General features: G+C 39.3%; 1 protein-coding gene across 15 annotated transcripts; it reads left to right on the forward strand.

The window, feature by feature from the left end:
* The first annotated feature begins 2,722 nt into the window (after positions 1-2,722).
* On the forward strand, positions 2,723-238,686 carry LOC138743262 (rap guanine nucleotide exchange factor 6-like). 15 transcript variants are annotated; one of them, XM_069898257.1, is made up of 31 exons: positions 2,723-3,278; positions 51,197-51,267; positions 54,158-54,214; positions 55,996-56,079; positions 89,825-89,900; positions 96,158-96,328; positions 153,830-153,961; positions 166,930-167,110; positions 167,745-167,881; positions 170,000-170,158; positions 170,891-171,043; positions 173,921-174,085; positions 174,314-174,421; positions 175,325-175,528; positions 176,115-176,223; positions 176,820-177,066; positions 186,068-186,225; positions 187,495-187,509; positions 192,242-192,482; positions 192,819-193,202; positions 194,629-194,840; positions 196,820-196,943; positions 198,798-198,821; positions 208,897-209,120; positions 210,959-211,132; positions 213,345-213,497; positions 223,199-223,415; positions 225,267-225,823; positions 229,005-229,337; positions 232,774-232,847; positions 234,975-238,686. In XM_069898257.1, the coding sequence occupies exons 1-30, from the start codon at positions 3,210-3,212 to the stop codon at positions 232,797-232,799; spliced, it is 4,965 nt and encodes a 1,654-aa protein (XP_069754358.1). In that variant the 5' UTR covers positions 2,723-3,209; the 3' UTR covers positions 232,800-232,847; positions 234,975-238,686. The 15 variants fall into 15 exon arrangements, with proteins under 15 accessions (XP_069754358.1, XP_069754359.1, XP_069754357.1 ...); XM_069898258.1 differs by having other exon boundaries at positions 238,380-238,686; XM_069898256.1 differs by lacking the exon at positions 234,975-238,686 and having other exon boundaries at positions 232,774-234,934.
* The last annotated feature ends 49,672 nt before the right edge of the window (positions 238,687-288,358 follow it).

Below are 288,358 nucleotides of genomic sequence, written 5' to 3' on the forward strand. Positions count from 1 at the left end.
AATGGGTTTAATGTAGATGAGTAAAATGATCAACATAAATTTGGTGGACCAAAGGACCTGTTTCTGTTGTACAGTTTCTAGATTATCTGAATTTACCCTGCATCAATTACTTTATCACCAGTGACCAAGTTTTGTCACACTGGAATTCATAACAAACTTGTGTCTTGCTCCTGTTTGGTTTTATTTGGTTAAGTCATTAAGCTGTTTCTAACCATGGTTAGTTGCTAAATATCTTGCACCATCCCTGGGGCAACATGCATGTCAAAACAGGTCACGTCTTAAAATTCTACCAATCACTTTGAAAAACTAGTTTTTTTTTGCTGTCAACAATTCATGGGATTGCAGTTCTGACCTTATGGTAGACTAAGTTCTAACCCACATGTTAATGCTTTAACTTGCCGTGTAACCACACAGAATACTTGGTATAGATTAAAAATAATATGATAAAATTGGACCTAAATGTTAACATGTAAATGAAAGCATGTTTCTTAAGAGATTACAGTGTATAATGCAAAGTATCTTGGAAAAGTAAGGCTTGTTTGTTGTCTGTAGTCTCCAGATGTTGCATTTCAATGCTCAAGAGATATGTTTCTTTTGGTGCACCAAAGGGGATTGTATGGGGGTGAGGGGAGAAGGAAGATTATACAAGATCAGTGGATGGCAGGACAATTGAAGGACCTGAGTTTATTCAATGAATCAACAGCAAAAGCTGTTACAATTCACTTCATTCTGAAATCCTCCACCCACCAATATCCTCCACCCACCAATACTATCCCCCCACCCCTGCCCCTTTCTGTCTTTGGCCTGTTTCACTATTTCAACAAGATTCAACACAAATTTGAGGAACAGCATCTCATCTCTGACTCAGAGCAATTCAGACCTCATGACTCAACATTGATTTCAACAATTTCAGATTAACCCAATGTATCTGTGTTTATATTTCTCAGCCTTGTATTTTTTTCTCCTCTGTTCTCAATCACTTCGACTTTGCAGATAGCCTAGTCAAATCAAATGTAATTAACAAAATGACTTCATCCTCTTAATTTGCACCCCCCCCCCCCCACCCCCATTTATCCTTTCTTGGTCATGACTCATTGCAGATTTTGACAATTTCAGATCATCTTTCATTTCAGATTCCTGTAAGAGAAGTGGACTACTGGTCATTTCAGTTTCAGCTTTATTTATAAATATGATATATACACACACACACACTTGTTGACTTCTACAGGTGTATCATGGAGAGGATTCTGGCTGGTGGCATCACTGCCTGGTATGGAGGTGGCAACTTTCAGGACAGGAATAAACTCCAGAGAGAGGGTTGTTAACTCGACCTGCGACATCACAGGCACCCAGACTTCACTCCATCGAGGTCATCTATAGGCACTTTCAGGTGGCTAATTGACCCACTTGGAAAGCCGCATATTTTGGCAAAATGCGGCTGTGGGAAGGTGCAGGAGGCGCCTGCAAGGCGAGTTTAATAACCCTCCTCCCAGAGGGATAATCCCCGCAGCACAGTGGCCTCCCCAGCCATCTGAATGCAGCTGCCTAAAAGCGGCTGCATTCGGATGGCAGTCAGCTGGCCAGCGCCTGACAGCTCCTCTCCCAGTCCCCACATTGTCGGGCGGCCGGCGCGGGCTGTCGCCCCACTGTAAGGACTGATTTTGGGAGTGGGGAGAAGGGGGGTAGAGCGGCCGGTGAGGGAGAAGGGGGCTGGCCGGTACCCGACTCGAGCGTCTGGCCGCTCCAGCCCCCATACTCACCCGCCAGTGCTCCAACCTCCTCCTCCCCTGTCGGCCGCTCCAGCCTCCTCCTCCCCTGTCGGCCGCTCCAGCCTCCTCCTCCCCTGTCGGCCAGTCCAGCCTCCTCCTCCCGTCGGCCGCTCCAGCCTCGTGAGTGGGGAGATCAGTGTGGGGACTGAATTCGTGAGTGGGGCAGCGGGATCAGTATGGGGATGTCCCCGCGCTGACAGCCCAAGGGACAGGAGCCGGTGTGCGCTCAGATGCGCATCCCGGCGCAGCGGTGTCCTTTCAGGTGGCCAGCACTGCGCTTTCAACGCTGCCATTTAAAGGGCAGCTTCTGCTTCTTCAGGCGCATCCTTAGCGCAGAAGGCACCTGAAAAAGCCTGACATGAGGGGATGCCTTAAAACGCAGCCTGTGTTCTCAAAGACCCCCACCTCTCAGGCCATGCCCTCTTCACCCTGCTCCTATCAGGGGAAAGGTACAGGAGCCTTCAGACGAGCACTCAGTGGCATAAGGGCAGCTTCTTCCTGGCTGCCATCAAATTCCTGAATAATCAATGAACGAAAGCCTTACTTTATATTTGTTACATATCATGTTGAAAGCTGATTCTGATTCATCTGACCTGCTGAGTTTCTCCAGAATTGCGGTTGCATTGTTTTCTTCTTCTTCTTCTTCTGTGTTTAATCATTTCTTCCTACTGGACAAACACTGCAGCCAGAAGCCAGATCAGCTGTGATTAACAAAACCCATCCTCTCCGTGGGTTTCGAACCCACCGCAGGTTTCCTTCTCGTTCCCCCAACCCTGCAAATTAAAAATGTGGAGTCTTGTTAATTCCCCGAATTCTGCGGGCACGACCTCAACCTGAATTACTATTTACCCCACCTCTCTCTCCAGTTGCTTCCCGAACTTTGGAATACTTTCCAACCATTGCCCCGCCCCCCTCCCCATTGCCCCGCCCCGCCGACACGCAGCGGGGAGCGAGCCAGAGGGTGCACGGCCTGGGCAAGGCGGTGACCGCCCGCTTGATCGGCAGGCGGCGAGGTCCCGGAGCGCGCACGTGCGCGTGCTGGCGGCGCCTGAAGTTGTGGCCGAGCGGAGAGGGAGTTTGACAGGGGGAACGGACGGAAGGAGCGCGTGAAGCGGCGGCGGGCCTGGCCTGGCCTGGCACACAACCCTTCGGCAGGTCCCGCCGGCCGCAGCGAAAACGCCGGGCAGCGACTCCTCTCCCCACTCCCGGGGGGGGGGGCGGGGGGTCTCCTTTCTCGGCTCCCGAATGAGGGGGGTTGGCCCGAGAGAACTTGGGTTGCGAGTGGGTGGCCGTTAAAGATGTGTGGGAGCGGCGGCCGCCCTCTGTGAGGGAGAGGAGGAGGGGGTGGGGGGGCTTCCTCCGGCCCCTCTCTCACAGCTCCCGGAGACGCTGGCTTCATGTGGTGAGGGAGGCAGCCCGCAGCTCGCTCTTCAGGGCATCATGACTTCCTATGTGGACCAACTCTTCGAACAGGCTCTGATGAAGAAACCGTCCGAGAGAAGCCAACAGGTAGGCGAACAAAAACTTGGCTCTCTCTCTCTCTCTCCGGCAACACGCGCTGACTTGTTTAAAGGGAGTGTCCAGCTGCCTTTAATTGTTAAATGTGCCGACAAAAAATGAACTCACTGAGGATGACCTTGCGTCGGCAGTGTTTGCGAAGGAGGAGCTGCAAACCCTCGTTACTTAATCCAAAAGAATCAATCTTGCGCCGAGCTCCTTCAAATTCGGTCTTTTGCACACGGGTTGAAGGAGTTAAAAGCCAAGAAGTTGGGGAGCATTGATGAAGTCATTGCAAAGTGGGGTTTTTGATGGTTGCTCTGGACTTTAGCCAGAGAAGCAGTTCCTGTCCTTGTCTCTGACTCAGACGGGAGATGCTTCATCAACTTTTGGTCTCCAATATATTGAGGACTTCAGCAAAATTGGGGGAATTGCCTTCGTGCACAATTGCAGAACACACCACGGGTGCAGGCGAAGCAGAGTCATCAGGGACATTCGAATGGATGACGAACATGTCCCATTTGCTGGTTGTCATGAGATTTTCTTGGGAGTTACTTATTTGAATTGGGGCTTTAAATCTATTCATTCAGCCTCCCTAGGTATTCTGAGCAAATCAATGCTAATTGTCTCTGGTCAACTGATTATTTAAAAAAAAAATTAGGGTGTTCATTCTCCAACATTCAGGTAAATTCCCAATGGCAAATTAAAGGTGAAATTGTCGGTAGTTTCCAAGTTTCCCCTTGGCTTTGTTAGGCTGCTGACTGTTGGTAGTTTCCCACTCAGAGCCCACAATCTTGAGGCACTTATGGAAGATTTCAGTTGGGATTTTTGAAATGTTTGTGGCCACTTAAAACCCTGGAATTAAACCATCTGGTCCTGGAAATGTGTAATTCTTTAGATCTGTTTTTTTTTGTGTTGTTGTTTATGTTTATGTTTAATTTTGGTGACAAACAGTGGAGTGATTCCCATTCTGGATATATTTGGGGGGGGGGTGCTGCTCCTGTGCCTGCTGCCCTTAGTGACAGTGGCTACAGGTTTAGGAGATGGAGTAGATGCAGTTTAGTTTGTAGGTTGTTAATGCAGCAGTACGTGATGGTGGTGGTGAAGGGAAGGAATATTAAGGATAACAAATGGGGTACAGATCAAATGGGCTATTTTGACCTAGATTGCAGTGTCTGAGTGCTACAGCACAGAAACAACACCTTTGGCCCACCATGTTCAATTCTTTATTTGTTGAAGCTGTATTCAGCTAGGCAAGTAAGGAGTATATTATATGCCCCTGAGTTGTATGTTTTGGATGTTATGAGGCAGTTTTTTTGTTGCAAGATTCATGGCCTCTAATCTATGTTTGTAGCCATACATATTGCATTCCTGGTATCCATTGTGTGGCTGCGTAATTATATGTTCACTGATGTATCTCAATGGTTATAGTAGCAAATATCAAGAATTTTTCCTGTGGAAGACAGACATTGCTAGGCACTGTTGTAACACATATTTGACACATCAGCCTATGCCTGAATGTTGTCATTTTTGGAGGAATTGTGATTATTCTCACTTCTGACCTTGTGGAAGGAATATAATTGATGTAGTTATTTAGGCTTTGGCACTGTCAGGCTAAGACATTTACTTCTAACTCTTAAGAATATTATTTTATACACTAGAACATTTTTTAAGCATCTAATTTTCTGTTTCATTAAATTTGCCTGGTTTACTGGCAATCCATTGATCGAAGTCAGTTTTACTCTTTCCGAGTCTGCTGGTGTTTTGCATTTCACCCTTTCAAGTGCCATGATCAGTTTGTCACTTGATTAAAAATGGATATTTAGGATGGGGAGAGGTCTGGAGAAATTAAAATCCATCTCCACACCTCATTGCCTATCATAAAACCATTTTGGATGTGATAATGGCCAAACGCAATCTGATGGAAGAATCCAGTAGGCCGAGTGGCATACTGGGAGAAAAAGAATGGTCGACATCTCTAAGGTTTGATGACGAGGTTGGTGTTGGCACGAAGAGAGTGGAGTGTTCCACATTCAAAGGGGTTGCAGTTAGGCTAACGAGGGGAGTTGAGAAGTCAAGGCCATTGATGTCAAGTCTGCAATAAGAAAGGAAAGGGTTAAGAGAGGATAAAAGACCTGAAGGAGGTATCCAATAGAAAGTTTGGTCAAGGTTGGGGTTTACTTAATAAAGAACAGGGCGTAGTGGTGGCAGAAGAGGAGTAGTGTCTGATTGTTTTTGCATCCTGCCTACATACAGTAGGTATCAGATGATTTCAAATGATTTTTCTGCTTAACTTCAGCTATAATATCATTAAACTTCTGTTATACAGTCTCACTTTAATCCAAGATGAAATCATTTCAATGAAGCTATTCATCCTTCTTTCTTTGGCTTGGCTTCGCGGACGAAGATTTATGGAGGGGTAAATGTCCACGTCAGCTGCAGGCTCGTTTTTGGCTGACAAGTTCAATGCGGGACAGGCAGACACGGTTGCAGGGGAAAATTGGTTGGTTGGGGTTGGGTGTTGGGTTTTTCCTCCTTTGTCTTTTGTCAGTGAGGTGGGCTCTGCGGGCTTCTTCAAAGGAGGTTGCTGCCCGCCGAACTGTGAGGCGCCAAGATGCACGGTTTGAGGCGATATCAGCCCACTGGCAGTGGTCAATGTGGCAGGCACCAAGAGATTTCTTTAGGCAGTCCTTGTACATCTTCTTTGGTGCACCTCTGTCTCGGTGGCCAGTGGAGAGCTCGTCATATAACACGATCTTGGGAAAGCGATGGTCTTCCATTCTGGAGACGTGACCTACCCAGCACAGTTGGATCTTCAGCAGCGTGGATCCGATGCTGTCGGCCTCTGCCATCTCGAGTACTTCGATGTTAGGGATGAAGTCGCTCCAATTAATGTTGAGGATGGAGCGGAGACAATGCTGGTGGAAGCATTCTAGGAGCCGTAGGTGATGCTGGTAGAGGACCCATGATTCGGAGCCGAACAGGAGTGTGGGTATGACAACGTCTCTGTATACGCTGATCTTTGTGAGGTTTTTCAGTTGGTTGTTTTTCCAGACTCTTTTGTATAGTCTTCATTATCAAACCTATCCTAGAGGTTGTTCAGCCTCACATTTTTACTTCACTTTTTTGTTATCTTGCAGTGAAAAACTGTAATTGATTTGTATGATTATAATGCACTTTGTGCACACATTAGTTGGTATCTTTCCTATTTTGCCTCAGTAATTGTACTTCAAAAATGTAATTATCTGTAGAAAATACATTGGGAAGTTTGAAGATGATGAAAAGCACTGTTAAAGTCGTGCCTTGTGCATAAAGGAAGGCTGTGTTTGTAAGAAGGCAGTTAACCCAACCCTAGGGCATTGTTGCTCGACTTCCTCAGGACATTTTCCTGGGTTTAATCAGCTTCAACTGTTTCAATGCTCTTTCCTTCAAAAGGTCAGAAGAGAGGATTTTTGTTGTCTGTTCCAGTGCTCAATTCCCTTTTCCTTCTTTTAAGTTGTTTTGTTTAATTAAATCCAGCAGAATATTTGACTTTCAGTTTCATAATGGGAATTTGAGCCTAAGACTCAGGCATTCTGATTCAGTTAATTATAATATTGCACATATTGTGAGGCTTATCAGCATCACAAGGGTCAATACTTTAAGATAAGCTTTGGTATGAAAAACAACCCTAGAGTAACATTCTCCAAATTTCACTTGTTGCTTGGTGTCTGGGCAGATGTGTTTCAAGAAAAGTGCAGTTGCAAATCTGGCAGTCAATTTACTGATGCCATTGCCTATCTGTTTTAAAACCTTGTGATGTCATGAGGCATGTCCTTGCATTACAGAAGGATCTCCACGTACTGTACCAAAAGAAAGGTTGTCCTCAACTGGATGAAGAACTGTTCCCTGAACTGCAGTGTGAATTACATTCATGTAGAGCTTGACTTGGTAGCTATGCATGACCAGCTCTGCTGATACTTAAACTGTTGTGTGTCAGTTGGGCAGCCTACTGAAATTTGATGGTCTGCAGAAGTTTGTCAGCATTTTCTTCACATGAGCATGCAGACCATGATACAAATCAACAAGTCCACAGCAGATCTAATGTCAATGAGGACTAGGACAAACAAAGCTGTATCATTCCTCAACACTAGTTTGAGTGTATTGTTGCAATGCTGCATGTCATCCCTGACAAATTTTCTGCTGGAATGGAACTTGTCTGTATTTCTCATGAGAGATTGTCAACCTACATTGCCTCTTTTTCAGAATCAAGATCAATGCAACCTCTGGAGTTGAGCTATGGTATGCACACAGTATTGGCATCTATATGCATTCAAAACCCACATTTTCTACTGCTGATTTGTTTCATGACTCACATCAGGCATGCGATTTTTCACTTGGCATTCACTAAACAAATATGTTTTTACACTGAAATCCCACGATATTGCCGTGGCATGAAGATGCTTTGGCTGGTTACACTAAACAGAGTGTCTTTTTACACAGCAACCCAGCATTCTGGGATCAAAAGAGGTGGGATCTGTAACACAATGGCGTCTAGTGTCACAAATAACATACCATATTGGATAGTATGTTAGACCCACGTTTTTTCCCCAAAAATATTCTCCAGGTCTTGTATGCAAAATTGAAATTGGGGTGCTAATGGTGATCATTGTCACGGTGTGGCCTCACTAGCATCACTGCCATCTATTGTTGGGAGCTGGTGGCAGGCTGTCGGGAGACTCTCCTGATGGCCCACGGACGGGTCCCGCGCTGGTCATTGTTTTGAGAAAGTATCAGGTTCAAGAGAAATGAGATTGCAATCAAACATTTATAAACACACAATTCATCGAAGATTGTGGGAAAATGTGTAGTGAGAATAAAATGCGCACACTCACAATTTATAAAACAGTGTGGGAAAATATGCGCACAATTTATTTGGGAGGTTTCACAATGCATCCTCACCCTTTCAAAATATTTTTTGTGTGTGTGTATACTGTATATACCCCTGTCCTGCTGCTGTGTTTTTATATCATTACTTGTTTTCGATGCTGCATATTCTCGCAATCTATGACCTTGCATCATTACCATCTTCCAGGATTCCCTAAACGATGCCATCAAATGATATATTTAATCACATCATGAATGTTCATCAGGTTATCTTTGCTTCTTAGGGATCCAAGTTTAACTATCAGTAGTTACCTCAAAGTTGCTCAACTTCCTGGAGGAAGAAGAAAGTGAAAGGAAAACAGAGCTAATTGCTTCAATGCAGTGAAGAAAAGGAGGAAATGAATTGCCTGTACGTTAATATCCATGTGATTCAAAAATGAGTTGGGGCAAAATCTGGGACCAGTTGCCCTTCATCAATTAGTAAAAATTGAATGATATTTAACTGAAGTGGGATTGGAAGGAAAAATGACTTGCTTACTCATTTTGACTGCTTCCCCACCAAGCAATTTACCATTGCCAATAAAACAAGGTCGAGATGTATTGTGGTAATGTATTACACTGGTTCCTGAAGCTAAATGAAGTAACTGAACAAGAATATTTCAAATAGCTGTATCTCATTTCTCTATCTACTATATTTTAAAAAAAATGTTCTCCTTGTAATGTTTATAAAATTGTATCATGTGCTGCAGTTTAAAGTTCAGTTTGAAAGTTTAATGCAATCAATTAATGTCTAGTGAAGCTAAAAATTGTCCTGTGAGATGCCTTGGGTACAGAATAGACTCTGTTATATTATTTAATTTGTGATCTTTGTACAATGACCTCTCAGTTTTCAATATTGTAGGATTTTAAAAACCTAGCACAATTGATTTACTTTGAATTCCACACTGCAGCCTTTCAGGCTGATCTGAGCTTGTCCCCTCGCATCCTGGAACTTGTGTCATGCTGACGTACGTGTACTTATGGTCTGTGCCAGAAGAGACGGGCCAGCGGCGCCATCTTTGCTGCAGCTGCCCCGGTGACCATGCGTGACAAGCAGGGCCAGTTCACCACTGCAATTATGTGCACTGCCGCACAAACCCCCCCCCCCCCCCCCCCCCACCACCCACAGAACTGCCACTGGTGGTCTCATGGTTTGCCGTGGGTGAGATCTACTGCTTCGATGGCCGACCTCTACGTACTGGCAGCGGGACCTTTTACTGGCTCTGGCAAGTCCAAGTGGGGTGGTTTTAGGTGGCCCAGTGTGAAAAGTTCCTCTCTGCCCCTGATGTCAAGAGTGATGTCAAGATGTCAAATGATTAAATATATCATTTGATGGCATTTCTCTGGAGCACCTTGTAGATTCCCTCAAAGGGACGCTGGAGGGATGGCCTGTGTCCACCCCTGCGAACAAACACATAGTCAATGGAGTTTAAGTCTGTGGGGTTATTGGAGCGTAGGTGACAGTGTTGCAATAGTGGTGGTGGTGCGAGTGTTCCCAATTTGTCTCTGTCTTTCCAGTATGATGGCGGTGTCAAAGACTTGGCCTAGCGGTGAAGGGAGGAATTGGCCCAGGACAGCAAGGGGTTCTCTGTAGACTAGCTGCTGAGGAGGTTTTGAGGTCGTCCTTAGGTGGTGTGTGTATACCGAGGAGGACCTATGGCAGTTCATTCACCCAGTTTGGACTCTCAAGCCTTGCCATCAGTGCCGACTTAAGGTGGTGATGAAAAAGCTCAACTAGTTTGTTGGACTGGGGGTGGTAGGCAGTCATGCGGCATAGCTGGGTACTCAGCTGTTTGGAGGGTTTACTCCAAAGGTTGGAGGTGAATTTGGCCCTTGGTTGGTAGTTATTTGTGCTTGGGACTCCAAAATGGGAGACCCGGGCAGAGAGGAAGGCTCTGACACATGTGTTGGTGGTGGTGTCCAGGATGGGGATGGCCTCTGGCCGGCGGGTGAATCTGTCCACTATATGAGCTGGTAGCTTGACCCTCGGGAGACTGACATGGGGCCCACTCTATCGAGGTGGACATGCTGGAACCTGTGACTCGATGTGTCGAACTGTTGGAGGTGGGGTTTCGTGTGCCACTGAACCTTCGCCATTTGGCATTGCATGCAGGTTTTCGTCCGTTCGTTAATTTGCCGTGCCAGATGAAAAAGGAGGATGTCATCTGCACTGTTGTTCGAGTGGAGGGATGGGAAAGGCCAGGTATCGCCATTGGGCAGGGACAAGAGGTCGGGGTTGGCCACTGGAGACGTCGCAGAGTAAAGTAGTGCCATTGGTGTCCAGTGGGAGGTCTCAGAACTGCAGACTCACGATTGCCATCCTGAAACTGTGGGTCTTTGGATTGTCCTGATGGGCTCGAGCCAGGCCATGGTAGCTGATACCTTGTGCCAGGCCGTGAACAGCCAGCCTGGAGAGTGCGTCGGCTACATCATTCTTTTTGCCCGAAAGGTGGAGGATGGAGGTAGTGAATTCAGAGATACACAATAAGTGCCACTGCTGGCAGGCAGACCACTGGTCAGAAGTTTTGGAGAATGCAAATGTCAATGGCTTGTGGTCTGTTTAGACCATGAAAGGCTGCCCCTCCAAGAAATTGGCGAGTTAGAGGTCGAGCAGCTCTCTGTCAAACACACTGTACTTCAGATCAGATGCTCGTACGTGACGACTAGAAAAAGGCGAGGGGCCTTCAGGTTTTGTCTACGAACTGTTACAGGACACCACCCACTGCTGTGTTGGAAATGTCAACTGTGAGGGTTGTGGGCAGATCCATGTGTGGGTGGATAAGCATGGTTGTGGCAGCCAGTGCCTCCTTGGTCTTCTGGAAAACGGCCTGTGCCTTGTTGGTCCACTCAAGTTCTTTCATGGAGTTCGACATTAAAGCGAAGTGTGGGTGCACAATGCTAGCAGCTGCGGGGATGAACCTGTTGTAGAAATTCACCATACCCACAAATTCCTGTTATCTCTTCAGAGTCGTCAGTCTGGCAAACTGTCGTATAGCCTTCACCTTGTTGGGTAAAGGAGTGGCATGTCCTTGGTGATTCTGTGGCCCAAGAAGTCTATTTTCTTGACCGAACTGGCACTTTGCCGGGTTGTTAGTGTGGTTGAACTCAGCAAGTTGGTAAAAGTAGGTGAAGGTGTGAGATGTGCTCCTTGAGTCTTGCTCGCTATCAGGGTATTGTCCAGGTAGATGAAGAGGAAGGTCCAAATCATTGGTGCTGTGATAGCGATGCACTGACCATTATGATCGCCATGCTGCCCTGATGGATGCCATTCATTCATAACTTTGATTCAGGGGATTTTCCCATACAGAAAAATTTGATTCTCAACAGTCAATGCTGTAAAACAAAAAAAGTCTTCCGAGTAGCTATGTAATATTTATGAAAGATAAAATTCTTTCAGTGACTGACAGAAAGCAGCATTCATAACAATAATTAAACATTTGGGCCAAATTTTTTTTGTCAGAATATGTAATTGTAAACATTGTCAGCCAGTCTTGAGGCAAGCTTAGTGATTAATTTTTCAGGGATCTGTAAAGTAGAAATTATATTGAGTAGAAATGTTATAGTACAGACTTTTGAAATTTAAATGAGAATTTTAGGCATTAACATTTTTTCCTTAAACTAATAAATAGATTTCCAGTAGAATTAATGTACAAGTTGTTGTGTCTCCCTGCTACTAATGGACAGTACTCATTATGCTGTCTTGGAAGTGAAATTAAGGTTTAAGTCATGGTCCTATAATTATCTTGGCACTGTCATTGGAACTCATTGTTATAAGAGTTCCTTTTGCATGATATTATTTATAGATTAAAAAAAAAACTTGTAGAGAATCTCATCACTTATTTCTGGTTGTTTTTGTTTATTCTGGCTCTTTTTTTTCTCCTCTTATTTCCACTGCCTTCCTTTCTTGTGTTCTCTGTCTTCCATAATTGTACTTAATCTCATGTTGTGCAATATTGTTTCATGAATGGATACAGAAATTATTTATCATATACAAACACTCATCAATTTCTAAAATTTAAACTTTAAATCTGTTGGTGGTGCTAATTCAGCTCGCCACTCCTCAGGTCCTTTGAATAGTTTCCAAGGTTAATGAACTTGATTTGTATTTTGATGAAAGATGTATTAAATTTTTTTTTGTTTCATCTTTTGAACTGTAACTTGCCCTCCTAATTTCTCTTTTATACACTTAAAAATAACAGAACACCAATGAATCTTGCCTTTATGATGCAGCCATTATAAACTCTTTCAGTCAGCCATTAACAAATTTCCAAGTTTGTAACCAGTTACAATGTTGATTTTTTTTCCCCCAAAGGACTTAGATTCTGAAATGGTATCTAACATTTGCTGAAATGAGCCATCATTCAGATTGACCCTTGTTCCATTGTTGAAGGATGCAGTTTCATTACACAATAGATTAATGCTTCCATATTTGATGGCCTTTAAAATTGTCACCTGGAATTTGTAAAATCTTTTGGAACATTCAAAAGGGAGAAAATATACTTCCATTAATTTAATTGCAGATGATTTTTGGCATTTCGTAAATCCATAATATGAGTATCTCTGGAAAGTTATTTAATATAGATATAACCTGATGAATATGCATCCAAAAATAAATTTGTATTTTGCTGTTGGTGATCATTATTAGTAATTTGATATAACCTTGTAGTGATGGCTTCTATCTAGATTTCCATTTTGGGACTGTTGTTTTAGTAAATAATTATTAAATTATACTTCAATTGATTGGGCTCTGAATGTGCAAGTGGTATAAATGAATGGGAGATGATAATTTCATTTTGTTGTAAGACTCCAACATGAAAGTATATCTGCCTTGTTTACAAGTACTTGAAATAAAGTTCATGTTGCCACTTTTTTTATGGAATGTGCAGTAGACATCTTGAAAATACTTTTTAAATTGCTGAGTGAGGATTGAGATTGAACTGCATTGAATGTATTCCGAATTGAATAAGTTTTTGATAGCTTTCAGCTGTACTAAGACGTAAGATTGCACTGATTGATTATTTGTATTTTCAAGTAGTATTTTTTGAGTTTTTTTGAGGTGGGAGGTTGAAATGGCTTGATGGTATCAAAGAGGGCTGGAATGTTTTGCTAATATTTCCCATTGTTGCACCATGTTTGAAGCATTATTTGTGAGATGCACATTATTCTCAAGGTTTATTGTGAGTTTTGCAATATGTGTAGCTTGTGGTGGCCCGCGGCGATAGCTGCAACCAAAGCCTCACAGACCGCTCAGTGGCACTAGCCCCAACCATCGAACGAGTGGGTGAATGGCAAGGGCAGCTTAAAGGCCAGCGACTCCAAATGGTGCTGGCCTTGCTGCGCAGCCAACAGATAGGGACAGCATATGGGGAAGAAGGGCGTGGTTATGCAGGAAATTACCTATGTGCGGGAAACCTGCATGTTGTGATGTCAGCCGGGGAGGAGGTGGGGGGACGCGCCGCGGCGGGAACAATTTAAGTATAAAAGTCAGGCCTGAGCCCTAATAAAACTCAACCTGACTACACTACATGTGTGTGTCTTTTGAATAACATGTGGCTACAAGTTGTAATATTTGGAAATAATTTGCTCTTCCATATTTACTTTTGTGATTTTTTTTTTTTGCTCGTCTCTTGCCAAGCTGTGGTGCAATTTTTTCATGTATATTTGATTTAGCTGGTACATCTCCCCACAGAATTAAAAATGTAATTGACAGCTCACTGATTTTTTTTTGAGGTAACCTTCAAGGTGACCAAATTTCTGCTAAAGCATTCAGATTTCTAATGATGCTGCTCTTTATTTCATTCCATTATTATATCGCAAGAAGAATGCTAGTCACAGCTTGTTCAAGTTATAAACTTTACCTAACTGAATCCTATTCATTTCTGACGCCATCTGAAAAGGATAGGTTCAAAGAATGTGACAGTGTTTAAGATCTTTATTTGCAGTTTACTAAGATTGTGGAATTGGGTCCACTGCTTCATCTCATCAAATTTATTTCAAAGTATCTTTTTGATATTTTCTGATGGAAATAGGCTCCATAGGTAGGTGATGGGTGAAATATTTTTTACATTGATTATAAAGAATTGATGAAACAAACATTTGTGTAATAGCTGAAGTAATTTATGAAAAGTGCACTTGGAATGGGTGCACAATAGCTATTTTGGGGAGGGGGGGGGTGGTGAAATGTGTATGTAACCAGGGCATGCACTTAATTGATTATTGATAGAAATTTAAGCTACATGCAACCACACTTTCTTTGGCAAAGGAAAAATGCCTATCAGCGTGGATTGTATTTGATTCATCTGCTTCGTAACACAAACAATATAATGCCATCAGAACGCAAGATAAACATGTGGGTTAGTGATAATGACCCTTCCCTTCCTGACAGGCTGAAGACCACCTACAAGTGGTTGAATGCAGAAAACATGTCACCAAAGAAAACCCTGTCGCTTGCTGAGGAGCAGGTACCCTGTATAGCAACAGCTGAGGTGAGGAGGGTGAACCCGCACAAAGCAGCAGGACCGTTAAAATACCTGGTCAGGTGCTAAGGGACTGTGTGGACCAGCTGACTGAGGTCCTAATTAACATTTTCATTAACGCACTCCAGCAGACCATTGTTTCAAGGCAGCCACCATCATCTTGGTGCCCAAGAGACTGATGGTAGCTGGACTAGATGACTACTGTCCATTGCACTGACTGCCACGATCAAGAAGTGCTTTGATCAGCTTGTTATGGAGCACACCAAAGCACACTTACCAGCCACAATGAACCGTTCCATTTTGCATTTTGGCCAGACTGATCCACAGATGGTGCAACAGCCCTAATCATCCATTCTGACCTGACTCACCAAGAGAATGAAGCCTCGTACACTAAGCCGTTGAACCTTGACTTTAGCTTGGCATTCAATTGGTGAGATTGGTGGATAAACTGTCCTCACTGAGACTCTGTGCACCTCTCTGCAACCGAATCCTGCACTTCTTGATTGAAAGACCAGTCTATCTGGGTTAGCAGCAAAACCTCAAGCCCTATCACACTGAGCACTGGCGCACCTCAGGGCTGCATGCTCAGCCCACCACTGTTCATGCTACTAACTGATGACTGCACTGCCAGATTTCGCTCAAACAGAATCATCAACTTTGTGGAATTTCGCCTCATCGACAACAACAATGAGTTGACTTGCAGAGAGGAAATTGAAAGGCTTGTACAGTGGTACATGAGTAGCAACCTGAGTCTCAACATGATCAAAACAAAAGAGATGATTGTGAACTTCAGGAGCATGGAGAACCACTCCCCACCTCATTAATGGCTCCTTTGGAGAATGAGTAGGGAACACAAAGTTCCTTGCTGTCCATTTAAATGACCTATCCTGGAACAGTAACACCTCATTAGTCAACAGTGCCTTCATTTCCTAAGAAGGTTGAGGAGGCCAAGACTACCAGCCTTAATCCTAACAACATTCTACAGGAGTGAGGATAGCAGCAGATTTAATTTATAAATAGGATGCTAAATTAGTTTGGGGAATAAAAGAAGCCTTACTATGAAAATATATAATTAAAGTTTGGTATAAAATAAATCAGCAGATTGGAATTGAGGTGAAGTTATCACCAGAAACACCCCTGAATCAAAATAGATTGTATTTTAAAAAAATAAAGTTCTACAGGAGCACAAGGAATGTCCTGGCTGGATGTATCATAGTGTGGAATGGTAGCACCCTTCCCTTCTTTGACAACATCTACAGGGAGTGGTGCTTAAATGGGGTTTGGAGAATCATCAAGATCCCTTACCATCCAGGCTGCATTATCTTTGAGACTCTACCTTCCAGGAAGATATTTAGGAACATATAAACAAAACAAACCAGGACTGCCAGTATTGGAGAAGCAGCTAGGCAGTGAGACATTGAACAATTCTAGAAACCTATAAATTATCTTTATGCATATTTTTGGATTGCTATGTTTGTGTTAGGATGCACTATGTGGCTGGCTGTGTGCTCTGTGGTCTGGAGATGCACTGTTTTGTATATGTACAATTGCATGACAACAAACTTGATCTTTCCCTGGTCTATTTAAGACTCAGTCAGAATTTGTTGGTTGCTCAAGAAGTGGAGTCACTTGTATCGGTGCACAACCCCCATAAAGCAACTCGGATCAGAGGCCAATTGGCAGGCATTGATATTATTGATTTTAATTAGGAATTTTGCTAGATCGCCAAAAGAAATATTCATTTACGGGTGCCTCATTTGAAACTCCCTCCAAAGGTAATATGAAATAGATTCTAAATTAATTTTCCAATATTTGAGATGGCACTGATCAGTATAGCTATTATTTCACTTGGAAATAGAAAACAAAGGTTGCAAGTGTTCTTTGCATTGATCTGTACAACAAAGAAGGCTGTATATTGGGCTTAACCAAGAATAATATTAGGTAATATTAGATAGCAATCTGAAGCACTTAAGCTTTTGAAATTAAGATATTGAATTAAGACATTTATTGTAGTTGAATCACTAATTGTTTGTCAATCCTTTTGAAGTTAAAATTTCTTCACTTTTGGAAAGCACTCATTTTACTTTCAATTAATATTTTAATTGACATGCATACAATCACTTTTGATTGGAAGGTGCATGCATCAAACATTGGATGGTAGCTTGTTTCTGTTTCTAATTAAGTTTTGTGTGGATAAACTTTGTAGGAAATTCTATCCAGTTACTGTACTATTGCTGGTGTACTGTGGACTGATTTCATTAACAGGAAGGAAAAAAGGGAGACAAAAGAAAACCATTCACCTAATGATAAATAATGTAGTTTCTCTACTGTTCACAGTTGAGTTCTAATTATTGTAAATCTTACATTAAAATGCCTCACTTTTTCAGTTACTTGTTTCAAACTTGACAAATTTGGAAACTGCAGTCTATACTGCTATAACATTTGTGGTGTGGCAAGGACAAATGAAATGTTCCTTTTATTCTATCAGTTCCCTCCCCATCTTCTCTGCTACTGAAAATTAACTTGTTCTCTTGCAGATTTGAAAAAGGTCTTGGATCTGAAATATTAACAGTTTCTCTTTCCACAAGTGCTGCCTGTTTGCTGAGTGTTCCAGCAATTTCTGATTTTATTGTATGTTTGAATCATCCACATTTTTCAAGGATTCACTGTTGCAGGAAGTGAGAGCCTTGTCCTGTTAGCTTAAATAACAGATCACGTTTAGTCATGTTGCACAAATCCTATAAAATGGAGTAATGTAAGAAGCAATCTTTTTGTTATTTTTTGAAAGATTACAGCAATTTGTTTATAATTTAAACATGCTGCATTTGCTGAAGAAAATGAACAATGTAAGCATGAATTAAAGCTGCTCTACCTCTGAGAAAAGTTTTTGTATTAATTGAGCCAAACCAGATTCTGATTGTTTTAAATATCCAGGAGCCTGTCAGAATTATTTTTAAATGTTTTTATTGTACCCACTTCTTCTCTTTGCCCAGATTCTTCAAGTCCTTTCTTATCTATGTAGCTGTCCAAATGCTTTTTTAATGTGATTTGTTTCTGCCTGCACCACATTATCTGATGTTTGGTCCCTCAGATCTCTTTTTAAATTTATCTTCCTTACCTTTAAAACCTGTGTTTTCCAGTTCTAGGAAAAAGACTGCCTCTCTCTCTCTCTCTCTCTCTCTCTCTCTCTCTCTCTCGTTAATGTCTTTCATGATTTTTAAAATCTCCCTTAGCCTCCAGTGGGATCAAACCCAACCCATCCAATCTCGCCTTAAAACTTTATCTCTACATTTCAGACACCATCCCAGTGTATCTCTTTTGCAAAATCCCTATTGTTATCATGTACTTCCTGTTGTGTGGTAACCAGACAGTATACAATATTCTAAGTGAGGTCTAACTTTTGTACAGCTGCACATTGTTACAACTCTTGTATTCAATCCACCAGCTCGTTGTAGGTGGAGGAAATTGCAAGCAATAATGTGTTGGATATGGAGACTTGTGGGATTTTGGGTGAGTCCTTGTTGCATCTGGTGAGTGGAATGGTGGTGGTGGTGGGGGCAGGGGGGGAGGGGAAGGACAGGGCAGATGTGTATGGCATCGATGTGGGTGAGGTCTGAGTTAATGGAAGTAGAGGGGAAGCCATGTTTCCTGAAGGGTGACCCCTCTGATGTCCTGGATTAGAAAGCCTCATCCCGAGGAATTGATAGAATACTTGTTCAAGGCAGGGTGGGAAGAATAGGTCAAACAGTTTTTTTAATAGAGATAAATTATGGTAGCTGTTTGAGTCTGAGTCCTACAAATAGATCATGGGTAAATGATATAATAGGATAAAAGCTTTTGGGTGTGGGGTGGAGATGGGGGTCTGATGTTAAATCATCAACTTCTATTCCACTATTATGTTCAGATATGATAAGGAAAAGCATTTTAATTTTCCTTCTCTTTTCTGTATCTCTTTCTTGCACAAATGTTGCCTCTAAAAGTTGAGTTGTTTATAGTTTATTGGATGCTGAGAGATGCACAAGAAGGAACACTGATGACCTTTAATTGATCCATCTTGTCACCCTCTGCATACTATATGTAGGTATTGTTTTTAGTGCTATTGATTAGATTAATTTTTCTTACACAATTCACTTGGAGATTCTGAATGAGAGGTGAGCTGCATCACATGATCTTAAGATGATAGAAGAAAGGTTGAATTGGAATAATCTAGGAGAGCTACATTAACAAATTACATTGCCCTAGCTTGATTGAAACAAGGTTCACCTTGCCAGAGCTCAGCTGAAGCTAGTCCAGTCTTATGGATTTGTTTTTGAATGATAATATGCATGCTAGATTTTACTTGAAATCATCCTACAATTAACATCAATAGGACATTAACCATTTTATTTTTTTCAAAATTACAACTAGCTGAAAACTAAAATTTTCTGTTCAATTACTGTATATTTTAATTTGTCTTGTAAACTGATGGATGCATGGGTTTCAGCAATAGATCGACTGGAAGGATACTAGTAGCTGGTGATCTTTATTATAAATATGGTCTGACATATTTGTGGGCAAGTTGATAGCAGTTAAAACCAGAAAATCAGTCTAACACCAAAGAAATAATCATCAGAGATTGAGATTAATAATCCAACCAAGCATAGATGACTTTTGAATTGCGTCCCCATTAATCTATAGCACTTTGTTTCACGTTATCAGATGCATGAGTTATTTGTTTCTTGAAGTGATCCTGAGGAAAAAAAATGAGGATGTATGATTCTATTTCTCACATGATTTAGTTACTCTGAGTTGCAGGATTAAGAGGTTTAGCATATGTTTCTGATTTTTTTTGGCAATAACTACCCCAGTTTCACTCCAGTCAGCCTATTTTTAGCCTGAATAAAATAGTGCCAGGTCTGAAGTATGATATAACCACAGTTATGTTGAGTTGAATTTTATGGAGTATGAAGTTCATTTCTGGAGGCTGCATATTCAAGAATGGAATCCTAACCAAAGATGTCATAATTGCACCTCTTGGTAAGATTTTTGATTCACTAAAATTGAGATGTGTTGCACTTCAGTAGAATCACCCAAAATGAGAATCATTGAAAAATGGCAACAAAGCTGCCAAAACAAAGTTTGTAATTGTGCAACACTAATGGCTGACCAGATCAAAAATCAACATGACAATTTTCATTCATTTCACTTGCACAAGCACAGAATTTAGTGTAAAAATGAGAAACTATCTGAAAAAACTAATATTGGTCACAGTTCTCTTTTCATCTGTAATTGCTAGAAATAACATTTTAAAAAAACCAAATCTTTGCCTCCACTGTCCTATGCAACTACCTCATCTACAAACCATTATTTTCCATATTGATAATACCCAGCAATCCCTAACCATACCCTAACTTAGCCCATTCATTGTCTCTAAATTGTTAGTCTGTGTGCCCAACATCTAGTACAGTATGAACTAGATGTTTTAATTTGCTTGAATCTAAAAATCATATTAGGAATACTGATGCCATTTTTTTTTGTAGTTGCCACCAAGTGTGTTGTTTAGCCACTAAGTACTAATCCTGGTTTTTACAGCTTGTGCGCATATTTTAAATTTTTTAAAAAAAATTTCACACTATGAACCATACTGACCAAAATACACACAAACATTTCCCTCTTGAATATACACAGTGTCATTTTCTCCCCTTTTCCTCCTCCCTCCTACACCCCCCTCCCCACTCACTCACATTTGATCTCAAGATAAGAATTGGATTTTGTGTTACACCATCATGAACAGCTATTGCTGTTCTAAAATAACTTTCTTCTGCATGTGACTTGATTTATTTTCTTGTGAAACCTTTATTCATGCCTTTTTATAATAGTATCTTGAGTAGTCATTAGCTAATTTTAGACCAAAAACCCACATGAACCGTCTATGGAAGCCAGCTTGCAAGTGGGAATGTTAGGGTAGTTTTTCTCAGCCAGCTGCAGCTTTCTCCAATGGTAAGTGTAACATTCAGTCTTGAAGGAAAGATTGCTGCCTTCACTTTGTTAGGTGTAGAGTAGGATTCCTTTGTAGGGGATTTCCAGACCTTCACAACATCATCATAACATTGTGGGCCAAAGGTCCTGTACTGTGCTGTTATGGTCTATGCTTGTTCACACAGAACAGAAGGAATGCTGAGTCAGTGAGTCCTTTTACACAGCAATCCAGAGCAAAAGAGATGGGGTGTGTAGTGTGATGTAAAATGTGCACTGGGCAGTGACATTGCTCTGTACACAATAATGGTGGTTGAACAGCAGGTACTTATGCTAGTTTTCCCCTATCTTCAATTTTCATGTGTTAATAAACATCCAAAGAAACTTGCCTTTAAAACAAGTTCCAACTTTTCAACATTATATTTTAAGCGTTGCTCTACAACAAAACCATTATCCAAATAGCTTAGGACTAAACTAATGCACAACAAATATCAAGCAAATGTCCCCCATAGTTAATATATAAATGCAGTAAGTGATGATCAAATTACAAGCCTCACTTGTCTCCAAACCACAGGCACAATAAAATTATTTTGTTATAATTAGTTTCAATATTGTGTATTATTAAAATACAAATTCATCAAAACATCTGTTTTTGTTTAGAGTTGAAAGAAATACGACTCTAAAACCTTGAATTTTTGAAAACTATATATTTCTTTGAAACTGAAGTCTTGTGTCTTTAATGGTGAGAAATATTGAAATGTCTATTAACTAACTTAATGATAAATGGCCATTTTTTGAAAGATATTATGATAGCTGCATGCTCCCATTGCCATCTTTTAGTGGTATTTTTTCACTTTTCAGCATCATTACCGAATCCATAGTTTTTCAGAATTCATAAATTCCTGAAGTATAAACATTTTGAACATGACTCAATTTTAGATGCATCTTCAATTTGGTAATCTGGCTAATTCTAATTTCAATACAAGAAACATTTTCTATACCAATTTGGTAATCTGGCTAATTCTAATTTCAATACAAGAAACATTTTCTATATCAATTTGGTAATCTGGCTAATTCTAATTTCAATACAAGAAACATTTTCTATATCAATTTGGTAATCTGGCTAATTCTAATTTCAATACAAGAAACATTTTCTATATCAATTTGGTAATTTGGTAATCTGGCTGATTCTAATTTCAATACAAGAAATATTTTCTATATCAATTTGGTAATTTGGTAATCTGGCTGATTCTAATTTCAATACAGGAAATATTTTCTATATCAATACATCAACAATTATATTATTGTTACTGATAAAACCTAAAATGAACACTAATGAGTATCAAATTCAATTATGTTCATATCTTTGATAGTTTAGCCTAAATCATGAAAGGAAAAGAGTTGCAGTGCGAATGTTCTTAAATGGAGATTGCACATCACAATGTGAAACTCTTTTAAAAGCCATCTCCACGCCAGAAAGCAACTCCTTAAAACCTTTCTGTGAAAGTAGACTTACATCTGCATAATTTCAAAGCAAATGGACAATATCTGTTACTTTTAGCAAAAAATGTAGGACGCTTGGGTTGAACAACTAAGTCCCAGTTCTAATGTGTAGTTTTGGACCCTCACTTAACCAGGTATTTTTAAACTTGATTGAGGAAATCAAAAGAAATGATGAGGCCCTCTCAAAATCACAATCACCAAACATTCAGCCTTTCTAGTTTCTACCTCCTCATAGATGAACCCAGCACCCTGTGAAAATCATGATTGCATGGAGTAACAAGCTATTCTTGGTAACTTTTCAGTTTATGCTTTCAGTGAATTATTCAATCTTCATTGTTGTTGAATAAGTCTTGAACAAAGTTCTGTTCACCAATTACTATGTGTGGTGCACTGAGGTAGCAGCAAGCAAGCAAGCACAAAACTCTGAAGACTGTAGAACAGGCTTTATTCCAGTAAAAGTCTGAACACCAGTTCATGCTTTGGTGGCTCCCTGTGTGACTGGCTCAGGAGGGGCCAGCTCAGGTCTATATTCAGGTCAGCTGATTGACAGCTGGCCAGGTGGAGTCAGCCCCTTAAGTGGTCTTCCTGCAGGTACCGAGAATGCCCCATATTAGGTCATGGTTAATTATTACATTGATTTATTTAATTGTTTTTGGGTCCCTGTTTTGGTTTTCTCTTTCTAGCTGGACCAAGTATTTTCACTCCCTCAATTCTGAGCCCTTGTCGCATTCCAGAGTTTATTTGCAACATTCCTGGAATGTGTCTTCAGTGACAATTTCCTTTATCTCTATTGTTAACAATATTTTTTGAGAGCCAGCTTTTTAAGCAAGTTGTTGGCCCTCTTTAACATCCCCAAGGATTTTGTTGTCTGATTTCATTTGATTATGTTTCCATGAATCACCACCAAATATTAAAACACTCTACTTTTAAGTCTGAGTGTTGAAATTCACACATAGCTGAAAGGTACAATGCTTATTAAGAATGCAAGCTAAAGGCTTACTGCACCTTTATTAATGTTAAACATTCAGGTAAACAGATATTAAAAGTATTTTTCCTTTGTGTTTTTATATATATATATATATATATAAAAACTTGCTTTTCTATATGAGACCTGTATCTTCAATATGTAATTGCATGATTTGAGATGCATTAGTGGGATTAACCAAATATTGTACTTCTGGTACACTCTTGATCAACTGGCTCTGAGTGGTGAGATCTAGTGCCTGGTCTTTAAATCGTGTAATGTTTGGAAGCCATGGAAATATTATGGCATGAATAATATTTCTGGAATGTGGGAGTCTCCTTTATTTTTCTGAACCTATTACCTTCTGATTTGAGAAGCACAGTCATTTCAGTCAACTGTAGTGTTGGATCTGGAGTTTCTATTAATTTGCTCTTCATGATAGATTTTGATCCTTGAGCTTTGACTCAGCTTTGAAATGAGAACCGAAATTTGTATTAATATTTCCAACTTCTGTGAAAAGAGAAATGAAACTTTTTTTCTCAATTCAAAGAGAAACCATCCAAACAGGAAAATTGGAAATGTTTTTAATTTGCAGGGAAATGGGAAAGTGATAGCGAGAACATTAGAGAGAGAACTTGGATGGCAATGAGGAGAAACTAAATGTAAGGATTCACTGAATGCGATAAATTGGTCTCTATTAGCAGCTGACTGATCTACACTTGGTTTCTCTCTTTCAATGCATATCTCGCCAGTTTTACTAACTGATTCAACTGGATGAATGGCACGCAACAGAGCTCCCGACGCTGACTCCTAACCCTCCCTTTGGCTGTCAGCCTACAGATGTACACAAGACCTCCCAATTCTGGCTCTGACCCCTCCCCCCCCCCCTCCCCCCCTCAGGCTTCCTGAACTGTGGGACACAATTTTCTCTCTTCAACAGTGCTCCTCTGAGGTCTGGCCCTAATGGTAGCGCCAGCCCTGCCTGTGCAGGATTCACTGGATGTGAGTCCATGGATTTTTGATGGACACACGGAGTTGTGTGTTTCCGAGTTTGCTTCCATTTGCTCTCATTGCAAAGATTTCAACGGGTCAGTCCCTTCTCAGCTGCCTGCTTACTTTATTTTGACAAGTTTTGGACCATTGTTTACCAAGACTGAGTGTAAAGGTAACTTGTTTTTAAGACTTTGGCGATGGACTTGAAGCACTTCCTCTTTTTTAAAAAAAATGCTATGTATCCTCGTGTAATTGTCAATGTTTTGGGCCAAAAAAAGATTTTGGTGGGGGGGGGGGGCGACTTTACCATGGGTCAAATGTTTAGCCTTGGTAAGTACCTATGTCATTCAAGGTGTCAGGAACTTGGATGGCCGGGACCGGGTGCACGGGCGGCCGGGACCGGGTGCACGGGCGGCCGGGACCGGGTGCACGGGCGGCCGGGACCGGGTGCACGGGCGGCCGGGACCGGGTGCACGGGCGGCCGGGACCGGGTGCACGGGCGGCCGGGATGACGGCCTGTGCTCAGGAGTTCAGATAGGGGAGTGGCCAGGGAGACAAGTGAATGGTGTTGGGTGTGGAAAAGAGGGAGATGGTGATGTCCTGAGTATGATAGAGAAGCATCACTTTGAAGAGCTCAAGCCCGAACCGTCACTTATGTATCATTACCATTGCTATATAAAGGACACTGTTTGACCTGCTGAGCTTCTCTTGCATTTTGTGTGTTTTTATTGATGTTCCTTTCTGCTATCTTTTTCATCTAATAGTTTATAGATTTTTGATTTTCTGTCTCAATGAATGCAAGAAGGCTAAGAATATTTGAGGACGCTCCTTAAGTGGCACATTGCTCAGGAAGAGATTTTTGTTTGTATCCTGAACACCTTCCAGTCACTATTGTATTGGACGGGAGTGGTCGGATATCCTGTTAGTCCTTTTGCTTTTTAAAGGACCTTGCATTGAAAGAAGTCGAATGGAAATGTCACTCGGAAACTGATGAAATCCATTTGAAAGGCCTTTTGTTCTTTTCGGTTTAGACTCCAACGTTGCCATTCCTCCTTCTCTCAACTTGCCAAGAATATTGTTGTATCTCATGAAAGGTGTTACCTCTTGGTTGTGCAAATACACCATTCATGCTGGATGAGCTCTTTTGCCCAAGTTGCTTATTGACTTGAGTGAATGTTCAAAGTGAATTTTTGTGGACGTTGTGGGGATGGGGAAGAGGTTGTTCTTACCAGAACATTTTTTTTGCATTGCCTGTTCACTATCTTCAGTAATAGATGATTTGGGGTAAGGGGTGGGGGGGGGGGGGGGGGGGGGGAGAGAAACTCTCTTCTTCCCCACCCCTTCCAACCCTGCTCTCCTACCTTTCTATTCAAAATAAGTAGATTTAAGTGAAATTTGTTTCATTCATATGGATAAATTGTGGGCAAAGGTCCACAAACTCCAGCACCTTCCCCTGCCTCTTCCAATCTGTCTCCATTCCTCCAACTCTTCATCCCTTTCTCTAATTGTATCGGAGAGGTCTCTTGGCTATCTTCCCTCACCCACCATACTTCTCAGCTTATTTCTCCTTCCCCTTCCACCTGCACCCATCAATTACCTGCTAGCCTATGCTCCTCCCTTTATCCCTTCTTCTCCCATCTTTTTATTCAGGCATCTGCCTGATTTTTCAGCACTTCTAAAAAAGGACTCAGGCCCCAAATGTTGACTTCCTTGTGCTTTCTATGGATGTTGAGTGACTTGCTAAGCTTCTCCAGCACTTTGGTGGTGCACCGTGTATTTATTGTATATAATGCATATAATATATCCGAATGTCAGAGGAATTCAAGAATTTTGTTTGCAATATTTCTTATTGTAGCTGTACTATATATTTTCAGTGTTGTTTAAGTAAAATAAGAATTCATGATAATTCTGTGTTTGTTGCCGGTGTTACAAAAAGCACCTGGTGAAAGTGATTAGTTGCCTTTATTCTTCAGAGACCTGGGCTACCTACTGTAATTACCTCAAGACATTGGAAAACTGCATCCAAAAGTCTCAAAATCTTTTAAATTCACTGCAAACATAAATGACCAGCATTGGTGTCCTTTTCCAGGTCAACATTCCCAATATGATGGGTGGTGTATATTTCCCCTCTTTCCCCCCCCCCCCCCCCCCCCAAAGAGGGTTTAATGCTTCCTAATGCAGTATCTCAACCAGATACCCTTTCACATGTTGGTTGGTTGATTACCCAGTAATCACACTGTATGAAATGTCCCAACGTGGCAGGGTGTTCAATTCAATTGGGCTTTGATACTTGGTAGGGGCAAGTGTAAGAGAGCAGCTGAGTTAACCTCACTAAGCGCCTTCTAGAGGTGTGAAAGCCCACTCTGCACTTGCATTGTCACCTGCTGGAGGCGAGACCCCCCCCCCCCCTTAAAATGCCGGGTTGCCAATTAACCAGGTAAATTATGGTGCAGTAGGAATGACTCCTGAGTTTTCCTGCTTCCTAGGAGGGTTGACAGTAGGCCATTTCAGATAGCCAAAAAGCTGAGATGTAAAAGCGGATAAACTCCACCAAAACGCATAATCACCTACTTTTCTGAATGTGCGGAGGCGATCTCTGAGCCGCATATTCCAACTCCTCTCAGAGAGGGATAATCTCCACAGCGCAGCCCTCCGCTGATCAATCTGAATGTTCAGCTGCACTAAACGGCTGTTTAGGGACTGGCTGATGATGCTGTCAGCCTGCGACCCATCTCCCCTCCAAGTCAGGGTCGGCTGGGTGGCGGGGACCGTTGGGGCAGCGGGAGCTGTCAGCAGGGACCGGCTGGGCAGTCGGGGCAGTGGGAATCGGTGGGGCAGTGGGGGTAGTCAGAGGGCAATGGTGCAGGCTGGGTCAGCTACACAGGGCCGCTCTCTGCGGCTCAAAACACGGCAGAGCAATAGCCGTCTTCCCTATCCATAATCTCCCAAACAGCTGGAACTGTTCTAGGAACCACAGAGTGGTTTCAGCTGCATGGGGGATTATGGATAGGGAAGACGGCCATTGCTCTACCGCATTTTGATGCACTACGGCACCAGTCACCCCATCTCCGTCGGATCTGGAGAACGCTACAAGGCACCTCAGGATATGTAATGGGAATTGGAGCAGCCTTTTAGGGCTGCTTTCTGAAAGGTAAGTTCCTATTTTTCTATCTTCTCCAGAGCTGGTCTCAAGGCGGAGGCCCGATTATGAAATGACCTAGTGTGAAAGGGGAATGATTATTTCTTTGCTTCAGCTTTGAATAGACCCTTGCATTTATTCCTCTGTCCAATCAATAACCTCAACCAGTGAAAGGTCTGAAAAGACTATTTGTGTTGGGAGTCACAAAGGGTGGAAGCTGCACAATGTAACTAAATGAGTGTAATCAGACTTTCAATCATTTTTGCAATGTGCATAGATGACCCATGTCTCAAGTTAACACTTAGAATTTGATTAAGGATTACTTAAATTGGAGTCCAATGTTGGGTTGTGTGAAATGTGTTGCAAGAATGATGTTGGAGAGAAAATCATAGCAAAACATTGAAGCAAAACTCAACTAATATTGTTAGAATAAAAATTAAAAAGTGATCTATCACCTTTGCACATGATGGGCAGTTGAGCAATATATTCAACAGAGGGTGGGTGCTATATTTTTAACTGCTAATCTCAGAAGTTTTGATGTTTGTCTTCTTGAATGTGACTGAAATAATTTGCAACCTGGATTTAGTTATTACTGCAATTGAGAAACAAAGCAGGGGAACACAAAAGGTGCAGATGCTGGAATCTTGAGCAAACAAAAATTGTTGGAGGAACTCAGCAGGTCAGACAGCATCCATGGGTAGAAATGTCAATCAATGTTTTGGGTGTGAGCCCTTTATTAAGGCTAATATAGGATAGATGAAAATTGCATATAAATGGTGAAAGAAGTTAGGGGAGGGGCTAAGTAGAAAGTTGATGCAACAGGAGGTGGAGAGAGGTAGAGGGAGAAACTATTGGGACCAATCTATTAGAAATAACACTGTGCTGATTGCTAACTAGTAATTTTTTTTTGTGTGGCCAATTGATGGAAGCGAGATCTCACTTGACATTTCTTCCCTCTGAGGTTGATTGTGTTTACATCATTGGTCAAAGGCCTTTCAGGTTATTTGAAGTTTGAATTACCGTCATATTTGATTAAGAGCCATGCTGATTTATCTTTCTTTTTGAGTCTGGCTGTGCACAATTGTTGAATTGTTCCTTACAATATAGCTTAATTTCCTGTTAGTTGCATGATCAATTCTTGTTCTTCCCCTTTTGTAATATTGAACTCTTGCACTTGAGGTGTGTAGAATGAAACAGATTGTTATATTACATACAGATATGTTTTTGGAAGATAGATTGTGGATTTTTAGTTAGGTCACACACAGATACAAACACTTCAAAACAGATCTCATTTAAAATGCAAGAACTTGGCTCAAGCCAGACAGTCCAGGCTCCGAGTGCTTTTGCAAAAACTTTGAAGAATGCTTATAGAGACTTCACAAGTAGGTGTTAATTGGACATGCTATAATGGATTATTGTTTTGGAAAGCCACAGATGAACGGACTCAGAAGATTGGGTCCAGTGCTGCAGTCTGTCTGAATGCAGTTTGCTGTTCTAGGAAGGTCGTGTAGTTTTGCAAGCAGAGAGTGTCAAACAGATTTTTCTCTAAGTGTGACAGAGAGAGAGAAACTGCTGTTTTTCTGCAGTGGCTTTTGGAAGCTTGTTTGAAACCCCATTTTGAAGATGGGTTGTGAGTTTTGAGTTCAGCCTGTTCAAAACGTTTGTGGTCTTGTGTGGTGTTTCGTCTGAGATAAGAGAAACAGAAAATGAACTCTGTGATGACCAGAAAGAAAGAGGTTATCATCTGGAAAACCCTGACGGGTTATGTTTCTTCGGCAAGACTCTGAAGTGGCTGATTAAAAGGAATCAGTTGTGGGTGTCCAGCGAACAACGAACCTCTCTCTGAAAACTGACAAGAAACTTCCTGAGCGGTATCCATTTACCTTTCAACACCAAAGTCTGTGCACAGTATAAGAAATGCCTGCAGCCAGTGAACTTGGAGGAATGAGAAGTGAGATTGGACTGTGAATCAAATAACTTTTCTGAATTTGTACACACATTACATATACGTGTGCTTAGAATGAGAAGGGGGTTAAGTTAGGTTAAGTTGATAGTAATAAGGTAAAGTTTGATCCTGTTTTCATATTTAAAGAAAATTAAAAGTAACTTTGTTAAAGTAACTATTTGACTTGGTGAATTTCTATGCTGCTGGGGTTTGGGGTCCTCTGGGCCCGTCACAAGAGCATGACTAGTTGTACTGCTTCTGAAGTATTTCCTTGTGATATTTGAAGAAATTGTATGTCGTCAGGCCACCTTCAGTAAGTACAGGATTTGAGAAGTGGCTTTTTATGAAGATGAATGAAATAATACAAGCCTTGATGCATAGGCATTTCACTGATGAGTTAAAAAGGAATTATAAATTTGACTTCATTCAGTGCTCAATTAAAAAGTGAAGTTATTTTTGAGTTCTGGGCTTTTCTTTACATTGATCTTTCTGTGATGTGCATTCTCTAAGCAGTTTTAGTCTTTTGGCAGACTTGAAGTGCTGGCCTTGGAGCCAGAAACTAGAGCACCTTGAAGTGATTAACCTTCTGATCTTGTATCATCTTTCTGGATTTCCATGTTACCATTAGAGTGTTTGCAAAACTGTTTTGATGATGAAGGTATTAAATGCTCCAATTCTCATTTAAATTTGCATATACCGTATGTTTCCGATTATCCAAAGCTCTTGGGACCTGATCTATCTCAATTAGATGTTTTAAGTGGATTTTTTTTTTGATATTTGGGTATTTTCTCTCAGCAGACCAGTAACGTCAGGAGTGGTACCTCTCTAGACAAAACTCTCGGTACTCACCCAATTGCTGGTACAGTACCTGTGGTAAAGATTCCATTATTGCCATGTAATACATTTAGAATGTAACATAGATGAAATTCTTTAACTTTGTCTACCATAATGAGGCCCCAGCGAGGAATGAACTCTCATCCCCTGGTTTACAAGACCAGTGCTCTAGCCATTGAGCTATCGGAACCTCTAGTTGCTGAGAGGTTGAGATGGAATCCGTGACCTTGTATCTAATTTAAAGAAGTGAGGCTCGGGTTCATTGCAGCAGCCAAGGCAGGTGAAGGAGAGGATGTTGGCGGTGAGGGCGAATGAGGAGCTGGGGGTGAGCTGGAGCTGGAACCAAGCCATCCGACATGACCCTGAAGAGAACCATCATGCTGAGGAACGGGGTGGCTATCATTGTGGGTACCATTATTGGTTCGGGCATCTTCATCACCCCCATTGGTATGGTGCAGGAGGAGGGCTTCTCGCTCATCATCTGGACCACGCGTGGCATCTTTTCTGTTGGCATTCTGTGCTACACTGAGCTGGGCACCACCATCATGAAGTTCGCCGGGGACTACGCATACATCCTGAAGGTGTATGCTCTCTTGTGGCTTTCCTCAAACTCTGGATTGAGTTGATGATCATTCAGCCCAGCTCACAGTACATAGTGGCCCTGGTCTTTGCCATGCATATCATCAAACCCATCTTCCCCAACTGCGCCGCACCTGAAGATGGAGCCATATTAGTGGCTCTCCTCTGTATCTTTAAGTATAAATCAGCACCTCGACTATGGTTGTTGAGGTGGGAATGAGCCATTAGGTTTAAACCTTCACTGTCGTTTCTTATTGGTTATCATTTGGAAAATTTAGCATTCAGTATTTGAATACCCTTGCATGGTTTAACAAAGCAAATTGTTACTAATTTGTTTGGCAAATAATTGAGCTCCCTTAAAAAGTGTTGGTTTGGAACAGTACTTAAACATTTCTCTCTCTTAAGCTGAATCCATTTTGATTTTCTAGCCCGTTGAATCCCTTACTTGATCCATTGTTTTCACCAGGCCCACATGTGATGCAGTTATTTCCTGTTTAATACCATTTGCAACTGACTTCTCCACTTTCTTTATCAACTTTTTGAAAAATTGTGATGTCATGTCACACCTGTTTTTTTTTCCTTTGTCTCCCCCCCCACCCCAATTCTATTTATTTATTTATTTTAAAACTTTTAAATATTCAGAATTCTGGTTGTTTGGTTTTCGGTTAATTGGAAGTATACTGTATTTGTCCTGGGTTTTGTATGTTGTAGAAGATGAAGCAGCTACTTGGTGTGAAATGTTTAATTTTGTACATTCCTAGATGTTCATTAAATCTTCAGACTGTTGGTCACTTTTAAATGTGATAATTTAAATTGATTTTTAGAATTAACTTTGTATTCCATAGAATTTTTTTCATTTTGAAGTTTGAGAAAATAGACAAGGTGCAAAGATAGTCATTCTAGCAGACTATTTTAATATGAACATTGAGTCTACAGATGGAAAATTTACCAGTTTCATTTGGCTTGATGTTAGGTAGATTTATTTTAATTGAAGAATACTGGTTATGCTAGTAAGTAATACTAGTAAGTAATAGTGTTATTGGTGGGGGAGATGGGTGATTGTATGAATAATAATTGAAGTGGTTTATGAACTGCTGTACACATATATTTTGTTCAAGGGAATTAATCTGGCCAAGGGTATATACTTATATTGTTGTAAAGTTAAATGCTGCTTGATTTATCTTTTAAGTGAAGTGACTGATGATCTGATGATGTGCAAGATTTCCTTGGACAATTGTTGGCAGGTGGGGGGTGGGGGGGGGAAACTGGACTGAATAATTTGAAACACAAAATGGAGTAACTAAATGAGGAAAAGATGAGTCCACAAACAATCCTGAGTAGTAACGATCTTGATTGCATGTATTTAGACGACAAGCTGGTCATGTTTTTCAGCATTGACAGCGATGAAAGTCGAATGAAACTTGTTGAGTGGATTTTTGTAGAATCATTATGCAGAGGAAACCTTCAATATGTTTTCTTTTCTGGCAAAAAGCTAAACACGTTCGAAGATTTAAATTAAATGAGGTAATGCTTTTTGTGGCCATATGGAAATAATCAGCTTCATGGCTGAGGCATGCTATTTATTCTGCCTGGAGGCAGTGCAATGAGTGAATAGTATTCACTTTGCTTCACATCTGGAAGAAAGTTCGGACTGGAAATGGTATTCTTGACTTCCATATAAGCTGGAGTTTAGATTTAAAAAAAAGGGATATCAAAGCAGTTCTGCAAGCCACAATCACTCTCTGAACTTTATTCATCTATGTGGTAGTATTGAAAAGGATCTCATTAACATTAGCACAAAAAAGGCTTCGCAAAAGAAGGAGCTGCATTTCTAATTTTTTTTGAGAGGCATGGCAGGACTAGTCGGTGCCTTATGATGTATCACATGGTCCTGGGACAATCGTATGTGCAAGAAACATTGTTAATTAGAAGAGCAGGATGAATCTTGAGCAATATCTGATATCGTTATACTATATTTGTGGAAAGCACATTCTAGGAGCTAGCAATATCACAGATTAATTGTTAAATAGCACCAAACATTGAAAGAGCAATGGTTGATCGTACAGGAATTGTTTGAGTTCAGGTTTTCCTTTCAGGACAATGGAGAAAGATCTTCGAGCGGGATCAGCCAGAGTAAATGTCATGGCACTGTCTTTAATTCGTCTGTTTTGGATGGTGGTAAAAAGGCATGGTACAATGAGGGAACATTTGATAATTGAGGGTAAGATGGTTTTTTTGGATACAGGTGTGATATCGGGATAGTAAATACAACTTAACAATTACAGATGCTAGAATCTTTCCACATTCTGGTCCATGCTTCCCTTGTTAGTTGGCTTTCCGGAGCTGGGCGCAGCCATCTTGATTCCTGATGCAATGTGCAAACCTTCAGTGGGTTCATGTATTGGGAGTTCAGTTGGATGATATTGAAATCGCATGCATGCATGCATACATACGTTTGGTTATATGTGTGGATGGTTGTATGTGCATAGGTTATAAAGTCAGGAACTACCTGTACTTCAAGCATCTGATGATGGAATGCATCAAGATGCACCTCACAGATGCTGGACCCATTTCATTTTGCCTATCGAAATGAAATGGGTCCATCTATTACATCTATCGAAGAAACCATTGGAATGAATGCCAAAGCCTTGTCTCTTCACTTTGCCCTGACGTACCTTGGGAATGACATCTGCACGTTCATCAACTTTAGTCGGCATTTAATGTGATAATTCCCCAGAGGCTAGTGGAGAAGCTGTCCTCTTTGGGACTCAGCATCTCTCTTTATAACTGGATTCTGGACTTCCTAATGGAGAGACCACAGTCTGTCCGGGTCCATAGCAGAACGCCAAGCCCTCCTACACTGAGCACTGGCGTACCCCGGGGCTCTGTGCTCCGCCTGCTCCTGTTCATGCTGCTGACCCACGACTGACCAACATTCTCATCAAGTTTGCAGATTAACCGGGACGTTGGTCTCATCAGTAGCAACAACAATGAATCGCACGACAGAGAAGAGGTGGAAAAATCTCATGATAAGGTGCGAAAGTAACAACCAGAGTCACAACATGTTCAAGACAAAGGAGACGTTTGTGGACTTTAGGGGGACAAGGAAGGACCACTGTCTAAAAATATCGTTGCATCTGTAGTGGAGAGAGTAGAGAGTACCAAGTATGTTGGAGTTCCACCTTTAACTAAATCGTAAACACAAAACATCTCACTTGTTAGGAAAGCGCAACAGCCACTGCACTTTCTGAGAAGACTGAGATGGGTGAGGCTACCGGCCACCATTATGTCAACCTACTGAAGGAGCGCTGTCAAGACCATCCTGGACATGTGCATCAAGTGTGGTATAATTGCTGCAGAGAAATAGATCAGTCAATCCACTGGATCATCAGAGTGGTAGAGAGGATCGCGAGAGTCTCTCTCCACCTTCACCCCCATTCATGTGATCTTCTGGGATCATCGACTGAAAAGTGTGCAAAATCATCGATGGTCCCCACCACCCCACACATACAAGCCCCTTTCACACTTGCATCCCACTAAACTGACCATTCAGTGTCTTGGGATAGGAATGGGGGTAAGAGGGTGGGAACGTTGGTAGTGCTTTAGCACACAATTTATAGCGTGGGAAAGTTTGTAGTGCTATAACGCTCAATTTATGTAGCATGGGAAAGTTTGTGGTGCTATAGCGCACAATTTGTATAGCGTGGGAAAGTTCGTAACACTATCATGTACAATTTAAACAGTGTAGGAAAGTTGATAGCACTATCACGTCTAATTTATATCGTGGCGGAAAAAGCGACGGCAGACTTGTCCATGCAGCAGAGAAAGAACTGTATGCCTGGCTGCATGTATGGAGCATTCATAGAGGGGTTTCTATGCTGCACAGCATTCTAGGAAGTCTGGTCCGTCATTGTTTCCCCCCCCCCGTACAGTTTTTATAAATTGTGCGCTATAGCGCTACCAGTTTTCCCATGCTGTTTAAAAATTGTCCGCTTTTGTTATTTATTGCTGTTTATTGCTATTGGTCTTTATTTCCTCTCTCTCACTCTCTCCACTGTGACTTTCCCATGGGAAAGTTTATACCTTCACTTTAATCTTTTCTTCCGGCACTCATCCAAAAACTTGGGTCATTTCAATCCCACAGTGCAATTATCCATTTCACACTTGCCTGATTGCAATCCTGGCATCTGCAAATGCTGAGGATTGTACTAGGAGTCAAGGCCATCATTCCCCGGCAAGAGATGATGTCATCTGACACCGACTTTTTGCTTTCACACAAGGCACTTTAAAGGCCGATTGGTAGTTAATTCCTGGAATCACTTGCAAGTGTGAAAGGGGCTAGAATCTTTCAGCTACTACTTTTGGGAAAGAGATGTAAGAATATCAGTCAACATCACCAGGTTTTTTTTGTAATTCTTTATTTATTGCACTATGAACCATATCAACCAATATATTTACAGATGCATCTCTTTAAATATACACAGTGACATTTTCTCTTTTTTTCCCCATCCTTCCCTCCCCCCCCTTCAAAAACAGTAAATATTGAACATATAAAATACAATAAAACAATTACTTTATACAAAAGGAATACAAACAAAAAAGACATGTCATCTACTTATACACGTTAAATCTGATCGAGTTTATCTTCTTATCATTTTAGGTGGTGGTGGTCCGAGGCCTGCTCTTTCTGTTATGTTCCATATATGGTTTCCAGGTGTTTTCAAACATTGTAATTTTGTCTTTTAAATTATACGTGATTTTTTTTTCTCAATGGGATACACTTAAATTTGGTTATATATTCCATTAATGTTTATAGTCATATGTCCAACGTGGCCATCTTATATCTTTATTTTCACTTCTTTTCCTCCTCTTCACCACCTTCATCCCCTTTTTTTCCATTACTGTTTTTTAAGTTTTCCTTTTTAATCTCAATATATGGCAATGCACTTGAGACGAAATACCCCAACAATCCCCACAGGCAATAACCCTTTAGCCCCAGATGTACCCCCTCCTCCTTGGGTTGCCCCTTGTCCTTTGACGGCAACCACAACTTCCCTTTCCATTCGGTTTGCGAACTTGCTCGCAAGCGTCAACAGATTTCGCAGTGACCATTATTCTCCCCCCCCCAGGCCCCCCCAGAGAACACTATTCTCCTATATTTACTTTATATTTTTACACATTTTTTGTATATTTTCTTGCCGGTTTTCCTTCCTGTCACTCCTCCTCCTCTCTTCTCCTTTGCTGCAAATTATTGGGCTTTCTTTGGGTCCAAGAGCAGTCTATTCCGTTCCCCAGGAATAAATACTTTGAGTACTGCTGGATGTCTTCATATAAAGTTATATCCTTTCTTCCATAAGTTTGTTTTCGCTATGTTGAATTCGTTCCTCTTCTTTAAAAGTTCGAAGCTTACGTCCAGTTAAAAAAAATTTTTGTCCCTTATATTCCAATGGCTTATTGTCTTCTCTAACCTTGTCTGCTCTTTTGTCATATATCTTAGAAGTTTTAACAATATGGATCTCGGTTTTTGATGTGGTGGCAATTTCGGTACTAGTGCTCTATGTACCCTTTCTATTTCTTCATGTGAATCTGTCGTTCCCAACACCTTCAGGATCCATCCTTTGAAAAATTCCTTCATTTCTGACCCTTCCTTCAGGCTCACTATTTTTATGTTGTTTCGCCTACTGTAGTTTTCCAATACGTCAATTTTTTGTGACAATAAATCTTGTGTCTCTTTAATTTATTTTTTGCTCTCTTCCAATTTCCCTCTTAAATCATTTATCTCCATTTCTACAGCAGCTTCTCGTTCCTCCACATTTTCTACTCTTTTCCCTATTTCAGTCATGACCAACTCTAAGCTTTGCATTCTGTCTTCAGCTCTTTTCATTTATTGAACTAAATTCTAATGATAGCCATTCTTTTAATTACCTCATTTGTTCTTCAAAAAAGGCTTTATCTAAATTTTGTCCTTCCATTTTACCTTCTTTCTTTTGAAATTCTTGTTTGTCTTCCTCTTCTATGTCTGTATCTATGTCTGTGTCGTCTTCTTCTCTTTGTATCTGTGTATCTTCATCCTTCTCTGGTGAGCTGCTTCAGTATCCTTGCTGGACCTCCAGCTGCTGTGACTCCTGCTGTTGGGCCTCCTGCTGCAGGTTGACCTGTTGTTGGGCCTCAAGCTGCAGGTCGTCCCCCGCCAGCCTCCCCATTGCCACTCATCCTCTTACCGCCCTTCATTCTCTTTCTCACCACTCTTCTTTCTTGTTTGCTTCCCCCAGCCGAACGCCCCGATACTGGGCAACTCTCAGCTGGCTGCTCCACAGCTGGCCACTCCTCAGCTGACTCCTCCTCCCACTGGTGTTAACCTTTTTTACTTGTGCATGTGCAATTCCTCACGCTTGTGCAGTTGTGCATCTTTTTTTGGCTCTGAAAGCCATTTTTGAATCTGCCGGTCGGGAGGACACCGCTCCTCTGGGGACTCATCAACGTTGGAGATCGGCCGCTCCTCTCCACGGTGGCTCTCTTCTCCAGAGATTTTCCTTCTTCCCTTTCCTCTGTTATTCTTACTTTTTTCTCTTTTGGGTGCCATCTTCTGTCTCTTTATTTTTCTCTTCCTTTATTTTATGTTTATTGAGCTCTGTTTTTTTTCACTTTTTTTTTCTTTCCTCTGGAGAGGGCTGGCTCCACTCGACCAGCCACTACTCCATCACGTGACTCCCCACCATCACCAGGATGAGTAACAAATTCTTACCATAGGGAGTGAGAATGCTGAACGACTAAAGGAAATGCTCACACTAACCATCTGAGGCTCTATTATTCACTACACAATATTTATTTGCCTATGTATTGTTTTTCAGAATATACATAATGTATGGTTGTCTGTCTGCATGGTTTGCATTGAGGTCCAGAGAACACTGTTTGGTCGGGTGGTACTCGTGCAATCGGATGATGCTAAAGTTGACTTGGCCCTCTGCTGAACTTGCTTGACATCCATGACAACAGCACTGTTTATGAATTTACTATGATAGTGGACTGTATAAAAAGGGACGATGAGCCACCATACAGGAGGGAGATGGAAAAGTTGGCTGAATGGGTGTACTAACAACAACATTGTGCTCAATGTCATCAAAACCAAGTAGCTGATTATAGACTTTTAGGAAAGGAAAACCAGATGTATATGACCCAGTTGCCATTGGGGTATCAGAGGTGGACAGGGTGAGCAAATTTAAATTCCTAGGATTCACCATCTCGTAGGACCATTCCTGAGCATATCTTTTTTTTTTCTTTTCTTCTTTCTTTGGCTTGGCTTCGCTGACGAAGATTTATGGAGGGGGTAAAAGTCCACGTCAGCTGCAGGCTCGTTTGTGGCTGACAAGTCCGATGCGGGACAGGCAGTCACGGTTGCAGCGGTTGCAGGGGAAAATTGGTTGGTTGGGGTTGGGTGTTGGGTTTTTCCTCCTTTGTCTTTTGTCAGTGAGGTGGGCTCTGTGGTCTTCTTCAAAGGAGGTTGCTGCCCGCTGAACTGTAAGGCGCCAGGATGCACGGTTTGAGGCGATATCAGCCCACTGGCAGTGGTCAATGTGGCAGGCACCAAGAGATTTCTTTAGGCAGTCCTTGTACCTCTTCTTTGGTGCACCTTTGTCACGGTGGCCAGTGGAGAGCTCGCCATATAACACGATCTTGGGAAGGCGATGGTCCTCCATTCTGGAGACGTGACCTACCCAGCGCAGTTTGATCTTCAGCAGCGTGGATTCGATGCTGTCGGCCTCTGCTATCTCGAGTACTTCGATGTTAGGGATGAAGTCGCTCCAATGAATGTTGAGGATGGAGCGGAGACAACGCTGGTGGAAGCGTTCTAGGAGCCGTAGGTGATGCCGGTAGAGGACCCATGATTCGGAGCCAAACAGGAGTGTGGGTATGACAACGGCTCTGTATACGCTTATCTTTGTTTTTTTTTGAAATTTATTTATAGTATCTCCATACTTTCATTTCAAATTGACTTAGTATAATATTACATAAATACACTTATCTTTGTGAGGTTTTTCAGTTGGTTGTTTTTCCAGACTCTTTTGTGTAGTCTTCCAAAGGCGCTATTTGCCTTGGCGAGTCTGTTGTCCATCTCGTTGCCGATCCTTGCATCTGATGAAATGGTGCAGCCGAGATAGGTAAATTGGTTGACCGTTTTGAGTTTTGTGTGCCTGATGGAGATTTGGGGGGGCTGGTAGTCATGGTGGGGAACTGGCTGATGGAGGACCTCAGTTTTCTTCAGGCTGACTTCCAGGCCAAACATTTTGGCAGTTTCCGCAAAGCAGGACGTCAAGCGCTGAAGAGCTGGCTCTGAATGGGTAACCATCTCGGAGGACCATTCCTGAGCATATCATACAGCCTCTTATTGTACAAGAGAAAGAAGCAAAAGAGAGTTATTGAGTGTCAGTGAATTCCCCTCCAGCCCTTCTGCAGCTCCGCAGCCGCACAGACTCCTACTGAATCTATTGGGAACCTTAGTTCCAGATCCAAACCTCTGACACAATCAGGAAGCCTTCAGCGCCCGAGGCCCTTTTGAGGGCCATTTGGGAGCCCTTCTTGCCCTCAGCACCCTCTCGAATCCCGGTTCCAATACCTCGTTCCCATGACTGGTCTCTTGCAACCCATGCGGGCTCTTCCCAACTGTAAATTACCCGTAACCTATGTGGATCACTCTGCCGCTGAGCCTCTCAATGGTCTGTTTGCATTGTCATGCATTCCTTCTTGCTGCTTCGCTGCTCTGGTCATCGTTCTGTCGGGTTTTCTTCTCTGCTTCTCTTTCACGACGGGGTGGGGGGTATTCTCCCTATTTCAGGTGCTCTGCACTGGTCTGCTGTTCCTCTGAAGTCTGCAGCCTCTCGCGGCTGCTGCCATCACATTAAGCAAAGACCCCGCAGTTGCAACATTATAGAATGAAACACCATTGGCTCCTTTATCAGGCCTTTTAACACCTGTACGGACTGTTGACATTAGGATTGGGCAGTTGAACTCTTCAGAGCAGCACTGTGCCTTTTCCTCCTTGCTCTCCAGGGTCTGCAGCAGCAGCGTTGCTGTTACAGCTGCTCTGGCAGCACCACCAATTTTTTACTGAAGTAAAGAGGTAAAGGTTCCACAGGACTTGGACCACCAGGTTTTGGACCACCATGTTCAGGAACAGTTGCTACTCTGAAACAACAAACTCCGACTCCGGATTCTTACTTTGTACATTATTGGTGATTTTGCACAGTCAGTTTACATTTTTTCTATTTACATTTCTCTCTCGGTGTTCATATTTTCTTGAATACAGTTTACAGTTACTGATAAGTAGAAATTCTGCTTGGTCCTCTTGTGTCTGGTTTTAACTTCCATTTTTAGAAGTATTCAGCTTTGGCCATTAGGTCTGCCATTGGTGTATTGCTGATTTCAGCTTAAGTTAGCAAATTTTCTTTTTTGTGTCTGTCGTATTGGTAAATATTGATGTAGAAGATAATATGTATTGGAAAGGTTTAGAGGCACGCAGGGCAATGGGACTTGTAGTTGATAACTTGGATAACATACAGTCTATGATGCTACAGGGGAGGAAAAACCATTTTTTATTTTGGAGCTATTCACTGCCGTTAAATTAGAACTAGAAAGCAAATCTTACTTCTTTGGTTGTTTAAATATCCACAGTCTGCATCTTGGAGAAACTGATCTTCCAGACCACATCAATGACAGGTAGTAGAAATGTTGCATCTCCCCCCACCCAATATTGCCTGTCAATATGGCAACCTGGTTGAAATGGGTTTATTCAGGCAGACCATCTTCTTGCTCAGAGGTGGGAAGAATTAGCAATGGCACTGATTCTTCTGAGGATTGCTTAAGATCTCCAATCAAATCCAGTACTTTGCATAATTCCAAGTTCAGAATTGGCTTTCCAGAGTGGGCTTGATCACAAGTTGTTGTCTTTAGGAAAAAAAAGTTCCTTCTTGTACATTTCCTAATGGGAGGCAGTGTGTTGCCTTTTTTATTACAGAAATGGAACTTGTTCATAAACTCCCTTAAAGGTGAGAAAACATTTCATAGAACCATGATCAGACCTAAATGAATGAGATTCAAGGAGGATGAAATTGGGAGGGTGGCTGAATGATGAATGATGGTAGAGTTTAAAAGATGTTCCCAAAAAGGACATGTTGATAAGGCAAAGCTCTTGTAGAGTGGAATGTTGAGGTTTGAACCTGACATCATGGAAGGTGATGAGAAGTGGATAAAATCTGGACCAGAACAGATCAATGTCTGGTCAAATTGAGGCTGTTCAGGGATTTAAGTACAGGGATGAAAACTGTAATGTTGTGAGATTGTGAAACATACTACGTGTTGCAGGATACAATGAGGATATTAGAATCTGTGAAAAACTTGAGTTTAATGAGGATGGAGTATTTAAAAAAAATCCTGACTCAATGAGTAAATAGGATTTAAAGCAATGAAACTGCATTATGTTGAAAATGAGGATTTCAGCCTTTATGGTGTTTGTCTGATGTTGAAAATAAAAATGTTATAAGTGCAGTGAGGAAAATTTGGGTGAGATTGAAGGCATCGCTGAATACATGATGCACCAAAAACAGAAAGGACATACTCAATGGTCTTCAGCAAAAACCTGTGTCGACATTTTTATTTAACCCCACCAACCTTCTTCCCAGCAGGCTCTCACACCATACCCCTTGCCTTTTTGATTCACTCAGACCCACAGTGGCTGCGACACTCCTTTTTCGCCTCTGACACGGCGCATGTGCATTAACCGCTGCACTGTTCCTGCTCCCCATTCCAGCATGTACATGTGTATTACATTTACTGAGCGTCACCACTGATGTGTTACCAGTGACGATTGGCCCAACTCAAGGCCCGTGATTTTATGGAACAAGATCGAGATTTTATGGAATTATGCGGAGTAGAAATAAATGACCAATGGATATGTCTGACTTTGTGTTGGCAGTAGTTCACTATAATTCTGATGAAGGATCCCAGATCTAAAACTCGATTCCACAGATGCTGCCTGTCTTCCTTTAGCTTTTCTTGTTTTCACTTGACAGTTTTACTATGGTCAAGGGAAAGCAAACAGAAAATGCTGTCTGAATTAAGTTTTTACAGGGCTAAAAAAAAAAGAGACCTATTCATAACAGTATTGATTTATATTTGGAAATGCTTTTGAAATGCACTGACACCAGAAAAGCATGGTAGAATTTAGGAAGGGAAACTGTTGTGGGAGCAGAATTTTGGAAGGTTTGTGTATGTCTTGTGACAGTGTGATCAGCTGATGCTGTAATATTCATCTTCACTTCTGTATTTACATTACCAGATTTGCCAATTGCCAAAGTTCAGAGCAAAGGAGGTCTGATGTTATTAACTTTATTTAAATGCAAAGTGTCTAAGGCACATAAACGTGGCTCACAATTTGGTAAATGGGACTGGGTTATCATAACAAACATGAATGAGGGAGGGATAGGACTATCAGCTCAATGTTCTGGGCTACAGATACTGCAGGCTTGAAAACAATGGAAGGAAGAGAAGAGGGAGTATTGTTTTGATTAGGGAGAATATCCCTGCAGTAATTGGGATATTCTTAAGGGATGAGGCTACACTGATGGAACTGAGTGAGGAACCATAGCATGATCACTTTAGAATTGGATAGCAAAGAAAAATAGGGTGATAATATTTGGAAATGTCAACTTTCCTCATTGACTGGGTTGCCACAATGCAAAGGATTTGGATAGGCAGGAATTTATCAGGTGTATTTGTTAGTTTTCTCAAGCAATATGCACAGGGCTCCATAAGAGAAGAGGCAACACACTGCCTCCCATTAGGAAATGAGGCAGGGCAAGAGACTGAAGTGTCAGTGGGGGCTTTGGGGACCTATGATCAAAATTCTGAAATAATTATGGAAAAAAGATGGGTCTGATTTCAGATTGATCGTCACTGTACATACATGACACCCCTGAGATTCTTTTTCTTGTGGGTAAGGCAGAATTACTGCTTGTTGGCGGTGCAACAAAAAACAAATAAAGAAATATAAACAAGGTGCAATACAGAGATATATAATTAAGTCCCTGATTAAGTTTGTTATTGAGGAGACTGATGATAGAGGGGTAGCAGCTGTTCCTAAACCTGGTGGTGCTAGTCTTTTGGCACCTATACCTCTTGCCTGATGAACTGGTCTTCAAGTTGCAGTCATAAATTAGGGGAAGGCTAATTTCAATAGAATTAGGCTTGAAATTTTAAATGTCGTTTGAGAGATGCTGTTGCGGATAAAGGGATGTCTGGCAAGTGGGAAGTTTTTCAGTGAGCTGGGGTAATTTTAGGGACAGCATGTTCTTGTTTGGGTGAAGGGCAAATCTGGCAGGACTGGAGAGCACTTTTATGGTTTTTAGACTGCAATCTGAGGAAATTGCAGAAAAAAAATAACATAATTACTGCCCGTGTGGTCATTCACACTGGACATCTTTTTAAACTGCAAGTATCTAAGTGCAACAGTCGCAGTGGTTGTACATGTACTAGAGTGGATGACCATCAACAAATTTTTCCAGTACGATTTACATTGTAGGCTTCCTTCAAAAAGTTGTAGGGGTCCTGCAGGATAAATCATGGTGCAGAAATTGACTCAAAGTTCCTGCACATTCCTTTTTAGACTCCCGTGTAGTGGCAGAATTCCTTGATTGTGCCATTACATGCCTGCAGACTAAAAACCATAGTGATAAGGGATATTGAAGATTTAGTCAGAAAAAAAAGCTGGTTTTCAGTCTCCCAAATCAAGTGGGTTTTTTGTATTTGAGGAAACAAAGAATTGCTGGAGGAATACAGCATTCATGGGTAGAAATAGTTCATAAACACTTCAGAATTAGACCCTTTATCAAAACTCATTTTACACTATTTTCCAATTTATGTAATTTTTGTGACATAAAGGACACTGTTTGACCAGCTGAGTTTCTCAGACATTTTGTGTTTTTATTAGAATATTGGAACAGGATTAAGATGATAAATGGCCTGGTTTTTGTAAATGGATTGGACTTGATTGTCTCGGCCTCTCTGATCTCTGAATCAAAAGTCTCACTGAAATAGTACATGAAATACCCCTGATTGCCACTAGATCATGCAGTTTGCAGTAATTTTATTCCACTGATTATTGAAATATATTTCCAGATTTTTGAGATAAATATTGAATGTTTTTATAAATAAGTGTGTGGGGAATTAGAATAGGTCTTGTGTTCAAGCATGACAATGTCAGAAACAAGTGAAACACAGAAGTCTGTAGATGTGTGATAGTAGTCGACAAAGATGTATTGCCAAAGTTTTGGGTGTGAGCCATTCTTTAAGGAGTAAACAGAATAAGGCAGAAGAAGAAAATCTCCAAGTCTCTGAATTCAGACAATGCTGGCTGGGGAAGAATCCAGACCAACAAAAGGTGTTGATTGGATATGATAAGAGACTAGGTAAGAATTTATCATGTCTGTGTGAAAGGAGACAGAAGGGAGAGACAGAGCTAGGTGAAGCTGAGGGGTGGTTAACGAAAGCCAGAGAAGTCTACATTAATGCTATCTGGTTGGAGGGTGCTCAGTCGGAAGATGAGGCATTGTTCCTCCAATTTGTGGGTGGTCTCAGTCTGGCAGTGCATGAGATCATGGACAGATATGTCAGCAAGGGAATGGGATGGAGAATTGAAAAGGGTGGCCACTGGGAGATTTACACCATTGTGGCAGACAGAGCTGAGGCGCTCAACAGAGCCATCTCCTAGTCTGCATCTAGTCTCGCCAATGTAGATAAGACCACAATAAGAGCACCGGATGCAATAGATGACCCCTGCAGATTCCCAAGTGAATTTTGCTTCACTAAGAAGGTCTGTTTGAGGTCCTGAATGGTGGTGAGGGAGGAGATGTGTGCACATCTCCTGTGGTCACAAGGGTAGGTTCCAAGGGGACAATTGGTGGAGGGGGAGGAGTGGACAAGGGAGTTATGGAGGGAGCAGTCCCAGCAGAAGGGGAGGAGAGAGGATTATGTGTCTGTCCACATTCTCGTGCACTCCAGATTGAGACTACCATAAATTGAAGGAACAACACCTCATCTTCTGACATTAATACCGACTTCTCTAGCTTTTGTTAATCTCCCTCCCTCCCTGCTCTGTTGCCATCCCCTAGCTCTGTCTCTCTCTTCCATCTCCTTTTGCACAAACATGATAAATTCTTACCTCTGTCCTTATTGTATCCAATTAACACCTTTTGTTAGTCTGGATTCATTCCCACCCAGCATTCTCTGAATATTGTCTGAATTCTGAGACTTTGAGATTTCCTGGTTCAGGCATTCCTTGAAGAAGGGCTCAAGCCTGAAATGTTAGCAATATATCTTTGTCTCCTATAATCACTGAAAAGACTAGCTGAGTTCTTCCAACATTTTGGTGTGTTTTTACTACAGTCACAAGGCTCTGTCAGGTGACCAGAATACCCCAATGTAAAGCTGCATATTCTACCCCTATGCGGCTGTTGGGGTACCCACCTGAAAGAGCCTGAAGCGCCTCCAAGATGCACTCACCAACCCTTCTCCGGAAGGGATAATCTGTGGATTGGGGAAGTCCCCTGATGCACCTGGCGGGCTGATGACACTATCATCCAGCAACCCAACTCCCCACTGCCCGACAGCTCCCCGCCGGCTGCCCCTGTTCCGACTTACCACCAACCTCCCCTCCCTAGTAAGGCAGGGTCTGTCGGGGCGTGGGCAGCCGGCGGGGTACGTCGGGGCGGGGGCAGCCGGCGGGGGACGTCAGGGCGGGGGCAGCCGGCGGGGGACGTCGGGGCGGGGGCAGCCGGCGGGGGACGTCGGGGCGGGGGACGTCGGGGCGGGGGACGTCGGGGCGGGGGACGTCGGGGCGGGGGACGTCGGGGCGGGGGACGTCGGGGCGGGGGACGTCGGGGCGGGGGACGTCGGGGCGGGGGACGTCGGGGCGGGGGACGTCGGGGCGGGGGACGTCGGGGCGGGGGACGTCGGGGCGGGGGACGTCGGGGCGGGGGACGTCGGGGCGGGGGACGTCGGGGCGGGGGACGTCGGGGCGGGGGACGTCGGGGCGGGGGACGTCGGGGCGGGGGACGTCGGGGCGGGGGACGTCGGGGCGGGGGACGTCGGGGCGGGGGACGTCGGGGCGGGGGACGTCGGGGCGGGGGACGTCGGGGCGGGGGACGTCGGGGCGGGGGACGTCGGGGCGGGGGACGTCGGGGCGGGGGACGTCGGGGCGGGGGACGTCGGGGCGGGGGACGTCGGGGCGGGGGACGTCGGGGCGGGGGACGTCGGGGCGGGGGACGTCGGGGCGGGGGACGTCGGGGCGGGGGACGTCGGGGCGGGGGACGTCGGGGCGGGGGACGTCGGGGCGGGGGACGTCGGGGCGGGGGACGTCGGGGCGGGGGACGTCGGGGCGGGGGACGTCGGGGCGGGGGACGTCGGGGCGGGGGACGTCGGGGCGGGGGACGTCGGGGCGGGGGACGTCGGGGCGGGGGACGTCGGGGCGGGGGACGTCGGGGCGGGGGACGTCGGGGCGGGGGACGTCGGGGCGGGGGACGTCGGGGCGGGGGACGTCGGGGCGGGGGACGTCGGGGCGGGGGACGTCGGGGCGGGGGACGTCGGGGCGGGGGACGTCGGGGCGGGGGACGTCGGGGCGGGGGACGTCGGGGCGGGGGACGTCGGGGCGGGGGACGTCGGGGCGGGGGACGTCGGGGCGGGGGACGTCGGGGCGGGGGACGTCGGGGCGGGGGACGTCGGGGCGGGGGACGTCGGGGCGGGGGACGTCGGGGCGGGGGACGTCGGGGCGGGGGACGTCGGGGCGGGGGACGTCGGGGCGGGGGACGTCGGGGCGGGGGACGTCGGGGCGGGGGACGTCGGGGCGGGGGACGTCGGGGCGGGGGACGTCGGGGCGGGGGACGTCGGGGCGGGGGACGTCGGGGCGGGGGACGTCGGGGCGGGGGACGTCGGGGCGGGGGACGTCGGGGCGGGGGACGTCGGGGCGGGGGACGTCGGGGCGGGGGACGTCGGGGCGGGGGACGTCGGGGCGGGGGACGTCGGGGCGGGGGACGTCGGGGCGGGGGATGTAGGAGTCATCCAGTGCCGGCTGTCACAGGCCGGCTGTCACAGGCCGGCTGTCACAGGCCGGCTGTCACAGGCCGGCTGTCACAGGCCGGCTGCTCCTGCACTGAGCTGCTCTCCTGCTCAAAATGCGTCATGGTTATGACCTTCTTCCCTACCCATAATCCCCCACATAGCTGGAACTGTGTGGGAAACACAGAGCAGTTCCACCTGCGTGGGGGATTATGGGTAGGGAAGATGGCCATTGCTGTGCCACATATTTATGACATGTGGCACCAGTTGCCCCGCCTCCTTCAGATGTGGAGGCGCTACGAGACGCCTCTGTAAAAACAGGCCCTTTCAGGTTGGCTGTAGCAGCCTTTTAGGGCTGCCATCTGAAAGGTGCGTCTTCAGGCTGGGATCCGCTCCTGCAGCTGCCCTCAAGGCAGAGGATGCACTTAAAAGCGGCAACAGCGTCTGCAGACTTTCATGTTTCACGTGAGATTTACATTGACCACGTTGCCTTTGGAAACAGAATAAAGAATGAGCTTCTGACAAATATCCAGTGACTCATTCAAAAATAAATTGTAGACATGTCTAGGCACATGTTTGTATGGCCATGAAATACCAATAGTTTGGCAGTTTCAATTCCAATTCAGATTTTTGAATGGAAAGTTGTTTGGCTGTGTGATCTTGTGTTTTTAATTGCCTGTGAACACAGGGGATTGAAAGGCATGAACCTAAAAGCATGTAGGGAAATGTACTCCAGGTTGGTCAACACAGTTTAGAGAGGGAAAGTGAAAATCTGAGCTAGGAAAAGGATTTTAATGCTGTCATAACACATTTTGATTATAATAGTTAAACAGAGTAATGTTAAACCTCATTCTGTTTTGACTCTTATTGAAAGGTTTGTAGTTTCCTTCTGTTTGACAAACTGACATTTCCATGGAAATTGAAGTAAAATTTTGCTTCAGTTCATTTGTGATAAATCCTTCTCTTTTATTTCCTATCTCGCTGACCAAGCCTAACAAGTCAACATCATTGATTTCTATTTGAATATTTTATCAGCAATGGATTGTACCAGAACAGAAAAAGGAAATGAAGCTTCAGCAAATAATGTTGACTTCAGAAGTTTTCTCTTTCAAAATGAAACTTGGGTTTTAGTCAAGATTTGATTTTCGAGTGAATAGTTCCTAATTGTATGGAAAAGCTAGCACTCAAATGTGTGGACTTCTATGCCCTGCTGCTCCTCATACTGTAGATCCTCTCCTTGCATTAAATTCAATGTGGATTTTGCGTTTAAAGATGACATACATTTTATAACATTCTATTTTTGAAGCTAATTTCTTTCTTTCTTGTTTGTCTTCTCACCTATATCATTGTTGTGTCTGAGGGACCCATTAATGCATTTGTCATAGAGTATCTTGATGCATCTTATTTAATCAAGATATTTTAACATTTTGTTAAGACATTAAGAGAGACTGATCAGCTTGTTATGGTTGGGAAAAAAGAGCAATGTTATTCTGTGCAAGGTATAATCTTTTACTATGTTGAAATGAAATATAAATTGGCTCGTCATAATCATTATTGGTGCTTGAGGTTGTTGCATGCAAATTCTCTGACACCATTTCCACATGTAGCAGTGGTAAATCTCTAAAAACTATTTCATGGACTGTAAAATGATTTGGAATAATGTTATGAAATGAGCTACAGGAATGTATCTGCTTTTATTTAAAAAAAACATCTTTTTCAACTCTATCAAAAGCATTGGTTTTGACATGAGATTCCAGAAATATTTTATACAGTTGCATAATTATCACAAGAAATCAATGACATCAGGTATTGTCGCTCATAGTGTCATGGATGTCATACTACCTCAATGTATCTCCTATCCAAGCTGGACTGTCCTGTCAAGCACATTGTTTCTGTCTGCTCCTGTCTTGTCTCCTCACACTCTGTCTTCTTCCCCTCCAGCCCACCACCCGCCCACCACCCGCCCACCACCCGCCCACCACCCGCCCACCACCCGCCCACCACCCGCCCACCACCCGCCCACCACCCGCCCACCACCCGCCCACCACCCGCCCACCACCCGCCCACCACCCGCCCACCACCCGCCCACACATCCTGACTGATCCTTTTCCATCTACATGTGTGATACCTTACCTTACAAGCCTTCCACCATTTTAACAATTTTCACATTCTTGGAACCCACCAATTCAACTTTGCCAGGGATTTTGCAGTCCTTGTACATATCCTTTCCCCATCAGGAAGGACTCAAAGCTCTTTTAGAATATGCATTTTTGGAATGCATTTCTGATCAGTTCCCCTCTTCTAACATTCTCTTCTGTTTGGCAGACTTTATTCTCAGCCTTAATGACTTTTAATTCTATTTCTCCAAATTTAGATCGTAACCATGGGCCTATGCATATGGATATGATTTACTCTTTTTAATCCATTATGTGGTGTAGTCTCTGTTCAAAACCTATTCCAGGACGACTCTCCGAATTCTTCTCGACTGCATTAGTTGCCTCTTACATCTGTGCAGAACTCAATAATTTTATCAACTTTGCTCCCAATACCTACCATGGTCTCATTCATTTCAGCTATTTTGAATACCTCCTTTTCTGGACTTTGAAGTAACTTTCACTCAGGATACAAATTATTTACTGAGAATTCTTACAAATACATCAGCTTCCACAGTTACTTGGACTACATTTCTTCCCACTGTGCCTATTTGTATCCCTTTGTCCCGGTTTCTCTATCTTCACCACACCTGTTTTTGGGATGAGGCCTTCCACTCCAGGACATCTGAAATATCTTCCTTCAAATGGCATGGAGAGAGTAGATGTAAAAAGGTTGTTTCCCATGGTGGGAGAGTCTAGGACAAGAGGACACCATAATAGAAGGGCATCAACTTAGAACAGAGGGTGGTAAATCTCTGGAATTTGTTGTCACAGGCAATTGTGGATGCCAAGTCGTTGGGTGTATTTAAGGGAGAGAATGATAGGTTCTTGATTAACCAGGGCATCAAAGGTTATGGGAGAAGTTAAAGTTCAGATTTATTATCAGAGTACATCTAGGACATTTACATACAATTTTTGAGATTCTTTTTCATGCGTGAGGCAGAATTACAATTTATTGGTAGTACAAAAAACGACTCAAGAAGGTATGTATGCATGTAAACAAATGAAAAATGTAAACACTATGAGCTACAGAGAGAAAAAAATCAGTAAAGTGCAAAAGAGTCTTTTAAATGAGTCTCTGATTGTTGTTGAGGAGTCTGATGGTGAAAGGGTAGCAGCTATTCGTGAACCTGGTGGTGCGAGTTTTGTGCACCTATACCTCTTTCCTGATAATAGCAGAGAGAACAAAACGTATGCTGAGTGGTGTGGATGCTTGATTATTGTTGCTGCCCTTTGACGGCAGTGTTCGTTCCCTATAGGTGTTCTTGATGGTGGGGAAGGTTTTGCCCATAAAGTCCTGGGTTGTATCCTCTACCTTTTGCAGGGCCTTCTGCTCAGCAGTATTACTGTCCCCATACAAGACCAGGATATAGCCGGTCAGCACACTTTCCACCACACATCTGTAGAAATTTGCCAGGGTTCCCGATGTCACACTTTGAAAGCAGCTCTTGTGGTCAGTCATTCTGTGGAATTTGGAGCAAAGCATGCTCTGTGAATAACTGGGCCTTTTGGTGGATAGAACTGTGCCAGGAGGGTCTTTTTGGGAAGCAAAAGGCTTCACTTTGATTGTGACTAACAATGGAGGTCACTGGGAGAGACTACTTAATTTTAAGCGTGACTTGTTGTGAAGTTATTTGGAGAGACCGGTCCCAGGGTCTTGGAAGCTTCTGGAGGCTGCCCAGTTTGAGCCTTACCTACAAAAGGACCAGGAGTATTTTGACCACAACTTGTGTAGATGGGCATTTCTTCAAAGGCAAATGCAAGGAGAATTGGCGTGTCTGTAGTAGCCACAACTCCAGTCTTCCCATCAGTTCAACATTAATTCTGGGGTTAAATTTCAAAGGCCTACACTTCAACACTGAATTTGAAAGTCTGAACTTTGAAGTCACTTTCTGGATTTTGGCCTGGACTGTAATGGTTTGGATATCCCACACAGACACCTGCGCATAGCTGTGGATAGATTTAGTGTTAAGGATGGTTCAAAAGTTAAGACTAATTTAAGAGTTAGAAATAAAATTACAGTTTTAAAATTAAATACTGTCTGGTTCATTGCCTACTGCTTCTTGTTACATTCGGTTCGTAAAACTTGAAATTAAGACCTTGGCATCATTTCTATTCTTATTCCATGTGTAAATAGTGTCTGACCATTCTGTGGTTTCATGTTTTGATAGTCCACTGCAGGTGCAGAATGGCAGGCACTTTGCCTCGTCTAATAAATTTAATAAAAATGTGATCAGACATTCTAGTTACAAATGTATTATACAGTAGGATTTGTACTTGACCATGTCTAATGTTCTTCATTTTCTTGAAAGTGAATCTTTTGAAGGTTGTGGTGTAATTTGCACTTGAATTGAATCAGGTAACTTTGTTTTTTCAACAGGATTTAGAAATCATTTATTCACACCTCCATGGCATGGATGTACTTTCTAATTTGAGAGAACACCAACTCAGGTAAGCATTAACATTTTAATAAAAATTCTGGATTTAAATGTGTAGGCTGTTTGGCTTTTATTTTTCAAGTTTCAGTTCCAGCCATATTTCCTTAATATTATTTGACAAATTACAGAAGTGCATTGGATTGAATGCAGAGGAAGTGGAAGAAATTAGCGCTGATGGAGGTAGTGATAGGGCCATGATTTTCATGAAGTTCAGAGACCAAAAAAAATGCCATGAAATAGGACATTAGTAAACATTGGTTAAGTGTAGGAATAATAAGAGAGCAGATGAAGTATTTGAATATCTGTATATTTTTTAAAAAGCATCTTTTGGAGGTGAGTAGAATATTATCAGGGTTTGAATCCAGAGTGGATGAAGTATGAATGAAAGAAAGGATGAATCGTTGGGATTATTGATTGAGGAAATCTGTCCCTTTGAATAGGCCCAGGGCACAGCAGGTGAACAGATATTGTCCTTCATAGACTGAACAATGTTTGGGGCTGGGATTTGGACCCAACTAGTTTGCCTGTATTTCTAGGTTACTTGTGTAAAATCATATGTCGCCAAATATAGCAAATTTATTTTTGTGCCAAGTTTAGTCTAGATCAGGGGTGTCAAACTCAAATTCACAGAGGGCCAAAATTAAAAACTTGGACTAAGTCGAGGGCCGAACTAAATATTTATTGAAAATTTTCAACAACATCTGCATGTTTTCTCTTCTTTCAACATATGTAATGTTAAACTTTTTCTTATTAAAATAAATGTTTAATAATAGTTTTGGATAAACTCTTTCCAGAAGCATTAACAAATGAGAAATAAAATATTCAATAATAATATTTCTCTATAGAGGATTTGTCACATGTTGCTAGTGTGCTGTCGAATAGTAAAATCTGAGGGCTATTGAGAATGTGGGAGAATAACATGATTCCTGAAACAATCAAATGGGTGACTGATTGTGGGCATGAACTCTAACAGGGTTATTTGCCATGCCCTTTTTCCATTGGTACAGATATCCTTTGATTTACACACTTTTCAAGTTTTATGCCTAATGAGCTTGTATCCAGGTGCAGGACCATTTTTAACCAGGAATATATTTATCACTGTGACATGAAACTATTGGAAGATCGTTTTATCCTGAGATTAAAGTTCATGATCCTTACTCAGGCCTGTGTGCGGGAGGGCGGGGTTTGCGGGCGATCGGGTTGGACAACGGCAGTGCAGGGGCATCGGCTCTCGCTGCAGGGCGGCATCTCGGCGGATCAGCGGTCCCGTCACCGTGAGTCGCGGATCGGCCTGCGGCAGGGAGGGGGAGTGGGCAACGGTCCTGGCGAGGTCAGTCCCGAGGCCTCCGGTTCCGGGCGCTGGGAAGCGACCTTGGCTTCCCCTGACACCGGCCAGGCCCCAAAACCAGAGTCCACGGTGAGACCCTGCAACGTAAACAGAGGAGGTGGGGGCGATTAGCAGGCTGATGCCAATGCATTCTGGGATTTGTTGTATTACTGTGCATGCGCTATACTGGCGCGGCGGCCAGCGGGCCACCTCTAATACATCTTTGAAATGATCTTGCGGGCCAAATATAATTATATCCCGCGGGCCAGAGTTTGACATGTGTGGTCTAGATCATTAATGTGTTTGCTGATAACTTTAATAGACCTGTATCCTCTTTTGCTTTTCTGCATTCTCACTGACCACAGAGCAAATAGGAGACTTCACCAGAGGTTCACTCATAAGAATTCAGTGTAATAACCACTAAGAAGAGTCATTTAGCTTCTTTTAATAACTGCACTGCTCCCAGAGATCCACTGATATTACATGAATGCAATGGCTGCTCTTCTGTTAATCTCCCCAAAGTGCATTCATGATCAATTTGGATTCAATTGTGTTTTGCCCTTCGAGTTTCACAATTCTTTTAAAATGATTTTTATTGATTTTTATCGTACAGCCATACATTACAAGTCCATATAAATTAAATGTCATATACATTTGGATATGTATAATATAGAAATATAAAGTATCATGGACTCATATTCTAATCTAAACATTTAGTGAATAGTAAAAAAGGAAAGGAAAAGGGAACAAAAAGAGGAAGAAAAAGGTTGATTATAAAGATTTAACCCCATCCACCAACCAAGGTTGAAAATAATATTCAAGCAGACTTGAAATTGTAAGTTTCACTAGTCCAAAAAAATTTCTGAAGTGGTATTTATTTTGCAGAAATTGATGTTGAAGTTGATTTTCTACTTCTGTGATGCAATAGGTTTGCTGTGTGATTATTAAAAACTGAGAGGTTTACTTAATAAAATCCCATTCAGGGGATTTCATTGACCTTGGTTTTGACAAAGAAAAGGAGAAATTTGGTGTTTAGAGGTTGTTGAAAAATTATCAAATATGGAACAGGGAATTTATCTTGTTCTTTCTGAGGCAACAAAAGTAACATATTTGGATTTTTTAGTTAAAAAGTTTAATTTTTATGAGTCAACTGTTTTTTCTTGAAGACTGGACATTTCTCAGTCTTGGATATTCGTTTCAGTTTTGATATGTAGAAATTTCAGTCTGATACAAAAATTATATTTTATTCATCAATTGTTTTTGTTCAGTTTGACCTGGTTTAGTTTGACATCATCTACCAATTTAATTATGGCTTTTCAAAAATAGTTACATTAATTAAAATTGTTTTTTTTTAATTTTTATTTTTCACACCATAAATCACATTAACCATGGTACACACTTTTTCCTTTTCACACATATACAGTGCCATTTTCTCCCCCCCCTCCCTCCTCCCATCCCACCCTCCCTACCTCCATTAATTAAAATTGTTCATGTAACATTGAGATTTAAATATCAATTTGTTGGTTTCCATGAAAACAAGTTTTAAATGTTAGCTAAGTTGATACTTGTCTTTCAGGTTGATGTGTGCAACAGTTCGTTATGAAAAGCACAATGCCAATGAAGTCTTGTTCTCGTAAGTATTTGTTATGTCAGTTATTATATCAGTGTTTTAATGTCAGTTTTAACTCAAGATTTAATTCTGTTACGATGCTTCATGTCCCCATGAGACATCCATTAGTTGTTGGATTGTAAGTAATGCTGAATTATTCAATATTCACATAAAGATTAGTGCTTTCATTGTAAGGTGTTCCTCTCTATCTGATTTGTAAATGGTAGAGGGAAATCTTGAACTGTCAATGGTTGTAAAATAGACAGTTGGGATTACTTGGATGTTGCCTGGACTTCAGGAACTGAGTTACAGGGAAAGGTTAAAGAGGATTGGACTTTATTCCCGGGGTGTAGAAGAATGAGGGGAGATATTTAAAATTATGGGGAGAGACAGAGTAAATGTAGACAGACTTTTTCCACTGAGGGTAGGTGAGATACAAACCAGAGGATGTGGTTTAAGAGTGAAAGGGAAAAAGTTTAAAGGGAACTTCTTAACACAGTGAGTGGTGGGAGTGTGGAACGAGCTGCCAGCTGAGGTGCTGAATGCAGGCTTAATTTTAACATTTAAGAAGAATTTGGACAGGTACAAGGATGGGAGAGTTATGGAAGGCTATGGACTGGTTGGAGGTCAGTGGGACTAAGCAAAAAAAAACTGGTTTGGCACAGACTAGAGGGCCGAAGGGGCCTGTTTCTGTGCTCTAATGTTCTATGGTTCTATCTGTTAGCTTCCTTCATTGCATCACTCTGAAGCAGCTAAGTTCAGGTAAATCTTGGGCAGCATTTATTCAGTTTTTTTTACATTCTTGGGTCATCATTCAGGACTGATAGAATGAAGTTCTGTATTACTGCATTGAGGATTATGTTGACTTAGTTGATGTCCTACTGAATGTGCACTTTGAGGCTTTGAGATTTGATGAAAGGAAAAAAATATTAACAAATTTCAACAAGGGCGGAATGGTTAGCGTAGCAGTTAGCGCGATGGTATTACAGTGCGAATGAACTTGTTTCGAATCCAGCGCTGTCTGTAGGAAATTTGTACAATTGCATGGTTTCCTCCCATCCTCCAAAAACTGAGATTTTAGGTTAATTGGTATATTTTGGCATCACTAGCTTGTGGGCTAGAAGGGCCTGTTACTGTTCTAAATCTCTAAAAATTAAATATTTGGAGAAAGAAGGTTGGAAATGTTATGAGGACAGTTCTTTCCATTGGAAATATTTCTTCACAATATTTTAATGTAATCTTTTCAGTCTATTCTGGATAGTTAAATAATCATAGATTCTTAGAGAATTAAAATTTGAATGATATTATTAATGAAGACGACAACATTGTTTTTTAAAAAAACCCATCCTGTTTCTTAATGTTTCTTTAAAGGAAAACTTGCATCCTTTCCTGTCGGTCTCATATCTGAGTCAAACGCTCAATTTTTTTTAAAAAAGGGTTTACAATGCTGTGTGATGTCCACATATCATCAAGGATTAGAAAAAATTTGGAAAAGCACCACCCCCCCCTCGCCCCCCACAAAGCTGCAAGAGTTTTTTTAACAGGCATATGTGTTGGAGTGTAGTTGCAATTTTATTCCTGTAGAGAATAGTGCAGGACTGTTAGTGATCTCTTGGTATGCCAATGTAGAAATGAAAATGGCATAAGCTCTTTAATTCAATTTCATATCAAGAATTTGGTTTTCCTTGAAGTTATCCAGCATGATAATTCTATCCGATTGCAAACATTATTCATTCATTCCATAGATTTTTTGCTTTTTAATGCTTAGTATGTTTTACTTTAACCTCTTTCTCCCTTTTGTTTAGTCCTGATAGCATTGCAAACTGCTGGTATATCCTCCTTTCGGGATGTGTATTTATAAAAGAATCGATGTTTCTTCCACGTTGCAGGTAATTTATAGATTTTTGTTTTTGCAGATGACAACATCTGTTAAGATTTTTAGTCTCGTAATGAATTTATGGCCATACACACTGTATAATGTACATATGCAGCAAAATTATTAGTGCAGCCAATTTTTTAAGAAAAACAATTACAATAATGTATATTAAATTACCCCATTAATAAACATAAAATACAATATTCACAGTTACAGTTCATGCAAATGATAATGGAGAACAAGTGTATTCCCAGGATTTTGAAATGCCTACTATTTTCCTTTAGAAACATTTATGAAGGGCTGATTTTTGCATTGAAGTTGTAATTCTCCTTGTGCAGTTCTGTCCTGGCTCCTGTATTCTTTTTTAAAAATAATATTTTCAGATTGATTTTGTTTATTAAATCAATAAAGAGGATGATAACTGAATAAAAGTTACCGAGTTAGAAAAAATGCAGTACATTTCTAGCAGCTTGTCTGTTGCAGCATTCAATGACATAAATAACTGATTTACATTTCAATTGTAATTACCTGCTATTGATGCCAATCCCTTCTAGTAGGTGTCTTCAATATCTTGCTTTATGCCATAGCTAACATATTCAGGCACAATTTTTTTTAAAGCCGAAAGGGCATGATTACAATTCAGATGATGGCAATTGGTGCTATGTGGATTTTATTTTATAGAGATAAATGGATAGAGATTATAGAGAGATAAAGATATCTTTATATACAACATGATAACAGGCCATTTTGGCCTACGTGTCCATGCTGCCCAATTTACACCCATTTAACCTGCTCACCTGGTACATTGTGAATGGTGGGAGGAAACCAGAGTCCCTGGGGTAGTAGACATGGGGAGAACATACAAACTTCTTACAGAGAGCATGGGATTCGAACCCGGTCCCGATCACTGGCGCTATAAAAGCATTGTGCTAACCACTACACCAACCCTGCTGCCCTTATTTTCTTTTTGAACATGTTTAAGGATACTAGTGAACTAGTTCTCACTATTGTGCTTGCCATTTCTTGTCAGTCCACCGCCTGTCTCTATGGCAGTGCATTTACCATGTGTCTAGTGCCGCTTTAGTTGCCCATTCAGAGCCAGCTCTTCAGCACTTGACGTCCTATTTTGCGGAAACTGCCAAAATGTTTGGCCTGGAAGTCAGCCTGAAGAAAACTGAGGTCCTCCATCAGCCAGCTCCCCCAAATCTCCATCAGGCACACAAAACTCAAAATGGTCAACCAGTTTACCTATCTTGGCTGCACCATTTCATCGGATGCAAGGATCGACAACGAGATAGACAACAGACTCGCCAAGGCAAATAGTGCCTTTGGAAGACTACACAAAAGAGTCTGGAAAAACAACCAACTGAAAAACCTCACAAAGATTAGCGTATACAGAGCCATTGTCATACCCACACTCCTGTTCGGCTCCGAATCATGGGTCCTCTACCGGCATCACCTACGGCTCCTAGAACGCTTCCACCAGCGTTGTCTCCGCTCCATCCTCAACATTCATTGGAGCGACTTCATCCCTAACATCGAAGTACTCGAGATGGCAGAGGCCGACAGCATCGAATCCACGCTGCTGAAGATCCAACTGCGCTGGGTAGGTCACGTCTCCAGAATGGAGGACTGTCGCCTTCCCAAGATCGTGACAGAGGTGCACCAAAGAAGAGGTACAAGGACTGCTTAAAGAAATCTCTTGGTGTCTGCCCCATTGACCACTGCCAGTGGGCTGATATCGCCTCAAACCGGACATCTTGGCGCCTCACAGTTCGGCGGGCAGCAACCTCCTTTGAAGAAGACCGCAGAGCCCACCTCACTGACAAAAGACAAAGGAGGAAAAACCTAACACCCAACCCCAACCCACCAATTTTCCCCTGCATCCGCTGCAACCGTGTCTCCCTGTCCTGCATCGGACTTGTCAGCCACAAACGAGCCTGCAGGTGACGTGGACATTTACCACTCCATAAATCTTCGTCCGCCAAGCCAAGCCAAAGAAGAAGTGTTCCTAGTCACCTGACTCGCCATCTCTCTGAAGATAGATTGGGCAAATACTCAATTTGGGCAGCATCTGTGGAAAGAGAAATGGAGGAGCTGAACAGTTCATAAAATTAATTAGTGCATTGGATGTGAATGTTGCTACAAATGGCAGTTTTTATTACTTGCCCCTCAGGTCTCTTGATGATTTACTTTGTCAAATCAAATGGTACAGTCAGTTTTAAAGCTCGATGTGAATCAGGAGTTGTATTGAAACTGAACAAGATAAAGATGGCAGATTTCTTTCTCTAAAGGATAAAAGCAATTGGGTGTTATTTGAATTCAATTTTCTAGAAGTTTGTGATGGGATTAGAATTTTTGGCCCTTAATTCATAGTCACAAGCTTCTAGATACAGGTCTCCTAACCACCAGACAAGGTGAGGTGTTGCACTTTGGGATGTCAAATGTAAGGGGAGCATGTATAGCTCATGGCATGGCACTTACAAGGATTAATGTGCAAAAGGATCTGGGGGTTCAGGTCCTTAGCTCATTGAAAGTGCCCATGCAAGTTGATAGGCTAGTAAAGAAGGCATCCAGCATGCTTGCCTTTGTTGGGCAGGGCATTGAGTATTTTTTTATTGTGATTATAGCATGGTAACAGACCATATAACAATTACAGCACGGAAACAGGCCAATTTGGCCCTTCTAGTCCGCACTGATCCAAATACCCTCCTCTAATCCCACTTACCAGCACTCTGCCCATATCCCTCCATCCCCCTCCCATCCATATACTCATCCAACTCTTTCTTAAATGACAAAATTGACCCTTCCTCCATCACCTTTCCCGGAAGCCCATTCCACACAGTAACCACTCTCTGAGTAAAGAAGTTCCCCCTCATGTTACTCCTAAACCTTGAATGTAAGCAACTAGTGTTGCAGCTATATAAAACTTTAGTTAGGCCACATTTAGAATACTGTGTGCAATTTGGATCACCCAATTACAGAAAGGTTGTGGAGGCTTTGGAAAGGGTAATGAAGAGATTTACCAGGATGTTGCCTGGATTGCAGGGTATGAGCTACAAGGAAAGATTGTACAAACTTGGGTTGTTACTTATGGAACGTCAGAGGTTGAGGGGTGGCTTGATAGAATTGTATAAAATTATGAAACAGTTTGATCAGGTAGATAGAATCTTTAACTAGGATAAAAATGTTGCATACTAGAGGGTGTATGTTTAAGGTGAGGGGGAGGGAGGGTTTAAAGGTGCAGGGCATGCCCTTTTATACAGAGAGGGGGTGGGTGCTTGTAACAGGCTGCCAGGAGTCATGTTGGAAGCAGGTACAATATTGGAGTTTAAGATGTTTCCAATTAGACACATGAATATTTAAGAAATACAGGGATATGTAGCATGTGCAGGCAACAAACTTTCAGCATAAATAAGACTTATTTGGCATAGATATGTGGGCCTCAGCACCAGTTTATGTGCTCCATTGCCCATGCGCTATCAGACGCCAATATTGCCACTGATACCCTCTGATTCCTTATCTCCATACGAGAAATGATGTGTAAATGTCACCAGTCCAGTAGTACTGAAGTCTATTTATTCTGAAAGGCTTTTGTTTATCTTGAGCATCACTGCATTGCCATTTGGTATGAAAAGTGTGTTCCTCTATTGGATACTCTCAATGTAAATTTCTATTTTTAAGGAATACTGATTAAAATATTATGGGCTCAAAAAGAAAAACTGATTTTTCTATTCATTAATTTATTAAATAACAAAAATCTTGTGCCATGGTCCTGAGATTTCTTGTGCTGCACCCTTAAGACAGCCTACTTATACAATCAACCACTACATGGGGAAGATTAAACATGAAGAAGTGAACCATTAGAAAAAAAAGTACATTATTGGGTTAATGGAGTAAACAGTGGAAATTTTGCCTGTCCAGTGTTGCCAAAGTTTCAAGGGTACCTGATTTAAAAAAAAAACATTTGTACAGGCTGTATGTTGCTGTTTCCAGAAATGTGGCACAAAACCATGTCCTCCACTGATGCTCTCTGTAGAATGTTACAGCACAGAAAAGAGGCCATTCAGCCCTTCCAGTCTGTGCTGACCTAATGAAACTAGCTAGTCCCACTGACCTACTCTCATTCCATAACTCTCTGGACCACTCCTATCCAGTTATCCAATTTATTTTTAAAACTCAAGATTGAATCTGCATTCACACATCAGATGGCAGTTCATTCCACACTCCTACCACTCTGAGTGAAAAACTTCCCCTAATGTTCCCTTTATACCTCTTCAGCCTAAAGCTATGTCCTCTCATATTTATCTCCCCCAATCTAAGTGGAAACATCCTACTCACATCTACTCTGTCTATACCCCTCATAATCTTGTAAACCTCTATCAAGTCTCCCCTTCATTCCAAGGAGTATAGTCCTAACCTGTTTAACCTTTCCCAATAATAAATCTCCCACAGCCACGTGTGGTGTAGCTATCACTAAGGGGTGGTATTGGGTGTGTTAATATGGGTGCTCGAGCTACTCAGTGGTTAGGGGTGCCCTTATCCTGCCATGGATTGCAGGTCTCTACTGGAAACTAGCATCAATTTCTCCTGTTGACACACCATGTGTACCCAGTGGTTTCTCTCATTACCTTCTGTTTCATTTGATGGTAGCCACTGCCTCCTATCTCCTCGTTTGGCTAAAGAAGAGGCCTGTTACTACTTTTGAACTTGTTACTCGAGAAATCTCTGGGCTGTGAAGAGTTTTTCAACTAAATAAAGGAGAGCGACAGCAGCTTTCATTATATCGAATGAGAGATTCCCTGGGATCTGGTCAGTCTATCATTACTCAGCATTGGCTTATCTTAACTCTGAACAACCACAAAGCTCAACCTCAGGTTGCCCAACACCAGCCTTCACTGGCAGTCTCTCCACAATGTAATTCATTGCTGGATTTGCTTCAGGTTCTTGCGGCAGAATAAAGAGGATAGGATTCATGACAGCTCCCCAATATAGCAGTGTAATGACCCCTTTTAGCCCTATTGGATTAATGTTGTAATTCTTTGGGATGCATCCTGATCTTGCAGGTACCATTGTACCTTTTATTATTTGGTGACATAAAGGTTAGCATGTAGGGGGGGGTAGGCCATTAACAAAGAACCGACATTATTGTTGTAAAAATCCATCTACCATATATTTTGGCGTACAAGTCAAGTCGTGAAATCCATACTCTTGATGTTTAAACTTCCAGTCTGTATCTGATGAGCCAGTTTCAGCTTTATCGTCAAGTGTCCCACAATAAATCATCATCCTTGCTGTCAATTGCACAAGAGATATCACACTTTTTAAGCAATTTTATCACAGTCTCTACTTTAACTTTGTCGCATGTCTTGAGTACAAAGTCACACAACACATCAGGCATTGCAGCACGCATTGCCCTGCCTAACGACTTTTTTGCACTCGAGATCCATGTATTCCATTTCTTGCACACATGATCTGCTTGTTCAAGCAGACATCGAGAGTTTGGCTATAGATGCCAAACTACCCATGATATAACCACCATGTAAGTATTATGTAGTGCTAATCTACTGTTTGTATTCGAGTTAAGTGGCTACAAAATATATCCCAGACCAGCAAACTCAGTTTTTTGCCTGCCTGACTGCCTATTCCACACATTGCCTATCCATAGTTTTACACCATTTTTATCCATCCATCCTTTTTCATGAAAATGTACAAAAATACCTGCAGGGAATTTTATTTTTGGTTTACTTTTCCATTTGACGATTACCATGGGTCTTAACTTCATACTGTCGTCCATGCACAATAACACCATGGTACACTTGATCCTTTCATAGCCTGTACTTCTGGTTTGCACAGTTTTTAATTCCTTTTCACTGTTCTATTTCCCATCATGTCAAAATTCATGAGGGTTTTGTCCATGTTTCCAATATTTGCCAATGCAAACTGGTGTTTCTGTCGATTACATATAATAAACTGGTGAAAACTTACAACTTTATGATCAAGATCTTTTGGTAGTTTCTGTGCACATTTTGCTTTTTGTCGTATTACCATATTTTTCCTGTTCATAAAACAATTGCACCAGCCTACCGTAACCTCAAAATCTTACTGAGGTCTAGGTGCGACTTTGCCCACCTCAGTGCAAATGTTCTTATTTTATTTCAGATGACTATGTAGCAATCTTGTCTGTTCACGTACCCTTGCTGCAATGTGATTTTCCAACTCCGGCCAATGAGTGATTCATTTCCTAAATGAAAATGACATTTTTCTTAGTCTCTTATTTCTTCCTCAAATCTCTTACCAACTTCTCATGTACATCAAATTATTTTGTATCAGTAGTTGTTGGTTTCTTGCCATTTCTATCACTTTCAACTTAAAACTCGCTTCATATTTTTGTCATGTGTTGCGTTGTGTCGATGGACCTCCATGATAGCAATCATCCCCAGCCAATGCCCAGCAGATCAATCTGCATGATCTTTGAGGGTCGACGTGTACGCTGGTCAATGGCCCATTTCAGGTATCAGATCTTCGGGGGCTTAAAATGAGTCTGAAAAATGGGGGTTAACTTGTGTGCTGTAATATACGATAGTTTAGTGGCATTCTTCAGGTTACTTGTCTTCGCTGGTTTGACCTATATGAAACTCTTGACCTACTGATGTAAATTAAGAATACACTAATATTGGTGCTGCTGGTGTGGATCCGGGGAGTGGAGATGCAGCGCTAATCCTCAGGGCCTTACTGTCTGGTCCTGATAATGACAGTGCTGTCCAGGCCTATAGAAGCTCTGTGTAAGCTTTAAAATAGTGTGCTAAAGGAGCAGACGGTGTATTGTAAATTCTGTTATCATGGATGTGGTATTGTATGTGGATTGTGGAGGAACACATGGCCTCCCTGTCTGGAACATTGGATGACAGAGTGTCATGTGACCTCCCTGCCTGAAACTTATTCGGAGGTCGCATCATCTGCCAATCAAGCTTGGACACCGGCTGCCCATTAGTGCACACTTTACCATTGGTTCATTTAAATGACTCGGTGTCATCATTGGTCAGATGCCCAGTTCAGAACAGTATAAAACATCGATGCACGCCACATTGTTTCTTTCTGCTTCTTGGTTCAAGTCCCAGACATCACTCCAGGTCACTACTGTGGATATCGCTGGACAAGTCACTGGTAAGGTGTCTACTACACTGAGTTGAGTTGTAATTCTGCTACAGGTCAGTGTTTGCAGAGAGTCACACCCTCCTTGGGACAGGGAATTGGGAGTGTGCTTGAAAGTCCCTGTCTGTGAAGTGTGTACGTGTGCGGGAGAGTATGGTAGGATATCATTGTTCCCGATGTGACTGCTTGCACCATTATAGTGTTTGTCTTGTACTGTGTAGAAGATGGGCACCACTAGTATCAGAGTCCAACCTGGGCCTGATGTGAATGTCTATATACAAGTATTGTTTGACTTTTTCCCCTGTTTGTCTCCTTTGTGTTCAATAAAGTGACCTTTGATTGTAACACTTGTGTGTCCAGACTTGTCTCTCGATGAACCCACTGAAGCTGATATCTTTCCACACATAACAGATATGTGCCAAAGATAGTGATGCCTGTGCCGGACAGCATGCCACAAGGGGTTACAAATTTTGGGGAAGAACGGACTGGCACAGGGCACCAGAACTGGGGAGAACGCCCTCCAGTTGACAAATGTAGGCAATGATCCTACAAGACGATGACTACGGCAGCAGACCAGCGGTTGAATGACCCACATAGGCTGAAGTCTGTTGGCAGCTGGCTCGGGGGAATCAGGCCTTGGAACTAGGATTCGAGAGGGCAAGAAGGGCTCCCAAAGGACTTCGGGCACTGAGCACATCCTGATCGTATTGGAGATTTGGATCTGGAGCTCTGGTTGCCCATGGTTTGAACTGCAGTCTGTGCAGCTGCAGAGGCTGTGGGAGCACTCATTGTCTCTGAAAGGACTTCAGAGTCTTCTTTCTCCTATTGTCAGGGGTGCCAGGCCTTGCTCACAGTGGCTCTTTGCGTTAGGGTATACCAATGTTGAAATCTATCATGTAAAAAGTATTATAACATATAAAGGGAACCTTTTGAGCCCTTGAGTTTCACAGACTTTTTATGATGTCTTTATTTTCATGAAGTCTTTATTTTCATGAATGTATCATTTAAAAAATATAGCTTAAATTGAATTTTATTATAGTGTGTACTGAGATGCAGTGAAAATTTTGTGTTCTATCCAGGCATAGTAAAACAGGTGATCATGTTACAATAAAACGAATGAAGGATATAGTATCTGTTTATAGGGGAAAAAAAAGCAGCAGAGAATCGTCCTTTGGATGTAGAAAAGTGTGGATGACCTGGTTGGGATGCGTCCTTAAATATTTAGGTTGCTTTCCTAAGGGAGTGGGAGGTGAAGGCAGAATTGATAGATGGGGGACGTTGGTTTGCATGATGGGCTGTGCTGCTTTAACAGCTTCATTTAGTCTTGGGCACAGCAGTTCCCAGAACAAACTGTGATGTATCTGGACAGGATATTTTCTAAGGTGCATCGATGAAATTTGGCACAGGACACTTACAATTGCTCCATCATGCACAGTTAGGCTATGAATAGTTTTAATCAACTATGAAGCTTGTTCTGCTCGTACCTGCAAGATATCAGAATCAGAATTTATTGTCATGAACATGTCCCAAAATTAGTTTTCTGGGCAGCATCAGAGGGCAAATATTTATAGAAACCAACTTAAAAAATAAATAAAAATGGTACAAGAAAAAGTCAAATTAAGACAGTGTCATTGTTCGTTCAGGAATCTGATGGCAGACACTCAGCTGTCCATGTGCCACTAAGTGCTAGTCTTCAGACTTCTGTACATTTTTCCTGATGATAGTATAGTGAAGAGGGCATGGCCTGGGTGGTGGGGTCCTTGAGGATAGGAGTTGCATTCTTAAGTTTCCGCCTCCTGTCAATGTCCTTGATGGAATGAAAACTGGAGTCCGTGATGTCACAGGCTGAGTTAACAACCCTCTGGAGTTTTTTTCTTGTCGTGAGCATTGGGACCTCTGTATCAGACAGTGATGCGTCTGTAAAAGTTTTCAAGCATCTTCGGTGACATACCAAATCTGCTCAGAAACCTCACAAAGTATAGCCGCTGGCGAGCCTTCTTTGTGATTGGATCAACATGAAGGCTCCATTACAGATCCTCTAAGATGTTGACAATCAGGAAGTTGAAGTTCTTGACCATCTCCACTCGATGAGGATTAGTTCGTGTTCTCCTGATTTCTGCCTGAAATTCACAATCACCTTGGTTTTGCTAATGTTGAGTGCAAGGTTGTTGGTGCAATACCACTCAACTTGCTGATTTATCTCCCTTCTCATTGCCATTGGTGATTCTGTGACAACTGTAATGTCATTGGCAAATTTGTAGATAGCATTGGAATTGTGCCTGGCCACACAGTTACAGGGGTATAGTGAGTAGAGCAGTGGGCTAAGCATGCATCCTTGAGGTGCACCTGTGTCGATCATCAGTGAGGAGGAAACATCGTTTCCAATTTGTATTGACTGTGGTCTTTCAAAGAGGAAGTCAAGGATCCAGTTGCAGAGTGGGGTGCAGAGGCCCAGGGTTTGGAGCTTGTTGAGTGAGGAAATAATGGTGTTGCAGGCTGAACTGTCATCAACAAAGAGCAGCTCTATGTATGAGTTGCTGATTTTGAGGCGATCCAGAGCGGAGTGGAGTGCCAGTGATATTGCATCTGATGTGGATCGATAGGCAAATTGCAGTGGGTCCAGTTAGCTTGTCTGAATCTCCTCCAAGTCAGAAAAATCAATTTATAGCAATTTTGTTTTGTTCATAGGCATAAAGTCAATTTATACCTACAGATTTAACTTTTGCTACCTAATAGAGTATTTAATTGTGAGATACCTTATTCATTTTGCCAGTTGAGTAATCAGGATGCAGAATGGTGGATGAATTATTAAGGCCAGAGTATCCTACTTCGTTCAGAATAAGTGTAGTACAGTACCCCACAGCAAGTTCTCATCACTTTTGTGGGGAAAGTAGTTGTTCTGTGGAAACCTTGTAAAAGATTCTACTCACTTCTGTATTTTGAGGTAAGAGTGGGAAATTGAAATGTCATTGCAATTAGAATTTCTTTGTGAAACTGAATCTGAGACAAAATGGAGACACGATTATCATTCTGAAAATATTGGTATTTTTAAGGAATATTGTTCCTAAAATATATGTTGAGGACACAATCACACTGAATTTGTCTTCCTGGCTTTAAGTAAAGCAAGGGTAGGTGAATGGGAACTAGCCTTCTCCAAAAAGACTGACAATGCTTTGAAACCTAGGAAAGTGTTCTTGCATCTTGTTAATAAGCTGTAACTTTTGTATTTGGCGAAAGAAGGGGGGAGTTACTAGTTTGAAATTAGGAGAAGCAAAAAGGAGGAAGATGATTAGATCTAGGTATGGACTACTTCTGCAAAATAATTTTTCTTCAATGCAATCCTTGAGCTTGTACAAGTTGATGCAACCAAAATTTGTAAAACTGGAATATCATAATTTCCATAGATTTGGCTTTTGGGTAGTCTTCATTCTGATTTTAACCTAATAGAATCTTGTGATTTGATGTGATTCTATTTATTTTATGTGTTTAAGCACAAATCTGTCATGGAAGTACTGAAAACCATTTTCCGAAGTTCTAGTTGTGCAAATATCGATCAACCAGAGCAATACCCAACAACCTCTTTCAGTTATATTTTTGCCTGTTTTCTTCTGCTTCCATGAAGTGCTTGGGTTTCTTTTTGTCTACCAGAATTATTTTAAAGGCTAAAGATGGAGAGGAACTAGTTGAATAGACTGCTCTCGAAAAGTCGTTTATTGACATGTTGAAAGAAACTTGTGTCGCCGCTCCATACTTCGTCGGGAGCGGTACTGGTTCCCACTGATAACAAATGATGCAAATCGTAGGAGTAATAGCAGGCTTGCACAGGCGTGTTAAGCATCAGTGTGTGGGTGATGAATCTCAGATGCAGGAGGAGGAGAATGAGTGTATTCTTTATTTGTAAGCAGTGGTAAATCAGTGTTATTACTCTTAAAGTAAAAAAATTAATAGTATTTGTTACATACAAAATGGAAGCAATAGAAATGTGCCCAGATGGTGTTATATTTAAAATAATATTTTTAATTATCAATAAAAACAATAATATAACACTTTATCTAATTTAACTAACCTATCTACACTTATATAACTTAACCCCCAACTTTGTGTGAATATACTGGAATACCCAAGCCATGACAACTCGAGGCACTATTCTTGGAAGCCAGTTCAAAGTTCAGTTTCAGAAATTCAATGTTGACACGTCGGCTTGAAATTGATGCGGCACGCAGGCTTTAGATGAAATTAGCAGTTTATGAAGTGGGGGGAGAGAGACCGGGGGTGACAGAATGTTTATAACTCACAAAACCCTTGTTGAGGTGCTTCCAGCAAAATGTTCTTTTTAGATGAGTGCCAACCAAAGCTCCCCTCTTCTTTGGCGAAGGAGACACGAAGCAGGTAATGCTCACAAAGCTTCCAGAACCCTTTCTATGGGTCAACTGAACTAAGCTGGCTCTCACTCTGGTCACGATCCAAGCACAGTCTTTCTTCTGCCTTCAGAACCCTTTCTGTTGGTCAACCAAACAAAAGTGACCTTCACTCTTTTGGTCACAGAGTGGTATACTCATTCCTCTTTAATAGGCAGGAGGAAATCAGACAGATTGTCTGTAACCACACACGAGGCCACTCCAGCACAGTATTTCTTCCAAGAGCTGTTTGCTCCTGCGCTATCTCCTTAAAATGGCCCTTGAGCAAAACTGTGTCCTCAGTCTTAATCTGTTGGTCACATGCTCTCTGAACCTGGGTTTAGGGTCACGGCCTTGCTTTTCTTCAAATGTATCCAATTTTGGAACATGCTGTCTTCAGCCTGCAGTCAGTTTCACAGATACTCCAAAGCCTGCAGGGTTTGTTAAATCTGTTCTCTTAAAGTGACAGTCTCACACAAATGAAAATGGACTGAAAAATGGGAGCACATAATAGTCAATTTCAATGATCTCTGTTGAAATTTAAATATTTTCAATTAACAGATTCTAAGTTGGTAAAGGGATATTTGTGTAATAGTTAATGCATCATTGAAAATGTAACATTCATAAGTATTTGTACTTCAAGGTTGGGATAGAAAGCAGCAACTGGAGTACTCTTTACTATTGATTTTAAACAATCCCATGGGCTCAAATCTCCATTTATAATGTGGGATTCAATGGAGGTAAAAAGGTTTTGCATGATTGAAAAATCGTGATATGGTCAGTTTTCTTGGAGTGCAAGTCCTCCATGGTGTCGGGTTCTCCTTGAGTTAAACAAAAGTGTATGTGAAGCATTTTACAAATTAACACAACAGATTTAACATAAAAATTAACTTCAGATCACCAGCTTTTCTTGTGACTGAATCCAGTGTGTGAGAGGAGAGCCAAGCAGCTGCACTTGTTAATTCTGCAGGATCCCTGTAGTACTTCCTGAGGTTAATATCCTTTGTTTATTTTTTTTGACAGCATCCTCCTCATTTGTGACTCATTGAATTTTGGTTTTTATCATTTGTGTTTAATTACCATTTGTTGAAAATGCATTTTTTTTTAGAAGGCAAGGCAAAGCAGTGAATGCTGATTTAAGAATATAAACATTTTCTCAAGTTTAATATTTTGATTGGAAAAGGTATGTTAATCTCTTCATGTGATCCAGGCATAGATGGAAACGAGGTTGGGGGTGGAGTGAGGCAGAGTGGCAATCTGCTTTGGAAAATTTAAATCATGGTCACAGTGCATTTGCCTTCTATGTTGTATTGATGAGCTGCAGCTGCCAGATAGCAGTTGAAGGCTCAAAAGCTGGTATGCAGGAAAAATTGTCAACTTCAGAGCAATTTAACCATGTTGTTTTTAAACCAACCGAGTCTGTGAGATCATTTTCAGCGGGAAATGCACATGCCTTGCTCCTGGTGAGCAGACAGTCAATTTCAATGCTGCCTTTCATATTCTAAGAATGGAAGGGGAAAAGTTGTAAAAGAGGAAGCTCAGTCTGGAAAAGAAAGTGGCATACATGATCTGGCCAAAAGCAAGTTACTTAGTTTCAAAGCAACATCTCTGCAACAGTTTCAAAGTGGAATTTTATATTTTGTGAAGATATTTTTCTGAACTGTTTTTATTCAAATGCCTGGCAAAATTAAGAAGACAAAACTGAGTTGAAATATACCAGCAATATCTGTTACTCAAGACCTGTTAGTACAGCCTGGCCTTAGTGAATTAGCAGTATATTTCTGCATTACATAAACGGAAGTAATTTCTCATGAAACTACATGAAAAGTAATCCAATCAGTGGTACGTTTTAATTTATCCTTTTGAGTCCTGTGTGTTTGTTTGTGGTGGGAATTTTAATTGAGCAGCATCTTTCGGTAATTATCAATGTCGAATTTTCAAAAAAGTTCTGACTTTGCGAAATATACTTTAATGGATCCATCAGCCAGAACAAATTATTTTCACTATAGCAGTGGGGATGCTTACATTCATTAAGTAATTTATTTAACAATGTTAACTATTTATGGCTCGTTTTCCAACACTGACTTTTAGATATTTGTAGTGACTACTAACCATAAAAAAAGCCGTTTGGAGGCTAAGTGGGCTTTTTACTGTGGCATGTTTGAATTAATTCTTAACAAAGTCCAGATGTGTTTTAAATAGTTTATTATTAAACATGAAGGGACTCATAACGTGTTAATGATAATTGTAATGTGGTAACGATAACGTCCTTGCGTGATTAACAGTATCGACCAGTCTTTTCAATAATGTGTAACGGTCAACAGAAAATTTGGAGGTTCACTCACCCATCATCGATTTCGACATTACACTTAAAGTGGGCTAACTAACTGCTCCAATCACATGCAACTCCCTCGCATGTGCCAACCCTAGTCCAGAGCACATGTGCACTGGAAGATACCAAACGCGTGCAGCCTCCAGACCCTAGAATGCCGCCGATGCCCACAGCCAAACCGACAGCAGTAAACAATGAGCCTTTGGCTCTTACAATATTAAAGGAATCAAGACATTAGGGATTAATGCTGAGGTGAAAGATCAGCCACAAAATTTATTGACTCATTAAGTGTGCACAATGGGCTGAATCATCTCTACTCCTTGTTTTCTTGATTAGGATATATTTTTAAAGCCAATACTAAATTGTATGAAACTATAATCTGCTGCCTGAATGAAATTATTTGAAGTGGAACACTGCTTTTATTTGAAACTTGTTTAATGATTCAAATAAGGTTTAAATATTAGACAGTATTCAGTTCCGTTTCAACTTGGAGAATTTGGTGTTCTGTCCTAGCTACAGAATTCTGGACAAATATACAATAGTTAACTATTATATTGATTGAAATGGTTTCAGTCAATGTCTTTAACCTGTGTGCGTGAACTACCAGGAAATGTTAGTAAAGAAGTGATGAAGTTGCTGGAAATGTTGAAGGTGCCATTTGGTTATGAGACAGAATAGTAAAAATTTTAATCACAAAAATGTCATTAGCTGAATATTTTGCAAAGCAATTGAGGTGAAGAGGGTTCAGAAAAGATGTGTGTTGCTCAAAACAGGGAGCTTGAATTATAAGGGCAGATTGGATAGACAGAAACTTTTTTTCCTGGAGTGAGCAAGATGAGGTTTATAAAATTGAGGGATGTAGATAATCAGTCTTTCAGACTTCAAAACCAGAGGCCGTAGGTTTAAGGTAAGAAAGGAAAGATTGAAAGGGGACCTGAGGGTGTGGCTGTATGGAAGTGGTAGAGGTTTGTACAGGATGAGTACCTCTTATCAGAATACCCGAAATTTGAAGATCCAAATTTCGAAACTTTTTCATCTACAGTGCTCAAAGATAATACATTATAGAGTTATAATTCAGCATAGCATTGTTAAAACATTATTTCCATTTTGAATATCATGAAAAAGTTTGTAAGGGAAATACAGTGCTAAAGTAATGGGTGGGGGGGGGGGGGAAGAGAGAGAAAGGAAGTCAACATGTGAATTCCCTGGATTATACTATTGTGGATTATACTATTGAAGAAGACCGCAGAGCCCACCTCACTGACAAAAGGCAAAGGAGGAAAAATCCAACACCCAACCCCAACCAACCAATTTTCCCCTGCAACCGCTGCAACCGTGTCTGCCTGTCCCGCATCGGACTTGTCAGTCACAAACGAGCCTGCAGCTGACGTGGACTTTTTACCCCCTCCATAAATCTTCGTCCGCGAAGCCAAGCCAAAGAAGAAAGAAAGACTATTGTGATATACTATGTGCAACTCTTGAATTTAGAGTTGTAAACTTTGCATAATTTATTACTTACATGAACCAGGAAATGCAAAGCAAAGTGAAAATATTTTAATGAAATGGAGGCTACCTATTTTGAGATCAAGTCTGAGCAGTTTTTGTGGCCACATGCAGTAGAGCACCAACTAGTGGTTGATTTTTAACAGCACTGGTCGGCTTAGATTCTGATTTCAATGAGGATTCATCTGTTAACCATTCCAAGCCTTAAGGTTTTGCACAAGGTTTTGAATAGGAGAGTTTATTTCTCTATGTGTTCAGCTTCTACAGAAGTTACAAAATTATTATTGAAACAAATGACAATGAATGAGTTTTATTTAATGATTAAATATCATTAATTATTTAATTATATTGCTGCTACCATCAAGATAGAGGTATAGTTGCCACAAGTCATGCACTAGGTTCAGGAACAGCTGCTACCCTTCCAGACTAGTCAACAACAAACTCATTTAAGCACTCTTACTTTTGCACTTTTTCTTTTTCTCTCTTTACTGCACAGTCAGTTTGTTTTCATTTCTTTATTTATTAATATTTATACATTGAGTACAGTTTGTTTTGTATTACCAATAAGTTGTAATTCGGCCTTGCCCTCAAGAAAAAAAGCATCTCATTGTTGTTTGTGATGTCATGTATGTACTCTGACAATCTAAAATCTTGTTAATTGACGGTGAGAGACTTCATTTAAAGCTTTAAAAAAAAAATTCAGTACACTATACCACTGGAGTACGCCTCCAAAGAATTCCAGTAAATTAGTCTGATGTACTTTCATCAATTCATGCTGATTCTGTTCAGTTCAAATTTTTTTTAAAGTTGATTTGGCATTCTTGTAATTTTCCTGTGACACTTGTTATGTTAATAGTTTTTTTCCTCTCCCTCCTTTTGTTAAACAGTGGCACCACATTTACTTTCCTCCAATCCACAAGAACAATTTCACAACTTGTAGAATTGTGGAGGATGAAAATAAAAATATTCACCATATTTATAGTCCATATCTTACAAAACTCTAGGATGCAAATCATCATCTTTGAAATTCATCAGCTTTTTTTTGAAATTAGTACTTATTTCCTTCACTTCCTCATTCTCACATGACCCTTGATTTTCTGGTAGTTATGGCATATTTTGTCTTTTCTCTGATGTTGTTTAATTCCTCATGTTGGATGTGGCTAATTCAATTGTCAGGGTTGTATGTGATATCATGTATAGATTCTGAGATTCTTTTTTCCTGCAGGCAAGGCAGAATTACCATTTATTGGTAGTACAGAAAACTTTACTCAAGAAGATACATATGTAAATATGTAAACAAATAAATGTAAACAAACTGAAATACAGAGAGAAAAACAATAAAATGCAAAACTAAGAGTCTTTTAATGATCCCCAGATTGAGTTTGTCGTTGAGGATTCTGATAATGGAGGGGGAGCAGCTACTCCTGAACCTGGCCGTTCAAGTCTTGTGACACTCATGCCTTTTGCTTGATGGTGAGAACAGAGCATGTTCTGGGTGGTGTTCATCCTTGATGATTGCTGCTGCTCTCCAAAGGCAGCGTTCCTATAATCTCGCAGGGTTTTGCCTCTGATGTCCTGAGCTGTGTCCGCTACCTTTTGCAGGGCTTTCTGCTCAGAAGTATTGGTGCCCCCATTCTATTTCCACAACATTTGTTGAAATTTGCCAGGGTTTCTGATATCATACCAAACACCGGCAAACACCTGAGGAAGTCGAAGTGCTGACATGCTTTGAAGGATCGTCAACCTAAAATGTTGATTTTACAGGTACACAATCCTTTATCCGTTACCCTTGGGGGACAGTGTGTTCTGAATTTTGGATTTTTTCGGATTTCGGAAAGCTCATCTGAATTGTGCTGCCATATCCACCCCCACCCCCTTCCGGCCGCCTCCCCCAACCGCCAGACCCCACTTGCCAGATTTTGGAGCTTTCCGGATTTTAGATGTCCGGACAAAGGATCGTGTCCCTGAATTTTATTTCCCTCAACAAATGCTTCTGAGTATTTCCAACATTCTCTGTTTATAGTTCAGATTTTCAGTGTTGTCTTTCTCAGAGTTCCAGCACCTTTTTATTCTTTCTCCTTTTCTGCTGTTGTGCATCTCCCTCTACATTAAGGGCCTATCTCATTGGCCTGGAGACTAGATGGCGACTCGAGTCTCTGCTGGTTGCGGAGACGTCTCTGTGATGTCTCCATCAGTTGTAATGACATCGCAGAGACTAATTTTGTCTGCGACTGGAGAGACATCTCTGAGACCCGTTGGAGACTGAGGAGACGATGCGGTGACGTCTCCGCGACGTTGCTTGATTTAGAGACCACATGACTGAGCACGTGCTGGCATCGTCGAGGCACCTTCACTCCTGGTCCAAGTCACAGGTACATCCCGGTCAAGATCTTTATCATCTGGTACTTGTTCCTGCTGCTACTGCTGCTCCTTGTACTGCCTTGGAAGAGGCCCCACCATCTTGTCTTGCCAGAGCAGAGCTCCAACCCCAAAGTAAGTAGTACTGGGTCAGGTACACTCTCTGGTTCTTGGCAACAGACGGCATGTTACTTCCTCTTCTCTGCATCCCCTCCAACTGGTTGGTATGCTGTCTCCACTCTTCATGGGTGTGTGGGTCCTCTCTGTCAGCTGAGAGTCTGATGTCTGTCATCATGTTGTGGAGTGTACAGGCAGCAAGGACCACCTTTTCAACCGTCTGTGGGCGCTTCATCGTCATGGTGTGGAAGCATCTGAATCTGGAAAGAAAAAAATAGAAGTAAAATTAAAGTCATTGTATTTGCTGTGTTTACAATCTGGCACATATGACTGTATGGCAGGAAACAAAAAAGTGCTGCGCACCTGTTTGCCAAGATCCCAAAGCTGTTCTCCACAATAAGCCTGGACCTGGACAGCCTGTAGTTGAAGATTCTCTCTGCATGGAGTAGGGCTTCATCATCCATGTCCTCAGGGCGAATGCATCGTCACCAACCAAGAAGTAGGGGACATCTTGATCTCCACCAGGAAAGGGTTCAGGAGGTGGCAGGTTGGCTTGACCTTCATCCAGTGCCTTGAACAAATTGCAGTCCCTGAAGATGCCAGCATCTGAGTCAGCTCCAGGAGTCCTCACATTGAGGTACATGAACTTATAGTCAGCATCTACCAACGCCAGCATGATGATGGAAAAGTTGCTTTTGTAGTTGTGGTAGAAATTGCCTGACCCTGGAGGTTCAAGAATTCTGACATGCTTCCCATCCAGTGCACGACAGACGTGATTTAAGTTCCACTTCTCAGAAAAACCCTTAGCCACTTCCTTCCACTCCTCTGGTGTAGATGAATGCTTGATGGCCTCCTCATGATACTCATCATAGATGGCTTGGCACACCTCTGGGACAATACTGACAATGGTGTTTGGAGCCACACGGAAGCCATAGGACAGGGTCTTATAGGAGTTTCCTGTAGCAAGGAACCTCAGAGTGATGGCAACCATCAAACCAGGGGGCAGGGCCTTTCTGAAGTTTGAGGCCTAATTCTCTACTTCTTATGTTACTTAAAAGAAATCTCTGGTTTTTTTTTAGTATGTTATTTTTTGTAATTTTATTTAGATCTTATTTAATTCTTCCCAAAATGTATTTACATGCCCAAGTTGCATGTAATGTTGTTCCCTTTTCCTTAAAGCAAAAACATCTATCTGATAATGTTGAATCCCACTTTTTTAATTTTTGAGGAGTAATATATACCCTGTGTAACCAATTCTACTGTATCATGTGTAACCTTGTGTTTATTGTATTCTTCATAGTTCCAGAACATAACTTTTCCCATACTTCATTTTTTATCTTTATGTTTAGATCCTTTTCCCACTTCTGCTTAGGTTTATAGTTTATTTCATTTTCCTTATCTTGCAGCTTAATGTACATGTTCATTATAAATCTTCAAATATCATTGTGTCTGTAATCACGTATTCAAAGCTGCTTCCTTCAGGTAATTTCAAGCTGTTTCCCAATTTATCCTTTAAATAAGCTTTCAATTGATATGCAAATATTGTACCATGGGGTATTCTATATTTGTACCTCAACTGTTCAAATGGTAATAAATTATTTCCCAAAAAACAATTTTCTATTCTTTTGGTTCTTTTTCTCTCCCATTCTCTAAAAGAAAGGTTATTTTTATTGTAAAAGGGATTAGTGGGTTTTGTGTCAATAACAATTTTGGTATTTGGTAATTCATTTTTTTTCTCCCCCTTACTCCCTTCCTTCCCTTCTCTTTTCCCTCTTTAGTTCTTTACATATACATTGTTTTTACATCTTTATATATACTTTATCGGCATTCTTCATTCTTGTTACATCTCTTCTGTCCTGCAAATGTTCTGCGAATTCTTGCACTTTCTCTGGATCTGAGAACAGTCTGTTTTGCTCCCCAGGTATAAATATTTTAAGCACGGCTGGATGTCTTAATATGAATTTGTAACATTTTTTCCATAAAATCGATTTCACTGTATTAAACTCCTTCCTCCTTTTTAAGAGTTCAAAACTTGTGTCTGGGTAAAATAATATTTTTTGAACCTTGTGTTCCAATGGTTTATTATCTTCTCTAACTTTATTCCTTGTCCATTCCAGTATATTTTCTCTTGTCGTGTATCTCAAAAATTTTACTAAGATGGAGTTTTTGATATGCCTGTGCTTTCGGAGCTAATGCTCTGTATGCCCTTTCTATTTCCATTTCTTCCTGCATTTCTATAGTTCCCAGGACCTTCAGGATCCATCCTTTTATAAATTCCTTCATGACTGTGCCTTTTTCACCCTCCTTCAGGCCCACTATTTTTATGTTGTTTTGCCTAATTTTCCAACATATCAATTTTCTGAGATAACAACTCTTGTGTCTCTTTAATTTTTTTGTCACTTGCTTCCAAGTTTTCTCTTAAGTCATTTACTTCCATTTCTACAGACGTTTCCTGCTCTTCCACATTCTCTACTCTTTTCCCTATTTCTGTCATAACCAGTTCTAACCTTTGCATTTTATCTTCTATTCTTTTCATTTTCCTTTTAATTGCATTAAATTCTAATGATAACCATTCTTTTAATGATCTCATTTGTTCTCAAAAAAGACTTTATCTATATTCTGTTCATCAGTTTTACCTTTTATTTCTCTGTGAAGATCTTGGTCTTCTTCTTCCACTTCTGTGTCTGTATCTGTGTTTGTGTCTTCTCTTCTTTGTGTCTGTGTCTCTTCAGTTTTTCCTGATGAGCTGCTTGTATCTCTTTGTCGAGCCTCTTCTTGCTGATCCTCTTACCCCCCACCCCGGGCTGCTCGTCTGTTGTACTTTCTGACGTTGATCTTCTTGTTGGTCATCCCTCTGTCTATCTCCCTTGTCTGTTTCATCCCTCTTCTGCTGGCTTCCTCGTCCTCCAGGTGAGCGCCCTGGTGTCAGGTGTCCCTCAGCTGTTTGCTCTGTAGCTGCCCGCTCCTCTGCTGAGCCCCCCTCCCGCCGGTGTCCTCTTTTTCCTTTGATTGCGCAGTTGCACACTTTTGTTTGGCTCTGAGAGCCATTTTTGTAGTGCACCGGCTGGTGGGTCGCAACTCCGCAGGGCAGGCACTGACCTCGAGGGTCGGGCACTCCTCGCCACCACAGTGTCCTGTTCCTTCGTGCAGGTAAGGCCTTCTTCTATCTTCTTCGGCGACTTTACTTTTTTTCCAGTTGCTTTTACTTTCTCCTTCTTGGGAGCCATCTTCTTTCTCTTCTCTGTATCTTTATCTTCTATTTCTTATATTTTATTTTTGTTATGCTTTGCTTTTTCCTAACTTTTTTCCTATTTTCCTGGAGAGGGCTGTTTTTCCCAACCGGCAACTACTCCATCACGTGACTCCTAATATAAATAACATGTTAAAGAAACTATTTGAAGGCTCTTGCAAAAATCAGTAATGCCTTTTGTAATGATTTGTGGATTTTTTTGTCTCTTTGTGCATGCTTATGCACCTTGTAGCAAGATCACTTGAATGAAAACAGCCTGGTTTTTGACAGAAAGGTGACTGTTGAGTCTAAATGAATTTGATGTAAATCTAGAAATGGAGTTCAGGTATTCACTGTTTTAGAAAGTTTGCTTTATGCCACTTTGCTCCCCTTCCCCCTCCCTTGTTCCATTTGTCTGGGGGTGTTAACTGCGTCGAAACTGGTGGGGGGAGGGGATGCCGGCAACGTTGGAGTGAGCAGGTGTGGGGGGGACTGGGACATTTGAAGAAAAATAATTTAATTTGTACTCAACCACGGTCAAAATGGAAGTTGACTCCATTCTACTTCTGGTTGACTTGCCAGTTTGTAACTACAGGTTGTTTGTAAATTAGATGTCTTCAACCTGGGGACTGCCTGCAATAGATTCTCTAGGACCTTCAATTTATGTTCTTGGGTTGATATAACATAATGTGAAAAATATGGGTTAACTATTGTTGAATACAGTAATGTTTCATCCAACCAGCAGGTGGTGTGTAACCAAGGAAATAATTTTATAGCACAGCAAAAAAAATTTGGCTCAGTTTTGTAATTAAATATTTTACTTTGTTTGCATTTGTGATTATATTAGAGCAGTGATTTTCAAACTTTTCTTCCACTCATATGGCACTTTAAATAATCCCTATGCCATAGGTGTTCTGTGATTAGTAAGGATTTACTTAAGGTATTGTGTGGGTGGAAAGATAAAGTTTGAAAACCACTGTTTTAATTGCACCGACTTGACTGTTATGTGCACGGTTTCATAACTCCAGTTGAAATGGGCCAATGACAATTTTTTTCAAGCAAAATATTTCAGTAACAATTAGGTTGAGAGCAGAGATTCTCAACTTTCCCTTCCCACTCACATACCACCTTAAGCAATCCCTTACTAATCACAGAGCACCTATGGCAATGGCCTTATTATTAAGATGTAAAACTAAAATACTCAACAAACGTATGAGAATTAAAAAAATTATTTTTCCCAAATTTAAAAAAAATAGTGCAGAATATGTATGCAAGATTATAATTTAAAAAAATTTGGTTTGAACTATCAATACTTTTCAAGGAGCAGTGAGGAATTGCCCTTCATCAAGGTATGGAAAAAATGTAGACAGGCCCCTGTACAAAATGGTGGTGGGGGAGGGGTGTAGAGGTGCAGGGGAATGAACACAGTCCCAAAGGCAGGAGGTAATAGGTGAAAAAGGGTAGGAAGGCACACCAGCAAGCAGGGGGAGGAGGGATGGCTCTATGAATGGAGAGGGAAGGGGGTGGAGACCTGGAGGAAAGAAGTCAAAGGGAGGGTGAATGGAGAGTAGGCTAGCAGAAATCAATAACCAGAAACTATCCATTTGGAGAGTACTCAGATGGAAAATTGTGCTTCTCAAATTTACAGGTGGTCTTGGTGAGTCAGTACGTGAAGCCATGTCCAGACATGTCAGCATGGAGTGGGCGTGGAATTGGAATGGGTTGGCCATTGGGAGATCCCTGTCACTATTGCAGATAGAACAAAGGTGCTCAGTGAAGTGATCTCCCAGTCGGTGTCCAGTCTATTTGATACGGAGAAGGCCACAGCAGGAATACCAGGTGTAGTAGGTAACTCTGCGGATGCACAAGTGAAGTGTTGCTTCACTTGAAAGGACGGTTTTGGACACCGAAGTGTGGTGAGGGAAGAGCTGTGAGCGCAGGTGTGGCGTTTCCTGTGATGGGAGGGAAAGTGCCAAGGGGGCAATAGGTGGGAAGGGAAGAGTGGACAAGGGAGTCACGGAGGGAGCAGTCCCTACGGAAGGTGAAGAGGGGAATATGTATTTGTGTTGGGATCATGTGGTAGGTAGTGGAAATTATGGTCGGTAGCAGAAAGTATGGAGGATATGTGTTGAATACAAAGGTTAGTAGGATGGTAGGTGAGGATAAGGAGAATCCTGTGATAGTTACGTTTGAGGGCAGAGGGGGTTAGGGCAGATACCCAGGTTTGTTTTGAAATTAGTTGCTATATTTGTTTTCAACTAATTTAGTATGGCAGCTTTTAATGACTTTATCCCTGTTTATTAGTTTTGAACGTATATCATAATTTTTGAGTATTTCTAATATTCTTGCAAACAATTTTATATTTCATGCACTTGGGGAAGAGAATGGTTAAAATCTTTAAATATCTTGCAAGATAAAAAACTCCTGATTTAACATATAACTCTTTTGTATGATTTATTTTCAGAGATTACATAAGCAACTTGTATGTGTTGTAAATTGTGAATATTTTAACATGTTGTACACTGATGTACTTGATAATACAAGCACTATCCTGTTGCACTATAAGAGTTGCTTCTTTGCACTCGATAGCTACCATATATTTTTAATGTCATCTTGGTATATTCAAAAAATTTATGCCCCATGCTAAGGAAATAAATGTCTAGAAAGGGCACATAGCATGAGATTGCTTTTTTCTGTTATTATTTAATTGACTTTTGGTGTAGTGATAAGAGAAGCAGAGAGGTATTACTGTGTAATGAAAGGTGATATGAAGTACATTTAACAAAAATATAAAGACTTCCCAAGTTATTTAAGTTTGGAGCAAAATATAACTGCTGGAATTTGGCAGCACCCATGGATGGAAGTAATTGAGATTTCAAATCAAAATCTTGCTTCAGTACCATGATAGATTGGTAATATTTAAAAAGAAAGGGAGAGGTCTACAGTTAATAGGGGACCTAGATTATGGGCAGGTGGAATCGGGTGGGGGAGCAGGAGAGTTGGAATTGGGAGATAGACAGGAGAATAATAGGGAAGCAGAGTGAGCTAGAAGGAAAGTCGTTGAAGGAGGGAAGTGGATGAAACAATTCAAGGGAGGGATGATGGCTAGATGGCATCTATGACAGAGGGGATGAGTGTGGGTGGTTGTAAGTGAGAAAGGGAAAAGGAACTGGTAACAAGGGTCAGGTCATGGGATTGAAAAGAGGGGTGTGTGTGAGAGGACTTGAGTGAATGAGATTGAGAGAGAATGGGGTTGAGGAGTGGAAGTTTATTGAAATTAAAGATTTTAATATTCATGCTGCTGTGCTATAGACTACCCAAATGGAATAAGTGGTGCTACTCTTCAAATTTGTGTTTGCCCTCATCCTGGAGGTAGAACAGGTAGGTTGGTATAGGAATGGAAAGGGTGGGGGGGGGGGGGTTAAAATGTCTGCAGTTCTGTCCACCTGGTTCACCCCTCAGTTACCTATAACCTATTGACCCTTCCCTCTCTTCCTTAGTACTGAAGGAGGGTTTTGACTTGAAACACTGATTTTTCATTCCCTCCGTGCATTCTGTCTGACCTGAGTTTTCCAACAGTTTGTTTATTTTTCTCTAGATTCCACCATCTCTTGAAAATTTGAATCCTTGGAATTTGAACCTTGCTGAAGTAGTCTATTATAAGCCTTTTTCACACTGGCTAACCAGTAGATTGGCTGTTCAGTTAAGGAAGCCGTTTTTCCCTTTCACATTGGACTACTGTTAACCAGTTTTCTGTGTCCTTTCACACTCCTCACAAGGCATCCCCAGGGATAGGGGATTCTATCCTCCACCGGTGACATCTGAGTGATGCATTGAACGATGGTGGACCTGCTCTAAATCCTGATCAATGTATTATGATCTTGTATTTAAGCAAAATGAATCATGCCTCATTATAGCATAATTAAACATTATGTACAGCACAGTATGAGCCCATTATCCCTGTTGTTGTGCCGACCTATATAAACCTTTATTTTATAAAAGACTGTGGGAAAGTATAGCCGCACTATTTTAGACAAAGAGAAAGAGAAATAGCACACTGACCCTCCTAGAATTCCGAGCACTCTGCCGCACAAATTCTGGGATGGCAGATCCGCCACCTCTTTCCCGATGCGACTTTCCCATGGTCTTTTAGACATTTATAAAGGTTTATATAGGTCAGCACATTTTATATCTTTTTAATTCTTTTGTTTCTTTCACATTCCTGCACTCATGCAAAAATGTAATCAACGTGTCACTACTTTATCCCAGGATACCCTATGTCCCTTTCAGACTGGGCTAATGGGCACGCAGGTGTCATCATACACCGGGGATGATACTACCCACCTAGATAGTATCATTTCCGGCATCTGATGACACCTGCGTGCTTGCTTCCATGTTTCATGTCCAAGGATCCTCAAATCCGCTTGTGCTTTAGCTTTCTTTAGTCTTTCTCCATCTAAATAATAATTTATTTTACCTTTCTTCTCTCTGATGAAAGTCATTTCTCATCTGTAGACTTTAATATTTCACTCACTTCACATTTTTCCACATTCCATTCCATTTGCCAACATTTTACACTTTGAATTAACCCACCTCTCTGCAAACTATCCTCGTACAGCTTGCCTTTTGCCCATTTCAGTATCATCTGCAAATTTGGTATCCTTCCTTCAAATTATTAATATATATCATTAACAGCTCTATCTGCAGCTATACTATTTCTGGATTTTTTTTTCAATCCTCCAGTACTTCTGCCATCTCTTCAGCATTTGTTTCAGGATCTTGTTTGTGATCTAGGGGATTTATCAACCTTATTAATTTGCCAATTCTCACTCTGATGTGTTAACATTTCATTCCTCTCCTGTATTTTTTAAGTCATGGTTGAATTTTTGTGGTATTTTCCCCCCACTAATACTGTTGGGACATATTTGTAACTTCTGTCATTTTCTTGTTCCACACAACTATTTCCCCAGACTTGTTCACTTTGATCATATAACGTGAAGTATTATCATTGATGGATAAACCAAAAGGGAATTGTCTTTTTAAATAATAGTTTTCCTGTCTTGTATGTTTTTATTTAATCAATCTGATCTGCAGAAAGAGCTCCAACAGGAACTAAGATTGACTGACAATGAATCAACATGATCAAGGAAACATCTTGTGCCACTATTTATTTATCTCTCTCTTCTGGATCAGTAATTCCTTCTTGTTTCTTGTGGAAATCTCCATTTCCATTCTGTAGTTAATTTTTTTAGCTGTAAAACACAACAGTAAATAAGCTAACTATAAAATTAGATAATCTCTTGTAAAAGTAGCTCCTTTTATATTTGACTTTAAAACAGGGAAATTATAATATCCGTTAAACACAGGGCACTGTCTCAAGGAAGCAACAGCTTCATAAAGGATTCCCATCACCCAGGTCATGGTCTCTTTTGGCTGCTACCTTCAGTCCAGCATCTCTAGGTTCAAGAACAATTTTTTCCAACATTTTCAGGCTTTGAGCCTTCCCATGCTACCCTAACCAGAACACTACTAGGATCAAAATCTATCTGCATTATTGTAACTTTTTTTGCACTGAATACAACTGTGAATAACCTTTTTTTATCATTTTTCTCTTGTCTATTAATTTTATTTGCACTTATTATTAGGGACTTTACATGCTTGCGTAGCTGCAGTATGCAAGAATAACTGCGTGCCTTTGGACTTGTGCGCATGCCTTCAAACTCTCATCATCAAAAGATTTGCTGGTATTCATTTTAAGTACTTCATTGTGTTTTTGTAGTATTTGGACTCAAGTATGCTGTTTACCATAATGGATTGGAAGGGTTAAACAAAAAAGAAAGGTGTGTGGAACATAGTACCCTACTGACAAAATAAAACATGGATAATTGCAGAAAATCTATTGCATGGAATAAAAAATTATTCTCATGAACTGGTCAATCCATCTCAGATTTCAGATTTATTGTCAGAGTACCTGCATGACATCACATACAACTCTGAGATCCTTTTTCTGTAGGCGAGGCAGAATTACCACTTATTGGTTGTACAAAAAAAATGCTGTACGCATTATATATGTAAACAAATAAAGAACTGTAAACAGATAACGAATGTAAACAAACCGACTGCAATACCAAGAGAATAAAAAAAATCAACAGTGCACAAGTGCGAGTCTTTAAATGAGTCCCGAATTGAGCTTTGTGTTGAGGAATCTGATGGTGGAGGGGTAGCAGCGGTTCCTGAACCTGATGGTGCGAGTCTTGTGGCACCTATACCTCTTTCCTGGTGGCAGCAGCAAGAACAGAGTGTGTACTGGGTGGTGTGGATCCTTGATAATTGTTATTGTTCTCAGATGGCAGTGTTCCTTATGGATGTTCTCGATGGTGAGGACAGCCTGTGATGATGTCCTGGGCTGTATTCAATACCTTTTGCAGGGACATCGGTGTCAGCACACTTTCCACCACACATCTGAAGAAATTTGCCAGGGTTACTGGTGTCATACCAAACCTCTGCAAACTCCTGAAGAAGTAGAGGTGCTGACATGTTTTCTTCACATACTTTTCTCCTCTATTTCTGCCATCGGCAACATGATCCCACCACCAAATACATCTTCCCTTCTCCTCTCTTAGCTTCTGCAGGGTCTGCTACCTTCGTGACTCCCTTGTACATTCCTCCCTTCCCACCAACTGCCCCCTTGCCACCTACCCTGTGACCGCAGGAAGTACTGCACTTGCACCCACATCTCCCCTTTAGCACCATTAAAGTTATTCCAAGTGAAGCACTGCCAGACTGCGACCACCTGCAAATTGGAGGAGCAACACCTCCTATTCTGTCTAGGCACCTTTCAACTGGAAGGCATTAACATCTACTTTTCTGGTTTCTGTAGCACCTCCTCTCTCTGCCCCCACCACTGCAAATCTATCCCCCTGTCTCCTTTCCTCCAGCTCTCTCTTTTCTTTTCCCATTGTGTCCCCAGCTGTGCATCCCATGAGCCAGCCCCCCCCCTCCATTAATTCTCGCCTTTCCTCTCTCCTGTCCTATCTACATCCAATCCAATTAACACTTTTGTCTGTTGTTGTGCCTTCCAGTGCTTATTCTTCTCTTCAGCCTTTTAATTCCGGCACCTCTCTCCTTTTTAATCAGACATTGAAGAAGGGCTTAGGTCTGAAACATCAGCTACATATCTTAACCTCCTATGGACGCTGCAAGACCTACTGAGTTCCTCCAGCATTTCTGTGTGTACTACAATTACAGCATCTGCAGACTTTTGTGTTTGACTTAACCTTCATTTTTCCCCTCTTTATTTCTCATGTTTTCTTGGTTTCACTTTAAATGGCTTTGTGATAGCACACTTACATATTCATAATTTTCTGGGGGAAAAAAGCATTTCTCCTGCATTTCCATTTGTAGATTCGTGCGTGAATATCTTGTGCTTATATGGCCTCCAAATGTAGGCTTCCCAACATCTTCCCAAAGATGCAATTTAGAAACTTGATTAAATGATTATGGACAAATAGGGTTTGATTAGATTTGAAACTTGAGTGCGATGTTGTGAATATGGTCTGTATCAAATGTAGTTTTCTGACTTTTTAAAATAAAGACCACTTTAAACATTCATGAGTTGTTTCCACCCAAGGCCTTTATCCTATGCTAATTAAACTCATCACCTTCAGACAAAGCATCCTTTGAGATGCTCATTTTATATTCACTACTTGTATCTAAATGCTTGTCTACTTTTTGAGTGTCCTTTCCGTTATATTTTATCCCGCATGTCCATTTATTTAAATTATCTATGATGCATTGCATCTATTACATTTTCTTTATTTGTTCAACAGCTATTTTGTCAGTTTAAAAATGCTTAAGAGTTCAAAGACAGAGCAGGCTATTTGGTGAAGTCATTCCATGTTTGTGTTTCTGTTTTTACTCTGTTCATTTCATCTCACTGTCAAGGTTTTCTATAAGTTCTAGTTCAATATCTGAAATGGGCAGGCTGCACTGAGGAAAGATTGAAGGTTTGATTAGTATCTAGTGTCATTTAGAAGAGTGGAATAGGATGAAACATTCAAAGATCATAAGGTCTCTTGACAGGATGGAGATGCAGAGGATACTTCTTGTGGGAGCATCTCGAAATGAGGACCTATATAAAAATAGCAGGCTGCAAATTGAAATAGATTTTGTTTCAAATGAACTTCCTTCCTCAAACATTAGTGGAAGTGTTTAGATGTTTTAATTTCAGAAATAAATTCTTGATGAGGGATTATGAGATATCAACTCTTCATTTCACTCTATTCCTAGTTGTAAAAGAGAGTAAGCTATGATCTTATTGAATGACAGAACAAGCCGGAGGGGCAATGTGGCTTACCCCTGCCCCTAATTCATATATTCAGTCTTGCAAGATTATGTGGATTTCTATTCAATGCTATGATGGTTTAATTGTGCTATATCAACTCACTGGACTTGAACAGTACTTCATTATATGGGAATAGCTTTGGGGCCTCCGAATAATGTGTTGACAATCGCCAATGCTTTCAATAAAGAAAAAATATTGTAATATGTTTGAGAGTATGTCCAAATCTAACAAGTGCTTGTATGCATGCAAGTCTTTCTGTATTTTTGTTGCAGCCAATTTTGGGGTCATAAACATTTAAAAAAAAAAAAATAGCATTTCAGTTATAGTGCAATGTTAGTTTCTTTATTTCAGTTGCCAGGTTAACTGATTTACTATTGAAAGAGCAAAGTGACATTAGTTTTTACATCAAAAAATCAATTAATCTGTTTAATTACAGCATAAAAATCAGAAACTGGTATATTTATCACAAGTTGTCTGTATGTGTTGCATCATTTAAGTGAAAACAATGAAATGTTCAGTGCTTAATCAATGTTATATTAAGGAAATTATTGGAGACATTACGCTGCATCTTTTCTGTTTTCTTGTCTCAGACTATCCTTCTCCCTAATTTACAATCTCATTATAATTTAGACTTGCAGGCTAATGATGACATGAGCTAACAATAAATAAGAGGGAATCCATACTGACTACTGGATTTTGGAAAGGTATCGCAATTCTTGTCAGATGGTTTGAAGTATGCGTGCAATCAGCAAACCCTGCCACCTCTGTAATCACACAACTATGTTTACACGTGCAACTAATTAAAAATGAAATGCCTGGAAAAACAGGTGGTGCTTTTTTTTGGCAAGTACTAATGCTCTTTTTATTTTAACTGAAAGTTTTGCTATAAATGAGAACTGGAAAGGGGAGATGGTCATTCTTGCCTGCTCCACCATTTGACAAGGTGAAGGATAATTTTTCACCTCAGAATATTTTTCTGCACCAACAGGATATCCCTCAAGTCACTTAATATCTAAAAAAAGCTCTTCATCTTGAATATACTCAGTAACAGATGGCCACAGACCTCTTAAGAAACTAATTCCAAAGTATCATGATATTGGGAAAAATGATATGAGGAACATCTTTATTCACTGAGCGGTTAGAATCTAATGCAATGCGAGGGATTGTATTGGAGGTAGGTTCAATGATAATGATTTGAAATCCAGCTTGATTTGTATCTGAGGATAAAATATGTAAATATATGTGGTGATAGTAACTCGTTGACCCATGCATAAAATTGCAATATCTGGTGGGCCAACTGATCTCCTTGTACTGTAACCATTCTGTTATTCCAGGCTTGCTTAGTGAGAACAGGATTGGTAGTCAAAAGATTCCTTGATCCATGGAGTGAGCATTTGTGCTGTATTCAGCACTTACCACTGCTTTGCTAGCGAGATGCCACAGCAAAGAGCATCAGCCAATTCACATGATCCCAAGCCTTGTTGAGGCTACTGTTTTTATTTGCAACTAAAGGAAAATGCACTATAAACATTGAAATGCAACAGCATTCCCTAAGGAAACACTACTCCACATGAGTCATGAACCAATCCATCCAAACAGGTATCTTGACTTGCACTGCAAACCTTAAGTTGCCTTTGCTAAAACCTATAGTGTGTAACGTCCAAAATACATGTAGTGCGATTTCTTATGATATTGCCTTTCATGGTTTAATTAAATGCCCCTGCCACCCCTTTAGTTCTTGACTCCTCTGCCAATGGTGACAGTTTCTTTATATCACTCCCAGCCCAGGCAACTTTGTACAAATTACAGCTGGATCTCTCTTTATCCCTGCAAAATTAGACAAAAGTAAAGTTCCATTTGCACTGACTATCACACACTCCCTGGACACGGGTTAGACATAGAATAAGATGAATGATGAAGTCAATGCGGTTCATAGTCTCACATGGTTCAGCTTTAGCATCTCGCTCGTGCTCTTTCTCTCTCATATTCTTTCCTTGCCTCCCCTCCCACCCCCCCACCCTACTCCTATTTATCTTTCTTTGGCTTGGCTTCGCGGACGAAGATTTATGGAGGGGTAATGTCCACGTCAGCTGCAGGCTCGTTGGTGGCTGACAAGTCCGATGCGGGACAGGCAGACACGGTTGCAGCGGTTGCAGGGGAAAATTGGTGGGTTGGGGTTGGGTGTTGGGTTTTTCCTCCTTTGTCTTTTGTCAGTGAGGTGGGCTCTGCGGTCTTCTTCAAAGGAGGTGGCTGCCCGCCGAACTGTGAGGCGCCAAGATGCACGGTTGGAGGCGAGATCAGCCCACTGGCGGTGGTCAATGTGGCAGGCACTAAGAGATTTCTTCAGGCAGTCCTTGTACCTCTTCTTTGGTTCACCTCTGTCTCGGTGGCCAGTGGAGAGCTCGCCATATAACACGATCTTGGGAAGGCGATGGTCCTCCATTCTGGAGACGTGACCTACCCAGCGCAGTTTGATCTTCAGCAGCGTGGATTCGATGCTGTCGGCCTCTGCCATCTCGAGTACTTCGATGTTATGTTTCCAACATTTCCTATTGATTTCCTGCAGTACACATCCAGGGATTTACCATTTGTCATATTTTTTCTTAGTTTCTATCTTGTCACTATCAACCAATAATTGGGTTTCTCTTGCATTCCCAAAACAACTGCACATTAAAAAAAAGTTTTTATTTAACTTTGAGTGATTTGAAGTGGCCTGAGACCACCAAAGAAATAATTGCTTTCTTGCGAAATCAACACACATGCTTCAATCTCATTGTGGGTGGTGGTGGTGGTGGGGGGGAGGGTGGGGTTGGGGGTATTATGATTAGTTGTCAGTTGTGATTGTGATACATTACTTTCAGTGATCTGAAGACTATAGACCTTGCTGGCTATAAGTGCAGAGGAAAAACATAGACTTACCTTTCATGGAGCAGCCCTAAAAGACTGCTCCTGCATTGCATTCCTGTTGAGCGATGCCTCATAGCACCCTCCGGAGCCACTGGAGGCGGGGCAACTGGTGCTGTTGTGCCACCTGTCATAGATACGCAGCAGAGCAATGGCTGTCTTCCCTACCCATATTCCCTCATGCAGCTCTGTGTTTCCCAGAACAGTTCCAGCTGTGTGGGGGATTATGGATAGGGGAGACGGCCATTACTCTGGCATGTTTTGAGCCGGAGAGAGTGGTCCTAAAGGCCGAAGCGGCCCGGTGAGGTGCTGGAGCAGCCGGCAGGGCTATCACAGCCCGCACCATCACCTAGACAGCCCCTGCCCTGATGGCCCATGTCGACTGCCCCCGACCTGATGGCTTCCACCAGTCACCTCCGTCTTGAGGGGATCATGGAGGGAGAGAGGTGAGTAGGTGGGAGAGAGTGGGGAGGTGGGTCACAGGCTGAAGGCATCATCACGACGTTGTCAGCCCATCCCCTAGCCAGCCGCTTGCAGCGGCTGTACATTCACGTGAGGCGCACTCCGCCGATTATCCTTCCCCAAGAGGGATTGCAATTGGCGCCAAGAGACAGCCATGGTGCGTTCATAGAGCTAAGTCTCCCGGGCTTTTTTACTGCATGAAAGGGCCTTATGCCTGCCTGCGATCAGCCTTCAAGAGCAGGATCGCCAACAAAATCTAAAATTTGTGTAAAATAAAGCTGGTAATTCATTTGTTTTTTACTTTATAACACTGCAGACACTCAGAATTCTAGTGCAAGTGTAGAAGTCCTAAATTTCAGCAAGGCTCACTGTTGTCGATCTGAGTATGCTCCAATGTGGAAGTATTGTGCAAAGCTCCACCAGGAAATCTACTGGAAATTTACCCAAGGGATATGTAGGAGGTTCAATGGTTCCATTTATTTCCATGGAATAGAATTCCTGCAAGTTAAATGAATTTACATTTTAAAAAATTTAAATGTAAGTAATTCTGAGTTTTTAAATTGTTTCCTGATGTGCAAGTAATTTCATATTTTGAAAATTTCTAAAATCATTCCAAATTTTGATAGCCAGTTTAGGTTGGAATATTACTTAAATCTACTCTCGAAAGATTTCATTGGAATTGATGGCCATTTCAGTGGAATTGAATCACAGCTTGCAGTGTTTTTGATTAAGGTGAACCTGTATCATTGAATAGGTTCAGCTCACTGATAATTGTGAAAGGCAAGGAGCTTAGGGAAAATTTTAGGCAAATGCTGGAGATGAGAAATACCATCAAGTAATCATGCCTATACACAGTCAAGCACAGACCTTGCATGTTTTCTTCACAATGACCATGAATAATTTGTGTTACTAATTAATTTGACCTAAACATTTTCATTTTTTTTTTTAAATGTGTAGTTTTGGCAAGCAATCTACAGGAAGCCTGAGACGAGGATGTGAATGTATCGTTTTAGAATCTTCAGAAATGATTGTGGTAAGAACCATTTGAAATTTAGAATTTCATTTTCAGGAGTTCTAAGATTCTATTGCTTTTCTCTAGCATATGATATAGCTGTTCAATGTATTGGTAATGCAGACATAAATGGCATTCCCTTCCAAATATGAGGCCTTGCTGGGTTACGAATGACCTGACTTTATACAGGTTCTCTAGGTTTGAAGCATTTTTCAAGCTTTACATTTCATGGTATTCATTAGTGACTGGATTCAGTGTATATTCGGAGTTAAAATATGGAAATTATTCAGGAATTCTTCCATGAAATGAAAGAATTATAGCAGAATCAAAATTTATTGTCATGGACAAGTAATGAAATTTTGGGTTTTGAGGCAGCATCACAATGCAGACATTCATATTATGAACCATCTTGCAACACTAATATATAAAAACATAAAAATAGTCGTGGACAAAAAGTAAGACTGTGTCTTTGGTTGATTGATCATTCAGGAATCTGATGGCAGCGGGGAAGAAGCTGTCCCTGTGCTGCTGAGTGCTAGTCTTTTGGCTCCTGTATCTCCTTCCCAATGGTAGCAGAGTGAAGAGGGCATGGCCTGGGTGGTGGGGGTCTGAGGATAGAGGCTGCTCTTTTTTTAAAATGCCACCTCTTGCAGATGTCCTCAATGGAGCGAAGTCTGGTGCCCGTGACGTCGCAAGCCAAATCAACAACCATCTATTTTGTAATGAGATTTGGTGCCTCTATACTAGACAGTGATGCAACCAGATAGAAAGCTATCCACATACACCAATGGAAGTTTTTGAGTTTTCTGTCTGTAGAGTGATGTAATGTGGGTTACCTGGTTAACACCAGGACTGTCAGAAACTTCGTCCAAACAGCTGTGAACCAGTGTGTCCCCACCAGGGTTTTACCCAACCAAAAACCCTGGATGAACAATGAAATTCAGATCACAGGTATTTAAGTCTGGATATACAGATCACTACAGAAGAAGCAAGTATGACTATGGAAAGCCATCTCTCGGGCCAAGTGCAGTTTCTTGATGAAAATGGAAGCAACGATGGATAGCCTGTCCATCAGCTGTGGCAGGGCCTAAATGACATAATTTGCTACAAAACTAAATCTGGTGCAGTAGGAGACAGTAATTCTGAGATGAGCTCAATGCCTTTTCTGCCTGATTTGACCACAAGAACCACTGTGCACCCCCATGTCTCCTGTCCGTATCCGAGGATGATATGCGGGTTGCCTTCAGGAGACTGAACCTGAGGAAACCATTCGGTCTGAATGGAGGACCTGGCTAAGTATTAAAAACCTCAGCTAACCAATTTGCCAATGTATAGACAGATATCTTCAACATCTCACTCTGGCTGGGTGTTTCAAACAGGCATCAATCATACTGGTGCCCAAGAAGAGTGTGCTAACCTGCTTAAATGACTACCAACCAGAGGCACCAACATCCACAGTGATGAAGTATTTGGAGAGGCTTGTGTTGAAGCATATCAGCTTCTGTCTTTACAGCTACAGCTACATGGATCCTTTCCAATTCACCTTTTGTAGCAACTGGTCTATGGTAGATGCCATCTCACTGACTCTATAGGAAACCATGGAACAGCAAAGATGCATACATCAGGGTGCTCTTTATGGATGACAGCTCAGCATTTAACACCATCATTCCCTCACAATTGATCAGAAAACTCCAAGACCTGGGACTCAACACTCCACTGTTTAATTGGATCCTGGATTTCCTCACCTCTGGACCACAATCAGAGGTGATTGGTAAGTACATGTCCTCCACAATCTCCATCAGTACTGGAGCCCCACAGGGCTGCGATCTTAGCTCCCTGCTCTACTCGCCATACATCTATGACTGTGTGGCTTGGTATGACAACAACATCTCCAAATTCACTGATGGTTCCACAATAGTGGATTGTATAAAAAGGGGTGATTGAGTCAGCATACAGGAGAGAGATTGAAAATATGGCTGAATGGTACACCAACAACAACCTCACACTCAATGTTACCAAAACCAAGACTCCAACTTCAGGAAAGAAAAAAAGCAGTAGTGTACAACCAAGGATTGAAGGATCAGAGGTGGAGAGGTTGAGCAATTTTATGTTCTTAAGGGTCACTATGCTGGAGGATCTTTCCTGGACCTAACACACTCATGGCATTGTGAAGAAAGCATGTCAATGCCTCTACTTCCTCAGGAGTTTATGGAGGTTTGATATGACATTGGAAACCCTGGCAAATTTCAACAAATGTGTGGTGGAAATTGTGCTGATGGGTTGCATCATGGTCTGGTAAGGGGACACCAGTACCCCTGAGCATAAAGCCCTGCAAAAGATAGTGGACGCAGCCTAGGACATCACACGGAAAACCCTCCTGATCATTGAGAACCTACAGGGAATGCTGCAGTTGAAGAGCAGCAGCAATCAGCAAGGATCCACATCACCTAACATACGCTCTGTTCTCACTGCTACCATCAAGAGGTATGAATGCCACAAGACTTATACCACTAGTTTCAGAAACAGCTTCTACCCCTCCACCATCAAAATCCTCAATAACAAACACAATCAAGACTCTTTATCTTTTCACTTCATTGATTTTTTAAATCTCTGTACTGCAGTTTGTTTACAATTCTTTATTTGTTTCCATGTGTACATTGAGTACAGTTTCTTTTGCACTACCAATAAGTGGCAATTCTGTCTCACCCATAGGTAAAAGAACCTCAGGGTTGTATGTGATATCATGTGACCATAAATCTAAAATCTGAATCTAAAGAGAAAGATGATTTCGGACTTGTGAAAAAATCATCTAAAAAATTTCAAAAGTTGGACCTTTGCTTAACCCATGGATTGCCTGATTATGCCAAAAATTAATCAAATGTCTAATTACTTACTTAAAATTGATTTTTCTAATTCCAATTTTTATAATTTGCATTGTGAGCAAACTAGTTCTACCTTTCTCAGTAATAACTCATGAACATAGAAACGAGAACAGCCCTTTGGCCGATGATGACTGATGCTAATTTAATCTGCACATTACCGCTCACTGAGTGTCAAATGAAGATAGCAATTTCCCATTGTTTGAGTAGCAAATTTGGATAATAAGACATTTTCTGGTTGACAGCAAGTACTCTCAGTTATTGAACCTGCCCATGTTTTTTTTTAAATAGTTGACCTTGGGGGAAGTAGGAAGATTATAGTTATCACCATCAGCAGTTAACATACTGGGTTAATGATTAGTAATCTGGATAATATTAGTCAGCCTTCCTCTCTGGATCTTGTCTCAATTAAATACACATCCAAGTGGTCAAACAAGAGGAGGTTAGCCTATGTCTTTACGCTACCTTCATGAATGCATTGCACTCACACCTCCTTAATATGCTAAAGATCCAAAAAAAAAGAGAATGAAAATAAAAAATACAATCACTAGAAATCTAAAATGAAAAGAGACTTTTTGATCGACTTATTTCTTTATCCATGAAAGAAAACTCACTCTATCTAATTCAGTAAATTGCAGACTGTTCTGCTGAATAATAATTTTGACTGTCCAAAATAATTTCTTCTTTAAAGATTTTGTTTTTAATTTGAAGGCATTGATTGCATGTGAATAATAAGGAATAAATTACTTTCCTCAAATTTATCTTAATGGCAACATAGATATTTAAGGAATTATGAAAATCAAAGATAGAAATATTGAGAAAGTTATAAGCACCTGCTTTTGCAGTCCTATTTTTACACCTACATATAATTTGCCTGCATATCTCCTTTTCTATCTCCCCCTGACCGTTACAAGGCCTGTAGCATGTCCTGATCAAAGTGATCATCCCATTTTTATTTCCTAACTCTATCCATTTGCCTTTGCTTAGAACCTATTGGGATCACCTCTCTCATGTACATGCTCTATCCCCTGTCAAATTCTGTAACCAAGAATATTGCCCTAATCATCCTGCCCCCTTTTCCAACCGTTACTCTATGACTGCGACAAAATCATTTTCTCATATTCTAATCATTGATATTCCAGGACCATCTGCTCTACTAATCAGATTCCTTTGTGTGAAAATTGAATCAATTTAGTATTGATTTTCTCCCATAGGCCTTGACATGTTGGATTTATTCTGTTTTAGGTACAACCTTTCCAGTTTGCACAGAAATGATTGCAGTGATCCAGAAATATAATGTCCTCCCACCAACACCATCTCTTCAGCCAACCCTTGAAATTCCTTGACATCCAGTTTTCATTGAACTTGCTTCCCTTCATCTGACTCAAGGATGTGATAACAATAGAGAAGGTGCAAGATTCAGTATAATTTTGGACTTTTGTTTACAGTTGCAGATGCACCCATGTATTCCCCTCCATAAAGAGTCTACTAGCATACTTCGATGCTTTTCAGACTTTTGTTGCTTTCCCTTTCTAATCTCCCATCCTCCTGAGAATCATTGCAGAAGTAGAATAATGATATGACCTTGGCATTATGAAATGGCTCAGAATTTATGGTCAACAGGAAATTACTCTTGAGGTTCCTGTTGCCAACCATTTAAACTCTTCCAACTATTCCTGCAGTGACATGTCTGTCCTTCGCCTCATCCATGGTCAGGGCAAGGCCAAGGATCAACACTTGCAGAACAGCACATCTGATTCCACTGTTTCTATTCCTTTTTTTATTCCTGTCTTTCTGTGTGTGTCTCCTGTTTCTAATAGTTTCTGCACCTCCAACAACTTCTGTCACCTCGGGTCTCCTTCCAGCTTCTTTCCCCCTTTATGTATGTAATTTTGCTTATTTCTACACATGGATGCTGTCTGACCTGTTGAGTTCCTCCAGCAATTCTTTGCTCATGGTTTCAGCACCTGCAACTTTTGGGCTTCTCTCCTCTCCTGCTAAACTGCATCAAAGTTTGGACTTGCCTCATGAGATGGCCCAATGGTAACGTATGGATTGCAGCTACCTCCATATTTTGCCATAAAGTCCTGCATGTTGACAAGTCACCTAATGTGGGGGTGGAGGTGGGGAGATGCAGTTAGTGAAAGCGGTAACCCATGTCCAGTGTTAAATCTAATAACATTAATGTGATAACAAAATTTTAGAACTGCTCAAAAAAGACATTAAAATCTATTTAATCTAATGGCTAAAATATTTTAATTTTAAAAATCAAGAGAAAGAGAAATATAAGTATTTAAGGGCAGTGTCCTAATTATTTAACAAAATCTAAATGTATACTTTTGTGGATACTTATTTTCATTGAAGTCAATGAAGGAATATTTCCTTCATGTCCCAGCAGCTTTTCATAGTGAATATGCAATGTAAATAGTCGGAAAATTACCTGATTTGCTGGACTTGAAGAATTCGACATTAGTGTATAACTGATTCTAATCCAGCTCTGTCCATAAGGAGTTTCTGTTCTTCTCGTGTCTCCGTTGGTTTCCTCCAGATGCTCCGATTTCCTCCCACTCTTCAGAAATGGGAGTTAATTTGTAGTATTTGGGTGGTACAACCTCGTGGGCCAGAAGTGCCTGTTAGTATGTTGCATGTCTAAATTTAAATTTACAATAAAAAAATATAATTAAATGTCTTCAAACAGCTGACTGCAACTTCAGGACTTTCACTTATGTATGAAATTCCCAGACTGTTGATCGTTAAATGGGATGAGGCCAATAGTTTCCAGTAGAATGGATTACAATTTTTCCATACAATCAGGACCATTAACTCAATGAAATAAGTATGTGACACCTAGTGCAAAAGAAATTAAAGTATGGTTATATTTTAAACCTGTAATGTATTGTCCTTTTTTTCATATGGTCTTATAATTGTTTTGAAGCAATTTTGGATATAAAGAACTTCAGTGAGGTCAAATCACTCAATTAATGATATGAAGCAGTCTATGAAAGATGCAGATGATCAAATTTCAGATGAAGGAAAATAATTATAAAATTTATTGATAAATCGAAATTATTTTACAAGTAGACATGACATTAGGCAAAAAATTGGCTTATTAAAGAAAAAAAAATCAGCACTCACAAAACCAGCATGTGAATTTTGCATTGATAAACCGTTATTTACCGTTTCCTGAAAGGAAGGAAGTTGTGGCCTCCAGCTCATGAAACATAATTTTTCTCAGTTAGCGTGCTACTGTGCTAGTGTGGTTTCCATTCCAAGAGCCCCTCTCTTACATGCACAGTTTAATGTTTTTCCACACTTCTCATGAGTCTCTTAAGATTACACAGACTTTCTGTGATATGGAAGAACTGGATGTTCAATCAGGATCCTGAACATGTATTTCAGGTTGACAATGTGAGTGAGAATGAGGAGAAAAATCTACGACGAGAAGTTACAAACAGGCAATCCCGTAGGCGCTTCAGGAAGATTAACCTGAAAGGGGAGCGGCAAACGATCACAGACGATGTGGATTCCTACCATGTTGACCGGCCCCAGCAGACCAGCACTTATTGCATGGTAAATCCCTTTCTTTAAATGTTCAGAACATGTTTTTTCAATGAATCATTAGCAAAGTTTGAAATTAACATTTAAGGTACTGGTATCTGCACAACTTGGAATTTTTAAAAATAAATTAATAGTTATATTCTGCTTAAAGATGTTATATTTGAACTGAAAATGAAACTTCAAAGAATACATTTCCAAGCAGAGGGTGCAATGTGAATCTTTCAGAGTGCCATAAAGTCAAAAAGTTACTTCAGTGGCATGACTAATTTCACAGATCATTTGATCATTAAAGTGGGGTTTTCCCATTTTGAAACAACTTTTTGCATTTACAAATACCCTTTGGCTCTTGTTTTCAGTTAGAATGAATTCTTGTTTAAAAATCCATCTGACGATCATGAAAGAAAGAAGATAATCAGCTCGTGCAAACAGATGTGGTCTAGTATTTGCTATTGTGGCCATTGAAAAAGGTGCTGGCTGTCCACCCTATCTATGCCTCTTAATCTTATACACTTCTATTAAATCACCTCTCATCTTTTGTTGCTCCAAAGAGAAAAGCCCTGGCTCAGTCAGCCTTGCCTTATAAGATGTTCTCTAATCCAGGCAAAATCCTGGTAAATCTCTGCGCCATCTCTAAAGTTTCTACATTCCTGTCATGAGGTGACCAGAAGTGAATACAATACACCAAGTGTGGTCTAACCAGGGTTTTATGAGTTGCAATATTATCTTGTGGGCCTTGAATTCAATTCTCTGACTAATGAAGACCAGTCCATTATACTCCTTCTTAACCACCATATCAACTTTGAAGGATTTATGGACTTAGACCCCAAAGATCCCTTTGTTGCTCCACACAGTTAAGAATTCTGCCATTAACCACATAATCCATCATCAAACACGACCTTTCAAAATGCATCACTTAACACGCATCCAAATTGAGCTCCATATGCCACTTCTCCTCCTGACTATGTATCCTGTTTTAACCTATGACAATCTTCTGCACTATCCACAACATCTCCAACCTTCACGTCATCAGCTTTCTTACTGACCCAACCATCTACTTATTCATCCAATTCATTTATAAAAATCATGAAGAATGGGATTCCAGAACAAGTGCCTGCAGAGCACTACAAGTCAACGGCCACCAGGCAGAAAATGTTCCATCTACTCGCACCCTCTACCTCTGCAAGCAAGCTAATTCCGAATCCACATATCCAAAGTTCAATGGATCACATGCCTCATAACTTTCTGAATGAGCCTCTCATGGGGGACCTTGCTAAAATCCATGTACACTGCCCTACCTTCATCAATTTATTTTGTCACCTCCTTGAGAAACTCTAGGCTTAGGACGCATGTCTTTCCCCTCACAAACCCATGCTGATTATCCCTGAAAAGACTGCTTTTCTTAATGCTCATAAATCCTGTCTCTTAAGAATCATCTCCAAATAGTGTACAAACCACTCAAGTAAAATTCACTGGTCTACAATTCCCAGGATTCTCACTATTACTTTAAATAAAGGGACATTTGCCCTTCTCTAATCCTAGCTTGCCTTTTCTGTGGCCATGGAGGATGCAAAGAATCTGCTGACATCCCTATTAACATCTTTGGTTTTAGTGCTATAAAGCTACTATATAATCACTTGAATTGTTCAGCTAAGTTTTGCAGCTTTTACAACTCACTTCAGACATAAACAATGTTAAATTGGGCTTCATTGTTTTGAAAGTAGCTTGCCTTGCAAAAGTTTTATTTTCTTGTTGCCAATGACATTTGTTAAACATAAGGAAAAAAATTGTGAACAGTACAAATTGTTTTTTCCCCCTTGTATAACTACATTTCCAACAACATTTCTAGACCATTTTCATCTGTAATTTTTCCAGATATCTCTATTATCTTCCCATATGAAACAAAAGAGGGATATTCAATCTTGATAGTAATCCCACCTTTTAACTCTAAATCTACACAAATCATTGCAGTTGATGGTTTAATGCCAATTTGAATCATTTATCAAGTTTCAAGTTTATTTTCATTTTATTGCTGGTACAGTAGGAAAAAGGTCCAGCAAGTCAAATCTAATTTAAATATAGCAATACAAAGTGGAAGAGCAAGAGAACATTACAATGTACAGTGTTAAAGTGAAAAGATCAATTACTCCATTGTGAGGACATCATGGGAATACTATTGTGAGGTTCATTCAGAAGCCTGATGGCAGCGGGAACAAACTTTTTGAACATTTGGTTTCCTCCCTCAATGGGAGGAAAGAGAAGTGTTTGTTGCTGAGATGCAATGGGTCCTTCAATGCTCACACCACCTACCTTACCACACTTATTAATTTGCAGGGTCATCTCCTGCATCCATTGCTCCCATTGGCCTGGACACAGACTGGGAGAATGCTTTGTTGATCACCTTTGCTCTGTCTGCTGTAGTAACAGGGTCCTTCCAGTGGCCAATTGTTTTACTCTTGCACACCATTTCCACAACGGCATGTCAAACTAAGGGTACCAGCAAATTGGAGGAACAACACTTAATATTTTGTTTTGGCCCTCTCCAACTAAATGGCATTAATATTGACCAACAGTTTCTGTTAAACTTTCCCCCATCTCTCTCTCTCTCTCTCTCTCTCTGTCCCTCTCTCTCTGTCCCTCTCTCTCTCTTTCTCTCTGTCCCTCTGACTCCTTTCCTCCAGCTCCTTACCCTATCTCCATTAAAGAGCTACCCCCCTCTCCCAATCAGTTTTCAACTTTTTTCTCCTCTTCTACCCTCCCATCCAGATCTACCTCTGACCTTTTGCCTGTTAGCCCCTTCCTCCCTCCTCCCCTCACCTTTTCATTCAGGTGCTTGCCTATTTTTTATTAATACCTTGTTGAAAGGCTCAAGCCAGAAATGTTGGTAACCTTTGCTTCATATCGATGCTGTGTGACTTGCTGAGTTTCTCTAGCACTTGTGTGTTTTGCCCAACATTACTCCTTCAGTATATATGCGGCCTTCTGAAGGACCAAGAAGTCCATGGAGGGAAGGAATGTTTGCGTGTTATTTTCAGCTGTATTCAACACAGTCTGCAGCTGCTTATCTGGGGTTGAGCAGCTGCCATGCCATGTTATAGTGCATCCAGGTAGGATGCTTTCAATGGCATGCTGAACTTCCTTCATCTTCTGATGAATGTTGGTGGCATCATGATTGGTCACGTTCAGGTCATTGGAAATGTTTATTCCCCAGAATTTGAAGCTATCCACTGCCTCCACTTCAGAGCCATAAAACAAATTTCTGTGGTAGTGTTAGTCACATCCTTTAACCAGATGAGTATCAAAGCTATACGTTCTATAAAACCGTAAACCATCAAATTAAGTAAGATGTAATAATTTCTATGAATAAATTTGACTGTTTTATAGATTGGATTATCTCAATTTTTACTCACTGCTATTTTGTATTCTTCCAGTAAATCATGTAAGTAGGGCAATTGAGCAACAGGAAATAAGAAAGATCTGCATTTGTCTTATCTTTTCCAGACACGTCATTATTTAGAATGTTTGTATTTGCAACATTCTGCACCATAGCAAAGAGTGGCGATATGTCTGCGGTTTAAGGTTTCCTGTGCTGTCTGACGAGAACCATTTTTTTTCAAGAATTGTTGCAATATGAGCAAATTGAAAGCAATCTTTAAAAAAAAAACTAATGTCAACCTTACCTCTTGTGTTACTGAGAACCTTAGTGTATTTGTGCTTCTATGTAATGCCAAGGTTAAAATTATTTTGTTCCATCAATCAAGCCAGAGCAGTAAAATGAATGGTAATCCCAACTTCTCATGTTTCTTCTGTGAGTTGCTCTTCAACATTGCGTGGAAACAAAAGCATGAAAAGAAATTGTTGGAGGAACCTAGTGGGTCGAGCAGTATCTGTGGAGGGAAAAAGATGGTGAATGCCTCAGACTGAGGCCCTTTATCAGAACTGAGATGTAAAAAGTGGCTAGCTACACACTGTCTGATGTGGAAACAAATTTGGTTCCTTCATCATATCTAGGTGTAAATTCTAGAGCTATTATCAGGGTATCTTCAAGCATGAATGGCACTTGTCCAAGAAGATGGCAGAACACCATTTTTGAAAGGTAATAGGGATAGGTAATCTTTCCAGTGAATCTTCCAGTGAAGATGGTTTACCTGAAATAAATACATCCAACCAAATCTTTTGGTTAATGGATGACGGCTATACATAGTTTATTTTCATTTTAGGATTGATTGTTAAGAATCAACTAAGATCACTGTCCTAGGTTAATTGAAAGATGTGTATTGATAAGATGACTAATCAATCAGTCTTTGCAGAATCTGAGAAATGAAGCCAATACAGAAAATTATGGACATTATGATTTTTTTTGTTTTGCTTTGAAACTGAAAGATTTGGTCCTTAATTTTGCTGTCCCTACTCAGAGTTAAAATGAAATTGTGGACATTTTTGTTCATTATTTTGTTTTAATGTGATATGAGTTTCTGGATCAATTATTCTTTAAAAAAATATTTTTATTGATTTTCAGTAATAATAAATTTGTACAGTACAATTATGGAATATGGTACATATCCCCATTGGGGGATGAATTATGAAAAAGGATAAAAGCTCTACGAGAATAATTTTACATATGAATTACCAAAGCCTAGCCATAATAAACAATGGACATGATAAAAGTATATTTTTCAAAATCCTTAGCCCTAAACGAGGTTGAAAATTAATATTGATGAAACAAAGTACTGTAGCTTACTCTGAAGTGGGATTGCACAGTGCCAAAGTTCTATATAAACACTGAACCTAGAGATTATGGTAATAGTCCAAGAACAGGCCCCATAATATTTGTTAATTTAATCAATTATTAAATGTATCTTTTACAAAATATCCACACTATCTGAATCTTTGGATACATTCAGAACTTGAATTATTTTTGTGAAAGTTAGATGTTGATTGAGTTACTGGATCTTTGTCATATGTATTCCAGTGCCAGTGCATAGGGAAAAGAAAAGTTTTCCTTCTTGATTCCTTGCCTTTCCCAATCTTTAAATAGCCCTGGAGGCAACCCTTTCTCCAGCAAAATGTTAGATTCTTTTAGAATGCTAATTCCATAATTTGGTCAGGTTCTAAATTGGAGGCTTTTAACTGACAAAATACCACTGGAAACTGTCACGAATGATTCGCTAGGTTACAAAAACATTCCCTTAATAGAAACTGACTCTGTGAAGGAGATACTCATACCCTGCATGCTATGAACAAGAGATAATGATGGACATTAAGTAAGTCAAACAGTTGGAATAGGAAGGAATTCATGAAACGGTGTCCTAAATGACAAAAGGATTTAAAAAAAGTCTTGTGTTAGTGTTTTGAAATGCTTCAGGGGTATTAGCACCGCTGAAAGAGATTTGCAAGGAAAAGAGCAAGACACTGAAAACTGGCACGGGAATTCACAAGTGCATTGAATACATTTAGACAGGTATGTGGATAGGAAAAGTTTAAAGGCATCTCGGCCAAATGCTGGCAAATAAGTTTACCAAATGATTTGATTACATTGACAAGTTGGGCTGAAGGGCCTGTTTCTGTGATGTAAACTCTGTGAAAAGGTTTAATTGCATATTGGTTGGTCAGAATCCATTCATATTTTTGATTCTGCATGTTTCCTTGTCACATTTGATCATTTTGGGAGCAGACTGTACATTGTAATTAAATTGTACCTCAGTGGGGGAGGGGAATTGAACTTAAAATGAGCAAGGGCCCAGTGCATTGAGGTTAAGAACAGTCAAATTTAAACCTCATTAGAAGGGTGGAAATTATGGTGTGAAGGTGCCTCAGTTTGTGCAAGATTGGAGATGATGTCACAAACTGAAAGTGTGCTCCTTGCATTTATCTTGCCAATCCAAATTTCAATAAGTATAGAAGTTTCACCTTTAATTACAAATGGACAAATTATTTGCAAATGCAGCTGCAAATGTGGCTGTGATTTTATTTTTGGTTTTTCCTCTTCATTATTTTTATTCATGAGTTGCTGATTCTATTTAAAGAAATTACATCATCTTGGTTGCGATGACAACTGCTCCCTCTTCAGGGGCATATCATATTCTCATTTTATGCTGCACTACAAACCTTGCTGATGCTTATAATTGAACCTATTTACAATGTGTTAGTGAGCATCTGAAGAAGAACTTGGATCACGAGGCCTGAAGGCTAAATTGTATTTTACTGCTATGAGAGCAATGCAAAACTCTGGATTAAATCTGCCCAATCTTTGCTGAAAGGGAAAGGGGTTGGGTGGAGTGTACTTTAAAACAGGACTTCCTGAATTTAACAAATAATGAGAACTCAAAACAAGAACATTCTCCATAATAAAAAAAAATGATAACCAGGAATTTTTGGGTGTTGGTGATATGAATGTTTTCCAAAAAGATCTGCAATCATGATTTCAGAATCCCAGGGAAACAATTTAATAGTGGTTTTAGAAGGTTTGGTTTGCAATTACATCTGGTTTTCCAATGACCATTTCAGACATATTACTTTAGAGAACAATATTGATGTTTGAACAAAAACCTATTGCAAGACTAAATTATTTATGTGGTAGTTATTTTTGAATGCTTCTAAAGTAAAGTCAAAAATAGTACATTCTTTCCTAACTAATAGCAACATGGACTTCTTTTCTGCTTTGCATGAATTTGTTTGTATTAATTTATCTTGTATTGTGCAGACTTGTAAAACTTGTGTCAACAGAATGAATACTGGAAAATGCAAATTTATGTTTGTCTTCCGTATATTTTTTGATTTCATAAATGCATATCTTCAGTGAGAAATACTAACTAATATAATTGTTCTTCGTTTGCTATTATCTGAAACTGCTGGAACTCATGGTACTTCCCCAATATTAATGCACACATTTGCAAAATTAATTTAACTGAAAAACAGCTTCTGTATTTAGTTGTCCCTTTAAAGACCAAATTTTGATGATAATTAACAATAAATGTCAGTGGGGCAGCGCAGCTGATGTAGCAGTTAGCACAACTGTGTTTCAGCGCGAGCAACCCTAATTGGAATCCGGCGCTGTTTGTAAGGAATTTGTACATTCTCCCCATGTCTTCATGAGTTTCCTCTGGGTGCTTCTATTTCCTCCCACTATTCAAAAACTTACTGGGGGTTGTAGGTCATTTGGGTGGCCTTTACAGTGCAAAATCGTGTTATATGGCGAGCTCTCCACTGGCCACCGTGACAGAGGTGCACCAAAGAAAAGGTACAAGGACTGCCTAAAGAAATCTCTTGGTGCCTGCCACATTGACCACCGCCAGTGGGCTGAAAACGCCTCAAACCGTGCATCTTGGCGCCTCACAGTTTGGCGGGCAGCAACCTCCTTTGAAGAAGACCGCAGAGCCCACCTCACTGACAAAAGGCAAAGGAGGAAAAACCCAACACCCAACCCCAACCAACCAATTTTCCCCTGCAACCGCTGCAACCGTGTCTGCCTGTCCTGCATCGGACTTGTCAGCCACAAACGAGCCTGCAGCTGACGTGGACTTTTTACCCCCTCCATAAATCTTCGTCCGCAAAGCCAAGCCAAAGAAGAAGACAGTGCAAAATGTCTAAATTTATAGCGTTCTGCTGAATTTGATCAATTAAAAATTGAACAAGCTACTGGTGTAAATATTCTCATACTTTTTTGTAGGGTTGCCAGATATTAACAGTTTTAAAATGAAAATTGTATTGCATTGTAAAAACATTGGGAAGTCTTGATCCAGTTTCAAAGTGGGCGGAGAGTTCAGTTTTAATCTTATTTGCATTTCTATTGTTTCTTGTATTTGTTTTGCTTCCTTCGTTACCAGATCTCTGGTCATTTTCGTTGTAGGCAGACCCACGTAGTTCCTCATTTCCTCACCCCTCAATTCCCCTCAATTGGGTATTTTACACTTGTAAAGCCAGGTGTTGGACATGCCACACCTCAAGATTTTTGGCAGCTGACTTGCCTTGAAATCTTTTCAGCCACCAGACCAAGTTGCACATGGAGCCAAGGGTGCTTGGTTTTGCTGAGATCTGAGGCCTACTTTGTTTGCTGTTGGTCTGAGCATAAACTGAAGTGTGAATATTTATTTGACTGTTTTCAAGTTGAAATTCAAGTTTATTGCTACATTTATCACCACATGCTATATGGCAGACCATTTAGACGTACTTAGTGTAAGAATTAACTCGCAGTACAAAATGCAAGGCTACAGAGAGAGATCAGTAGGAATGGAGCAAAGGTAACATATTTTACTATTTTTGGGTTAATGCTGATAATGGTGGAAAAAGAAATCTGTCCTTTAATTTGATTGTACATTATCTGAATCATTATCCTAATGGGAGCAGGTGAAGAGAGTGTAACCAGTGTGGGATGAGTCTTTTAATGCTAGCTTCTTTTCCAAAGCAGCTGGAGTTGTATATCGGTGGAGTTAATGGAAGGGGGGAGGTTACAGGTGATGACCTGAGCCACGTTCACAGCACTCTGCTGTTTCTTGCAGACTTAAGCAGAACAATTTCCACACCATATAGTGATGTAACATGAAAGGATGCCTTAAAAGTTGGGGGGATGCAAATGACATGCCAAGCTTCCTCAGGCCTCCGAAGATGAGGCACTGATGTGCTCTCTTGGCTATTTCGTTGATGTGGGTCAACCAGAACGTGGCATTGGAGAATTCAGAATCAGAATTTTTTGTCACGAACAAGTCACAAAATTTGGTGTTTTACGGAAGCATCGCAGTGTAAATATTCATATTATGAACCATCTTACAACAATAATTAAAAAAAATACAAGTGCATGAAAAGTAAGGCAGTGTCTTTTGCTCCTTGATTATTCAGGAATCTGATGGCAGCGAGGAAGAAGATGTCCTTGTGCTGCTGAGTGCTCATCTTTAGGCTCCTGTACTTTTTTCCCCAATGGTAGAAGAGTGAAAAGGGCATGGCCTGGGTGATGGGGGTCTTTAAGGATAGAGGCTGCTTTTTTAAGGCACTGCCTCATGTAGTTGTTCTCGATGGAATGGAATCTGGTGCTGATGATGTCACAGACCAAGTTCACAACCCTCTGGAGTTGTTGTTCCTTGTCCTGAGATTTGGCACCTCCCTATCAGACAGTGATGCAACCAATATGCTCTCCATGGTACACCTGTAGCATTTTTTTGAGAGTCTTCAATGACATACCAAATCTCCTCAAGCACCTCATGAAGTATAGCCACTGGCAGGCCTTCTTCATGATTGTATCAACATGGAGGCTCCAGGACAGATCCTCGGAGATGTTGACACCCAGGAATTTGAAGTTCTTAACTCTCTCCACTACTTTGCCCTTGATGAGGACTGAGTTGTGTTCCCTTGACTCCCTCCTGAAGTCCACAATCATCTCCTTAGTTTTGCTACCAATGAGCACAAGGTTGTTGTTGTTGTAACACCACTCAAAGAGCTGCTCTCTCTCTCCTGTATGCTTCTACATTGCCGACAACTGGGTCATTGCAGACTTGTAGATAGCATTGAAATTGTGCCTGGCCACACAGTCATGGTGTATAATGAGTAGACCATTGGGCTAAGCATGCATCCTTGGGTGCGCTTGTGTTGATAATCATTGAGGATGAGATGTTGTTTCTAATTTCGTACTGACCGTGGTCTTCCAATGAGAAAGTCAAGGATCCAGTTGCAGAGTTCGGTACAGAGGCTCAGAGTTTGTAGCTTCTTGACCAGGATTGAAGGAATAATGGTATTGAAGTCTGATCTGTAGTCGATGAAGAGCAGCCGTAAATGTATGGGTTGTTGTTTTCGAGGTGTTCTAGAGCTGAATGAATTCATCTGAAGTTAAATCTGTCTATTATTTCCATCCCCACACTATTGATGTGGGCAAGGGAGTGATCTTCACCTATCTCTGAAGTCTAAAACCAGCTTTTGCTCTTGCTGACATTGTGGAAGAGCTGTTGTTCTGGCATCAAGCCATAAGCCTCCATCTCTCTCTTGTGGACTCTTTCCTCACCGTTGTTCGAGATCCTGTCTGCATTAGAGGTGTCCTCTGCAAAACTATTGATGGTTGGAGCTGTGTTTGACTCTGCAATCACAAGTGAACAAGGACTATATAAGGAAACTGAGTACACAGCACCATGGTGCTCCAGTGTTTAGGATGATTGTGGAGGAGGAGTTGTCACTCTTTGCTGCCAGCAGGATAGAACATCATGGATCCAAATGCAGAGAGTGTGCAGAGACCAAGGTCATGTAGCCAGAGGATTAGTTTGTTTGGTATTTTTGAGTTGAATGTGGAGCTATACGATAAATAGTAGTCTGACATTGGTACTCTTTTTGTCCAGGGCAGGGAGATGGCATCTTTGTAGACCTGTTTTGGTGGTATGTATATGAATTGGTCAAGATAGCTGGTAGGTTAAAGTTAATGTAAGCCATGAAGAACCTCTTGAAGCACATCATTATGGTGGATGTCATAGCGATGGAGCGATTAATCATTTAGGCCCTTCACTGCATTTGGGTCTCTTTGGAGCGGTAAATTCTTTGGTCATCTGCTTTCCCAATGTTAGTTGGCAATGGTAGGTAGAACATTCAATGATGAAAATGGTAAGTTTTAGAACTCTGTAATCTATTGGCTTAGTTCTGCTGGTTGCCTCTTGGCTGTCCTTACCAGTGATGGCAAAATCTGTGAGCCCATTGACTTGATGTGAGATTGTAACATTCATTGTCATTATCAATGTGTTTGTTATCTTACACATCAGTACAATGTTTAGATGCAGCAAAATTTTTGCCTTCTGCAGTCAAACCAGTTCATAAGATCTAGGAACCACAATAGTAAAAATTAAGATGCAGCACATGCCAAGACAGAAAAAGAGACACTAAATATCAAAGTGTAGGCAAATGACTATTTACATTTAGTGCAAGTACAGACAAATATTTTGTTAGTCCCGGATCAGTTTATGCCTTGGGTTAGAGTAGTATGGGGAGCTTCAAAAGTCTGATAGTTGTTGGATAAAAACTGTTCTTGAACTTGGATATGCAGACATCCAGTTTCAGTACCTCCATTTTCAATAGAGCAGCAAGAAGAGATTGTGACCAGGGTGATGGGAGTCCTTTATGACTTCAGCTGCTCTCATGAGGCAGCACCTCACTTAGATGTTTTCAATGGACAGTAGATTTGCTACTGTCCACATCCTTCTGTGTTCCTGGGCATTCAAGTTTCCAAACCAGATTGTGTTGCAACCAGTCAGTATATTTTTTCCACCTGCAGAAGTTCGATGTGTTCCAAGAAAGATCCTTCAATATGTGGTCTCTCAGGATTTTGAAGGTACTAACTCTGTTATCCCTTTTCTGCCAATGAAGACGTTTCCTCTTCCTCTCCTCCTAAAGTCCACAACAAGCTCTTTGCTCTTGCTGATATTGAGAGCAAGATTGTTTTCTAGTACTCGATCTCTATTCTAGATTTTGACTCATCATTTCCTGTTATCAGCCAACAATGGATGTCATTGGTGAATTTATAGATTGCATTGGTGCTGAACTTGGCGACCAATCATTAGCGTATTGCGAATAGAAAAGGGGATAAAGCACGTAGCCTTGTGAAGCCTCTGTGTTAATGGTCAGGAAGGAGGAGATGATGTGGCCAATCTGTACTGATTGGAGTTTGTGGATGAGAAAATTAAGGATCCATTTGCAGAAGGAAAAACCAGGTCACTAAGTTTAATTGTTAGCTTTGCTTACATGATGATATTAAACACCAGGCTGTTGTTAATAGACTTTGAGGTGAAGTAAATAGTTGATGGCAGGATTCTTAACAGTGAAGAGCAACAAAGTGTTCTTCGGGTCCATATCCATCGATTCCTCAAGGTAGCCACACAAGTTGATGGGGTTCTTAAGAAGACGTATGATATATACGAATTAGAAGGATAAGAGGTGACTGAATAGAGGCATAAGATTATGGGAGGCACAGATAGGATGGACAGCCAGATGTTTTCCTGAGGCAACAAGAAAAAATTCCAGAGGCCATCTGTTTAAAGTGAGTAGAGGAAAATTTATGGGAGATGTCAATTTTTGGGGGGGAAAGTGTAGTGGGGGCTGGAGTGCATTGCTGGGTGTGGTGGTGGAGGCTGGTAGAATAGGGACATTTAAAAGATTCTTAGGCACAAGGATGTAAGAAGAATAAAACGTTATGGGCATGAGGTAGGGTAGGATTAGATTGTTGTGGAGTAGGTTTATATAGATAGGCACAACATTGTGGGCTGAAGGGCCTATACTGTACTGTACTGTAATGTTCTCGATTCCAAAGGAGTAGATTTGTTCCATAACCAATCTCTCAAAACACTTGATCATGGTCAAAGCATGTCACAGGGTGATGGTGTTAAGACAGGTCACTTTGATCCTCTAGGGGATCAGTATGATCAGTGTTCTTTATAAGGAGTTGGGGATCTCAGACCACAGCACTGAGAGGTTGAAAATGTCTGCAAAATCTTCAGCCAGAGGGTCCATGCAGATCTTAAGAACATGGCTGGATACTTTACGAGGATTCATTCTTGTGAACATTCTTATCGTGTCTGCCTCAGGAACTATGAGTGCAGAGTCATCTAATATATCCAGATTCTATCACTCACCTACACACTAGGGACAATTTACAATGGCCAATTAACATGTCAACCATCTTTAAAATATGAGAGTAAACTAAGGCTTCTGGAAGAAAGAAGCACTTGCAATGGAAGGTAGCACATGCAAACTCCAAGCGCACACAACCCAAGGTCCCTAACTCTGTGAGGCAGAAGCTCCACTAGTTGCATCATTGTGTGCCACTAGTCTTTGACAATGAAGATTTGAGACATTCCCAGCCCACACTTTGTGTTAGGATTTCTCAAGTTGGGATAAATCTGCAATTCTTTCACTGAACCAGCAGTGACATCTGTTCTGTTGTACTACTATTGGCGTACTATTTGTAATTTAGTGACTTGCTCTTTGGCATATAGGATTGAAAACTTTAATAATTAAGAGCTGGCCAAAATCAATTATTTAAGCCAAACAGCTCAAAGATTAAAATCGCTGTTCTTAATATTTTTGATATTTTCTGAACTCTCCACTCTTCTGTTCCCTACCTTGGTGGAAAAATAACCAAAATCAATGCTTACAGAGGTGTCCTTTTACTTAAATATTCCAGTTTAATTGAAGGGTTAAAGTCAAGTGCTGAATCGATAAAGTAACAGGTGAAATAATTGCATCCAATGAATAAGGGCAGAGAATAGGATTAAAATTGCACATTTTTTCCTCAGTGAATAATACCTGTGCCTAAAATAAAGGTTTGAAAGGGGAAATTTTGATCAAAAAATTGCCTTTTACTATTACAGTACTTTAGTTTTGGACTGCAGTAAAACATCCCCAATCTCCTGGATAAATACTCCAGAGAATCACATTTGCTGATGCTTGATTGGTGCATTGAGGAAAGGGATGATGTCATCTCACTTGAGGGCAACTGACAGGAAATAAAATTTAGTGTCCATTATTGAGCTCCGAGTATGGCATATGAAATCAGATCAGAAAGAAATTCTTTAATGGATATTTGCATAATGCTATATCCATAACTTAGATGTAGATATATAACATGTACATTCCTGCTTAGATTAGCATGGCAGAATCTTGAGATTACACAATTTTGGACTAAATCCTTATAGATGGTTCCCCTAATAATATTAACTAATTGTGAAACTCAATCAAACCCTGCACAAATATTACATTGACAAATATTCAGAATATGTTTGTATATCATTATGAATAAACCCCGAAGGTAGGAAAAAATCGACTCAGCAAAATCCACGGCACAATGTGTGAAACATTCATGTTACATAGATGCTGGACTCTAAAGGATGCCATGCAACTGTACTGCTGTGTGAACTTGATTAGTGCATTGCAGAACCTGCTTTTGATGATCTGTTTGGACCACATTTTACTGTTAACTTTGAGTTTAATAGGATATATTTGTCTGCATAAAGATCTTTTTGCTTTGTGGAATTGAGATTATTGTGTTTTTAAAAAAAAAGCATTATGTTAAATGTTAACTGGCTTTTATAGAAGATAACAATGTGGAAATATAATTTTACATGACAGAATTTGATAACCACAGTAAATCATCCATTGTCTTGTATGCTGTTAGGCAGTATATTAAAACAAGTATTTTTAAATAGATTTCATTTGCTTGTTCTTTTTGTCCATCAATTAGCAAGGTCCCTAACCTGATATGAACAGTGATTCTTGTTTTATTTCCCCCCCCCACCCCCTCCAAGGCTAATACACTATATATTTCTGAAGCTTGTATTTACACTGATTCAGATAACCATTGTGTCTGCAGCTTCAGATAGCTGAGCTGATTGATCTGCTGCAGTTTCCAATGAGGCCTCTCAGAGATGATGTCATTGTTGTAGCTGTATTCTCCTCCCACCTTTTTCTTCCTCTTCGCTGGTATTAGAGATACTTCATCTTTCTGTGGAGCATCCAATCAATAACTACTTTTCCTGAGGGACCTGCTGAGGAAACAGGCGAAGATAGTCAGTAGGAAATGGTTCTCTGTCATGTGATTTTATTCTAGCCGAAGCTCCTTAGCATTTTATTTGCACTACGGAATGCAGAAGTTCTCGCTGGAAAACTGGGATTGGATTAATTGTGACATTTTGATGCTGCTCTAAAACACCAAGTAATATTATAATTGTTTGCACATCCTCCGGTGGTGTTCTGCAGTATCAGGTTATCAAGTCATCTTGGGATATTCGGCTACCTCAACTGCAATGGGCTTGCATTTCCAGAAGTGATTTCCACCTTGCCTTTTTCCAAAATCTCTACTTTACCTCCTTTCCCTCCTCTCTCTCATTTACAAAAGGAAACTTGCTTTAATAATCCAGGAAATGGCCTTCCTTGTACGTTGCTATGCCAACTGTTTGCAGCCTTGGTCCTCCAAAGTAAGCACAATTATTTGTTTACCAGTATGAATGTTATCTTTTGCAAAGAAGTTGATTTTGAATTCTGTTCTTGTGCATGCTCTGTCGGTGTTGCATCTGTTACATTTGAGATTTGTAATTGTTTACATGAGAAATCTAATTTAATTGCTGGAGCTTAATGTTGGATTAGTTATTAAAATTTTAGTTAGAAAAGCTGAAGGGAGGCCGGCAGTGGTGATCCTGCCAATTTGTCGGTTAGACATTTTTCCATTTCTATTTATTTTGTATTTGCATCCGTCTTGGTTTCTTATCATAGCATTCCACTAGTTGTAAGAAAAACCTAATCTGCAAGATGATATGATTGCTATAAACATTCTTATTTGAACAGAGGCTATGACTAGTTAGCTTGTTGCCATTCCAACTATATCAGCTGCTAAAGAAAATTACATTTTTAACTTTTTAAAAATTCTGCAGGTATATATAACACATTTAGACTTTAATGTCAGCTCTTGAACTTCACTTCTGCCTTGTTGTTTCTGAATCAAATTTTGTCATTAAATTCTTTCAAGCCATTTAAGTTTGCTACATGTATCTTTTGTTTTCCTCTTGCAATTCATGACAAGCTTAAATTTGCAACTTAAAAAGAGGCTGTCTGAGCTTAACAGCTATGATTGCTTTATTGTGGATTTGATTAGGATCTGTTACCCATCAAAATGTTATGATTAGTTAGTACCATGAAGCAAAACAAAAATTCTTTTCACTTCTGCAATTTTTTCCAATATTTTAACAAACCTAATGCTCTCTACACATTGTATTACAATTAGAGAAGTATAAACATATTTTAAAAAAATGTGGGGCTGCACCTTACTGGTATACTGTCTGTATCTCTCACCATCCACATTATTTTTAATTGCTGCTTGTATCTGTTACTGATTTGTCCTTCTGTTTATCTGTTCAACATGTTGGAAACCTGAATAAATTGAGTTTAAAATTTGGTACAGATAAAGCTGTTAGAATCTGGTGATGAGTGTAAGCTAAGCAGTTAATTTCAAGTAATAAAGAGCCATATAGCGTCTGAGATTTGCAGCTGACAAATTGAGGCTCTTCTGTTCACATTTGTACTTTGACATAATATACAGTAAGTGTGTTGTGATAAGAGTAAATTTGTAGTGTGCGTAGGTTTATAAATAGGGGATGGGTCCCAGAGTAGCTCCCCACACTTGTTTATACTTCCCTGTCTTGGTTGAGATCTGTGTTGCATTTGTGGGAAAAAGTCCTAAACAAGAATTCTATAGGACAAAATAAAATGCCAATTAATGTTTTAGAAAAACTTGGCAAAAACCAAAGGTAAAACACAGAAGCCATAAATAGGAAATTTTAAAAAATCTGGATATGCTCAATTGCCTGAATTCTGCTAAGTGGGGGGAAAAAAACTGGCAGTCTATAACTTTGCATCAGATTTGGAAATAAAATTGTTAGCAGGTTTTAAAAAAGCAAAGAAAAGAGAAGGGTCCCTGAATTAGTAAAATGCAGGAGTGTTTAAAACAAAAGGTTGACAGTGCAAGACAAAAGGAAGTAGTAATGAGGCATAAGGAATCAGAAAATGACCGTAGATATGTACATGGGAGATTGTATATTATCTGAAATGGTTGAAGTGGAACAGTACACAAACCTGAGCATGGAGTGACCAAGGTGGCAGTGGGACAATAGTTAAAATGGAAGAATCAAAAAGAGCCTTAAAAACAAATTAAAGGTGCAACTGGGTCGATGAAAAAAGCTTGAAGAACTTAGTGGATTGAACATCATCTGTAGATACTGACGTTTGGTGTATGACCCTCTATCAGGACTGAGAATGCACAGGACATATAACCAATATAAAGAGGTGAGAGTAATAAGTCAGGCAGAGGCTGGAAGGCTATGGATGAAACCAGAAGAGGAGAGAAATTATGGGCAGTGGAGCTTTGCTGTGGAAGGGAGGGGTTGTTAAGAGACAGTAGCTGATAGGTAGAAACAAATGAAGAAAGAGGAAAAAACTATTTTTCAAGTGGTTTAAAATTGAAAAACGAGCTATTGCAGCCTATAACTAATTGTTTTTGAAGAAATGTTAGTGAACTGTCATCGTGAAATCTGTGCAGAATCTGGCAAAGTACTCTCACAGCATTCTTGACCTGAAATTTGATCTGGTGGCAGTGATGGAACAGTTACATATTTTGAACAGAGGACAGTGTGTAACTTGGAAGCTGTGACATTCTCCTATGCCCTCTACTGTTGTCATTCGAGTCACTGGAAGAACTGTCCAACTGCTGTCGGTTTTGGAAAAGTGAATCACAGGATTCATGTGTTTTCCCACATTATTTACTCCTCCATATTTTACCAAACTCAATTTTGCATGCAATGATGTTCAGTTTCATCTGCCATTTCAACATCTAAAACTAAGAGGCATAATTTTAGAATAAACGGTTGAATGTTCAGGATTGAACATTCATTATAATTATGATGAATCCATGAAATTTTGTTCATCTGTAGATGTTAGGTGAACAAGTGTCCATAATGTTTGGGACAAAGATACTTTTTACATTTTTTGCCCTTTTGCTCCACAGTTTTAAATTTGTAATCAAACAATTCATGTGATTAAAGTGCCCATTCCAGATTTCATCCAAGGTGATTTGTACACATTTTAGTTTGACCATGTAGAAATTACAGCATGTTTTAGACATAGTTTGCCCATTTTGGCACCATAATGTTTGGGACATTGGCTTCACAGATGTTTGTGATTACTCAGGTATTTGATGCAGGTATGAGAGCTAGGCTTGCTTCTTAGCTTTGGAGTCTGTAGTTACTATTTTTCAATATGAGTACCAGAGTTGTGCCAATGAAAGTCAAAGAGGCTGAAATACAATAAGAGACATTGCTCAAACATTAAGATGACCAGAATCAACTGTTTGGAACATTGTAAAGAAGAAAGAATGTACTGGTAAACTCAGTAATCGCAAAGGGACTGGTAGGCCAAGGAAGTCCTCCACTGCTGATGGCAGAAGAATTCTTATCATAATGAATAATAAATCCCCAAACGCTTGTCCGACAGATCAGAAACACACTTTAGGAGGCAAGTGTGGTTGTGTCAATAGCTACTGTCCACAGAAAACTTTGTGAACGGCAATACACTGAAAGACACTAGTTAGCAACAAAACAGGGATGGCCAAATTACAGTTTGCTAAGAAGTATTTAAGAGCCTGGAGAATTCTGGATAAAGGTCTTGTGGACAGATTAGACCAAGATTAACTTGCATCAGAGTGATAGCAAGAGCTAAATATGGAGGCATTAAGGAATTGCCTAAGACCCAAAGTGGACCACCTTATGTACTGAAACGTTCGGGGGTGTTAAGGACTGAGCAAGCATGGTTGCCATAGGTACTGATGCCCTTCATTGATGGCAGTTCCAAACTGAATTCTGAGGATTTTAGAAACATTTGCTTAAGTTCGAGCAAATGCCTCCAAATTCATCCTACTGCAAGACAATGACTCGAAACTGCTGCTAAATTAACAAAGGAGCTTTTCAAAGCTAAAAACTGGAAAATTCTTGAATGGCCAAGTCAGTCACCCAAACTAAATCTAATTGAACATACCTTTCGTATGCTGATGGGAAAATTTGAGGGGCAAGCCCCCAAAACACACAGGAGCTAACCTGTGATTTTGGCTGCAGTAGAGGCCTGGCAGAGCATCACCAGAGAAGATATTCAGCATCTGATGATGTCTATGAATCATAAGCCCTTTTTACACTGGTACTTGAACCCAGTAATTAACTGCTAATGCCAGTGCGAACGCTCCGAAACCAATAAGGCGGGCCAAATCAACCTGTGAATTAACTGCCTAGGGAGATAGTATCATTGCTGATCTGTTTTGAATTGGCATACCGGGTCGCCCAATGTAAATGGGACATCTGGTATGCCGGATCTAATTAATGACGCATTGATGACATTCTTGCGTGCATGTGGGAATGTGAAAGAAATAAAAGATATTCTTCAAAATAACAAAACTATTCATGCATAATTAAAATATAATAAAGTGTTATGTACAGCACAGTATGAACCCTTCAGCCCATGTTGTGCCGACCTATATAAACCAACTCCAGTATCAAAAAATTGTAGCGGGAATAAAACACATGAATAAGAGTGTGGGGGAAATGCGCGCACAATTTAATTAAACAACTGAATTAAAGTATACTTCGAAAGTTCTGTTTTAGCTTGTGGCAAAAATGCACCCAACTAATTCTGTCTTCTTTATTGTTTGTTATTTTCTTCAATGATTTTATCTTCTCGATTATCCTCCTGCTGTTGGGGGAGGGGGAGGTGGGGGTGAATGAGTGTCTGTGTGTGGGGTGGGGGAGTTCCTGTTCATTTCTCAGTGGGATATCTAGAGAAAATAGCATCTATTGCAAGCACTGAAATTGCCCCCGCCCCCCCTTGTTAAAACTTATTTGTGGGTGTGGGAAAATTGTAAAGGGGTAACATGCACACAGTTTATAGCAAGCATAGGAAAGTGGGAGTGGCAATAAAACACATATGCACACAATTTATAACGAGCATGGAAAAGTTGCAGCAGGGTTGAAGCACACATGTACGTGCACACACACCCCAACCAAACAAAGTGATTACATACAATAATCAAGAGGCCTTTTCACACCGCATTGTAAAATGGATATTCCCCGGAAATTTTCCCGGGAACACTCCCGTAAACCTGTGGTATGAAAAGGTTGGCCTGGGAATTTTAAATGGAGCCGTGGCCCCAGGAAATTTTCCCAGACTGCCCTTTCCCTGCCATGTGAAGAGCCAAATGGCCAAGCAGGGATGCCTCGTGACATCAGTGCTTGCTTGCTGTGTCACGGAGGCGATTAAAATTGGAAGATATTTACTGCCAGAGAACAGTGGGCTGCTTCGGCACATTGTGATGGCAGCACAATGTGGGATGAATGGCTGCTTTAGTTAACCACAATCCTTTATACAGGTGTATTTCCCAGAGCGTGAGGGATTGTGGGAAACTAAGTTGGCCATTCATCTCGCATTTTGCCACCATCACAATGTGCCGAAAGAGCCCCAAAGCGTGTGGGGGTGGGTGGGTGAATGACAGACCTACTGACGGGAGGGTGTGGGCAAGTGACTGTCCTATGATGGCCTGGTGGGGGGGGGGGGGGGGGGGTAGGGAATGGGCAGGTGACCATTGGGAGGGAGCGGGCAGGCGAGAGACCGACAGGAGAGGGGAGGGAGCGGGTGGGCAATCAACAGACGCTGGGGGTGGGGAAGAGAACTTGTTCTTACTCCTGTGGGTGAGTAATGTGCCATCATTTGGGGGCGGGACTCCCTCTAAATTGCTGGGTTGGGAAAAATTCCCAGGAATTTGGACCACAGTGTGAAAGGCCTGGGAGATCCTGAATTCCTGGGAATTTCTCCGTGACAAAGTAGAGCCACTGTTTGCCTGTGGTGTGAAAACACCTAAGAATAGATAGATCGATATGTCTGTGAGAGACAAAAGAAAGGGGGGGGAAAGATGTGGAGAGAGACAGAGCAGGCAAGGATCTAGCCACCTTTTCCTTTAAAACCCTTGTGTCCCAGTGTGCTTTGGTATAATGAAAGGGATGTATGCATGGAGCACTCATGGAGGGGTTTCTCTGTTGCACAAAATTCTGGGAGGGAAGTCCGCCATCTCTCGATGCTTCACTCAGGATGTCACCACTGGAGGAGAGGTGCTCCCCCTTTGCTCTGCACCACCGGGTAGGTAATGTGAAAGAACTGGTTTTTCTTGGTCTAGTGTGAATGGTCCTACCGGTTTTTCAAAAAGGTTCGTTCACCCACCATTTTAGTGGTTTGCCAATGTGAAAGGACTATAGACTTCAATTAGTGATTGCATGTAAGGGATGTGTCACAAAGTATGAAATGTGACTACTTTAATATACATAGCATTGCTATATCTTAAATATCATGGTGCCCTGCAATGAAGGGCTATAATTTACAAATGAATAAAATCTGGAATGTGCACTTTAATCACTTAAATTTTTTGATTATAAATTTAAAACTGGAGCACGGGCAAATAAAGGAAAGTGTCTTTGTCCCAAAGATTATGGAGGGCATTGTATTTTTGGAATTCAGACAAATTGTTGATCAGCTACAATCATGCAAAATTGTCACTGCCAGCTCAGGGCATTATAACTCTTTCCAACATTCTTATTACAAGTTCTATTCAGATTTCTTTTGTCTCAAATCTTTTACTGCACCTTGTTTTCTAACCTCTTGCCTGCCTACCTTTTTATCTGGTCCCACTAAAGCAAGTGAAAATACTGGAAATTCTCAGCAGGTCAGACAGCATTTATGGAGAGAGCAATGGAGATGATGTTTCAGGGTGATGACCTTTTTATTGGAACTATCAATCCACATTAAATTGATGTTGTCATTGTGGTAAACCACTGTTATACCATGATTGACTCCTACTTACTGGGCATGCAATGCATTTCTTAGCCACAGCTAAAGCTATTTTAACAAATGAAATTTGGAATTTAAGTTAGTTTATTACTTATTTCTTACTACGTATTTCAATAAAGTTGCCCAAAAGATAAAGCTCCGGGTCATCCGTGAAGACCACTCGTGTAATCCTTATTAATATTTTAGTAATATCTTGCCAGAAAGGTCTCACCTCCATACACACCCACGTAGCGTTTCTATTCCACATCTAAAACACATCTCCATATTTTTGATTTTGATTTATGAGGTATAATTGGTGTAGAAAATTATATTGTACTAATTTGTATCTTGCAATTATCATTGATGTCATGCTATTCTCAACACCAATCAGACCAGCATCTTTCCATTGTTGCAACTCTAAATCTTGATTCCCATCTCTTGATCTCTGTAAACCAGGTTTTGCACTCTCATTTTGGAGATCAAAGTAAATCTTAGATATAAATTTAGGTGTGTTCCCCAACCAAATCATTTGTTGCATCTCACTAATTTCAGGTGGGGCCAAGTTTGGTCCTCAGCTTTCTCTTAAGAATTATCTTAACTGGAGAAAGCAAAATAATATCACATTAGGTACTCCATACTTATTTCTTAGTTGTTCAAAAGACATGTGATCCTTCCATATAACAATCATCAACATTATCATATTCCTCTTTCATATCATGAATTCAATATTTTGTTCCCCAGATTCATAGGCAGTAGTAATTTTTTATGTAATGATGTTCTTAGTTTGATATACTTGCTTTTTTCCCCAATAGATTAATTTATTTCTTGCCATATTCTAATAATGTGTATTAATATAGGATTATCTGATTTTTTTTGTTATTGACTTAACATTCCACTTATAAAGTCCAACTTTCTCCTCTTTTAATGAATTCACCCCCATTCGAATCCATGAGGGGGGATTGTTTTCTTCAAAGAAAGATGGTAGAAATCTTGCTTGTGCAGGTAGATAATACTTCTTAAAATCCAGAAGTCTAAGTCCTCCCAATTTATAGTCCCATGTTAACTTTTCCAGTGCAATTCTTGGTACTTTGTTATTCCATAGGAATTGTCTTTCACAATTATGTAATAATTTAAAGAATTTTTTAGTTCGTACAATAAGCAATGATTGAACGAGATGCTGGAGTCTTGGCATTACCTTCATTTTTATACAATTTATCCTTCTTATTAATGTAATCGACAGATCTTATCATTTCTGTAGATCTTTTTTTATTTTTTCTGTAAATTATAATCTGTCGTTATTCCTAAATATTTATTTCCATCTTCCATTTAAATCTACTCCCTTTTTGGTATCTTTCATAATCAAAGTTCTTCAATGGACTTCTCTCACTTTTATCCATATTTATTTTGCATCCTAATATTCTTCCATATTTTTCCAATATTGTTTGTAATCTTATCAGTGATTCAGCTGGGTCAGACATATATAATAGCACATCATCAGCAAATATACAAATTTTATCTTCTTCTCCAACTTTGAAGCCTTTAATATCCAGATCTCTTCTTGTAATCTCTGCCAGAGCTTCAATAGCTATGAAGAATAATGCTGGTGATAGGGAACACCCCTGTCTACTCAGTCTCCTCAAGGTAAAAATAGATGACATTTGATTATTAGTTATAATTTTAGCTTGTGACTTATGATAGTTTTTATCCAATTTATAAATTTTCTACCTACACCAAATTTTTCCAATCTTTTAAATTAGAAAAGCCATTCTAATTGATCGAAAGCTTTTTCTGCATCGTGAGAAATAGTTATGTTTGGATTCAACCTTGATTTTGCCATATATATTGAATAATGTTCAGAGGCTATTTGAAGAATGTCCTCCTTTAACAAATCCCACCTGGTCTGGATTATTAATTTTGGTGAATATTCACCCAGTCTGATTAGCTGGTGCCTTAGCTAGAATTTTATAGTCTGCTTTCAGATGTGGTATCGGTGTGTAAGATGAGGCTTTTTATGGATCTCAACCTTTCTTTGGTAGCACTGTAATTATAGCAGTTGGAAAAGTTTCTAGGAGAGTTTGGATCTCTACTGCTTCGTCTAACACATCCATTAAGAGGGACATCAACAAATCTTTAAATTGCCTATAGAACTCAGAAGGGAACCCATCTTCTCCCAGGGACTTATTAGTTTGCAAAGTACCCAGAGCTTTCTCTATTTCTTCCCTTGTAAAAGGAGCATCTAAATCATTTTTTCTCTCCCATCTAGTTTAGGAAGTTCAACCTTTGTTAAAATTCTTCCATCTCATTTGTATCTCCAACTAGTTCTGATTTATATAGTTTTGTATAGTATTGTCCAAACATATTATTTCTTTCTTTCTTTTTGATTATATTTTATAGTAACAGCTTCAGTTTCTATTGCATTTATCATTCTGGATAACTCCTATGCTTTACCCTGCCAAGATAACACTTTGTGTCTGTTCTCCTAGTTCATAATATTTTTGTTTAGTTTTTAACATCAATTTTTCATTCTATATGTTTGTAGTGTATTATATTGTAAGTTTTTGTTCTCTACTATTCTATATTTTTCTTGTATTCCTGATGTCTGATGTTCTTTTCCAATTTTGTTATGTCCTTCTCGAGACCTTCTAAGTCTCTCGTATATTCACTCTTAGATTTTTAGTGTAAGAAATAATTTGTCCCCTCAAATAAGCTTTAAGTATATCCCATATTAGAAAACTGTTATCAGTGGAAGGAAGATTGTCTTCACAAAATATTTCTATCTGTCGTTTAATAAATTCACAAAAATCCTTCCTTTTTAATCATGTAACATTAAGGCGTGATCTGTACATACTTTCTTGATTTAATGTTAATGGTGAGTAGTCTGATAAAAGTCTTGCCAAATACTCAATTTTTACCACTCTACTTTGTAACTGGACAGACATTAAAAATAAGTCAACCCTTATACATGAATCATGCATCCTTGAGTAGAATGGGACAGCACCTGACAGCCCCCTCCCCGCTGCCTGACAGCCCCCCTCCCCGCTGCCTGACAGCCCCCCTCCCCGCTGCCTGACAGCCCCCCTCCCCGCTGCCTGACAGCCCCCCTCCCCGCTGCCTGACAGCCCCCCTCCCCGCTGCCTGACAGCCCCCCTCCCCGCTGCCTGACAGCCCCCCTCCCCGCTGCCTGACAGCCCCCCTCCCCGCTGCCTGACAGCCCCCCTCCCCGCTGCCTGACAGCCCCCCTCCCCGCTGCCTGACAGCCCCCTCCCCGCTGCCTGACAGCCCCCTCCCCGCTGCCTGACAGCCCCCCTCCCCGCTGCCTGACAGCCCCCCTCCCCGCTGCCTGACAGCCCCCCTCCCCGCTGCCTGACAGCCCCCCTCCCCGCTGCCTGACAGCCCCCCTCCCCGCTGCCTGACAGCCCCCCTCCCCGCTGCCTGACAGCCCCCCTCCCCGCTGCCTGACAGCCCCCCTCCCCGCTGCCTGACAGCCCCCCTCCCCGCTGCCTGACAGCCCCCCTCCCCGCTGCCTGACAGCCCCCCTCCCCGCTGCCTGACAGCCCCCCTCCCCGCTGCCTGACAGCCCCCCTCCCCGCTGCCTGACAGCCCCCCTCCCCGCTGCCTGAAGTGAGGAGTACGGGGCTGGGGTGGCCAGGGTGGGCGGGAAGTACGGGGCTGGGGCGGCCGGCAGTGGAGGGAGAGTATGGGGCTGGGGCAGCTGGCAGCGGAGTACGTGGCTGGGGCGGCCGTCCCCGAGAATCCTGACTTATCAAAAGCTCTCACCTTTTAAATTTAGTGGGATTTTGTGTGTGTGCGTGCATAAACCCCGTAGTCCCATGCCAGGGAGCGGGGAAGGTAAGTGCCGGCAGCAGGGAGAGTGGCTGTCAGCAGTGGGGAGGGTGGCTGACAGTGGGTCGCCAGCTGACATTCAGCCTGCCCGCTGCTAGGCACCTGAAAGCTGCTAGCAGCTTTGCCAGATCTGCTTTCAGCTGCAATGGGGAATACTCCGAGCAGGATATTATACCTACTAGAGAAGGGTAGGGTGAGTAGACCTCCTGGCCGGCTTTTCCCGTTTCAGATGGCCACCCGACAGCCATACAGGAGTATAATGTGCGGCTTTACAGTCGGATATTGTGGCCATCTGAAAGCAGCTTAAGGGGTTGAGCCGCCTCCATATATCAATTAGATTTAAATCCTTCATAAATGGTGCTGTTGGTTTTGCAGCTTTCATCCTTGTTATTGTTCTCGCTGATTTGTCCAATATTGGATCAAAACAAAAATTAAATTCTCCTCCAATCAATATATTTTGCTTTCACCCCCCCCTGCATTTTTAAAATAAGATATCTTTCATAAAAACTTCATCCTGATAATTTGGAGGTGGTGGGGGGGGGGTAAATATTCACAAATGTCCATGATTCTGCATAAATTTTACAGTGTACCATTACAAATCTTCCAGCTTGATCAGTTAATTATTATTATTAGTTTACTTTTATTAATTAAAATCGCTGCACCTCGTGCTTTTGATCCAAATGAAGATGATATTACTTTCCCCACCCATCCTCCTTTTAATTTTGCATGTTCCAATTTGGTAAGTTGTGTTTCTTGTAAAAAGACAATATCTGTCTTTAATTTTTTTAGGTATGATAAGACCGGTTAATTCCATTAACATTAAAACTAATAAATTTTAATGTTCTATCCATATCATTTAAAACTAATTTTTTAACAGTAAAATCTGACTCTTTAAATAATAAAGTGATCCTTCCCCTTTAAGAAAAACACAAGGTCCCTGCCCCAATGGTGGTGTAAAGCCCCGAAAGCCTGTGAAAAAAGCCTGCAGGATCTCTTGAGGAAGAACCCCTCCCTTTAGCGTCTTTTTTTTTTAACCTCCTTTCCAGGTGCCATTCTCCCTCTTAGACTGGAGTCTCCACCTTGCTACTACACTTTGTAGATTTTTTTTTCTTCACTGAGCTCTCCATGAACATTTCTGTGCATTTTACTTTTAAACAATAAATACAAGGCAGTCTTAACAAAAATAAAAACAATCTAACTTTTACTACTCTTGCTTAGTCCCATTATAAATATTTTCACATTCTTCTCCCTCGACAACCTTAAACTTTGTTTTTGCAAACTTCGTAGAAAGTCTTCCACCTCATTCTTGGTCTTGAAAAATCATCGGTTCCCTCCTGCCACTTCGACCCTCAAAGTCGCAGGTTATATCATTGAGTATTTCAAGTTTTTAGCACGTAGTTGTCATTTCACATCTTCAAATTCTTTTCTTTGTTTAATCAAGGTCAGGCTAAAGTCTTGAAAAATATAATACCTTTTCATGATCAATCTCGGCAGGCCATTATTCTGCTTAGAGTAGTCATATGCTGCTCCCAGTATTCTCTCCTGTTCTTGGTACCTTAAAAGTCTCACCAGAACTGGCCTTGGAGCCTGATCACCAGCTTTTCTGGGTCTGAGTGTTCGATGAGTTCTCTCGATACGCAGTTTCTCTCCAAATTTGTCGTCTTCAAACACTTGTGGGATCCATTTTTGAAAAAAGTTCACTGGATCTCTTCTTGATTCCTTCCTTCAGTCCAATGATTTGGACATTATTCCATCGACTAAAGTTCTCCATGTGGTTAATTTTGTCCAGGAGTCCTTGTTCATTCGACTACCATTCTTTAGCTTTTTTTCCCCCAAAGCGTCAAGTTTTTTTATATGTTTTCATTAGTTCAATCTCTGCTTGACCATTCTCTCCATCAGGTCTTCAACAATTTCTTTTATTTCAATCATTTTTTCCTTCAATCTCTCATCACTGTCTCAACATGTATTAATCAGTTACTCATATTCTTCATTTTTTTTCCAGGATGATACTCAATTCTTGACCTGACTCCTCAGTTTTACCTGGTTTTGCCGATCCCATCGCCATTTTTCCACCACTCCCTTTTGAACTTTTGCCAGATGTTTCCGGTTAAATAGGAGCTTCTGTAGACTTTGTTCTCAGCTACTTTGGGTTCTTCTTACTAGTTTTATCTATTTTTGATGAAGAAAATCTTGATTTTCAAGTTTTGGCTGTCTATTTTGTACTCTTCACAGAACTCAACCAAAATGCATCTGTCTAAGTTGTTTGTGTGGCCACACCTCCTATTTTCAAGTTTTTTTTTAACCCTTTGCAGGCTCATTGGCCATTTTTCTCTCTTGGGATTTGGACATAGAAACCTTGCCAGAATTCTACTTTGGCCACTTTATTATCACCCCTCTCTATTTGCCTTCTGTTGCTTGTTCTTTATTCTGGCATTTACTTCCAATATCTGGAAAGCCCCTTGCTTCCTCTTCACAATGATCTTTTCCGAAAACATATTTTAAAAATTTGTTTCCACTGAAATCCTTTATAATTTTTCTGTTAAACCCATATAACTATACATATAACTCTGAATCTCTAAACATTTTTATGCTTCTTGTTTTTAAGAGATCTCCTGTCAGCTTATCAGAATTATTCTAAATGCACCCTGACCATAGATACTTTGCACATTTGATTTTGTGCAGTTCAATATAGTGGTTTTCACATTACCAGATTCTGCAATGAAACTGTAAAGAACATGAAGAAATGGCATCATTTTTTATCAGTGTATTTTCATCAATATATTCCCAAGGAAACTATTTTTCTATATCAATACAGTTGTTATATTTCAGGATTTCATATGTGTAAGATTTGTCTGTCTTTGAATGAAGATATTACATGAATTGTTAATGAAATTTTGTGAATTGATGCTTGCCTTATTGCCACTGGCATATTCTGCGACTTGGTCAATCAATTCATGTGTTTAGTGCTTGGTCAGACAAGCTTATTTGGTGATTTAAATGGGTGTTTTGTAATTTTAAAAAGTAATAAACCTACCAGCTAAATGGTGATGTTTTCTTTGTAAGTGTATTTTGTATAGTAGATAAATCATTGAACTGTTACCATCGACAAACATAAACCATTTGCATTGGTTTCTCCAATATGCAGAGCTTTGGTTCAAAGTGTCAACCTTTTTTCCCCACTGATGATCTCCAGCAGAGTGTGTTCCAGCATCTGCATTTTCTTGTGTGTCACTGATAAACCATTCAACCCCACTGTCTCTTTGGTGCTTGCTGTAATACTATTTTCCTGTTATTTTTTAAAATGCATATTCTGTTCCCCATTTGATTATATACTGTTGTATGTTAAATTTTATCTACCTTATCAATTGCTTAAAAAAACTTTCATTTTTATTGTCCTTCAAGTTTCTACCGTGGTACTGCATAAAAACTAGTTACAACTTTTTCATTTCTTCTCTATATTTGTCTTCATTCATACATTTGAATGAAATTCTAGCATAGTAACACTAAAGTTTAAATGGACCAGTGCAACTTGTAACATTTGCTTTTAGTAACTTTATTTTAAAAAGGTTTAGTCATGAATTATGAAGAATATGCAAAGGCAATATTATTGATCTCAGTATTGTATCTTCAACAGTTTCAATTTTTGATTAAAACATTTGTAGAATTATATACAGTATATGGTAATTTTCATTTTTTCTTTATCCAGTCAACTATTATTCTTTTTCATCAGTGATGTGATTCTTGATCCAAAAGTTGAATTGCATACCAGGTCCTTTTCATCTTCTACTCTGAATATAACAACCTGTTGCAAGAAACCTCTATTACAGGGAAGGTTGCAAATGATTTACTTTACCAGCCATTTTCTTCCCATTCAATATGCCAGATTTCATCACTGCAGGATGCTTGGCACTGAAATAGGTCTTTAGACCCAAATGATTCATGTCAATTTTAATGTTTCACATGTGGGACCTTGCATTTCTCTCCGTTGAGCCTGATCAGTGTTACTTTTTTTGCATTAAAAGAAGGCAACTTTGTTAAAAGCTTAATCTTTGAATATTTATGAGGTGGCTATAGTTCAATGAAAGACCAGCTGCTGACACTTGGATCTGGCCTTTGATTTACCATCTAAACTGGCTAGATTTTGTTTCTGTAATATGGGCTTTTAAAATAATTTTTGACAACTTTTGTCATAATTATCATTTCTGGTTAATTGGTGATAATAGTAAAGCAATTTTATGTTTTACGATGGGAATTTGAGCTTTTCAGTTAGTTTGATAAATGTTTACAAATCACACTCTAAAATTCTGGCTATTCGCATTACAAGAACCAACAAATTGACACATGGTGTTATATCCTCTCTTGTTTCTCAGTTTTGAAGGTGGAGATCATCCTAGTGAGAAAGAATGCTGGAGGAAAAGAGGAGAAAGTCCACATTTTACCTCTCCTCAGCTAATTGAGGCATCGGAGAGAGTTGAGCATGGAAAAGGCCCTGGTACCCTCCCTCTGGGTCCTCAACTGTTTACACTAATCCATTTTTAAATATTAAATTTATAGTGCACAAAGTAAATATTGAACCCAGGACACTTGAGCTAAGGTAGCAGCTCTACCAATTTTTGTAGACTTTCAGGAGAAAGTTGAAAGATTACACCCACAAGCTGCAATGCAGGATTATACAAGTACAGAGAAAGGATGATAGCAGTAGTCTTGATTAACTGTTTCCATAAAACATAGGAGCTCTGCTATTTTAATCATGGCTGATGTATTTTTCCCTTCAGCCCATTTCTTCTGCCTTCTCCCCATAACCTTTGACACCCTTACTAAAAAAAAAAGAACCTATCAACCTTAACTTTAAATATTCCCAATGACTTGAGACCTCCAACGGCCATCTGTGGCAACTAATTCCACAGAAGATTCACCACCTTCTGGGTGAAGAAATTTATCCTAATCTGTGTTCTAATCTACTTTGAGCCTGTGTCCTCTAATCCAAGACCCTCCAACCACTGAGAGCATCTTCTCATCTCCAATAATGAGAAAATAACCTGGAACAAGCAGCCACAATCAAGGGGAAATTTATAGGAAAATGTTCAAAATATTGTCCAACTTTTGTGATGTTGTTTGATTAATCATCAACATTAATGTCTTCATTCTTATTTCAGCTTTGAATATTCATATGCTTAGCAGCTTCCAGTTATTGGAATGAAGCCTAACTAAGCAATTATATGCTTTGCAGCAGTATGCAATCAACCAAGCTGTTACAACACATCCTTTCTGTACTCCACTGCTAACATTCTCATTATCCGTGTGCAGTATAGCCATTTCTATTTGGTTCCTCCTCCCAATCAACTACCCCCAAGTACTTCTCTCTTAGACTTGGGGCAGGGCTGCACTGTGTTACATTAAAACATGATAAATTGCAATTTGAGTTGGAATATCCATGGATTCTTGCACAATAATTCATGTCTCAAATCTTGCTGTTAAATTGTGTGAACTATGTAATTATTGCAATGGCACTGCACTGTGCCAATCCAAAATCTGGATAAATTTACAAGATGTGCTGGAATTATTTTTAAAAGCACATAATTCTGTCTGAGCAAAAATGTGGTTGTAGTTGATGGTCAAAGCAGGTGGTCATTACAGTAATGAGATTATCTGATGAGATATTGTGCTTTGGATGACTGCTGCCAGAAGAGCAATTAATCCCTTTTTGTTACTTTAATGATGCTTAATTATCCATCTATTTACTTATAATGAATAGAAATTAAAGAGAGAATTGTTTGTGGACAAATGAATTTTGCATTCTATTAGGCTTCTCTATTTAGGTCTTTATTTCCAAGTACATTTGTCAAACATTTTGTGGAAGCCTATCTGTTCTCACGATGTTTTATGATGCTTGTTTCTTTCAGGAGGTGAAGAATGACTTTAGATTGTTAATTTAATATAAAGCCATTGTATTAAATATTAGTAGTGAATAGTTAATCGACATGTTTGTCGATGCCCATTTGATTTCACGGCCTGCCATCAAGTCACTTTTTTCTCATTTTTATTCATTTCATGACATCATCTGTTAATTAATGCTTTTCAGAGTGCTCTTTTAAGTCTACTAATCATGAGTGCCTTATCTGCCAGTTGGATTTTAGATTTCGTTAATTGGGATAATTCTTAAGTAAACTTCGAACACCATACTTTTTGGTTTGAAAGGTATAACCCCACCAATCCCAAAGAATACTTCAAAATAACAGGGGAATCTTTGTTTGGTAGATAACTAAATTCATCTTAAAAATTCATTTAATAGTCAATGTTTCAAGTCAAAAACCCTTTTAAGAGCTGGTGAAAAAGATGAAACAAAATGGTTTAAATGTGCAGACAGTGGGGCAAGCGAAGGAAGGTTAAGATTTGAGATATTGTGGAGATGAGTTTTTGATGAAGTAAGTGGGTTTATGGATTTTTGAGGATGGTTAGAAATTATACAAAGGAACATAAATTCTGTCAAATTAGGGTAAGATGGATGAAATGAAAGCAAATGTAAGTGCTGTAAAATGGACAACTGTAAGAAATAAACAGATACCAAGGTACATGTTCCAAGCTCTTTCACTAATGATAACAAATTTGTTGTCATAGATGTTGTACAATGTACTTGTGCACTGAAATTCTTGCTGCAGTCAAATAGGTACTTGGTTTAAAAAAAAACTAATTATATACATAATTGATTTGGGGAAAAAAGGCAATAAGTACAAAAGATATCCAAAAAAGATATCCAAGAAAAAAGTGACTTTAAAACAGTGCAGACAGTCTTTTCGTGGTGATGTCTATAATAACAGTACAAGGGGAATTTCAAGAGCCTGATAGTTGTTGGAAAGAAATTGTTCTTCAACTAAAAGGAGCTGGTCTAAAGGCTTCTGTCTGAAGGTAGCAGTGAGAGGAGGTTGTGACCAAGATGAGTAGGGTCCCTTATGATTTCTTCCTTTTTGAGGCATCACCTCTCATAGATGTCATCAATAGATGGGAGGTCAGACCCTGTGATGGACCTAGCTATGTTGTTCACATCATGTAGATAAACTAATATAATCCTGTTGGAAATATTCCTATTGTCCTAACTATTCATCCTCAACCCTCTCAGCAACTTAATAACTTGTTTTCTTTTTTTCCTCAGTTATGACAGCACCTTTGACCTGAAATATAACTCTGTTTCTCTTTACACAGATGCTGCCAAATCCCCTGGGAATGTTCCAAGCATTTTTGTTGTTATTTTTCTCTAGATTCTGTCTAGTTATTTTAGGGAGTTCCAAATGATGCTAGCAGAGTTCTGTATAAATTAAAAAAAAAAAAATTTTCAGCTTTTCAAAGTTCCTTTTTTGTGGCAGAGAAGATGTAATGCTAACAGTACAGTGGATGCTTGAATTAGATTGAATAATATTACATGTAGCAGAGAAACTGCAAGTATAGAAAAATGATAGTGAGAACTTGTCATATGAATATGCTACCAAAAGTTTCTGTGAGTGGGCAAGAAAAACAATTAAACATTTAGAAAGCATAATGGCATGGCTAGTAAAGCTGCCCCCCTGTGTCAGAGACCTAGGTTCAACCCTAGTCTCTGTGATTTCTTCCCACATCCCAAAGTTTTGTGGGTTAGTCAGTTATTTGATCATGATAAATTGCCTCTGGTAAGTAGGTGATGGTAGAACAATGTACAAGGGGAGTTACTGAGAATGTGGGGTGATTAAAAAATTAATTTCATGCAGGATTAGTGTAAATGTGTGGTTAATTGTGGCAGTGCACTTGGGCTAAAGGGCTTGTTTCTGTGCTCTGGCTCTTAATTTGTGGTGGAACACTGGGACCCTGTAAACTGTGGTCAAAACAAGTGATAGATAAATCCAACTGAAGCTGAGATCTGGCTAAAAGATATTTGATGATTTTTAGATTTTGAGAAAAACATGTACAAGGGCAAATTCAGAGATGACAAAAGCTTGAATCTGGATTTCCATGAAGGATTATCCAAAATTGTGCTTGGGGGTAGTGGATGATTTAAAAAATCTTAATAGAGGTACAGATATGTTTAAAAATCATTTTAGGGCATTCTATGACCTCAAGGTTAACCAGAGGTTTTCAATGGCAAAACCAACTGTTTGGCATTTCTGTTTGGATCCAAGTCCCCTGTATTTCATGGTTTAGTGGTGAGACCTGCAAGTGTAGGATGTGTACGAGATGGGATTGGGGTGGGGAGAGGTTGAGAAAAGAAAATAGTTTAAGTGGATGCTGGTCATCAAAGGTAAAACTGAATTGTGCACTGCATTGCTAGGTGTAGAAATGTCCTGAGAAATGGGCACCAAATGCTGAACCTTTGATTTTTGAAAAGGTAAATTGGCAACTTTTTTTCATCAGGCATAGCAGTAAGTCTAGAAAATAGGTTGTGATAAAGGTGACTTTCTTTTTCTTTAAAGTGACACTTAATAAAAATACCAGATTTGTTTAATTGTAATGTTAAATTAAGACTGCATTAAATTTTAAAAGTCTGAATTTTGTTACATTCCATCTTGTCTCAGTGCCTCAAAGCAGTGATTCCACGTTTCCCTATCAAAATTCTTTTGAGTTGGATGATGTATTGTCCTTTACTCTATAATGTAAATAGGGTAATCATAATAAAGCTGTAATGGTTTTGTCAACTAGTATAATGATGGCATAATTCACCACACAAAATTGGCATGAATTAGCACCAGTGATTTTGAAATTGGTTTTCACAAATTATGGCTATCGGTTGATTTATGCTTGGCCTTACTGGTATCTGATATCACTTGCAGAATAATATTGCTAAAGCTTGCTAAATCCTTTGTGACTAAAATTATGAAGCATTCTTCTCATTTGAGAAAAGACAGCTGACAACATTAGCATATTGTGACTGATTTAACAACTTATAGTACTTGTTTGCCACCTGCCTGAGGGCTGCCCTCAGCTATAGCATGTGTGTGATGCTCTTAGGTTTTTGCTGTGTTATGATCCACTCCATGATCAAATAGTAATTTTAAAACAAATGCTCATTTAGTTCCAAAATAGGAGATACAATAAAGATCAAATGCCATAAATGGCTGTGGATAAAAATCAAAACATCTAAAGCAATATTTTTATTGATTTTTACAAGAATGCTGGGAACTTTAAAATGGTTATATTCTATAATTGAATAGGGGCTCAGGCAAAACCAGATATAATTAAAAGTGCTGCACCCAAAGATGTGATTACAGCCTCAAATTCATTGGTGTCCATTATCCTTGTGTAAAATCTATTTAATTCATTTCTTGTTCCTGAGCTTCAATGCAAGTGTTTCTAGTTGGTTTTTATTCTGATCTGAGGTTCTACTTTTGGCTAGCATGTCATTTCTAACTTGCTACTATCTATGCACACTTTCATTCCATGTTGAAAGCCATCTTTTCATACAAATTTGGCAATGTTTCCACAGAATCTGGCATAGTTGCTGCAACATTTAATTTTCCTGCTTCGTTTTATTATTTTACTCTACATCCTTGCATTTACACTCTTTTGCTTCTTATGTGTACACCTCAGCCCGGTGATCCATATGCTACTCACCTATTTACGACTCTGCTATTTCATTAAATGGACCAGGAACCATTAGATTAAGTATGTTAATTATGACCCATCAGTGATATCGCTATTTGAAATGCAAAAAGTTAAAGCTGATGGAAATATGAAGAGTTAGATCTCTAGATGATTTGCTGTAGTATATATTTGTGATATGAGAAACTTAAAACAAAAAATCTTTCTTGTGAATGTTAACATTTATATTTTCATATTTTCCATGTGTATGACAAACACATTGGCAAGCAGATATTCTAAATAAAAATTTAGATTGTAAGTTATTAACCTACTTGAATCAATGCCTTAATGTCTATTTATGCAGAAATTAGTAAGTCTAGCTGTTAAAGATTAGTAAGAGAAAACAAGTGAGCACTCAAGTCTGTGCATTAACTGATAACATTTAAAACTGTCATGTGTTGCTCTCAATTTGCCAAAATATGCATTGCCCAAATGTGCTTGCCAGAGTTTGGTGATTTGGCAGGTTGTATCTACTCTACAGTTATGGTATTTGTCATGTATATTCTATTTGGAATCTAAACTCTCAAGATGTGCATAGAAGATGCATAATAATGCCAGAATTCATCATTAAATAAGTGTGATTTACTATTACATAGAAATGATGGAATGATACACAATATATTCTTACAAGACCATAAGACATAGGAGTAGAAATAGGCTGTTCAGCCCATTGAGTCTGTCCCACCATTCAATCATGAGCTGATCTATTTTCTCACTCAGCCCAACTACCTGCCTTTTCTCCATAACCTTTTGTGCCCTGGCTGACTAAGAGCCTATCAATTGCTTCCTTAAAGGCACTCAACTACTTGGCCTCCACAACCGCCTGTGGCAATAAATTAATCACCCTCTGGCAAAAGAAAATCCTCCACATCTCTGTTCTCAATGGACATACTTCAATCCTGAAGTTGAGTGCTCTTGTCCTAGACACTCCCACCATGGGATACAGCTCTTCTACATCTACTCACTTAACTGTCAAAGAGAAAATGAAGCAGAAAAAAAAAATCACCGCACTGAAGGATTATAATACAGAAGCAAAATTAAAAATGCAGATGATGGGAGTGTAGAAAATTGAAGACTTTATGCTGGAAATGCTCAGTAGGTAGCAGTATAGAGATTTGCAAGAATTGTTAAAAAGGTCCAAGAACTACAAATACCAACTAGAAAACAAAAATGTTCACCATCACATTACAGCCAAATTAATATCATGTTGATGACCAAATGAGAATTATACTTTTGAAAATCAGTGCAACCTAAAGTGGAGTAACTTGCGTTTTTGTGCTTCCAAGGGTTTTAGAAATATATCATTTTTTTTTTGTTCTCTGCATTTTTTTTCCCCGGCATAAATTTCCTACACAAAAGATGTGGAGACATTGGAAAGGGTCAAGAAGAAATTTGCCAAGATGTTACCTGGATTAGAGGGTATGAGCAAAAAGGAGAGGTATTTTTTATATTCGCATATCAGAGGCTGAGGGGCTACTTGAAAGTAGTTTATAAAATTATGAGACATTGATGGGATAGACGGACAATTTCTCCCCTCCCCCCACAGGATAAAAATAATGCATTCCAAAGCAGCCATTCTTAGTGGGGTGCCATATGGCCCCCCTGGGGCTACAGCATATTTTAGGAAATCCTTAACGAATGCCCAAAGTGTATATGGGGGCATGGAAACTTGACAGATTGAAAACTTTCTGCGCTTAACATAAATTGGCTTTCAATTTGTATCTACTTTCATTTTTTGTGCAGGATTATGGTGATCCTTCTATAATAAAAATATTCACATAATAATGAAATCTCAACACCTGGGTGATTCAAAATAAACACATTTGCAGTTCCATTTACTTGACCAGTCTAGGAATAGTGAATTTGTTTTATGATTAAAAAAACAGAGACTGGGACTGTGTTCATTAATTTAGAAAAATGAAAGAACATCTCACAGAGACTATGTATCCTCACAGAGACTGTATATAAAATAATCAGCAAGACACATTGATGATATTTCCCCTGAGTCAAAGGTCATGGGGTCAGTTTGAGAATGTGTTGTGGGTCGACCTTTGCAGATTAAGATAAAGAGAAATTTCTTCAGAGTGGCAATTTCGCCCTGATGCACATTCATTAGATTTCTGGGCATTAAAGGAATTCGGAACACAGGGATAGCACTGGAAAATAGCTCTGCGGTAGCCATGATCTTGATTCATGGCAGAGACGGCTTGAAGGACTAATGTGACCTGCTCCTATTTCTTGCATTCTTAAATATTTGTAGTTTGAGGGCAATTGTTAAGCTGAAAGCAGAGCCATAAACTCTGCAAAACTGTCAAAGAACCAGTGAACTATACAAAAAGCAAAAAGGGCCTTTAGCTCAACTCATTCATGCCAATCATTGTCCCATTTGCCCACACGGACCATATCCGTCAAACCCTTTCCGATCCATGTACTTGTCAAAATATCTTTTTAAATGTTGTAATTTTATCACCCCTCGACTATTTGTGACAGCTTGTTCCATATACACACTGCCTTCTATTGGGGGAAAAAAAATTTGGCCTTCAAGTCCCTTGAAATTTTTTCCCCCTCACAGACCTCTGGTTTAGACTCTCCTACTCTGGGAACAAGACTCTGACTATACTTTATCCATCCTCCCCCCCCCCCCCACCCCGCATGATTTTGCAAACCTATATAAGGTTATCTCTCAACCTCCTGTATGCCAGTGAAAAAAAGTCCCACCCTTTTCAGCTTCTGACTCAAGTTCTCCGGTCCCAGCAACATCCTTGTGAATCTTACACCCTTTTCAGTTTTTCCAATAGCTTGCCAGCATATCGTAAGGAGATGGCAGGGGGAAGATTAACTTTGACCAAGAGGTGGTTGCACTCTACATGCAAGGGTCTTTTGATAAGGACAATGGTCAGGGACTGGGGAGTGTGCCTGGAAGCTAGAAGGTAGGAGAATCAGGGGGACAGAAATGCAAGGGCCCAGACTTTTACAATTGTCCAATGGGATAATAGCTTTTTGTTTTACTTGGATGGGAGTCTTCAGGGTGAATGAGCAAATCAACCATGACTCCAAGGTTCAGAAAGTCATTGAATTGGGGAGAGCAAATAAGAAAGGAGGAGGACATTATATTGTGAGGAATATTAATTCTGTTCTTTGCACCAAAAAAAAAACAAGCAGATGAGAAGGCCCTATGCTTGGTTTCAGGATATTTTATCTGGGCTCAAGAGTGAATTTCATTGGAAGATGGAGTATTCAATAAGCAAAGTTTATACCAGTGACAATAGCCAGTGTGGTGTATGGTTAGTATCACAGGAATTTGTGTTAGGGGTTAAACATTTTACAGTTTCAATAAATAACTTTTATTAAGGCACCAACGTTATGGTTGCAAAGAAATGCTGATTACATAAAGGATAAGATATAAAGAGGGGCAAGCATATTACAAACGGATTGCTAAAAGGGATAACTAGATTAAGTGAATGGGCAAAAATTTTTTTGATTAATGCAAGTGTTGCAACTGAATTAATTTATATTTTTAGGATCGGGGTGGGTGGGGGGGAAAGGCGATGGGAGAGTTCTCCAGTGATTTAGAAAACTGTTAAAACAGTCTGTTTCTACAAGGGGCCACAAAGATCTTTCAGGACTACAGTCAGGCACTGATGGATTGAGACAAGAGTGCAGTCTATGAATACTTGCACGAGGTAAGCAAGCAATGCAGTCAAATGTTTTTGCGTGCTCTACTGAGGGTGCTGAAGAAAAAAAAAATAGATACCTGCCCAGTGTTGAAGTGGGTAAAATAGTCAATCGAAAACAAGGTTATAATTGAAGGCTATCACAGACCTAAATGATGATAATGATTATCATGTAAATACTGACCTTTAATTAATAAAGGAAATAGGGTTGGCAACGTCCCGACAACAAGAACATGCTGGTTCTGACCACTGATTTTGGAAATCAGTGCAGAAAAGTTGTATTATAGTTGATATCTGAGATCAGCACAGAAATTGGCCATTTGGTCCACATATCTGCCCAAACATGATACCCAAGTTAAACTAAAACTTTACTGCTTGCATATCAAGCATATTCATTTGTCTATCCAGAAACCTCTTAAATGTTGCTATTGATTCAGCTTCCACGATTACTGGTTGCAGCCACTGAAATACTTGTCCTGCAGATCTCCTTTATACTTCCCCAAACTCCCACCTCCATCATAAGTGCATATTCTCTAGTACACCTTTACGTTTGGCTGTGGCCCCTTAGTTCTCTGCTCAAAGTTTATGGGCCCCCTTCCCTGTAAGCAGTCAAATTTAGTTGGTTTCTTCTATACATCTCTCCTTCTGATTCCAGAACAGACAAACATAGGAAATTATCCTTATTGAACATGTAAGTAAGTAGTAAACATGAACATGTATATCACAATTAAAAAAAAAAAGATTTGAGTTAATGGATTGTACACAGAATCATTAGGGAACCTTGAGCATAAACTTGAGGAAGTGAAAATTAAAAGGAATCTTAGTTTTGCACTTTACATGTGTACAATTTTCACCCCACTATCAATAGTTAGTAATTCTGCCTTGCCTGCAAGAAAAAGAATCTCAGAGTTGTATGTGATATGTATGTATTCTGACAATAAATCTGAAATCTGAATTCTTCTAGTGAGGTCCTTGAACTTAATGTTCTTGTGCAAATTTTTTGATGTCAGGCTCCAAATTGAATAGTGATAGTCGAAGGTCACTTCTTCTCAAGTCTATTCCTGGATTTTGTCAAGGAAACTACCTTGCTGAATCCACATATTATGGCCTTTTCCCATAGTTTTGGAAATCCATTCAGCAGATAACCCTTAAATTAATATTGATTGAACTTGCAGCATGCAATTAGATCACTCTGAAGATCATTCATCCTCTCTTGAATTTCTGCATCAACATTGGTGAGCTGTTCCTCAAATAGATCTAATGTCCAATAGGAGATATTGAGGCTTCGCAAGTCATTAAATCTTTCCCTCAGATCTGTGCGACTTTGTTTTGGGTGATTCCCATGAACAGTAATGTCATTGTCCATCAGTGCCTCTGTGTTTGTCTTCAGATTTGGAAATTGTAAAAATTCCCAATGTTTGTTATTGCTCAACTTTGAACATTTTTCAGGAAAAAATTCAAATGGCTTCCTTACTGTCAGTGAAGTTATTGTTTACCCTGAAAGGTGTCTTGTTCAATAAATAGTTTGTCAAAGATATCTGCAAGGTAAGATATGTCACTTTTGCATCAATGAGTTTTTCTCCATGCTCCTCATGAGGAAAAAAAGGAAACAATCATATCCCAGAGTGCAACAAAACAAAGCAATTTCCTTTGGACAGCCACCTCACTTCTCATGCAGTAGCTGTGTTTGGAAATGTTCGTCGTTTTCTTCACACAGCTGCTGGAACAGACGGTCTTCAAGGGGATGCGATTTTATTAAATTTACTGCCTTTGTGACAATTGAAAGTGATGCATTTAAACATCATTCTAGGCTTTTAGCCAATGAACAGTAAAGACTGGAGGTATAACATTTTTCAGATATGTGATGAAAGCTCTGTATCATCCAACCATTGACAGCATAGGGTTGCAGTTAAAAGGGATAATGATTAAAATAGATTTCATTCATATAAATCCTATTAGAGGATTGACTCAGCTGCATTTTGAATATTTGTTGGTTTTACACCCCTTTGAAGGCAAGTTTGTGCTGAAGTCAAGATGACTGGCATTAACGGTATCCAGTTACAATTTTCAGTGAGCATCAGCAAAATTTTTAAATGTTAATTTCTCACAGTCAAGCCTGAATCTTCTCCAACAACTCAAGCACTTATGCACACACTTCCCACAGGATCTCTGGGTACTAGCTTATAGCAGGATTTTGTGTTATTCTTTCCTTTTGTTCCTCTCTGTCTTTGAACTTGGGAGCATTCATATTTTCTTGTTGATCTTAACTAATACCATAAAAGTTCTGATACATTTAGAGAAGAAAGAAACATGAGGGAAAAAGGAATGGAGGATCGCACAATAACTTTTAGACGAGGAAAGGGGGTAGGAGGCTTGAGTGGAGCAGAAATATCAGTGGATTGTAGCAACTGTGGCAGTGCAAAATGAAGAATGAGAAAATGATTAGATGTAGTCTTGTCAAAGTTAAGTAAAAATTGTTTACTCAAACAGTCAAGACATAGCTTTTTAAAACCTCCGCACGTTCCAAATTACATCGTTGGATTTTGACGTCATGATGTCACTCGGAACCTCCCGAGCTGGTTTGATTAAGCCTCCAGTGAGCTGCTTCATAACCCCCTCCCCCCCCCCCCCCCACACCCAAAAGAACCAGTGATAGGAGGTTAAACCTTTGGTGCCATTACTGTTCACTGCTCTTGGGCAGTCATACACGTTTTCTCATCAGGGGTCATAGCAAGGGCCGATCAAGGTTGAGATGAGCGGGGTTTAGTCAGCCAATTGTAAATGTCTCTGGATGTCCATTGTGCAAGTTGTACGATTGTACGACTGTAAGGGTGGCATGTGTGCACCTTTAAGCACAAACACAAACTCATCATCCCAGAGTTCCTTTGGGATGAAGGGTATTGTTGTTCCATGCCTTGAGATGGGAACAGTGGCCAATTTTCCAAGCTGTTCCCGCAGTTTGCTGAAGACTTCAGTCGATAACACCTTCTGTCCGTTTGCTGCAGGCATGAATTCCCCAGGTACAATGATCAGGGGTCAATAAACCAACTCAGCCAATGAGGAGTTGAGATCTTCCTCGGGTGCCACTCTTATTCCCCAGGACGATCTGGGGCAGCTCATCTGCCCAATCAGATCTCTGGAGGCCGGGCCATCAGTGCAGCCTTCATGCGCCTAGGGAACCGCTCTATCAGGCCATTCAAACTGTGGGTGGTAGGCTGTCGTATGGTGGAGCTGCATTTCCAGTAGTCACGACAAAACGTCCTAGAGTGCGGAGGTAAACTGTAGGCCTCCGTCGATGGTGATGAATCTGTCGATGACTCTTAACAAGTACCTGGACCCTCGTGACACTGGAAGTGGGCCGAGAATGTCGACATACACTTGATCGAGTCTGTGCTGTGGTGGCTGGAAAGGCTGAAGCAGCACCTCCACGTGCCTTTGCACTTTTGCAGATTGGCAACCCCTGGATATCTTTGTCCAGCACGTGATCTGCTTTTTGAGTCCATGTCATATAAACATCTGCTATCAGGTGGACCATTACTCAAATGGAGGGGTGGGACAGTCCATGAATGGCATCGAAATGCAATGCCTCCACGCAGCAGGGACAATAGGTCGAGGCTGACCTGTGGAAACATCGGACAAGAGAGTGGTACCTTGCAGCCCAAAGGCTACATCCTCGAGTTGCAGGCTCATGACATCAGTTCTCTAAACTGGGAGTTTGTTGTCCTGGCACTGAGCTTTAGTGAATGCCATGTAGTCTACACCTGGAGAGAGGGCACGTACTGCTTGAACAAAGGAGCAGTTCAGCCACCACATTACTCTTACCGGGGATATGTTTAATCCTGGTTGAAAACTTGAATATGTAAGATAGGCGGGCTGATCAGGGATTTGATGCCTCCACGAAGGTGACTTTTAGCGGTTTGTGGTCAGTAAAAACCATGAAGTTCCTGCCTTCCAAAAAATAGTGGAAGTGTTCTGACCGTTAGGTACAGTGCCAGCAATTCTCTATCGAATGTGCTGTATTTTGTTTCTGGAGGGTGCAGGTGCCTACTAAAAAAATTGCTAGAGGCTTCCATTGTCCATTGGTGTATTGTTCCAACGCCCTGCCTACTGCCATGTTGGATGCATCTATCATCAAGGTGGTTTGAGCATTCATTTGTAGATGGACCAGCAATGTTGCCTTCGCTAGGGTGTCTGTGGTCGGCTGGAATCCTTTGTTCACTTGAGTTCTTTGGCATCGCTGGACATGAGGTGGAAAACGGGTTTCATAATATGAACTGCTGAAGGTAGAAAGCGATGATAGAAATTGACTATCCTCACAAATTCCTGGAATCCTTTGATCGTATCGGGCCTCATGAATTTGAGGATGGATTCCACCTGCTGCTGATCTGAAGTCCCAAGAACTCGATAGAGGACTGCCAGATTTGCACTCAGCAAAGTTCACTGTTAGCTCGAACTCCTGTAGGCGGAGGCAAAATAAACACAGATGCTGCAGGTGCTCTTTGTGGGAGTGGCTGACGATGAATATGTCCTCAAGAATACGAAAAGGAAATCCATGCCACACCTCTCTGCGTCCATTAGTTGCTGGAATGTTTGTGCTGCATTTTTGAACCTAAAAGGCATTCTCAAAAATTTGAAGAGGCTGAACGGTGTTATGGCAGTCTTGGGCACATTCTCTGGGTTTACAGGTATTAACTTGGTGGTACCCACGCACCAAGTCAATTTTAGAAAATATCCTCGCCCCATCAAGATTAGTTGTAAAGTCCTGTATATGGGGCACAGGGTAATGGACTGCAGTCGTAGCATCGTTGAGACACCTGTAATCCCCGCATGGTCTCCAGCCTCCCGTGGCATTTTGCACCATATGTAGCCAGGAAGCCCATGGGCTATCAGACATGCGTATGACTCCAAATTCCTTCATTTTGTGGAACTCTTGTTTTGAAAGCCACAACTTATCGGTCAGCAGAAGTTGGGTTCCGACGTCTAGAGGAGGTCCTTGGGTGAGGATGTGGTGTGCAACGCCTTGTTTGGGTGTGGCAGTGGAGAAGTGGGGAATGACAACGTGCAGAAACTCCGCAAGAAGTTTGGTGAATTTATTGTTCGATTACTCAATAACATCTAGGTGCAGGGCAGGTAGTTTGGTTTTTCAAAGGCGGAAAGTCTGGAACGTTGCGGTGTTCACCAACCGGCACCCTTTTAAGTCCACCATCAATGAGTGAGTTCTGAAGAAGTTGACACCCAGCAACGGCCAGGACAAAGCAGCAAGATTGAACTTCCAAGTGAACTTATTATCACTGAATTTCCGTGCGTCGTACATATGAATCAAACTGTTATTCACCACAGTGAGTGCCGGACCGGGATGTCAAAGCCTGAAGGAGGAAAGACACCAACCTTCACACTTGTGTTGACTAGAAATTTGCACTGGGAGAGTTTGTGCCAGATGTAGAGTAGGCTGTTACAGTGGCCAGCCGCCATAGCCATTAGTGACAACTGACCATGGTGTTCCCTGGAAAAGTTCAAGGGGGTCGGCAGTGGCGAGCTCCAGAACCCTTGCGTTGATGGTAAAAGCACCAGGTGATTGTCATGGAGTCATGCTTGCTCCCTTGTTGTCTGTTCTTGTGGAGCCTGGACCTTTCTGGCATATACTCTACAGACAACTGCTTGAAGAGCAAGCAAAGCGTGCCAACATGTCGTTCATTAACTCTGAAGGGGCATAGTCCCCCAGGCCATCAATATGGAGGAGCCATGTGGCTTGCTTACATCGTGAGAGACCGTAAACCCAGAGAAGGAGGGCTTTTAGGTCTTGCTGAGACTGGTGGGTCACAAAGGAAATCCACTACTCGACCGGCTGTGTGCTGGTCAAGGGCGTTTACCACATGATAGTACTTAGTGGCATCCACTACTAACTTGTGAATGTGGAACTGCTCTTTAGCATGCCCGAACAAAACTTCAGGTTGACTGGTCCAAAAGTCAGGCAGTTGGAGCGAAACTGCTGCGTTGTCCATATTGGGTCCAAAATCCGTTTGAGCCCATTAGGGTCACCAATATAGCAAATGTGTCACAGTGTGGAATGAAGAATGAGAAAATTATCAAACATAGTCAAGTTGAAGTTGAGTTAAAGTCATTTACTCAAACAGTCATGCGTATCTTTTTAAAACCCTGCGCATTCCTGAGTTGGTTCGATTAAGCCTCCAGTGAACCGTGACAGCAATAGTTCTCAACCATTTTCTTTCCACTCACATACCACTTTAAGTAATCCCTATGACATGGGTGCTCTGTGATTAGTAAGGGATTGCCTAAGGTGGTATGTGGGTGGAAAGAAAAAGTTTGAAAACCACTGTTTTTTATCGTACCTAATTGTGCACAGTTTCATAACTCTAAAGGAAATGGGCCAATTACAATTTTTTTCAAGCAAAATATTTTAGTAACAATTGAGTCTGGAACAGTGATTCTCAACCTTTCCTTCCCACTCACATACCACCTTAAGCAATCCCTTACTAATCACAGAGCACCAAATGCTTCGGGATTACTTAAAGTGGTATGTGAGTGGAATGAAAATGGTTGAGAACCACTGTACTACAGGATCATAAATATTGGCATGACTTATTTTTTTTTCATGCATCATTCTATCCTGAGCAGCAGTTTGAATTTAAACAATATTTTCAATGCAGAAAATCAAGGTGTTTCATAACCATTATTAGGTATGTCATAGTTGAGGGAAAGGAGGGCTATTGTAAGGGGTAATTAAGAACTAAAGGGAGTTTTGAGAGAAGATGGGGACACAATAGAGGATTAGGGAAGAAGACCCAAGGTTCTCTCCTAGACAGATGAAGGCCTGTTTAATACTGGTTTTCAAGGCAGCAGAGTTACAGTGTAGAAATTGTAGAACAGTGGGCTTCATCTCCTTGATGATTATGTTGGATGAAGCAAATGGGCAATGCAAGGCTCAGGGTTAAATCCTTGATAATATTTAATCTAACTGATCGCTGTCTAATAACTGTTTACTTACTCAACATTTCTGAGAGCAGGAAGGAAAATCATCCCAATGTTCTTGTTCACAGAATGCCACACTGTTTCAAAATACAAATTTCTGAATATTGGATTGTTGCAAAACCCTTGTGCTTCACCAATTTATTAACATATGGTTTTTGCATCTATATTAAATTTCTGTTGTCGATTTGTACTTTCAGCACAATGTTTAAGTTTTTTTTGTCACATTATCGTAATTTGGGAAGGGTTCTTCTATTATCAACCCAGCAGGTTGTCTCTAACATTCACACAGGTGTGTAAAGAACACAGTTTACAGAATATGGATGACCATGAAAAGAAAGATCAATTCGTACCAAGCAAAGACATTGTGATAACACTGTGAGGTTCTTTCAGGGGCCTGATAAACTGCGGGGAAGAAAGTCTTTAAGCCTGTCAGTGCGCACTTTCACACTCATGAACCTTTTCTCTTATGGCAGGAGGGAGAAGTGAATGTGCCTGGAATGTGATGGGTCCTTTGGTATGATGGCTGTCTTTACTTGGCAGTGGAAGATCTTTGGATGAATAGTTTGGGAAGTGGTTATGGGTCTAGGAGAGCAGTAAGTGAAAATATTTAAAAAAAAATCCAGATTATAAATAGATCTGATTTAACAAAAAAATTGGCTATGCACAATAACCATTTTGTCCCTTCACTTCCCACCATCCCCCTACACCACCCTCTTCCCCCCACATTAGGGTGTGCATTTTGGTGTTTTGTGTTTATGCTACTTGAGAAATTTTGCTTCCTCAGATGGAATTAATAAACGAGGAACTAACTTATTTGAAGGTTTGTTTTCCCTCCTCCACTGTCTTATACCAGGGATTGTTACATCACTTCAAAAGCATAATATTAACTGAGGTCACAATAAAGAAGGAGGTTCATTGCAATTGTGAAGACACTTCATGTCCATCAGTGAGGGAGAAAGAAGTGAGGAGAAACAAGCCAAACATAAATAAAATATTAATGGAAGGTGAGATATCAGCTTCAGGGAATTTCATGAATTGCTTTAGTGCTGTTTTAAACTAACTGATCAAATGTGGTCATGTTTGTCCTTGTCCCATGTTGCCTTTTCAAAATGCTAGATCCAATATTTTGGCTAAAACTCAAGCCATAGTTAGCTTCAGATGAAATTAATAAATCTGTACTAATGTAATGTAATGAATGAGGATTGAAAACAGTGGAAAAAATAGTAAGAAACAAATAGATTAAAAGATGAGGAGAAAATATACAGCATAACTGATTATCGGAAATCAGATTCTTCAAAATCCTTTTTGGATAAATGAAATAATTCAGAAATCCTAATTTATCTGAATTTCTTTCTGAGCCGAACTGACAGGGATGTTGGGATCCTGGCAGGAGCAGCAGGGGACCCGGGCTCCCGGAACAAGCGGGGTTTTGGTGGGGAGATGTCAGTGATCAGAGGCATCCAGCATTTTTGTTTGGTGAGAATTAAATATTATTTTAATGCTTAAAAAGGCTTCCCTTGTTGCTTGTTGTTTAAACACTGTTACAAGTGATTTGCTGCTCCTGGGCTGTTTTTAAAAAAAAATGACCAGTTCTCCAAAAAAAAACGTTTATCTGACGTAAGCCAGGTCCTGACCATTTTGGATAATTGGAGGCGTACTGTATTTTAAAACAGCTAAATCTTGGTTGAAACAATTTTGTGACTTGGATAAAATCTAATTCCCCTATAGTACAAGTGCATGCAGCTGTGCAAAAGGATAATGCAGCTTTGGAGGTCTGTAAAGTTAGAAGTATTAAGCACATCAATTATTCATTTATAAATAGGGTTGGAGAGACCATGGTTAGTTGTGTGCATTTTTAGGAAGGACAATAAAACCATACTGAGCGTATGGCATCATCCTGGTGGATGACAGTGAAGAGAATCTTCAACTTGAAATGTTAATTCTGTCCTCTTTCCTTAGTTGTGGCTTGACCTGCTGGTTGACTATTTCCAGCATTCTCTGGGGTTTTTTTGTCTATATTTGCAGTGTCTTTGTTTTATGTATATTCATTTGAAATATTGCCAGTGCTGAAAAGAAGCCCAAAGGAAGAGTTGATTTTGAAAATTTAGAAGGGTTTTTAATGTGAATAGACCATGTCAGAAAGTCGGGGTTTAAACATTGCTTTTGAAAAAGAAGCTAGGAAAATGTCTCAACCTTTAGAATGTATGATTGGAAGGAACAGATCTTTGAATATCTGCATGAATATTTTAAACTTTTTTTTAAACTCCATCCCAAGAGATTACATAGATTGAGGATGGGGCAGTGAGTGCAAGTATTTATGTGATAGGCTCAATTAGACCATTAAGTCTTTCCAGTCTGCTGTTTTGAGTGCTCATTGCAAGACCATGGTATTCTTCCAGGAGATTTTGCAGCCAACCCGAGTAAAGGGTTTTTTTTAAACATTTCATCTTATAGACAGGGCCTCCAAAGTTGAAGCATTGCTTGATGTTAATCTAAATTATATAACCAAATCTCTGCATTGAACTTTGAACATTTGTTCTTTACCCCACTAATTTTAATTAATATCTAACTATATATTGTAGTTAAGCTCAAGAGCAACATATTTCAACATCGAATGAAATAACATATTCTATCAATAACGTAGATATAGAATGTTCAATAATTGATGTATATTATAATAAGTAATGATTTTTAATAAAACCAGTTTGGTCTAAGTCTATAATAAATGGTAAAAAAAATTCTAATCTATGATCTAAAACCTTTGATAGAATCTTCATATCAATGTTAAGTAATGGTAAAGGTCTATAAAAAGTTTATTCTTTTGGCGTTTTCCCTTTTTTTTAGAATAAGAGTGATACAAGCCTCGTTAAATGTTACAGGTAGCTTCTCTTCTTGAAATGAGTCAGCCAATACTAGACTTAAGTAGGATATAAGCTGTTTGATGAAGGATCTAAGAATTTCTGCAGGAAATGCATCAAGTCCTGGAGATTTACCTGACTGTAATAAGGAAATAGCCATGGCTATATCCTCCTGTGAAACTTGCATGTTTCTCTTGAGAAAGTGCAGGTAAATTAAAGCAATCCAGAAATTCTGGCATTGAAACATAATAATTCTTAAATTCAGAGGTATAAAGGTTAGAGTAAAATTCTCTAAAGGTCTTGTTCTTTTGAAATGATCTGTTATCATATTGCCATCACTCATGCGAATCATATTTATTTGGATTTTAGCAAATTTTTCCTCATTTCTTCTATTTCTTAACAATTGCTATTCAATTAGATAAGTAGAAAGTAGATCAAATTTAGTTTCAAGTTCTACTCTTGTATTAATCAAGATTTTTATTTTGAGCAAATTGTAAATCAATTTGCTTAATCTGATTAATTAAATCTAGCCTTTCCTGATTACCAATAATTTTTTTTCTTGATATTGGCCATGTAGAAAATAATTTGCCGCCTTAAATATGCTTTCATTGTATCCCAAACAATCAAGTTGGGGAGGAATTAGTAGCAAAAAAGAACTGAATTTGATGCTCCATAAAATCTTAAAAATTCTGTCAGCAAGAAGAGTAGTATTAAATCTCTAATTATAAAAACTTATTGAAAGAGAATTTCTGGGCATTTCTGTAAGATTAAACTGTATTGGGTAGGTCACCTTTATCTATTGCAATGATGGGACATATTAATTCGATTAAAATGAGTATTTCACCTAAATTTTTGTATCTTTTCCAAGCGTAACCAATTTTTATCCCCAAATCCTTGGATTTGGCTATGTCTACTTAAATATAGCAGGGGAAAAGAACACTTAAATAAAGCCCATCTTCAAAAGACCACATTAAATGAAGGATTATCACTTTCATATTTTAGATTGTACTATTGGGCGATTAATATACGTAATTTACTTTTATTATTACATTTGAATAAGTCAGTGGATTGCCCCTCTTGGATAGAAATGGAATTTGAGTGTTCAAAAAAGAAAACTTCTATGTTGGCAATTTTAGGATTTTTTTTTAAACCATTTTCCTTTTCCAAATTAACACACAATGCATTAATGAGAACTTGGGCTCAATTTAGGAAAATCTTTGGAATTAATGGTTTTTCACTGGCTCGTCCAATTTTAGATAACCATCTTTTTCAACTGTCTTCATTGGATGCAGTTTTCAAGGAATAGCATACAGTAAATATTCAAAGTTTTAACGATCTCTTTATTCAAGATAATTTTGCCTCTTTTCAACAATTATCAGCTAAATTTAATCTTTCCAATAGACACATTTTTAGATACTTACAAATTAGACATTTTGTTCAATCTAAGCTTTCAGATTTTCTGTGAATTTCCAACACTCATATTCTTGATCTGTTTTTTAATTTATGGTTTTATTTTCATGGTGGATTAACATCATGTAATTATAATAATTTATTGAATTTAAATTCAGTTCCCATGGCTGGGATCGAGTAATTTGGAATGAAATTTGAACTTAACATTTTCATATGAAGATTGGTACTCTACTCCCAGCTTGATTAATGATTCCTTATTTTGTGCAAGACACTACTTATTGCAATTTAATGTGGTACACAGAACTTGTATGCCCAAATTTAAATTATCTCATTTTTATGTAGATATTGATCCATTATGTGAGAAATGTGAAATTTTTGAAGCTTCTCTGATGCATTTGTTTTGGGAGTGCCCAAATTTAGAGAGACATTTTCCAAGCAATTCTTAAGATTAATTTGGAACCATGCCCGTTAATTGCTTTGTTTGTTTTTTTTCTCGTGATTCAAATAAATTTATATTGACATCTCAGGAAAAAGTTTTAGTTTTTACCATGTTAAGAGCCAGGGAGCAATTTTATTGAAGTGGGAAGATATTAAACTCCACTAATACATAGTGGTTTATGATATAATGTCCTATTTAAGTTTAGAGAAAATTAGATATATTAAAGGTAGAAACTTTCAATTTATGAAATTGTGGGGCCTATTCTTAGAATTTTTTTTAAATTGGAAGAATTAATAATTATTGTATGTTCTGGCGGTTCATTCTCTGTTTGGGGATTGCCAGTGGTTCCATATTATTAATTTTATTTTTATTAATTTATAAGGTAACCTTGATAGATTTAGTTTGTTTTTAGTTTTTAAAAAAAAATTCCTTCATTTTATTTCAACAAACATGTTTAACATGATGTAGTTTTAGCTACTTTTTTTCTCATTGTTTTTCTTTTTGTGTGCTTACTTATATACAAATGAATTATTATGAAATTGCCAGTTCTGCATTTGTGCTTATATGTTAAACTCAATAAAAATATTTTAAAAAGAAAGATTACATGAGAACCCTGAGGTTCTTTTGTTTCCTGTAGGTCAGGCAGAATTTCTACTTATGAATAACTGTAAACTTTACTCAAGGAAAAAAAATTGCATACAAATGTGAGAGATGTCAACAAATTGTCCAGCATAGGAAAAATAAATTCAGTAATAAATAATGTGGAAAGTAAGAGTCTTTAAAGAGTCTGTTGTTGAAGGGATAGGAATTCCAGAGGGATACTGATGACCAGATCTTGGAGTTTACTGATTATTTTTAGTTTAATTATCTTGCGTAGCTGTTCAACCTGAGTTGTAGTGAATTACTTCATATTCAGATACAGATCGTTATTATGATGATACCTGTAAATTAGAAACTCAGTGACTGAAAATATACTTGTTACCTAAACACTAAATTGCACAAGTATACAATCTTTTATCCAGACATCGAAAATCTGGAAAGCGGGGAGAGAGATGAGCAGGCAAGGGGGAGAGACTGGCAGCGCGAGTCGAGCGGGCGAGTGACCGGCAGCACGAGTTGGGCACGTGAGGGGGGGGAGACCTGCAGCGTGAGTCGGGCAGGGAAGGTGGGGGGGGGGGGGGTGAGATGGCAGCGTGACTGGCAGTTGGTGGGGGTGGATACGGCAGCACAATTTGGGTGGGTTTAAATCTGGCTTTCCGAAATCCGGAAAAATCCGAAATTCAAGACACACAGTCCCCCAAAGGTTCCAGATAAAAGATTGTGTACCTGTATTTTGAATTACAAGTCCCTGATGATGACATTTTAATCTCTAGTTCCATAGAATAATTGGTCATGATTCTAGATATTAACTTTGGACATTATTTTGTCTGCAATTTGAAAAAAACAATATGAACTGACATGAATTGAAGGAGGGGGAGTATTTGATTATCAATAGTAAATGTCACTATCCACCAAACCTTAGATCATTTTAGCTGCAAAATAGGAAAAGGTTCCATTATTGTCACGTAATTCTACATTTAGAATGTAACATATATGAAATTCTTTAACTTTTGTCTACTGTCAGGCAGACAGAGAGCAACTTTCTCTGTGGCATTTACCACCTGTTGATGGGTTGATTGGAGAAATTAAATGTTCCATTGTTTTGAATGAACTTGACTCCTCTAGATAAAGGAAAGTCCCTTGATGTGTCGTCAAGTTCTTTCTTGTGGAAAGAAGCAGGTGTATATATTTGGAATAGCAGGTAGAATCTCTGTTGCTTGCTGTTAGCTGATGGGTAGTGAGAAAATATGGGATTAAAAGTCATGAATTGCCTGTCCATTTAAAAATTACCAAATCTTTCAATCAATGCAAATAATAGGGTCAGCATACAGAGATGAGGAGCAGTCACTAATGGACTTGTATCTGAACATTTAACAAAACAAAAGAGATGGTTGTCGACTTCAGGAAGGCCTAGGGGGACCACGCTCCACTGATCATTGATGGCTTCACCATTAAGGTTGTCAAAAGTATCAAATTACTTGGAGTGCACTTGGAGAATCTCACCTGGTCCCTTAACACCAGCTCCATAGCCAAGAAAGCCCAGCAGCAGTCTCCATCCTCACTACATTCTTCAGAGGAAGTATTGAGAGCATCCTGTGTAATTGTATCACTGTCTGGTTTGGAAGCTATACTTTCTCTGACCACAAGAACCTTCAGAGGATTATGAAGTCAGTGGAAAAGCTCATTGGGGGCTCTCTGAAGGACATCTAAACATTCGATGCAAGTGAAAGGCAATAAACATTGTTAAGGATTCCACACACCACTCATGTAAAATGTTCTCCTTTCTGCCATCTGGTAGGAGGTACCTCAGCATTTGGGCCTCGACATCCAGATTTGGCAATGGTTTTTTTTCCCTCAAGCCATCAGACTCTTGAATTCCTAGAACATATGTGGACAAGGTTCCATGGACTTTTACTGTATATGCCTTAATATTTTAATGTGTATAACCTCTATTCTAACATATTTTTATAAATATGGTCCTCTAGAAACACTGTCTCATCTTTACTGTGCGAGCATGGTATGAATGTTAAATAAAGATGACTTGAAAAGCTCTGGTTTGTATTCTGGCAACAATTTTTAATTGCATTCATAAATGAAAATTAAGTGCTCAAACAAGACATCAGAGGATTGACACTAACCCCATGCAATGCACAGCAAACAAAAAAAAATGTAACTAGGTGACTGCAAAATTCAGTGCCTTTTTAAAACAATCCTTTTCATGTTGAAATTAATAATTAACAATTGCATGAATTTACAAAAGTCTTGTTGAGATGTACTTGCATCGTGCATCTGAAAAGTTTGAATTCATTGACTTCCCTTGATAAGGAAGTACCTATTGAAAGAATACATGCAACTCCAAGCTGAGTGGCTCTTGCATACTCTGAAATAGCCTAATCAGCCACTCCATTATTACCACAGCTTCAAATGTGAAGCATGAAATGTATAGCTGGGGGAGGAACAAACAAACTACCTTGCATAGGCTTGTCACTGCCTACCTAGTTGTTTTTACTGATTAAATCGAGAAAATAGACCATTCAGCTCATCTGGTCCAATCAGTTTTCTTCCTTGGAACCCTGCAACTTGTTTTCCTTCCACATTTCTGCTGCTTTTCTAAGCTAAGGAGTGTTTCCTAGTATCCAGTATGCCTAAGCTAAGGAGTGTTTCATAGTAGCCAGTATGCCACTGGGATATGGGATTAAACAAGAGTACATTGTGAAATGCAGATGTTCATAGGTAGAATGTGCAAATTCCAGAAACCGTGCCATTGGTCAAAATTTAACCTGGGTCTGAGGAATTAAGAGACAACAGCACTAATTGTTGTACCACCGAGCTGAACTTGCAAAGATCTTTCAAACATCAGGGCACTGGTACCCATATTGATAAAATGATCTTAACAGACCAGTGAAGCAACAATCATATTTGCAGAATTGTTTCTTTGAAATTACATGCAAATAATTCCAACACCATCTCTAAATCCAACTTGTCTCAGGCAGGATAAACACACCATAATTGAGAGACAGTGGTGTAGCGGCAGTAGCAAATTGATCTGGTAGTGTCCAATATTGGCTCATAGCTTCAAGTCAAATGCAGACAAGAAAACATCTTCCATTATCACACAGGTAATGAATCAGTGATCCTGACGTTAAATTCTTCGGAAGAACCAATGAGAGCGGTAAGGTCATAGAATGTTCATCAGAACAATTTTGCTCAGTTGCAAGAGTACTGATTGAACAGGCTGATACACCAAAGTCATAGCTAATACATTATATCTGTGCAGGTAGTGAGTGATGAAATCTGAGTGATATCAATACAGTATCTTCCTTACCAATCTATTTCTTGCAACACATCTTTCCATGTTTTCAATGGTAAAAGTCTCTACAAACATCTTGTAGTTTTGTCTTCACACTGAGGAGAACCCTCAGATTGTTGTGTGGCCTTACAATTGTACTGAATAGGATTCTGTAGTTGCCGTTTTTCAACATGAGGTCCAGGGTTGTGCCGATGAAAGTCAAAGAAGCCATTATGAGGCTGTAAAACAAGAATAAAACAGTAAATCAACTGTTTGGAGCATCAATAAGGAAAAAGAGTGTACTGGTGAGCTTAGTAAGGCCAAAGAAGACCTCCATTGCTGATAGAATCATAGAAGAATTTAAAAACCTTTTTGGCCCTTCTAATATGTACTAAACCATTTTTAAATTTAGTCCCACCGACCTGTAACAAGTCCATAGCCCTTCATACTCTCCCATCCATGTACCTGTCCAAATTCTTCTTAAATGTTAAAATTGCACTTGCATTCACCACTTTAGCTTGGCGTTTGTTCCACACTCCCACCACTCTCTGTGTGAAGAAGTTCTACCTCATGTTCCCCCTAAAGTTTTCCCCTTTTACTCTTAACCCATATCCACTGGTTTGTACCCTCAGTGGAAAAAGTCTGATGACAGAATTCTCATCATAATGAAGAAAAATCCCCAAACGCCTATCTGGTAAAAACGCTCTTCAGAAATAGGTCTGGATGTGTCGGTGATTATAGTCCGCAGAAGACTTGAACAGAAATATAGAGACTACGCTGCAAAATGCAAGCGACTAGTTAGTCTTGGAAAGGATGGCCAGAATACAGTTTGGCAAGAAGTATTTAAAAGGGCCTGCAGAATTCTGGAAAAAGGTCTTGTGGACAGATGAGGCGAAGATTAACCTGGATCAGAGTGATGGCAAGAGCAGAGTGTGGAGATGTAAAGGAACAGCCCAAGATCAAAAGCATACCATGTCATCTGTGAAATAGTGGTGGGGTGTTATGGCCTAGGCATGTATGGCTGCGCACTTCACTAATGATACAACTGCTGATGGCAGTAGCAAACTGAATTCTAATGTTTATGGAAAAAATCTTATCTGCTCAAGTTTGAGCAAATGCCTCCAAACTCATTGGACAGCACTTCATCATACAACAAGACAATGATCCCAAGCATACTGCTAAAGCAACAAAAGGAGTTTTTCAAAGCTAAAAACTGGGAAATTATTGAATGGCCAAGTCAGTCATCTGATTTAATTCCAATTGAGCATTCCTTCCTTATGCTGAAGAGAAAGCCTAAGGGGACAAGCAGGAAGCAGGACAATTGTTGGCTCTTGGACTGTACTCATTGAGAGAGAACCTCATCGGACATTTCGAATGCTGAAAGGACTGGACAGAGAAGATGTAGCAAGGATGTTTCCCATGGTAGGGGATTGTTGGACAACAGGGCATAACTTCAGGATAAAAAAGGCATTATTATAAAACAGATGCAGAAACATTTCTTCAGTCAGAGGGTTGTAAGTCTGTGGAATTTATTGCCACAGGTGGCTGTGGAAGCGAGGTTGTTGGGTATATTTCAGACAGAGATTGAAAGGTATTTTATTAGTCAGGGCTTCAAGCCTTAAAGGGAGAAAGCTGGGGAATGGGACTGTTTGGGAGGATGAATCACCTCATGATTAGAATGGTGGAGCAGATTCAGTGGACCCAAGGCCTACTTCTGCTCCTATATCTTGTGATCCACTTGGTTTCATTTTGCTGTTGCTTATTTTCTAATTTATGTAGATTTTATTCATGTATCGCAAAGGAATTATTATTTTAACAAAAGAGATAAAAGATGCAAAATATGACGAATTGTGGCACTAGGCGCAGCTGAAGAAAGCACAGCCACCATGTTGAGTGTCGCTAACAACTTGTATTTGAATTTAGCACACGCCCCTTTAAGGGCAACGCTGGCTCAGTCACCATGTCTGCGATGACATCATAATCGCTGCCTGGGAGGCTTGAGTCAGGAAGAACCCCTGACGGTGCCATCTTCCCATGGCTGCCCTGCCTCGTGGTGATACACGCGGGGCTGCTTTGCCATGAGAGAGTGCGCTGCCACAGAATGACATAAACCCATGAAATTCTATTGCATTTTGGGACGTTATAGGTATAGTTTTTTAAATCATTAGTCTCATTTTAGTTTGAAGAATCTACCAGCTGTTTGTGTAGCTATTAAGTGTCCTCCTTTGACAGCACACAGATTTCATATATTCATATACAAGGACATGATGTGCTTTTTATTTATTTGTGTAAATATTACTAATTTAGTTGAATACTTGAGTGATTTTATGTGTATGAAAGTCCAAGCAAATAGAGTCCACCCTTTTTAGCTCAGGATGGTTGATCTGTAGTGCCTGTTTGAGAAATGGAAAAAATCATTAGATCTCCTGAATTGGAAGAAATCATTTCAGCTGTATTTCAGCTATTCTAAAGTATGGAAGGTTTTTGTGAATCTATTCTCAGCTCAATATTAGCATTGAATTTGATTCGATAAAAAGTGATAGTGCTGTGTATTTTTGAAATGAAAGCTATTCATGAGAAAAGTGTTAAATATTTAAATTTGTAATTCACTTAAATTGGAAAAAATGGTGGAAAGTAATTATAGAAATCCTGCGGTAGAAACATTTCTCTACTGATACAGAGCACATCAAAATCTTTGCTTTCATGTTTTGCTCCCTATTTGGTTTCTCAGCTTGCTGATCTGTACCATCCACTTTCCATCAACTTTTTGTATGTTTCCATTTTTGCTCCTGCATCATTATATTTATTGTCATGCTTGTAAATTACCATGGCTAGTAATTGGATAAGACACTATTTAATTGTAGAGAGAGGGTAGTCCCTCATTGGTGATTTCAATTTTAAATCCCTCATGACAGTGTTGCATTATCTAGTTTCTCCCCAATCAACCACCATTGCATCCCTCCATCTTCACCCAAGATATTCTAAAAGCTAAAACAAACAGCATTTTATATACAACCAAAGAAAAAGATAACTGGAAGTGCTCATTGTTGCCATGATCTGGACAATCCTGATATGAAGAGACTATCATTCCAAGGCCAATGTTTCTGTAATCATAAAACTAATACTGCTTTATTGAGATCCCATTAGTAAATATATTGGTATGGGCCCATTTTTCAAAATTTTAATACTTAAACCTATTTGTTTTGGAAAACATACTTTTGTACCAAAGCATTTCTATCATTTCCATGCATGCAACACAACGGCACATCTAAGCTCTGATCTATTGGCTAATTTGTTTTTTTTTTCTAAAAATCATTCACCCTCCTGCTCATTTAGAATACAATTATAAAAGTCAACAAGCATTTCTAATGGTCTTTAATTTATGTTTTTAGTTTATTTTGTAAAATTAATGATTTTTTTCTCCCTTCCTCCTCATAATTTTTACAGCTTCCTGCAGATCTTTCCAAGATGCACCTCTCAGATAATCCACATCCACAAGTGACACTTGTCCCTTCCAGCCAGTCTGGGTGCAGTATTGCCAGTGACTCTGGGAGCAGCAGCCTGTCAGATATTTATCAGGTAAAGTTGCAATGAGGAGAAACCATATACAGTAATTATTTTTCAGTAATTATTCACACTTGCACTCAACAAAGCATGATTTTGTATTGTAAAACTCCTGTGGCAGATAATTCTCCAGGTACTTGACAGGTTTACGAAAATGCTTAATAAGACAGAAAAACATAACTTTAAAGAATTGACCAAGATCCCGATCGGGGATCGGGTATGAAACAGTCTATAGCAGACACTAAGTCCAATGATTTTGTTTTTTTCTAGTATTGGGCTGGAGGAAATTAAGAATCAGCTGAAACAATGCAAAGGATTATTATTTCTCATAATGCATTTTGGAGCTGTCGTGCACTTTTAGTTTCTTGTACTTTGTTGTATAATTTGGTAATATTAGACAGACAACAATTAAAATGAGCTATTGAGTCTTTTTGGTAAATCTTGAACAATGTGTGCTACCATTGATTGACAGGTCAAAACAGGACAAATAAAGGGAACAGAATCAGCTGACACTCAAGTTGCTGAAAAATTCTGATACAATACACCGATGATCCAAAATGGTCGGCACTGGGCCTATGTCAGATAAATATATTTTCTGGATAACTGTTCATTTTTTTAAAAAAAAGCCTAGTCGCAACAGCAACTCACTTGTATCATTGTTTAAAAACAACAAATTCTCACCAAAAAATTGTTGGCTCGACTGATCCCTGACACACTCCAATGCCGCCGTCGTTCACAGAGATCTCACCAGCTGCCGCTGATCCCCGGGGAGGCTTCCTGGCTGAACACTCACTGTGTGGGTGTGGGTGTGGGTTTGGGTGTGTGTGTGTGTGTGTGTGTGCGGTAGTAGGCTGAGGGAGGGTTTAGAGCCAGTGTTTGGAGCTCAGGTGTGCCAGAGAGGGAATGCCACTGAGGCTGACTTTCCTTCCTGCTGGGAGGCTGCTCTCCTTGATGACACTAGGACAACTGCTTGTGGCTGGGAGACAGTGCCATGCAGTTTGAAAGGGAGAATTGGAGAGAAAAGTCAATAGAGGAAGGTAAGAGTTGGAGAGAAAAGTCAATAGAGGAAGGTAAAGACAAATTGAAAGAGAGAGGGGAGGGAGCTACCTGAAATGAGGACAATTGTCGTTCTAATTTCGTGTTGGGTGAATTTTTTTTCTCCAACCTGCAAGGTCAGTTTGGCTCGGAATAGGTTTCAGATAAATGAGGATTTTTGATTTGTTTCGGATATCCTCAATTATCCTAATTTTTAAAAAAAGTTAAATGAGGATTTTGGAGAATCCGATTTTGGATAATGTACCTAATTATTCGTCACTTATTTGAACTAATGTAAACAATGCAGCAAATTTATGTTGCATGTTGATGGTAGTTTCAGCATCCAGTCGTTGTTAACCATGCCTGTTGCTTCCTTTTTTTTCCCTGAATAGGGAGCTTAGTTTTACAAGGAATCACAGTTTTGTTTGGTCTGTACCTCTTGCAAAGTTGCCTTGTGGCGGCTGCTAGTAATCTGACAATATGAAGGTGAATGTGATGTACCAGAAGACATGTTTATATCAGATGGGAGGTAACAGTCATCTTGTTTTGGTGGATAGAAAAGTATAGAATTTCACCACATGATACCCAAGATACTGCAGATACTGGTATCTATCTCAAAAAATAAGTTGCTGGAGGAACTCAGCAGGTCAGGCAGCATCTGTGGAAGGAAATATGGAATCACTGTTTCTTTTCTATTAGTCTGACACTAATCCTATTTCACTTTTCCCATATTCTGATTAATTCTTCTCCCCATTGCCAAACACCAACAGTTGCCAAGCACGAGGCACAATTTACAATGATTGATTAACCTCCCAAAATGCAAGCCTTTGAATTTGAGAGGAAATGGGAGCATTCATAGAAGCTGGTCAGGCCATTGGGAAAAGATGTAAACTCCAGACAGCACCAGAGGTCAGAGTTGAAACCAGACCACTGGAGTTGTGAGACAGTATTCCACAATGTATGACACTTTGCTGCTAATCCAACTGAATTTTTAGAAGCGAAATACAAGTATTTACAGGATCATATTATGTGTTTAGTAAACATCACCAATGAAGAATTCCTTTCTTAAAGAGAAAAGATGTATATCTGTGGAAGGAAATACAAGTGGATGGATGGAAACACAGAACGAGAATCAATGCAGAAAGAAATTAATAATCAGTGATCATGGGAAGTCAGAAACAATAAAGCTTTAAACTATGACAGTAATCATAGAAATTGTTACTGCACCATAACCCCTTCAATCTTCAAGAAACGAAATCCAGGATTCTAGAGGGTCTTCAGACAAGACGAGCTGAACAGCCTTTGGCGTGGAAGGCTCCATGATTGAATTGGAGGTTTGGACCTGAAGCTTGGACTGCCAATAGTTTGAACAGAAGTCTGTACAGCTGTAGTGGCTGTGAGAGTGCTGGAGGTGAATGCACGAATACTCAACATCTCTGAAGGGACTCTCTATTGTTTCTCTTTCTCTTATTGTTAGGGTGGTCAGGCAATGGTTATGCAATTGTTTCTTTGCCCCACGGAAGATAAAAGTTGAAGTATGTCATGTATATTACATTCTTATGTATTATTACATGACAATGAAAGGAACCATGAAACTTAACTTTACCATACTGACATATACTCAATTATGCATTATGATAACTTCATCTTAGTCTCACACATCCTGTTAGCACATCACCTTGTGTATTATGCAAGCATTGATAATCACAGGCCCCTCTCTCTGTCCAAATGTAATCTCAGGACAAGGTGATGCAATATCAGTATTTTTACTTGAACCAAACTGCAAACATTGGTGTAGAACTGTATAGGAGTACTAAGATAGGCAAGACCATGCGTAAGAAGGCATTGATGGAATAGACAAGATTGATTGGTTCACTGTTGTTGTGGTTTGATTTCCAAGTCTAGATTTGAGATGTCTGTTATGTGTAGATTATACTGTAGTATTGTGGCCAAGCAAATGAAATGCTAGAAGGCCACAGAAGAAAGAAAAGATGATAACTTGAGAATACAACAATGGTATATAGAAATGAATAAATGTATTCCATTAGAAAAGATAACATATAATTTAAGAAATAATATTACAATATTTGAACAAATATGGGAGCCATACATGAAACATAATAGAGAAAACCTACCGGGGACATCTACCACCTAAAATGACAGAAGGAGAAGAGAATGAAAAGAACTAACTCAGTGGAATTTATTGTTTGTTTTTATTGAGTGACAACATTGTTTGACGGGTTTAATGTATCCTATTTTCTGAACTTTAAATGAATGGGAGGGGAGGTAGGGAGGGGGGGAGAAAACGACACTGTATATGTTCAAGAGGGAAAATGTATGTATCTTGATCAATGTGGTTTATAGTGTGCAAAATTAAAAAAATTAAAAAAAACGAAAAGATGAGAATTTCGGTAAATAATTATAATTGTGCTTCCTGCTTGAGCACTGAAATCAATTGGCCACAAACAACCCAATGAAAAAAGTGGGTTTCTTCACTTCTATATTTTAATATCTTTCTCCTTTTGATGATGGCAAGGCATCTTACGATTAAGTTCTGCAACAATCAGCAGAGGACATCATATATTGAGACCTGCTGCCAGCTCCTTCAATGTAGTCTTGTTAAACTGAAGTCGAAAGTTTCATGCTTGGAGATGGCCTTTAATACTCAAATACAACTCCCAGAGATGTCTTCCATTGTTTGAAGCAGTGTAACAGCTGTTGGAATAATGGGGGTTATCTCAGCTATTCAGCAAATTTATTTGAGTAATTTGAAGATAAAACTAGGAGGAATGTCTATAGAGTATTGGATTTAGAAAAGGATATATCATGTTACTGTCTGTAGAGTTAGTATGAAAGGTAATCTTTCAACACCTACTTTCCTGAATACTTTAACAACTTTAGTGTAGTCTGGAAGCAACAAACATGTCAACAGAACAATCATTGGTAGAAATCAATTAGTGCCAAATCTCCACAATTGATGACTGATGAAATATCTTTCTGCCAATAAATGTTCAATGGTGTGTCAACATATTCTTTTTGCCTCCACAGATGCTGCTTGACCCACTGAGTTCTTCCAGTTTTTTGTTTTAATTCCAGCACTTGAATGTGAACCAAGTTTGGCCATCCTATCTTATACTGAATGTAATGCCATTTATATAACTAAAGGTGCTGATGGTTGTTGTCGTGCATTGAATTCTGTAATTTTAGAGTTACTTAGTTTTTTTTCTTACAGTTAGGTAAATGTCAAGGACTAAATATGCTTTTAGTATTGATTCAAATACTTAATTATTAATAGAGTCATCCTGCTCTGCAACAGATGGACATTTAAAAGATCTTGGTTTACTTACAATAGCAATACATTTAGCACATATTTGAGTCTGGATAAATCTTTTATTTATTTCAGTATTAGAGTTTCTAGATATCCCAGTATGGAGATTTTTGGCCTTCCAAAGGTCTAGCTTGTAAGGAAACTGAACTCCTGTTAAAAATCCTCCTAACCAAGTTTTGGAACAAACATCTTGCATATATCCTTGGGGTAGTTTAACAAAGCTTGAAAGTCAAATCATGTTCAGGATTGCCAGATCTGACAGCATCACATCAAACATATTCAGACTTGTTCCCCTTAGTAATACTTTTTATTTTTCATGGATCATCTCAAAAATTATTTCCATGATGGACTTATTTATCCTTAATATTATAGCCAGTTATCCAGTTATTTCTGCCGTAGCTTAAACTGTTTCTTTCCTTTGCCCATCAATCCAAACTTCCCAAGGTTAACTCCTCATCCTCAACATATTCTCCTTAAACCTGATGGATTGATGATGGGACTCTGCTTAAATAGAAGAATGTAAATACATTAAAGCTGGGGTGAGCAAAATTACCAGTACTAGTGGTGCATTTATTGAAGGCATGTTCAGCCTAAGCTGTTAATGTATGGTTGCAAATGAATCACACTGAGCACTGGCGGTCCTCAACGCAGTGTGCTCAGCCCACTCCTGTTCAAGCAACTGCTTTACCATACCCAGCTCCAATAGAGTCATGAAGTTTGCAGATGATGCAACAGTAGATGGCTTCATCGGAAACAGCGATGAGTCACACTACAGAGAAGAAGTGGAAAATCTTGTGATATGGTGCGAGAGGAACAACCTGAGTCTCAATGTAGAGAAGACGAAGGAGATGTTCATGGACTTCAGGAACAACCACCTTCCATAGCACATCAAAAACTCTGGAGTAAAGAGTGGAGAGCACCAAATTCCTTGGAGTTCACTTAACTAGTGATCTATCGTGGACACTCAACATCTCCTCACTTGTCAGGAAGGCGCAACATTGACTGCACTTCCTGAGAAGACTGAACCGGGCAAGACTATCGGCCACCATTATGTCACTCTTCTATAGATAGTCTATCAAGAGGGTTCAGGCTGGCTGCATCAGAGTGTGGTAAGGTGGCTGCAGAGAAATGAATCAGAGGTCAATCCAAAAAAGTGGCAGAATATCACTGGAGTCTCTCTTTCTCCCCCCAGCCACCCCCTTCCCAAAATCGATATGATCTACGGGATCGTTGTTCTGAAGAAGGCATGTAAAATCAGTGAGGACCCCTTTTGCTCCGCACACAGCATTTTTCAGATGCTCCCATTAGAAAAGTGAGATAGGAGTATCAGAGCCAGCACCACCAGATTCTTCCCAGGGGCAGTGAGAATGCTGAACAACCAAAGGTACTGCTCACACTAACCATCTGAGACTTTCATATTTACAAAACTATTTATTTATTTGTACGCCTGAATACTTGTCCTGCATATGTATTATTTGTCTCTATGTGTGTTATGTTTGGTTGTGTGTCTGCACGTTTTGCATTCAGACTAGAGAACACTGTTTTGTCTTGTGTACTTGTGCAGTCAATAAATGATGAATCTCTTCTATGAGTTCATGCAGAGAAAGTGGAGATGGGAAAGGAAAGAAAAGGAAGGCGGTGTAAAAAGAGACAGATAATTCCTTGTCCTTGGTCATAACAATAGAAAGTGGAGATGGGAAAGGAAAGAAAAGGAAGGCGGTGTAAAAAGAGACAGATAATTCCTTGTCCTTGGTCATAACAATAGAAATAAGGCGACCAATACTGGTGAAACTGAAGGATAAGCTATTGGAAAGTTTATATGGTATGTGAATTTAAGAGTAAATGAAATGATAGAATTGGTAGAGGTTGATGATTAGAACCAGTTCTTGTAATCCACAGTGCAATAATGGAGGTCACTATAGTTATGCTTGTTCTTTCATGAAGAGCGACTTTACCTGGGTGTAACAGTTAACTGACTTTATTTTCCTTGTGTTACTTCCACCGCCTCCAACAACTTCCAACTCTTTTCGACTGACAATGCCCTCATATCACTTCCAGTGCGCATTGCATGCATCGAAATGTAGTTCTTATTTCTTTTTTTTCTTTCCTTTGGCTTGGCTTCGCGGATGAAAATTTATGGAGGGGTATGTCCACATCTGCTGCAGGCTCGTTGGTGACTGACAAGTCCGACGCGGGACAGGCAGACACGGTTGCAGCGGTTACAAGGGAGAATTGGTTGGTTGGGGTTGGGTGTTGGTTTTTTCCTCCTTTGTCTTTTGTCAGTGAGGTGGGCTCTGCAGTTTTCTTCAAAGGAGGTTGCTGCCCGCCGAACTGTGAGGCGCCAAGATGCACATTTGGAGGCGATATCAGCCCACTGGCGGCAGGCACTAAGATTTCTTTAACCAGTCCTTGTACCTCTTCTTTGGTGCACCCATAGAACACGATCTTGGGAAGGTGATGGTCCTCCATTCTGGAGACGTCACCGACCCAGCGCAGTTGGGTCTTCAGCAACGTGGATTCGATGCTTGCGGACTCTGCCAGCTCGAGTACTTCGATGTTGGTGATGAAGTCATTCCAATGAATGTTGAGGATGGAGCGGAGACAGCGCTGATGGAAGCGTTCTAGGAGCCGTAGGTGATGCCGGTAGAGTTCTTATTTACAAGCATAATAAGACATCTTTCCCCTTTAAAAACAACAAAAGTACAAACACAATCTACAACAAAAGTATTTGCATTCCATGGACAATCTCTTTCAACTAGTTGTATCTGATTACTTCTGGCTTCACAAAGTCATTCAAGTTCATTCAGGGCATCTGTGATTCAGCTGAAGTTCAGAAATCCATGAAGAGGTTCCTGTTATCAGCAAGATCACGAACAGTCACCAGGAGCTGTTGATTTTGCTGTTGCAGTTCCTTAACATTACAAAAGGTCACCAGATATGTTAGCAGAAATAATTTCATCTTCACATAAAATATGATTTCCTCACGCATCTTCTAGTTCCATCAAAAGCACCCTATTCTGCTGTGAAAGATCTGATACTTGCATTTTGTATCTCTGATTCTCCCTGTCGAGTACGGAAGAATGCTTAATCGCCTTATCAGTGTATTTTTGTAAATGGCAATGTCCTTCATGGCATCTTCTAATTTAGCTGAGAGATTTGCAAAAGATTTTTGCATGCATTCATATTCTTCATACTGGCACTTCAGAGGCTACTGCAGTGGACGACATAGCTGCCAGTTCCTCTTCTAATAGTGTGGCAGCGGCCCCTTTAAGCTTTGTAGTTGAAAGAAGATGGTTTGCATTTTCCAATCCCTTATCATGAAGAGACTCTTCAAGTTGTTTCTTAAGAGTTTAGATTCTTGTATCGATACATTCTTAACCTCTAATGCAGCCATTCTTTTAGATGCAGCTGAAGTCGCTCATTAGAATCTGTCAACAATCTATCACCTGTGTCTGACAGATGCTTATTGTGTTCTTTAATTTTCTCACTTTATTAGGCCCATAAGCAGAAACTCTGTTATTTCCACTTTGCCAATTTCTTTTTCAGTGCTATAATTTTATAACTCTGTATTCAATTAACTTCCTCTCCGCTTGCACAATTTTAAAATTTTATTTATTTTTCATCAGCACTTTTAAAGAAGAATCTAGATTTACTTCTGACTTTTCATACTCTAGTTAAATACAGCAGGTGAGAATGTAAGCATCTTTCCTCCCTTTTATTCCTGTCTGGGTGGCGAGCACCATGATCCAATACTTTTCCCTTCACAAGGTGTGTCACTCTTGTTTTTATTTTGTGTTTCATTGCCATAATTTCAACCATGAAGAGATCCATTGACTTGTTTAGTTTTTTCACTGTCAGAACAGCATTGACCACAGCCTCTGCCAAGACAGCTGCCAATTCGTTGTGGACCTTTGTGATAACATTGATAAGAGTCGCTACTCATTTCATTGGATATTTCCACATACCAGCATTTCCAGGGTCTTCTTATGTTCTTGCAAATGGCAAGCCATTTTTGTTGCCCTGCATATATTCACATTCTTTTCAAACCTTTTTCATGCAACAGTCTTTCTCCATTATCTGAGATTCCACAAACTATTTTGTCTTTAACCAGTGAAATTTTCAAATCTTTAAATTCACAGGACTGACTCAGTGTGTGAAGCTCAGATAAGTATTGATCAAAGCTCATACCTTGTTTCTAGTCACAGGAGAAAAATTTGAATCTCTCATACATAATGTTTTTACTTGGGACAAAATACTCCTGAAATCTTATCATCAGACTCTATTGTGAAAGCTGCCTCATTAATTTGGAAACCGTTATAGAAGTCGAAGGCATCTTTACTCATCACGTGCAAAAGATAGACTTTTCAGTTTTCCATCGGACTCTCCCGCTCCACTACCTCTAAATTAGGGGTCTCCATAATGGTCGATATCAACCCCTGGAGGCCAATGGGACTATCCAAGGAGTCGTAAAATGCCATGGGGTTGAAAGGGGTGGGGGGGGGGTCAGTAAATGCCAGGGATCGATTGAACTTTTGGGGTTGAAAGAATTGTAGAGCCCAATGTCCCTGTCCCTGTTCCTGCCCGGGAACCTGAGGTGACTTCTTCGATGCGGATGTCACTGCACCTGACGCTGAGAATGGAACCGCCGTTGCCAATGTTGAAGACTTGGATCCAACTCTGTTTGGCATCTTCCCGGCCAGAAGAAAATGTTTTTTTTTTCACTGTTATTGTAATCACTTGCTTGCATAATTTACAGATTTGTTACTTGGCGATTAGGGTGTTGTAACAAAGTTTGGGTTGTTGCTGAAAGGCCTATGCACCATGTATAAGACTTGAAAAAAATATAATTTGCAATTACTGCTTTATACTTTTATATGCCATTTATATTTTTATTGAGTTCATTTCTTTCTTCTATTGAAACCATTTAACTTCATGAGCAATAAAAGATGACCAGTAAATGCTGATCTCATCATTGATCCCCAGATTCTGAAGATGAAAGATGATAATAATTTTGGCAAATGTGACCTGCATCATTTATTTTTAAAATTGAAAACAAAAAATGTTAAAATGTTTTATTAAACACATTTGCTTGTTTCTATTTGATGTAAATGATGTAGCACATTACTTTTGATATCTGATACAGGTATTCCAAATAAAAACATGTAAATCAGATAAATAAACTGATAGCTAAAGCTAAATGAAATGTAAAAATTTTATTTTAATCACTATCTCAAAATTAAATTTTCATGTTAAATCGTAGAAGTGATTTGCTACTAATTTTAGGTCAAATATTTTTCTATTAGAATTGGATTATGTTCAGGTTGATAATTTATCATTAATATTAAGTCATGCTGAATACTTGGTGCAAAAAAAACTTGATCAGGCTGGTTTAATTGAACAACTGGAATTCATATCTTGTCACTTCATAGTATTTTTTAATATCAAATGTTAAATAAATTGCACTGAATGCAAGTTTGTATATCTGTTTTATAAAAAGGATAGTGACTGAAAATTATACAATTTTAATATAATTTAATCCTTTTTAAATTAGATTTTTTAAATATGGCAAGTGAAAATGCAAGGATTTATAACTTTTCATATGAGGCAGGAGCAATATCAACAGTTTTTGAGAAATTGATATTCACTGATTTTCAGATTTAATGAAACTTTGCACAAATCTGATTCATCCTGCAAATTCATCAATGTGACAATTATTTGAATAGGATGGAGAAAAGAGGTGTTTTGAAATATACTTGTGATTTAAAACATTGAAGCTGACTTGTCCGCTCTCATTTTTTACTAAGCAATAGTAATATTTGTAATTTGAAATTCAGAAGTCTTGCCATACTTCTTAAAACTTATATATATCTTGTTGAATTTTATTGTAGTTCAGTTGTAATTAGTTTTATTATTTTTTTTCACATTTTTGAATATTTCTGCCCCTTCGTGTTGAGTGGAAAATTAATTCTTTTAAACATCAATGAACTGCTTTTTATTGAAAGTGTCAGACTTGTAGCCCTAAATATTCATGAGAAACATTTTGTTTAGTATAGATATAATTCTAATATTTTGGGTTGAGTTTAAAGACATAAGCAGACAATTATGTTTAACAAATATGTTTGTAACAGTGAACATTGATGAAGAGGACTCTTTAGATGTCAGAAAACATTTGTAAGGTGTCATGTAGGAGATTGGTGCAAACATTATTGGATGAAATTTGCTGGAATGGATTTAAAACCACTCATAGAGTGGTTTATGGTTCCAGATCCTAGGCCTAGTTGGGCTTGGAGTGGCCCCCAAAGACATGATGCGTAACAAGGGGTCCAGACTTAACATGGATCTTCAGTGCACATCCTCCTTGATCACCAAGTTTCTCTCATAAAAATATCACAGGTTGCTTTTTTTAAAAGAGTTGGAGCTGTGTTAGAGATCCCTGGAATATCCGGATACAGTTGGTAAAACTCATGCCAGGGTTAGCACCATATGGGATAGAAATGGGATTGTGGGATAGCAAGTGTGGAAAAGATGAACCCATACCACAGGCATTGTCAGAAGTACAAATTCTCACACATGAGTCTCTTTAAAGTCGGTGACATGACAAGCTTTATTTACAAGTCTGCAGAGTTGGACTCAACTGGCTTCTTGCCAAGTCAAGCCCCGATACATACAGTGCATTGATTTTTATACCTTTTTTGCTTGTCCTTCCCCTCGTCTTTAACACTGTTTTAATTGGTTAGTTTTTGCAAAATCATTCAAAGTACACTTGCATTTGTAATTATCATGTTAGTCAAGTACACTACGAACTCTGCACACACTAAATTCTGTTTTTCACTCTTTTATCAATCTTTGGCTCCTACATGTCTCTTTGTGACCATGAAAGATCTCTGTTTGTTATAACATTGTCCAGCTAAACTTTTATGGTAAGCTCCCTGTCTATTCTGGTTTCCCCTTTTATGATTAATCATCACATTTTAACTTAAGCCCTTTTTAACCTAAATTCTCTATCTATAACAGGCATCATTGTTAAACAACTAACAACCTCTTCAGTTCCACACCCCATTGCCACACTGACATGTCTGTTCATGGCCTCATGTACAGGCAGGTTGAGGCCACTCATAATTGGTGCAACAACACCTTCAATCCTGTCTCAGCAGTCTCCAATCATATGGCATCAATATCAACTTCTCCAATTATTGTTAACTGCCTCCCCTGATCTCTTGCTATCCCTCATCCCTCTGTCTCCCCTCCTGGATCTCCCCAGCCCCTTACATTCATTTTATATTTATCAGCTCTCTGTCCTTTCCCCATCACCTCTCAGCTCCTTTCTTCCTCCTCCCATCTGTATCCAACTATCACCTGCAAGTCTGTGTTCCTCCTGCATCCCCATTTTCTTATTGCTCAGGCTTGAAATGTCAATTGGCTTTTACTTTCCATGGATGTTGCTTGAACTGCTGAGCCTCTCTAGCATTTTTCTATACTGCAACATCTGTCACCTTGAGTGTAGAATGTGGTCTCTTCATTTGGATGAGTAAGGAAATGGATAAAGATAATGAACCCTTTCAGTAGGTAGGATATAATGGCGTGCAGCTGACCAATAAGGAAAAACAAGGCAATGTCATTAACTGTGGAACATCTCTTCTTGACTAGCTCAATACCTTCCATGTTCACTTCGAAAGGGAAAGCAATGAAGCCAAGCCACCTCAACACCTGATAACTCTCTCTTCCCAATTCCTGAAACTTAAGTGAAGAGAACCTTATGGAGAATGAATGCTTGAAAAGCATCTGGCCCAGGCGATGTCCCTAACCTGTTGTTCTCAACATACCAAGACAAAAAGCTTACTGTTCATTTTAGAAAGAAGAGTCTGAAGGACCACTCACGTGTCTGCATTGATGTGACAGAAGTGGAGAGGGTTAGGCTTCAACTTCTTGGGAGTCCATATTTCAGAAGATCTCTCTTCAAGCCAGCACATAGACGTAACCATGAAGAAGGTACACAGATGCCTTAACTTTCTCAGGAATCTAAGGAGATTTGCATGTCATTGAATACCCTATCAAATCTACAGATGCACTGTGGAAAGTATACTGACTTGTTGCATCACAGCTTGATTGGTAATTTGAGTTTCCAGGAATGCAGAAGGTGGCAATGGTGATGCAAATATCATCATTTCCATCACAAGCTCTGAACATTGAAGACCCCTATGTGAGGTACTGCCTTAAGAAGGCAATCAACATCATAAAGGACACCATCACCCTGGACACAACCTGTTCTCACCGCTATTAGGGGCAAAAGGTATAGAAGCCTGAAGACCAGCACCTCTAGGTTTGAGAACTATTTCTTTCCATCAGCTATTAGGCTGTTGATTGCAAAGTTTTTTTTCTCTTGCACTAGAATTAGTATGAATATTACTATGAATTAGTATGACCTATCTTGTATATTTATTGTCTCTTTTTGATTAACTTATGTACGCTATTGTAATTTTTTTAATGAAGTATCTGTTGTACAATGCATATGACAATAAACTTGTTACTTTAAATAACTTGCTTTAATTCTGTGGTGGAAATTTTTGAATGGTGTTTTAGTATGGCCACACATGATTAATACACCAATATTTTTATACAGGCTACAGAGAGTGAAATGGGGGATATGGATCTTACTGGTCTTCCAGAAACAGCAGTAGATTCAGAAGAAGAGGAAGAAGATGAAGAGGACATTGATCGAGCATCTGATCCATTGATGAGTAGGGATATTGTTAGGGAGTGTCTGGAGAAGGATCCTGTGGACCGAACTGATGATGACATTGGTATGATTAAGGAAGGTTATCTTCACTTTTACTGTCTAATGTTACATTATCACCCATTCCTTGCACTGTCTTACAATTTGTGTGGTTTGCCGGTAAGAAACTTTTGATAGCAAATGTAAAAAAATGTTTGATTCCCATTACCTGTCAGGCAAAGATGAGAGTGGATAGTGCAAACTCTGCAGGCCCACCTGTTATTATTTTTTTTTGGCATGCATTATAGGCATACCTGCCTATCAATGCTTTAAAAGTTCAGTAATTTTACACCTCTTAACATTATGAATCATTTACAAACTAAAAATCAACGAAACCACTAAAAAAAAAATAAATAAATGGATTAATAGAAACACTACTTCATAACTGTTGAGCAAACAATTAATCCACATGTAAATTGGTGGTATGTTTAATTGTGTTATTAAAATACAATTAATCATTACTTTTTAATAGCTTGACCACCTCATTGGTAAGAATGGTATTTACTTTCCAATAGATAATTTGTATTTGAAAATAGCCATTTTTAGCCTTCGAGTTGAATGTCCAATATGCACTGGAGTTCCTGACATCATTAAATATGTTGTTGATAATTTCAAAAAGTGTGTAATTGAAACTGGCTAAATATATGTTTGTAACTTTTCAGAACAATTGCTGGAGTTTATGCATCAGCTACCCGCTTTTGCTAACATGACCATGTTTGTCAGAAGAGAGCTTTGCTCAGTAATGATATTTGAAGTAGTGGAGCATGCTGGAGCAATAATAACTGATGATGGAAAAGAGGTAAAGACTGCATTTGATTTATTTTTTGTCGTTCTTGGAAGCTTTGTATTTAAAATTACTTCCATTTTGGGTTCAAAAATAATGCTGTTTCACTTTGTAGGTTTGCATTCCTTCTGCTTCAAAAATATACATCCGAGTGTCTCCTCCAGAATATATATTTTTTTCAATGATTGCTTTTCCCTAATTGTTATGCGAATTCATGTCTATTTATTGTTTAAAGTTTTTGCTGTATTTAACCTGATGCTTTCAATTCTGGTTCTCATTTCTTTTTCAGCTGAATTGATAAGACAATAAATTCAGAACAAGAATCAGAAGGTCTTTAAAAGCTGATTCTGGTGTTAGACAAATCCCCTGGTGGGACATTTTCTGGTGCCACTCAGAAAAGCTTAGTCTAGTTTAGCAAGAATCTGGGACACAAAGCAGTGGTCTGGCAGATGTGAAAGCTAAGGCTAATACAGGTGTTAAAGCAGTGGCTCTCAAACTTTTTCTTTCCACTCACTTACACTTACATATTCCCTATGCCATAGAGGTGCTCTGTGATTTGTAAGGGATTGTTTAAGGTGGTTTGTGGCTGGAAAGAAAACGTTTGAAAACCACTGTTTTAATCATACCTAATTGACTTGTTACGTGCACATTTTCATAACTCCAAAGGAAATGGACCAATGACAATTTTTATCAAGCAAAATATTTCAGTAACAATTGGGTCTAGAGCAGTGATTCCCTTCCCACTCACATCCCAGCTTAAGTGCAGATAAACAATGTAAAATGTGTGTTGGCGTGCTTTCCTTCATTAAGGCATTGAGTAGAGGAGCTGTGAGGTTGCATTGCAGTTGTGCAAGGCACTTAGGAGGCCACATCTGGTTTGGTCAACGAAAGAAAGTTGGAAAGGGTGCAGAAAATATGTTACTAGAGATGTTACTGAGACTGGAGAACTTGAATGACAAGGAGAAGTTAGGTAGGCTGGGATTTTTTTTTTCCACTGGCGCAAAGGAAGCTGATGAATGACCTTTTTGTGGTTATATATAATCATAGATAAGGTAAATAGTCCATTTTTTTTCCCAGAGAAGGGGTCCAAAATTAGGTGATATGGGTGTGTGAGAAGGGAAAGATTTAAAAGGGATCAAAAGGATATCTTTCTCACATGGAGATGGAACTGAGTTGCCTGAGAAAGATGCAGAAGCAGGAACAATTACATAGTTCAAAACTCATCTGGTTAGACGTATGGATGCAGGCAAACATTGTTGGTTTCGGTGAGTTGGGCCAGGGCCTATCTGTGCTGTATGATACTAGTTTTGCAAATGAGATGGTTATAAATTTGTATATGATGCAAAAATGTTTTCTGACAGAGTCATAGATGAAAGCTGTAAACTTTCAGCCTCTCTGATTTGGTTTCAAAGCTTTCTTTCAAATCATTATATTGTGCTAAGAATTTTTATTGCTTGATGACAGAACAGTTTAAGACGCTGTTTCACTGATCGTATTTCAATGTAAATTAGTTAGCTTCCTCACAGTTAAGTTAGTGACTGCTGTAAAGCTCCACTGTCATATCTTTGCTTAAGCTTAAGAAGACTCACTTGATTTTACCTACATTTAATTAATTTTCCTAATCCACCAAGTCCAAGGCTGGCAGCCAGAGGTGCAGGTAAAGATATGGCAGAGTTTCATAGACAACATTCATTGTCTGGGTGTGTTATAATTCTGGCTTTTTTGTTAACAAAGATATTGTTATTAAGAGTTTCACTTTAATAAATGTGATTTGTTTACATCAAATCTTCCTCTCTCTTAAACACGTTTTTATTCTAAAAATAATATCAAGAAATGTATGAATTTCAGAAGCATTATGGTTTGTGGTGCAGGTAGCTTCCAATTACTTTTGAAGGGAGGGTTCTATTTATTAGCAAAACTAAATATGTGGCAAAAGAAGAATGTTTTTGACTTTGCTATTAATAGTAGAGAACAGAAACCTTTTGTTTGCCGTCCCCATTTGTTTGCGAGAGAATCATAGTTGAGGAATGATTCATCAAATGCTTTTAACTTTGACATTATTTGAAAACTGAGTCACTTGCATACCTCTCAAATAGCTGATTTTGCTCAAAGTCTGTTTTGTTTTATTTACAGCTGGAGGCATGGTATGTTATTCTAAATGGTTCAGTGGAAATCACTGACTCCTATGGAAAAACAGAAACACTTTGCATGGGAAACAGTTTTGGTATTTCTCCTTCCTTGGAGAAACAGTATATGAAAGGAATTGTTAGGACCAAAGCAGATGATTGTCAGGTAAAGTCATGATTCACAAGACTTTTTATTTAGTTCACACTCAGTAGGTTCATAGTGATTATTTCCTACACAACTGTAAACAAAGTGAGATAATTAGACCAACTCTGAATGTAGCTTGGCTCATCACGATGGTAATCTATGCATTAGGTGAATCAAAAGCTACAGTAAGTGCCAGATGCTTGATTCACATTTGAGAATCTGCATTCAATGAATGATGGTATACATTCTAACTGTAACTCAACTCTCTCAAGGACAACACATTTCATCTGTGTTGAAGTTCTCTGAAGTTTTGACAAGTTAACTTGAGGATAAAAGGTTAGCATTAGATTGGGAAGAAACCGTGTACAAAGGAAATACATGTCAGAGTTTTAAAATCCTCTTTATATCTAATACTGTGCCGTTGAGTGTTTTATTTTGTGATCTGAGGGAATTGTCAAAGTTATACAGCAATTTACAGGAAATCGCTTGGTATCTTGGTCCGTTTTCAAAGTTTCATCGATCACTAGGGTTGAACAGTGTAATCATCCATGTTGCAGCATTTAATATTTGGGAAACATGCAATTTTTCAATAGTATCATTAAATACCAAATGTTATGAAATGTGCTGAACATGTGGATATATTTTGTTGATTGTGCTATTGAAGTTTAAAGCTTTATACATCAAAAACCTGTTTATTATTTTGAAGGGGGTAATAAATCTGACTTGTGTGTTTCCTTGCTTCTCTTGTAACAGTTTGTAAGTATAGCTCAGCACGATTACTGCCGAATACTGAACCAAGTAGAGAAGAATACTCACAAAGTGGAAGAAGAAGGGGAGATTGTAATGGTCAAAGAGCACAGAGAGTTGGATCGTACTGGAACAAGGAAAGGACACATTGTGATCAAGGTAAATGAATGAGACGTTGATTACCAGTAACGGGAATTGTAGGATATGCATGCTTTCATTATTGAAGTATTCCTCTTCTGTTTTCTGATTATATTAGTCTCCTTTCATTGACAAGCTTAACATAGTGAAATACTATTACTGAAATACTTAGCTTTGATTGTGGAAACAACATTGTTTGCAAAAACAATCAGTGAATTATTAGCCTGCAATAGGCACTTCAAAATTACTTGTTGCACTTATAGATAATAATTCTTTTAGTCTTTTCCCTCTATCACTGGTATGAGTTGGTTCTCCTGAATTAAGTTTAGGCCCCTTCTTGAAGCTGGAATGGGGAGAGGAGGAAATAAGAAAAGAATATTTCACATATGTCCCTTATCATTACGACTATTGAACAAATCTTTGGCTACAATGCAGTAATTTGTTCACATGGTCTATTTAGGTATAATTAAACCCTGTGGAATAATGTTTGACACTCACTACGCTGAATATACAGTATAAAAGTAAGTTCATCGTGACCAGTGGTATCACGGTAGCCATCTATTACACTCAGTCATGATGTACATTTGAATGACACTCAAAGTAATTTAAACTAATGGCCAGTCTGATACTAATATTTTGTGTTGGTATATAAAGCTTTACTATATTAGATGCATTTTCTTTGTGAAGCTGTTTGAAAACTAATCTCTTTAATTGAATCTTAAATTTTAATCTAATTTACTCACTGCTGAGTCAGATTATTTGATCTGTGAAACACTTCATTTTTAAAATCTGCCACTGGAAAAATATGAAGTTGAGTAATCGATATTGTAGCATCAGCACATTTAACAGCCGGACTTAGTTTGTTAATTTGCCACCAATAACATCAGAAGACTGACAAATATTAGCCGAGACATGAATAGTCTTTGAATTTGAATAGTTTTTTTTTTGAATTTGAATAGTTCATGTGATCTTTTATGTCCCTTTTGACTTGTGTACTTGAATTTCTGATTTTAAAGATGGCACCTCAAACAGTGTAGCATCCCTTTTGTACTTTAATGAAAACCATTTCCAGGTTTTTTATATTTAAAGTTATTTAAAAAAATATTTAGATATACAGTGCAGTAACGGGCTGTTTCAGCCCATGATCCAGATTTGAACCCAGGTTTCTGGTGCTGTAATAGCCTTGTGCTAACCTTTACACTAACCATAATAAAGCTTCTTGTGTGGATTTAAATCATAACCTGTGAGTCATGAGTAAGTGAAGGTGGTGTAATGGATTCAGATTTATGCATTTAATGTTTGAACTATTGAAATATTTTCCAATAGCTATCAGACTTCTGTACCTCCCATACTGCCCTCACTCTTACCTTAAACTATTGTAGGGTCATCTGTATGCACGATTAAAACTTTTTTGGGGGAAATTTTATTTATAATTTTACAGACTCGTATTAACCAAGTGTTATAATTAAAACATTTTTCTGCACCAACTGCACTGTAAATATTTATTTATTATACAGAAATATGGACCAGATGCAAGCAAATGGGATAAGCTTCCAATGCCTAATTGGTCAGCATGGACTAGTTGGGCAAAGGGCCTGTTTTATGTTGTATGGCTTCATCTCTTTTTCTGTCTTGGCAGGTTGTAATAATTTGTACTGTTGCACTTAGTGTATCTCATGTCTGGCTGCAACAAGAATTTTCATGCATTTGTACATTATACTTATGTGACAAGAAACTTTCATTAAATACATGAAGCTATTGACCTATGTCTGTGTAGATTGAAAACAAAACGAGCTTTATTTACTTTCTATCACAATCTGCAATGTGCAGTTACAGCACTCAGGTGCACATCCAAGTCACTTTAAAAAAAAAGATTCAACTTTCTAGCGGCATTTAAACCCATCTGCCATTGAGGACCAGTATTTTTCTAAACTTTGGGTGAGAATATTCCTCCATTTCCCATCTAATTCAGGCACCAATTATTTTAAATGTATGCTTTAAAATTTTGTGTATTCTTTAGTTTATAGTTGCCAACCTTGTTGAGACTTTTCCTTACCTCCTTGTTGAGACTTTTAGTTAATTTTGCTGTTGATGGCAGTTTGAAATATTACAAAGCTGTTAGACTCACATTATTCAAGACTTTTGGACAACTTTGATCATGCCATATGCTGTAAGCAGAACACCACACCATTTGTGTCCATTGATGTACTTGCACCAATTTTTAGTGGACCAATTCTGACCCAGCTTAGATGATTTGAATCAAAACAGAGCCAAAGACCAATGAATATAGTGCAGTTATTGGATGAAGGCTTATCCCAGACTTTCTTCAATTAAATTAAAATAATGTTGAATAAAAAAACTAAAAGCATGATTATCCTGGCCACATTTTTGAACTAAATTCACAATTTTACAGTATGGCATAAGTGATGGCTTTATGGTTTAAAGAATATGCATTTAACAGAATTTAAATATATAATTGTATCAATTGCAAAAGCTCATGATATCAAAAGCTTAAGTTAAAATTTATTGTCAGAGAATGTACATGACATCACATACAACCATGAGATTTTTTTTCTTGAGGGCTGGGCTTAGCAAATCTTTACCATTAAACTGTGAATTGCAGACATCAGGAACTACAAATTGTGCAAATGGTGATGTAAACATGAATATACAGTAATAAATAACTAGCATACAAGTCCTTAAATGGGTCTCTAAATGAGTATAGTTGTCCCCTATTGTTCAAGAGTCTGCTAGTTGAGGGGTAACAACTATTCTTGAACTCAGTGATATGTCCTGAAGCAGTTGAGATTCTCTAAAAGGGATAAAAAATTTAAAGTTGAAAGGAAATAGAAGATGTAACTGAAACAATTTTTTATTAATGTTGTATTACTCTTTCAGGGCACACCAGATAGACTTATTAGACACTTAGTTGAAGAACATTCGATTGTGGATCCCACATACATAGAGGATTTCCTGTTGACATGCAGAACATTTCTGTCAGGTCCCATGGAAGTTGGAGAGAGATTACTGGAGTGGTTTAATATTGATAGCCTTAGGGATAAGGTCAGTTTGAAGACTTACTCATCTGAACTAAATGTAAATATAAAATGTATCTTCAAAGACTGATAATTTGTTTACTCTGAACATATAAGCTGCTTTCCTCCAAATCTTGGAAATGAAAATGATGCAACAGTGAACTGTAGTAATTGAATGAAGTTTATTTCAATTCAGCCGCCTGTTTGAATCCTTTAACTCTGTTGCACTTTTTATCTCCAAATGATTCTATTCTAGGTGACACGAGTAGTGCTCTTATGGGTGAATAATCATTTTAATGATTTTGAAGGAGATCCTGCCATGACCAATTTTCTAGAGGAATTTGAAAATAAATTAGAAAATGCGGTAAGCAAAACATATATTTGAGCTAATTAAAATAGAGGAATGATTTCAAATTAACTTCTTTGCTTGGAAACCTTTTACAGTTCTTCAGCAATATTATTTCCTATTTATAAAGACTTCAATTGTGATAATTACAATGTATTGGTGGCTGAACTAAACCTTTCAAGCTTCATTTTAATACATTTTTACAATTTTACAATCATTTTCCTGAACCTCAGCAAGATTGCTAGCTTTTAAGGTTATTTGCTATCAAGTGTGTTTGTTCATTTTGGATTGACTAAATGCAAATAATAATGGATTGTTTTTAATTGAATGAATGAAGTAATGTAGATTTCCCATTAAATTCATCCTGTGTTCATAGAATATTGTAACCCACGGAATGGTCCCATTTGGTCTAATCATACCAATTTTAACCAATCCCATCTGCCTGCACATGTCTATCTCTCCATTTCCTGCCTGTTCGTGTACTTGTCTAAATGCCTCTTAAACTATGCTGTCATATCTGCTTTCACCACTTCTCCAGCAGCACATATAAGCACCTACCACTTTCAATGGGGGGGGGGAAAAACTTGCCTCATGTCCCTTTTAACCTTCTTCCTCTCACTTTAAAGCTATTCCCTCTAGTATTTGACATCTCCACCCTTTGAAAAGGCTCTGTCGACCCAATGGATGTCTCTCATCATTTTGCAAACTCTTACCAGGTCACCCCTCAGCCCTTTTTTTCTGCCTTGTTCCTGTATTTAGTAAACATGGTTTACATATAGCTTTGTTACATTTATTGACATACTTGTATAACAATCAAGTCTTCCTCATAAAGCTAGTCACTTGCAAGTACCAGTTGTTTTCCCAAGAATGATGTAAAATATGTGTGAAGTTAATTTTAAGATTTGATATTTTAATTTTCAGAAAATGAAAGGACATCTCAGATTGTTGAATATTGCTTGTGCTGCTAAGGCTAAATGGAGGCAGATAACTTTGCTAAAACCTTCCAGAGAGTCCCCATTGTACTTTAGTCTACTTGGTGGCAGTGAGAGAGGATTCGGCATTTTTGTGGAAAGCGTAGAGCCTGGCAGTAAAGCTGCCGAGGCTGGTCTTAAACGAGGTGATCAGGTAAAAAAAAAGAATCATGTGTGAAAATACTGTTATTTTTAACTGTAAAATCATTTGATCCATGCCTTTTTTTGTTAGAAATATTTTATAATGTTGGAGAAAAAAACCAAAGAATAGGCCTTCTGATTTAAGCTGAATTGCTAATGTATGTTTATCTTTATCATTTGTTCAGTTTAAAAAATATTCTGTGCATAGGTCCTAAGTGGCAGTTGTACAATTGTTTTTATTCTAATTCCCTTTTGTTTCTAGGTGAACGACTATTTTTTAGGAATGTCAGTGCAATGAATTGCCAGTAAGATAATTATATTTGAGGTACAAATTCTGTTTCTATATTTGCCCCAAAAGAAGCTTTTTGGAAAAGACTTTTTATCACTTTGGATATGGCACATTAATTTGCCTTTCTGTGAATCTTCCTCAGTCCATCATTACACAAGACATTCGATATTTTCTGAGTCTCTCTTCTGACTGCAAATATATTTGGCTGGATATTAGTTGTTGATTACAACAATGGTCAAATTACAGACAAATAGCAAATTGTTTCAGTTTTCATTCTTTATTTTTAAAAGAACTGATGTAATTATTTCAGATCATGGAAGTAAATGGACAGAACTTTGAGAATATCCAATATACAAAAGCTCAAGAAATTCTGAGAAATAACACTCATCTGTCTATCACAGTAAAAACCAACATATTTGGTGAGTATATTTTGACTTAAAGTTGTTCAATAATTATATAGTGTACAGTCGTCTGGCATTTAATGAAACACTGAAGTCTGCAGCCACTGTGATTGTAGTAAAAACACAGAAATACTGGACAAACTTAGCTGGTCTTGCAGCATCCAGAGGAGGCAAAGATATATTACTGACGGTCAGGCCTTCTTAAAGTTATATGTTTCTACATTAGACATTTAATTACCAAGTTGGAATTTTCCTACTGTTACTTAATTTTTCATTTGAAGTTTGAATTGCATCACTTTCTCAGTGCTTTGATGTCAAAATAGTGTATTTGAAGTATGATCATAAAGTTACGCATTCAAGACTTACTTCAGAAGCTTTAACTTAAAATTGAAGTTAATACTTCAGTTCAATAATCAGAATGCAGCACTAATGAAAGAGATGCTTCATGTGGATTTTAAAGATATTAAACTAAGACCACTTGCAATAAAAATAAAATATCTCTCACAACATTCATCAAAGTATCTCAATATTCTGACCAGATTTTATCTTTTGGACAACAGATTAAAAGATTTATCTCAATCTACCATAACGTCTTTTTCTCCTTTCCTTTCTAGTTTTTAAGGAGCTTCTAAATAGACTGATGCAGGAAAAAAAGAATGGCATTCCTCACATTCCTAAAATTGCAGAGAAAAAGGGTAATCGCTATTCACATCCAGATTTGCACAGAGATGTAGAACAGATGTTCCCTACAGAAAAGGGTAACAAGAAGGTGAAAGCAAACACAGTGTCAGGAGGCAGAAACAAAATTAGAAAAATACTTGACAAGACTCGTTTCAGCATCTTGCCACCAAAGCCATTCAGGTAAGTGAAATATTTTAGTGGGATGAACGCTTGGATGACTTTCACTCACTTTTCTTCATAGGTGGACCTATAAAATGTAATAACCGTTTGTGTTTAAAAGCCAGTGAAGTTGTTAGTTAACATTATTTCATTGTCTATCTTTCCTCCAAAGTGCCTGGGTCAATCATAATGATGTTGCAGACTTTTTGACTTGCAAAGCCGGAGAATGAGACCTTTGTTGATCCAGAAGATAAAGACAAAAGGGATACATAGTGAATTGATTGTTTGGATTTACATTTGGCTTCTGCAGTATAGGTGGGACATTTTGATCAGTGTTAGCAAGCTGGGCCAAAGAGACTATTTCCGTCTTGTATGACTATGTTGTCGAAGACAGTCGTATTAAGTCATAAAATAGGTTGGTGACTTTGTGAGTTTTCAGATGACACAAAGATTGGTGGAGTTGTGGACAATGTAGAGGGCTATCAGAGAATACAGCACGATATAGATCAGTGACAGATGTAGGCAGAGAAATGGGAGATGGAGTTTAATATAGGTAAGTGTGAGGTGTTGCTCCTTGGAAGGACAAATGTAAAGGGAGTGTTCTTAAAAGCGTTGATGTGTAGTGGGATCTGAAGGTCCATGTCCAGAGCTATTTGAAAGTGCCCACACAAGGAGAATGGGTGTGTGAGCTATGCAGAGAGGTTGGCAAACTTGAGTTGTTTTCTCTGGAGTAGTGGAAGCTCAGGGAGATGTAGTTAGGATGGGCAGTCAAAAATCATTTTCCTACAGTAAAAAAGTCACATGCTACAGGGCATGTGTTTAAAGTGGTGGGGGTGGATGGGAGGTGAGAGGATATGCGGATATGTTCATAGTAGAAGTGAACTGCAATGTTTTTTTTAAAAATTACATAAACTGGTAGATGCCTGGATCAAGCTGCCAGGGTTAACCTGAAGTCCATTGGATGATGAGTGACAAGTGACAGTTTCAAATTGGGTGTGCCTGGTGAACCACAGATCATGCCAAATTTAATGGCAGGATTTGTGAATCAAAATTTTGACAACAATTGGCTTGATAAGTTAAACTAGGGCAGGTCTTGCAAAGTAAATTGCAGAACTATGGACAGTGTTATAGAACGAAAAGACTTGATACAAAGTTTCCAGCGTGGTGAAGATGGTGTTCGGTACACTTACCTTTATTGGTTAGGTCAATGAGTACAGGACTTGAGCATTGATTATGCCAATTGTGAGATCATATTTGGAGTATTCATTACACCTGCTTCTGGTCACCCAGCTGCAAAAAGGATGTCATTAAGTTGGAAAGGATGCAGAAAAAGATTCATGAGAATGTTATCAGGACTGAAGGGTTTGAATTATGAGAAGAGGTTAGATAGGCTGGGACTATATTCCCTCGAATGTAGGAGGCTGGGAGGTGACCTCAAAGGTATACAAAATTATGAGGGATATAAACAAGGAATTACAGTCTTTTTCCAGTACAAGTGAGTCAAAAACTACAGGGCAAAAGTTTAGGGTGAAAGATTTAAAAGTAATTTGTGGGTATTTTTTTTCATGCAGACTGTGCTGGGTATATGGAATTAACTGCTAAAGGAAGCTATAGAGCAGGCATGATTACAATATTTGAAAGCTATTTAGACAGGTATATGGGTAGGAAAGGTTTAGAAGTTTGTGGGCCAAGTGCATCAAATGGGACTGCCCCAGGTTGACATCTTGGTCGACATGGATGAGTTGGGGTAAAGTGCCTGTTTATATGCTGACTCCATGACTCTATAGCTGTTGATTGGGAGGTCTAATGCACCAACTCTCAATTTGAGAGCAGAACAAAATTATAAAGGTTAGAGGAGTGGTTTATTTTATGATGGCCAGGGGCAGTTTGAGTTTCAGACCAGGGTGAATATTGGAAACCAGAAGGAAGGTCAGAGTTTGAATTAGAGTGATTAGCGACAGAACACTGGAGGTCTTGTGCAGTAGATTAGGAGGGCGAGGCAGGTCAGTATTATTGAATAAGGGAAAGGGGTGGTCCTAATCCTGGTTTGATGAATTGGGTGATTGAAAGCCAGAGGACAACATGCTGACATTTAATGCTTTTTCTTCCATTGAAAAATCCTGCCTTTCAATTTTGGTCGGTTCTTTAATAAATGAATTCTGAATTTAAATCATGATGAGTAGTTGAATTTAGCATTGGCTATTAATTGTGGAAGGGTCACTTTTGTCTTTGGATTAATTTAGATAAGTTGCTTAATGCCATAGCAGATTTATCCATTTATATTCTATGAAGTTGTATGCTGTATTAAAGAGTCCTGAGACAAGAAACTTACCCATAGAATAAGTTTCAATTCAAGATTTTTATTTTCACGTACATAAAATACACAAAATTTGTTTTCCTCTGTTTGCCCTGTAAAGTCTAGTGACTTTAGCAAGAAAGGAAGCCAAAGAGAGGCCCTTCAGAGACCTTGAGTTTCCATGGATACTGTCACTTCCTCCAATGCCGCCACCACCTGCACGCCCATAAACTGCAAAGCTGCACTGCCTGTCCATTCAAGTGGTTAACCCAAGCTCAAGGCATACCCTCTTCAATCATTGGATCTAATCCCCCAATGTAATTAAGAAGATGTTAGTGCCCAAGCCTGGAAGAGCCCTCCTCACTATCAAAACCCTCAGAAATATTTATCCCAATGCCTGGTTCCTTCAAATACGTAATCGCCAGTCTAAAGCATGGTGTGAGTCTTTCAGCCTCCAGGCCCTATTCTCATCCACTGCTGTGGCCCTCTACTCCTTCGGTCTTCTTCTAAGCATCGCCTTCTCAGGGAGGTGTTTTCCTGCTCTGCTGCACTGCATTAATCTTAAAGGAAGCATTTAGTTTTGAAAAAAAAAGATGGGATGATGGAATTAGATATCCTATGCTCTCGTCACATTTGCTTAAGAACTGTACACCAAAGGAACAGTCGACAATGTCAGCACAGAATACGATGCCAAATTAAATTAAATCCATTCTGATTTGTATGTTTCTATTCCTTGCATCTTCATGAGCCTGTCTTTAAAAAAAACACAGACAATTCTATTGTATTTGTTTCAAAGTTTAAAATATTGTCACAGTACATGCATGATGACATCACATGCCTTGCAGGCCAGGTGAATTTCTATTTATTGGTAACTGTAAAAGATCTGTATTAAAAAGAGATATAAATGAAGGCAGAAATGTAAAGAAATTGTGAAATACAGAGAAAAAATATTGAGTAATAAATGTGCAAAGTAAGACTCTTTAAATGAGTCTCGGAGTCTGTTATTTAACAATCTGATGGTAGAGGGGTAGCAGTAGTTGCTGAACCTAGTGGTATGAGTCTTGTGGCATATATACCTCTCCTGATTGCAGCAGTGAGAACAGAGAATGTCCCTGGTAGTGGGGTTCCTTGATGTTTTCTGCTGCTCTCCAATGGCAGAGTTCCATGTAGATTTTCTCAATGATGAGGGAGAGTTTTGACTGTGATGTGCTGGGTTATGTCCACTACCTTTTTCAGGGCTTTCTGCTCAGAGGTATTGGTGCACCTATTACTAGGCCATGATGGAGCTGGTCAGCATCCTTTTCATTACACCTCTGTAGAAGTTTGCCAAGGGCTCTAATGTCATACCGAACCTGCACAAATTAAAACCATAGAACATGACAGCACCGAAAAACAGCCAAACATAATTAATTAAAGAAACTTACCACCCTTACCTTATGAAGAGAAAGTTCTTCCTCAGTTGGTGCTCGACGAGGCAACTGAGAGACAAAGCTCACTCTGTCACTGAGCCACAACATCACTGGCCACTCCAATAGCTGACCCTCCTTTTATTACTCTCTACCTGTCAATTCGATTGCTTTTCTAGCCCAAATCAAACGTCTCAATTGAACTCAACTAGTCAACTAATCTCTCACTGGCCCCTCACACAGCTATTAAAGTAAATGGAAAGGAGCTTACCCCTTTAAACCTGGCACCCAAACCCTACTGACGTCACTTGTGCCTGTGCCATCAGCCTTCTCTTCTCCCTGAGCTCACAGCCTACAAGTTAAAACTACAATAAAAATGGCTACCCCGCAAACCCTAGCCTGGGCCCACTCGCTGCCTCCTCACACAACAACGAGGAGGTAAAGTGCTGACGTACTTCAAAATGACATTAGTGTGTTGGACCCAGGAAAGGTCCTCCAAGACAGTGACTCCCAGGAATTTAAATTTGCTTTATCCAGGCACCTGTCTCTCTCTATGAAAGTAGGAAAATTTGCACTGCTCATCTGCTTTAAACTTTCACTCTCTCAGCTTGATTGCCTCCCTTGATATATTTGCCTTGAGTAAAAGCTTCTCTGGCTACCCTATTTTTGCCTCTCATAATTTAATAAACTTATATCAGGTCTCTCCTCAGCTTTCAACCCTCCATAATATACATCCCAAGTTGAAGCATTTTGATGAAATGTTCCCATATGTCTTCTCTCAGGAATTTGGAAAATTAATTTTAAAATTCAAAAAATATTTCTGGAATTCATAAATGAAACAAAAAGCAACCCCTTAATTTTCTACAGTTCAATTGCAATACTGCTGGTATGGTAAAACTTAATTGAAAAGCAGTGATCAAATTTCCAAACTTATTTTGAATGAGATCAAGATATGAATGCAAAGCACATTTTTAAGTACAATTTGATGGCAAGAACCACAATTTAAATGCATGCACTGAAATTAGCTGAAAACATACACACATGTATACTTGTATAAACCACTCTACCATGCATTGGTTAGTTTCATTGTGGATTTTCATTGTTTTCTTTCATATGGTTGAGTCAATCTCAGAACTTTAACTTTGTCACCAATAACAAACAACAGTGTATTTTTTTAAACAATACTTTAATCAAATCCTAACTTTGCATTCCACCTCCAACCCATAAAAAATGTTCTTCCCCCTTCTATCCCCTAAGCTCACCCTCTTCTTCTGAGCCCATCTTCGATCATCATATTCTCCCTTTTCTGACTCCACTCATGGACTCCATTCCAACCCTTCTGGGCCTTTCCCATCTGCCCGACCTTTTCACGCAAAGGTGAGCGGTGACCCTACTTGGACCCAGGTGAAATTCCCAAGAAGGCAGACCTCTCAGGCTTTTGACACCACTGTCCAAATTCCCTGGAATTTGCCCTCCCCGGCAATTTAGGGGGTCCCACCCCCAGTAATGATGTGTTATGCACTGAGGCTACTCTAACTAGAGTTCTTAGGATCTTGGAATTGAACCTTTATGTCGCTCCCCATTGTTCATTCAAACTGTCCTTCACTGATATGTGAACTGGATATAAGGTATTTATTTCATCATCATGTTAACACGTGTCTTTAAAGCATTTCTTTACCCAGTTCTCCAATCGGCGTTGAATGAGATTCAGATTTGGTGATAAGGTCCAAACATTTGATGAGGCTCTCCCATCCTCGGCCATCCTTTCTCTCTCTCTCTCTCTCTCTCTCTCTCTCTCTCTCTCTCTCTCTCTCTCATATCTTGAGTAGTCAGTTTTCAGAAGATGTCTCGGGTTTATGCCTCTGTGTCCACATCTTAATCAGCTTTGGGCACATCATGATGCTGAATTGTTCTTCCTTTGTCCCTGTGTATATTTCATTGGCAATAAATCTCCACTCCCCTTCCTCTTGGGCACCCACTTCTGGTCTTTATCCTCTCTTTGCACTGGCCAAAAACAAGCTCTCAGCTACCTCCTTATATCTACCCATAGACCTGAACCAAGAGCAACAAACTATTGTCTTCTGACTGTTTAGGTCTCATCACATCTATGGTGATTGTTTTCTTGCCCAAGATCTATAAATGGAATGGTACTAGTAGACCTACTGTTTCCATCTGCTCTTGCCCAATGAACGTCAGGTGATCCATCTTGTCTTCCCTTGTCCTTTTCATTCCCAAGTACATCCAGGGCAATTTGCATTCCCTCTACCATCTTGATAACATCTAATTCCCTCGTCTCACCACTTCATCTTCACTAGATATCCATCTTTATACCTTTTCAGATTCCTCTGTACTGTGGTTGATGGAACCCCTCCCATATTTCCTTCTTATCTGTTTTGCTCTCAGCTCCCTCCCTTCAGATAGAAGATAGTTCGCTGAACCTCAGTTTTCACCTCTCTAGCACCTGCATCCAGCACATCATCCTACAACATTTTTTCTAGCTATATACAAATCCCACCAGCAGTCTCATCTATCTTGCCCTACCCTTTTCTGCCTTCTCCAGAGATCACTCAGTTCATGACTCCCTTGTATAGTCATCTCTCCCTAACCAAGTGTCCTTCACCTCGGGCACTATTCCCTGCCACGGTAGGAGGTACAACACTTACTCTTGCTCCTCCTGCATCACCATCATCCAGGGACTTAAACAGCCTTTCCTGGTGAGACAAAGGGTCATGTGCACCCTCTCTCATTGTTGCCTTCTCTAAATCAAGAGTCAAGCCGGCATCTGGTGGCTGATTCACAGAGCACATATTGCTCCACCCACCCCCATTTGATCCTCTACTCTTTCTCTGGCTGCCACAGTCTCAATTCTCCAACTCTCACCCTCTTTCTGTCATCCTTCACCTCTTTTGGTTCACCAATCCTCTTCTGGACCCAATCTTCCCCTCTGCCTCTTCCTTGTATTGGTTATCTTCCTTTCCATAATCAGTGTTATTGAAAGATTTTAATCTGAGATGTTGATTAGCCACTCCATCCCCCCACAATTCCTTCCAATCCTCTTTTTTTAAAAAATATGTTGGGCAAGATGTGTCCAAGAGGCCAAATGAATTCGATGAATGCTATCTAGGCTGATCCAGCAGCAAGTAAGAGGAACATTTTGATCGAGCTGAGATAATTATTTTTTTAGTCAGCTCAATAAATCAGGTGCAGCCACACAACCTGATGTTCCTGAAATATGCTTTCTTGTAGTTTTGCCCAGAAATCTATAACTGTTGCACTCTTAATGGTGTAATGGCATTATCCTGCATTGCCACATTACACCAGCGTCTTGATCAATGTTCACTTATGCGAAATTGATCAGTAATGTGATTTGGTATGATTTCATCATACCATGATTAATCCTTTAGATAAAGAAAGGATCGTTCAAGAATCTGGATACGAAAAATGTCTATCAAGTGATTATTGTGAAAATTACTCAAACAAGGATAGAATTACTGTAAATATTTGTGTATAATGTGTTCCGTGTATTATGCAACACCCCACCCCCCCCCATTTTTGAGGGTAAAAGGGGGAAAAAATTTTACCCCTGTGTATAATACGACCCACCAGAGTCCCACTGCTGTCTCTCCAGCTGCTTGCCCGGCCTCCCGAGTCGCGCTGCCGACTACCGTTCGCCCGCCCGAGTCACGCTGCCGACTACCGCCCTGCCACCTGAATTGCGCTACCAGTTGCAGAGAAAAATTTTAAAATTTTACTCTCGTGTATAATGTGACCCCCCCCCCCCCATTTTTGAGGAGATTTTTTACCCCCGTATATAATATGACCCCCCCCCCCACCCACCTGAGTCGCGCTGCCGTTTCTCTGGTTGCCTGCCCGAGTCACGCTGCCGTCTCTCACGACCCCCCCCCCCTCCCCTTACCCACCTGAGTCGCACTGCCATCTCTCCGGCTGCTCACCCAGCCACCTGAGTCGTGTTGCTGACTACCGCTTGCCCGCCCAGCCGCCTGAGTCGCGCTGCCGACTACCGCCTGGCCACCCGAGTCGCACTGCGAGTTGCAGAGCAGAATTTTAAAAAAATTTTACTCTCGTGTATAATATGACCCCCCCCCCACCCGGGGGTAACATTTTTTCGCATTATACTTGAATATTTACGGTAAACCTTTTTGTTTAATTTATTCCTTTTCTCCATTCCTTGATGATCTTAATTAATTAGCACTCCCCTTATTGATATACAAGAGCTTTGTTTTACAGTTGAGTTTATTTTATGTAATCTTTTGTGAAATTAGGGAAATGTACAGGTGTTTATCCATGTCTTTTGTAAACTATTGTAATGTAATTCATCTCATTATATTAAATGTTGTCTTCTTTCTGTGATTGCATAACCCATACAGGGGACTATTTTGGTAAGATACTTAATTTATTAAAAGCTTTGCATACAAATAATTTAAAGGCTCAATTGCCAGAAGTTGTGCTATCATCCTGTCAGATCTAGGAAAATAATATTTTTTTTTCTTTCTGAATTGGTTTTGTTATTTTAATTTTAAGAAGTCAAGCAGCAGAACTGCTGGAGGTTGTCATGCCACACTTTTGTACATTTGCTGAGGTACTGTATGACATTCATACATGCAAAATCTCTAGCTGTTTCATTGGGAAAAAAAATAATCCATTGCATTTCTCATATATGGACTTTGGCAGCATCATTCCTATCCTTGTTTAGCCTATTTCTACTGATGTATTATAAATTTTGATTCCTGCTCTGAGATGTCAATTTCTATTGGATTTACTTGGGAAGGAAATGTATATCAATTGTATTAAGCTGTACTCTATTCCCCTGCATCTTATTTGAAGTCCTTAATAACAGCTAACTTAGGTCTGCTAGTGCACATTCAATTTTCATTCTATAAAAAATTAACATCAGTTTGCTGTTTTCATAATTCCCTATAATGTGCATTGTTCCCTAGGAGCTGAAAGAGAGCAGACAGTGATCTGGTCTTTGGTCCATTGCCAGTGTTGATCTGCAATCAGCTACTCCAGAATTTTCCTAAGAATAGCCTAGGGTGACCTGTGACTGCTTTTTTCTACTCTCCTGTGTATGGCATAGTCTACCACCAATAAATGTTCTTCATTGCTTATGTGAATGCATTAAAAGTGAAACATTTTTTATTGAGAAACGGTGCTACAAATTTCATGGATATTTTCTAATACAGTACATGTAGTTTGAAAGCAGGACAATGAGAACTGTGAACATACTGACATTATTATTGCTTGCATAAAATTTACTGCAAACACCAATTTGTTTTATTCTGACTTTAATGGTTCACAGTGATGCTGGAGTGAGCCAGTCGCAGGATGATAGCATCGTTGGAACAAGGCAGTTCAGGCATAGTGTTGCTATAATGCCATTCCCTGGAACTCTTTCTTCAAGCAGCCCTGACCTGTTGCAACCTGCCACTAGTATGCTTGATTTTGCAAATCCTGCAGGTAAACACATATTAAATCAACAAATATTTTAAAAATATATTTAAAATCTTTATGTAATATCTTTTACTGTAAAACATGTTTGTCATAGGGTAAATAGAAGGAAATACTTGGTCATTTTAAAAGCTATCTCACAGTCCTTAATATGTAAGAACTACTGCTCTATAGTCTAGAACTAAAATGTTGAACAAGTGATTATTGAATTAGCAAAAGAACATTAAAAATGGGAACAGGAGTAAGCCATCTGACCATGGACTAAGTTCCACTTACACACCTTTTTTTTCCCCATAACCCTTGATTCTTAATTTTTGTATTAATTTCCAAGGACATTTTTAATACATGCAGACTTCCCTTGTGATGCCAATCAACCAATGTTTTTTTTTGGTACGCAAGTAGAATTCAACTTTAAAAAGTCATTAAACTTTAAGGGGAATGAGTAGACAAAAAGTTAACCTGAATAAAATTGACACATGTCAAAATGTAATATTCTTTTTATAAATTGCAGATATTAGAAGAGTTAAAAATCGGGAAGCTTTTTATTGATTACTGAAATTATAGTCTTACTATGTTTATATAAAAGGTGATCCATTGGCTGAAATATTTTGAACTATACAATAGTTAGTGGAAATGTAGTTCTGTGCATTAAACATGGTTTCATTTAGACCTAACTGTTAGATATCTAAATATTTTGCATTTAAAAATTGCTTTTGAATTTCTTCAATCAAAATAAAATATTGTAAAACCAGTTTGAAAGGAAAATTCTAAATTAGTTTGTCTTTTTTCCTGCATAAAACAAAAATATTGTTTAACAAAAAAAAAACAGGAACTCACAGTGCCCCCAAGTTGATAGATTTACCATTTATAAAATAACATATCCTTTGTTCTCCCTTCAAAAAATATAATCAGTTGGTACCACATGGTGTTTTATTGTGCTTTTGGTTTTCATTTAGATTTTTTCCTTAGCATTAAATATCATAACATCTCTGCAAATTAAAAGATTATAATCTCTAATTTATTTTTAAAAGTCTATTATGCATTTTTTTCATTAGTTGCTTGATCTGATACGGAATCTGACAACTGTAAAGCATTATCGTCAACCTTTGAAATTTAGTCAGATTGATTTCAGTGTTTTTGTTTGAGCTCAAAATGTATAACTTGTTTTGTATTGCTTTATATTTTAATAAATGAAATACATTTTATAGAATATATTTTCCATAAATTGATAAATAAACTTTTTTTTTTATCTGTTCCCCTAAATTGTTCTCATCTCAGCTGCAGGGTTTTATAGTGAGTATTCATTTGTTCCTCCTTTTTTTTGATGCATGTCTGTTTTCTTGTGTCATGTAATTCCTTTACATTGCAGCTTTATGTATGTGATTAGAAGTTATGGATGGTTGAATTGAAATTTAGTTTTGCGGGGATAACTTAAACTATATATTTCATGACATGGTGCTTTGCATTATCTGTGTTTAGCACAATGAAGTGAACGTTCTCCACCTCACATCCTTTGCCTCCCCTGTCACTTGTTGATTTGTTAATTTCAGCCGAGTTTGCTGTGCAGAAGCAGTAAGTAAAAATCTGGCAATTTTACAAAAGAGATCATAAAAATCAGACAGAATGATCTAACCAGTGACATAAATTTCCTGGGACCAGCTGTAATGCAGCACTATTTCAAGTCTAGGACCAAATTAGCAGCCACTACTTTGCTGCAAGAAATTTCTGGCATGGTTACACCAAGCCTCACTGGGAATAAAATACAGTTACTTAAATAGTTATTAAAAATATATTTTTTTAAATTTCCAATGTAATTTTTTGTTTATACAGCTACATCATCTTTTATCTGAAAACAAACCTCTAAAAACCAAACATTTTTTCCATGTATGTTATCTGCACACCAAAGCTCATGTTTGACGGAACCCACCCCCATCCAGCGCTGTCTCAGTGATAGTATCTCCTCCTCCTCTCCCCCCCTACCATTCAGCCACACTCACCGCCCCTCCCCATTCAGTGCAGTTGCAACCCACCCCTCCCACACGTCTAGCACTGCCGCAACCCCCCCCACTTCTAGTAAGCAGCCTTCGGAGATCCTTCTAGTAAGGGGTGTATCTATGCAAAATAGTCCCTACGGCAGGGGTGGCCAATGTATCAAAATAAACATTGACAAGGAGGTCTCGCACAAGCTGGACTTAGTGGCCGTCATGTTGTTTTTAGCATTGTATAATTGAGAGTGAACACTAGGACAAGGAAGGGCAGTGGCGCTCAGCTGGGAGGGGGTGGATGTGGCCACCACTGCCTCTTCAAGTTGCTGTTACTATTATTCTATTAGAAGAAAAATTCTGAATTCCAAAAAAATGTCTGGTCCCAAGGGTTTTGGAGAAAAGATTAAGTACCTGTATTTATATTGTAAATTTTCATGATGTAACTTATTTTAAAATAATCAGAGCTCTATCATGGCAGCAGAGAAAAGTTGAAGGGCATTGAGGGATTAAAGGAAACACTTACCAACTCGTGGGAACCTTTGAATTGTTATTGATTAAAATAAAGAAGCTTACAGGAAGGCATGAGGCATTTTAGGTCTCTATGGCTGGAACATGCAGAAACTATGTATTTGGAGAGAGAAGTCAAAGATCCTTCATCAGAGCTATGAAAGAAAAGAAACAAATGGTTTAAGTTGTGTGAGAATGGAAGAGGAATGAATAGGACAAAGAGTGTTGCACAACATTTTATGAGTATCTAATTGCTCTCACTGGCTCAAATTGTCAAATATTTCCTTTGTCCTATATCCATTCATTCCCTACTTTCTATCACCCTCACTACAACTTGACCTGGAATTTAACAGCATTTCTCTCCACAGATGTTGGCTGCCTTACTCATTGTTTCTAACATTTTCTGTTTTTATTTTGGAGAGAGATTGAGAGCAGTTGGTAAAGGATTGGAACATAAGCATATATGTGGAAAATGTATTGTTTACTTTCTAAAAGCTTTTATTGGAGTATAAATTTAGGGAAGTTCTAATCCAACTGTACAAGGCAATACCAAGATCAAATCTGGAGCACTGAATAGATCTGTTCCCTTGTTTAAGGAAAGATATTGGAAGCAGTTCAGAGAAATTAGGTTGATAGAGATGAGTGGGTAAGCGAAATGGTTCCTCCCATGGGAGACCATATTCCCTCTAATTTTTAGTAATCTGTGTGCACAAAAATCTTATGTTGTGCAAATTTTTTTCCTGTGACCAAAGTATGTGCACACTGAATACTTGTGCAAATGTAAACTTGAAATTGTTTCAAGATAATTTTGGCACAGCCTCTCATGGCTAATAAAACTGTATTGGCTTGTTTTAATATAATACAAGTAAGATTGCATTCTATGAAGTAACGTATGTAGTTAAATAAGTATAATTATTAATTACTACATTATTTTAGGTAACTAAACTTTCGTGCACATGCTAATTTCCTTTGTGCTGGTTGTAAAACGTGTGCATGCACACACACATACACAACTTAGAGGGAACAATGACCAGAGGGCATAATCTCACAAAAAGGACAACTTATTTGAGATAGATATGGGGAAGAATTTATTTTCTCAAATATCCAATCTTTGAAACTCCTTGCTCTGGAGGATGAATCATTGAAAATATGAGAATTAAGGATTATATGGATAGAACAAGAGTGTAGATGAGGAAAGCTGGATCAGCCATAATAGTACAGAATAGAGTCAAGGGTAAAAATGGCCTGCTCCTATTTCTGTCTATTACTGTCATCGGAATCACTTTTGGTTCAGTCTACAGCTTCTGCATAGGGCTCTACATCCATCTCATAACCCAGAGAACTGGAGTGGTAGCAAATCATCCTTGAGCATAATGGACTGTTGAGAAGATGCTTGTGCCTTGTACTGGAATTGAGATGCATCATTGGTTCATCAAAATAATTGGGATTTTGTGAATATGCTGCTTAGTATTTTCATCAATTTTGTGGGAAACTGATGTTCACTGCTAAGTTGAGATTGTAGAGCACAGAACATTACAGTCCCTTTGGCCTGCGATGTGCTGACCGATAGCAACCTGGTCAACAAGCTAAACTTTTTCCTACCTTACACTGATAACAATCTTTCTTGTCATGTGCCTATTAGTCTTTTAAATGTCCTGATTGTACCAGACTGTTCCACCACTCCTGCTAATGCATTCCAAGTGCTCACTACTCTGTGAGAATAAAAATAAATCCTGACATCTCCCTTAAACTTTCCTCACATGATCTTATCCAGATGTCCTGTGGTGTAATCTTGCCTCATGAGTCATGTTCTCCAATCCAGGTATCATCCTCATAAATCTCCTCTGCACCCTCTCCATAACTTTTACATCCTTCCTGTAATGAGAGTACCAGAACTGAACACAATATTCCAAGTGTGGTCTAACATTACTTCATAACTCTTGAACTCAATCCCTGACTAATGAAGGCCAACATACCATCAGCTTTCTTAACTACCCTATTAACCTTGTGGGAGCTATGGATTTGGACCACAAAGTCTCTCTGTTCTTGCATATTGTTAAGAATTCTGCTATCAACTATGTACTCTGCCTTCAAGTTTGACCTTCACACTGATTTAGATTGGACTTTTTTGCCCAATTCTGCATCCTGTCTATATCCTGTTGTAAGTTAAAGAATTAGTCTCAAACATCACTCAGAATAGTCAGTTCTTCTCTGAAGAAACATAGGATACTTGACTAAATGTGTGTTCATGTCATTTCATCATACTTCATGTGAATGAAGCCTGTCATGTTTCTCATTTAAAATACAGGTATGTTTGTGATGCAAAAATAGATGATCAGTTACAATGTACATATTAGTCAAATGCATTTGTTTATTCACTTTTTCTCCATTTCTCATCTATCTTGAAGATTCTGAATATGAGGCAACCTCAGCCTTAAAATAGGATAAAAATCCAGGCTCTAAGCATGTTGAATATCAGCTGAATCCAGTCATGCCATATGCAGCTTTCCTGGCTAAGAACAGAGCAGAATATTATAATGCCCTAAACAGATGTCTTACTGAGATCAGCTAAACAGGAAATGAAATACGAATGGTGCCATTTATCCATTAAGCCATCAGATAAACTTCACTCTTGGTTTGTGCATTCAAATGACTTAATTTTGGTACTTCAGGTAGCAGCGGTTAGCGCAACGCTATTACAGTGCCAGTGACTCGGGTTAGAGTCTGATGCTGTCTAGAAGGAGTTTATAAGTTCTCCCCATGACCTCTGTGGGTTTTCATTGGGTTCTTTGGTTTCCTTCCACTCTCAAAAGTATTGAGTTGTAGGTTAATTGGACATAATTGGGCAGTACTAATGGCTGGAATTGGCTTCTACTGTGTTGTAAATAAATACACACAGCCCTTCACAAAATTGCTGCTATTTGATCCCTTGGCAATAGCTCACCACTGTCTTCTCAAAGTGGCTTTGCTTAATACATTTATGTAATTGCTCTAATCTGGCTATTTCACTGCATTGTTCGGCTTGACTCTTATCCGTGCTCATGTTTCTAGCTGTGATTGATAATTACTTGCTTCAAGTCAACTGCTGAAGTGAGTAATGTCCATGCCACCAGCAGATGAAATCTGATGACTCTGGATTCAGTATTGATTCCATTCAAGTCACTGGATTATTCAGAGAATCATCAATAGCCATTGAAATGGGGAAAAACAAGTATTGTGAAGCTAAAAAGTCAGGCAATTTGAAGTCATTTTCCATATTACTTACTAATGTGGGAATCATTTTGAAACAGCTATGCTTGTTCAAATGGTGAGTTTCAAATTCAGAACATAAATAGGTTTTCCTTATCTCATTCCAGTCCAAGTAAAATTGTTAAAAATATTATTCAAAATCAAAAATATTGTTTTCATGATAAAACAGCAATATCATTTAATCGTGGAAGTCTTGCCAGAATCCCCCACTTGCGTCATTTGACGAGAGGTTAGCAACATAAAATCGAGGATTATGTCTACAGTTTTTATTTTTGTTAAAACAGACATACCGGATCAAGTCATCCGAGTTTTTAAGGCTGATCAGCAAAGTTGCTACATCATCATCAGCAAAGATACCACAGCAAAAGAAGTTGTTGTTCACGCTGTGCATGAATTTGGCCTTCCTGCACCCTCTGAAACCTACTCTCTCTGTGAAGTGTCTATAAGCTCTGAAGGTGTAATCAAACAAAGAAGACTTCCTGATCAGTTATCTAAGCTTGCTGACAGAATTCAGTTGAACGGCAGGTGAGAAGGTGTTTTCTTTGGAAACCAATAATCTTGTTGTTTTTGTGTCAAATACTGAGAGATGAAAATATACAACTTTTAGAATGTGGGGTTTTCAGGTCTTTTGAACACTTCTTTGATATTTAATTTTTCTAGAAATTATATATAATTGAAAAGGCCAAACACTCCTTATCTTATCCTTCTCATTGGTCATGTGATTTTCTTGCAGAATTTTTTGACCTTGAATCAATAGCAGTAACAGATTTACTAGGAGGAAAAATAGGGAAAAGTAAATGGACAAAAATGATGACTAACTTGACAATGCGACATTTAACTTCTGCATTAACTTCTATTTAGGTACTATCTTAAAAATAATATGGAAACAGAGACTCTTTGCTCAGATGAGGATGCCCAGGAATTATTAAAAGAAAGTCAAATATCTTTGCTGCAACTTAGCACCATTGAAGTCGCTACTCAGCTCTCTATGCGAGACTTTGAATTGTTCCGGAACATTGAGCCCACTGAGTACATTGACGATTTGTTTAAAAGGAAGTCAAAAACAGGAAATGTACATCTCAAGCAGTTTGAGGATGTAATCAATCAAGAGACCTTCTGGATTGCAACTGAGATTTTGAAGGAAACTGTCCAGTGGAAAAGAATGAAAATAATGAAACATTTTATTAAAATTGCCTTGCACTGCAGAGAATGCAAGAACTTTAACTCTATGTTTGCTATTATCAGGTATGAATTTCAGTCTGATGGCATAATATGCATGATATGACTTGGTACAGCGATGTGTGGATTTTAAATATTTTAATTTGATTTTCACTACAGTTGATAAAAGCCAAAGGTTTTGTGTATTATTTTCTTTAAATCTTGTTTGAGTCATAGGTTTTTCTTTTAGAGAGAAAAAAACCCACATTAAATTACAGAGGAAAGGGCAATTTAGGTGAATTCTGATTTGCTGGGTGCATGCGATTGCACATTCCTTGGACAAAATATCTGTCAAAATGTAGCAAAGGAATAGGGGGATGAATGGAGCAGATGTTCAAATCACTGAAAGTGGTGCCGCGGAATAAGAATGCCATTTTAGAGAGAGAGAGAGAGAGTAATCAAATACTTGCACTGATTTCACATGGAGCAGAATTGTCAACCACAGATGCTATGCAAAACTTACAGTTAACTGTTTTGATCAGTATAGCATAAAAGGGTTAAAGGAAACTGTGTAATATACATTAAAATAATAAAATTGAGAGAAAACCCAAAACTGGAAATGCTGAACAGGCTTGAGAAACAATCTCTAGAATGAGAAATCTGTTGGCAATTTGGAGTCATGGGAGGATGGGCTAGTTTTCTTTCTACTTCATGGGCCCTGATAGGAAATAGTGGAAATAAATATGTTATCAAATAACCAAGAATTTTGGAGACATTTTATCACCCAGAAATTGATTAAAACATGTGTCTAATCGTTTGTACTCACTGGCAGTCAAAGTACAAGGCAGAAAGTAATGTAATGATATATGGATGAATTTCGGCAAAGGGGAATGGGAAAAACTCACTTGGGGCAAAAGTCCTGTTGGACCAAAAGACATATGTTTGCATAGTAAATACTATGGTGTACTGTGTAATGAATCTGTCTCCAACTGGCAATAACAGCATACAATATATTTCTTAAATGTGTGTTCTGGTTGCTTCATTCTGGAAGGATGTGGAATGTTTGAAGAGGGTGCAGAGAAGATTTACCAGGATGTTGCCTAGATTAGAAAATGTGTCTTATGAAGAAAGAGTGACCGAGCTAGGACCTTTCCCTTTAGAATGATGAAGAATGAGAGGAGTATAAGATTATGAGAGGCATAGTCAGGGTGGACAGCCAGCACCTTTTGCCTGAGGCAGCAGTGGCTAGTATCAAAGGACAGCTGTTTAAGGTAAGGGGAGGAAGATTTAGGGGAAATATTAGAGGTAAGTTTGTTTTTACACAGAGTGGTGGGTGGCAGAAATGTATTGCCAGGGTGGTGGTGAAGGTACAATTGGGATATTTAAAAGGCACCTGGATAGAAAGGCTCGTGCATGCAGTACTATTCTTTACATGCTACTATATTTCAAAAACTATGATAGCACCAGAAGTAATTATTTCAAACATTTTCATCAAAATTATTCTCCATTTCAGTGGGCTAAATCTTGCGCCAGTTGCACGACTTAGGGGCACTTGGGAAAAACTTCCAAGCAAGTACGAAAAGCTGCTACGAGACCTTCAAGATCTCTTTGATCCCTCAAGAAACATGGCAAAATACCGAAATATTCTCAGCAGCCAGAGTCTACAGCCACCCATCATTCCACTGTTCCCTGTTGTCAAAAAAGATCTCACTTTTCTGCATGAAGGTAGTATTCCATTAGTCAAGTCAAAATTGCTCCTATACATAATTCACTCTGTGCACTCACTCTTGCATTGGCATGGTCAGCCTTTATTCTTAGGATAACTATTAATTACTGGTTATGTAGATTACTGTAAATTAGTATAGTTTCTAAGTGCAAGGTTTATTATTTCAATCACAACACTGTCAAACAGTGAAAATATGAGTGTCCTTAACAATTGGCAAGCTCAAAACCATGGCAGTTGAATTAAAAAATGTAGAGAGCAACCTTTTGAGGCTATGGATGTTAATTTTTGATGCAAGCTGAGCAGTTGTCAATTTAAGTAGGTGACGTAGCAGATTTGTATCTTTTGTTACAGCTGTCCAAATGTACTTAATAGGGAGAAGGTGAAGCTAATAGTCCCAATATTTGTTAAATTATTTCTGCACAATGTTCAGCAGGATTAAGTGTGATGAAAGTTACTCATGGTAACATGGAATAAATCAGATGGAGGAAACCTGATATTTTTTGATTTTTGCAGAATCATGCACACATTGCCTGAAGAGGGCGCACAAAATCAGTGAACCGGTGCGGACTCGAAAGGCCAACGTGGCCTGTTTCCGCTCCGTAAATGGTGATATGGTTATGGTTATTGCACAAAACTATTCAATTCGTTGTCTCTATCAATGACTTGCATTTGTCCAATGTATCAGTACTCTTCCTGTGTGTAATAGCCTCACAATATTAAATTATTTTGATCTCTGTAATCAAGATTTGTAAATTAAATATTTTGTGATCATTAATTGGGTTCACTTTATTTGGGATCTTAGATAATTGGGATGATTCATCAGAGAAATAGAGAGCTGTTGCAGGTGAAGTTATTCACTTCCCATGGGTTACTGGATCATTCATTTAATTGTTACCATAAAAATCATTATTTGTTGAGCACTCGTATTACAGGCTCTGGTATTTTTTCAATTGACATCAGCTGTTCTCCTTATTCACATATCAGAGATTTGCTTTACATTTTTCATTTGCAATATGCTGCGTACACAATCCCAGGGGCATGCTAGTTGTTTACTAAGAGGCAATATCATTTCCACTTCTTTTCCCTCCCTTACCGTCCACCCCCACCAAATCTGGGTCCAGCTTCTATCCCACCCCTCCACATTTCTGCATGTCATTCATCTTTCCTCCTGCGAACCCCACCCTTTCTCCCCAGTCCTCATGAAATATCGATTCATTTCTTTTTCCTGCCAAGATTCTACTTGGCCTCCTGAGTATTTCCAGCAGTTTGTTTTATGCTCCAGATTTCAGCATCTGCAGTCTCTTGTGGGTCTATTAGAATTTAGCATGACGTATAGGATTTAACAGCAAGTCATTTTAAAATAATTCATGAAAATAAGTGTGCACACACAGTTTTTACTGTTGATGTATGATATGGCAGTGATCTTGGTTGAGAATTCACTCAGATTGAATCTTCTTCAAACATTTACAGTACTTTTAGTCTGTAGACTGCATCATATTTACATTCACACTCTGAATCTGAATATTACTGCTTCCTGTAATATTAGTAGCACTGACCTTGATGGTTGCCATTTCCTTAATATTCATGGGTTTTTTTTGTTTCTAGACATTATAGGATTAACCTTGAAAGTCATTTTCTTTAAAATGTTCATAGTGTTGAACCTCCTGGAAGTGCTAATGCACTTCAAAACTGTAACTCGTGGATTCTTCACTGTTGCCTGCAGAAAATAAAAATAAATTGCTTTATTCTGACAACACTTCTCACCCACATTTTGGTATACTCACCATCTTAATTGCCATTTTTCTGCCTGTTATGTAGGAATTGTGTTAGTAACTCCAATATTGATAAAACATAGTTTTTGCAATAAGTTCATTTATATGTGCAAAAACAGACTAAAGGCTGTGTTCTTGCATTTCTGTGCAATTTGGATATAATATGGAATTATCATCATGGCCAAATTATTTTCTCTTTTATGAAGGAAATGACTCCAAAGTGGAAGGTTTGGCAAATTTTGAGAAACTACGGATGATCGCCAAGGAGATTCGACATGTTGTCCGTATGACTTCAGTTAACATGGATCCTGCTGTAATGTTCAGAAATAGGTTAGTGATTATCAAGAAATCAAATATGGATTTTAAGTCATCTGGGTATTGCAAATACTTCAATGTTTTTGTTTGGGAAAACATGTTGAAAACTTGATGCATTCTGAAAGCTATTGCACACCAAAGATTTCTTTATAACTACAATCGACGTTAAAAATCTTCATACAAGATGTTATATTACTTATTAAAGTGCTACTTGTAATTTCTTTGTGAGAGCTATCCAACTTCATACTAATTACAGTACATGTCTCAAATAACAGTTTCTGGCTAGGTAAAGTTTTAGATGTTTTACCCCTTTCACTCAAATGTGGTGAGAAAAAATATCAATATTTAAACATGCTTTGTTCAATGTCATAGTGCTGGGGCAAGAACTGAATGCACAATGGGCAAATTATCTCAAATTGAACACTCGTTGAAGTATGGACAAACAGTTGAGAGTAAAATTAGGGCTTAAATGTAGTGAGCTAGGAGGCTTACACTGTTATTGGACTCGGATCTTGAAAACTAACCACTTAAAACCAAAAAATAGGCAATTCTTTCAACCGTATTGTTACAAGGGTCATTGGAAATTTCCCCTTAATCTCTCATTTGATTTTGTTCACTTTGCCATTTGTTTTGTTCAGTTTTGCAAAATATGTTCTGTTGTAGTGAATTAAAATATGTGTAGAGGTAAGTAAAACCAATGGCCAGTACTCATGCACCTGTTTGACATAGATAACCAAGGACAAATTGTGGCTTGTTTTTTTCCTCTATCCCCTTTCGTTCTCCCCTTATTTTGTAAAGTGGTTGAAATTAATATCAAAAATGGGAACAGTTCAGTTTGTGAATTGATGAACTTGCTGCAGTAAAATTTCAGAAATTGTATTCTTTGGTATTACCCAATTCATTTTAATACTTTTAATCTGATAATCTGTCTTTGGGATAATGCGTTCAGATTTTGAATGTTGAGCTGGCTTTTACTGAAGACAACAATAAAAAGTTAGAAATTGCTGCTAATTAAGCAGATAGGAGGAAGTTTTTTTTTAAATTAAGCAGAACCCAAGTTTAAAAATAATTGCTGCAGTAAATCATGCCGCAAAGAGCTGGCTACTCAGCATATTCTGAGAGAATTCTTCAAATATAAATGTACTTCAAAATAAGATGTTACCTTCTAGTATCCAGTTTCATTTTTGCTGTTTGTGGAAATCTTTATTTTCATTTAAACAGCAGTGTATGGCTTCAAAATGAATTGAAGACCAACTAGCTTAAGGTGGTTATAATACCAGAACAGTTTTACTTCATAATAAATGATTCCATCCAAACATATCTGATCCAAGTCGATGCATATCACAGATGCATATACATTGGCTTCACTTGCTGTTTTTTCACTTAAACTAGAACATATTGCTGCCTATCACCTACCAACTACTGTTTGGCTCTTTGCCCTTTCCCACCTGGCTCCATCTGCTCACCATCTACCCCTCCCCTATTCTGATTCCACTTACCACTTTCCGGCCTCCGTCTCAAATTTTCCTTTCTTCCATACACTCTTTTTCCCCTCTACATTCTCAGTCCTGAGGTAGGGTCTCTACCTGAAGCATTCACCATCCTTTTAACCCCACAGATGCAGCATGACCCACAGAATCCTTCCAGCAGTTTATTTTCTGATGTCAGTAGCATGTTCTTAGTGATTCATTTAGAGGTGAACTTTGGACCCTTTTAACATGATGATGTGAGTAGTGGTGCCAGTTTTATCGCAATCTATGTTCCCTTGTACCACTCTCTTCCCTTCATTCTTTTGCTCTTCTGAACTGGTTTATCTTTCTGCCTTTTTTTCTGAATACATGCTTCAATGTTCATGGCTCTCACTTACAGGAAGAAGAGATGGAGGAGTTTGGGGTAAGTAATCTGTACACAGGTGCTGAGGTTTTGGCACATAACAGCTCTGCATCCTCCTCACACTGCCTGCCCTGTAAAACAGCATGTCTCACATAACCTACTACCCACCCTTCCTATGCCTTACGATATTATGTTATTTTGCAGAATACCTTCTTAAATTACCTCAACTAGGTGCCTTTTACAACAAAAAAAAATGCATGCATTTTTTTTTAAACTATACAAACTCTGGTAAATGTGGATTTTTATTTCAACACCATGCCTGGGCTTGTGCATTTAATTTGCAAGTAAACAGCTCTTTTCAGTAAATTTTGTGTTTTGCAATTGTATTTGTGGTGAATAGCTGTAGATTAGGTGCAGCATGTTTTATTGAAAGTAATCCCTTCCACTATGTTCATCAAGATTTTAAGAGGACCATTACTGATCCAGTGTAATATTACCATAATACAACTAAAAAAAAAAGCTGTAAGTATTTGAAGGTCAGGAAACATCTGAAGAGTTAATTTTTCAGGTCATTGGGCCTTGATCAGCTGACTTTATTTTCACTATTCAACATTGGTTAATGTTAAAAATACTAAAAACGAGGTTGGAGTTGCCCTTGCTCATTTCAACAGCAAATATAACTGAGACTTGTATTGCTCCTTCGTGCTTTGGATAAAATCAAAAAGCTAGTAAGAATGACATTTGAGTGATTTTGCACAAAATCAAAAGGAGAATTTGAGTTGTTTATATTGAATGAAGAGTTATAAGAGAGAAAGATGTACATGAATATATTGCTATCCCTTTCACAACATTTCACAGCTGCTCATTAATAAAGTGAGAAACCTCAGAGAGAATTTGTATATAGGCTCATAGATAATCCATCTGTTTAGAAATATGTATTTGATATACTTCCTTTCCATTGTCTAAGGAAAAGAAACAGATCCATAGTTCATGTTTATTTTTAACATTAACCAATGTTGTACAGTGAAAATAAAGTCAGCTGATCAAAGGCCATTGATCTTGAGATGCTTCTTTGCGCAGTTTAGTTAGCACACCCTCAGTAGAATGGTGGATTGTCAACCTGGACTTTTGACATGTCTCCCGAATGGACAAGAAATACATGGATGCAGTTAGGGCTAGGTCAGTAACAGTCAATAACATTTAAAGAACATAAAAACAAAATAAATAGGACCAGGTGTAGGCAATCTGACCCATCAAACATGTTCTGCCATTCAATAAGATCATGGCTAATCTAATCTTCACCTATCTGCCTTTTTCTCCATATCCCTTAATTCTCTTACTATGTAAAAAAAAATCTATCCAACCTTGTCTTAAATACATTTACTGAGGTAGCCTCCACTGCTTCAATGGGCAGCAAATTCTACAGATTCACCACCCTCTCAGTTCCTCCTCATCTCCATCCTAAATCTACTACCCTGAATCTTGAGGTTATGTCCCTAGGTCTGTCTCCCTCACCAATGGAAACTACTTACCTACCTCCATCTTATCTATGCCTTGCATAATTTTATACGTTTCTATGATCCCCTCTCATTCTTCTAAATTCCAGCGAGTACACTCCCAGATGACTCAATCTCTCCTCATAGGCTAAACCCCTCATCTCTGTAATCAGACTGGTTAAACTCCTCTGCAACATATCCAAAGCCAGTGTATCCTTCAAGTAAGGAAGCCAGAACAGTATGCAGTACTCCAGATGCAGCCACACCAGTACCTTGTACATTTGCAGCATAACCTCCCTGCTCCTAAATTTAATCCATCTACCAATGAGGCTAAGTACAGTTGGAAAGGGAAGGTTGACACACTAAGGAATGGTGCATAATAAGAAAAATATTGGCAGAAGTTCATTGATTGTAGGGTTGGAAGACTGTAAAGAAGCATTGGAATAGTTGGGTTTAAAGCAGTGGGTCTCAACCATTTTCTTTCAACTCACATACCACTTTAAGTAATCCCTAGCCCATGGGTGGTCTGTGATTAATAAGGGATTGCTTAAGATGGAATGTGAGTAGGAAGGGAAGGTTGAGAATCATTGCTCTAGACCCAATTATTACTGAAATATTTTGCTTGAGGAAAAATTGTCATTAGCTCATTTCCTTTGGAGTTATGAAACCGTGCACATAACAAATCAATTAGATTTGATTAAAACAGTCTTTTACAAACTTTTTCTTTCCACTCACATGCCACCTTAAGCAATCCCTTACTAATTACAGAGCAGCCATGGCATAGGGATTACGTAAAGTGGTATGTGAGTGGAAAGAAAAGGATGAGAACCACTAGTTTAAAGGTCAGTGGGCTTTGCTCACAGGTATGTATGACATGGAAGAAAATAGATGATCTATGTGAAGAAAATGTGAGTGTTATGAGGTCACAAAGGGAAAACCTACATCCCATTATACTTGTGTGACATGGAATTCAGTAAACTCAGTCGAGTGTGAGTTTGATTTGGATGTCATTTACAGATAGATGTGGGCTGGAGGGACAGTTCCTGTGTTGTACTGTTCTTTGTATAATGTTCTGTAAAAATTCTTCAAGATGTGAAGATCAAGAATTGGGACATCTTGGATCACGTACAAAACATTCTCTAAAGGGAGGAAGAACAGCCAGAGAACACATTGGTATTAAACATGAGAGAGATGGTGGTTCTGTAAAGTGAACTTCGGAGGTAGAAGGAAGGTTCAAAAGAAGAACTCTTGGATCATAATTTCAGGATTATTCCCTGTGTCGTATGCTAATGAGGGTATAAAAGATAGGACACATTAATGTGTGAACATAGAACATAAGAATATCTTCTTCTTTGGCTTGGCTTCGCGGACGAAGATTTATGGAGGGGGTAATATAAGAATATAGTGTTATACCATCTTAATAACCTACTACAACAACTGCCTGGAATTTTCCCACTGCATAATCCTCCATTTTTCTCAATTCCATGTACCTATCTCATATGCCCCTTTTACTCAGCAATCCCACAATTAGCATGTGAACGACCCATCTTTAAAGCCAGCTTTGGCCGTGCACATTGAACCAAGAAAAGCCCAATCAGTGCACCTTTTAGACAGGAGCCAATGGAGGTAATACATAGGATTAAAATGACCCCCTCCCCATTCAGTGTTTGTTGCGATCACACAGGGAAGTGAAATGGTTAAAAGGCAGTTATTTCCTGTCTTTTAATGGCTGTGTAAAAGGGGTAACAGTCGCTTAAAAGATCCTGTTGAAACTGCCTCCACCATCATTGCCGACTGTGCATTCTATGCACCCACCACTCTTTGTGCTGAAGAGCTGGTGCAAGAGGGAGGACTTTAAGTACTTGATCATTAGGAATGCTTCTGGGGTAGAAGGGACTTGCACAAGAAGGATGGGATGCATATAACTGGGAGGTAAGTCAGGAGGGGTGAAACTAATTTGTTGGGGCTAGAGTGGGGACCAAAATAGCAATGCAGTAGGTGGGGAGAAAACATAGAGGATAAATTGATCAAGACCAGTAGGCAGAGTAGACTGATTTGAGAACAGGGGAGGGTTAACAGGCTCAACTGGATTTTAGTCCAAGGAACCTCTCAAATAAATCAGATGATTTTAAAGCATAGTTGGATTCATGATATTATTGCAATCATGGAAATAGGAAGGGAATGAGTGGCTCCTTGATATTTTCATTGTATAGATGATTCAAATGTGACAGAGGAGAATGCAAAAAAGGAGGAGTCACATTAGTGATTAGGGAGAAAACCTCACAAAGATAAGCGTATACAGAGCCGTTGTCATACCCACACTCCTGTTCGGCTCCGAATCATGGGTCCTCTACCGGCACCACCTACGGCCCCTAGAACGCTTCCACCAGCGTTGTCTCCGCTCCATCCTCAACATCCATTGGAGCGCTTTCATCCCTAACGTCGAAGTACTCGAGATGGCAGAGGTCGACAGCATCGAGTCCACGCTGCTGAAGATCCAGCTGCGCTGGATGGGTCACGTCTCCAGAATGGAGGACCATCGCCTTCCCAAGATCGTGTTATATGGCGAGCTCTCCACTGGCCACCGTGACAGAGGTGCACCAAAGAAAAGGTACAAGGACTGCCTAAAGAAATCTCTTGGTGCCTGCCACATTGACCACCGCCAGTGGGCTGATAACGCCTCAAACCGTGCATCTTGGCGCCTCACAGTTTGGCGGGCAGCAACCTCCTTTGAAGAAGACCGCAGAGCCCACCTCACTGACAAAAGGCAAAGGCGGAAAAACCCAACACCCAACCCCAACCAACCAATTTTCCCCTGCAACCGCTGCAACCGTGTCTGCCTGTCCCGCATCGGACTTGTCAGCCACAAACGAGCCTGCAGCTGACGTGGACTTTTTACCCCCTCCATAAATCTTCGTCCGCGAAGCCAAGCCAAAGAAGAAGAAAGAAGAATGAGGATATAATAGAGGTATCATCCAATTCGATTAAAGAATAGAATTTAGGAATGGAAGGGGAATCACTTTGGGGCTATATTACAGACCTCCCATTAATCAATGGAGAGCAGCAGCAATCATCAAAGACCCTCACCACCCAGCATACGCTCTTCTTGCTGCTGCCATCAGGAAAGAAGTGCAGGTGCCACAAGTCTTGCACCACCGGGTTCAGGAACAGCTGCTACCTTTCAACCATCAGTCTCCTCAACAACAAACAGAGACTCATTTAAGGACTCTTACTTGTGCACTTTATTGATTTCTTTTTGTTCTATCTGTTTTGCACAGTCAGTTTGTTTAAATTTCTTATTTGTTTACAATCTTTGTTTACATGTTTTACACTGTGAACAATAAATCTGAAGGGAACAGGTATAAGCAAATTGTAGAAAAGTGCAAGAGCATTGTTATAGCAATGGATAATTTTAACTCTCATGTTGACTAAGATGGTCTTAGTGAAAGGAACTTAGATGGGCAAAAATTTGTTAAGGGTGTCCAGCAAAGCTTTTTGAGACAGATTGTAGAATTCCACTGGAGATGAAACAGTACTTGACCTTATTTCTATTCACTTTGTGATATACATGAATGACTTGGATTTGAATGTAGGTTTGATTGATAAATTTGTATTTAATAGCAAAATTAGTATGGTAGATTAAGAAGAGAGTTGTTCATGGCTACAGCAGAATATAGATCAATGAAAATTTGGATGTGGCATTGGCAGGCAAAATTTACTTCTGACAGATTTATTGTCAGAGTACATACTTGATATCACAAAATCCTGAGATTCTTTTTCCTGCAAGCCAGACAGAATTTATACTTATCAGGAGTAAAAGAGCTACAAGAGAAGATACGTAGACAAAAGAGAGAAATGTAAACAAACTACAATACAGAAACAAAAAATATTCAGTAATAAATAATTTGCAATGTATCTTTAAATGAGTATGTGTTGTTCAGGAGTCTGATGGTCGAGGGGTAGCAACTGTTCCTGAACCTGGTGCAATAAATCTTGTGGCACCTATACCTCTTTCCTGATGCCAACAGTTAGAACAGAGCATTTCCTGGGTGGTGTGGATCCTTGATGACTGCTGATGCTCTCTGAAGTCAGCATTCCATGTAGATTTATTCAATGGTGGGGAGAGTTTTGCCTCTGATGTACTGGGATGTGTCCACTACCTTCTGCAGGGCTTTCCTCTCAGAGATACATTTTCGGTGCCTCCACGCTGGATCATGATGTAACCGATTAGAACATTTTCCACTACACCAGATTTGCCAAGGTTTTCAATGTCATTACCAAACCTTCACAAACTCCTGATGACATTAATATGTTGGGTTCAGGAAAGGTCCTCTATGATAATGACTCCCAGGAATTTAAATTTGCTCACCCTCTTCACCTCTGATCCTGCAATGATCATTGGATTGTACACCTCTGATTTTCCTTTCCTGAAGTCCACAATCAGCTCCTTGATTTTGGTGACATTGAGTGCAAGGTTGTGGTTAGTGCACCATTTAGCCAAGTTTTCAACTTTCCTCCTGGATGCTAACTAATTACCCCTTTTTCTATAACCTACCACCGTGGCATCTTCAGCATATTTGGTATTGTTGATGTACCAAGCCACATAGTCAGAGACATACATCAAGTAGAGCAGAGGGCTAAGAATGCACCCCTGTGGTGCTCCTGTACTGATGGAAGTTGTGGAGATGTTCTTATCAATCCTCACTGATTGTGGTCTGGAGATGAAGAAATGCAGGATCCGATTACACAATGAGTTTGGTGATCAGTTTTGAGGGGATGATGGAATTGAATGCATCCTGATGTATGCATCTTTGCTATCCTGGTGTTCCAGGGCTTTGTGTTGAGCCAGTGAAATGGCATCTGCTGCAGACCTGTTGCAAATTGGAATCGATCCATGTCGCCACTCAGAGAGGAGCTGAAATGCTTCATCACCAGCCTCTCCAAACACTTCATCACTATGGATGTTAGTGCCACTGGTTGGTAGTCATTTAGGCAGGTTACCATATTCCTCTTGGGCATTGGTCCAATTGAGGCCAGTTCTAAACAGGTTGATACCGTCCCCTGCGGAGTACCTTGTTGAAGATATCTGTGAATACAGTGGCAAGTTGATCAGCCCAGGTTTTCAGTACTCGGCGGAGTACTCCATTCAGACCAGATGCTTTCTGTGGATTCACTCTCCTGAAGGCAGCGCACATGTTATCCTTGGATACGGATAAGAGAGGATCATCGGGATGTGGCACAGAAATTCATTTTGGAAAGTCAAAAGGGGTAGGACTTGCACAGTAAATTGAAGGATGATGAGGGATAGAAGAACTATGGGGCTTGAGTGCATAATTCCCTGAAAGTAGTAGCAAATGGAGACTGGGTTGTGAAAAAGGCACAAAACAGACTTGCCTTCATAGGTTGAGCCATAGAAAATGGGATTTGAACAAAATGTTACAACTTTACAAAACACTGATTAAACTGCATTTGAAATATTATGTGCAATTCTGGTCACTTCACAATATGAAGGATGCAGTTGACCAAGAGACAGTGTAGAGGAGATTCACCAAGATATTGTTTGAGTTAGAGGGCTCTAAGTTGTGGCTTCTATTTTTTTTGTGGACCCAAAGAGGCTGAGAATTGACCTTCTGGACATTATAAGAAATATCGATCGGATAAATCGCCAGAATTTTTTCCCATGGCCGGGAAACTTAAAAGACTAAGTTAAGAAGAAGGAATTTTAATGGGGATTTAAAGATTTTTTTTTAAAGTAATGGTTGATATTTAGAACTCTCTGCCAGAGGAAGTGTTGGTCAGATACAAGCACAATGTTTGAGACATTTATACAGGCACTTAAATATGCTAAGCCTCAAAGTGTGCAGACTTAAAGCGGGCAAATAGGGATAATATAGTTGGGCAAAAACATGGTGGTGGAGATTTGGGGGCCATAGTCCCAATTTTACAACATAATGTATCCTATCTGTTACCTTTAAAATCAGATTGGAAGGTGCCACAAACACCAATATTAAATAAACCTCTAATTGCTATACTTTTGTCCAGATTAATAGTTTGTTAGTTTTTTTTTAGAAATAAATATTGGTACAACATTTGAAGATCATATTTATCCTGTGTATCAATTGTTCTTTCTATTCAGTATTTAAATGCTCCTAATAGCTGATTTGGATATACACATTCTGTTTTTGAGATGTTTAAAGCAATAATTTCTGACTTAATAAAATGGCATTTGAAACAAAATGTAGTTTTACAATATCAAAATGAAAAAAGGTACTGGAAACAGCAATCATCCTCCTATCCATATGTCATTCCCCAGGAGTTCAGTCCCTTCCATAATGTTTGGACAAAGATACTCTTTTTTCTTTGTTTGTCCCTTGCTCTACTGTTTTAAATTTACAATTCTCATGTGATTAAAGTGCACATTCCAGTTTTTATTCAGGTTATTTGTATACATTTTGGTTTGATCATGTAGAAATTACAGCACTTTTTATACATAGTCCTCTCATTTCATGGCACCATAATATTTGGGATAAAGCTAGTATATTAAAGTAGTCCTGCTTAGTACTTCGTTGCATATCACTGGCATGCAATGACTGACTGAAGTCTGTGATTTATAGATATCACCAGGTGCTGAGTAACTTCTCTGGTAATGCTCTACTGCAGCCACCTTTAGCTCCTGTGGAGACTTGTGCCCTTAAGTTTTCTCTTCTGCATGTGGAAGACTTGCTCAATTGGATTTAGATTGGATGACTGACTTGGTCATTCAAGAATTTTCCTGTTTTTGGTTTTAAAAAACTCTTATTTGCTTTAGCAGTATATTTTGGATCATTGTCTTTCTGTAGGATGATGTGCTGTCCAATGAGTTTGGAGGCATTTGCTCAAACTTGAGCATGTAAGATAATTCTAAGCACCTCAGAATTCATTTTGCTACTGCCTTCAGCAGTTACATGATCATGAAGATAAGTGCATCAATACCTATGGCAGCCATACATGCCCAGGCCATAACTCCCCCATTACCATGTTTCACAAATGAGGTGGTATGCTTTGGAACTTAGGCAGTTCCTTAATGCCTCCACACTTTGCTCTTGCCATCACTCTGATACAAATTAATCTTGGTCTTATCTGTCCACAAGACCTTTTTCCAGAATTCTGCAGGCTCTTTTAAATACTTCTTGACAAACTGTATTCTGACCATCCTATTTCTGTGATTTGTATCTTGCAGTGTAGCCTCTGTATTTTTGTCTTCTGCAGATAATAGTTATTGACATGACCATATCTGTCTCCTGAAGATTGTTTCTGATTTGTTGAACAGGCATTTGGGGACTTTTCTTTATTATGATGAGAATTTTTCTGTCATCATCAATGCGGGTCTTCCTTGATCTACCAGTCCCTTTACAATTACTGAGCTCACCAGTATGCTTTCTTCTTTAAAAAATGTTCCAAGTAGATGATTTTATTAATCCAAAGATTTAGGCAATGTATCTCGCTGTTTTATTCTAGTTTTTGGCCTCATAATGGCTTCTTTGACTTTCATTGGCGCAACTCTGGTCCTCGTGTTGAAAAATGTCAATGACAGACTCCAAAGGTGTCAAAAGCTTAAAAGTAAGCCCAGTTCTCTCTCACCAATGAAGCATTTAAACAGACCCAGGTACTCACAAACACCTATGAAGCCAAATGTCCCAAACGTTATGGTGCCCTGAAAAGGGAGTACTAGGAACAAAAAGTTCTGTAATTTCGACATGATCAAACCAAAATGTATGGAAATAATCTTGAATAAAATCTGAAATGTGCACATTAATCATATGTAAAATGTTTGATTACAAATTTAAAATTTTGGAGCACAGGGAGAAATGTTGTATTTCCAAACATGGAGCCCACTATATGTGAATGGGTTGGGGTTTGGTACAAGTGGGTTCATTGCATCACTTTGCACCATCCTGAACTGCCATTCAGTCATGCTATATTTCACAGGAGGTCACATATGTTCACACACATTCACCTGATAATTGTAAAGCTAGTTGCCCCTCCAAAAGCTATCTTCTGTGCATCCCTGTCTTTCAGAGGTTGGTTTGTTTAATTTTGGAAGAAAATTGGCTGCTTTGTTTTATCACAATTCCATAATGTCCCAAAATGTCATAGAGTTTGTGGAGTTCTTTCAAAACTTGGTTTCTGTTTATGTGCATGTAGATGGGATAGGAAAAATAAATATAACAAAGCCCCATTAATAGTAAGTGAACGAATGTGATGGCAGGTTATCTGTTTTTGTTGGTGATGAATAAAGATGGGAATATTGATGTATTCATCCTTAAAGACTATTGAACTGACCACTAGATAGCTTCCAGAGTGATATTCAGTAGTTTATTAAATAAAGCACATCTCCTGTTGGTTTGCATACAGTATCTTACCTATATTTTTTTCTGTCCTGACTTCTGTTAACCCATTGCAATGATACCTGTGCCACAGTAAAGACCGATTTTCATCAATCATTCTCCGTTATTAATGTGGAATGTGATGCTGATAAAGTCGCAGCAGCTGTCATCAACTAACATCATTTCTCCACTCATTCACTGCATGCACTGGGTTCAGTGAATTGCAGCCAAATCCTGGCTGCATTTTTACTTCTTTCTCTTTCTTATGAACAGGTCATTAAGTCAAGGCAGCACAAATTCCAATGTGCTGGATTCAGTCCAAGGTGGGGGTCATAAGAAGCGAGTGCGCCGCAGTTCCCTGCTCAATGCTAAGAAGCTTTACGAAGATGCACAAATGGCTCGAAAGGTTAAGCAATATCTCTCAAACTTGAATGTGGAGACAAATGAGGAGAACCTTCAAATGATGTCATTACAACGTGAACCTGCTTATAGCACACGTGAGAGATTTCTATTGCATTGCATTTTGAATCAAGCAGTTTAACTCGAACATAATTTAAAGCACAATTTTTATTGAAGATAATCAGAATTACTAATGTTTGGGTAGCAAAAAGCTTCAGACAAGATTAAAAACCATTCTTCAGAAATAAATACAGAAGAGAGCAGTTAATTTCCACTATGAGATTTATTAAATAATTACAAAGGAAATTATCCTAGTATGAGCAGCTGATTTATTTTCCTCCCTTTCTTGGATTTCTTGACCCATTTTTGAAAGAGAATTTAATAAAGAAAGATTTGCCCAATTTGGCTCAATTTATCTTTGACTAACACAATCATTATTGGGCATTCTCAAGATAATCAAACCGTGGCTTATTGTTCTCACTAATGCAGAGGTTGCTCTCTTCGTTGATTTTTACAGCTCAGCAAAGATAGAGAATCATACAACAGGCTTTCTGATCTACTAGGTTCATCTCTGAGCCAGCCAAAAGAAACTAAGAGAACACCTTTTGACCTGGCCAGTATTTATCTTTCACTAAAACAAATTGCCACGTTATTATCGGCTTGAACATAGAAGAGTGTAGCACGCAAATAGGCCTTTCATCCCATTTATCTGTACAAACATGTTGCCAAATTAAGCTGGAACTCAGCTGCTTTCACATGAGGCATATCCTTCTGTCCCCTGCATATTCGTGTGTAAATTTACTGCTTGTTCTTTTTTTCAGTCATTAAGGCAAATGTATGTACATTTAAAAAAAAATGATCAGAAATTCAAAACTGACTGTATAATTGTAGATTTATTTAATGATGACACAACCTGACTCTTACAGAATTCCAGGTTTATGCCCTTAATCATTACTTTTTTCTTCAAGACCAGGTGCATTATAGAAGCTCAACTAAAGGGAATTTGAAATCTTATGTTTCTTATGGTCACCTGGTGACTTGTTACAAATGGTAACTCTCAGGGAAATAGGAGTTCTCAATTCAATTTTTCAGCTGCAGCAGATGTATGGTTAAGAAAAATAAGATGAGGGAAAGATGAAATATCAAAATATATTTAAATCATCATTGATCTTACCTGCTTTTGGAAAATGAAGTTTCACTTTCAAAATTACCAACCTCTATTAAAGCCTAAGCTGCCAATTGAAGTGATCTGACCTTTCCGAAGTGATGGAAGGAAAAGAAAAACAAAGGCATTAGTTCTGTCTGACAGTGGGGTTAAAATTTTTTTGTGTTTTTAATACAGTCACAGCAAACTTTGGTATTTTTCACTGTTAATTGTTGCCCAGTGATAGCAAGAGCATACTGCCATCAGGTGGTTGTATAGGCAATAGAAAGTTGAGGAATGAAAAGAAAACAAAGTTAAATGGATTATCAATGGGGGAAAAGATTAACAGAGCATTTTGTTGGTATTATACTAAGAAAATAATGAGAAATTATAAGAATAGTATGTTTAATGATAAGTGGTGTTCCAACTAGATCCTGAACAAGTGAACTAGAGGATATGACAGAGAACTCCCATAATGAATTTCTACCAGCACAATTACTGATTTGATTAGAAACCCACCAAGTAATGCTGATGTGCTCCAAACCAGGAAATATAATTTTTTGAAAGGAACAAGAAGTATAATGGTTAAATTGGATTTTGTGAATGCATATAGAAAAATATTTTTCCAAAACACACTATATTACAATGCATTTCAAATAAAATTGCCATTTTCTGAAATATCCAAGATTCTCATTCAGCACACTGAGATAAAGAAGACATCATCTTCATTTAGAAATATTGGATTTTTCTGGAGTCAGGTGTCTCTATTAATTGGTTTTCTCTTTATAACAGTGAGTAAGAACTTTGAGCGGCGCTCGTGCAAAGGTTCAGACATGTCCCCAGTAATTACAAGGTCATCGGGTCAACAAGGAAAGCACCAAGCACATCAACGAATGAGCCAAGCCCTGCAAGTGCCAGCAGTAGCTTTGAGCACCTCACACAAGAAAATACCAGCCCCAGCATTTGGTAACTATTACATCCATTTCTGTTCTGATGGATATTATTTGTTGTTAAGTCACATCCTCATGAAATGTTTTTGCATCCTGCAAATGTGAAGGAGAATAGATTGCACATTAGTATAACTTGTAGTGATAGTAACTGAATGACAATATTGTAACAGAAATCAACTTCCATATTTACAGTTTTAAACTAGAAGATGCATAACATGTGTTATAGTGTTAAACATAAGGATATGGTAGGAGTTGAGCAGGTGCTCAGAAATGTATTAAAATACTATAAAACAGCTAAAACTTACAGTTGTAACTATAGGTCCTTTTACACTTGAGTCCCACTAAATGGGCCATTCAGTGTCTTGGGATAGGATGGCATTTTTTTGTTCACACTTGACCACTCTTAACTGGGACACTGCATGTGTTCATTCTTGCAAGGAGCCATCCCTGGGGTTAGGACTGTTCTACTTTCTACCAGTGATGTCGTGAGGCATCGAGCGATGGTGGACCTGCTCTAAATCCTGATCAATGTATCATGATCTTGTATTTGAACAAAATTAATCGCAACATAATTAAGCTTTATGTACAGCACAGTATGAGTCCTTCAGCCCTATTGTTGTTATGCCTTTATAAGGGACCATGGGAAAGAGCTAACAATAATTAGCAATGCCAGACAATTTTTAAACAGCGTGGGAAAGTTGGTAGCACTATCACATACAATTATAAATACCGTGGAGTACAAAAGATGGCGGATGTTCCCTCCCAGAATTCTGTGTGGCTACGTGCACAGAGGGATTTCTCTGCCACATGGCATTCTGGGAAGTCAGGTCAGCCATCGCTTTTTCCCATTGTTTCTATAAATTGTGCGCTATAGCACTATCAACTTTCCCAAGCTGTTCAAAAATTGTCCAATATTGTTGTTTATTCTCTCTCTCTCTCTCTCCTGCTGTGACTCTCCCATGGCAAAGTTTATACCTTCATTTTAATCTTTTCTTCCTTTGTTCCTGCACTCACACAAAAACTTTGGTCATTTCTATCCCAGAATGCAAATGCCCATTCTACACTTGCCTGAGTGCATGCTGGCATCTGCAGACGCTGGGGATTGTATTAGGGGTCGAGGCAGTCTATCTTTGATGTAAGATGATGTCATCTCACACTGGCGTTGAGAAGATTTTCCTTTCACACTAGACCTTTTTTATGCCAATTGGCCATTAATTCCTGGGATCACTTACATGTAAGAAAGGCGCTTAAGAGATTTGTGTAACAATGCCTATTTAAAAGCCTATTTATTTGCATTACATGTCATATTTTAAAAATAATTTATGAATTAAATACTCTGCTTTCTCAACAATATAAACCTCTGTCCCCTCAACTTGTGTTGACAAATATTGATGCTTCTATCACCTGTCAGTTTTTTGCTTTTATGAATTGTTGAAATTAGGATTTCTTAAAAGCTTATAAATCTGATTTATTAAAAGAGAAGTTTATGTAACAGAGTTTGGGAACAGTAGAGAGGAATTAATAAAAGCAGGAAATCAAAAAGTAGAGGGTTAACTTTTGCTGATGGAATCTGGAATTCATGTCCTTCCATGATTTGGGGTATCCCTATATCCGAGAAGCATCTGATTCCAATTTGCTCATTCCAATCTTGGAACCATTTATGATAAAAAAAAGTGGTGGCGGGGAGTGTTGCTCAGGACCATCAGCTTTTTCTGACCTCAAAAATCTTTGAAGATCTGTACGTTCTTGCCCTGTGGTTATTGTTTCACTTATGCTGCTGGGTTTCTTGAGAAGTGGAATAAATTTTGAACAGTCGAACAGTATGTTGACCACTTTAGAATTGGCTTTGATTGAGTTCAATGATTTTCTCTTGCCATTTTAATAGTAATCTTCTGCTGCCTAAGCCAACTAGAACATTGAAAGTGGCTATGACTGTGGCTTTATAGTAAAATAAAAAATGCTATTGAAGAAGTCCTAACATCAATCAAAAACAGGCAGTGCCAGAAATATTCAGCACATTCAGGCAACACTTTGTGGAGAGGGAAACAAGTTAATGTATCAGTTAACGGGCTCTTCATCAGGTCTGAACCAATAACTGTGCCTGTCTCAACAGAATGTTGGCTTCCCCACTGACCATTTGCATCACCATCTGCTTTTTTAAATTTCCACCATCTGCAAGTTTTTTAAATTTTCAAATGTAACCACCATATTAATTTTTATTTCCCTAGGTACCAGTTCACCACAGTCCTTGAAGAAGGCTTTAGCCATGTTTGAAGAAGCACAAATAGATAGAAGTAAGAAGAATACTGAGGACACAGTGTCAACAGCATCATCGCAACTCTCTTCCCCTCCTGTATCTCCTCATAACTCCCCACGCAAAGGTAATCTTTAGCTATGGAGCATCACTTTTACCTAAGCAAATCACAATAAATGCTCTTTCTTTTTCAATCTGTTTATTGAGTTATATCGAGCATATATACAAGAGGAGAGTTACAATACATTAATGTATTTACAAGTGTATAAGAGAAAGAACATATTAGTATTTAACAATTATTTATTAACCATAAATTTCCTTTCCTCTTGTAAAACAAAAAGAAAAAAGAGAATTTAAAAAAAATTATTACAAAGACCCCGCTAACTAATCTAAAAAAAAGAAAGAGAAAAGGACTGGGCAGTCCATTTTGAGAGCAAAGTAGGAAAACAAAGGGTTTCCTGGTTAAAACTAAATTTACCATAAGGAACTAAGAGAGAATTCAGTATAAAATTATGATTCTTAAACTATATGGAAATATTGAATAAATGGTCACCAAACTTCTTCAAATTTAAATGATTCATCAAAATGTCTGACTCCTAATTTTCTCCAAACTTAAACAATGCATGACATCAGAGAGCCATCGAATTAGAGTTTGTGGGTTAGGATTCTTTCATTTAAGTAATATGGCTTTTCTAGCCAATATTGTTGAAAAGGCAATCCTCTGTGTGGAGACAGGCCCAGTCTCCGCTGATGTGATTTCAAAAATAGCTGCTAATAGATTTGCTTGTAATTCTAATCCTAGAACTTTTGTTAGGTTTTCAAAGACACTTATCCAGAAATTACCTAGTTTTGAACATGACAAGAACATACGAGTTAAAGTGACTACCTCAACTTTGCCCTATCACAAGTAGGGTTTACATTGGGAAAAACGCAGGCCAACTTATCTTTCGACATATGTGCCCCATGTCCCACCTTGAACTGAATCAAGGAATGATGGGCACAAATTGATGAAGTATTTACTAGCCGAAAAATATGATCCCATTGATCGTCTGGAAGCAATTCTTGGAATTCCAATTCGCAACCATCTTTAATTTACAAATAGATGTTCTTGTGCAGCTATTTAACAAAAGAAATAGAATACATTCTAACTATCGTATTCTGTTCTTCAACTGTTCAGAAATCCAGTTCAGCCTTTGATTAGCTAGTTTCCATGATCCCTTTCAACTGACCATGGTTCTGGTTTTGCACTCTTTTTCATCTCTCTAGGTTAATTTGAAAATGTACTATATTACATTTCTGTGTAACATTTAATAAAAGTGAATTAAAAGCATATTAAGATATTAATAGCAATAGCATCCAATAGGAAAAAAAATGTGCTAATCCAAAAGTGCTGGATTATTGCTATGTTATTGTACATGTAAATCATTTAATCAAAGCTACAGAAACAATGATAAAAAGTGGGGTTAGTTTCAGAATCTCACAAAATAAAACTGTAAAATTTATAGTTGTTTGATCCAAAACAAGATATTTCTCAAAATAATTTTGAAGCTTGATGTAACACTGGGGAGTTATTCCAGATAAAACATTGTGATGCTTCATAATGTTTTGGCAGTTCCCACTGCTAGTTAATTCTGCTCAACTGTATATTAATAAGAATATTGTTCTGAATCTTTCTGTAACAAGGCTTCTGACAGTATATCCTGTAGAATTGTTTCTGAACTTCTCAGTGCAACCTCCTAATGGCATTGCAAATGAAGTAGATCTGGATTCTTATTAAATGGTGAGATTGAATCTCCTTAACCAGCAAGACTTAATGATTGATTTAACATTGTAAAAAGAACAACTTTTTAAAACAGATTTGCTTTCCATTGATTAACAATTTTGTATAATGAGCTATATTCTAGTGGAATTATATCCCAGCATCACCTGCTGAAAGAAGAGAATAGCAATTCAGTGATGCAGAATTTGTCATTGGAGTTTGAATGATCGATTCTGTAATATGTATTTAATCTTCATAAAATGTAGACACAAGGATGAAGGTGACAAAAGATACTCAATAAGCAGCGTCATGTTTTTCTGTGACTAATACTAGACAATAAACTTTTGGCTGAGGTACCCTTATATAACTGCTTATGCCAAGAAAAATTGTCTCAGGAATTTAGATATTTGTGTTGCTAGATTAATATTTTTGTTCTAACATTTAAACCTTTCCATCCTTTTTCTACCAGGTGATAATCTATTGTCACAATATTCAAGTCCATCAAAAATATCCACCTGCTCTTCTTCCCTTGCTAGTGAGGTCAAGCGCAAGTGCACTGTGGCACGTACCTATGGCATAGGTGGTGTCTACTTAGAAAAGAAAATTCAGCAGATCACGGGCTTGACAGGCAAGACAGGCATGAGCGAGGTCATTGATATTAAAGGCAACAAGCAACAGGAATCAAAGAGTAGAGAAAGAATGAGGACCCTCTTCATGAGGTTCTGAGAGAGAACCTCTTCCAGAGACAGAGTTTTCAGCAGACAGAAAGGAGCCAGATGGAACAGCAGGACAGATAACAGGTGTTTCTGTTAAAAGTGCTGGACCTACTATAAGGACAAATCAACAAGGCAGCACCTCAAACAGTCACCTTTTGAAAGGTTGTACTCTAATATAATGAGGTATAAGGAGGAGTAAAACTATATGAGTGATTCTCCATCTTTTATGTATATTTGTTGTCAAAATAGAAGGAAAAGGAAGGAACAATTAACACGAAGCATCCTCTGACTGGTTCCAAAGATGGAGAACTATGCTACATTTATACTTGTTGGCCTCTATTTTCATATCCTGCATTCCAGGTTAGAGGAAGAACAATTGACCTATTCTCAGATATTTACTGATCTGAAATTGGCAATTTGGAAGTATTTGAAGATCTTCCTCATGTGATCTTCCTTCCAACTCTACCTTGTCTCCATCATTCTCTGTCCTTTAATTGTATTGGCTAAATTTGTGACCTGAGTTTTTAAGATATCAAGGGGACAATCCAATGTTTTTTCATTTTTCAGTGTAGCTCTGGTACACATTCCAGCAAATCATAATTTTGTATTTGCGTAGCAAAATTATGAAAAATCAAATGTGAAAGTGTTAGTTTTAGAATGCTGCAACATTACAGTAAACATTTTTTACGCAAACTAATTCTAATGTACTTTTAGGGATTTGAGTGTTTCACTATATTTGCATATTGAGTTACATACTTTGTCAAGTTGGATGAAATTGTACACTTGTCTATGAAATGATTCTGTACCATTAAAAGTAGGCAATTGAATAGAAGTTATGATTTTAAGGGGATTCAGGAATGTGGAGAAGATTAAGTTGGTTCCCCATCCTACCTTTCATTCTCTGAACAATAAATCAAGCAACAGCTCTTTAATACCCCGTTCATTCTATTTGAACAAAAAGTGCTAAGAATGTGAGGTTCAACACATCACAGTATATCATACCTCCACCTCTGTGTACAGTCTAACTCAGCGTGACTATAGCAACCAGGAATAAAGTCTCTTTTTTTTCCCAGTATCCCTTTTCCCTACATCCACTACTCCCTGGCTTGGGTGAAAATGTCATGAAGCAGCCTGATACTGCCCAGCTGAATTGATGCATTCATCCATTGAGACACCAGGAAGCAAGCATGCTTCCATTTTCACATAATGGCATGTCTACTGGGGCAGCTGCTGTTTTTAAAAATAATTTTTTGTATATACATTCAATTTTTCTGCTAGACATCACAAATTATAACTTTCTACACAGTTCTTCTTGGAAAGCACCTTATCTGGAATATCTGGTAATTCAGAGCACAGCTCAATGACATGTCCAAAACTTGTGCAATTAACAATAAGGCATGGTCCATCATAGCAGTATTCTTTTCTGTATATTCATACCAGTTAAAATTTCACATATGTAGCAGAGTTTAATTTGTTGGTTATTTTTCTCAATTTTTGTCCAATTTGACAGTTCATTTTATTTTTGAACTGTTTCATTGAAAGATTCCAAGACATCCAATCCTATTTTGTAAGAAAAAAATCTTAAAAGGTTACAGTTTAGAAGAATTCTGCATTGTCAATAATGCATTAACCACCACTGATATCACGTGATTATTTCTGGTATGATCACTATATTCTTGTTGCACCATAGTCCAAAGCATAACTTGGATAGAGTTCATTGTAAAAACCTTTGGTTACTATGTTTTTGAAGACTCGTGCCTTAGATTTTATTATATCACCTACTAAAATTGTTTCCGTTAAAGTTTATAAACACTGTATGAGAAAGAGCAGTAAGAGAGGAACGTAGTTAAGGATTCTTTTTTGGCCTGTCATTTAATTCATTGAAAAAAAATATTAAATCAGCAATACACAATGCCTGCCTGCCGAAGTTTTTAAACTTTGTCTCACCTTTCACATCGAGAAATAAGACTAAATGGGGTGATGACATGCAATTCCATCTTTTCTCATTTGTAACATAATTTTGGAATTAAATTTGGACGATTAAAGTGATTCGCTTGTATTTTAAGAATTTCCCTTCTAATTTCACAAATGAGTTGAAAATAGAGTTGCATGAATTTATGATGATTTTAGGTTCAGTTAAAGGATGCTTTATTTTCAAACTGGGTTTGGACAACAATGGTTGAATAAGGTAGATATAGCTTACGTCTGGAATGATCTTTGCTGCAGTACTGATCTGAACATAATGATTTATTTCCTATACTTAGGGTTTTCAGGGGTCCTAAATATATACCACCATAGCTACTTAAATTATAATGAATATAAATGATGACTGTGAAACTGATAATTGTAAAACCAGTTACTTTATCTACTTTAAAGAGAGAAACATCCTGAACATCTGTTTGGACTACATGAAATTCTATATCTAACATAGTTGCTTGCTTTTTTAGAGAATAACTGACTATGGGTCTAATTAGATCACAGAACCAACACAGAATCTGTTTCTGTGGCCCATTTTGACCAAGTTGTCAACCTGAGTTAGTTCCACTTCCATGTATTCAACCCATATCCCTCCATACCTTTCCTATCCATGCACCTGTTTAAATATCTTTTAACTTGACAATTGTACCAGGCTTTTCTATTGTCTCTGGTAACTTTTTCCATACACCCACCCTCTTTGTGAGAAAGATTCCCCTTGGCTCCCTTTTATATCTTTCCCCTCTTAAATCCGTGCTCTCCTGTTCTGAATGAATTTTAAGAAAAACATGTTTTCTTGGGACGGTGAGGGAAAAGGGTTTGGCAGAATTTCCCAGCAATATACACTTTGCCCTGTTATTGTAGATGATCTCATCCCTGAGGGATCTCATCCTTGAGGGATCTTCAAAATCCAAATGTCAACAAATATAATAGATTCAAGTGGAATGCAAGAAAAGTCAATATGAAGGTGTTAGTGATAATATACAGTTCTAGAGTAGGTGTGATGAACATGGCCTAAATTGTGAACGTTCCTGCAAGTTAAAGCAATGTTAATTAATTTATTAACTGTCACAATAAGGCCATTATGTTTCTGTGAACGTGACTGTCTGTATATAAGAAATGCTCACCTTCCTGACCTCACAGTTTTATATTTTTGACCCCACAATCATGTATCCTAAACAGTGCATCAGTCCTGTGTTTCGAACAATTGAACAGTGCAGCATAGGAAAAGTCCCTCAGCCCACATGTCTGTGTCGAACATGATGTCCAAATTAAACTAAAATTCTGCTATTTACATTGGATAAATATCCCTTAATCCTCTTCATAATTATGTGTCTATCGAGAAGGCTCTAAAATGCTGCTTCACATCTGCTACCACCACTACCCCTTGCCAGGTACACACCACTCTCTGCACATTTCCCTTAATCATCCTCTCCTTCACCTTAACTGTATGTCATCTCATACGTGATGTTTTAACCCAGAGGAAACTATTCTGAATCTCCATTCTAACAATGCCTTTTATCATTAATAAATCTGTGTCTGGTCTCCCTTCAATCTCCTATGCTCCAGAGAATAAAACTCATTAGTCCACTCTCTCCACATAACCTTTCCCCTTTAAACCAGGCAGCATCCTGGTAAACCTCTTCTGCATAATTTTCAAAGTCTCCACATCCTTCCAGTAATGCACAACCAGAATTGCACACAGTACTCTGAGTATGGCCTAATGAAAGTTTTATATAGCCTCCACAAAACTTTTTTTTTGCACTCAATGCCACACTCAATTAAGGCATGCATAACAAGCCTATTTTTTAATCACCTTATCTACTAGCATGGCCACTTTCAATGCGCTATGGACCTGGATCCCCAGATCCCTCAGCACAGAAATAATAATAAGTACTCTCCCATTGACTATATATGTTCCCTTTATATTTGACCCACCAAAAAGCAACGCCTCATACTTGTTCAGATTAAACGCCACCTGTCATTTCTTTGCCCATATCTGTAACTGATCCAAATCCTGTTGTATTCTTTGATATCCCACTTTACTGTCCATAACCCCTCCAATCTTTGTATCCTCTGCAAATGTACAAACCTACCCTCTACTTTATCATACAAGTAACATATCATAAAAAATAGGGGTCCTAACACTGATCTCTTCAGAACACCACTGGTCTCAGGCCTGCAGCTGAATAAACCTCATCTTCTAAGGGCCAGCCAATTTTGTGTCAAAACGATCAACTCACAAAGCCACATTGACTGTTCCTAATCTGACCATGACTTTCCAAATGTGCATAAATCCTATCCCAAAGTATCTTTTCCAATAGTTTCCCTACCACAAATATGAGGCTTACAGGCCTATAATTTCCCAGATTATCCTTTTTTTAAAACCCCTTCTTGAACAACTGACAATGTAAGCTTCTCTCCAGTCACTAGTGAGGACGAAAGGATTGTTGAGATCTTTTGGGTAAGATGCTTTTCATCTGTGTAAAATCCTCAGAACTGGCAGTGAGAGAGGTGAAATTTATCTCCAGGGCCTTGTGACAAGTTTGATATTGCCATTGGGCTTCAGCTGTCATTGGGTTTCTTGGTGTGTGGGGCCCTTTTCAGCAGTTTGCAAGATCAGTTCCTTCCCACATCCCTGAATTGGTGAGTTGAAGATGCCAAGGGCATAGCGCACAAGTTGGAATGAACAAGTAAGGTTTCTTGCCTTTATTCTGCTGGAGCAGAAAATGTCAGATTAGGAATCAGAAATTATTAATCTACCTGTCACTGACAACCTGTTCTGGTCACAATATTTAGGAGAGAAATTGAGTCTTTTTTGTTCTTTTACTGTCTAACATAATTCAACTGACCCAAAATTATCTTCAGGCACAAACACAGACATAACTAAACAGTGCCACACACTGAAATGGAAGCAACATTTCTCAAGTCAAAACCTCCATGTGAAATACTGCCAATTATGTAAACCTTTCTAAAAAAAACATTCAGCTTGGCGTGTGAGCATTTCTTGCACTTTTTCTACCCATAAGACATAGGAGCAGGAATAGGCTATTCAGCCCATAGAGTCTGCCCCACTATTTAATCATGAGCTGATCCATTTTCCCACTCAGGCCTACTGCCTGACCTTCTCCCCATAACCTTGGATTCCCTGGCTAATCAAGAATCAATTTCTGTCTTAAATATACCCAATGACCTGGCTTCCACAACCACGTGTGACACCAGATTCCACAGATTTACCACCCACTGGCTGAAGAAATTCCTCTGCATCTATTCAAACTGGATCACCCTTCAAGTTGTGCCCCCTTATCCTAGATTTTCCCACCATGGGAAATAACCTTCCTTCATCTACTTTGATCATGCCTTTCAACATTTGAAATGTTTTAATGAGATCCCCCCCCCCTCGTTCAGTTAAATTCGAACAAGTGCAGGCCAATCGATGTCAAATACATCCTTTCAAAGTAGTTGTTCAAAATTATGAAGAGCAGTAAAAGCTAACATTGTGAAAAATGAATGAAGAATAAACATATAGTGGACCTCTTCTCAGTGTTTTAAATGTATCATTGCAAAGTGAAGAGTTCATCTCTGGGTAAGAAGATATGCAGAATCTCAATGTTTTTCTGCATCATCGGTCAGTTGTTAGATTTCAGCATAAATTACCTTGAAACCAAAGTTTTAAAACTTAAAGTAGTCTTCGAAGTTGCCTTTAACCCACAACTTTTTTTAAAGGCAGAAAAGAGGCTGTGAAATCATATGCTTCTCTTAAAGAACCCCACCATCCAGGCCATGCCTGCTTCACTCTGCTACCATCGGGAGGAAAAAGTACGGGAGCCTAAAGACGATCGCTCAGCAGCACAAGGACAGTTTCTTCCCCGCTGCCATCAGATTCCTGAATAATCAATGAACCAAAGACACTGCCTTCCTTTTTGTGCCCTATTTAAAAAAAAATATTGTTGTAATGAAACCTCCACGTTGATGCAATCACAAAGAAGGCTTGCCAGTGGCTATACTTTGAGGTGTCTAAGGAGATTCAGTATGTCATTGAAGACTCTTGTAAACTTCTACAGTGGCGAGCATTTGGGCTGGTTGCAGCACTGCCTGGTACGGAGGTGCTAACTCTCAGGACAGGAATAAAATCCAGAGGGTTGTTAACTCGGACTGCGACATCACAGGCACAAGACTTTACTCCATCAAGGACATCTACATGAGGCGGTGTCTTAAAAAAAGCAGCCTCCATCATCAAAGACCTCTATCTCTCAGGCCATGCCCTCTTCACTCTGCTACCATCAGGGAATAGGTATAGGAGCCTAAAGACGAACTCTCAGCGGCACAAGGATAGTTTCTTCCACTACCATCAGATTCCTGAATAATCAATAAACCAAAGACATTGTCTTAGTTTTCGTGCACTGTTATTGCTATTTATATTTTTTATAGTAATGTCATAAGGTGGTTATTATATATATTATATATATAATATATATTTTTGCACTAATGATGCTGTTGCAAAACACTTTTTCATGACACTAAATTCTGAACTACCAAAAGCAAGTCGATTTAACATCAGATGAGACGCAACAATGTCTAAACTTAGAAATATAACTTTGTGCTATCAATTTCTGGATTTAATGAAGTAATATGGGGTAGAAAGTTATTCCACTGCAGAAAGTATATTGTATAAGCTTTCATATTAAGGTTGAACAGCTAGATTTTTCAAGGTGGGCGAGGACAACCCCGTGTGATTTTTTTAAAATAAAATGACCATGTAGTAATAGAAAGAGAAAGCTGCCTTAAGAAATTCTCACCAGACCAGCCAGCATTTATGGTCACAAAAATCAGAAAAGCATCAATAGTATTTTGCAGGGTGTGACCAGCACTAGCCTTCCATGTTATTTTCTTCCTGCCACCTCTCTCCTTCACCACAACACCCCTCACCATGCCATGCAAGCGCAGTACTGGATTAATTTCATGTTCTTACATTTATTTTGCAACTTCCTCTACCAACCTCCACCTCTCCAAATGAAAGTCAGCTCTGTCAATCAGACTAACATCAGGGAAACATCATTCCTGAACTCCATGACGTTCACATTGGAAATCTAGATTTCCTCATTGAAAAGGCCCTCCCCAAACTCCCTTCAGCCTTGTTCAGATAAACCCCGTTTATCAATATCAGAGATGATCCATTTTTGATTTAACCAGGTGACCAGAGCTGTTTGAATGTTGTTGAGTACAAAAACACAGAACTTGGCCTCTGATTTTATTCTAAATTGATGTGATAGATACTCTCATGGTCTTCTGACTCTACTACAAAAGCAATTGCTATGTTGAATCAGCATTTATGGAGCAAATGGATAATTTTATTCTTTATTTTCTGCTTGGCTTTAGTCCTGGCTCCAATCACGAGAATTGACCATTTCTCCGACTCGAGTCACAGTGAGATTTCATCGCGCTCCAGTATTGTCAGCAATTGCTCTGTTGATTCCATGTGCACTGCTATACAGGATGAGCGATGTTTGCCACAGTCCAGCAGCATCCCAGAGGCATCAGAACCTGCTGGAGGGAGAAATGTTCGAGCAAGCAGGTCTGCACAACCCAATACCAGGTAAGAGCAGCAAGGGGGCATTCATATAGCATTATACGTTTTTGGCATTCTCTCTCCCAGTGAGCCCTACATGTTTTCATTGTGCATCATCCACAGTGAGACAAATAGATCTGATTGGGCATTAATAATTTGTGGGAAATAGTGATTGTTCACCAAATGGATAGGAATTTCTTCAGCCAAAGGGTTGTAAATCTGTGGAATTTGTTGCCACAGGCAGTTGCGGAGACCAGATCATTGGGTGTGTTTAGGGCAGAGATCGATAGGTTGCTGATTAGCCAGGGCATCAAAGGTATGGAGAGAAGGCCGGGCAGTGGGGCTGAGTGGAAAAATGGATCAGCTCATGATTGAATGTGGGGCAGATTTGATGGCCTCCATAGTCTATTTCTGCTCCTATGTCTTATGTCCAGCAGTGCATGAGTGATAGGAAGTAATGAACATGAAATTCTTGTCAACATTCAGGCTGTACAAGATTGATTTTTTAAAAAAGATTCCCTGTCCATTACATGTCCCAAGACAATGGGTAAGATGATGAAAATAAAAGAAATTCTGGAAAAATTATGGAATTGTAACAAGATAAATACGTTATCGCTGTATGTTGGACTTCACCAGAGTTTTTATTTGGATGCTCTTTTATTCATGCAATTTCAGTTGGTCGACTGAGTTCATTTGTATCTCTGTGGAACTCCATCAAAAAGCCAGCCAGAAAGATGTTATTTTGTAAATCATCTTCTCCTAATTCTTGCATTACCATTTATTTTCTTAAAATTACCCTTTTCTCTGCTGAACTGTATTTTGGACCAATTTTGTATCACACTCAAGTTCTTCATAACAAATTTAAAGATCATGAAAAAATACACCTTCTCGATAGAAAACAAATGTGAAATGTTATTTTATGTAGGATAAACCATATTTTATAAACAACTCACAAGGAATAGTATCTAGTTTATTTTATAATGTGCCTGTTCTGCTTTTTAGTAACAGTGTTTATTCTCATTGGGGGGGAAAAAAACTGCAATGAATCATTTGGTCTATTCACTGATGTCATTTATTTGCATGTAAATATATGTAAGAATAATACCTGTACGTTATTTCATTGTTCATACATTAAATTATTCATTTTCAATATCACAATAGACGTAATTGTGCATCTCGACCACCATGTTTGACATCTGCATGGGATTACTGTGGACAGAATGGTGGTCATTTCATCACTGCTCCTCACAACATTGCATAAAACACACCAACATTAAATTGCAGCTTTGTGTAACTCGCTCTTCTGTACTTAGTATTCAAAATGGGTTCCAAACTTAAAGTGCATCCATATTTTGTGATAATTATCGTAACAGTCATATAATGGTGGAAGTAAAACTTGATGATGAGGATAGGGATGGGTTACTGAGACTAAATAATAGCTTTAGATCATGCTCTTCCTGAACAAGGGCACATGCAAAATTAATTTTCTTCATTTTGTGACATTGTCAGTCATTGATGCAATGCCCATTACTGGATGCGTATATCTAACATAGGTGACCTGTCATGCAGTTCATATAACCTTTATGAAATTTATCAAAGTGCAATTTTAAAAATCTTTTTTTTTTCCCCAACAAGAATCAGGAGTAAATTTATTTTAAGCCGTATCATTGACATCAAATCCAGAATTCTATCTCGCCCCTTTTTCCCTTTCTTCTCTCCCTTCCCTCATTGCTTGAATGAGGTGAAAGTTGTTGCTTTTGAAACTTTGCTGATACTGCAAAACAACTGAGGAATCTGGGTTTTATCCATAAAGGATTAATCGCCAACATGGCTAAAAATTGGTCAACCGTAATAGTGACACGTTTGTTTTCCCTTCAGTTCTTCTGTAATTTTAAGTACTGAAAAGCGAGGGTGCCTGATTATGGATACTGCAGTCACATCTTCAAGTAATGAAGAGTTGGGCCGCGAACACAATGATCACATCCAAATTGATGCAGCGGACAGTGGCCGTGGAAGCTGGACTTCATGCTCCAGTAACTCCCATGACAACATCCAGACAATCCAAAATCAGAAAAACTGGGACCTACTAAATGCTTCTAAATATATTCACACTTTAGATGGACCAATTGCAGAAATTGAACTGACAGAATCTTGGACCACAGGCTGTCACTTGTACTCTGGAGACCTGACTAAAAGCCCCAGTCCGATTCAGTCTAAAGACAGCATTGAATGTGTTCATTCCAGGGAAAACTGGATGTCTTCAACAAATTTCCATTTGGGCAAGTTTGAAACGGACTTTGGAACCCAAAACCGAATAGGCATCCACCAGACTACAGCTGAAGCATCTGGACGCAATGAGAATGTTTCAAATACTAAACCAAACATTGACCCCTCTTGCAAAGCTGTCACTTCAAGCTCAGAGAAAGGTCTCATAGGTAAGAGAAATCGCTTGTAAATATCTGACTTTCATAATACATTTTAATGTAAATCAGTAATAAAATGATAGCATTGGTTATTGTTATTGCAATAACATTTTGTTAGAATTGGATGTATAGTATTAAGATATGTACATATGAGTTAGGAGTAAAAATAGGACTCAGCCCTTTGAACCAACTCCATCGTTTAATAAGATCATCACTGATAGGAATCTAAAGTTACTGAAATGATTTATGATTAAGTGAATGCTTCTCATCATTATCCATAAGAAAGGTGTGAATGCTAAAGAATTAAAGCAGGGCACCCTGATATTCTGGAGCTCATCAAGAAAGTGTACAGAAAAGATTTTAAGCTACAAAGGATGCAGGAAATATTCACAGAAATGTTGCTGGGACAGGCGGGCTTGAATAATAAAGAGAACTGAATGGGCAGGGGAATTTTTCTCCCTGGAGCACAAGAGGCTATGAGGAACCTTCTAGAGGTTTATAAAGTGAGAGGATGCACAGGGAGTGAGGAAGTATGATAGACTATTCTGTATTTATTTTGATGGAAGAAGCTTGACTGGCAAGATAAATGAACTCAAGGCATGGATCGGCACAAAGGGTTGTGATGCTCTGGCTATTATGCAAAGTAGTTGAGGGTGGTCAAGACTGATAGGTCAAAGTTTGGTGGATATTGATGCTGCTGATGTGATGGAGGTAGAGCTAAAAGAGGATGGTGGATAGATCATGGTAGGACTAGGAGAGAATTTTCTTGGGAATATCCAGCGAGGCGAAATGGGTACAATTCAGAAGTAAGAAAGGCATGATCACTTTGATGGGATCACATCATACATCCCTCACTCGTCAACAGGAATGAGAGGAGCAAATATGTATGGAGATCCCAGCTGTAAGGATAATAAGGTTGCAAAAGTTGAGAATGTAAATCACCTTGTAGCGACTGGGACTGCCATTTGCTAAGATTTGAATTCGTCAAATGTGCCTAAGAAAGATTTTCAAGCAGCATTGTCCTCTAAGTGGGGAATAACACTAGACCATCTATTGGGAAATGGTTGGGGGGGTGGGGGGGGGGGGTGCAAGTGATTAAAATATCAGTGGGTGAACACTTTGGGACAATGTGCAAAATTCTATTATTTTTAAAATAGTAATGGAAAACAATAGGAATGGCCTACAAGTTGAAGTTTCAGACTTGGTTTGATGGCATTAGACATGAATGTGCAAAAGTTGATTGGGAGAGGCTATATGCAGTTAAAGGATTTTAATGTTTTTAGAAGTGAAGCTGGAAGAGTTCACTCCTTGTCGGAGTGGATGATAAGGTTCTCAGACTCTATGCCCTGTATGGTAAAATTTCCCTTAGTGTCCCTCATCTATCTACCTTGTGTACATTCCCTCAATTTTATACACTAACATCAGATTACTCCACAACCTCCTTCGCTCCAAGGAAAATAAATTCAATCTATTCAATCTCTCTGAATGACCATAATGCTACAGTCTGAACAACAAACTGATGAATTTCCTTTGCACTGTCCCCAAAGCAATCATATTCTTCCTAATGTGCCAAGCAGCACTGTCCATATTGCCTAACCAGTGTAAACTTATTACATTACATCACAGTCTTGTGATCTGTGCTACAACTAATGTAAGCAAGCATGCTATATGTCTTCTTCATTACATTATCCAACTACACTACTATCTTCAGAGATTTATGGATGTAGTCTAATAACCTTATGTTCATGAAGATTCCCTTATGACTTACCATTTATTTTGTATGTCCTGCCATTATTTGCATTCCCAAAATGCATCACCTTGCACTGGTTAGAATTAAATTTCACTTGTATTACTCCGGCCAACTTTCTGTTGATTGTATCATGTTATATCCCGAAACACCCTTCCCACCCATGTACACCACTCCACTTTTGATTCCTTTGCTGTTTACCTACATCAAGATGCAACGTTTGGTGGCCAATTAATCTAGGAGCAATCACGGGTGCAGAGAGAAACCAGAGCACCTGGAGAAAATCCACATAGTAGTGGATGAAGGGTGGAGTTGTCTTTAAAAACTCCTTGCAGGACCTGAAGTCAGGATTAAACCTAGGTCTCTGGAGCAGTGTTAAAACTAGAAAATGGTAGAAATGCTCAGAGATCAATCAGAATTTATTGATACTCTATCCATGCCTTTCAGTCATGAAATTCATTGTTCTGTGGCAGCACCACAGTGCAAATGTTGCAAAAAAATTCAAAAGGTGCAGACATTTCAAATATAAATAAATATAGTGCAAAAATAAGAGAATGTGAGGTAATGTCTCTGGTTCATTGTCCATTCAGAAATCTGATGGCAGAGGGGAAGAAGTTGTCCTCTTTCCTGATGGTAGCAGTGTGAAGAAGGCATGGCCTTGGGTGGTGAAGGTCCTTGAAGAGAGAGGTTGCTTTCTTAAGACATTACCTCTTGTACATGTCCTCGATGAGTGAAGCTTCAGGAAGTTTCTGTGGAAAGAGAAACAAAGTTAATATTTCAAAACAAAGATTTTTCATCAGAACTGAGGAAAAGGAAGGATCTTTGACTTGTTTCTTTTTCCACAGGGAAGAGATGAGGGCTTTAGGAAGTGAATACAGAGCCAGAAATATACAAGGTAAAAGAAACCTTGATTCTATGGAGAAGCTGGGATTCTTCCCTTTAGAGCAAGAAAAGAGTTAAAGTGACCTTTAACGAAAGTGCTGATATATTATGGATTTTTCATTTAAAAGAAAATGGGAAATATAGTAGCATTGGGTCAGTATTCAGCGGATTAAATTAAATTAGTTTGAAAAAGAAAGTGAAATGTTTTCATGACATGATACAAGTTTGCAGTGCCTTGGTTGAAATGGTGATAGAAACTGATTTTGAAGCAAAAGACAGTGCAAAAGTCTGTGAGGTATTATTTGGTTTGCACTTTCAAGCCAATCAAATGGCAGATTCCAGGGTTGTAATTTTTTTAAATTCTGCAATTATATCAGATGCTGATTTTGATAATGAGTCTAATATAAGTAAAATGTAAATTTTCTTTGCATATAATTCTTCAAATCAGCGTTTTGATTAACCTTTATTTTTTTCAACTTACTAACATTTCACTTCATAGATTTTATCATCTTTCTGACTTTTCATCAACCTGATTAATCTATCAATGATTATCTCTTATGCTAGTGTATTGTGTTACTGCAGCACAAAGGGATGGTAGGTATAGAGAGCCACCACCCACACCTCCAGGATACGTGGGAATTCCGATAGCACATATAAAGGAAAGACATCACCACCTGCACTTGAAACCTCCAGACTATAGCGTTGCATTGAAAAGGTCACGAATGGTAGCACAAACTTCTGACTCAACCAGACTGCCGCAAACTCCCGTCGCTAGTCAACCAGCATCAACCAACCATTCTCAAGTTCTGAGCACACCTCAGTGGCATAAACTGTCGAAGACTGACCTTGGAGTTGCACAGCTTAACTACCAGGGTCTGCAAGATAATGGTGATGATGGTAAGTTGCCCAATCTAAACCAGCTTAGAAATAAAATGAATAGCATTTATACATTAGTCACTCTTCATTGGCTTAATTTGAACTTTTAATTTACTCCATTTCTATATTAGCTGGTCACTTTTGCAAAGTAACAGAGAATGTTCTATAAATACTCTCAAAAATAGTTATATTTAAACAAGCATTAATATTTTGAATGATTTTTCCCCTTATCTAGAATAAACATTTCTCCTTCTTCCAGCCATTCAACAGCTATGAGTGGTCAGACTGCACTTGGAGTATTGTGAGCAGTTTTGGGCCCCTTATCCAAGGAAGGATTTGTTGGCATTGGAGAAAGTCCAGAGGAGGTTCATTAGAATGATCCCTGGAATGAAAGCATTATAATAGGAGGGGTATTTGATGGCTTTGGGACTGGACTCACTAGAGTTTAGAAGAATGAGAGTAGATCTCATTAAAATCTCTTGAACACTGAAAGGCATGGATGGAGTGGTTCCTTTAAAAAAAGTACTAAACCTACCCTACTCCGTAACCCTCTATTTTTCTTTCATCTTTTAAATGTCCCTAATGTTTCAGCCTTCACCACCATCCCTGGCAAGGCATTCCAGGCATCCACAACTCTCTGTGTTTAAAAAAAAACCCTGATGTCTCCCTCAAGTTCTCTCCCTTCATTTAGTACATAAATGACCTCTGGTGTTTGCTATTCCTGCCCTGGGGAACAGGTGATGGCTGTCTACCCTATCTATGCCTCTCATAATCTTGTAGTCCTCTATCAAGTCTCCTCTCATCCTTCTATGCTCCAAAGAGAAAAGTCCTAGTTCTACAAACCTTGCTTCATAGGACTTATTTTCCAATCCAGGCAACATCCTGGTAAATGTCCTCTGCACTCTCTGCATAGCTTCCGCATCCTTCCTATAATGGGATGAACAGAACTAAAAACAATATTCTAAGTGTGGTCTTACCAGATTTTGTAGAGTTGCCACATGACCTCACTACTCCTGAACTCAATCCCCCTACTAATGAAGCCCAGTATCTTAAAAGCTTCATAACTATCCAATCAACCTGTGTGGTGACCTTGAGGAAAGTATTAAGTACTGACCATTAACCCTATACTCAGCCTTCTGGTTTGTCCTTCCAAAATTCATTACCTCACACTTCTCTGGATTGAACTCCATCTGCCACTTTTCTGACCAACTCTACATCCTGTCTACATATCTTCAGCTCCATTCACAACTCCTCCAACCTTTGTATCATCTGCAGACTTACTGACCCATCTTTTTGCCTCTTCATCCAGGTCATTTATAAAAATTACAAATTACAAAGAGAATAGATCCCTGCGGCACTCCACTAGTCACCAACCTCAAGGCAGAATACTTTCCTTCCACGACTACTTTCTACTTTCTTCCTGCAAGCCAATTTTTTTTATCGACGCAGCCAAAGATCCACTGATTAGTATCTCGTGGGGGGATGGGGGGAAACAACCTTGTCAAATGCCTTGTTAAAATCCATGTAGACCAGATCTACTGCCCTACCCTCATCAATTTCTTTTGTGACTTACTCAAAAAACTCAATTAGGCTTGTGAGCATGACCTTCCCTTCACAAAGCCATGCTGTTTATCTCCAAAGGTTTGCACACCAGAGGGCACAACTTCAGAATACAAAAATATCTCTTTAGAACAGAGAAAATTATTTTCCCAGAGGGTGGTGAATCTATTGAATTCATTGCAGTGGGGGACAATTATATCATTAGGAATATTTAAGATAGAGGTCGATAGGTTCTTGATTAGGAAGGGAACATGTATTTTTGGGAGGAGACAGGGGAATGAGGTTGAAGGGGATAGTGAATCACCCATGGTTTTGTTCCTATGTCTTATGGTCTTTATATGTGATGATGCTTTGCATGTTTAACTTGGTATTTTGCCAAATCCAATCTCGGCATATTGCCAGAAATACTCAACAAGAGTCCAACAAGACCACCTGATTTTCTTTTCTTCCATTTGCTCCATCCAGAACTTTCTGGCATAGGCTTTGCATGTTCCCATGAGAAAGCAACCAAAATCAGAATTGTGTCAAACCACATCTGCACCTCATCTTTCAAATGCACTGCGCTGAATTTTATTCATTAGCAAATGATCATCCATCTGAACAAATCAGGAGATGTTTAAAAGTCTGATCCTGTAGAGTGTGCATTAGATAGGGGTTGTTGTACTTGTTCTCAGTGCTTCCACTGATCCACTGCAACACCACCCCCAACCACCCCCTCCTCCCTAGCCCACCCTACCCTACCCCCCAGTCCATGGAATTCACAAAATAATTTAGTAAATTGTTGATCTGAAGGCTCTTCATTGGTCAATCAACTCTTCTGAATGCAAGGCAACACAACTTCCTTCTTTTATTAACTTGAAAATTCAAATATTTTCAATGTTTTTTTGTATTTTTTTTTCACATAGATGAGAGATTTGGCTTTTAAGTTTAAATATTTATTTCACATTTAAAATCTAAATATTTCACTTTTAGAGTTAATATTCTGAGGTTTTTTGTGTTGACTGAAATAATTGAATGGAACGAGTTTATCACAATCCCAAAAATGATACAAAACTCAAAAGTCCACTTAAATGTATTTCACTAATGTTTAAACACTGATGTAATAACCATCTTCAGCAGGAAACAATTTTTTTTTTATGTGCGAGTCTGGAAGTCTGTTGTATGTCTGTTTGACTTTGACAAATAACAGGATTGCAGAATTATTATAATAATGTACGTTAGATGACAGTTCCTTGCCAATCAATAAATTATTACTCAACCGCAAAAATGTTGTTAACTTCCTGAGTGATCGTCACCACAAACGTTGGAAGACAATACCCATATTATGAACACTTAAAATGATCCAGTATTGATTTAAACAACCCTCTGCAGTCAGCAATAAGGATAATATGCATGGCTTTGATTTCAAAATAATAATCTTCAGTGATTTTTATTTCAATCCCAAAACTATTCAGGACAACAGGGCGGCATAATTATCATAGTGGTTAAGTGCAACCCTGTTTCAGCTCCAACGACCCGGGTTTGAGTCTGGCCCTGTGTGTGTAAGGAATTTGTACATTCTCCCCATGTCTGCTTAAGTTGCCTTCAGGTGCTCCAGTTTCCTCCCAACCTTCAAAATATACAGGGGTTGTGGGCCATTTGGGTGTAATTGAGTAGCACGGGTTCGTAGCCAGAAGGGCCTGTTACCATGCTGTATGTCTAATAAAAAATTGCTTTATTTGCAATTATTTCTTAATATAATGATTAATAATATGGTCCCAGATAAAATGAAGGAATACTCACCATCCTAATTGCTGTTTTAAATTGAAATACCTTATGTTTATAAGGTTTGACACAGAAATATTAAATTTAAGTATTGTGTTTTGTGAAATAATAAACTGTATACTCTACTTTTCAGAAGACGAGCAGGTTTCTGCAGTTTGATGCTTGGATCATTCTGTGTTTTCATTGCAACAGTGGAGCACTGGACTTGTAAGGACCACAATGTTGTTGTTTTTCTCAGAATGCAGGCAGCTGCTTTTTTGTGTGTATTCTGCCTTAAAGCACATCATCTTTGTGTCATGTTCTGCATGTGGCAAGACCATGAGGGCCTATCTGTTTCGTCTTTGAGTGGAAAGTAATTAAATCATTTTAGTTTTCCAACTTGGTAAGCAGTATTCACTCTTGCTTTCTGAAGTGCAGTATTTGGTAACATTTATCTTGCCAAATGCTTTTTTTTTAATTTTGGGAGTATTAGACATTAGATATGGGCTCTAAAGTAAGTTTAATTAATGAATTGTATTGTAATTTAATCTCTTGTGCTTAATTGGAGTATGAGCATAAATACTGTACAGATAACTAGACTGATTAGGGCGTTTCTGTTAAATTGTTACCCTACATGGGTGGTGACCAACTAAGGGTGGTAAATTATGCATTTTGTGTTGATTTAAGATTTGCATGGCAAACAGTATTGCATTTACATTTGGTCATTGGTAGGTTTTCTGCTTGCATCTCAGTTTAGTGATCCCTAGTAAAACACAAATTAACATTTATTCAATTTTAATTAAAGCTATATTGATTCAGGGATTGCAGGTAACTTTCAGCAACATTGGGAATTCTTATTCTCACAATGCCTTGTCTGTCAAGTGTTGGAATATATTGTGTAGCATAAATTTTCTTATGAACTTCTATTATGTTGTGTTTGCACAAATGGCAGGAATCTGGCTGATCCAGCCAAAGACAGATGTAGAGGATCTATTTATAAATTGACTACGGGGAAGTGAATCAAATGAATGGTTTGTTAATTTGAGCTATGATGCAAATCTGCTGATCCTCAAAAATATCTAAGTTGCTGAAAACATCATCTCAGTCCGTCACTCTTTATTTGAGCAAGCAGAAAATTAAGCTGTATTTTTTAAAAAGCAATGTTTAGGGTGTAGAAGTCTCAATAATTGTTAATTGCTGCATCTTCCTCCTTGTCTCCAAAACTCAAGAGTGGAGACTAGCCATCACCAAATTATTCTTTAAAACTTCAAAGTAGAGCAGTTTTAAATTATTAATTTGTTGGTCTAGTTATTTGTATATATACATATGTATGATCATTTGTGTGACTGGAAAAAACATTTGCATCAAAAGTAACCTCTAAACATAATCTTAATTTCTGAAATTAGCTAGTGATGACATTACTTGCCTTTTTAAAAATCATTCACTGTGGCATTGTCTTTGCACCTTAACTGGTGAGAAAAGTTTACAAGGGAAGCAAGGTAAATTTATTGGGTTTTTTTCTAGAATTAATTCTAGTTTTCCAGATTGTGATTGACCATTAATTATGGTCAGGAATCATGGACATCATCCCTTGTGCCTTTATTTAGTCATAGGGGCAGCAAGGTTTATGAAACTAAGCAGTAAATTGAAATAAATACAGTATTATGATTGCCAGAAGCATCCTTATTAAAGGATTGAAATGCTTCCTGCCCCTTTAATGTAAATAAAAAGAGATATATAAAAAAGATAAATGAGGTAAAAAACCTTGATTAGCTTTCTTTATATCCAGATTACAGTTTGGCTTGCATCTGCTTGTCCTACTGTGACTGTTTAGAAAAAAATAACTGATCATATTGATCAGTTCAACAAGATTATGTAGTATTCATAGTAGAAAATCGTTTCAATGCTTAATTTAAATCTTAATTTAAAATCCTTCAGCCTTGGGTGATTGCTTGCATTATTTCCCCCCCCCCCTTCCCCCCACCCCACAGTGTCATTTGCTAATGGTAATTTGGGTTTTATTTTTGATATACATATATATAAAAACTGGAGTGCACTTCATGGACTATGTATTCAAATCAAAATGGATGTTAAGCATATTGAATAAGCTGCACAATCATTGTAAATGTACAGGTATTAGAGAAATGTTCTGCAATGTCCATCCACAACAAAAATTATAATTGTAAAGATATGTAATATTAACTGATGTTTTCTCCTACTTTTGATACTACTTGTAACTTATGTCTTTTAGAAAGACAGTTCATGTCTGTATGCTTTTTTATACTTTTATCAGTGTATATATTTGTTATATTTTTGTTGAACAAATGTTATAAAATGTATTGTTTATTTCTGCAGATTTCATTAAAGTGAACGAATAAACCAATAAAGAGGCAATGATGAAAGATCATCGTCCTTTTAAACTGGTTTTTCTTAGGTTGCGCCCATAACTCTTAAGAAGGTTCTGTTTCTTTGGAAGGCTTGCTTCAATTTGGCAATTCACTTTCTGACATCCAAACTGGATTCAATTCGGACACATCATGAATTTGAATCTGAAATCTGAATTTGTAACTCACTAACTAGACATAGTTCCTCGAAAGCAAAGATTATATGATTGACACAAATGCATTTGAATTTGTCACCAATTTCATGCAAATAGCTCAATAATCCCACAGGCCTCTACTGTGGTTTTACCTCCTTATTAATTGAGCATGACCTGCTTAAGGAGGCTTTTGCTTGAAGTTACATTCCTCCTGATTAGAATTTGGATGACATTTTAACTCAATTGCTTCTGTTCAAATTTAAAAGTCGAGTTTGATTAAATAAGTGTCTTCACAATTTTCTCAAGAAAAGATTTGGCATGTTGATAGCTTGTTGTAGCAGAAGAGCAGTGTACCTCAACAAGGAATTGGTCAAATCACATTGAGCTATTTTAACTGCATAGATATCTCAGTTGCTTGATGTGAAGCCAAAATGAAATGACAGAACAAGATTGTTTCATACTATTCTGTTTCACAAAGTTTCACAGATCCAATTATAACTGGCTCTATTAGGAATGAGCATTTAAGGTGAGCCATGATAAGCACATGCAAACCATAAATCTTTGGAGCATTGTCTCACTTTAATCAATGCGAGGAAATTATTCTCCATTTTCCCCACATCTGTATTGTGAGCTGTTTAGTTCAGTGGTTCTCAACCTTTTTCTTTCCTCACATACCACTTTAAGTAATCTCTATGCCATCTGTGCTCTGTAATTAGTACGAGATTGCTTAAAGTGTCACGTGTGTGCAGCAAATAATGTAGGGGACTAAACATTTCCTATCCTGAGATGCTGTGAGCCAAGTGTCAGAGCTGAACCTTTCAAACGGTCAGTAAGCTGGAGTGGAAACTCTCATGTTTTCATCTGGACACTTGCTATCTCATAACATCATCAAAGAAACAAGGTATGTTATGGATAACAGGAAATTATTACTTTGTCCTCAACTGGTGAATATTTATTAAATGATTTGTTAACATGTTTTCGACTCCTGATGAACAAAAAAAATCTGATCTCCATCAGAGCATCTTTGTTTTTGTGATGGTTGGACAGGGAGACATAGTACAATGGAATGAATAATTGTATTAATCAAATTGTAATGGGCATGATCTTTCAGATCATAAGCCAAGAGGCAGCTGCAGTGAATAGTTAAAGTTTAGTCCAGGTCACTTTTCCAAGAAGTCAAAGGCAGAATAACCTGAATGGTCAGCATTCTCTAAAGAGAACAAGAACATGTTGGAATTAAAAGGGTAAATTGCAAGGCAACCTCAAACAGGATTGACTACCATTTGGGAGAGAAAAACCAGCAGCTGCTTCTAGGAGTTAATAAAATATGCATTATACAACATTCAGAGTCCTAAAAGAGCACAATAGTTTGGAACATTTTGTATCATATTAATATCCCATTAAGGTGCATGACATTCTTACATGGATAGACCTTGAGTATTTTAAACAGTTAGTCAACCAATAACAATAAATCTAGTGGTCAATTAATAAAGATTAAAGTCACAAATATTTTAATCCTGAATGTAGATTCTTAACTCAAATAATTTTTCAATCCTTATAGTCGTTACTTCCAAGATGTTGTACGTACTGTACACAAATCCTACCAAGTTTGGCATTTATTTGCCATTAATTTTATATGGTGTTGTGATATTCTGAACATTTATTGTTCTTTTTTATGTAACCACAATAAATTTGCTCGAACTTTAATAAGGAAATATTTCATATTATTTAATGGGTTATTTTGAATCATGGTTATTCATGGTATGATACACACAGCAATTGAACTTTAGGTCTTGGACCAAATCTTGGAAGGAATTGTTTATTTTAATAATACGTTTTGGGTCATTAAGACTGAGGCTGTCTTACAATATTTCAGCAGATTTAATAGCTCTATTGTTTGTGCCATGAGACCAATGAATTTCGTATTAATTCCTAACCTTTCCACTGATCTTTTTGACTACTTTTCATTCATCCATTTACAGTACATTGTGTCAGTATTCCGTTCTCCTACATGTTTATGTTCCCCTGCTGAAATTTATGGAGAAGTTATAGTAATCTTGTATGCAAAGCCACATTTTTACACAATGGAGTTAGAAAAAAAATTAGACCAAGTTTAAGGACAATAAAATGAACCAAGTATATTGAAAACAAAAACTGCATTTAAGCAATAAAATTGAATTGGCAAAATAAATTAGAAAATTCTACTGATCAACAAAGAAATTAGATGGCAATAAGAAATAATTAAAATGATGATCAATGTCGTACAGGAAAAAAAAACAAATTAACCCATGGATGAGTAAGGTGTGAAATCAAGACGAAAATAAAGTGACTTTGTCTGTGAGAGAGAATGGTAAAAAGGGAAGAGGAAAAAGCCAGCTAAGGGCTAACAAGAGAAGCTACAAGTTACATTTTGAATAAATATATTAAAAAATAGTTATTATATAAGAATTAAAGAGCAAAAGAAATGCAAATCAGTCTCCTTGGGACCACTAATTAATATATACAAAAAAAAGGGAATGATAATGAAATCGAAGAAATACAAAAAAGATGTTCACATTTTATTTACCAGGATGACTAAAATAGCTCAATAATGGCTAAGGAAACTTAAAAATAAACAAATCAGCAAATGAACATTAATAACATTGGATAACAAAGATTTTAGGGGCTAAAATGTGTAGAGAATTTACTGTTAAGTCAGCATCGTTTTCCATCTTGCATGGTTGTCGAAGGCATCCCAAATTAGCTTTTACTTTTCACGGCCATCTTTGTTGTTATGTGCATATGTGATTCCAGGATCATGTGCGGTGCGTTCAAGTGGTGAGGAGGCAGTTTTAGAAAGGATATAAAACAGGGTGAGTGAGATGGCCATACTTCAGTTGACCATGATCATAAATGTTACTGGAAGTTTCTACAGATATTATTTATGGATGTTTTATTTCAACATTAAAGAAGATAATTTCAAGTTTATGTGTTGGACTAAAGGATTTAAATACATCTGGACGTATTGAAACTAATTGAAAATGTGTCACTAGTAAGTGTCTCATTTCACTTAGCCTTCAAGTGACTATTAATTGGATCAAAGTCCTATATGCTTCTGGAACACTTTTGAGTGTATTTTGTGGATTTTGGGCTGCTGATCAGAAAAATCACCTTAAAAATTTCCTATCATGTACTGTTTTTTAGATATAACATACTTTTGTGATTCTCTGTTATATTTTAAGGCTACTTCAAGAAGACAAATCCATGAACTGCAGCATGTCATTGAAATTCATTTGCACTTGGACGTCTTCCCTGCTGATCTTGGTGCAGGTACAAACATGAAAAAGGCTTCATCAGGACATTGTGACCATGGAAAAGTGGTATCATGGCAACTGGAATCTATCAATGCTGGTTGACTATTGTTGGACACTGACATGAGAGGCATCAGATGCTGAGCACAAATGAAAATCAGCAGCAAAACTTTTTTAGATTAGTTGAACTAACACAACATGTCAGCGTCATTGTGCAATTAAATATGTTAAATTCAATAAAAGATAATTTAATGTTTCTCCAACTTCCTAGGTGATACAGCAAATCTGAAATTATTTTTGTGTTCAGCTTGAAGTTATCTGTCATAATCACCATTTTCTTTTCAGGAAGCAATCCTTTTGAAACAATTTGTTGTCCAGTATAATTATCTCTCTCACACACCCTAATAGCCTGAATACGCCTGAGATTGTTTGATCTTGGAAGCTAAGCAGGCTCAGGCATTGTCAGTACTTTGAGGGTGACTGTCTAGGTTTTGGTGAGGGGCGCAGGACAAAGTGGAAACACTCTGCCTTACGGTACACAAAAGTTAAAGAATTTCATGTGTGTTACATGACAATAATGGAACCTCTACGCACACAGGCACACATATATTTGTGTGTGTGTGTATATATGTGCATAGTGATGTCAAAGTCCAGCATCGATAGAAATTCATCTAGACAGTGGTATTTTTAAAGTAGTATTTTTAAAAAATATATGGACTTCAGTTAAGGCCTTCGATAAGGTTCAGTAATGAAAGGTTAGTTCAGAAGGTTTAAGCACTAGGTATTAACTTTGAGATAGTCGAATGGATTCAACAGTGGCTGGAAGGGAGATGCCAGAGAGTTGTAGTAGATAACTGTTTGTCAAGCTGGAGGCAGTAACAATCGGTCTGCCTTAGGGTTCCCTTGCTGTTTGTCATTTACATTAATGATCTGGATGATGGGGTGGTAAATTGGATAAGTAAATATGCAGATGATACTAAAATAGGTGGAATTGAGGATAATGAAGAAGATTTTCAAAGATTGCAATGGATTTGAACTGCTTAGAAGAGTGGGTTGAAAGATGGCAGATGGAGTTTAATGCTGAGAAGTGTGAAGTGTTTCATTTTGGAAGGAATAATCAAAACAGGAATGCATAGTAAATGGGAGGGCATTGAAGAATGCAGTGGAGCAGAAAGATCTAGGAATAACAGTTCATCATACCCTGAAGGTAGGAACAAATGTGGATAGAGTGGTGAAGAAGTCTTTTAGTATGCTGGCCTTTGTAATCAAAGCATAGAATACAGGAGTTGGGAGGTGATGTTGAGACTGTTCAAGGCATTAGTAAGGCCAAATTTAGAATACTGTGTGCAGTTCTGGTCACCAAATTATAGGAACCATATCAACAAGGTAGAGAGAGTGCAGAGAAGATTTATGAAAATGTTACCTGGGTTTTAGAATCTCAATTACAAAGAAAGATTGAGCAGATTAGGTCTTTATTCCTTGGAGCATAGATGGTTGAGAGGGGATTTGATAGAGGTCTTTAAGATTATGAGGGGGATAGATAGAGTTGATGCAGATAGGCTTTTTCCCTTAAGGGTAGGAGATATTGAAACAAGAGGTCATGAATTAAGAGTTAAGGGGCAAAAGCTTTAAACTGTTGTTTAGAAATAATTATGCAGTAGGTGAGACATTCAGTCATTAGACTTGTCAAAACTCTCAAATTCTTGTCAAGTTGCTTCCAGAGAAATGTTCTTTCATACAAATGATTATCACAACTCCCCTCTTCCTTGCATCAGGGAAATGAAACTTGTAACTTCCACGAACCCAGGCAAGGGTTAAATGAAATGACCATTAGAATGATCACAATCAAAATACAGCAATGTTCCTGTTTCCTTGACCTAGATATGGGTAAATCAAAATGATCATAACACTGGTTACAACAGATCAATGTTTCCCCTCGACAAGGAGAAAACAACAGCAGTGTCCATCTCACACAAAGTTGCTTCATTTCTCTCTTCAGATGATTGGCTACTGATAATGCTGCTTCTTCAAGTGGCTTAATCACATGACTTACTTGATCAATATTAGTTTCAGTTTCAATTTCCCAAAAGCATGAGCCACTTCTCTTCTCACCTGATATCTTTCCCTGAGGTAAACAATTCATTGTTATAGCCTTTAGTTGAGAGCATTAACTCTGTTTACAGCTTGGACTTGGGTTCCTCTGCATCTATTCAAAATGTTATTACGAAATCTACAAAAAAGCCCAGAAGCCTGCAACAATATTGACATACATACATGCACACACAGACATACGTAAAAAAATAGAATTAAATAAAGAGTGAATGCAGCCAGGACACTGGGAAATAACTCATCAAAGTGGGTGTAGGAAGAAGGGAGGATTATAACAATTTTTTTGTGTGCAGGACCAATCTATTCGACATCATTGTTAGCAAAGATAATGGAATCCTTACTCAAAGACACCACAGAAAAGAACATCTATAATCATATAACCATTTACAGAGCGGAAACAGGCCATATTGGCCTTTCGAGTCCACAGCGGTTCACTTCTTTTTTTCTTTCTTCTTTGGCTTGGCTTTAGTTTCGTGGTGCAACAATGACAAACATTGTCAATTCTAGAAAATAAAATCAAAAATAGTCAATAGGGGTTTCAAAGGAAAGACCGAGCTGAGCTGAACTTGTGAAATTCTTTGTGAACAGTAACAAAGGGAAGACAATGATTGTGCCATGTCATAATTGGAATTTTGAAAGGCTTCCAGTGATTCTGCATTACTGGCCTCATGGCAAGATCTGTGTGGAGTCAGGGGACTAGTGCAAGAATGGATAGCAAATTGGTTACAAAAGTGAAACAGGCACAGGAGTTAAAGGTAGCTAAAGCAGACTGGCATGGGATATTCCACACAGTCAGCACTGGCTCTGATCCTCAAAATAATGACATAAACAATTTCTGCAAGATAATTGGAATTAAGATTTCAAAATCCTACTTGTGGGCTTAGATGTTACTAGGGTAGAAGATAAGAAAATAGAGTAAAATTAAGAGATTGTTGATTTATAATTGATCATCAATATAAATAATTCAGAGCTTTTTTTTGTTGGGAGATGTAGAATTCACATATATTTTAGATAATAGGGATATGTCAAAGAAAGCTGTGTTGTCCCCCTGATGAATGGGCCCCCTGCATAGTTGTAGTCGAGGAGGGGAGAACCCTATCCAAGGTGAACCCACGCAAGGCGACGGGATCAGACAACATTCCTGGGTACTGAAGGACTGTGCAGACCAATTGATGGAAGTCTTCACAAATATCTTCAACACCTCACTGCAGTAGTCCATCATTCCTGCAGGATTAAAGACATCCACTATCATCCAAGAGGGTGGCAATTCCAAGCCTCAATTACAGGCACTGTCCTCCACCATTATGAAATGCTTCAAGCATCTGGAGATGCAATGCATCAAAGCACACCTCTCAGAGATGCTAAATCTATTTCAATTTGCATATAGAAGAAACCATTCCACAGACAATACTACAGCCTTGTTGCTTCACTCTGTCCTGTTCCACCTGGAGAATGACGTCTCATACGCCAGGCTGCTGTTCATTGACATCAGCTCAGCATTTAATACATTCATACCCCAGAGGTTGGTGGAGAAGCTGACCTAGCTGGAAATCAACACCCCTCTTCGTAACTGGATTCTGGACTTCCTAATGGAAAAATCACAGTCCATCTGGGTCAATAGCAGAATATCGAGCACCGTTACGCTGAGCACTGGTGCAGCTCAGTGCTGCATGCTTAGCCTGCTCTGTTCACGCTACTGATCCACAACTGCATCACAGATCCAGCTCCAACAGTGTCACCAAGTTTGCAGATGACACAAATGTAGGTGACCTCATCAGCATCAATGATGAGTCACACTACAGAGAAGAGGTAGAAAGTCTTCTGAAATGGTGCAAGAGTGTCAACCTGAGTCTCAACATGGACAAGACTAAGAAAATAATCATGTATTTCAGGAGAACCAGGAAAGACAACCCTCCACTACACCTCAATAACACTGTAGTAGAGAGAATGGGGAGCACCAAGTTCCTTGGAGTTCACTTAACTAGTGACCTATCATGGACATCTCCTCACTTCTCAGGAAGGTGCATTATAGATAACACTTTCCTTATTCTAATATATCCTAATTTCAGAGTATCATCTTCCAAAGTGTGAGCTGCGATATCCCAAATTTATATCTCTTTATTTCAATAAATTAAACTCCGTAGCTGTTATTTTATGTAGTTTTAATTTGTTGATAGAACAGAGAAACATTTTGTATAGCTTCTCAACAACCCTTTCATAATGATGAATAACAAAGCATTTACTGTATAATGATGCAGAAATATATAGGGATATAAAACATATATAAAGATACAAATGATATAAAAAGCTTTTAAAGTGATAAACAATCTTAAAGAGATACAAAAATGCAAAGAAAGTTTCTCATGCTCACGCTTCCTTCACATCTTGTAGAATGAAAGGCAAGCCTTTCCTGGGCAGATATTACAACATATTACATCATTAGTTACTATGGTAACACTACAAACAATAGTTCTCTTAAAGAGACAGGCACAAAATCAACTAAGAATTAAAAACACAAGGTTTTAACCTTTACATCCTAAGCGACTACACTTCCTGAGAAGACTGAAGTGGGCAAAGCTACCGACCACGATCATGTCAACATTCTATCGGAGCTCTATCAAGAACACCCTGGCTGACTGCATCACTGTGTGTTATAGTTCCTGCAGAGAAATGGTTTCGAAGTCAATCCATAGGGGCATAAGAGTGGCAGAGAAGCTCGCTGGAGTCTCCCTCCCCCCCCCCCCCATCAACATGATCTACTGGAATTGTTGACTTAAGATGGCACACAAAATCATTGAGGACCCCTTCGACCCTGCATCTTTCACCTGCTCCCATCGGGGAAGAGATGCAGGAGTATCAGAGCCAGCACCACCAGGCTGAGGAACAGCTTCTTCCCACGGGCAGAGAGAATACTGAACGACCAAAGGAACTGCTCGCACTAACCACCTGAGACTACCATTCATACAAAGCATCATTTATTTATTTATTTTATGGATATAATACTTTTCCTGCAAATGTATTATTTGTCTGTATGTGTGTTATAGCTGGTTGTGTATTTCTGCCCTGAGGACCAAAGAACAGTTCTTTTGGGTTGTACTTGTTCAATCGGATAACAATAAACTTGATGATATAAATGGGGTAAAAGAGCCAGAAAAGTGTGGGATACAGATAAATAAATCACTAAAAAATATTGTTTAAGCTGCAAAAAAAACAATAAAAACAAGATGGATGAACTTTTATAGTGATGACATTTAAAAGCAGAAAAATAATGCTGACTTGATGGTTACCTCTATGTTAAGCATTCTTGTATGTGAATGTCTTTTTGCAGAGCCCATTATGTATTTGCACGTCACAATGATACAAAGCATATTGCATCTCACGGTCAGGCAGGAAGCCAAGACCTGGTCTGACCTCTCAGGGAATGCATCTGTTCCATTACATTATTTTCAAGGGAAGCCCCCTGCGAGAATAATTTATTTATGTCTCAACTAATTTCTCTGTTTATAAATATAACTGATCTGTTCATTATTGCTGTTTATCAGAATTTGCCTGTATGAATTGGTTGTCTTCATTTTCAGAATGGTCTATTGGAATCAAAATGCCTTGGGATGTTCTGATTAACTGGAAGAAGCTATGTAAATAAAAGTAGCTTTTGTTCCACCCCTCCCCTAATAGGAATTAGAAAGCTAATTGCTATGATTTATCTGAGCAGATAGAAACTACTCTTTGTTTTTCCTGAGACCTAGAAAATAACCTGTCCAACTCAGTGACCTCAGAGAATTATGAACCAGCTTTACGACAGATTTTTGTATTTTCTGCAACATTAGATAAGAGTACATCATTATTACAAGTTATGATACGAGAATCAGAAAATGGTTGTTGTAATAAGTTTTTTAATTAGATTGTGACCAAATGCCACCTACATATTCCTATTTCAAAATACTTTTCCTGTTGAGTATTCAATCAGTTTATTAAATTAGTTTTAATGTTGACTTTTTTAGTTTTGGTGATTAAAGCAAAGAGTTAATTTTATGCCCAGTTCTGACAAAGGGTCTTTGTCCTGAAACTCAACTCTGCTTCTCTTTTCACTTACACACTGGGAATTTCTAGTATTTTTATTTCAGATTTCCATTGCCTCCACTTTTTTGACTTTCAATATTGTGTGCTGCCTGGATGGGGTTAAATGGGCAGAAGTTCATTGCTTTAGCCAATCCTCCTGCAGATTTTCAGGTCTTGTCCAATTTAGCTCACATCAACTTAAAATCATGTGAAGAAGGTTACTTTAGTAGGCAGCAGGGGCTTGTGGGCTGGAAGAGCCTGTGCTTTGCTGTATCTCTAAATTAAAATTAAATTAATTGAAAGATCAAACGGAAGATTGCAAATGACAAAAGGGGTGACTTCATAGCTTAGCTAGTAAAGCTACTGCCTAACAGTTCCAACAACCTGACCTCTGTGGCTGTCTGGGTGGAGTTGACAATTTTTTTTTCTTTTTGACCATGTGAACCTCCTCTGTCTGCACCAGTTTTCTCTCACATCTCAGGGATAGGTAGGTTGCTAGGTTACTTAGCCACTGTAATCTTCCCCTAGTGTGTAAGAGTGTGGTAGAATCTGGGCATTGGTGATAATGAAAGAAGAATAAAATAGGATTAATGCTTCATGCTTGGTGCAGAATTGGTGGGTCAAAGGGACTGATTCTGTGCTGCATGAGATAAAAGACCAAAAAAGTTTAAAAAAAAAATGAAATTAATTTTCATTAAAATCTTCAATACCAATTAACGTCCAAAGCGGTTAGACGTAGCACCTGTCAGATTACATTTTCAGATCCAGCGAGGTTGCTGGGCAGTAATTATCACTGATCACGCTATAAAATATTCACATAGTCCTAATACACACAGCCTGCTTGTTATTGTGTGTTTTTGTAGGAGCTTGTGGGAAGAACTGAAACCAATTCATTTCATTGATTACATCACAAGAACTACCTTAATTAGTGCAGGAATGGATGTCCTCTGACACCGACCTTGCAGAGTCTGTATTGCAATATATGGTCATTAGAGCTTTGTGCCTGATATTTTGGCTTTGATCACCATTCACCTCACTATTTTTATTGTCTGTACAAATTCTGCGCCATCACGAAAATAACAAGCTTTGTGGAAGGGTGACATGAAAAGTTTACATTGGAAACTCTAATCCTTTTTTATTATTTTTGAAAATTTCTCTGTGATTACAGATAGAACAGCATCAAAAGGCAGGTTTCTGGTGAAATTGGACTTTACAGTTCAGAAACTGCAATTCTTCATTTATGCAATTTGAAACCTCGTGAAAGATTATAAAAGGTCAAGACATCTACAGCCAAACACACAAGAATCAATTACGTTAAATATCTATATTTATTAATGACACAGAAGGAACCATTTGGCCCATCAAGTCTATGCTGGCTTTCAAAGCATTCCCATCTCCTCATTAATTTTCCCTGTAACCTATTCTCTACACATTCCCCACACCTCCCCAAATTCTTTCACCTTCTTGTTGCGGAAATTTATAAAGGCCAATTAACCTACCAACCAGCTTGACTTTGGATTGTGGGTTTATGAGTGCATTTTTGCAGACCATTGTTGCCGTTCTCAGGGCAGACTCTCAACTGCCAGCAGAGGGTGACATTTCACCAGATATTGACAATTCTGTTGGCAGTTTGCATCAAAGTGGATTCATTAATCCAGTGAGTTTGGAACCCCATAACACATGATATACATTCAAAATATTTTATCATTTTTTTCCTGACAAATAAGAGACTGATTTGATGGATTAGTCCTTAGTTCTAAGAAGATGAATTAATTTCATTACATTTTTCTGTCAAAAATCTAAAATTGGGTATTACATATAGATAGAGAGAAAGGATGACAGAAAGGGACAGAAAATTGCAGTGAATAATGATGGTTATTTTCAAAAAAATCATGGTTGAAGGAGATTAACATACCAATTATTTTCAAAGAGAGCCATGAAGTGATGAAGGAAGCAGTCAAATAAAAGTCCAAAACTAGTTATCCAATATGTTACTTGTTTGTTGAGAATTCTGAAATGCATATCACTTTCTGACATAGCATCCATTCAATGATTTTCTTTTATATAAGGACAGCTAATAATATTTGTAAATGTCTTAATGTTTGTAACCAAAAGCCAAGAATTGGACTTGGAACTCTTTCATACAACCAAAGCTCTGTCTCCACTGGAAATGTTAACCGTCCATTTTTCTTCATGATGTCTTTCTGACTTTCTGAGTCCTCCAGTTTTTCATTGTTTGTTCTTCAGTGGGATGTTCACTTTGCATGGCATAGAACAAGGTTATGCCCATTTCCAGGTGTCCTGCAGCCTATCAGGAAAGTCAATCTTTGACATTTTAGTTGGATTTTTGGCATTTTTTTAAAGGTGTAAAACAGGTGATATAAACAGCTAGCAATATTTAAATTGTGTCTCCAGTGTGAGTTTCAACCTTGCAGGTCTAATAAACAACCATTGTTATTTATGATTGAGTAACCAACTTTAGCTAACCCTGTCTCCTCTGAATCATTACCATTGAAAGCCTTATGCTCAAATTGGATTCTCTGTCATCACTGAGATGTGCGATCTTCTGAGCCTTCAAGTACATCACACTCAGCCCTGAGCTTCTTTGCTTCTGGAGGTCAAAGGTCACAGTCCATCTCAGCTTCCTGGCTTAAGGATCACTCCTGGTTGATGCTGAAGATGATCTCTGCTCCATCTCAGAGTCTGCTGCTTAGGGAAGAGGCCAGGCAAATGTCATACACAGTAAGAAAAGGCTTTGTTCACAGTTTTCAGGGCACAAGGTGATCATCTTAGAGTGGACGGTGAAGATGTAGGTGAAGTCTTAAATGCATACTTTTCATCTGTATTCACCATGGAGATGGTAGTTGAAGAATTCAAGAAAGAGGATGATGGAATTCTAGCACAAATTACAATCAAAGAGGATGAGCTATTAGATGTCTAGCAGGTTTGAAGTTGAATAGATCCCTACTGCCTGATGGGTGTCTTCTACAGTAGTTAATGGGAGGTTAGAAAGGAGATGGCCGAGGCATGGCCAACAATTTGAGGTGCTAAATGGAGTGATTGTAGTGCTTATATGGAGGAAAGGTAGAAAGGATAAGACAATTAAATACAATCTACTGATCTACAATCAGTAATAGGGAAATTGTTGGGACAATTCTGAGGGTCAGGATTAATTCACACTTGAGGCGACGGGAATTACTGAAGGATGGTCAGTATGTCTTTGTAACAGCAGATCTGATCTGACCAATTAAAATGAAATTTTCACGGAGGTGGCCAAGTGCGTCAATGAAGGTAGGGTGACCGATGTCATCTACATGGACTTCATTAAGGTATTTTACATGATTCTTCTTGTGAGATTGGTCCGGAAGGTTTGGAGCCCATGGTATTCAGAGGAATTTGGCTCTAAAATAGACTGGGTAAGCACAGGGTGACGGAGGGTTGTTTTAACAATTGGAAGCCCATAAGCAGTGATGTGCTGCAAGGAATGGGTGCTGGAACCCTCTGCTATTTGATAATGAGTTTATTGTCATATACAGTATACAATATACATATGAGGGGTACAGATAGAGTGGAAAGTGAGAAACATTTCCTCTGAGCTGAGACATCATTAACTTGGAGGAAAAAGATTTAGGGCAGTGGTTCTCAACGATATTTTTCAACTCACATATCACCTTAAGTAATCCCTTACGAAACACAGAGCACCTAAGGTATAGGAACACCTTTATCCACAGTTTGCAGGCCCATAGATGCTCTGTGGTTCATAAGGGTGGCATGTGAGTGGAAACAAAATGGTTGAGAACCACTGATTTAGGGGAAACAGTAAAATATTTACAAAGGACTTAAAACTTACAGAGGGGTGATCAGGAAACTACTGTATTGATGGAGTTGATGGAGACACATCCTCTCACAACATTTAAAAAGTATAGTAAAACCACTGTTATCCAGAATTCAAGCAACCAGCAGCCTCAAATAACCAGCAAAATAATTCCAAAATAAATAGGTAAAAAATAAGGAAGTTTAAAATATGTGCACCTCGCTGTTAGTTCACCAATTACGCAACACGCAATCTCAAGCAACCAGAAAATTCAATTATCCAGCATGTACCAGTCCATAGGTGCCGGATAACAGGAGCTTTACAGTATTTAGGTCAACACCCAAGGTGGATTGTATAGGAGTCAGTGTTGACCACTTTCCTAATTTCTTCATCTATGAACCATAATAATGTAACAGTTATGTAATCACATGCCCAGATATTGTCCAATCATAAGTTTTCAAATGAACCAGTGAACCAAGAACACAGTCATTGCCTTATGAGTGAATCAAATCTGATTGGATAAGTTCATTGCCAGGTAAAACTTGTCTTTATGTGCTGTGTCATCAAAGTCTTGACCAATGAATCTCTGACTATTTTGGTTTCTTAACAAAAAAAATACATTCTTATTTATAGGTCAGAAAGATATCTGAAGCAATTTTCACAATTCAGTCAATTGTTACTATGCATCTGTGATTATTTTGATATAGGAAGGTCCTGCTAACAGTTGAATGATTTGTATGTTAATCTTAATTAACTTCATTAGCATAAAAGTGAAAAGAGAAAATTAATTTACCTGTTAAAATGTCAATATGCTATAGTAAATGAACATTAATTACATTTCATATCAAAAACCACCAGAGTTAATTTTGTAATATAATTTCTGGGCATGCCCTGAAATAATTTTAGACACAGGCATTCCCTTTCTGTGCTGCCATTTGACAGACAGATTTGAGATTTCAGGCAGTTGGATAATTAACCTCTGGAAGTTCATACCAAGCTCAAATCCATCTGTTGAATGTTCATTTCTGGAGTTTAATACATACAGTAATTCAGGTAAAACCCATGCAAAAGCCACAAGAAGGTGAATGATACAATACATCACAGTTGGACAGCCCAGGTGGGAACAGACCCTTCAGTGGTCTCTTTAGTCCTGTGACAAGTTAGGTCACAGTGCTTCTCAGCTATACCTGTCCTTGGTTCTATATTGAAACAACATCAAGGCTTTTCAACCAATCATCTGTTAATAAAATTTACTAAATGCAGACTAACAAGCTGTAATTTAAAAAAAAACACTGTGTCTTGGCCTCATAGACTAAATCACAAATAATTCAGTGAACATAAAAAAACACGTGCTGGAAATCGGAACTAAAATCTCAGCAGGTCATGAAGCATCTCAGGGAAGAGAAACAAAGCTAACATTTCAGGCTGAAGACCCTTTGTCAGGAAAGAATTAACAAGCATGCTCCAGGAATTTGTGAGGGCTAAAATACCTGCTAGTGTTTCCTCAGGACCTTTGGCTTCGATGCCTTTGTCATGGCATGGGAGGAGAGGATGGCAGTGGAGAGAGTGGTGTCAAGGTATAACATGCTTAGTTCATCAATTCTGTGTACATCGTAATGGATCTGTGTTAATGGTAATATTAAGGTTACGTTATATTTCATAAAAATGTCTTATTAATGTAAATTATAACCTTAATCCTAACCCCGATGTATTCTTAGTAAGTTAGCTGTGGGTTGGTACAGGGTCACATACAGGTCAGCACATTTACAGATACACCATTGAAATCAGAAAGAGTGTTCATTTTCAGAGTCGACTTGTCCTGGAAAGACAGAGCTAATGGATCTGAAGTAGGTCTTAAATATTCAAGAACAATGGAGCGTTTGCTTTATTAAGAACTGAAGTACCTAAATACACAATAAGAACTCCTGAAGCAAACCATCTGTTTTTAAACCAAACCACTTAAGGTGTCTTGAACAAGAGAAACGAAACTCGGTATGAAGATCACATGGTTCACAAGAAACTGGAGTTGGCAACTGTTTAAAATCCAATAACTAATCACATGTTTTCCAGGAATTAAGACTGACCTCATTGGTGGTAATTTCATATATATATATCTGAAAACCCAGAAGCCCTGAAGAAGCAGAATCTAGAAGAAGAAACCAAAAGGAAAAGAAGATTGACAGTATTAAATGGAGAAGGAGGAGGTGCTATTCTAAGTGGCTTTAAAGTAAGCCAGACAACTTCTGACTGTCTCTTTTTGTTATTAGAGGGCAGGCTTAAGTTGGAATTGTTAGAAATTAAAGTACCTTTAAAGAAATTGCTCGAGACAAAAATTGAGAACAAAGAACATTTATTACAACAACAATGCAAAGTTGGGTGCTTCCCCTTACCCTGGGAATACACACATACACTGGGGCTCACCCAACTTTTATACAGTTGATTTCAGTATAGGAATACCCTCCCCCTTACATTCTTCTGCCTCCTGCTGGAGAGGTTTGGCATTAGGCAATCCTGCCTGCCTACGTGCAATTTCAGTATACTTGGAGGACCAGGGGGTATCCTGTCGGTGTCCCTTCATGTTATTGTCCTTATTCACACCTTCCTGATTCTCGGGGCTACAGTCTCTTGATATGCAGAGTTGACTCATTCTATCTAGGGTTGGCTAATTTCATATGTATAAATCTGTGTATGGTTAGCTAATTAGATATGTAGGACTTGGTACTTCTGTCCAGGGCTAGGAGACCCTTATCTGATCCAGACTACCTCAACTTCCTACATTCTATTGTTCCTTACCACTCCTTATCTTAGTCTTATGGTCTTGTCACAAAGACTAGAAGATTCTTATGTTAATCGTGCTGACTCTGCTTTCCTGCATCCTAACCCCCAAGCTTATCCTGTTTGTACTGGTTACAGCCATTTACTGATGAACTTTAGTTTCTTCCATGTTCATAATTTTAGATCAATTTTCCCATCTCTCACAGAATGAAGCTTCAGAACTCTTAAGAAGCTGAGAGGGAGTTGAAGATCACCAGTTTGAGAGTTAAAGAAGAAATCTTTTCCTGATGAAATAACTCAACATGATTTGTGAGTTTGAACAATCTAAGGACTAAGTCAGTGTTAACAAACACTTCATTACTACTTTAAGCAACAATATGAAAGAATTCAATGTTCTGTAATCACTTCTGAACAACAATTTAATATCCGACCTTTAACCCTTTACTCAATCTTCAGCTTTGACCTTCCAAAATGCATCACCTCACACTTATCAGGATTGAACACCATCTGCCACTTTTGTGTCCAATTCTGCATCCTGTCTATATTCTTTTGTAACAACCTTCAACATTATTCACAACTCTTCCAAACTTTGTATCATCTGCAAACTTAGTGAGCCATCCTTCCACTTCTTCACATATAAAAATTACAAACAGCAAAAGTTCCAAAACAGATCCCAATGGAATTCCACTCGTTACTGACCTATAGGCCGAATACTTTCTAAGTAAGCCAATTCTTAATCCACACAACCAAGATTCTGTGGATCCTATGCCTCCTGACTTTCTAAACGAGCCTCTCATGGAGGATCTTGTCAAATGCTTTACTGAAATCCATATACACCACCCTACCTTTATCAATTTATTTGTTTCTTCCTCAAAAAAACAATTAGGCTTGTGAGGCATGACATTCCCCTCACAAAGCCATGCTGGCTATGCCTGAGAAGAGTGTACTTCTCCAAAGGCTCAGAAATCCTCTCCAATAGTTTGCACACCACTAACGTAAGATCCACTGGTCTATAATTCACAAGAAGCTCCTTATTTCCTTTTTAAAACAAGGGGACCATATTTGCCATTCTTCCATCCTCCAGCCCCTCCCCTGTGGCCAAAAAGGATGCAAAGATCATTGTCAATGCCTCAGAAACCTCATCCTTCCCTTCCCTCAGCAACCTGGGGTATATCTTGTCCAGCCCCAGGGACTTATCAATCTTAAAGAAGATTCAGCAGTTCCTTTTTCCTAAATTCAACACAGTCCAGCGCACAAGCTTGTTCTATTCTGGCCTCACCTTGACCATGTCCCTTTTCTTTAGTGAATATTGAAGCAAATATGACCTCGCCAACCTCCTCCTCCTCAAGACACATGTTATGTCCTTTATCTTTAGGTAGCCCTATCTTCACTCATCATCCTTCTGTTCTTCACATGTACATAGAATGCCTTGGGGTCCTCCTTAATCCTATTTGCCAAGGCCTGCTCATGCCCCCTTCAAGCTCTCATAAGTCCGTTCTTAAATTCCTTCCTGGCCAGCATGTAATTCTTATGAGCCCTTCCTGTTTTTGTTTCCTAAATCTCACAGCTGCTTCCTTCTTCCTCTTAACAAGCTGCATCATCTCTTTTGTCAGCCTCATTTCCCTTTTCCTGCCATCTTTTCCAGTCTCAGTGGCACAAACCTATCCAGAACCTCCATGCAAGTGGTCCCTAAACATCCTCTACATTTCTTCTGTGCTTTCTCCTGTGAACATCTATTCCCAATTTACTCTCCGTTTCCTGCCTCATCCCATTGCAATTATCCCTTTCCCAATTAAACTCGTTCCCATTTTGTCTGCTTTTATCCTTGTCCTTAGCTATCTCAAAGCTCAGGGAGTTGCGGTCACTAACACAGAAAAGCTCCTCCACCAAGAGGTCTGTAACTTGACCAAGTTTATTACCTCGTACTAGATCCAGTGTGTCTAGTCTGGTCTGGTTGTTCCAGGCTCCAGTAATTAGAAAAATATTTAAGGGTTATAACATAGGCTGGGCAATAGTTTGAGCAGTATTTTTGGATCATGGCAAGATGTCTATAAAAAAATGAAATTATGCTTGTGACATAGATTTTCAGATGACATTGGCTTTGCTGTTCAGTTATACCATGGTTCCAACTCTCATGAGAAAACAGAAGTGCCAGTTTTCCTGGTTTAGATTCATCAGAAATTTCCCACTATACTCCACACTACACACATGAAGCCCAAGGATAAAGCAGAAGCATGCTAAGAATCTCCAGCATTTAGGCTGATGATGCTGTGCTTGGACACTGATTAGACATGGCACACAATTGTGAGCCCATTGAGTGAAGGGCATTGTTGGGCTGTGGAGAAGAAAGATACTCTATTTATAACTCTTGTGTTTGCAGTAGAAATTTTACACACACACACACACATATATATATAGAGAGAGAGAGAGAGAGAGAGAGAGTATTCAGTTTAAGCAGTTTTTGAAATCCAATAATTCCTTATTTATGTTGGAATGTTTAATGTTTCAGTGTCATTCAGAAATGTTAAACAAAACCGTGACAGCCTGAACATGAAACAGCATGTGGGTGTTTCACAGGCATTTTGTGGACTGGGCTTGTTTAACCAGCCATGCAACCCAATTTTGGTTGCTTGAGGCCTTGTTCAGATCTTTGATATTAGGCTACAGGATAGCCTTGGCCAGCAGCAAGCAAAACATGAAAGTCTGCAGATATCATGATTGAAGTAAAACCATAACTCTGGAGAAATTCCAGCAGGTCAAACAGTGTACTTTATACAGCAAAGGTAAAGATACATAACCATCGTTTCGAGCTTGAGCCATTCATCGTTATGAGCAAAATGTAGGCAGTCGCCCTAACAAATTGGTGGTGGGGGAGGGGCAGGGGGAGGAGCACAGTCCCAAGGGCACCAGGTAATTAGTGGTCAAGGGAGGGAGGACACACCAGCAAACAATTCTACTGGTGCGCTTTCTCTTCCTTATCCACCTATTACCTCCTGCCTGTGCAACTGGGCTCTGCCCTCTGCCCCCACCCACCCCACCCCCACAATTTTGTTCAGGCATCTGCCCACATTTTGTCCATACCTTTATGAAGGGCTCAAGCCTGAAACATTGGTTATATATCTTGATCTTTGCTATATAAAGTATTTTTTGACAAGCTGAGTTTCTCCAGCTTTGTGTTTTTACTTGGCCAGCAGCAAAACTGGTTTCATGGTTCTCGAGCAAGTAGGTTTGGACAGTGGACAAGTGTGAGGATGGATGGAGATGCCACCCAGGAAGGTCTGGGCCATCTGTTCTGCAACAGCTTGGAGCCCCAGTTTTGAACTGAAGGTGTAATAGATAATAAAATATAAGGATTATCACCTGCTGTTGCTACATTGGCCAACAACATAGCACGTAGCACATGTGAAATATTTCAAAGTAGCTCTCACAAACTAAACTGCCTGTTTAAAAATATAATTGATTAAAATAATTACATTTCCCATTAGAATAGTTTCCAATCCTTTATTCTTTTAAATACAATACATTAATGTCTTCATAAAAAATATTTGACAAAGCTTTTTTTCAATAAAAAGAATGGAGTCAAGATCCACAATTTATTTTGATGGCCTTTTCTTAATATTTATTACAATGTAGTAAGATGAAGACTGATTTAATAGATTGGAAACATATTTATTGTTGATGTGTCAGTAAGGTGGAGGAAAATTATAGATATTATCGAAATTGCTTGTAATGCAAGTGACTGAGAATTGCAATTGGTTCAGATGTTATGGTTTATCAATATTAAATCCAATGTCCAGTATTAAGTGTGGAGATGCTTCCTCCAACTATCCAATGGCAATACCAAAGAGATTGTCTTTGTACTTTGTCACAAACTCTGTTTTGTAGTCACTCTCTCCCTGGATGAAGCATGTTATTGAAATGAGATATATTTGACTCTGAAATGATGTTTACTTGCATTCCATCACGAGGATCCTCCCCAATGTCCACCACCAGAAGATCACTCAACTCCATCCCTTCTTCAGTGTTTCTGCTGTGGAGATATTTAACCTTTGCAGGATCACTATTCTTTGCTAATCTAGACTTGAATATTTGTTTGTGAATGACGTAATCTTGAGACCTGAGCTCAATTCTACTGTTCATTTCTTTCTCTCTCTCCTTCTCCTTCTCCCCCTCCTCATCTTTTAAGATGATCCCATCACCCTATCTGTCTCAGGCTTTTTATTATTGTCCATATTTGACAACTTTCCTATAAAGTCCATCAAGATGTTTACCTGCAGCAATGAAACATTTTGTTGTTCCAAGTAAATATGGCTTTAAAGTGTCTTCCAGTTATGTCCAAAGAACAGGGTTTTTCTCTGGAGTCCTTTCACTTCTGAGTCTTCAGTTTATCTCAAACTTATCCTGAGATTGTGAAAACCTGCACTTTTCAAGGGTCCTACATGAAATTGGTTTTTACTGTGAACAGAATCAAAGTGACATCAGATGATGAGATTTGTTGTGATAATGAACACTATGTCACTCAGTCACACTGGAGGATAGCTGGTATTGTATTGTGTTCTGGTTCAATGAAGCAATGTGTTTTTTTAAATACCTGATCAATTCCTTCTTCACTGAGGTGAATCTCAAGATAGTCTTCAGTCCACAGATTTAGCTGTGGTCACTTTAATGTTGCTGCCTTTTCTAATAATCCAATCAAGAACTTTTCATGTGAAAGGCTGTGATTCAATGAAAGACTGCAGTGAGGTGAAGATTTATTAGAAATAAATAAACAATATTGCGACATTGCTGTGTTGATAGACTTTTTTTCCCCAAACCATTCATTCAGGAGCTGACCTATGCTTAACTTTATGTGAAAACCATTATGTACCAAAGTAAATCTTGTTTGCACTCTTTCACCTGCAATGCATTTAGATTTGAAACAACCAACATTCCTCAAACTCTAGAAATAATACTGTAGATGTTGTAAATCTGACATAAAAGTGGAAGTGCTAGAAATACCCAGCAGGTCAGATATCACATGTAGGGAGAGGACAAGACTGATATCACCAGGTTGAGGAACATTTGATACCCCTCCACCATCAGACTCAATCAGAGATTCATTTAAGGACAAGACATACCGACGTACAGCATGATAACAGGCCCTTCCGACCCATGAGTCCATGCTGTACAAATTCCCCAATTAACCTACAACACCAGTACATTTTGAATGGTGGCAGAAAACCAGATCAGCTGGAGGAAACCCATGAGACATGGGGAGAACATACATTACAGATAGTGCAGGATTGGAACCAGGGTCACTGGTACTAATAATAGCATTGCTTCTCTAACCGTGTCTCATCATGTTTCTTACTTTGCACATTATTTATTCCTGAATATTTTAAAAAAATTCTGTATTGCACTATCAGTTTGTTTACATTTCTTTCTTTGTTTACATTTCTCCCTTTTGTACATGTATCTTTCCTTCAGTACAGTATTTTGCACTACCGATAAGTAGAAATTCCGCCTGGTCCACAGGAAAAAGGATCTCAAGGTGTACACATGTGAATGTACTCTTCTAATGTGCGTCGAAAGGACCAAAGACTTGTTGATCCAAATGAAGGCTTTTATGAACTAAAAGACTGGAGCATATCACAAGTAGGTCGACCAGTCCAGAATGACCTGGTCAGGCTAGGAGCAATCCTTTAAGACCTGCCAGTAGGTGTGGCTACACTCCCAGCCAATCACTGTCATCTTACACTACCATCTGTACATATGTACATATACACATTGGTGATAGAATCTGTACTATCACAACTCTAACAATAAATCTGAATGTTGATCTTAAGAGTTAAACAGAACAGGGTAACTTTAGAAAATAAAGAGCCTAAATATGGGCCATGGAGCAGAATTCCAAAGCTGGGAAGAGTAACTACACTTAGCATCCATGCAGCATTTCAATGAGTTCAGCATCAGAGAATCATGGTAAAATGGGAGGTCAATGGGCATCAGTTGGAAAACAGTTCAGTAATTAGTAAAACACACACTGAAAAGCTGGAGGAACTCAGCCAGTCTTTTCAGTGTCCATAGGAGACAAAGATATGTTGCCAACATTTCGGGCCTGAGCCCTTCTTAAAAGAATAAGCAGAATAAACTAGAAGCAGGAAATCTCAGAATTCAGACAATGCTGGCTGGGAGATGAATCCAGACCAACAGAAGGTGTTAATCGGATGTGCTAAGGGGCGAGGTAAGAAGTTATCACATTTGTGTGAAAGAAAGCAGAAGGGGGAAATAGATCTAGGGGAAGACGATGGTGGAAAAGGTGAGGGGGAGTTTAGTGAAAGCCAGAGAAGTCAATATTAATGGCATCCAGCTAGAGGGTGCCAGTTGGAATGTGTGGTGTTCCTCCAATTTGTGGGTGGTCTCAGTCTGGCAGTGCATGAGACCATGGAGAGACATGTCAGCAAGGGAAAGGGATCGAGAATTGAAATAGGTAGCTACTGGGAGATCCACATTATTACAGTGGACAAAACCGAGGTGCTCAACAAAGCAATTTCCCAGTCTCCATCTAGTCTCTCCAATGTTGAGGAAACCACTAATTAGCTATTACTAACTGTAATTATAGTCATACCTGGAATTAACAAAGTTCTGGTTGCTGGAGGTCAATCATAACCTCCAGCACTTTGTAGCAGGAGTCTTTAGGGCAGAATTCTGACTGTCATCTGCTGCATCAATGGGGTTGCTCAGCAGTAGATGCACAGTGTTCAACTCTACTTGTAGTTCCTTGGGAAAACAATTACAGTGTAATCTAAAGCTATATGCTAGACCTGAACATGTTGGCCAAGGTAGACATGTAAAATGTACCAGGCAAAATAAAAACCTGGAGCAAGAAAGAGACAAATAATTTACACTTAACAGTTAATGGTATTCCCATTACAAGAATTTGTGATTTCCCACTCCAATAAAATAATTAAAATAATGTGAAAAAGGTTCTGGAGCAGAGCTGTCCAGATGAAATCGAAAAAGGAATCCATGAGCAAATTACTTGCAATTTAATAATACTATTGACAACAACTTTCAGCACTTTGCTCATGACTAATAGTAAGTGGTCAGAGAGAATTTGTTCATCTTTCTGTGCTTATTTAGTTGGCTAATAGCATACTTGCTGCACAGGTGAATAGTGTTATTAAGAAGGTGTGTGGCCTTTATTAACCATGGGATCAAGTTCAAGATCAGTGAGGTAATGTTACACTTATACAAGACCTCAGTTAGACCCCACTTGGAATATTGTGCTCATTTCTATTCACCTCATTACAGGAATAGATGAATGCAAAAAGGAGGGTTGAGGAGATTTACAAGGATGTTGCCTGGATTGGTGAACATGCTTTATGAGGATAGGTTTAGGAAACTTGGTCTTTTCTCTGTGGCATTGATTATGCAGATGGCCAGAGGCTTTTTAACTGGCCTCAAATGGCTAACAGCAGGAGCTATGGTTTTAAAATGCTTGAGAGTAATACAGGGGATTTAAGAGGCAAGAGAGCGGTGTATGTTTTTGAATGCAATGGCGTTGCAAGCAGGTACAACAGGATCTTTTAAGAAGCTTTTATATCATGAATGGAACAGATAAAAATGGAGGGTTCTGCGGTAGGGAAATTCTAGGCAGTTGGAAGAGTAGGTTAATATGTCGGCATAACACATTGGGCTGAATGTATTATACTGTGCTGTAGATTTCTATGTTCTATGTTCCATATCTAATTCTGGAGATACTTTCTGCCTTCATTTTTATTCTCTTCTACTTAACCCTTGTTGACCGTCCATTCTGTCTCATTCTTTTCCTGAACATAACCACTTTCAACTTTGGTGCTTGGAACTTCCTTTTTCTTTACCAGCACCATTCTGGGCTTAAATCCCTCTTGAATAAGATCTCACAACTGCCTCTCCTCTCACCCTGCCTTTGCCTTGACATTTTTTTTGAAGTGCCATCAAAATACTTGTCACTCTGCTTCTAGGCCATCTGTGCAACTCACACATTTGTAAATCCCACCTGGCAGTGTTTTCTTTGGAAGCTACTTGGGATCCACTTCCCTTTTCACTCTTATCTTGGACACCTGAAATTAATATCTTCTATGCAACACTCTTCAGAATCCTCACCATTCAGTGAATATGGCACAAACCTTCGTGCTCCTAAATATCCATCTGAACAGTTTGAAGTGTGAACACTCCACCATTATCTCTGACTTTACTATTTATGCTTTCTCCCTTGTGATTTGTGAACTACCAGGTGAAAGTTCAACTTGGGTCCTTATCAAACCTACCTGCCATGATCACTTTGTATATCTTTAGGACGAGTAAGGGACTTGCAGGCAATTAAAGACAGTAGCAGCAAAACAGCTTTTAGTATCAGCAAAAGGGTAACACTACGATCTCTGAATCAAAAGACACAAGAACCTCACAAGGACATATGGAAAATGAATTGAGCTGGCACTCAAGTACTGAGAGAGTACTGCGTTGTGTGAGATACTGTGGTTTGAATTAATTAGTAAATCTAGGTCCTGTTTACTCTCAGGTGGATAAGAAAGATCTGATGCTATTATTTTAAAGAACAGGAAAGCTGTACTCAATGCCTTGGTCAATATTTATCCACTGGAATAAGATTACTATTTTGTCAAGCCTTGCTTCATGGAAATTAGTTGCTTTGGTCAGTGTATTGCATTAATCCTTAGCTGTAATTTTCTTTGGAATATTATTAATAGGTCCTTGAAGACACAATAAATGGCATTTGTCTCTTCTTTCCTGTCATAACATTCAATAAGATGGTTTAACCCAGCATCAAAGGGCCCTGACAAACATAAGTTTACATGTTGATGCACTTAAAAGTGATATTAGGGTCAAATGAGGAAGTTTAAGGAAGCATCTTAATCCTTTTTTGAAGAGATGGAGAAATGGAAAGTTACAATAAGAAATTCCAGAATTGGGAGCTTTGACAACTGGAGACATTGATTACATTTGTGGTGATTTATAAGTATAGAGTTAGAGGTGCACAGATACATTGGAGAATTGATGGACAGTAGGGGATTACAGAGACAGAGAGGTGTGATACCAGTGAGGAGATTGAAAACAACCAAGAGCAATTTGAATTAACAGGGAGCCATTGCAGACAATGGGCGTACAGGACTTCCTGCAGATTAGGACCAAGGCAGCATAGTTTTGAACGTTCTTATTTTCAAAAGGGTAGAACAAGGATAGCTGACACGGTTTTTGGCATGGATAAAGATTTGAACAGTGATGGGGATTAATGGCAATTTTTTTTTTCCAATATTTAGCTGAAGAAAATTTCTACTCATCAACTAGTGAATATTGGACAAGCATTCTAAAATGTTAGAGTTAATTTAACGATTTGAGGCTTTATATTCTTATTTGTGAGGTCATTAATTTTGTAACACAGGCTATCTCGAGGGCTGCCTCTTGTGCAAATATATATGATACAAAAAGACTGGAATGACACCTCTCATGTCTTTTTACCTCTGGTATTTTGTGTTCTCTTCTGTAAAGATAGAACACAAACCTGTGCTGATGAATGGTTGGAAAGCAATTGGTAATGGCACCTGTGAGCTCCAGGCATGCTGTCAGATAAGGATGATCTATTGCAGGACAAATGAGCTCATTCGATATAGAGTGGACGAAAGAGGTTGCAGTGAAACAAACTTCAGGATGTAAGTGAATCTGTCGCTATCTCTGGACTTGTGGAGGTCATGAAACAGCTTGCTGCATTGAAAACTCTGAAAGCTAGAAATCAAAAAACACTTACGTCTTTGGCAAAGTGGAATATGTTATTTCTGTGGGCCTTTCCATCCGCTGCCATGACAGTCAGCCAGACTGAATCCAACAGGAAATTCAATGAATCCACTGTGTCCATTTCCAGACTCACTTGTGTTATGCAGGCACTTGCAGAATCCACTATTGACAATGGGAATGCCACAGGAAATTATTAACCTCTAATTTTAGGAGAGAATGACAGGTTACGACTTGCAGTTGGCTGTGGGATGAAGTAACAGTGTGTGTTACTCACTTACTTTTCATTTTCCTCCACTTTTAACTTCTGTTAACAATCAAAGTGTTCCGTATGTTTCATTATCAGCCTCTCTCACCAAGAATTGTTTTACAATGTCTACAAGTGCTAAAGCAGGGGAAAAAGAAGAAATGCTGACAAGCTTAACTATGGAGACCATCATGGAGCTAATGGACCAGCTTAAGCAAGTGTTGACGGAATAATTTAAAAACGGTTTTGGCCAGATTGAGGTTAAACGTTTGTTCAGCAGGTCAAGAACATGGTGAGCGGTTATCATCTATTGAGCTCAACTTAAACAAATTGAGTGATATGTTAAAGAATTCAAAGATGTATGCTCCAGTCTAACACCAATTCGAAGGTAATGATGAGGGTTATTGATCTAAAAAGTAGAAATAGAAGGCAAATTATATGTATTCTGGACTTCTCTGAGTCTACTGAAAGTGGGCAGCTTACAAAATCTTTTTCGGAGATGTTCTGCAAGGTGACTGGGAGTGATCTACTTGCATCACTGGCTGAGATTAATAGAGCTCCCCTTTCCTTAATACCCAAGCTGACCATGGGTCAGAAACCATGATCGGTCAATCTCAGATTACATGGCTAGCAAACCAAGGATTTTTGATCTGTGAAGCCTGACGAAGAGGGAAACTTGAATATCATGGCCAACAGATCAGGTTCATCAAAGATTATTGCCCTGAAATAATGAACCAACGTGCCAAGTACTGAGAAGTTTTGTTGGAACTGTATCATCAGGATTTTAAACCTTCATTGATATATCCTGCTCCACTCCATATTACACTTTCTAATGGTTGTAAGAAGTGTCTGAGTTTGATGGATGAGACTCAGAAGTATATTGATGATCTTCCTTCTGCATCAAGCCCTGTGTGAACTATTATTTCTTAACTGGGGCTGATAAATTACTGATACTTTTAAGGCTTCTAACCCATATTGGACAAAATCCATTGGATGAAGATTGTTTGATTGCTTCTAATTTACTTTAATAATATTATATGGAGTGATGAATCCATTTGGATTGCAGTTATGTAAGGTTTTCTCTTGGTATTCAATTCATTGAGTTATTTAATTTTCATGACAAGAATATTGAGAAGTACACTTTCATTTTATATATTTTTTAAATTTAGTAATACTGTAATTATTAAAGATGGAAAACAATTAATGTTGGTACTTGTTACACATTTTAAAAATTTGCATGAGAAACTTTGTAAATGTTGTTTTTTGTTATGCAGAAAATATTTATGTTTGAAGTGTAGGAGCGTGAGATAAAATGCTTAGCAGGAAGATATTTGGGGAGATTTTATTTAACGGAGAGCTCTTTGTTGAATTTTTCACCAGCTTTTCTGGATAGGGAAATAAGGACTAGGGTGAGGGAAGTAGGGGAATGTTTTTCTAATGTTGTCTTGGGACTGGGAACTTTTAGAAACACTGGCCTTCTACATCTTCAATGTTGTTTTCATTTTATGTTCATGCTGCAAGGCTGACATCTGTGACTTGAATAACATTTGTCTTAATCAGTTTTTAATAATGGCTAATCATTTAAATTTTGTTAGTTGAAATGTGATCAAATTGAATCATCAGATCAAGAGAAAAAAGTGTTCTCAAATGTCAAACAGCCTAAAACTACAGTTGCTTTTTATTTTACAAGAAACACACATTCATGGATGTGATAATTCTCATCCTATGTCCTCGTGGAGGGGACAACACTCTCATTCTACTTTTCAAGCTAAAAGCAGTAGTGTTTCAATACTTGCTAATCAAAATATTCCTGTTCAGCATAGAGTTTTATCAGATACAAATTATGTTATTGTCTCTGGGAAATTATATAATAAGATGGTAGTATTAGCTAATATCTATGCTCCTAATGTAGATGACACATGGTTTTTTTGAACTTTTTTTTCATCCCTACCAGACCAGAACTTGTATTCTTTGGTATTTGGTGGGGATTTTAATTGCTGGTTAGATCCTGTTTTGGATTGTTCCTCTCTTAAACCTACTATAATGAGTAAGTCCACCTTAGCAAGTCATTCTTTTTAAAATCAAATTATGTTATTTCTGATGTCTGGTGGGTTTTTTTTTATCCTAATGGGAGAGAATCTTTTTCACATGTTCACCATACCTTTTCAAGGATTGACTATTTTCTTATTGATAACCAATTGATTTCACAGACTTGTTCTTATGAGTATCAAAGTATTACAATACTCGCCCCTATCACTTTATCATTGTTCTTTCCTGACTTTCGTCAAGTTAGAAGGCACTGGTGTTTGAACTCGACATTGCTCTCAGATAATGAATTTTTTGAAATTTATGAAGGAACAGATAACTTTTTTCTTTGAAATTAATATTACATTAGAAATTTCTAGTTTAATTATAGGGGACACCATAAAAGCTTATCTTAGGATGCAAATTATTTATTAATCAGTAAATAAAAAAGGAAGGCTAATAAAGGAAAAAATAGTATTAATTACTCCCATTAAACAGTCAATATGCTCAGGTTAACTAAATTATATAAAAAAAAATCAAACTCCAAATTAAGTTTGATCTCTTCCCAACACATCCAATTGAACATTAAATTTTGAAGAATAAATCTCAGTTTTATATTCATGGAGAAAAATCAGGTAAACATTTAGCTAATCAGTTGAGGAGATTTGAATCCAAGCATTACATCTCAAAGATTAAAATGGAAAATGGCAGTATAACTACAGATCATTCTGTGATAAATAATACTTTAAGGAAATTCTACTCAGGGCTCTATACTTCTGCATTTACAAATGAAAATAATATGACAAAGGATTTTTCTGGATCATTTACATATTCCCACATTATCCTTGGATGACAGAATGTGTTAAGATAAGCCTATATTCCAGGAGGAAATAATTGCTGCTATCTCTTTATTACAAGCAGGAAAATCTCCAGGACCTGATTGGTTCCCTGCCAAGTTTTTTAATCATTCCCTCCATTCCTTGCACCTCATTTTGGTTCTGTATTATCTGACTCATTTAAACATGGAAAATTACCGGTATCATTCAATGAGGCATGTACTTAACTCATACCAAAGAAAGGTAAAGATCCAGTGGAGAGCTCCTCCTTCAGGCCAATTTCTTTATAAAACATGGATGTTAACATTCTGGCCAAGGGTCTGGCTCATAGATTGGAGAACATTTTACCTACAATTGTTTCAGAAAATCAGAGCAGTTTTATAAAAAAATTACTCCTATTTTAATATGTCACCTAATGGATGTTTTATATTTACATTCTACCACAGTCCCTGAATGTGGTTTCTCTAGATGCTGAGAAAACATTTGATCGGGTGGAGTGGGGGTATTTATTTATGATCTTAGAAAAATTTAATTTTTTTACCATGTTTTATAACATGGATTAAATTATTGTATTTGTGCCCTACTGCTTCAATTCTCACTAAATCTCAATTTTCTCAGCCTTTCAATTTGCAAAGCGGTACCCGCCAAGGATGTCCCTTAAGTCTACTGCTTTTTGATCTGGTTTTAGAGCCATTAGTGTTTCGAGAGTATCAGGATATCTCATGGAATTTGGAGGAAGGGGATTGAACGTAAGTCTCTCTCTATGTGGATGACCTTTTACTTTACATACCAGACCCTGATACCACCTTTCTCCATATATTGTCACTACTCTCTCAGTTTAATCAGTTTTCAGATTATAATTTAAATTTACATATAAGTGAACTTTTTCATTTGAATGCATCTGCTTCAGTGTATACTCATTCTCCTTTTAAGATTGTGAGAACTCAATTTATTTATCTTGTTTTCATAGTTACTAAAAATCAGAAACATATTTTCAAATAAAAATTTCTTAACTTATTAAAGCATGTGAAACAATCTTTCATGCAATGGCCATATTCTACCTAAATTCTTATACCAATTTTTATTCCTAAATTATCTTTTGACTCACTTGATTTGGCTATATCATCTTATATTTGGAAGGGTAAGTGTCCTCATCTAAATAAAGTTTATTTAAAAAGTCAAAATGTGATGGAGGCATGGTGCTACCTAACTTTAGGTTTTATTACTGAGCGGTCAATATACATAACCTTATGTTTTGGTTATATTTTCAAAACCAAGTTGGCTGTCCAGCATGTGTTTCAATAGAGCTTAACTTTGGTTAAAAAAAAAAATCCATTCCAGTGCTTCTTGGATCTTCACTCTCCCTTTCTTCAGGTAAGTCAATTGATGATCCAGTTGTCAGATACTCTGTGAAAGTAAGGGTTCAGTTCAGGAAGCATTTAGAATTTTATGATTTATTTTCTTTCAACTCCAAATTTATTCAATTACCTTTTCCAACCAGCTTTGCAAGATTCTGCTTTTCAAATTTGGCACAGAATGGATATTGAACATTTCAGAGATTTTTTTATTTGATAACAGTTTTGTATAATTTTAACAACTCTCTGAGAAGTACAATTTACCAAATATTCATATCTTTTTTTTAGTTATTTGCAAATCGGACATTTTCTTCAATCTCAAATACCTAGTTGTCCTCGGGTATCAGATGTGAATGCCGTGGATACTGTTTTTTTAGTTTACAACCTTTGCGTACAGGTTTAATATCCTTTATTTATAATGAAATGGCTGACTTAAGGTACGCCCCGATACTTAACATTAAAAATGCTTAGGAACAGGATTTAAATTTGTCCACATGAAAATAGATTTGGGATGCAATTTTTTTGGTTAGCCAATTCTACATTGTTATGTGCCCGCCATTGTTCATTACAATTTAAAGTTGTACATAGGGGCCATATTTCAAAAGATAAGTTATCTTGTATCTACCCAGAGGTAAATTCGTGTAGAGATAAATGCAAGGGAGATTAGGCCTCTTTAATTCACATGTTTTGGTCCTGTCCTAGTCTTGAAAAGTACTGGAAGAAGGTTTTCCAAAATTTATCTTTAATCTGTGATATAAAGTTAGAATGGAATGGAATCCATTTTTGGTACAACGGGAGAAGATGATGTTTTGCTGACTCAAAATAAATGTTGCATCTTGTCTTTTACTTTGGCTAGACGTGATGTATTACTGAGGTGGAAGGACACTGATCTGCCTACTCATGCTTAAGTTTAAGTTTAGAAAAGATTTGATATTCAATTAATTTCTGCAAATGGAATTTACTCAATATGGGGTTCTTTGAAATTAAAGAAAGATGATGCTATGGCTTTAATCTTAGATTCTATTATTGGGCAGTTAACATTCATTATATTATTTTCTGGATCTACTAAGACCCTTATTGGGTAGATGTGGAATTGAATTCCATGCAGAGGTGTTCAGCAGCCTCTTTATTGGGAGCAGTTCTTCCTTTTACATTTTCTAAGGTTAGCAGACATACCTTCAACCCAATACTTAAACATACATTACAGATTTGGTTTCAATTTCGGAAGTTATTTGACTTGAAAAAAATTATTTTATCCAACACTATTTCTCTTAATTATGTTTTTCAACTGTCTATAATTGATTAAGCCTTCTCATTTTGGAAAGTTAAAGGAATTGTTTCTTTTTCAGATTTGTTTACAGATGGTAGTTTAATGTCTGTTGAATAATTATCTAATAAATATAATATACTTAAGGCACATTTTTCTAGATACTATCAAATTTGACATTTTCTGAATTCTTTCTTTGGCTTGGCTTCGCGGACGAAGATTTATGGAGGGGGTAAAAAGTCCACGTCAGCTGCAGGCTCGTTTGTGGCTGACAAGTCCGATGCGGGACAGGCAGACACGGTTGCAGCGGCTGCAGGGGAAAATTGGTTGGTTGGGGTTGGGTGTTGGGTTTTTCCTCCTTTGCCTTTTGTCAGTGAGGTGGGCTCTGCGGTCTTCTTCAAAGGAGGTTGCTGCCCGCCAAACTGTGAGGCGTCAAGATGCACGGTTTGAGGCGATATCAGCCCACTGGAGGTGGTCAATGTGGCAGGCACCAAGAGATTTCTTTAGGCAGTCCTTGTACCTTTTCTTTGGTGCGCCTCTGTCACGGTGGCCAGTGGAGAGCTCGCCATATAACACGATCTTGGGAAGGCGATGGTCCTCCATTCTGGAGACGTGACCCACCCAGCGCAGCTGGATCTTCAGCAGCGTGGACTCGATGCTGTTGACCTCTGCCATCTCAAGTACTTCGACGTTAGGGATGAAAGTGCTCCAATGGATGTTGAGGATGGAGCGGAGACAACGCTGGTGGAAGCGTTCTAGGAGCCGTAGGTGATGCCGGTAGAGGACCCATGATTCGGAGCCGAACAGGAGTGTGGGTATGACAACGGCTCTGTATATGCTTATCTTTGTGAGGTTTTTCAGTTGGTTGTTTTTCCAGACTCTTTTGTGTAGTCTTCCAAAGGCGCTATTTGCCTTGGCGAGTCTGTTGTCTATCTCATTGTCGATCCTTGCATCTGATGAAATGGTGCAGCCGAGATAGGTAAACTGGTTGACCGTTTTGAGTTTTGTGTGCCCAATGGAGATGTGGGGGGGCTGGTAGTCATGGTGGGGAGCTGGCTGATGGAGGACCTCAGTTTTCTTCAGGCTGACTTCCAGGCCAAACATTTTGGCAGTTTCCGCAAAGCAGGACGTCAAGTGCTGAAGAGCTGGCTCTGAATTCTTTACTGCCTAACTTTCCAACATTGTGCCAATCAGATTTAGTTGATACTTTCTTTTCATTTTTTGTAAAGGTTTAATAGGTAACATTTATAATAAGTTATTAAAATTCCAATCAAATTCTAGTGACAAAATTAAAAGGGGCTAGGAAGAGAAACTTCAGTTATATCTTCCAGAGGAATTATGAAAGAAGATTTTTGGATTGATTAATACCTCTTCAATATGCGCTTGTCATTCTTTGATTCAGTTTAAAGTTGAATGACAAATTAGCCCGTATTGTTTCTAACGTTAGTTCTATTTGTGATAGATGTAAATCAGAAGTAGCTTTTCTAACTCATATGTTTTGGTCACGACCTAAGATGGAGAGGTATTGGATAGATATTTTTAAAACTGTCAGCTATACTGGATATCAATTTGCAACCTAAAACTGGTCTTTTTGGAATTATATTTCCAGAAGTGTGATGAGTTCCCGCTTCCACATATTGGGTCGTAGCCTTTTCTACATTGTTGGCTGGAAGAGCATTGTTAAATGGAAAGATTCTAATCCACCTACGTTGACTCAGTGGCTCTCTCAAATTAAGTTTAGAGAAGGTTAGGAGTTGTACATTTGATATTTCTGTTAAATTTGAAGAGATTCGGTGACCTTTTATAATTTATTTCCACATGACTTAGTATAATTATTTTGCCTTCCAGATTATATTTTATTTCTTTTCTATGTGTTGGTGAAGACCAGATGATTAAATTTTATCAATAAATTCTCTGGGTAGGCTTTCCAGTCTTTTTCTTTTTTTTTTGTGATTAGGTGGGGTTTTATTTTGTTTTTGCTTTTTTTTGGGAGATTTCAGTTTGAGGAGATAAGAACATATTTGTTAATTGTGGTGTAATGCAATATGTTATATCATATGATGTTATCTAGTGATAATTTATCCCTTGTTGATTATGTACTCTTATTCTCCTCATGTATTGTTTATTTATAATATGATCAATAAAAAGATTTAAAAAGATACTTAATTAATAATTCTAGCATAAGATTCTAGACATTGTGGGGACAATTTTTTAATTATTATTACAATCTTTATGAATGAGCCTTTGTCCCTCTGGATCAACTCGCAGGCCATGTGCTCTGAGAAAACCAGCTCCCAGTAGTGGTTGTGCGACCGTAGCCAATGTGAATGTCCACATCAACTTAGTATCACCGAATTGAAGCATGATCCTACGCATGCCAAATGTCTGGATAGTACTACAGTTTGCATCTTTCAAAGATGGCTCAGATTTTCTGTTACGTGTGCCATGCTCTGAAGGGGGAAGCACACTGACCTCAGCTTCTGTATCCACCAAGAAACACCGGCTGGAATGTCTACCCAAACATATAAAAGGCTGTCTCGATAGCCAGCTACTGCAGCCATTAGTGACGGCTTGCCCTGGTGCTTTCCCTGAAATGCACAGGGAAGTCAGTAGTGGCAAGCTTCTGTGCCCCATTGCTGATAGTAGAAACATGATCTTCATCCTGTTGCCTCCTGGCCGACTGCTGGTCCGACAATGGATTTGATCGACCCTGATGTTGGTCTAATTTTGGAGTTGCACGGTCCTGCTGCTGTGAGCAGGATCTGGTGACCTTGTCCTACGGATGTCACGCTTTCTTGCTTATCCCGCCATAGAATGTCAGTCAGCATGGGCCGCGACTCTCCATGGATCACTGAAATCCTCATCGGCCAGCAGCATGTGGATATCTTTTGGCAACTGCTCCAAGAAAGTCTGCTCAAACATAAGGCAGGGCTTATGCCCTTTCGCCAGTTCCAGCATTTCATTAATGAGCATGGAAGGGGTCCTGTCTCCCAAGCCATCCAAATGAAGTAAACGGGCTGCTTGCTCATGTCATAAGAGGCCAAAGGTATGAATAAGCAGATTCTTGAGCGTCATATACTTGCCCTCCTTCGGAGGCTGCTGCAGAACATTGGAAACTCGGCATGCTGTCTCTTGATCCAGGGCACTTACTACATGGTAGTACCGTGTGGAATCAGATGTTTTCTGCCTCAACTGGAATTGCGCTTCTGCTTAATTAAACCATACACGTGGTTGTGAAGTCCAAAACGTTGGCAGTTTTAGAGCCACAGCATGCATCAAAGAAAAGTGTTCTTTGTTGGGTTCCAAATATAATTTGGACCATTGGAGTCACCAATGTAGCAAAGTATTTACGCTGAACTAGTATGGACGTCGGTGTACACGTTGTGAAATCACTATACATATTGTCAAGTTGATGTATACCCTGTGGAGTCTAGTGGAAGACTGACACCTCCAGGCTGCATGCTGGACATACATCAACTGCTTCTGTCACATGGACAGGAAGTGAAATCATCAGTGATGTCATCAGCCCAGATAAAAATCTGTGTTGTTGTCAATTGCCTGTGTTTTCCACTGCATGTCTGCCATTTTGGGAGCCAGTTTTCTTGCTGGTAAGTAGGTTATAAATTTATAATCTGAGTTTTGTTGGCCTTTTTCATTTCTGCCATTCAATATAGGAAGATGGGGCTTTAGTTAACTTTTGATTTTTGTTTTTGTTTTATTTCTTGTTGTTTTATTGTCTTTGTATATTATATTTACTTTTGTTATGTTATTATGGATGTGATGTAATATTTTAATTTGTGTAATTTCTTCCATTTTCCATTCCCTATGAACTATGCCCTGGTTTGGTTTTTTTATGTATAAAACTAATAAAACTATTTTAAAAAGAAAAAGAAGGCAAGGCTACTTTTGATATTTTGAGACGACCAGAGGCAGCCAATGTCGATTAGCAAAAGGAGCTCATGCTTGAAGGATCTAATTGAACTTTTTGAAGAACTGACGAAAGTTTGTTGCAGAAGAATGTCGATGCATGTTATTTATATGACTATCAGAAAGCATTTGATAAAATCACACATTAGAGACTGTTAGCTGAAGTTAAAGCTTTGAAATTGAATGCAGATTATTGATTTGGGTTGATAATTGATTTAATTCTAAAGAGCAATGTAGGAATAATGGACAGGATGTGACTAGTGGTCTTTGATGAAAATAATTTGTTGAAGCCTCAACTCTTCAGCATTATAAATGATGGGATTGAGAGCATCAAATCCAAATATATCTATGATGCACATTACAGTTGGCATTTTAGATCGAGGCTCAAGATTACAAAGGAATAATAATGAATTAAGTGAATGGGAAAAGCTGTGAAAAATAAATTTACCAAATCAATAGGATGGTTTTAATAGAATATTTCATCCAATATAAATATCCAATAAGACATGTAGGAGTAGCTATGTAGATCTGGAGAGTTCTTGTTGCCTACAAATTATTTTGGTTAGCATTAGTGAAATTAAGTATTTTTAAAAGTATTTTGACTATGATATTTTAAAAAGACCAAATAGAAAATGCGAGAGACACTCGAGGTCAGACAGCATCTGTGAAGACTGATTCAGAGTTAAATCTTTAAGACTTGACAAAGGGTATTTTTCACAAAAACATTAATGCATCTCCTTTAGAATAGCATATAATGGGATTAATTGTTTAGTCTGCCAATACTTGTTTTGATCAGAATTAAATGTCCACAGTTAGATAAAACAAATGATTTTTAAGGAATTGATGAGTACCACTCATATGAAGCAGGTAGCAATTTGCTAAAACCTGGCAGATGGACGAAATTTTACTCGACATCAAACTTTGTTGTAGTAGATCCGTGAGAAGGGTGGCATACTTATCGTAATGGTTAGCACAACGCTGTTGCAGCACCTGTAACCCAGATTTGAATCCAGCTCTGCCTCTTTTCTCTCCTCTTTCAAAATGTAGCGGGGGGTGGGGGGGGTTGTAGATCAATTGGGTGTAATTGGGCAGTATGGGGTCACTGTGCTATATGCCTAAGTTTAAATTTAAAATTTAACTTTGAGAAAAATCTTTGTTGTCATGTAATAATGACATCCCATGATTTTTCTGGGCAGTTATTGCCATAGAAGAGACAAGAAAAGATGAGAAAGACATAATCAGTTTTTCTGATAGGCTTTTCCTTGTGTTTATATTCAGTGATACTAATTAGAGAACACTAATAATGGAGGCCAGTGAGCAATCTCCCTGCATCCATAATTGGTCAAATGATGTTGAGTGCATAGAACAACAGAAATGGGAAACAGGTAGAGAAACAATCATTCAAAAGAAAGGGACAATCTGAACATATGCAGCTTGTTTCTGGTAAACATAGAATACTCAATGTTAGTAAGTTGGAGAAATGATCAACCAATAGCAAGAAAAGATGATTTTTCTGTTCATAAGAGATGTTTCAATGAGCTGATGCTGAAATTAATATGGTTCTTGGGTTGAAGAGTAACTTCGTAAAAGTTTTAGTGCACTGAATGCCAGTGAATTAAATATTTAAAGCTTTGCAAAAACTTGGGAGAATGATGCAGATTGAAGTGTCTTCACTCGTTAAATCGTTTTTTTTTGTTTTCCTTGAGTTGTAATTTTTCTGGCAGCCATGGATGGTACAGTTCACATGAGGAGGTTTATAATTATTTCAAATTTCTTGCTGGGGGTAGCACATTGTTCTACATCTGTCATGGTTGAAGTGACTAAACTGATGGGCTGGTTGGCCTTGATTGTCAAATATAATGTTAATACCTGATGTATTAAAGATCAGTATTTTGCTGAATTGCTTTGTCATGCCAAGTGATTACTATCTGCATGGGGTGCAAGACTGAAGTTTCTCCTTGCTGTCCTTTCATTGGAACAGCATAATGCCATGTATCAACTTGTTCATATTCCCCAAAATGTTGTTGCTACACATAGAGTCCATTGACTGTGGAATTAAGTTTCATAGAGGACTGTAAAACAAATGCTTCAGGAAAACAAACTATTTTTTGTGCTGTGTCTGGTCAAGAAACTCATTCACAGAGGAAATAAAGTTTACTTAGGGGAACTGATCATGATGTGGGGTGGAGATGAAAAAAGGATAAGAAACAATGAGGGAAGGAGGGTGAACAGAAGATGTCAGTTAATCTATTTAAGACAACTGGAGAGCATGAGGGAGGGGGGAGAGGGGAGAGGAAGGAGGGGGGAGAGGGGAGAGGAAGGAGGGGGGAGAGGGGAGAGGAAGGAGGGGGGAGAGGGGAGAGGAAGGAGGGGGGAGAGGGGAGAGGAAGGAGGGGGGAGAGGGGAGAGGAAGGAGGGGGGAGAGGGGAGAGGAAGGAGGGGGGAGAGGGGAGAGGAAGGAGGGGGGAGGGGGAGGGGAAGGAGGGGGGAGGGGGGAAGGGAGAGGGGGGGAAGGGAGAGGGGGGGGAAGGGAGAGGGGGGGAAGGGAGAGGGGGGGGAAGGGAGAGGGGGGGGAAGGGAGAGGGGGGGGAAGGGAGAGGGGGGGGAAGGGAGAGGGGGGGAAGGGAGAGGGGGGGGAAGGGAGAGGGGGGGGAAGGGAGAGGGGGGGAAGGGAGAGGGGGGGGAAGGGAGAGGGGGGGGAAGGGAGAGGGGGGGGAAGGGAGAGGGGGGGGAAGGGAGAGGGGGGGGAAGGGAGAGGGGGGGGAAGGGAGAGGGGGGGGAAGGGAGAGGGGGGGGAAGGGAGAGGGGGGGGAAGGGAGAGGGGGGGGAAGGGAGAGGGGGGGGAAGGGAGAGGGGGGGGAAGGGAGAGGGGGGGGAAGGGAGAGGGGGGGGAAAGGGAGAGGGGGGGGGAAGGGAGATAATATGTTGTGCATTGGTGTTGTATAAAGTGATAATCTGTAGTTCTAGCCAATAATGACCCAAAGGCAAGGTGCGCACTAATGGATGGCCAGAGTCCAACCTTGATTGACAGGTGATGTGACTTCAGAATAAGTTTCAGACAGGAAGGACACGTGACCGCCTGCAATGCACACATTCCAGACAGACAGGAAGGCCACATTTCCTCCACATACAACATCTAACAGTGGACCCTCTCTCTGGCTGTCTGCCCACCTAAGTTCCTGACACCCTGGCCACCTGAACACCGAAGCACCCAATGCCATGGCTGTCCACCAAATGGAGCTCCCGAAGCCCCAGCCACCCACCATTCTAGCCCTCCACTGTGAAACCTCGCCCTGGCCACCCACCTATCCGATCTCCCAACGCCAGGACCTCCCTCCTCTTTTGGTTCAAAAAAGTCATTCAATAATACGATTACACGAGTATAAATGGTAAATCTCACCACAGTGGGTTGGTGGAAGTGCTGATGGGAAACAGGAATTGGAGTGACGAGTAAAACATTGCAGGAAGCAATGCAGTGAGCACAAATAATTATACAATTTGATAAGACCTGCTGAGTAGATTAATGACCTTAAAGTACTGGTGCCGGATTTCATTTTGTTGATTAGTTTGCTTAAATGAGCAGTTGCCTGAAAAACTATAACAAATTGAAACATGCTTCATCCACTGACATGTCCAATATTTTGAAAAATAATACATGTGTATTTATTATTTGGTGGCAAATACGTTGCACAAGTCACTTTAGAAAGATGATAACTGAAGAGCTGTGCATCTGAGTATTTAATTATAGACTGTGAACATTGCCAGGAAGTTCACCATTTATGACAGATCTCCAATGATGACATTGAAGTGCCAGATGATGAAGTCGACAAAGACAATGTGGTCAAACAATAATCATGGCTTTTATTAGCAGAAACTCATGGTACAATAATGAAAGACAATAGATGCATAGACAGTTATATCCAAGGGGAGTGTCCTTAACAGTAGAGATGATGCACAGCCAATATTAGTACAGCAAGGCTCGCCAGAGGGAGGAGACAGGCAGCTTGGCAGGCATTCACCATAGTCTCCCCCCGGCAGAAGAAGGGTTAAAATCAAAAGGACAGCTGCTAGGAAAGACTGAAGCATGGATACCATGTTTGGCCTTGAGATACTCTAACAGTCAAAATACGACAGTATCTAGCAAGCAATTGAAAAATAATGAGATGTTTTATGAATATGTCAGCCTATCAGGTTGTTGATGAATTCTTGTGCTTCGTCTCAAAACAGGTGGCTCCTTTGCAACCTTGGGAACTGATGCAGGTCCTGGGTCAGTAGTGTGGGAAGGAATGATTTCTGGACCCACTCCAGAATTGCCAGTGTGAGGCAGTGGAGCCTCGGCATAGCCATCTGAAAGCTGACTAGGGGTTACAGGGTGGGGGGGGGGGGTGTTGAGTCCAACCTCTCAGGCTCACTCTGAGTAGGGGTGCGAGGAAGGGGCGAACCAGGCAAGGCCAGATCTCATACGTAGGGGTACAGTGTCAGTACTCCCGTCTGGGAATCTAACATGTGCGTAGTTGGGGTTGGTATGCAGTAGCTGAACTGGTTGGACTTGGGGGTCTGTTTTACGCACCTGAGCGTGGCTCTTCAGCAGCACGGTTCCAGGCTCAGATAAACAGGCTGGCCAGTCCATCACAGTCCCTGATTTCCTAGGAAAGGCAAACATACGTTCATGAGGTGTTTGATTTATTGCAGTACACAATAAAGACCGAATAGAATGTAATGCCTCAGGCAGCATTTCCTGCCACCGAGTAACAGAGTAACCATGTGTTTTTAAAGCAAGATTAACAGTCTTCCAGATTGTAGCATTAGCTCTTTCAACCTGCCCATTGCCCTGCGGGTTGTAGCTCGTGGTATGGCTGGTAGTAATCCCCTTCCATTGCAGGGCTCGCCACAGTTCAGCGCTCATGAATGCTGAGCCTCTATCTGTATGAATGTAATCGGGAAAACCAAAAATGCTGAAAATTCTGTCAAATGATTTAATGACAGACACTGACGAGACATCAGGGCAGGGTATCGCAAAGGGAAACCTGGAATATTCATCAATTGCAGTAAGGAAATGTACATTTTTGTTGTTGGAAGGTAACAGCTCTTTAAAATCTAAGCTAATCGTCTCAAAAGGTCGGGTTGCCTTGATCAGAGTGGCCTCTGGAGCTTTGAAGTATTGCGGTTTGCATTCTGCGCAAACAGGACAGCTTTTAGTCAGTTTCCTGACTTCTTCCAGAGAGTAAGGAAGGTTGTTAGCCCTTATGTCGTGGAAGAATCTCGTGACTCCTGGGTGGCACAGTCTGCTATGGATCTCTTTTAGCCCCTCCAGCTGAGCACCAGTAGCAGATCGTGACAATGCGTTAGAGGGATCATTTAACCTGCCCGGTCTGTACTGGATCTCATAATTATAAGTTGAGAGTTCTATTCGCCAGCGTGCCATCTTATCGTTCTTGATTTTACTTTTGTGTTTAGTACTGAACGTAGGCTACAGATTTCTGATCAGTGACATGAGTAAATTTTCTGCCGGCTAGAAAGTGTCTCCAGTAGCAACAGCTTAAATAATAGCCTGGGCTTCTTTTTCAATGGCAGGATGTTTAATTTCAGGTCTGTGTAACGCGCGGGAGAAGAATGCCACAGGTCTGCCCTTTTGATTAAGGGTTCCTGCCAAGGCACAATCTGAGGCATCAGTTTCCACTTGGAATGGGACATCCTCATCAATGGACGAAAGTGCAGCTTTGGCAATATCAGTTTTAATTCTCTCGAAAGCCTTCAAGGCCATTGGAGAGAGAGGAAAAGATTTAGTGTCAAACAGAGGGCTTGCCTTCGTGGCGTAGTCCCGAACCCACTTGCAGTAGTAGGAAAAGAATCCCATACACCTTTTAAGGGCTTTTGCTGAGTTTGGGGGTGGTAACTTCTTAAGGGGGCCATTCTTTACGGGTCGGAGTGGATTTCGCCCTTGCGGACAATGTAGCCCGGAATGGGTAGCTCTGTTGCGTTGAACACACATTTGCCTTCATTAAATGTAAGGTTGAGTTCTTCAGATGTTGCTAAAAATTTCTTTGTTGTTGTCATGCTCAGTCTGTGTTTTCCCACAGATAGTGACATTATCCAGTTAGGGAAACGTACCCTGTAACTCATACCTCCTAACAATCTTATCCATTTCCCTCTGAAACACTGACACACCATTAGTGACTCCAAAAGGTACCTTTTTAAACTGGTATAACCCCCCATCAGCCTCAAAGGCTGTATAGGGTCATTCCTTTTTTTTAATGGGGATTTGGTGATAAGCTGCTTTGAGGTCAATAGTGGAGTACACTTCGAATTGTGCTCTCTGGTTAATCATTTCATTGATGCGTGGCAGGGGTTAGGCATCCAGGTTAGTGTAATGGATGATTGTCTGGCTGTTGTCAAGAGCCAGTCTTTTCTTAGTGTGATTTTTCACAACTACCACCTGGGCTTGCATGGACTCTTACTGGGTTCAATTACTCCCTCTTTAAGCTATCTCTGGGTCTCAGCTTTGATAAACTCTTGATCTTCTTTGCTGTAAGAACAGCTCTTAGTGGCAATCGGGGGATAAATCATTGAAAAGGGAGGGAGCTTTGATCTTTAATGTGGACAGACCGCAGTAACTAGCGCAGGGGATGGTAAGTGTAGGTAGTGGCCCACCAATATTTAACACTACACTGTTCATCTGAGATTGAATATCTAACCCCAGTACCACAGGGTCGCAGAGCTCTGGCATAATAAAGAGCCACACATCAGCCAGGCAATGTCCCTGCAAATTTAAAATAACTTTACACTTGTCCCGTACAGTTTTTGTAAGTTCACTACAAGCCATCGATATCTTTCGGTTCGCTGAATATCTCCGCAAATTTAAGGCTCTGGCAATTCTCTCATAGATGTAGCTGTCAACACTCCCCGAGTCTATTAGACAATCAAGAGTCTCACCATTCATCTCCCCCTTCATAGTCGATCGTTCCAGTCCGTAACATCCCCCAAGCTTTGGAGTCAATTGAGCTATCACAGGGGATCTCACCTCGCCATCACTTGAAGTCAATTCAGCCTGCTCATCTGAAGATTTCCCCTTTTCACAGTTGTCTTCCATTCCTGCAGCTCCAGGACGCATTTTCTTGGTGCTTCTCTTCTTCTTCTTATCAGTGGGAGTACTTTTCATCTTGCATGCTTTAGCGAAGTGGCCGAGTTTCCCACAATAGCTGCAGGTAGCAAATCGAGCCGGGCACTTCTGTCTGAGGTGCCTGCTCTTATCACAGAAGTAGCATTTTTCAGGAGTTGGCCATTTTCTTTCCTTCGGGGTTCCAGCACTCCTGGATGTTTCCTTTTCAGTTTCTAGCATTTCACTGGACCGCAAGGCACTTCTCAGTGTTTTGGCTAGAGTGACTGCCCGGTCATAGGTTAAGGGCTCTGTCTCCAGCAGCCTCTGTCAGATGTAACTGGAGTCAATCCTGTTGACTAAAGCATCTAGCTTCAAGGCATTGTGGTGTTGTTGCACATTGACTGCCCTGACATCACATTCATTTGCCAGTGAGTCGAGAGCTTGTGCATAGGCATTATCACTTTCCCTGGGTTTCTGGCGTCTAGTCAGCAACTGGTGTCGAGCAAGCACCACATTCCGTGGCACTACATAGTAGGCAGTCAGACGTTCCTGGGCTATAGCCAGAGTGGTAGCTCCTTGCGTTACGGCTAAAGGGACCTCACCCAGCAGAGAGTTCAGGTGGCCCCACTGTATCGCCTCATCGACCACGTTGTTTCGAGCCATGGAGTAATCCAGTGGTTGAAAATTTCTCTGGCCCTCGGGGCAGACTGGTCGATTATCAGCCTCTCTGGCTTGAGCGCTGCATCCATTTCTGCTAATAAAATTGAAGTGCCAGTTGATGAAGTAGACAAAGACGATGTGGTCAAACAATAATCATGGCTTTTATTAGCAGAAACTTATGGTGCAATAATGAAAGACAATAGGTGCATATACAGTTATACCCAAGGGGAATGTCCTTAACAGTAGAGATAATGCACAGCCAATGTTAGTACAGCAAGGCTCGCCAGGGGGGAGACAGCCAGCTTGGCAGACATTCACCACAGATAGTAAAACAAGTACTGTTAACATTGACTATCCTTAAGCTCTGGACTTCCTACTTCAAGCTTCTCCGCCACTTTACATCTCTTCTCCACAAGCAGACGAACAGGTTTTAGATCATCTGTCCTATTTGTGTGACTGTGTGCTTGATACATTGGTTTATTTTTTAATTCAAAACATGTTGTTATTGCCCTATGATAAAATACTACCTTAAATGGTTCAGAAATGATAGCTTATTTATTCCTAAACAGCATGGTAGGGTAGTGGCAGTCTTTAAATTTGATTTTGATTCCTGATCCATTAAGGAAAATGGAGAAGCACATTTATTTCTGCTATTTGCATACTGATGGATTCCTGATTACAATCATGTCATCACAACGGCACCGATTGTTTTTAAGGGGTGAGAGAGGGAGTGGTTCTCATTCAAATGGTTGGATCCTTGGTCTTGGAAATCTGCTGGAGATTGTCTCCCTATTAGTCTGTTTCTGGCATGTCCATATGCAAGTTCTGCTCTGAAGACGTTTCAGATGGAAAAAAAACATAGCGTTCTTCCCATAAGCAAAACATGAGAGGAAAAAAAAAGGATAAATTTCCACTTGTCATTTTGATTTTAGAATTTCTGCACCTGGAAGGTCCCACAAGGATATTGTATATACAGTATGTGTCTCTATATAGTTAAATATCTATGGCTATATCTATCTATAGTTAACCATCTATAAACATCTATGCCTATCTGGGGACTATGGCCTATTTCTGTTCTCTATCTCTCGGTGGCTCTATGATCAAACTTGCATGACAGATGCATGTGTTTGATGAATAGACCTCCTTTTCTTCAGATTGTGAGATTTTCTTGGGAGTTTCCTAATGCTTTCCACCAGTCCTCTCAACTCTCTTTCCCTGGATTTTCCACTCCTGTGTTGCCATCAGATGAGGAAGCAAGAAACTGGGTGAATAATACCATCAGAAATCTCATGCTTCTGTTCCATTGGCTCCAATTCAAAACGTGCCCACAGCTGAAGGCATATTCATAATGTAGACTATCTAATAGAAGAACGACTTCTCGTCTGTTTTTGGTGAGGAAAAACTCCTTCAATACATCATCTGAATGGTAGGGTGCAGGCTTTCTGTTTATGGAAGTGATATAGGCTTTGGGGAAGAAGCAGATGTTGATAAGTTATTTCTGTGTGGCTGAATTATGGGGAATATAAGTCTACAGGAATTTCATTCTTACAAAATGGGTCACAATTCACCACAGTGATTTGAAATGACGTTAAACTGAGAAGCATCTTTTATGTGCATAGAGATTCTATATTCATCTGGAGTAGTATCAGTGAAGTGAATGTATGTAATGATAGAATGCTAGAACTATGGTGCTTTCATGTGATAAGATTGCTTGCACCTGTCTTGTTTCAATACTGCACTGAGAGGTGGATTTATCCTGTGTTAATTATTATTCAGTTCATGCAAAATCATATTTTGAATTTCTGCTGTCTTTCCTTTCCCCAACAGGTACCTTGATATCAATCACAACACTGTTGTAATTAAACTTTAAACCAGCTAGATGAAATTTGATTACACCTATTGACATTTGGACAAGATATTGAAAGAAGCCCTTAACATTTACTTCTACTGGACACAGAAAACCACATAAGATATAAATTGCTCTTTAGTGCTTATTACCAACTCATGAGTACATAACATTTAACGTCCGGAATCTTCTCCATGAACACATTATCAAGACACACATTTGTATTGTTATGGTGTCAATAACCAACCGTGACTGCCATCTGTACTGATGAGCAAATTGCCATCAAACCAATTGGGGCAGACATGGACCTAAAGCCTTCCTTCATATTTGGTTATTGGCCACTGGAGCTAATTCATCATTTTTTTATGTGCAATGCATTGTATTCAAGCCAGTTCAGACAGATAATTAACCCTCTCAGTCTCAGGCCTATTTTCAACCTAAAACATTGGTTTACCAATGTTTCCTTACATTTGGGAGGGCACCTGATACAAGTTGCTTGACATGATCTTAATGCCTCACAAATCTCATAAGCAGCTATTTGGCTGTTTTCAAAATAATCTTCCACATCATTCTGAAAATCAAAAGTCTGCAGACACTGTGATTGTAGTAAAAACACAGCATCCCCATAGGAGGTAAAGCTAGATAACTGATGTTTCAGGCTTGAGCCCTTCTTCACGTTAACTTCAGTCTCAAAACGTCAGTTATCTAGCTTTACTTCCTATGAATGTTGCAAGACCTGCTGAGTTCCTCCAGCATTTCTGTTTTTTTTTCCCCACATAGTTCCCTTCAGTGAAGAAGGAACAGGCCTTGAAGTGTGATATTCAATATTAATTTTTCTACTGATCTAATGATTATAGAAGTGCATTTGAAAAAGTAAAACACCATCACAATAGATAAAGGCAGAATCTAATCCTGGTGGTGATATTCTGAACCTAATTAATTCACTTCAGTTAAAAAAAAAATGGCAGTTACTGTGAATTCACTAGACTTAAATGCCCAGGTTTGAACTTCCCTCTTCTAGTTGTTCAAGCCCTTGGATTTTTTTTCAACAGTTATTAGGCTCTTGAACCTCCCCATTACACTAACCACAACACTACTCCAAGACCACTGAAGATTTGGCTGTACTATTGTGACAGATTGTTATATTTTATATTGCATATAGATATGTTTTAAAAGGAGATACATTGTGGCAGTTTTTTTTAAAGTGTAGGTCACATTACAAACACTTCAAAACAGATCTCATTTAAAATGCCAGAGCTCTGCTCAAGCCAGACAGTTCAGGCTCCAAGTACCTTTGCACAAACTTTGGAAGAATGCCTATAAGGACTTCACAAGTAGTTGTTAATTGGACATGCTGTGGACTATTGGATTATTGTTATAGAAAGCAACAGATGAACGAACTTGTATGAACCACAAGAGCTTTGACCAGGATGAACTAAGAACTCACAACCTGGCTTCAAAATGGGGTTTTTCCTCAAGCTTGCCATTCTAGCTGCTACTGCTGAACTGAATTCTCTCTCTCACTCAGATAAAACCACATGACCCTCCTCAAACAGTCAGCTGCACTCAGACAGACTGTGGCTCTGGCCCCAGTCTTCCCTTATTTCACTTGAAAGCCTGGTGAAATTCATAAATGTTAAATTCTGTGCACATTATAAGAATTGCCTGCAAACAGTGAACTTCGAGAAGTGAGATTGGATTGTGAATGAAAGAACTTTCCTGAACTTGTATACGCACTACATGCACGTGTACTTAGAATTAGAAGGGAGTTAAGTTAGTGATAAGTTAAAGTTTGATCCTGTTTTCATGTTTAAAGATAATTAAAAGTATCATTTGTTTAAGTAACCATTTGTCTTGGAGAATTTCTATTGCTGTGGGTTTTGGGGTCTTCTGGACTCATAACATTATCAACAAAATGCAATTTTACACCACTGGTTAACTGAGTATCTATCTATTTGCTTGTCTTCCTCTAATATTTTTCTCTTACTGGCATCTTGTGTTTTAATCACACTTGCATTATTGTTAGTGGGTTTTAGTTGGTTGGGAAGCTGCAGCAAGCAAGAGTTTCATTGCTTTTATGCATTTCACTTGTCAATGACAATAAACTTCAATCACTCATTCATGCCACGTATACCACACAATAAGTACAAATGCAACCTTTTAAATTTAACAATGTAATCCAGAACATCAACTGAACAGAATCTCTAGCATCTTTAAGTAAATAAAATAAAATGATCACTTGGATGTAACAAATCAACCCAGATTGCTGGTCTCAAAATCTGGTGAGTTCTGCTGGGAAGTACATAATCATAGGCTTCAGCTGTCTCTGCCACTCCCCATAATTGAACAGATTGCCAATACTCATCAATCTGCCTGTCCATCAAAAGAAAGCACAGTGCTATAATAGTAATTGGCTCACATTTCTAGTGATCTAGGTTTGAATCTGACCTCTGGTGTGGCTTAAGTGGAGCTTGTGTGTTCTCCCTCGAACCATTTGGATTTCCCTTGGGTGCTCTGGTTTCCACCTACAATCCAAGAAACAGAAAAGAGACTGCAGATGCTGGAGCCTGGAGCAAAAACAATCAACTGGAAGAGCTCGGATGGCTGAACAGCACCAGAGTAAATAAAAAAAATAGTCCACATTTTGGGTTGAAATCCTCTTCCAAGACTGAACAGCTAAAAATATGCTGCTTCATTAATTTAATATGTTTTATGCTCATGTGAGTGGTGTGAGAATTGGGAAGAACCTAATAGAAATGTGAGTGAGAGAGAGAGGGACAGGGCCATTGTCATATCATCCTTGCTCTATGGATGTGAGACGTGGTGCCCAAATCAGAGTCATTTACATCAGCTTGACCAACTGCAGCAGCATATCATCTACATTCTGATGAGACAAGGTCTTCATTATCAAAGTCCTTTCTTGAGCCGAAGCCAGCAGTTTCAACCTTGGTAGCCTAATTGAGCTGGGCAGGACATGTTTTCAGACTGCTCAAGGACATCTTCTACGGCCAACTGTCCAGTGGTACCCAAAAACGAGGAGGCCAGTGACTAAGGTACAAGGATGTTCTGCACAGGAGCCTTAAGAAAGCTAACATTGCTCCATCAACAAGGGAGGATCTGGCTCAAGATCACTTGCAGTGGAGGGATGCCATCAAAAAAAGGTGTGGACATTGCTGAGAAAAAGCTCAGAGGAAAGACATCAAAGTCCCAACAGAGCTTCTGCCCCTGTTGCCCCTCCGGTCCTCACCTGCCAAGTATGTGGCAAGTATGTGGCAAGCAGGGCCTGTCAAGGATTGGGCTGTACAATAATGCATATATTAAACCCCACAACTGACAAAAAGGAACCATCATCATCCCTCCAGGCCCTCCAGGCCGCAAGCCTATGCTGTATGCATTGGATATATGCCACATATCCTGAAACCTATAGAAAGGATTGTTGATTAAGTGAGCAGTCAGGCCATGAGTACGCAGTCTTACAGGTGGCAAGGGCAAACCAATAAAATTAAGCAGTAGCTATTTTTGGAAAGGTTTATCTTAATTTTTAGAGGAAACAAGAACAGCATTTTGTACAGAAACATACTTTGCGTAAATGTGCGATGGATTCATAAAAATCATGCATTTAGATTATTTTCAAAAACATCGATGCAAATTGAATTGGAATTGCTGCCAAATGTTTACCTTTGATTTTGTTAAGTTGAATAAATGTAGTTGAGTTTGCCCTTGGCATTCACTTTATTATCTCCAGAATAAAAGCAAGGGAATGTCTGCAGTACAATTGAACAAGAGAAATCTGTGTGGGGTTGCTGAGATTTCTCGGGGCTAACTAGAAGCCAGTCATCTACTGCAAAACAAGTAAATAAGTTATGACAGTGCAATCTCTTAAATCTTTGTTTGCAAATAACTCCGTCTTGTCTCAGTTAAAGCGGTGATCTAATTTCTTGTCACAATGATTGGCATTTATTATTATTATATTATCGTGCAAGAATCTATGGAAGGGTGGTAAAGTGTGTTAATTGGCCAGTTTAAGGCCATTTTATATCCGTACAGCTAGATTCTGCTGCCCCCTTGCCTTTTCCCATTTAAAAACATTCAGTTCCACAGTTAATCACAATTCACTCTGATATACAAATTGAAAATGACAGCAATTTGATCAGATTGCACCAACTAAGGAAAAAAAACCCACAATTTTTGCTATATTTGTTCTTTGCAGTATTATTTTGTTCATTTTGAGATTGATGTTCTGTATTTTAAATTCAGTTTCTGATGCCAGCTTCACAATTAAATAGTGTCTTTAGCTTGTCATTCTCAATTGTACATTAACTCAAAAATTAATACAGTGATATACCTGTATATATTCCAGTTCTGGCATTATTTATGTCCCCTTTCCACATAGCTGTCCACTCTAATATTCTTTCTCCTTTACCCAGAAGGATTGACTTATCCACATCTGCCATGAGCTAGAACTAGGCACAGGAAGTCTTCAAGGCAGATTCCATGGAAAATTCTTTGCTTAGTGTGGGGTTGAGAGAGTTTCCTCCCAGTGGAGTGGAATATCATATAATGGCTATTTCTGCATTGCTTTAGTAACATGACCAGGTATTTTTGTCATCGACCAAAAGGAGTAATATCTACCTCCGAGCAACTATCCTTTAAGACCACGGAAGTATAATTTGGATGATGTTATCCTAGTGACCACTGCTGTTGTTCCAGGTCAACAAGAAATTATCAACATAATCATGGATTGGAATGCCTGTGAGGTTATTCCTTTGCTTCTCAACACAACCCCTCTATACAGCACTGATCTATTTCATTGTCACCGTTGAGACCCTGATCGCTCCAGTCCACCCCTCACATTGTGAACCTCTGCATTATGCACTTCCTAATGGTCTATAATACAAATCTCTGTTGAATCCTCAGCCATTAATCCTCTTCAACTTTCTCAACAACCCAAAGGACAGGGCCTTAATAGTTGGCTCACTGCTTCTTTCTCAGGTACAATTGGGGATGGGCAAAAAAATGCTGGTCAAAGACTTTCATCCTTCCTTCTGCATGAGGGTTAGCTATTTCCATCTGAAATACATTACTTTTTATATCCAATTAAACGGTGCGTGCAACTTGCACTTTCATAACTATTAAAGCATGAGGAAAAGATGCCTTGAATAACCTTAGCTGACTGGCCATCTATTCTGAAGCAGATGTCAATAAATTTTCTGCTGATTTATTTTGGTAGCAATCATTAGAAAGGTCACATATTTTGTATTTCCTTCCAAAAGCTTGCAAATATGTCCTTGCAAAGAATGTCAGATGAAGGTTTGTGATAAGATTAGAACCAATATGGGATCTGCTTGGTTCACATGCTGATAATGAACAGAATTTGGATGGAAGGCAGTCTCAATATAACTTTATTGATATTTAAAGAGAGTAGTAAAATAATCTGAGAATTAGAATGAGCACTCTTCCACCTGGTAAATTTCACATCTTTCAATGAGAGCCTGTGAAATGAAGCAGTTGTGTTACTGTCAGCTCTGTTAAATTTGTCGCTGTGCTTTCAAGTCCCTCGTAGCCTCATGATGAGTCTGAAATCTCTGGAGAGCAGTTTACAGTGGAGAATAATGCTTCAATGGGGCACATAAGCTATTATGACATTTTTTTGCTAAACCAATCAAGTGAATTATTTATTCAGTCCAAGGACAGTCATTTATGCAGTTTCTGAAAGACTTCAACATTTAGAAGGATAAAAATCTTTAAAACTTTTTAAGATTGGATATTCATTTATTTTGTGCCTCCCAGAGCTTCAGGATAATTTATCTTGTTTTACAAACAAGTACAATAAAATCCCTGTTATCAGGAATTTAAGCAACCTGGAAAATAAAAGATAAAAAATACAAAATTTTAAAATTGTGCCTCTAACAGTTAGGTCACCAATCTTGCAACACACAATCACAGGCAACTGGCAAATTCACTTCTCTGTTATCTACCAATCCCCATAGGTGCTGCATACCAGGGGTTTTATTGTACTTCATATTTTAGAATAATAACTTCTAATGTGGTGTTCATGTTTCATGGCAAACGAAAATCATTCTCAACTTCCACTTGACTTGTTCAAGCACATATGACGTTTCTGATTTAAAAAAAAAATGAAGTTGTTGATAACAAGGTATTTCCTTAGACAACTCCAGATAAAAGGAATTGAGCAGTTGAAATTTCTGTTAACAATGGGAATTTTGTGTGTTTCTATTCCTAACATTGTGTCCTCGAGTTTAGTAGAAATATCTGCGATTGTTGGTGCTGCTTTTATGACATGAAACTCAACCAGTACAATTTAATACTTCAATGATCAAATGCTGCCATCATCAAGATTTTTGACCACATTGAACTGAAAAACATTAGAAAATATTAGACTTTGTTTATTCACAGAACAACCAACTTTTATTAATGCAGATTGCTCAAAAAACAATCTTTTTTTTAAAAAAGAATGCCAGTCACAATCAGCTTGCATTAATAGTGAGAGATCTGTGCAACATTCTGCACTCTAACAATTTGTACTTTAGTGAGACCAAAGCCTAAGCCAAATAATAGACCTTTATTTAAACTGATTATAGACCCACGCAAGATGTCTCTCATGCACTGCGGAGATCCACAACAACCACATTCTTGGAAGTATAAAAAGGGATCTTTACTGAAGATCTTGTCTTCACTGGGTTTACAGGAAGCCACAATTCTGTTCAAGTGGAGTCAAAGTTTCATACTTTGCATTATTGGCTCTTAATACCACCAAATACATGCCAACCATTAAGCAACCATATACACTAATCCTTCCCCAATCCTATGTTAATTTGGACAACAAGGTGAGCAGGAATTATCCATTGTTTGGATTAGGAATATATACAACATTTCTGCGCTGAGTATTTGCACTCTATTCATGTTTCCATCCATTTTATCCAGACTCTATTATAAGAAGAATATGAACAAATGAAAATGTTCGAGGGAGATGTGCAAGGCAAATTTATTACATGGAGTGGTGGGTGTCTGGAATAGGTTGCAAGAAAGCCATGGTGATAGCATTTAATTTAATATTTAGTTTGGAGATGCAGCTCAGTACAGGCCATTCTGGCCCATGCAATCCAATTCCACCCATGTGACCAATTAACCTACTGAACCTGTATGTCTTTGCAATGCATGAAGAAACCAGAGGACCTAAAGGAAACCCATGCAGTCATTGGTGCTGTAATTTTCTTTGGCTTGGCTTCGCGGACGAAGATTTATGGAGGGGGTAAAAAGTCCACGTCAGCTGCAGGCTCGTTTGTGGCTGACAAGTCCGATGCGGGACAGGCAGACACGATTGCAGCGGTTGCAAGGGAAAATTGGTTGGTTGGGGTTGGGTGTTGGGTTTTTCCTCCTTTGCCTTTTGTCAGTGAGGTGGGCTCTGCGGTCTTCTTCAAAGGAAGTTGCTGCCCGCCAAACTGAGGCGCCAAGATGCACGGTTTGAGGCGTTATCAGCCCACTGGCGGTGGTCAATGTGGCAGGCACCAAGAGATTTCTTTAGGCAGTCCTTGTACCTTTTCTTTGGTGCACCTCTGTCACGGTGGCCAGTGGAGAGCTCGCCATATAACACGATCTTGGGAAGGCGATGGTCCTCCATTCTGGAGACGTGACCCATCCAGCGCAGCTGGATCTTCAGCAGCGTGGACTCGATGCTGTCGACCTCTGCCATCTCGAGTACTGTAATAGCGTTGCGCTAACCACTACACTATCATGCATGGTAAAGAAGCATTTAAGAGGCTACTAGATAGAATTTACATCATTCATGTTGTCTTCATGTGTCTATCTTGTACATGCAGTAGAGTTTGGCATAGTGCCACATGGGCCAAACATTTGTTAGATTATGGACTTGGAGCACTGCCTTCGGTTCTGATCACCTCATTGCAAGAAGGATGCAGAAGCTTTAGAGAGGGTGCAGTGATTTACCAAGATGTTGCCTGGATTGGACAACATGTCTTATGAGAACTTGGGATTTTCTCTTTGGTGCAAAGAAGGATTAGAGGTGATTTACTGGAGGTCGAGAAGATTATGAGAGGCAGATTTAGGCTGGGCAGCCAGCACCTATTTCCTAGCATGACAGT

This window comes from Narcine bancroftii, chromosome 9 (assembly GCF_036971445.1).
Source record: "Narcine bancroftii isolate sNarBan1 chromosome 9, sNarBan1.hap1, whole genome shotgun sequence".
NCBI lineage: Eukaryota > Metazoa > Chordata > Chondrichthyes > Torpediniformes > Narcinidae > Narcine > Narcine bancroftii.

Coding starts and splice junctions, on each gene's coding strand:
- LOC138743262 (XM_069898257.1), top strand. CDS start 3,210: ATGACTTCCTATGTGGACCAACTCTTCGAACAGGCTCTGATGAAGAAA. Junction 170,159..170,890: donor CCAAAGCAGATGATTGTCAG/GTAAAGTCATGA, acceptor CTCTTGTAACAG/TTTGTAAGTATAGCTCAGCA. Junction 192,483..192,818: donor AGAATTCAGTTGAACGGCAG/GTGAGAAGGTGT, acceptor ACTTCTATTTAG/GTACTATCTTAAAAATAATA.